This window comes from Hippocampus guttulatus, chromosome 20, assembly GCF_054856545.1.
Source record: "Hippocampus guttulatus isolate MCC_2025c chromosome 20, RoL_Hgut_1.0, whole genome shotgun sequence".
In the NCBI taxonomy this organism is placed as follows: Eukaryota; Metazoa; Chordata; class Actinopteri; order Syngnathiformes; family Syngnathidae; genus Hippocampus; species Hippocampus guttulatus.
This window is the reverse complement of record NC_141280.1, coordinates 2,961,566-3,237,954: the sequence shown is the minus strand read 5'-3', so window position 1 is coordinate 3,237,954 and position 276,389 is coordinate 2,961,566. Positions and strand designations below refer to the sequence as shown.

The 276,389-nt window shown below is 44.8% G+C and overlaps 22 protein-coding genes and 1 long non-coding RNA gene across 45 annotated transcripts; 11 read left to right on the top strand and 12 right to left on the bottom strand.

Moving 5' to 3' along the window:
* Window positions 1–9,210: 9,210 nt before the first annotated feature.
* On the bottom strand, window positions 9,211–19,499 carry thbs1b (thrombospondin 1b). The gene is made up of 23 exons (XM_086100283.1): window positions 19,306–19,499; window positions 19,120–19,198; window positions 18,435–18,994; window positions 18,139–18,214; window positions 17,851–17,928; window positions 17,630–17,739; window positions 17,411–17,536; window positions 16,640–16,736; window positions 15,738–15,911; window positions 15,464–15,640; window positions 15,213–15,386; window positions 14,999–15,126; window positions 14,725–14,877; window positions 14,410–14,628; window positions 14,196–14,303; window positions 13,625–13,784; window positions 13,392–13,510; window positions 12,597–12,831; window positions 12,256–12,483; window positions 11,805–12,076; window positions 11,603–11,700; window positions 11,380–11,519; window positions 9,211–11,109 (listed from the first exon to the last, which is right to left on the bottom strand). Exons 2-23 carry the CDS (start codon window positions 19,181–19,183, stop codon window positions 11,102–11,104), a joined length of 3,504 nt encoding a protein of 1,167 aa, XP_085956409.1. The 5' UTR covers window positions 19,184–19,198; window positions 19,306–19,499; the 3' UTR covers window positions 9,211–11,101.
* Window positions 19,500–46,184: 26,685 nt separating this feature from the next.
* Window positions 46,185–52,588, bottom strand: LOC147187538 (uncharacterized). Its single transcript, XR_015097695.1, has 3 exons — window positions 52,509–52,588; window positions 50,533–50,657; window positions 46,185–46,306 (listed from the first exon to the last, which is right to left on the bottom strand). It is a non-coding gene; the product is annotated as an uncharacterized LOC147187538 (long non-coding RNA).
* Window positions 47,368–51,578, top strand: katnbl1 (katanin p80 subunit B-like 1). Of its 3 annotated transcripts, none has more exons than XR_015097694.1 (10): window positions 47,368–47,526; window positions 48,042–48,156; window positions 48,314–48,351; window positions 48,499–48,763; window positions 48,843–48,958; window positions 49,048–49,098; window positions 49,211–49,300; window positions 49,510–49,580; window positions 49,880–49,973; window positions 51,001–51,578. XR_015097694.1 is itself a non-coding variant. In XM_086100738.1 (10 exons), the coding sequence occupies exons 2-10, from the start codon at window positions 48,148–48,150 to the stop codon at window positions 51,031–51,033; spliced, it is 798 nt and encodes a 265-aa protein (XP_085956864.1). In that variant the 5' UTR covers window positions 47,368–47,526; window positions 48,076–48,147; the 3' UTR covers window positions 51,034–51,578. The 3 variants fall into 3 exon arrangements, 2 of the variants coding, with proteins under 2 accessions (XP_085956864.1, XP_085956863.1); XM_086100738.1 differs by having other exon boundaries at window positions 48,076–48,156; window positions 49,479–49,580; XM_086100737.1 differs by having other exon boundaries at window positions 49,479–49,580.
* On the top strand, window positions 51,771–54,456 carry emc7b (ER membrane protein complex subunit 7b). Its single transcript, XM_086100739.1, has 5 exons — window positions 51,771–52,125; window positions 53,040–53,159; window positions 53,245–53,383; window positions 53,658–53,738; window positions 53,896–54,456. Exons 1-5 carry the CDS (start codon window positions 51,899–51,901, stop codon window positions 54,043–54,045), a joined length of 717 nt encoding a protein of 238 aa, XP_085956865.1. The 5' UTR covers window positions 51,771–51,898; the 3' UTR covers window positions 54,046–54,456.
* A 333-nt stretch (window positions 54,457–54,789) lies between these two features.
* On the bottom strand, window positions 54,790–63,683 carry chrm5b (cholinergic receptor, muscarinic 5b). Its single transcript, XM_086100850.1, has 2 exons — window positions 63,433–63,683; window positions 54,790–57,592 (listed from the first exon to the last, which is right to left on the bottom strand). Exon 2 carries the CDS (start codon window positions 57,508–57,510, stop codon window positions 55,990–55,992), a length of 1,521 nt encoding a protein of 506 aa, XP_085956976.1. The 5' UTR covers window positions 57,511–57,592; window positions 63,433–63,683; the 3' UTR covers window positions 54,790–55,989.
* Window positions 58,006–69,374, top strand: aven (apoptosis, caspase activation inhibitor). Its single transcript, XM_086100851.1, has 6 exons — window positions 58,006–58,237; window positions 59,313–59,478; window positions 67,553–67,623; window positions 67,916–68,011; window positions 68,208–68,493; window positions 68,928–69,374. The coding sequence occupies exons 1-6, from the start codon at window positions 58,052–58,054 to the stop codon at window positions 69,071–69,073; spliced, it is 951 nt and encodes a 316-aa protein (XP_085956977.1). The 5' UTR covers window positions 58,006–58,051; the 3' UTR covers window positions 69,074–69,374.
* A 236-nt stretch (window positions 69,375–69,610) lies between these two features.
* On the bottom strand, window positions 69,611–121,658 carry ryr3 (ryanodine receptor 3). Its single transcript, XM_086100852.1, has 106 exons — window positions 121,500–121,658; window positions 117,163–117,282; window positions 115,363–115,467; window positions 113,120–113,194; window positions 112,630–112,708; window positions 112,270–112,382; window positions 110,057–110,156; window positions 109,589–109,682; window positions 109,124–109,198; window positions 108,481–108,637; window positions 107,697–107,861; window positions 106,140–106,261; window positions 105,842–106,022; window positions 105,311–105,446; window positions 104,685–104,780; window positions 104,489–104,607; window positions 103,895–104,028; window positions 103,462–103,703; window positions 102,920–103,112; window positions 102,477–102,693; window positions 102,123–102,227; window positions 101,874–101,977; window positions 101,436–101,519; window positions 101,068–101,227; window positions 100,841–100,985; window positions 100,367–100,572; window positions 99,725–99,899; window positions 99,285–99,493; window positions 99,054–99,217; window positions 98,869–98,917; window positions 98,610–98,770; window positions 98,240–98,402; window positions 97,728–97,814; window positions 96,850–97,076; window positions 96,388–96,600; window positions 95,718–96,318; window positions 95,316–95,516; window positions 94,956–95,058; window positions 94,669–94,803; window positions 93,856–94,129; window positions 93,653–93,767; window positions 93,382–93,514; window positions 92,847–92,950; window positions 92,413–92,548; window positions 91,976–92,159; window positions 91,186–91,288; window positions 90,985–91,105; window positions 90,663–90,832; window positions 90,267–90,487; window positions 89,844–89,934; window positions 89,474–89,614; window positions 88,809–88,972; window positions 88,518–88,596; window positions 88,341–88,430; window positions 88,093–88,236; window positions 87,923–87,985; window positions 87,585–87,660; window positions 87,374–87,497; window positions 87,184–87,299; window positions 87,022–87,089; window positions 86,616–86,737; window positions 86,468–86,517; window positions 86,147–86,207; window positions 85,808–86,046; window positions 85,609–85,690; window positions 85,198–85,328; window positions 85,005–85,123; window positions 84,460–84,658; window positions 84,242–84,336; window positions 84,022–84,167; window positions 83,827–83,914; window positions 83,650–83,742; window positions 83,384–83,551; window positions 83,185–83,244; window positions 82,904–83,038; window positions 82,643–82,755; window positions 81,508–81,604; window positions 80,295–80,407; window positions 80,173–80,224; window positions 80,023–80,079; window positions 79,825–79,924; window positions 79,684–79,763; window positions 79,533–79,609; window positions 79,389–79,462; window positions 79,022–79,036; window positions 78,239–78,319; window positions 78,070–78,158; window positions 77,847–77,975; window positions 77,660–77,764; window positions 77,374–77,455; window positions 76,019–77,295; window positions 75,878–75,930; window positions 75,640–75,802; window positions 75,422–75,508; window positions 74,962–75,147; window positions 74,727–74,857; window positions 74,252–74,294; window positions 73,891–74,018; window positions 73,543–73,603; window positions 73,266–73,412; window positions 72,843–72,977; window positions 72,345–72,501; window positions 72,166–72,230; window positions 71,452–71,552; window positions 71,309–71,360; window positions 69,611–70,407 (listed from the first exon to the last, which is right to left on the bottom strand). The coding sequence occupies exons 1-106, from the start codon at window positions 121,545–121,547 to the stop codon at window positions 70,312–70,314; spliced, it is 14,514 nt and encodes a 4,837-aa protein (XP_085956978.1). The 5' UTR covers window positions 121,548–121,658; the 3' UTR covers window positions 69,611–70,311.
* A 1,526-nt stretch (window positions 121,659–123,184) lies between these two features.
* Window positions 123,185–136,256, top strand: fmn1 (formin 1). Its single transcript, XM_086100354.1, has 18 exons — window positions 123,185–124,532; window positions 125,308–125,480; window positions 128,424–128,532; window positions 129,333–129,394; window positions 129,827–130,488; window positions 131,076–131,217; window positions 131,386–131,473; window positions 131,554–131,615; window positions 131,693–131,781; window positions 131,924–132,053; window positions 132,179–132,325; window positions 132,523–132,582; window positions 132,667–132,787; window positions 135,102–135,194; window positions 135,353–135,404; window positions 135,495–135,644; window positions 135,901–135,982; window positions 136,108–136,256. The coding sequence occupies exons 1-18, from the start codon at window positions 123,185–123,187 to the stop codon at window positions 136,174–136,176; spliced, it is 3,639 nt and encodes a 1,212-aa protein (XP_085956480.1). The 3' UTR covers window positions 136,177–136,256.
* Window positions 136,257–136,393: 137 nt separating this feature from the next.
* Window positions 136,394–137,330, bottom strand: grem1a (gremlin 1a, DAN family BMP antagonist). The gene is made up of 2 exons (XM_086100359.1): window positions 137,149–137,330; window positions 136,394–137,050 (listed from the first exon to the last, which is right to left on the bottom strand). The coding sequence occupies exons 1-2, from the start codon at window positions 137,237–137,239 to the stop codon at window positions 136,500–136,502; spliced, it is 642 nt and encodes a 213-aa protein (XP_085956485.1). The 5' UTR covers window positions 137,240–137,330; the 3' UTR covers window positions 136,394–136,499.
* A 1-nt stretch (window position 137,331) lies between these two features.
* Window positions 137,332–139,762, bottom strand: scg5 (secretogranin V). The gene is made up of 6 exons (XM_086100358.1): window positions 139,709–139,762; window positions 139,207–139,432; window positions 138,919–139,068; window positions 138,679–138,791; window positions 138,287–138,340; window positions 137,332–138,101 (listed from the first exon to the last, which is right to left on the bottom strand). Exons 2-6 carry the CDS (start codon window positions 139,430–139,432, stop codon window positions 137,973–137,975), a joined length of 672 nt encoding a protein of 223 aa, XP_085956484.1. The 5' UTR covers window positions 139,709–139,762; the 3' UTR covers window positions 137,332–137,972.
* Window positions 139,763–140,456: 694 nt separating this feature from the next.
* On the bottom strand, window positions 140,457–142,540 carry LOC147187530 (inactive Rho GTPase-activating protein 11B-like). 2 transcript variants are annotated; one of them, XM_086100355.1, is made up of 8 exons: window positions 142,365–142,540; window positions 142,184–142,280; window positions 141,761–142,017; window positions 141,226–141,377; window positions 141,054–141,146; window positions 140,801–140,974; window positions 140,659–140,743; window positions 140,457–140,574 (listed from the first exon to the last, which is right to left on the bottom strand). In XM_086100355.1, the coding sequence occupies exons 1-8, from the start codon at window positions 142,538–142,540 to the stop codon at window positions 140,457–140,459; spliced, it is 1,152 nt and encodes a 383-aa protein (XP_085956481.1). The 2 variants fall into 2 exon arrangements, with proteins under 2 accessions (XP_085956481.1, XP_085956482.1); XM_086100356.1 differs by having other exon boundaries at window positions 140,659–140,737.
* A 501-nt stretch (window positions 142,541–143,041) lies between these two features.
* actc1a (actin alpha cardiac muscle 1a) lies at window positions 143,042–145,851 on the bottom strand. Its single transcript, XM_086101095.1, has 8 exons — window positions 145,704–145,851; window positions 144,891–145,043; window positions 144,648–144,776; window positions 144,363–144,558; window positions 144,112–144,273; window positions 143,684–143,875; window positions 143,386–143,567; window positions 143,042–143,305 (listed from the first exon to the last, which is right to left on the bottom strand). The coding sequence occupies exons 2-8, from the start codon at window positions 145,017–145,019 to the stop codon at window positions 143,162–143,164; spliced, it is 1,134 nt and encodes a 377-aa protein (XP_085957221.1). The 5' UTR covers window positions 145,020–145,043; window positions 145,704–145,851; the 3' UTR covers window positions 143,042–143,161.
* A 3,524-nt stretch (window positions 145,852–149,375) lies between these two features.
* On the top strand, window positions 149,376–174,253 carry ak7a (adenylate kinase 7a). 7 transcript variants are annotated; one of them, XR_015097640.1, is made up of 22 exons: window positions 149,384–149,596; window positions 149,680–149,820; window positions 149,943–150,057; window positions 150,275–150,369; window positions 150,430–150,540; window positions 150,633–150,716; window positions 150,788–150,876; window positions 150,963–151,053; window positions 151,174–151,251; window positions 151,535–151,684; window positions 151,772–151,900; window positions 152,020–152,116; window positions 152,208–152,336; window positions 152,416–152,478; window positions 152,575–152,772; window positions 153,135–153,355; window positions 153,581–153,739; window positions 153,846–153,927; window positions 168,992–169,060; window positions 172,932–172,999; window positions 173,333–173,410; window positions 174,120–174,253. XR_015097640.1 is itself a non-coding variant. In XM_086100137.1 (19 exons), the coding sequence occupies exons 4-18, from the start codon at window positions 150,289–150,291 to the stop codon at window positions 153,876–153,878; spliced, it is 1,713 nt and encodes a 570-aa protein (XP_085956263.1). In that variant the 5' UTR covers window positions 149,376–149,412; window positions 149,755–149,820; window positions 149,943–150,057; window positions 150,275–150,288; the 3' UTR covers window positions 153,879–153,927; window positions 168,992–169,677. The 7 variants fall into 7 exon arrangements, 3 of the variants coding, with proteins under 3 accessions (XP_085956263.1, XP_085956260.1, XP_085956262.1); XR_015097641.1 differs by lacking the exons at window positions 172,932–172,999; window positions 173,333–173,410; window positions 174,120–174,253 and adding exons at window positions 162,120–162,195; window positions 162,788–162,944 and having other exon boundaries at window positions 168,992–169,677; XR_015097639.1 differs by lacking the exons at window positions 173,333–173,410; window positions 174,120–174,253 and having other exon boundaries at window positions 172,917–172,999.
* On the bottom strand, window positions 158,991–169,672 carry scara3 (scavenger receptor class A, member 3). Its single transcript, XM_086100138.1, has 12 exons — window positions 169,539–169,672; window positions 163,835–163,870; window positions 163,666–163,710; window positions 163,427–163,546; window positions 163,230–163,310; window positions 163,040–163,149; window positions 162,693–162,937; window positions 161,919–162,138; window positions 161,334–161,422; window positions 160,829–161,021; window positions 160,562–160,739; window positions 158,991–160,490 (listed from the first exon to the last, which is right to left on the bottom strand). The coding sequence occupies exons 1-12, from the start codon at window positions 169,543–169,545 to the stop codon at window positions 160,003–160,005; spliced, it is 1,812 nt and encodes a 603-aa protein (XP_085956264.1). The 5' UTR covers window positions 169,546–169,672; the 3' UTR covers window positions 158,991–160,002.
* On the top strand, window positions 172,932–178,437 carry clu (clusterin). 3 transcript variants are annotated; one of them, XM_086100140.1, is made up of 10 exons: window positions 172,932–172,999; window positions 175,201–175,358; window positions 175,480–175,628; window positions 175,848–176,018; window positions 176,216–176,386; window positions 176,536–176,746; window positions 176,859–176,999; window positions 177,119–177,345; window positions 177,468–177,655; window positions 177,934–178,437. In XM_086100140.1, exons 2-10 carry the CDS (start codon window positions 175,244–175,246, stop codon window positions 177,944–177,946), a joined length of 1,386 nt encoding a protein of 461 aa, XP_085956266.1. In that variant the 5' UTR covers window positions 172,932–172,999; window positions 175,201–175,243; the 3' UTR covers window positions 177,947–178,437. The 3 variants fall into 3 exon arrangements, with proteins under 3 accessions (XP_085956266.1, XP_085956268.1, XP_085956267.1); XM_086100141.1 differs by lacking the exon at window positions 172,932–172,999 and adding an exon at window positions 174,183–174,332; XM_086100142.1 differs by lacking the exon at window positions 177,934–178,437 and having other exon boundaries at window positions 177,468–177,659.
* Window positions 178,438–178,591: 154 nt separating this feature from the next.
* On the bottom strand, window positions 178,592–187,082 carry reps1 (RALBP1 associated Eps domain containing 1). 4 transcript variants are annotated; one of them, XM_086100890.1, is made up of 19 exons: window positions 186,367–187,082; window positions 185,743–185,866; window positions 185,248–185,477; window positions 184,955–185,120; window positions 184,703–184,833; window positions 184,228–184,405; window positions 184,080–184,143; window positions 183,849–184,003; window positions 183,598–183,719; window positions 183,157–183,237; window positions 182,670–182,757; window positions 182,306–182,413; window positions 182,066–182,126; window positions 181,656–181,854; window positions 181,381–181,575; window positions 181,161–181,250; window positions 180,860–181,014; window positions 180,655–180,760; window positions 178,592–180,498 (listed from the first exon to the last, which is right to left on the bottom strand). In XM_086100890.1, exons 1-19 carry the CDS (start codon window positions 186,517–186,519, stop codon window positions 180,430–180,432), a joined length of 2,475 nt encoding a protein of 824 aa, XP_085957016.1. In that variant the 5' UTR covers window positions 186,520–187,082; the 3' UTR covers window positions 178,592–180,429. The 4 variants fall into 4 exon arrangements, with proteins under 4 accessions (XP_085957016.1, XP_085957017.1, XP_085957015.1 ...); XM_086100891.1 differs by having other exon boundaries at window positions 184,955–185,117; XM_086100889.1 differs by having other exon boundaries at window positions 183,598–184,003.
* Window positions 187,083–187,750: 668 nt separating this feature from the next.
* abracl (ABRA C-terminal like) lies at window positions 187,751–191,564 on the top strand. 5 transcript variants are annotated; one of them, XM_086100114.1, is made up of 4 exons: window positions 187,758–188,034; window positions 188,835–188,914; window positions 189,128–189,339; window positions 189,438–191,564. In XM_086100114.1, the coding sequence occupies exons 2-3, from the start codon at window positions 188,854–188,856 to the stop codon at window positions 189,310–189,312; spliced, it is 246 nt and encodes an 81-aa protein (XP_085956240.1). In that variant the 5' UTR covers window positions 187,758–188,034; window positions 188,835–188,853; the 3' UTR covers window positions 189,313–189,339; window positions 189,438–191,564. The 5 variants fall into 5 exon arrangements, with proteins under 5 accessions (XP_085956242.1, XP_085956239.1, XP_085956240.1 ...); XM_086100116.1 differs by having other exon boundaries at window positions 187,751–188,034; window positions 188,847–188,914; window positions 189,128–191,564; XM_086100113.1 differs by having other exon boundaries at window positions 187,757–188,034; window positions 189,128–191,564.
* Window positions 191,565–191,814: 250 nt separating this feature from the next.
* heca (HECA ribonucleoprotein granule regulator) lies at window positions 191,815–196,520 on the top strand. 2 transcript variants are annotated; one of them, XM_086100106.1, is made up of 5 exons: window positions 191,815–192,246; window positions 193,586–194,591; window positions 195,172–195,338; window positions 195,468–195,622; window positions 196,017–196,520. In XM_086100106.1, the coding sequence occupies exons 1-5, from the start codon at window positions 192,093–192,095 to the stop codon at window positions 196,179–196,181; spliced, it is 1,647 nt and encodes a 548-aa protein (XP_085956232.1). In that variant the 5' UTR covers window positions 191,815–192,092; the 3' UTR covers window positions 196,182–196,520. The 2 variants fall into 2 exon arrangements, with proteins under 2 accessions (XP_085956232.1, XP_085956233.1); XM_086100107.1 differs by lacking the exon at window positions 191,815–192,246 and adding an exon at window positions 192,286–192,669.
* Window positions 196,521–196,701: 181 nt separating this feature from the next.
* On the bottom strand, window positions 196,702–198,453 carry mtif3 (mitochondrial translational initiation factor 3). 2 transcript variants are annotated; one of them, XM_086100110.1, is made up of 4 exons: window positions 198,231–198,453; window positions 197,379–197,838; window positions 197,062–197,213; window positions 196,702–196,963 (listed from the first exon to the last, which is right to left on the bottom strand). In XM_086100110.1, the coding sequence occupies exons 2-4, from the start codon at window positions 197,833–197,835 to the stop codon at window positions 196,721–196,723; spliced, it is 852 nt and encodes a 283-aa protein (XP_085956236.1). In that variant the 5' UTR covers window positions 197,836–197,838; window positions 198,231–198,453; the 3' UTR covers window positions 196,702–196,720. The 2 variants fall into 2 exon arrangements, with proteins under 2 accessions (XP_085956236.1, XP_085956234.1); XM_086100108.1 differs by having other exon boundaries at window positions 197,379–198,453.
* Window positions 198,454–198,637: 184 nt separating this feature from the next.
* On the bottom strand, window positions 198,638–200,941 carry knstrn (kinetochore localized astrin (SPAG5) binding protein). 2 transcript variants are annotated; one of them, XM_086100112.1, is made up of 9 exons: window positions 200,870–200,941; window positions 200,471–200,512; window positions 200,257–200,383; window positions 200,135–200,164; window positions 199,951–200,050; window positions 199,742–199,856; window positions 199,597–199,658; window positions 199,015–199,089; window positions 198,638–198,912 (listed from the first exon to the last, which is right to left on the bottom strand). In XM_086100112.1, the coding sequence occupies exons 2-9, from the start codon at window positions 200,487–200,489 to the stop codon at window positions 198,784–198,786; spliced, it is 657 nt and encodes a 218-aa protein (XP_085956238.1). In that variant the 5' UTR covers window positions 200,490–200,512; window positions 200,870–200,941; the 3' UTR covers window positions 198,638–198,783. The 2 variants fall into 2 exon arrangements, with proteins under 2 accessions (XP_085956238.1, XP_085956237.1); XM_086100111.1 differs by having other exon boundaries at window positions 200,257–200,386; window positions 200,870–200,933.
* A 225-nt stretch (window positions 200,942–201,166) lies between these two features.
* Window positions 201,167–211,214, top strand: knl1 (kinetochore scaffold 1). Its single transcript, XM_086101062.1, has 31 exons — window positions 201,167–201,303; window positions 201,702–201,730; window positions 201,822–201,861; window positions 201,992–202,051; window positions 202,125–202,207; window positions 202,279–202,334; window positions 202,431–202,449; window positions 202,527–202,573; window positions 202,654–202,706; window positions 202,830–203,511; window positions 203,639–203,654; window positions 203,807–203,850; window positions 203,926–203,975; window positions 204,159–204,696; window positions 204,795–207,154; window positions 207,237–207,366; window positions 207,438–207,487; window positions 207,579–207,677; window positions 207,754–207,869; window positions 207,952–208,042; window positions 208,198–208,314; window positions 208,410–208,494; window positions 208,805–208,867; window positions 208,961–209,000; window positions 209,112–209,216; window positions 209,356–209,447; window positions 209,613–209,678; window positions 209,889–209,998; window positions 210,111–210,232; window positions 210,334–210,459; window positions 210,873–211,214. The coding sequence occupies exons 2-31, from the start codon at window positions 201,702–201,704 to the stop codon at window positions 210,967–210,969; spliced, it is 5,586 nt and encodes a 1,861-aa protein (XP_085957188.1). The 5' UTR covers window positions 201,167–201,303; the 3' UTR covers window positions 210,970–211,214.
* Window positions 211,215–215,230: 4,016 nt separating this feature from the next.
* Window positions 215,231–227,094, top strand: nudt14 (nudix (nucleoside diphosphate linked moiety X)-type motif 14). Its single transcript, XM_086100858.1, has 5 exons — window positions 215,231–215,384; window positions 220,413–220,456; window positions 222,500–222,564; window positions 223,036–223,336; window positions 224,671–227,094. Exons 1-5 carry the CDS (start codon window positions 215,304–215,306, stop codon window positions 224,918–224,920), a joined length of 741 nt encoding a protein of 246 aa, XP_085956984.1. The 5' UTR covers window positions 215,231–215,303; the 3' UTR covers window positions 224,921–227,094.
* Window positions 227,095–236,442: 9,348 nt separating this feature from the next.
* Window positions 236,443–271,548, top strand: jag2b (jagged canonical Notch ligand 2b). 2 transcript variants are annotated; one of them, XM_086100280.1, is made up of 27 exons: window positions 236,445–236,551; window positions 236,679–236,839; window positions 238,123–238,437; window positions 250,258–250,312; window positions 252,664–252,921; window positions 254,105–254,165; window positions 257,245–257,375; window positions 258,369–258,488; window positions 258,637–258,750; window positions 259,299–259,412; window positions 260,178–260,291; window positions 260,676–260,722; window positions 260,808–260,981; window positions 262,541–262,703; window positions 262,828–262,989; window positions 263,298–263,411; window positions 263,915–264,028; window positions 264,143–264,256; window positions 265,078–265,194; window positions 265,394–265,421; window positions 266,028–266,113; window positions 266,638–266,751; window positions 266,879–266,994; window positions 267,182–267,430; window positions 267,524–267,655; window positions 268,725–268,878; window positions 269,027–271,548. In XM_086100280.1, exons 2-27 carry the CDS (start codon window positions 236,771–236,773, stop codon window positions 269,563–269,565), a joined length of 3,774 nt encoding a protein of 1,257 aa, XP_085956406.1. In that variant the 5' UTR covers window positions 236,445–236,551; window positions 236,679–236,770; the 3' UTR covers window positions 269,566–271,548. The 2 variants fall into 2 exon arrangements, with proteins under 2 accessions (XP_085956407.1, XP_085956406.1); XM_086100281.1 differs by lacking the exon at window positions 260,178–260,291 and having other exon boundaries at window positions 236,443–236,839.
* Window positions 271,549–276,389: the final 4,841 nt, after the last annotated feature.

The following is a 276,389-nucleotide window of genomic DNA, read 5'->3' as shown; positions in this document are numbered from 1 at the left end:
TCTAAAAATTGGCACAAATAACATTTTAGAGGTTTTTTTCTTGACACTTGTTTTGAAACTGGAATCTGCCAATTTTTGAAAGAGTCCATTGTTCAAGTTGAGATTTTCGGTGCTTTAGATTGATGGACTCAATCCGTCTTTGAGCTGTCAACGGCAAGTCCAAGTGGATGAATAAGAGCGGCTCGTTAATCAAATGTGCTTCCTTGTTTTGATGTCTTCAGAATGGGCATTATAGACGCTGGCTGGGCGACATTGTTTCGTGTGATATGAGATCACGTCTGCCTTTGGGCCCCCCTCTCACCCGTACGCAGCCCAAGGGGGTCCCCAATGGGAGGTGGTCGGCCCCTCCCCAAGGGCCACTAAGCTGGGCTACATGGCTGTCAAACAAAATCTCAGTGCTTCCCTAAGTCCCGGTTGCCAGGGCGGATCTTGAGGAATGTCGCCAGGCGACAAAAGATGATTAGTGACCTGATTTCTCCATACACTGACATTTGCGGGTTTGCATTTTTATATGGGAAATCTTGTCACTGGAGCCGCTTTGGTTCAGACAAAGACAGACCAACGTTTTCTTCCACGCATCGCAGACAACATTTTTATTTATTATTATTATTTTTTTGTACGCATGCTAGCTCTGGTCTACACTGCTAAAAGCTAAACATGAACATATCCCATGCTGGTCAATTTCCTCCTTTGGTCAATTTGTCTCCAGTCCTCTTTGATACACCTTGCAGATGTTTGTTTAGAAACAAGTATCCCAAAAATGTGATCAAGAGCAACAAAACGAGAGCGACTTGGAATAGTATCGAGAGGTCCAGAAAACTTGAAGCACGACAGCTTCACAAGGCTTGGCAGCTTCACAATCCTTCAATACATGGCTGATTGAAATGTGCAGCAGGTGCGCACGCTGAAGGGAAAGCCCTCTTCTGCCACCTGCTGGAGACATAAAAACAGAATCATGACAGTAGCCATTGAATGTCATGCGCCGCTTTTTCCCCCTCAATATCTGATCCTTGCTTATGATGCAGGAGGTCCCAAATGCCAAGTTACGTCAATCTGCGGCATTAGGAGACACAAAGTCCTTGTTTACAGACGGATCATTTCTGCTTTTAAATGAGCCTTTGTTCGATGAATGACTGCGTTTATGGCCTTCGGTGACCAAATCTGCTTAGGTATTTTGCTACGGGAGCTAATTGTGCAGATCTCTCACTTAATCTGCATCCGAGTCCCACAGTGTAACTTGGTGTTGTGTCGTTCTGACACCCTGCTAAGGCCAGTCAGCCTTTATTTTTTTTACCTTCTCGTATCGCTGAGCTGGCGAAGTGGAACTCTTTTAGTCGACTCCTCCTTGTTTTGATCCTTTCGTACGACGTGCAAGAGGAGGAGCATTTGGCTGTTTTTGTGTACCGTGAAACAGAAAGTCCTTAATCTTTTTTTAAGAGGGTTATTTTTTTTCCTCAGACAAAACACTTCCTTTCCTGTTGCAGATCAGGGGGTTCAATCCAGGCTCAGTAAGCATTTCAAAAACTCAAGTATGCAGAAGCTCAACTGGCCTTTTATTATGGAAAAAAACTAAATAACGACATTCAACTGCAGCGACAGATGCATCAAAATGTTTTTGAAACGGTGTAAGGTCACCTGAGGTTTTACTTTTTTTTTTTTTTAATTTGCTGTTTTCACAATATATTCTTAGCTCAGAGTTTAGCTTGAGCTGACTTATATAAGCTTTTTTTTATGCTTATACATAAAAAAGTAACAATTTGGGCTAAATGTAGTGTCTGTGTTTTCTATTTGCACGCATTCACCACCTGAAACAGCCTCGACTTGCGGCATCACACACGTTAATAGGGTGGTTTGTGCCAGCTCACTCCAAACGGATCACACCTGGACAATACACCCACAGTTTGGCTACCCTGCGCCAACCATATTGGATTTTAACTGCATGCAGCCCATCCAGAAACCCAATGGCAGGAGCTCCCCCCCAGGCAGTCCCAGACAGTTGGCAGAGAGGAGAAAACAGATTCTCTCTCTCTCTCTCTCTCTTCAACACAAATTTTGAGTGTTAAAAACACAAATGTGCTCTCTGCAATACCGTTTGTTTGTTTTTGTTTTTTTAAACAAGAGCCATACAACAAGCACATAACACTTGAACTGAGGTAATTCAAAAAAAGAAAAGTTCACCCAACTACTGTACTTGTACCGTTGCCTTCCGAAAGAAGCAATCCACTTTTAGACGAAATAGAAACGAAATAGCTAGTTTGACTTTCGGCAGTCTGTGCTGGATGCCAACAGGCGTGGACCACACAGTTCCGACCCACAGCCGTTTCGTTTTTAGCTCTCATGACCCATCGAAAGCTTATATGTGGTCCGGGGAAACCACCCACTGCCTTCACCATGGCCCACACTCACTAAAGACGCGATACCGGCTACAGATTTAAAAAGACCAATTCCACACTGACGATCAGAGGCAACATCAAGATCGCTGGGCGAGATTTCTCTTGACACCGGAGACACATTTGAGACAAATTCATTTTTAGAGAACGATTGCTTCGAACAGGCACAACCATCATCACGCAGCTTTAAATGTATGAAATGACTCTGATTCCTGTTCCTTTTTTTTTTTCTTTAAATATTTGGTTAGCCTCCTGGACTCAATGCAACCGGCATGCATTTGACAGCGACGGAAAACATTTCTGCCTCTTTGTGGTTGTCATGCTTCCGAAAGAGTCGTGTAGATAACAGCATAAATACACAGCGGCTAAGTAAGCGGAACACTTAAAAACTTGAACGGTGTAATTAAAGGAGCCGGAGTACAGTTAAAAATATAAACTATATATTTTAAATAGTAAAAGAAATTTTCTGCCATTGAAGATGGAAAACAAAAAAATATATATCCAAAAGCCAATGACTGTATTCGGTCATACAATATTTCACAAAATTTGCGAGGACGACATTCACATTTTGAGAGCTAAAAATGCCACTGCTCGTGTTTGGTGCAGTTTACGATGCTTGGGCAGCATTTCAGCCACCGCTCGTGCAATTATTGGACAGTCTCACATCAATCATCAGCACCGGCACTGATCTCTAAAGATGACTTTCCATCACCTGCTCAACAATGAAAGGAAACAAATATGCTGATCGATTATATGTAATATATAAATATTAGCTTTTTTCCCCACCTATGGTCTAATGTTGAATCGGAAAAATAAAAATCTTTCACGTTCTTTCACCCGCCCTCGAGGACTGGATTTAGACCTGCCTTTTCTATACAGACGATCTTGTCAGACCGACCTGTGTATTCTTGGTGTACATACGCCCTCGCTGCAGCTGCAGCGCCGTATAAGGAGCCCAGTGTTCTTTTTCGACAAACGCGTTCAGAGTCGCAGTCTGTAAATAATCCGTGGAATGTCCGTAATTAGTTCGGTAATCATAAACTCAGGGAAATCTGCAGGGAGAGCAGACATGATCGCTTTGCGAAAGACTTCCGTGTGCACGTCATCGGCCGTCGTTGACGCTGAAGCGCGAGGGTGTGATGTGGTAGACGGTGACGTTTCAAAATGCGTATCTCTTGAATGTGGGGCAAGTCATGGACAAACAGATTAAAACAACGGTAAAACCGGATCAGAAAGATCCAAGGACAAGGACACGTGTGAATAGAGAGGACAGAAATAAGGTGAGTTTCAGGAGCTTTGTGGACAGAGTGGGTTGATCCCATGCAAGCTCCCCAAATGCTTGTCTTAACCACAAAAGCGTCAGATGAAAGGTCAACAGTGCTTTTTTTTTTTTTTTAAATCACCCTCCAAATTTGTGTCACAATGCCATGCAGGTGTTTGTTGTGACTCGACGATGGGGAAAAATTCACACATCAACACAAAAATGCCTCCATTGCCTCCTCTGGGAGGTTGAAGGGGACCCACAGGAGGAGTATGTGTGTGTGTGTGTGCGCATGTCCATTACCAAGATATCCCATCTGCCCTGGGTGTTGAGAGCTTCTCCAAGGTGCTCAACAGCCGGTCGGCTTGGATGAAGAAAGGACTCTATTCTTCTCTTCCAGCTCTGGTTTCTGTGCTCCTTTTGTCTGCGGCACCTGATCGAGGATTGCAAAATGGGTCTGAGGGAACACGACACCCCCGTCAAGGATCGTTGTAGGAATGAGCGTTCTCATGAAGGGCACAAGTACAACAGTTGTCGAGATGCCTTATTTTTTTTTTTTTTTTTTTTTTTGCATCGACTAACCATGAAACTGACATTGAATGCAGGATTCTTAGCCTCAAAATGGTTTTTACCAAGGTGGGATGTGAGTTGACCCTGCTTTGTAAAATGAGCTGAGTACCAGTTTGGATTTTCCAGAGGCCAGTCACAGCACAACCTCGTGACTTCAACTGTTTGGTTTGATACGCGCGGCACCTTCTCCCAACTCTACTTTAAATGTTTGGCGCATCTCTGCAACAGCGGTTTGAAGGATTTGACTTGTTGGCAGGATTTACAACCTGAAATCCTCATGCGCAATTTTTTTTTCAAGTGCCTCTCTTATTTTTTTCAGTGACCGTTAATGTTTACATCACGGGTCAGTTGTGACCGGGCTGTCATTTCACGACTTGCTAAAAGAACACATTCTCAACTTCGACTTAGCCTTTACTGGCGCTTATCTGCTCTTCATCACCCGAAATATGCGACCGTTGATTGACGAGAGCTGACCGTGGTCCATCCTATCAGGCCAAAGCTTCCACAAAGCATCTCTCGGGTCTGTTTTCACCATTGTGATGACGCCTATCAGATGGGCTTCCAAGTGGTAGCTAAGCACATTCACAGGGAGCTGCCCTCCCCCACCCCCCATCCTAAATCTTTGTCCCGCACCGCATGGCACGCGGCTGCGGAAGACTTTGGCATTTGGGAGTGGAAACCTGGCCTGTCACAGCCTTGATGTCCACATTAGTCACTCCCGTTGGGCTCGGGCAGGATCTTCAGAAATTGGAACTTTGCTTGTTTTTCAGCCCTTTCTTGCTCTTTACTTTCCTGGCTTCGAGAAGTCAAGTAAATTGACTTCAACGATGCAAAGAGATTTAATTTTAAGAGTTCAAAGTCACATTCCCCGTGTCAGGTCAAGGATTGCACCACGGTAACACATTTCAAATCAACACACAACACGGGTGTCTCTAGCTTGGATCTTGGCCTCGTATGCAGCATGCAGCCTGTAGAGATGCGAATATGCGCCTGCACTAACTATTCCGAATATTTCACACCTTTGTGCAGAGAGTGTGGGGGGGGGGGGGGGGGTCGCCGAGTTAGTGGTCAACAAAATGCGGAGTACTTCCTTTCACTTGGCTGCTGATGTCATTGATCTCTTCTTTACAAACAGGACATAGAGTATAAGTGCATTCAAGGCATGCTAACTGTCTTTTGGGGTTCGGTCATTTATTCATGAGCTTACTTTATGGACTTGGAGCTTCACCTTTGAATCTAATCTGTTTTGCGTTGCAACATGGTGGACAATTGCTTTGCACGTCTGTATTGAGCTTGCGGCGCTATGCATGCGACAAGTTATGATTTTAGCTAGCCGCATGCACACAAGCAACCAAGAAAAAAAAAACAATAGAGACGGCTTGTCTCATTTCACTGTTGGCAACTTTCTATGTCCTTGCTCCTCTCACCTCCCAACCAGAAAAAAACATCGAGCAGGCGAGGACATTGACGTATACGGCATCAACTGTTACGGGGCGCCTGCTTTGCTAAAACCGGCTTACCGGTACTCCTCACGCGCCCTTTTTGACCCGAGTAAGTGCTACCATGATGATGTGAATGTGCAGCCGAGCAGTACCAGTACAAAAAAAAAGTGCAGCAAGAACGACTTCACTGTAGCAGTGCTGATGTAACATATTACAAGGTCAAGGCCAGATGGAATCGTGGGGTCGCTGGATCAGCAGAGGATGCCCAACAGTAGCAGGGCGTCCTCACTGCAGGAAATGAAAAGCCCTTTCTTCTTTCCCCAGTCTCTCCGTCCTCTCTCATGTGCTTCCAGCTGAGTTAAATACACTGTGATAGGGTCTGGGGTTGCTGATTTTTGTCTTCAACAAAAATAGAACTGTATTAAGAGTCCTCATTGCTTGAATGGCAGAATACTTGGATGTCATTCAACTGGCATCGTACGAGACCTTCTTCCTCATATGTATAAGGTTGACAAAGCGGTCAAACGTACGTAGCAATTTCTTATGCAATACTACCTAGACATAGCCTGTTTGGGTTAGAAATAAGATGCAGGTTCTGGCAGGTTCCAGATGCTCAGAATATCTTCGCATCTCAAAGTTGTGTTCTCAGCACTAACTGGAGCTTGGTGACCAAAAGGCCTGACCATTGTTTTAAAAAAAAAAAAGTCCTCCCTTACATTATCATCCAAATTTCAGAAAATGCAAAGAGACGCCACGCTACCACAACGGCCATGGAAACATGATTAAGCCCGACAACCTGCTGCAACAACCAAGAGACGATAGCCCAGTTCCGGAAATTTTCTTTAAGTCAGAATATAATAATACACAGCATGCATGATGTCATATTAACAGTTTGGACCTAAGGGCACCAAAATAAGCTCTATAGCTCTATAAACAACAACAAAAACATTTTTGGCTTGGAAGCACATGACTCGGGTCCAAAGTTTCCAACACGTCAATAAATCACTGCTTTTTGCAACGTGTAAACAGGCACCATGTCTTCAGTTGTGTTTAACTCACTCCCAAAGACGTTTTTAAACGTCTTTTCAGACTTGGTCTAGAATTGGCTGGTACTGAATGAGTTAACAGGACCGATTTAAGGATTGCCTTTGCGTCATATCGGAAGAATTGTACAATGATCAAAAGTTGCATTTGTACTGATTACTAATCTGCCGATAGTCTGGGTCCAGACAGAATTTGGCCTGGAGGCAGATCGAGACTCTGCTCTGCCTTTCGAGAAACCGTTGCTGCAGTGGAAAAAGGGAGAAAGGGCAGTTTCAAGCTAAACTAGCAGTCTCAGTGGCTTAGTCGCTCGTTCTCATTGACATATGGATTCAGCGGATTTTAAATCTCTTCAAACACGTGCGTCAGCTGTGCGTAAACCAGGAAGCTCAGAGGGCTCAAGATGTTTCATAACGTCTTGGCTTTCCTACAAGGCCTTCAGCCATTTTGCCTCTGAAATTTCAGTGCACGTTCATCATTTGGGTGTTATCGCGACCCTTACTAGACACCCAAATAAAATCAGATAACGGGAAAAAAAACCAACCCACAATCCAGGTTTATTTTCGGCAAGTCTACAATGTGTGAGTGTCGACTTCTGTGTGTTCAGGTGGTATCCTGCAGCCCCCGCCCTTCATGTGCAAAGGTGGTGGTATTTGGTGGGGGGTCCTCCTCTTAACACAACACTGCACACACACGCACACACACACACACACACACATACTGACAAGCAGTGCAGAAGTGTCATGTGACAGATGAGGGGAGCAGGCAGGGAGGCCGATTCATGTAGCTAAAGTTTGTGGTTTGAGGTCAGTTCAATGGCTCCACAAATCTGTCCGCTTCCTTGGGAGAATTACAGGAGTTAAATAAGACTGTTGTACATCTCCCGTTTCATTCATCAGCACTTTGGTTCAACACTTCAAGGCTGATAGTTCATACCCGATTACTGGGCAGCGGGGTGGGGGTGGAAAGGTGTTCTTTTTCAAGGAATATCAAAGTATCTTGGCGGTAATTGGGTGGGTCTTTTTCAGCTTTACTCTGTCATTATTTAAGGAGTGTTTGGGTGTGTGGACCGGAAGGCTGCCGCGATTTACAAAATCAATAAGGGAACAGTTGTGGTACACTCTGGTCTTTTTAAAACTTTCACTGTATAGTTTTTTTATGAATATGAAGGAATAACAGATGCGGGTTAGTGCGGCCATTTTGGGTCATGAGCTGTGTTTTTGCGGCCTATGTTCAAAAATTTGTATTGACTCACCGGCTTTGTTTCAGTCTGCCTTGGTTTGTTGCGGTTGTTGTTCCAAGTCACGTTCCCTGAGGTTTGTCATGGTTCCTGTTGCGGTGAGTTTTGTCACTGTCGAGGAAAAAAAAATGTGAGGCGTTATTGGCAAGTGACAGGTCAAGCACTTTGAGAGAAATGAGCTATATCATTTAATAAGAAACGTACATGCAAGGAGACCGTTGAAATACAACCAGGCTGGCGGCTACACGGAAGCGCCTCCTTGACTCTGCAAACGGATATACCAACATGAATATACAGTTGTCTTTTCTCTTTGAAACAACTGGCATCAGCAGATATCGTGTGGTGAATGTTGTGTAATACTTTGGTATCAGAGGAGAGGACGGACACAGGAGCAAAGTGACCTCGCTTGCCTTCACACTCGTGGGTGGCCCTAATTTCCGGACCTGGAGAAAAATAAAATCGATGATGCACGGTCCATTATTATGATAACTGTATTGTTTGTGATGGGCGCTTTGAATCCAAGTCCCATGGTAAGTATAATTTAGTTCTGAAGTTGGAACGGATTAATTTCATTACCATTCATTTCAATGGGGAATGATTATCTTGATTTATGAAAGGATGTATGAAACTGGATGTGGCTCGTTGTGGCTCCCCTCCGCTTCCAAATTAGGAAACGCGGCTGCCCAAAAAGGCCTGTATGGCTAACTAAATATCGGACGGGTGGGAAAATACCCAAGGAGCACAACTGATGTACTGCAGGTGTTTGACTTTCCTTGGACGTCACTTGGGACAATGAACTTGCAATCATTTGACCTTGGCCATCGTGAAGCCGATATAAATCACAAGACCAGTCTTGTCAAAACTCGTCACCCGGTAGTAAAAGTTAAAGAGCAGAAGTGTGTGTCACATTCCTCATGTGGCCTTCATCACCTCGTTTGGGAGAGAAAGACCTTACAGTGGAACGCTCTGTGGCCCTTACCACGAGCCTTAATATAGTGACTTACCGGGAAGGCATAACTCCCAAAAAAGATCATGTGAATGCAACGCAGCTCTCAATATAGGAAATATTGCAAATACAATATAAATATATATATATATATATATATATATATATATATACTGTATATATATAAACAATAATTGGATTTGGATTCGGACCTTTGTGACTTGTGAATCAATCAAGCGGGATTTGATGACAACCCCCATGACGGCAAGTCCGTATTTTTGGTGATAACCACTGACACAAAAAAAGCACCACAATGTGGAGACTTTTTAACTATTTATTATCTCGAAGTATGTGACAAAATAATCACTATGGATAAAAACAGCATTTGAGCATTTTTACAACTAAGAACATGTTTACAGACCAGCAAAACTAATCGTACAAAAATAATGATAATATCCATAAACAAAATCCCTCCCACCCCACCTCCCAAAAGTAAAAACGATAAAGAATACAACATCCTCGCATCAGTGTGCAAACCGTTTATACAGACGGACAGGTGCCCTTTTGTACGGCAACAAATCCCGATAAATTATTTAAATAGCATTTATCTAAACACGCACACACTCAATGACCTGTCATAAACTGCCAACAAAACCGAACAATAACTTATCTGCTCAAAACAGCATCGGACATATACGATGAAGCAAAATTATTCTTTAATAAGGAACAACAACAAAAAAAAGAAAAAAAAAGAGAAGAAGAAATCTCCCATTTTACTGTCTTTCTTGTTGGGGTACTTTTGGGTGCCGGATGTCGTCAAACAGAAATGTCATTTCATTTATGACCCGTGCAACACTAACACAACAATCACTTCGGTGGAAAACGAAATGCACGTGTTTGTGTCGATGGACTGCAATGAGGTAATATTTGTACATCACTTCATTCATTTTGCTTTTGGTTCCTAAAGGACACAAGTCACAAAAACTTCATGCTAAGTAGCCCCGTGCTAAACCAAAACAAAAACTGTTTGCGAGTTGCGAGTCGAGGGAGCAAGACATCCAGTTTCTGAAACCCGATTCCTCCCAATTTTGTTACATTTTTCGCTGTTTTAGCCAAGAGATTTGGAACTTTTTCAAAGTATTTTTTTTATGCCTACACTGTAGGCAAGAGTCAATAAATTACATGTATTTACATAATACCTAATTCAAACCTCAAAAGATGAGGGCAATAAATCTCTTGTCATTGACCAAGGCTTGGCTGTGACATGATGGAGGGAATGCAGACTGTCATGTTTTTTTTTTTACAAGGCGCTCATTTTACCTGAGAGTTGTTAACCAATTCACGACTAAGATTACTTCAAGACTAGCGCAATTCCATTTGGACTTTTGGATCGCGTTTCCCCTTTTCATGGGTTTTCTCTTCACGGAGTCTTAGGTAGATGAATACGAGTGCATTCATTTTCCATCCACGGTCAGTCTTCCGCACACGAGCATGAACACAAACATCCGCAAGAATACATTTGCCGTATTTCTAACACTGCAGTTGTCTTCCCCGACGTACGTCCTCCGCATCAAATATTCCTTCCATTTAACCGCTGCCGTAGTCTTTCGAGTCCTCCAGAATTGCGTCGTTCAGAATGTGCAACCCGGTAAAGGAAACGGAATATTGACTCAGTCTTTTCTTTGGGATGCCCCTAAAGTGAGGAAGAGGAGCGAGAAAGGCACGCGGGCCAAAGAGGAAAAGCTGAGAGAGAGGATGTAAAAAAAAATAAAATAAAAATTTGCAAGTGCATAGTTGTCTACGGGGTGCCCTGCCCGCACAGAGATGAATGAGGTCTTTCACTAAGTAAGAAAGCAAGGAGAGCTGGGACAGAAAGGTGCCGGTGTCCTCGACGCAAGGGTGGGAGGGAGGGAGGGAATATTTTCCTTTTTCTCTCCAGCTTTCCCCACTCTTGCAGAAGAGGGTGTGGGGGCTGGGAGTGGGGGGGGGGCACTCTGATCCTCAAACGGTACTCAGCCATTTAGTTTTTTTGGCCCAAAACCGGCGTCACGTTACACGAAGGCTGCCCGCATGCCGCTCGCCCTCGACGAGTTTACGCATTGCACAAGAAAGCGTTGTGGAGATAAATCGGTCCTCGGACTTTACGAGAGAGTAAAAGAAATGTTCGTACGACTAAAAGGTGCATTCCTCAGAACATCCAGCGCCGTGCGTTTATGTATCTGAGAAAGGAAACATCAACATTAGTAATGGCTCCTTTTAAGTTGAGAACATCAGAAAATCAATTTTTGCACTGAGAGTAGAACCCCTGAAGTTGAACAGGAATACAGTGCCAATGCGCATTTCCTTACCGCTCAGTATGAGACGGCATAAATCGGGAATGTACATCCGAAAATGATCAATAAGTGGTTCACCTCCCAACCGCCAATTCTTAATCCCCTTGCTTTCAACCTCTGAGGTTCCACTAAATAGTACGAGACATAAGTTCTTACCTCGGCACTCATACTTGAGGTCTGAGAAGTAAACCATCTCCTGGGAGAAGACAAAAAGACCTAACCTTCCCCCGGCATACGTCTTGTCGTAGATGCTGCCGGAATCTGCCATGATCTTCTTTCCTTCGTACATCACAACCCTGAGCGGGTGAATGAAGAGTTGGTGAGCAAGGATCAAATCCATCGGACAATAGACCTGACCGTTCACTTTTCATCCACCCACCTGATAAGCCCCGTTCTCGGTCTGTGGATCAGATGCCATCTGTAGGCCGTGTAATCTTTCCATCCGACGTTCTTGGGGTCATGCCAGAGAGTGCGGACCTAAAGCGGGCGCAAATAACCGTCATGATCTTTTCATATCATGGTAATCCTTCACAAAGAAGTCAGCGGTTATGAGGATGAGCACAAAGCAGGTCATGCGGTACCTGTCCTGCGGTATTGCCGGTATGCCACAGGGCATTCCTGAGGTGTTCTCCCGGGCCGGTGGTGGAATTGACCACTTTGATTGACAAGCCAGAGTAGCCCTGGGCTTTGGTGGGTTTATTGGACCAATAGGTCTGAGTGATCTGCTTCCACATCACCACGTAGAACCTGGAGCTGGACTGGTAACCAAACACAAAGCCGGCGTAGTCGTCATCCCTCTCGGTGTTGATGAAGAAGGTCCCACTGAAGTCCACCGCATTGAACTCATGATATCCTACGGATGATAGATGCAATTATAGAACATAGGACTTTCTCTTCAACTATCTATTTCCCCCAACAGGGGGCTAACGTGACTCTCTTTGAAAAATTACAGGACTCTACCATCGTACAGCTTTGGTGGTGGTCTACGTTCTACTGACAACCGTATCAGTTTCAGTCACATGTTTCACTTACCAACGGCAATTCCAGGGTCACAGTTGACGGTTTGGACAAGCTCTTTACCCTGGTGACGCACCACCCAATTTGGATCAATCTGGGAAGTTCCCTTCGGGTCGAGAGGAACCATCTGAAATTTGCGGAAGTCCGTCTCGCTAATGTCAAAGTTCTCCGGACACACGTCGTAGATGTCGGGCACGTTGTCTTGGTCAAAGTCATCTTTGCATGCATCTCCACGGCCATCGCCTGCAAAATAAAACGGGTCGGTGAGTTGATGATTACGTGGACATTACTTGAGAAATAAATATTTGCTGGTAGTGTGCGGATTCGATTTCATCCCTTTCCCAATCTTCCCTCACCATCGGAGTCAACCTGGTCAGGATTATGTGCCAGTCTGCAATTGTCCTTGTCGTCTGGGATGCCGTCATTATCGTCATCGTGGTCACACGCGTCTCCCTTGCCGTCCTTGTCGTGATCGGCCTGATTGGCGTTGGGGATGTACGGGCAGTTGTCCAGGTTGTTCTGGTGTCCGTCCTCATCAATGTCCTGGTTGCTGTCACACTTGTCTCCCACACGGTCGTCATCTGAATCCACCTGCGATGGCAAACGCTACAGTTAGCGATCGGACGGTGACAAGCAATTGTGTCGAATCGTTTTGGAAATGGTTCGGGGTTTTTTTTTTGGGGGGGGGGCCAGTATCGTATCTGTCTAGACCTGACTTGAAAATTCATAAAACTGTCAATTTCAAGCACCCTCGTCCATTGCATTCCTCCTTCCCAGTGTAGCATGGCGCAGGTACATTGAGCTGTCCCGCCGTGCAGCCCATTCCTCAGTAATTTCCCGCTGAGGGCCTCTTTTTTTTGTCACGTTCTACATCAATGGCCCATTGAAAAGACCCCTCACGCCCCCGCCACGCCCTTTTTAAACTGATGCGCCCTTGAGTGCTACATCGGATTTAGTCCAGCGTGTAAAGCTCAGGCTGACAGAGGATCATGACCGAATCCGGCGCTCTTTCTCCGACTTTCACTCTTTTTCGGTCTCTGTCTGCGTGGCCGTCTCTCACACGTTGGGCGACGTCGCCGGAGAGACGCTTGTCGATCGTTTGCCGATCGGATGAGCTGGAAGGAAATGAGGAGGGAGGAGCGTGCGCACACCTGATCAGGATTATGTTCCAGAGGGCAGTTATCGCACATGTCGCCCACCCCATCCAAATCCGTGTCTCTCTGGTCCACATTGTACACATACGGACAGTTGTCCTTTTCATTAAGTACGCCTGGAAAAATGAACAGAAAACATCCTTGAAGTTAAAAAAAAAAATAAAATGTCGCTTCATTGCCGACGAGCAAAGTGCTCTCCCTAGAGTCGTGCTCGGAGTCGCCGTCCTTACCATCGCCATCTATGTCCACGGCGCAGGCGTCTCCCTCCCCGTTGTTGTCCGTGTCTGTTTGGTCAGGGTTGCTATTATAAGGGCAGTTGTCACAGCGATCGCCCACGTCATCACGGTCGTAGTCATACTGCCTGGAGTTGAAGGTGAACGGACAGTTGTCCTGTATCAAGAGATGGGAGGGTTGAGGGGGATGGGGTGGTGGTGAGGGGGGGGGGGGTGGGGGGGGGTTAGAGTTCAGAAGGTATATGTTCAGGTGCAGGTCCTCACCATCTGCCATTCAGACTGACTGAGTGGATCTATTTAGAACGAAGGAGGTCCGTGGAATGAAAAGGTGCTTTCTATTTAGGTCGGATCCCACTTCAAGCGTTGGAATTTGTGCACAGTTGAGTCCCTTCAGACTTGTACCTCAGTGATAGAATTTGTGGTTTTGGCCAGGGAAAACATTTGCTCCCCCCACCCCCCGCCCCACCCCGAGCCCCGCCTCCTAACCGCCTCGCTTCACATTGCACATGCATGAGGTATCATAAAAATCTCAGTCAGTTGCTCATGCACCCTCGCCTGCGCTACTCACTCTGTCATCAGGAATGCCGTCGTTGTCATCGTCAATGTCACAAGCGTCTCCAATGCCGTCCTTGTCATAATCTTCTTGTCCGGAGTTGGGGAGGTTGGGGCAGTTGTCCTGGATTAAGAGAAAACCGGATCATCTACATGTTATGCAAAAAAAAAAAAAAAAAAACGAAACGAAACAATGTTGACCTCATGCTTTGGTAACTTGTGCCACCTACCTTTTTGCAGTGGTAGGTGGCATTCTCCACACAAACCAAGTCAGCATTGGGCCAACCATCCAGATCGGTGTCCTCTCCGCAGATGTGTCCGTTGCCAGCGTAGCCCGGCTTGCACTCGCATCGGAACATGGGTTCCGCGAAATGCCCGAGGTAGTTACAGCGCGCGTGTTTATTGCAGTTGTGGCTTCCATCCAGGCACGGATTTCGGGGCGAGCACACCTTAGAAAGGGAAGGATCAAGTTGCGCAATCTCAAATCCATATGTTTGGTGCCTGCTGGACTCTGTTCCTGTTTTCAAAGGTTGTGACGTGCAGACCTGTTTCGTAGCAGCAGCCTGCTCCACACCTTTCCCAAACGGTTGAGGTCCGGAGTAACGAGGCGGGCAGGGGAGACAGTTGTACCCGGGTTCCGTGTTCTCACAACGGTGGACGCCGTTAAACTCGAAGCAAGCATCGGGGACCTCCTTGCACTGTTTCCAAGTGAACACGGAGAAGAATTCCAATCATTCGACGGTCGCTTTCTCGAGGCGGTTTCAGACGTTCCCGCCAGCCGACGCGGTTAGCTCAGAAATATTTGGTGGAAATGTTTACCTCGTCGAGGTCTTTGCATTTGACGCCGTTGCCGGTATAACCGAGAGGGCATTTTCCACACTTCCAGGAACCATCCGGAAAACTCGTGCACTTGACCCCAGCGAAACAAGGGTTTGATAGGCACCCGTCTGAAAACAGTGATGTTGTTCAAGGTCTCAAGTATCATTTCAGGTCTAACCAGGTATGTTTCCGCCCGGAGAATCGGTTTTCTCACCAACAGGACACGTTTTCTTGTTGCACGTTTGCGTTTCTTTGCCGTCTCCAACGCAATCTTTCCCATTGAAATTTGGCGCAGGGTCATTGCACAGGCGTTTACGAGTTTGCACGCCGCCTCCACACGTAACGGTGCACGTATCCCACGGCGACCAGGGACCCCAGTTGCCATTGACTGAGGACAGGTTGCAGGATGATAATAAGCTTTTGTTGTTCTCGAAGTGGGCTGAAGTGAGTGGACCCGAAACTTACTGGGGCATGGAGACTTTTGACACTTTTCTGTTTGGCGACCTTCTCCCACACAGTCCTTGCCTCCGAGCTGGGGGGTTGGGGAATTGCACAGGCGGATTCGAGTGATGACGCCAGCCCCGCAGGTAACGGAGCATGAGGACCACGGCGACCAATGGCTCCAGCTGCCATCCTGCTTGACTGAGCATTCAAAAATAGTCAGCGACACCTGCGACGCGTTTCATTTTCGGAGATTACAACGAAGGGGGCGGGGGGTTGTTCATGGTGGGTGACTTACAGCGCTTGTCACACTCTTGGAGGTAGCAGTCCCGCGTCTGCACGGAGGTGCCCTCGCAGTTGTTATTGATACGGTCGCAAGAGCGTCCGCGCTGCTGGATGCCCCGCCCACATGACACGGAACAATGGGTCCATTCAGACCACGGAGACCAGCCGTCCTCTGCGTAGTCGCTCGCTGAGGAGGAGGGCGGCGGCAAGAATATGGCGAGAGAGACACAATGAATCGGCTATTGGAGAATGTAGCGCCCCCCACCCCTAACCGCCACATACACACAACACGGCTGATGGTGTGTCATGACTTTAACGAGTGGCAGAGATCCATCTGAACGCGGCCCCTGCTATTTATTTTGTTTTGCGGAAAGGCTTACGGCCAAGCCCGCGCAGGTATGACTAACATGTCACTCGTCTTCATGCAGATGAGGCCTTTACCGCACAATTTTCTTGCCCGCTTTGACCAATTTGGCAAATTGCAGCCATCTCAGCTTTAAGAATTCAAAGATGTTTTTTTTTTTTGAACACAAAGCGCCAATGTTCCAAGCACATAAGTACCCGTTTCATTTCTTCCAATACGAGCGCAGTTAAGTCATCTCGAAAATGAACATGATTTCTCTTGAACAGAAACCTTTACATGTCAGGAAATATTTGTGGCTTTTATCCGGGAAATTACACAGAATCTCTTGAGAGGATGACTGCGGCAGTGTCTCGGCGAATTGCTCCTTCCACACTTGATCTGACGCAGCGTTTACAGTCCTGCATGGCGCATTTGTACGGCTGTGATTGCAGCGTGCATCGGAGCCTCTAAAGTCGGACACACAGTCTGTTTGGATTTACCAAAGAAATAAACGCAGAAATAAAAATCCTCTGTGCAGATTTCAATGAAATGAAGTGAAGTCAAATGCTTACGTGTTCCACAGCGTGGGCAGCACTCTCCGTCCGGCACAGTTGCGTTCGCACATGGAATCAGGGGACAGGAGATCTTGCGACACACTGTTGCAGAGTTCTGCAATAATCACGCTTGTCGGTTATGTCTCGTCTCTTCCGGACTTTCTCAAATGCAGATAAAAAGGGGCCGCGATCGAAATTCCGGTTGACCGAACCGCGTCTCGTTGCGTAACTCGATGTGATTTTGATCCATTTCCGTGCAACAAAATCTTCCGTGCGTGGAATCATTTGCCAAGCATGACATGGAAGAATAAAATCCAGGTGCCCGTCTGCAAATGTAGACCGCCGCTGGCACCCGTCTGCCGACTCGGTCGGTAAAAAGGTGGGAACGTGGCCAAATCCCTCGTAAAAGGAAGCCGGTCTCAGACGGATGACCTCGACTTTGAGACTGTGCCCGAGATATGCAAAGGCAGACAGTTTGTCGATGACCCAGTGAAAGACTGAAGAGAAACCTCAGCCTTTTTTTCTTTTAAATCAATGCTAATCACTCCTGATGGATTTGATAACTTTCAGGGGCGTCGTTTTGAGTTGACCTCCTGACGACAGGCCTCTTACGGCCACCAAACAAGCCGACGACTACTGACCACATCAGCTCGTGATTGTTTGTTTGTGCGTACACGTGGGTACTCATTACTTCCTGTACCGGCGCGCCCATTTGGGTTTTGTGCGCGCACAAAAAGCATTCCGACAACGGTGTGAAAAGTGCGAGTTCAAGTTACGCGATATACACACCTGACAAGTGCACTCGGTGCAGTCATCGACGGTCCACTCGTCTCCGTTCTTGTGCACGATGCCGTTGTGGATGCAGACGCCGCTGTGGATGCCGATGCGCGTCTTGATCAGCTTGTTTTCGTTTGTCTGCGAGGGAAACATGACTGCAACTTGAATAAATTGTTAGTGTCTGTGCGCTCACGCACACGCACACACCCAGAGGCGGTGCAGACAGCTTACCAGTTTACGTAACTCAATAGACAGCTCCTTGACCACCACACCGAGCCCCTTGAGCTCCTTGAACATGCTGATGAGGTCCTCACAGGAGAAACCGCAGACCATCTGCAGATCTTCACCGCAGAAGCAAAAAAAAAAAAAAAAAAAAAAATACGTTTTATTTCCTTTGGCTTATAGTGTAGACGGCAGCAGCCGTAATATCACATTCACTAAAGATTCTTTACCTTTAGTTTTATGGCCAGTGTACTCTGTCCGGATGGCCGAGGAGCCATTAAGATTCTCCATCATCATCGAATCTGGCGCTGCAGGTAGAATAAAACCACAGATCACGTGAAATAACTGCTCACACAACTCAAGTGTCTTTTTTTTTCTTTTTTTTTTTTTGCACAGCTAAGACACCCCGTGGAATGCATTTTATGCGGCCAAATATTGTATTTGGGCAAGTGTTAGCGATGAGCATTGACATGAAGCAGACGGGACGAGTGGAAGGGTAAACGTGAGAAAAGACTCACAGCTCTGACATCCTTTGTTGCGGAGGATGGCGTCCAAGCTTGTTCCAAAAACAAAGCGCACGTTTTGAAGGACCCCCTGCAAAACACGAGCGCGCAATTGAAGCCACAAAACGATGTTTCTGTGAACTGTGCGCTTTACAGTTTATTGCATGATCACACAAAGTTAAATTCCGGGTTCTTGCGGTTGTCCGTGTGCGTATATTGCGCATTTGCAGAGCTTTTGCGCACGGATACGACAACTCGAAAGCAGCGCACGCGCGTCATTTGGGCTCCCATTCAGTGGCTCGCATACTCACCATGAACTTGTCCTTCACGGCTCCTTTCCCGATCCTGAGCCGCGCGCCGGCAGGCGTCTCCTGGGTCAGGATGCTCTGGATCGGCGCGTCCAGCTCGGCGTTGTTGACCTCGTCGCATCCGGCGTACAGCTGCGCCCGGTCCTCCTGCACGAACAGCGTGATGTTTTTCCAGTGGCCCGTCGCGAGATCCGCATCTTCGATGGAGACCAAATGCTGCTTCTTCTCGGTGGAGAAAACAATGTCCAACGTGTTGGCTTTGCCATTGGACACGATCTCAAAGATCGGACCGGAGCCGTCCTTCTTTTCGACGGTCAGGAGGCTGCCCCGCGTGCGCTTGGCTTGCTTGAAGTTGAGCAGCAAGAGGAAGCCCCTCTCGGCGTGGATGGAGTCGATCAGGTCCCGGAGAGCCCGCTCGGGGACCGGGGGGATCAGGTCCGGGTTGAGGATCTTGTAGGCGGGGCTGTACGGGTCGTCTCCTTTCACCTGATTCACTCCGTGGTTCTTCTTGGGGACTTGCACCAGCTCGAACAAGTCGTACACGCTGTTGTCCTCTCCGCTCTCTGTGGGGGTGTGTGGTCAAAATTTGCAATCAATACTTTTGACTTCTTCCTTTTTCATTTTAGTTTCAAACTCTTCATAAATCGTCCACTTGGACATTGAGAATCTGCGAGTTCAATTGGATCACCTGCTATTCTGGCACCCTCGCAGGTCCAAAGCATCAGTAACAAAAATAGCCCCGTCAGCTTCATGATGAGATAACTCAACTGCATGTGTGTGTGTGTGGGGGGGGGGGGGCAAATGAAACACGTATGTAAATGCTTTAATGTAAAAAAATAATTCGAGCTCATCTGGTGTTTATTCGGTCACTCACCTGTTTACAAAAAACAAAAGAGTCGATGCACAAAAATCATAGAAATCCAGCAATAATCCTCAGGAATTGATATGGATCAAATTGAGGAAAAATAAGACAAAAGCTCTGCCGGACCTCAGAAACATGTAGATATATTTTTGGGGAGAAATGTGCCCTATAGATGAGATCAGCCACAATAAAAAAAAAGTCCCTTATAAGCTGAGGGGGGACAAAATGCTATTTAAATAGTTTAATGCCATTCCCAACAAGTGGCCTCGTCCAATCAGGGGTGAGGAGAGAAGGGTCGAGTTTATCATGTAGAGAGGAGGGAGAGAGAGAGAGAAAATTGGTGTGTGAAGTGTTGCCTCTGAGGCTCAATGGGTCCTCTCTTCATGACACATTCCCACAACCAAAAATGCTAATTAAGTGTAATCTCCATGTATGGCAGGATTGTGTTTGTCTGCGCTTCATTGCCACAACATCAAAGCAGTCACTTCATTCTGCTTTCAATGAATAAACAAACAATTCAGTTCGACTCTGAAATTCTGATAAAAATGAGCACCTGATCCAGAATTAACGTTAGTTCTGTCTCATTAAGTTCCATAAAGCGAGTGTGTTTTGTTTTGCAAAGTCGTAAAAAGACTGATCCACAAAAGCAGGTGGGGAAGTGAGCGAGTCAGCTGGACGGGCACGCAATGCATGCGCTTCCCTTTCTGACCGCTAGACGGCGACATAACACAGTAGCCTGAGGCAATCGAACGTGGATGAGGTCCGGGGGACTGACTGACTCAGCACTGGCATCTCAAGTAGTGATTTTCACTGCCTGTTGGCAGCTTGAAGGACTGTAAAAGGCATGTAGAGTAATCCATTCATACGACAAATATAACATCAAAGACGATTATGGCAGCACAAGGTATGCGTGAAGACCGCTCTCCGAATGGGTCTCAAAATGGTGACCTTTTAGCCTGAAAGCCAAGTCTTTGAGGCGTGAGCTACATCTTCATGAAGCAGTTACAACAAATCCTACCCAATAACCTTTTTTTTTTCGAAGCAAAATGTTTTGCTGATACAATCCAGACGGCGCAGACACAATAACACGTCCGGTGACAACCCCCATGTCTCTCGCGGTGTTTGCGATATTTCTCTAAAACAACTCATCGGAATGGGCTTTTCACATGAGGCGTTCAATGCAACTGGGTCAGTGACTCGGCGACTTCGAAATATCTCAAAGTGTCTCGGAATGTTCTCTTCAGCCATCGTTAGCATTATTTATCAGGTCATGGAGCACCAGCTTCTTTTTATGGGCTTCCACGGACAATGTCATTGACATTCCGGCGCACAGCAGGAAGAGCGGGAAATAGACATGATGGCGTTCCGAACCATCTGATGTAATTGCCGCCCGCAGCCAGGCTGCTAGTTCGATTTAATTTGACCTCTTGTCAGTTTGCATTCAACAACAGTTGTTTTTGTCTGCAACATAGATTGTCTTTGATTCCAGTTCAAATGGGAGGAAACCAGAGCACCAGCATTTTTTTTTGTTGTTGTTGTCCGGCATGAAAATAATTTATTTCAAAGAGCGGCAATCCTTTTACAGCTCTGCACACATTCCTCGGATAAACCAACACAAACTGTGGCGACCTGGGCTCAGGCGGCAATAAACAGTTGTCAGCTGACCTTATTTGGAGATATCGAAAGGTCATCTGCCACGTACACATTCCCCGCATACCTCCGCAGCATATATAAATATCCCGAGAGCCTTCTTGCTTATAACTCGGCTTGTTTATATGCCCAAAAGCTGGCTCGTAATCACTCATACGGCCTGTTAGGTCACGCGATGCAAAGACTCCTTCGTACTCTGTTCGGAAAATATTAGGTTTCTCCGGGCCTCAATGTAAAACAGCTCATCAACAATACGCCGAGATACCTTGTGAATGTTTCTTTTAATATAGTCCCTCACTCATTTTGAACCGAGTGCTCCTCCTCTCGAAGAAAACCATTTGTGATGACCTCACCATTGTCCCGTCACATTAACAACGCAGCTAAGAAGCTCTCTGGTGACCCCGTCAAGGGCCACGTTCGGACGTTTGGGCGGGAGAGGACCTTTCAGGAACTGTTTAGCGCATGAGTGAGCAACTGACGCCTCAATAGACCTTCCAACCATCTGCTCAATGGAAGGGGCTCATTGTCAGACATTTGCGATGGCGCAATCACGGAACGTCATGGCCACTGACGCCGCTCCCTTCGCCGATCTTCAGATACGGGAGTATGAATATGACAGCGAGAAAAAAAATATTCGATCATTTTCATCCATCCATACTGCTTGGGGTGATTTGGGTTGAAAAGTTTTTGCTGCCACGCTCAGAAGAACTTTATGAAGCCACCAAAAAAAAAAAGACACACCAAAAAATAAGATTTTGAAATGTTTCTATGTTCTCGTCTGTGATTTTTAATTGGCACCGAAAGTCAACATCACATTGGTGGATTAGAGTGATTACAGAGGGGGTCTGAGGTCCTCATAACAAACCTCTTTGAAAATCTGTAAAAGCGTATTTACCGGTTTTGAGGCGTTTTGGGATTTAACAATGAGAATTGGCATCATGATCAAATGCTAAACAAACCACACGCGCAAAAAAATAATCTACTTAGCTCTGAGGCTTTGTTTCACTAAGAATAGCTCAGACTGGAAACAAAAAAAATTCCTTCCATCCATTTTCTGCCACGTTTGTCCTCATTCGAGCCGCGAGTATCAAGTATCATCGTCAACAAATGCTGCCTGTTACTCTTCTGTCGTTCTCATTCCTTGAGTATCAGCCAAGGGAAAACTCTGCCTTACATGTACCGCGAGACGCTTGTTTATTTTGGCAGAAAAAAAAATGCTTGTTTTAAAACACCCCATCAACAGAGTGATAAATACCCGCCGGCCTATCTAGTTCAGTACCTCCCCTCGAGTCCGCGTTGATAGAAAGCAGGTTCGCACTAACGGCGGTGTTGATGGAGTTGCCCGGCAACGCTGCGACAAGCAGGACACTTGAGGGGAACGCAGGGGGGCTGTTTCGGGGGTTATGACCACAAACTAAAGACTCGGGGCCCAACGTGAAGGCCTTCCGTGTTGATATGCACACAGTCGGCCATTGTATTGTGTCGTGGAGGATGAAAACGCGGTACAAACTTTGCCATCAGCGCCATCAAACAAACGTACTGGAAGGTGACGCGCTGAAAAGTGAGCCATACATTCTGCTGCAATTATACCTTCAAATAGGCGCCTCAAAATCGATTTCGCGCAACACTGGTTTGGAATAAGAAGAAGTTATCGCCATGGCGACGCCCGATAATCTATCCATCCGCTTTCTAGACCTCAGTTGGGCTTGCGAGTTAACCAAAGCCTATCTCCAGCTCATTTTGGGTTAAAAAAAAAAAAAAGTAATGGTAATAAGTATATCCATAATCATTGATAGCACCAGTTGATTGCGAGCTGAGATTCAAAGCCGCAACCTCTGATTGCTTGGCAGATGCGCTCACCGCATGTGCCGCCGCCGCTTGCTGCCCAAAAGAGACAAACGCGAATTGTAACAAGTGTTTTCACGTGAAGGAATATCATGAATTAGTGATCCCGAAATATATCATGAACGATAATGCTGTTGTTTAATCGATCATGTGAAATAAAAAAAAGATGTGTATAAAAATAAAATAAAATACAAAAAAAATAATTTTTGGAATGTTCATGCATGCTTTTGAAATGTGGGAGGAAGCCGATACGAAACAAGCATTCAAAAAAACAACAAAGTGTTTTGTCACTCTCCAGGACAAAACAAAAAGCCTACTTCCATTCGGTCTTTATTTTCCCTCAGCGAAGTGACCGAACAGTTGCTTTTATCTACGACGGTTCTTTCCGTGCTTTTAACGTGGTTAAAGGCGACGAGGAAATGAGTTTTGATGAAAAACTTGGACCGAAAGGAGCTTGAGTAAATATCTGAAGAGCATCGAGTGTCCCTGACATTAGAACAGGATGACGTGTTTGGAAAGAGCCCAGCCTGAAATGTTGCCTACCAACGCTCTGCGCGCGCCTTTAATCTGTATCGTTGTTATGTTTTTCCGTGGAGATGTCAAAATAAACAAACCGCAATCTTCTTCCTCAAGGAGAAACTGTGGCGCTGGAAAAGGCCCCGTCCGTCCTTGCGGCGACGGTGTGAAGTCTCCCCGGCGGATACAAAACACGTGTTTGCATCGCTCGACGGACAATGTTACCCCCGTTGCAAATATCCGCCGGATCCTTAAATTGTGCTCCGTGCAGGTGATCGGGTCGTTGCGATCCACAAATGATCGGGCCGCCATCGCAGGGCGACCTTCCTAAACGAGGGATTTCCGACTTTAGGGAACGCAATCGTTTGTTTGGGTCTGCGGCGGCGTTTGGCCCCCGCGTGGGAGCCTTCCTGACTGTCACGGTCATGGCCCAAGAATGCTTGTTGATCCTCAGGGTAGGAAAAGCGATAACGTGATGACAGTAACGCAGACCTTGGTTTTACGTAAGGCAATCAAACGCTTCCAAAACGTTTTCCAATTTCAACTTTTTGTCGGCTCAGCAGTTTTCGAAGTATTTTAGTTGTGTGGATTCGTTCTTCATTCTGTCTTTGTATTGGTTCATTGTGGTTATTTGTTTTCTTTGTTTTTGTTGTTGGTTTCTGTGTTCCTGTCGTCGTCGTGTCCTCAAGTCATGTCAAGCACTGCCTTAGTGTTTGTTTCTACGGTGGACTGCGGTTTTTTTTTCCTACCCCCTCGAGCGATATTTTCAAAAGAAGAGACAGCCAGCCAAGACGGGAAGTTTTGGTGATGTCATGTCATGTCATGCCGCCACTCTCTCCGTTGGTGCGGTTTACACTCCTCACCAAGTTGTCAAAATGGCTTTTCCTCTGTGTCACGGTCACCTTTGAGGTTATGCAGTTGGAGATGACAAAAAGAAACACACGTGCAGTTTGCCACGATGACTGTCGAAGTGAAGAACCGTTAACCGTCCACCGCCGTTTTAGGAGCCAGACTCGTGCGCGGCACGGAACCCGACTCGGTGTTAGGACTGACCCGCGATGTCCAGATCCGAAAGGAACGAGAATAATTCGCAAAGCCGTGTCACGTGCAGCGCCAGCAGGACTCTTTGGTTCTTTCTCAAGCTGCTTTAGCTCTCTGCGGCAGCGATACGAAGACAGAAACAGAAGCGGAGGGCCAGGAAAGCCTCTCGTTATCAGACTATGTGGTCCGCTCTGAGGTTGGCTTAGCAACGGGAGAATAGCCTCATTTCAGCCTCCAGTGGCGACGGCAGATAACGCTGCAGGCTCCCCGATTTGGATGCGCTGCTGTTATAATTGATCTCCATCCATTCATCAATTACCTAGATATGAAAACAGTTTTAAAACAGGCCGGCCATTGACGGTGCGCCTTATACTCCGAAGCGCCATATAGTGCGGAAAATACGGTAATTCTTTTGCATCACACAAAAATAAAGCAGTTGATAATTGCTTTTGTCTGCTATTTTGTGGCTCGAACAGCAGAGTAGCAACAATGTGAGGCGACCCGTGTCGTTTAACACACCTCCAAATTGTGGTGTTCCGTATTTTCCAGGTGTTGTCCGCAATCCGGTTCTCAACGGGTTAAAGATTTGAATTGCCTTTGGTCATGATTTGATTGGGATGGCCTGATTTGAAGGTTCGCTTTAATTTTCGGAGCAGCGGCGTAAGCGAAATATGAAAGGAAACTATGGGAACCCGACGGCAAAACAGTTTTGAAAGTGGATGTTAAATTGCACCTCGTGACCATGTTTTCATAAGCTCAGCTTGGACACGATGCGGTTGGACTGTTTTGGAAATATTTTAAGGTTGAAAATGTGTTTGGCATTTTCCTGTATTTTTCTTACTCATTGCCTCTTGGATTTCCACAGTGTTGGGCATGATTAGCGCGCCCGAGCCCGACTTAGTCCCAATCTGTCTCGACGTCTCTGATCAAGCTCTACAACTACAAGTCTTTGTACAGAGCTGCGGCTGCTGCGGACTTTCAAATGTTCACCGCTAATAATAGTGGATGAGCCCACTTTTCGAGCGCCGTTTGCGTTAAAAAAAAAAACAACTACCGCTTGCGTGCCGCTACAGCATTGGCTCAGCGCTCCAGAGAACGGCGAGGAACCACAGCGCCGGGGGAAATATTACGTGCAAACATATCCATTTCTGGGTTAAATATCATATTTGGAGATGTGTCTTTTCCTTTTGACTTTCACGTTGCGCGCGATGTATAATTTTCTATTTTGGTGGTCAGTCATAGATTTCCAGCTGCAGAAAAGGACATTTTTTTGGGTGCATAGTTTGGAAGGTTCGTCCCAACCTGCTCTTTCCGTGAACCAGACTTGAGCCGGGCTCTTATTTCTTTCGGCCATAACGCAAAAGCATCTGGGGCAAAGAGGAACACACCCGTACACTGAAACGTTGCGGTCGCTTTATGAAGACACGAGCTAAAGAAGAAGACGTCGATCGGTTTCAGGCCGGACGATCATCGTCCCGATTTCGATTCACTCTGAAATCCTCCGCTTACTCGCTACTGATTCCTCCATCGTTGATCCTTTGTGAAACTGGCATTGTTTGCGTGCGTGTGCGAGTGTGTGTGTGTTTGTGTTTGTGTGTGTGCGTGGCTGTTTCTCAGCACATCAAAGTGGCAGGCACCCAGTCAGAGGAAACACTCTTAATGTTCCTGATACCGTGCCATCAGACTATTTGCAGTGCGTTCGGAATAACAGGAAGTCAGGAGAAATGAGTTCTCCCATAATTACCGCGTGCTTGTTTTGCCTTCCTCTCCATATCATGTTCTTGGGGGTAAAGTCGCGCTCACAACAAAGGGCGGAATGCTCGATCTTGATCTTATTTCGGAAGGGGGGCTTCCACAGGAAAACGACTCGAATCAACTCTCCGCATTTGAAGTGGAGGGACGCAGAGATGCTGCGGCTTGAAAGGGAGAGGACCAATGGCTGCAGCGGAGGCAAAAGAAATATCTTTGAGGACTCAGGTCAACCACTTGAGCTCTTAACCATCGTTTTGGACCGCAGCAATATAAAATATTTAAACCCCCCCCCCCCAAAAAAAAGTATTTGAGAGGAAACTGAGGGCAGGACAGGTACAGCAAAGTGAAGACCGTAGAGTATAATTCTGCCGTGTCTGCAAGGCGTACCCATCAAGCAGATCATGAGCTGCGACTTGCTCTCGTGGCATTAACTCAATCATGCATCTCTTAAAAAAAAAGTATTTACTGTCACAGTCTCATGGATTTGACTCCACAGGTGGCGGGAGTTTGATAATTCATTCATTTCGACTCCCGCGGTGATCCCACTTTGAGTTTCACGCGGAAACACAGTTTACCTTTGATTCAACTTGAATATCTCCATCAAGTCTTTGTAAAACGTGAACGCTTTGGCTTTCACACGTCTCAAAGGTGGCACCGCTTCCCTTTGAATTCATTCACGCCCGCGTGCATCATTAAAGCGCTTAGTGGGGCGACCTGAGAGGACCCCGGGAGGAGAAAAGGGCCCCGTTGGTGGAGCTGGCCGCCATGAAAGGGCGAACGGGACGGATAGAAAAGAACGCAGAAAGAATTTGAAAGGTTTGACGGGTGGTGAGTAAAACCCATTGCGCGCTCAAAGTATGAGAACCGGGATCAGAAAGTGAATAGCGATTGCCGCCATGTTGGCCTGTCACACGCTGTAATTTACACACAATGGTGACTCCAGGCCACGAGGAAGGAGACACCGACGCTAATAGATGAGGAAAAAAAACGTGGACCGCAATGATAGATGATTCGATTCAAAAGAAATCGAGCAAGCGGTCAACTTTCACAAAACGCGGCGGTCCGAGCGCTGTTGCGTAAGAGCCCCAAATCAGTCGATGTGGGGGGTCATGTTATCAATGAACAAAGCCACACCGATACCCCCACACACACACACTCGGTCCAAATCCCTCCACAACGCTCCTTGTTGGAAGCGGTGCAGGTCTGCCGGCTCCCGTGTTCTTTAGAGACTTTGATAGGAAGATTACAGTCGAAGAGAGCGGCTTTTATGGTTGATGTCCTCCGAGGTAGCCAAAGAACATGCCTGCGTCCGTTTCAATGTACCCAAAGAGGGTCATTGTTCCCCTGTAATCCAGCGACCAGATTAAATCATGAGCCGGCAGAGAAAACCCATTTTTGCATTCCCCCGTGGCACTCTTACTCGACTGAATGCCCGCTTTGGTTTTATTTTCGTTCCGTTTTGTAGCTCGCAAGAAGTTTCGGGTGTTCGGATATTTTGCCCACTAATCTGAAATCGCGATAAGTGTCCAGACTCCTGTAATGAACGGAAAGGACAAGAGTGACACGGAAAATGAACCAAATGATATCGGCGACGGCGTTCCGTGCGGTCGCTGAGCCGATGCAGACATTGGAGGAGCCACCCACATCGCGTTTCTAATCGCCCCTGCTAAAAATGCGGAGGTCATATTATGGCATTGTAATACCGGCAAACTTCCCTACGAATTGTCGCTGAATTCGTCTCCCTAAAATTCCCTTGCCGGGTTCAACAATTCTGACTCATTTTCGAGGTTTGGATCCATTCATTGATTGTTCCTAATATTGTGCTCTAAAACATGCACAGTGTGCAAACAGGAAATCGAATTCGATCTAAACACATGGACTCGTGTAAACGTCCTCCCAGTCCGGAGCTCAAACTCAATCACAAGCAAAAAACGTGTAATCGAGTGAGCCGATTCAAGCGTCTAACATGCAGAGCGTTTGTGGGGGACTTTTTGTGGCGTGCTATGACTTTTGGCCACCGGCAACATCAGCATTTTCCACAAACTTGACTTGCATGTGCACAATCCAAAAGATAGCATCTTGCCGTTTTCGCAAATGAAAGCTGAGAAAACACATTAAACTAATGATGCACAATATCAACTCTGAACATCCTGTTATTTCAAGACAACTCAATTATGGAAGAGATAAACAAAGCCCCAAACGTTGACGTTCTTTTGAGTGTTTCTGCTTGTCCAATTGCTGTTTTCTCAGACCGCGATCGTCTCATTATGTCTGAATTTGATCTTAAATGAATCGCATTTCAGCAAATATGCAAATATTCAAAATTCTCTCTTTTTACACTTTTTTTTTTTTGTGTTTTTGTTTTTATTTCTGTTCCAGCTGGAGAGATGGGCGTTTCCCTCCAGCCGGTGTACCTGTTCCCTATCAACATTATGCCGTGTATTCAACGACATTTGCCATGCTTGCGACGTCATGACAGGGGTTTTGCGTTTTGTAGGCGTTGAGCAAAAAGACAACTTCATACTTTTGGGAATCTCATTAATTTCCTGTCTTTGTTATTCGATTTCTGTTCTGGGGTGTATACGTTGGCCACAGCCAGTCTGAGACGACTTCTCTTATTCCCCAAAAGAGGGCAAGAAAGGGGAAAAGGGGGTGGGGGGAGGAAACCATGACAGATTGTCTTGCGCAGCTAATAAAAGCGCCGGAAAGCTCAATCAAATGCGCTCCTTACATAAGTCCACGCGCACTTGCCTCGGCCGCGCCGTCGATGTTGCGGCGCCGAGTTAGCTCCCATCACATCTGCCAATGAGACACTCGGACACACACAGAGCGAGCGGCATGCTTCAGTGTCAGCAACAGGCCAGATAAGGCTCATCAAAGTCGACAGAGAAGAAATCGCAGCAGCCTTCCGTCGGGGCTGCACACGAGCAAAAATGTGATGGAATGTGTGCTTTTCAGCACTGCCCCGCGTGATTCCATCGAAAGCAAAACAGATTCCGCCACTCTGGCTGTTAGTGAGCCAGAGTGACGATTCTTTGCGTATTCCATATGCCCATAAATATTGTCGTGCTGAACAGTTTTACAATCCACCTCCAGTCTCAAATTCTGCTGGCAGGAAGCACGAGTTGCAGGGATTATCCCAGATCAACTTTGAGTGCGGAAGAGGACGTATAGAAGTTAAGCTGCAGCCACACAGCGCTGTAAGAAATACAACTGGCATGACACAAGCAAAGGGGTGGGGCGGGGGGGGGGGGCGCTCGCGTAAATGCTCGTATTTACCACTTCATAACACTCAAAGCAAACAATGTAATTGTTTCCACCGCCGATTGTGTTCAATAGGTGGGAGATGTACTGTACATCATTGTGGGAAAAGACCCTTTTCGCCAGAGTCACGTCAACAACAACAACAACAAAAATAATGTTAACATACCATAACAATATTCCAATCTAATTCACGTGGTTAGCATGCCTGCCTCCGAGCTGAAAGGTTCTGGATTCAGATTTGGGCTCAGGCCCTCAGGTAAGAAGGTTTGAAGGTCATTGTTACGTAATCCATACTGTTTGGATATTACATAACAAGAAGTGGGCCAAGATTGGGAGGACACACCTCTGAGATGAACCAGATGGCGGCGCATTTAGTCAGGCAACACACTGGATTCATTGAGCTCGAAGGAGGTCCCGCATATCCTGTCCACAGGGACTTTGTTTGTGCGCCGGTGTGGTTTGGATCTCTGCGGAGCACCAAAGAGATTCCTCGGATTCGCCGGCGGAGTGCACTTTTTCTTTTTTTTAATCCGAGTCAAAAGGAAAAAAATGTTTAGGTAAAGAAATATCGGGCTGAAACCAAGCCGACTGGATATGAATCACCGTCGCGTTTGCTACTTTGCAATGTGCGGCTTTACTTTTCATTTGTCTTTGAAGTCATCTATACCTCAACGGTTTGGGTCGTACTTACTGGAACAGTGCGTTCAATTTAAAACGGGGTAGAGACAACACTGGAGCAAATGAAAAATTCTACAAGGTAGATTACACGGCTTACTCCATCCGCCCGGCTTCCTTTTTCAAAATAGACTTTCATTCTGGAATACTTCTTCTCTTCACCCTTTGGGCAGCATGTCCTCGCTTTCAATCCGCCCCGGGACCAACATCAATGATACGCCGAGCTTCCTGAAATTCTGCCGTCCTCTTTTATTTTACGCGCCATATCCCCGTAAAGCCCACGGCTTGGAGACGGACTCGCACAAAAGGTGGCTTTCCCTCCCACTGAGAAACCGAAGCTTTGGGCTTGAGGGAATGGGGAGCAGATGCCGGAGGGAATAGCAGATATTCATCAACCCGAAGGGGGGAAAAAAAATGACACAATATCTCCTCACGGTTACCATTTCTCAGCAGTCTACTTGCAGGAGTACACTTGAAAAACTAAATGAAGTCGACAAACAAAGTCTTAAAAACTACAGGAAAGCAAAGTTGCAAAAAAAAAAAAAAACTATGACAGAAATAAAACGTGATCCGACCGAGACTGACAGAACCCAGCGAACTCAATGTCCAGCAAGCAAAGTGACGAGACAACGACAAACACCCTGGACAAGACGCAAAGGATTGAGGCAGCTGATTGGTTCAATACAAGCGACCCGCATGGCGAGAACAGCGGAGGACAAAAAGGGAACAAGACCAAAAACACAACGGCTTGTTGGTTCAGTTTGCTGCCGTAATGAGATGCCGGGTGGTCAACACTGGCCGCCGCTGCCACTTGGTCGCTCATTAGGAGCCTTTTATAAATTTTTTTTTTTTTTTTTTTTAACAGTAAAACCAAAAATGACAAGACAAAGCACAGCCAGCTTGACGTCATGGGGTCGCTGTTCAAGCGATAAATGGCAATTTGCTCTCTGCGTCAACAGCCGCTAGCTACCGTCTCGGGATGAGAATGAGTGTTTGAATGAGAATAAAAACATTTTAAAAATGTGTGTTTTAGGTTATTTATGTGGCAGGCGCAGCCATTCAAGAGAGGGCCTCCCAATATTGACTGTTACGTCAGGTTTCCCATGCAGGGTCAGACTCCACCAAAAAAAAACAACAACCAAAAAAAAAACTGGCACCGCTCTAAATACCCCAAATAACTTAGACGTGCATTCTTGTCTCCCTCCAGAGAAACACAAGGGAGCCAAAACAGTTTTTGGACTGAGCCTTGAACGAAAAGCTTATCGGTACTGCGTGCGTGCGTGCGTGTGTCGCTATGTTTGTAGAACACGGTTTGTCACTGGAGTTGACAGTTTTTTGTCACTCGCTTTGTTGGCTTGTGCTCTGGATCTCAACGCTTTGAGCAAAATTTTAATTGCCTCGCATAACGACAATTACGGTCTAACAATTGAGATGTCAAATTGGCAGCGAAACATTCTTAATGGGCACACAAATGTCAAAAGAAGCCACGGCGGACGGAGCAGAACAACAAAACATTTGGTCGGCTTGGACCTTTCCACTACTTTGAATGTGAGTCTGCTTAATTTGGGCAACTGTCGATTCGACCTCATCCTCCTCTCACGTTTATTTTTATTTTTTTGGTCTTGTTTGGGGTCTTCTTTTGGATTGTTTTTAAAAAGCCAAAGAAAAAGTGTTAACATCTTGACGTCGAAGAACTCAAGTCGCTTGAATTATGAATGTTATTTTTCTGACTTCAGAAGTGTATTTTTCCACCCCAATTTGAATCCGGTATCTAATCTTACAACGTTGGCAGTGTTTGACATTGAGAGCGCGTGAGACGTTTTGGCTCAATTGTGTAACACTGATTAATTGGCAAACAGCGGTGGTCTGTTATGAGCCAGGCTACACGGACGAAAAACCGCCTGTCTTTCATTTATCGTGACCAAAACTCAAACGTCTCACTGACGTCCATATTTGGCCGTGGATCGGGCGGTGGATCGGTTCCACAGACAATAAAACTCGAGACGAGTTTTCCCCTTAAGTGTGTCTAATAGTTCTATCATCATGTCATCTCGAGACTGATTGATGCCACGTCGCTCGGGATTCGGGGAAGTCGAAGTCTCGGTTGTCTTTCATCAGCGAGAATATTGCTTGACAACTTGAAGGGATTTCCAATGTCTTGATTTGGGAACTTTGAAAGCACGCCGAGCAAATGTGGAACGTTGATTTACAGTTTGGATCATTGGAAGGGGATGCGAAAGCCGAGTTATGGGCATTTTGTTGTTGTTGTTGTTGCTGTTAAGCTACTAATTGATATCGATGTCATCAATTAAACTGATCAGCCCCAAATCCTCAATCGACTCCTCTAATTAAAAGCGGCCGTCAAGCGACCCCTCGATTTGAAACGCCACCGAGAAGAGCGCTGTGAACGACAAGTTTGAATGCTGTGGGTCCGTCCTCGTCCCTTTTTGACTCGCCACCATCACACCGTCCAGCAACTTCTGCCGCATTCCAAAATTCTGTCGGGAGCTCGACACAACTAAGCGCCACTTAACTCCACGTGGAATGTCAACACACTCGCCGAAGCGAAATACACTGGAACTCCACCCACGCGCCAAGCTTCCAGTGAGCGGCCCTCGGCGTTTTTCCCACTGTTTCGGCCAACAAGCAAACGGCACAATGGAGAGTTTTCATGGCGTCGCCAAAACTTGGGTCTGTAAAATGGGAGTCACAAAAGGCCAAAGAAAATGCTTGCACAGGCTGGACAAGTTGATCCCGGGAGGCAGTCGCTTTACTAAAATAATCTCCGCGATAAACTCGTCCGTGCGCAATCCGGATGCTGTGTTTTATTTTAACGCTATTATGCCGGGACGGTAATTCTGCATTTGCATGAAAGGATTTCAGGCAAAAACAAACGATCCAAAAAAAATGTTAGCACTAGATTTGAACTAAAACGTTTGTTTGCTACATTGGGAAACGTGCGTGATAATCCGGTTGACGGTTTGCGTTATGCTTATACTGGATTACACGTTAATGTTTTTACATCTATAAATGTTCATACCGTTTTATACATCGTCGTTGGCGGCCATTTTATTGGGAATGGTTACAACGAACTGCCGTTACACCGTGCACATTTGTTATGTCCCTCGAGGTACGTTGTAACGATGGAGTGCAGCCGAACTGTCCGAAGTTGAAAAAGTTGAAATGCTTTTTTTTTTTCCATCAATTTGCGCTTGTGTTTTTCCGCTTATGCCGGTGGCGTGTTTGATTGCAGAAGCACATTTCCTTCAACACATGTTCAGCCTGTTTTGCGTTGTCGCTACGTACACGAAACATTCCGCTCAGCGTGTCCTTTGGTTTCCCCAGTTTGCGCTGCAACTCTGCGGCCTCATCTCCTCGCATCTCCGCCGCGTCACCACGTTTACTTGTCGCAACAGCGTCTGCTCGGGCTGACGTTGGGCTTCAATTTTTATTTTAATTTTTTTTGTGGTTTCCACTCGTCTGCATTTGGCTGCCCCTCCCTGACAAAAATGGAAAAGATCCACACAAACGAGCTCTTGAAATTGTCACCGACTGTCAAAGGCAGACGAAACAAAGACACTCTCCCCGCGCATTTGCTCCAAAAATGTCTCCGCCTACTGTCCGAGGAATTGAACTTGGGAGACAGAACGGTTTGGCGGCACGCGGGATGTTCGAGGCCGCCCGACACGTTTTCCGCACAACATCAAAGTGGTGAGGAAAGGGAGGGACTCTATCTTTTTTTGAAGAATTATAAGACTGTGTGGGGACCCCCCCCCCCCCCCTTCATCTGAGTGCACACAAGTCTGCGACGTGACCTTTGTGGAATCCTGAACGCATGCTTATACAGTACGTGACTTCAGATTCGAGAAAAACAGCGGCCATGATCTTTTATCTTATAGTGGAAGACGCACTGTCATCATTATTGTCGTTTTTTTATTTTTTTTTATCATGCTGCCTGAAAATCATCATACAAAGTGTCTTTGTAACCACCGATAATGACTAAAACAGAAGATGGAGTACACCTTATACTCGTCGCCAGCCAATCACAGGTTTGTTATTCCCAGTATGATTTTATTCCGTTTCAAGGAATGATGTATAGCCGGCAATGTCTCGTTATGATTAATGAGAGGACAAGCCACTGGTGGGAAATTCGCAACCTTTGGGTTCGTATCCAAACGCTGCTGTCCCACGTGAATGCCGGCAGTCTTTACAATAAAAGCAAAACAATCCGATCGAGAAACAATGAAGTAAAACAGAAGCAAACTTTGGCTACCTTCGAGCAGAAATGAAGTCATTGTACTAACAAAGAGCACATACAGGTACGTCGTGTTTACTTTCATCGAGTCGTTTTAGCATCTGGACCGCTGCTTATTTTTCTGTTCGTCGGCCGTTGATGAATTGAGTTTTAATCATTCGTTTGAAAAGGTTTTCACACCGTTTTATTTTCTTCGGGACGTGCTACCAGAAAGTTACAATTTCAGAAATGATTGTGTGCTTTCTAAACATTCACAAACGGATGCAAAAAGGGACGGACGGAAATATTTTTCTTTGTATGTACATTTTTTTTTTTAACTATCTGATTAGGAGGTCTACCAGTAGCTGTGATAAATACGTAGTGAAGACAATCAGTAGCTGACTGTCTCCAGGAATGTATGGCTGCTTGATCTCATGGTGGCCTTGGGCTGTCAAAACAGAATGATGTCACTGACTAGACAGTTAATATGCGGTATGAATCTTCTTGTGAGGTAGTCAACCAGGCATCCGAAAAAAAAAAAAAATCAAATCCGGGTTGTGCCGCGGCCTCCAACAATTTGCACGAGTGAATCTTGAGTGAATCGGGCTTCTACTGCCTCATCCGATGAGGACGGTCGACCATCGTATTCATTATGCATAGCCAGTCTTCTCTAATGTCTTATTTCCATGACAAAATGAGTAAACAAGGCTATTTTTGAATCTTGGATACACGCATGATATACACACACAGCCAGCACGGAAGACCAGACATTCTTTCGAGTGGGAAGTGCAGCGAGTTCAGGGGCTTTGTTTTTCCAGATAAATAATTCCAATTTCCCACTATTTGAGCGGCAAGCACTGCCTTCTTAGACATCAAAACAAAAATAAAGTACACCAATCTTCCAGACGTCAGACCGAAATCGTGTTTACGAAGATAAATTCCAGAAGAACAGAGGTGCATTATCATGACGCTTATACATTTGTGTACATGAAGTTGTACTGTGCAGAAATAAACAAGAGGTTGGCTCCGGTTTTGTTCTGGCATTCCTGACAGGTCCTATTCCAGGGCTCTGTGACCTGTGACTGAAGGGGCTGCCAGCCGCTAATCTGCCACGACCAACCCAAGTCACGGCAGCTTCTTTTGCCAGAACATTAGCGGTGGTGGGATGAGACGTTTCCACCGTATTTTCCTCAAGATTGTTTCTCGTGAGACAACCTCTGGCCATTGCGGCATTCATGAAGGAAGAGATGCTTCCGTGGCTTTATACGGGAGTCTGGAGTCCCTGGAAACCCCCTCCATGTTATTGGGCAGTTCAGTACAATCAGATTTTGTGTTCTTCCATACGTACGTGGCTTTTCTCCCTAGATTCCATCGACATTTATTATCAAACCCACTCAAGGCGTCTTGTCTGCCAACTTTAAACGCCGTTTTGGAGCTATGGCTGGTGATGTAATCATTAGTAAAATGGGAGAATGGAATTGTGCTGTGGACAGAGCCTTGAGGGACACCATTCATGATTGGTGACAGCGAATAAAACATTTTATATTAAGGAATTTTGATGATGGCAGCATGGTTCTGTTGTGGTTAGAATGCCTGCCTTAGAATCATGTCTCCAGGGTTCATATCACCGTTGGAACAGCACCCTGACATTCTCGACATGTGGGATGACCGACCGAGTTCAACGGCGTCCTCAGGGGGAATGTGTTTGACATTCGGTTGAATGTGGGCGGCGGGGCGAGGCAGTTCTTACTGCATTCCAATACCAAATCTCTTATTCAGGCTGGTGAGTGAAGAGAATGTGTAATAACTCAAATGACGTAACTGCCTAAAATCGAATGGTGATAAATGGCATGAAAAACAGCCTATAGGTACATACGAAACAACATTATGAGGAAGGAACTTGTCATTTTTCAACCCAGAGATACATTAGTGTTAATTCTGTAGGTAGATTTGTTTATGTAGTGCTTTAGATTTGTGTGTGTCCTAAATTCACATTCCTCTTTCCGTTCCAAAACGAGATGAGGAGTGTGGAAGGCAGCAGCTCGGACTGCTGCCAGACAGAACAAAAGTCCTGTTGTGTCTCTGATTCACTTTGTCTTCCGCCTCTTCCTTCCCAATAGTCCGCCGCTGACGTGAGAGAATATTCTGATTAATCGAGAGTTTGGATGTTTTTTTAATTTTATTTTTACTAATTACTAATTCATTCGAATGGCATGCAGCCTTCTGAAAGGATTGCCGTCTGCTCATGAAAACGCCGCAAAACCACGAGTTGTGTTTTGCTCCCTTTTGAGCCTCCCCCAAAAAATTTTGCTCGAGTAAATTCATAAGGACTCACATGTGCAAGAAGCACAAACTGCTATTTCAATTCTGACAACCCGTTATACTCGTAGTTCTTACTCAGGGTGAAGCGTCGTAAGACGTACGTGTCGGTTCCATATGAAGCTCAGGCGCAGGTTCAGTCACACTGCACTGCTTACCCGGCAAATGTTGACAGTATCCCTTTTTGGCTGCGTCGTTGGCCTACTTTTATATCATGCCCAAAATCGGATGTCTTAAAATATGATTTCCCAAGAACATGCGAAACAACCACCGTGTTTTATTTGAACGGCAGTGAAGTGCAACATTTCATTGGGAAGAACTGCCACTCTGATGATATTTCCGTGCCTTCGTGGGCTCATCACTGCAACGCGCTTGCCGTCAAAATCATTTGGGGCCATAAATGGGCACTCTATGCATTTTGCGCGCCCCACCTGACCCGTCTTTGACACTTTTTCCTCCGCCTAAGCCTCGTCTCCGACAGAACCGCCGCTGTTCGCTGCCCTTTGAAACAATATTTTCACAAGGAGAGGCGTTTTCTGGATGTGAAGGTGAAAGGTTGGCAAAATAAATCAAAGGGAGCCGGTGCGCGCACGACTCTCCCTTCATCGTCAGCATGGCGAACGCGTGCGCAACGATGTTCGCGGGAGGCACAGAAGACCTTTCATCCGTCAAGCCGCTCAGTGGTTAAATCCCGATAAGATCGTAGCTATTTTGTCATAATCTATATTTATTTCATTTTACTTTCAGAGTCTTTTACAGCCTCTCGTGGCCCCAAAACTTAGCACGCCACTGCTCACAGATACTACAAGGCTCTTACTCATTTCACCAAAGCTCCGTTACGATATGTTGTGTTCCTACTGCTAGCCTTTAGCCACCTAGCATTGTGGCATGAACTTTTTTGGAGATGCCTCCGTAGACTTCGCGTCCTCCAACTCAAACCAGATCAGGGTTTACTGTTCCCAGCCATACATTTGCAAGATGAACTGAACCGTATTGCACGGTGGAAACTTGGCTAATGGCGTTCTACGCACCCAACTGCTGTCTTTTGATAGTAAAGTCTGGGCTTTCCTTAGGAATCTGCCCCGGCTGGACTCTCGATCCTTGTCTTTGAACAAACACCGGTTTCTGATTAGCGATTCTTTGCATGGAAAGGGAAAAAAAAAAGGGATGGTGAGTCCTAAACTATATGGAAGCAGAGTGCTGCAGGGCGTCAAGGGTTGAGCCGTTGTTACTGTTTGGGGAACAACTCATTAGAGCACATTTAATGATATTTCTGTAAACAATTTGACTTAAAAAGGTTATGCCTAAACAACGAGAAAAATCACTCAACTGCACGAATATATTTGGATTTTGAAACTTTGACCAAGAGAACGAGGGGGTGGGGGTGTGTGGGGGGGGGGGGGGGTAGTCCTCCTCTTTTAATGGGATGACAAATGATCTTTATTTACAAACTGCGACAAGAACTATCATCATACACTTAGGAGAGAATGAAGTTCGGAAAGGACGTTTGGGTCAGACCGACTCGCTGTCGCGAGGTTATTCACAATTCTACCCACGGAAATAATTCTCAGCAATAAGCAATTGATGCATGGACTCCAGATGTTGGAATCGACATTCCCAACATTCAATTCACATATCAAACTTTGGTTACGCCCCCCCGCCCCTCCTCTGACACATTGTCAGATGAGTCAGCGCTGTTGGACTCACACGAGCTCTCGACTTTACCGAATATTGAGACAATCAGCACCGCATCTATTTGCGGTGGAGAAATATCGTATGGAAAATTGTGATGCGTTGTAATTTTGCACCTCTCGTCTTTAGTTTGTGCAACCACATTTCAACTACAGTGGAACATGAAATGTTTGAACACCACAGAGATTGTGTCAATTGAAAAATGACAAAAGTTTGGGGCTGGGGGGGGGGTAGGTCTGGGGTCAGACACACACACACACACACACAAAACAAATTGGAGGATTCCTGGTGGTACAGTTTCTATTCGTTCCTTGTTCTTTTTCTACTTAAGAAGACATTTTGGGCAAAGTTTCTCTCGCGATATTGGTCGAGGCAGCGAAACTGGCAGGGCTGGAGGCCAGCATAAGATGCCAACCCGTAATGAGGCCGGAGAGGGCCTGCATTTTTGTACCGAACAAGAGAAGCGTTGATTCCCAATTCAATGGCATCTTCTACATCCAGAAAAGCCCGTTTGACTTCACGGTGGCTATTTCCACAGTTAATAAATCACTCCTAACGGCCTTCCCCTCTCTTGCAGTGATACTTCCCGGCTATTTCCTCCCCCCGTGTGTGTTGAGTGAGCAACTTGTCTGACTCCATTCTCCAAAATAAAGGCAGGCTGTCCATACGAAGGCATCTTTGGCAAAGACGGCATCACTTGGGCAGCGATGTCCAGCAAGGGTTCCAGCCGCCTCTGCCACTGTCCAGCAGTTAGAGATGTGTGGCCTCTCAGACCTTCGCGTCTTTGAATTCCTCCCTTCTCCCCTTCAGCATCCGTCCCAGAACCTCTTTGTGCAACTGAGAAGGCTGAGCGTTTGATGGACCCCCGGGAGGTCTCCCTTGTTCCATTCCAATTTCCATATGAGGTTTGACCTGCTTCCCTTCCCGACAGAAGGTTCGATTCACCGCATCCGCGGCAGGTTTGCGGATCATTTTAACTGCGATAAAAGCCTTTCCCTGTTTGCGAACGAAGCACCGGAATCGGCATCTCGCATCACATCGCCTTGACAAATCTCTTGCGGCACATTCGCGCTTGTCTCCCGTGCATCTCCGTAAATCCCCGTCCCCGTCCTCAATCTCCCATCTGCCTTCATTCACGCCTGGAATGTTTTCTCAAAAATGGAAAATAAACCCCCCCGTACTCCGGCGCTCGGCCTTTAAATCCGTACACACAACGGACGCATTGGGGAAGAGATTCTCGGCATTAGACATGAAGAAGAGCGGGGAAGAGGAATGCGCCGGCGCTTATGTGCAATTGAAAAGTTGCGCAATTGTAAAGTTGCCTGCGTTGGAAACGTTTCGTCACTTTCCGCGGGTTTCATTCGCTTCGTTCGCAGTTCAATCTCCCGCGGACGCTCCGTCAGAACCGAGCGGCGAGAGGTTCAGACTCGCGAACATCAGCATCCCTCGTACATACTGTATTAGTCTAAACACACCTGGTTTTAATCACACTAATCCATACTTGGAAGATGCGTTTTCCTGTGTAAAATTAAGGAGGCCGTTTCAGCATTCCGGCAGATTTTACCTGCCCGGGCCACTCGCATTTGCTTTGGCAGCCACACACTTGGGTGTTTCTCTCCGTGTTACATAATCAAATCGGAACGAAAGGCGGAAAGCTGAAGACCGAAATGAGGAAAATTATCTTTGCAAACATAAGTAACATCACACACGCACACACACGTGACAAATCTATGGAGAGATAGCTAGATAGCTAAACTCTATCTTGTCAAAAATCCGAAAATTGCAATCCCGGAGTTCCGATTTACTTGGTTGTGGCCTACGGTTTGTCTGGGAAATGTAGACATTAACATATTCCCGCCCCCTCCCCTCCAAGTAGGTGAACAAAAGAACCCCTAATTAATGTCACAGTTGTGGGAAATGTAAACATTAGTGGAACAAAAAGCTCCTACTCCCACATCCATCCTCCTTGTATGTATCAAAAAAAATATATAGATGGAAGGTCTGCACTTCGTATGCCTTGTCGAACATTTCCGTCCAAAGTATCCAAAAGCACACACCGGAAAAGTACTCATGCATAGCAAGACGTGACTTTGATGGGGCATTAGCATAAACGGCGCAGCTTCGAAAGTGTATTCTAGCGGAAAAACAAAATATGCTATTGAAGGGCAGGAAGTCCCTCTGGATGGCTGCAAGTGGAGAGCACAAACGCGGAGCAAACACCTGGAAAGTATAAGCGCGGACATCAAATGGCGTAAAAGAGAAGACGGATCTCGGCTTTCACCATTTGCCAAACATCCGTCCTTGGCGGTGACGCGCGCTCCAACTCTCCAATTCCGCATCAGCGGCAGCTTTGTCAGAACGCCATGCGCAAGAATCGAGCCTTTGATTTTGGGATACGAAGTGTGAGGAGGTGCTATGTTGAAGGTGGCTCGGAGTGCATTGAAGTGCTCCAAGATGTTTGCGAACTGCCAGCGAGGGCTCAAAAGACGAATTGTCCAACATCCCGTCGCTTCTTAAAGCGCGGCCTGCCCGCGCTGGCCTTTTTTTCCTTTTTTTTTTTTAACTTTCGGCACATTCGTCATAGACAACTACAGACAGTGAGAGGAAAGTATGATGGGGACGGATTTCTTCATCTCCCTGAGCTACTCTGGCTGAAGCCAACCCCCCCCCCCCCCCCATGCTGGTGCCATCACATCCATTCAATAAAAATTGCACTCACTGAACAGCTAAAGATTATGATCTGAGAAGAAAATAAAATTCGTACGAGTGAGGGAGAGACCCATTGATAGTCAATTCCCAATAAGTCCAACAGAGCTCATTTCGAAACGACAGGAATTTTCTTTGCTTGCACTCCCTAAATAGACGGAGGATGCAAAAGAAAAATGGACTCAACATTCTGCCATAAGCGTTAGCCAATGACAATGCATCATATGTGGATGACTATGACAGTGTACTGTAGCATTGGTCATCAAAAATCTATAGAATCACATTTACACAATATGGCATGACTCCTTTTTGTCACTGGCTCCAAAAAAAAATCCTGCATCCTCAATGTTAGTTCATCGGTCTAATTCTAGTCGTCATGGCAACAAAATCACCAGTTCAGAGAGGCAGGCTGAGCAGTGGCTCATTCGAATGAGACACAAATGTCATTTGCTGACCCGAGCAACCGCAGCACAATTCACAGAATCGCTCCATTCAGGGGGCGCATACTGTTAACATCTGCCTGAGTATTCACTTCAACATTTAACCTTCCATTTCCTACTCTTCATCCTGTTCAGGATCACGTGTGAGCTGGAGCCGAGCCACCTTGGACGTATAGATGAAACGACCATTCACAAAAAAAAAAAACCATGCAAGTATGGGGAGAATGTCCAAACTCCACTCCATCATGCATACGGAAGGTAAACATTGGTTTAGTTCGGGAAGGGGGCTGCAGGAAAATTACTCTACCTCATAACAAATAGCTTCCTGGTGTTGTTTGCTTCACCTTACGAGTAAAATGTGGCTTCATTCCTTTGGGTTTCCCGTCAGGTATTTTTAGATCCGTCTGTAGACTGATCTCCAATGTGAGCCACGTCGCAACACAGCTGAGAGATTGTTGGTGAAGTCTTCGATCGTTTCAATCAAATACACTGCAAAAAATGCCGCGATTAGATCGGGGTAATTTTCTCTGATCACCTGCACCATTATTGATGACAGAAAATATTTCGAGTGCTGCCATCGAGAGGCCTGATTGTAAAAGCTGCAAACCAAACGTTGACTGAGCAAATGACTTGAGCAAAAACTACACACACACACACCCGCCAAGTGTTTTCAGATATTTCCCGCTTTCGTTCCCGCTGCAAATGATACATCTTTGCCGCCTGCCAAGTTTGCTTCTGTCCGCCTTTGTTTTTCATCATCGCGCAACAGCAGTAACGTGCTGGAAAGTCAAACTATCGATGACCTTGTTAAATCCCCCATCCCCTCTAATCAAATCGCTGATTCTTTCTCAAATGTGAAAATAAACAACCACACACGTTGCTCTTTCTCGACTCTGCTGCGCTAGCTAGTTTGCCAAAAAGAGTAAAATGATCAAAACCACATTTGATCTTTCGAAGAATCGGCCGGGGTTTCCTAAGGTCTCAGTCGAATGCGTTTTTAGTTTGCATGCGGAGCACTGACGGTTCCACACAAATTTTATCTCGGATGGCGATGTTTTCCCTTCCTCCAGTATTAATTTAACTCAGCTTGCCCTGTGCCAACTTTGCGGTTGACTTTCGACCGAGGTAGCACGTTCCCTCTCGGCCAAACACGGGCTGATCCCCATATGGAGTACATGAAGGAGGCCGGGGCCCCCCCCTTTGCCACTGAAGAGGCCTTTTCAACTCGACATCGCCTCTCATCTGTGCCTGTCTGTAGGTCTAATCCTCGCTGTCTCTGCATCAATCCACTCCAAATTTTGCTTATTTGCGCTCGCTGTTTACCTTCCGTCTGAGGTTGATCCTGCATCGGCAAAGGTTGCCCAAACAGCTCATCAAAGGGTGACTGAAAGCACCTGATTGCACAGAGACTCTCGCTACGTAAACAGGGTTGTGGAGGCGAAACCGGAGCTCACCGGTGATGGCGTTTTCAACGTAAAATTGAAATTGCACGTATTTAAAGTTATTTCGTCGCCGCTAAAAACGGCAGGGCCACCTCATACACCCCCTACTGCCTCTGCACTGGTCACTCTGAGGAGCATAATTACTGAACAAATACGAAATATGTGTGGTCCTGTGGAATTCTGGCACCGATCTGTGCCATGGAGCTTCAGTTGCCAAGTCTGCCCCCCCCACCCCCCAGCCCTCACCAAACTCCCAAAAGCCACCACCTCGAGGCGCCCAGCGTCAAGCAGCATGCAGACTGTCACCGATGGCAGTTACATCAGTTTTAATCATCCAAAAGGTCGACCTTTCTTCTGCTCCCGCTCATTTGCTGATAACAGCCCAGTGGATGCCGCATTCCTTTGGGCCCTACCTGGGTAATGCGATCCCCGAAAATATTCCAGCTACCTGATTAAATTGTGTGTTTTATCTCGACATACGCTCTTGAGCACAAGAGAAACTTGAGGTGTGCCTCGCTGATGACCGCAATGATAACGCCTTTGTTTTGGCGGTCTAGAACTAGCATTGTTACGATTACCAACGTTATTTTCAGGCTGACTCTTCTGAGTTTCGAATCACTGTTTTTGTTTGGATTCAATTTGGTTTTGTTTCATAGTCGACTGACATGGTTCTGTTCCATCTGTGACCAACAGGGGGCATCGGAAGGCTTCTCCTCCAGCGTCGCACCTGTTGGTCATCACGCCATTTGCTCTTTTCTGTTAAAAGCACTGCCACGCCGACCACTCTTGGTTGGATCGTTGGGGTTTTTCAGGACTGATTCAGTTCGTTCAGCCCCTGTAAGTATTTGTTTATTATTTCGGGGTAATTCACATTATGAATGGGCAGAGCTTAACAGGAGGACTGGTTTTTTAAGTCTCATGACCCAGGATACCTTTGCAATCGCAATGTTCTGCATTGCGATTGCTTAGCGACTAATCAGGCCAGCAGGAATGCGGGACAGCAAGTGTGAGGAGTAAGAGTGCCGGTAAACATGCCAAGCAGCGTTCAATGTGGAGTTCTACACGTCTCAGCTCACCTGACAATGAATGGATGGCGGTTCTGTCTGCTTTCCACATTGCCTTTTTGTTCGATTTCGCTTTGAGGCTCAAGTTACATTTTTTTGACCAGTGGTTGGATGCTGCTTCGCTGGCCGTCACCTGGTCAGCTTGATGTCAGGCCTCCAACTTGGACAAATCCGTCTCTTGTTATTCACACGCTCCGAGCGGGAGGAAGATAAGCTGTTCCAGACATTTCCGTGTGGTTCACTGACAAATCTGTTTAGTTCTGCATGGGAAGTGTTAGCGTGCTTGGATGCAAATAAAAACAGTTTGCAAGCGTGCCCGCTCCCTTCCTCACAGCTGTTTGCTGCCTCAATTCCGGCCTTTTGGTTCAAATTGTTAGTGTGATATTTTTAGTGAAGTGGTTCCTGAGTCATGTATTTTTTTTACAGGTTTGGCCAATTATTCCTGGTTGAGGATTGCAGGTTGAGTGAGCGAGCAGGAGACCAGTTGTGATTTGGGGTTTGGCTTTGACACAGCAGCGAGCGGTAGCGGTCGGACGCAGGTGGGGAGAAGATTGGATAATACATATTGGGAGAGTTGGGACGCACTTGAGGTCCAAACATTGGCCAGAAAGTGCTCCATTAAGTTGTTGGAATGACAGATTGGTTCACCTTGATATCGTGGCTGCAAGCAGTCACGCCATCGTTTGATGAATGCCCGGTGGAGCCTTCAAAGTTAGACCAAATGCATTCCAAGAAACTGTTCAACATCAAGTTTGAGGTCCAGACATTTGTTCTCCGAATGTGGACCATAATTCCATCCGGTTTCTAAACGCACCCTCATTCGTTTCCTGATATCGCACCCAGTGCGACGCCCTTTACGCTCTTATGGAATTTGAGTCTTCCTCACGCACTGAAATGTTTAAAAATATATATTTCTGAGTGCTACCGGCTGCTCCTGAACCACTACAAATGCTTCATCCATGCCCATTTTTAGACAGCAGAAAGTAGAACGAACACAAACAATAAAGAAACTGTTTTGTCTGATACTCATAATCTGTTCTTTTACCCACTTCACTTTTTCTTTTACCTGTTGCCCCCCCGAGTAGATTCAACCTTTTGCATATGATGAATCTATTTCCTGTGGGCTTCATGTATCGTCCCTTGACAATAGCAAAGTAATGAACATTTTTCCAAGATCCCAAGCCAAGACAGACACTCAACACATACATTCAAGCAATCAATCTTTGTTGCAAAAATATTTGACTCTCACGGGATCCTCAGTAAAGCCCATGTCCTATCGTACTTCTTGGAAATGTTTTACAGCTTTGGCTGCGGGAGCACTTTGTAGCGATTTGGTGCACACTCACACCGCGAACGTATACAAGAGTGCTTATTCTGGCCGGGGGTGTGTTTGATGTCCTCAATTCAGATGCTCATGGTGATGAATGAAGGAGGTCATGACAATGTTACTCTCTGCGGGGGCACGCAAGGGGTGTTTGATCATCACCAAATACGGGATTTACCAAATGATAAGTACAGAGTAGTTCTGAGACTCAAAGACCATGTCAAGGAGAAGAGGTTTTAATGGCAGATAAATCCACTAAATATGATACTAAATATCTGGACTCAATTGTTGTTTGTGTGTTGGGCCTTCTTTTTTTAAAGATAATTGACCATTTCAAGAATGCATTGGCGGGTCACATATTAAAACATTTCAAACACACAATCTAGAATTTTTATTCCACTAGACTTTGTTAATGAGAACTTCTATTCAAATGATTTGAGTGAGGATGGACCAACAGATGCACTGCCTGGATACTCAAATATCCAGCAGGCATAAGCAAACACTGACATCTAGCGTTGGTATGGAGACCTGCGAGTTCATAATAATAATAATAATAATAATAATAATTTAAAAAATAATAAGTAACTTTAATTTGATACATAAAGTAGATCTAGAATTTGACAATTGTAGTCACAAACGATTAATGTTTTTTTTCATTTTCCTTTATAAAATATGGAGTGCTTAGAGTTATATGGTGCAGTAAGAGGGGATATTGCTTGCCCAGCTTCTAAATTTCCAAAGAAGAAATGGGGGAGAAGAGCAAACTGAAAATAAAATGAGTTCATTTTGATAAACCTGAACAAATATCCATGTGAATATAGTGAAATGTTTTCAGAGTACTCATGATGACGAAAAGAATATGATGACACATTTTGAATTGTTAATTGGTATCTTCAGAAGAGCAAATATCCCGTTGGTTTAAGCATAATTTGACAGTAATGTTGAACTTACCGCCACCTTTCCCGTTCAGACAGGTTTGCTTCTCCTATGATTTGGTGTGCAGCCTGCGAACAAGGATCCGAATTCATCCAGGGTGGCAGAGAGCAGCTCTGTGAACAGAGACACAGTGTACGATCAAGGCTCCCCCAGTCTTAAATAATGTCAACACCATTAGCGACATTAACTTCCGAAGGATTCGAGTAAATTCAAATGCAGCAGGAAAAAGTGCCAGCCTGAAAAAATTGCTTCATGAGTGCATGAGGAGTCCAAGAGCCAGGAAAAGACAGATAATTAAGCAAATGGACTTGTTTGATCAAAACAGTCTGTGTAAGATAAAACAGAAAATAACATGAACAAAAATCTTTTATGGCTTTTTTGGGGGATGGAGCCCAGACCTGAATCCTCTTGAAAACATTGCACGTGTCCAGATAATTCCAAAGATAGGCTCATTTGCAAAAATATAAACATTCCAAGCTCCACAAAGATGTTACTGTAAATTAAATGTAGGAAATATCACAAGATATGTAGATTATTAAACATATAAACTGTGTGCATTTCTCCATAGACTTATTTTGCAAGTCAAACAATTTTGCTCAGACGACCTAAAAATATGAATGCCATTGTGGGCCTGCTGGTTGGCTCTGTGCGGTAAATTTGAAATCACCCAATGATTCTGAAAGTTATAAACAGATTAGATTTGACCTGGTAACACGTAGAGGATGAAATATTGATTGAGCAAAACAATCGAACATAGTCGTACTGGAAGCAGTGCAATCAAGAGAAATGTTTTTTTGAAAAATGAGAAAAATAAATAATTTAATTGCACAATATTGGGATTTAGGTTGTAAATGTACTGTGGTGCTTCTGACAGTGTTTAGGTCATCGGAGGCTTTGCTGGCCTTGAGGCCTCACAAAGCAGTCACACTATAATTCCTATTTTATATATTTTTCTGGGGTTTTTTTTATGTTTCTTGCTCGTTTCATTTTTGATATCAATACCTTGCATACATGTTTGTACTGGAGAAGAAGTTCAGTTCATTCAGTGTCATTGTTCACAGTGACAATAAAATGCATTTTTATCTCGTCTAACCCGAACGGCAACAGACGTTTCCATATCTGTCCAGCAGGGGGCGCTAAATGTTCACATTTGCGTGCCCAAATCAATCCCACAATCCTCACACAACGGCGGTGGATGCATTTGAATGGTTCAAAAACTTCCGAAACGCCAGCGAACGCTTAACAAGAGTTGGCCTTGTACAGTGCAACCAGTTTTTCACCACTTGGACTGACAGATCTGAAGAGAATACGTGTCACCCGACAAACTAACTTGGTTGGTATTTCAATGCGGCTTTTGAATATCGATCGTGGCTCGGTGGTACCGGTTGGGATGGCTAAATGGCAAGGTTGAGCGGCGAGTTTGCTCACACTTAGCAGCCTTGCTAAGTTGCTTATGTTTCATGGCTAAGTTCAATGCTTAACAGCTGCAGGTGGCTAGCTGGAGACTTTTAAGTTGGCTAACGCCTCATCGGATGTTCCGAACTCCGGTGTTGTAAATGTCACGCGATGATCTGCTGCCGTGTTGTTGTCACCACGGTTGAGAGGAGTATTTAATGGTAAGGAGGACATCTGTTAAGCTAGTTGAGCTAATGCTAATACGAGCAGCGTAATAGGAACCCCGTTGTGTTTGCGTTTGGCGTGTTGTTTTTGGGTGTTTTTTTGGGTGCGGATCTAATTTGCATAGCTACGAACTACATTCAAGTAATATTAAACGAAAACCCACTTCTGTCCGTCCACGATTTGATATCTGACACATTCCCCTGTACAATCTTTCTTCTCCTTTTATAGTGTGTCTAAATTGTGACAAGTCCTTTTCTATCAGCGGCAGTTCCCAAAGGTGAAGAAGAAGCCCTCCGATGGCCTCTTGTGATCTCGCCTGCATCTTTCAAAGAACATGAAGCAGGTATGGAGCGTGTCCTCCAGTAGCATGCCTTATTGTGTAAACAGCGTGTTTTGTTTAGAAATGCCTCGTGACAGTGAACTCGTACATTGTAGTGCAGTGGTATTGTTGCAGTAGAGACGTGGCCGTAGTGGCCTCATCCCCTATCCTTCTGTTTTAGGTGGATATTAGAAATAAGGACGAATTAGATAAGGAAAGGTAAGTCTTTGATCCATGTCTATAGGGATGTGTCACACAGTTAACCCCCTTTAGTCACTGGACCTTCAAAACACCTTTATAGTCTGGCATTGACTTACGGTTTCTTGCAATGATGTCAAATGCAACATATTCCCCACTTATCGACAGATACAAAGTGCACAGTCCGGGCAAGGAAAAGAAGTCCTCGCTTTACAAGAGGAAGAGGTCTCTCTGCCTGGAGGTGGGCTTGAAGCTGCACCGTAAAACATCCAATGTTGGTCAAGCCCGTAACCCCGGCATGGCCAATAAAGAAAATGAGGTGACATGCTCGGATGTGCGGGGCAATCACTTCAAAGTTAACTACAGCCCTCCTGCGAGCGCCGCGGTCTCCAAGATGGCAGGGCCCAGCTCCAAGTACAATGACTTTACCGAGGTCAGAATCCTAGTTGAAGCGTCAACATGAGACCTTATTTTGCTTTACTAACAAACACGCTTTCTTTGTTTTCCCATAGCTGTCAAAGGACCACGAAGCAGTGTCTCATATCCTCTTTGGAAGGAATCTTCGACTTAAAGTGGCCCTAACGCTATGGCGAAGAAACGCCATTGAATTTGTGGCTTATCTAATTATGTACAACGCTCGCTGTTCACACTGCACGTTTTGTTGTAGACACTTTGAATGTTCATTGAAATTTTACCTCGGCGCTCTCTGATCCGCAGAATTCAAGACACAGGAGTGCTGCTTGATCTGTTACCCTTCATAACAAATGAGTGAGTCTCTGATTTTCTCAGGAGTTCTGATTGTTTTGCTTTGGAGACTCAAACTTTGACCATCACAAGGCCCTTACCGAAAAATTTTTCCTTTTTGTGCGTGTTTCGTCAGCCTTCAAACCGAAGCATCGTGTTTTTCTATTGGATGCTGTGTTGACCTCATACCCCAAGTCAAAGTGATTCTTACCAGCAAATATGAAGAGTAAGTGCCGTTCCATATTTAAGTGGCTCAATGATGGTCACCCACTGGTGTAAAGTGATTGTTTTCACTCACCCAGTTTGTATTAGCAGAAAAAAAGAGCTGCTCTCATACATCATTCTACTGAAATCATAGCTGATCTTTTATTGTTGACATTTATGTATGTTTTGTCCTTTATTAGACACATAATTGTGGGTTTACACTGGGTTCAGGCTGTCATCAGGAAATGGTGGCCAGACCTTTCAAAGACAGAGAAAAGACTGCTGGACAGTTTGGACAACAGGTGAGAGCTTCACATTGTCGTGGACACGCGGATCACTTTTGAGCAGCTTCGTATCCAGCAGTTACAAATGAATGACAAACAGTCAAATTATTAGCAACATGCCGATATTGCGTGGCTGCCGAATAGCACGAGCTATTCTTTCCTTTGGCTTCATCGTGTAACTGGTCATGCAAGATAAGACCAGCATGTGATTACTCTGCTACTGAAGTAGATTAAGGTTGCTTCGAGGGGGAAAAAAGACCAAAGTCAACACATGCCGCGTTGGTTGATTTAGTGTTTTTTTTTCCTTCCCACCCCAGAAATATTGTGGTCTTGAAGCAACGTCTAAGAGACTTGTGGAAGGACGGAGCCAGTCTATGTCTGGTTTCGGGTTCTACTGGCGACCTGGCAAAGGTGAGGAAAATAAAAATCATTGTCGACGATGTCTTGGGGTGTCGACCAAAATGTTAGTTGGGATTTTGTCAGAACACTAAAGCTGTTAATCTTGTTTAGATGCTCAATTTCCAGATTCGTGAATGTGTGCTGTACTGTTTGTAGCGGCCCTCGCATTAAGAAAAGACAACGTAGTTGAAGCCTGTTAAATTGTTTATCTTGGACAAAATAAATGATTGTTAAAACAACCCGCATCCTGCTGCTTTAGGATGTGCGTAGTCCAGCCAGTTGTTATCGAGCCTACACCTGCTCGGTATGTGAAGAAGCTTCACAGGTTGCCAGATTGATTGTTTCATTGAGTATATGCCGGAATGGGTCCAAAAGTGGCTACTGTATGCACTTAAACATTTTAAGTTGATTACATTTGCACTTCAACATTAGACCATTTCTCATACTTGTTCATGACACTGTGGCCCAGCACAACAGGAATTCCGACATGTATTCATTTCAATTAAAAATTCGAGTTGAACTCTTGAGTTTTCTTGCATTTCTTTCTTCTGTAAATTTAAAAAGTATGTACCTTATGGTGGCACGGCGGTCGACGTGGTTAGCACGTCGGCCTCGCGGTGCAGAGCTGCAGGGTTCGAGTCCGGCTTCGGCCTTCCTGTGTGGAGTCTGCATGCTTTGTTTGGGTACTCCGGTTTCCTTCCACATTACAAAAACATGCGTGGCAGGTTAATGGAGCACTCTAAATTGTCCCGATGTGTGACTCTAAGTGTGAATGATTGCTCGTAGATGTGTGCGCTGCGATTGGCTGGCAACCAGTTCAAGGTGTACCACGCCTACTGCCGAAGACAGCTGGGATAGGCTCCAGCACGCCCGCAAACATTGCGACGATAAGCGATTTAGAAAATGGATAGACGTGCCTTATTTTGGTCCACCCTCCCCAGTTAGTCTTCCAGTTGTATATATTAATAGTATAAGCACTTAGCAGTGTTTTACATGCAGACAAGTGGTATTAATGTTGTTCCTGATCTCAATGTTGCAGGCCATCGAGGCGTACGTCCTTCAGCTGCCCTGACTGTTAATCCATAAAGCACTCCGAGGATGTGACCACTACTGCCGGATCACGGCTGTGTTGTCCGTATGGATGATAACATCCTGCATCAAGACTGGATCAATGTTTTGTTACTCAAAACCTCCAAACTGAAAATGAACTTGACACATCAAAACAACTCGTTAGCGCTGGAGACACTTAAAGCAGGGCTGGGAACACGTCTGCAGCCGAAAGCACAGCGAGTGACTGCTTCACATTGAAGTGGACCGTCTCAGGAAAAGGGGGACATATCGTGGAACTCCATGAGACTGGATATATGTCACTGTGTAGTGCCAAGCTTGTTGTCTCTCACTACATCACTTGTCGCCAAGGAATGCAAATACACTTGGATTCATGAATGGCCCGCTGTTTGGATGTTTCTAACCTGCGTTCTTTGGAATCAGGAACTTGAAGAGTTGCATCAGTCTTAAGTTATGAGTGTGCATCATGTGTGTCCTCCATGTGTGTCATTTGAACTTGATGTCAAGCCAATTTATTTTAATCTTTTAAATAAACGTGAGTAAAATATTTTTTCCCTCCCCTTTTTGTCATTATGGTTGCCGTCCACATCGGTTTTAGCCCTAAATGAAACCATTCCATAAAGGGGCAAAATATAAAACGCCAACACAAAACATCGCATTCCGAGAGAGCGCCTTTCAAAAATAAGCGCTTTTATTACATCATCATCAGACAGGAAGTTGAAAAAATATATAAAGCTTTGGCTCTGAGGTGACGTCATTGTCCGTGCCGGCAGCTGATGTGCAGTTCCTAACGCGAAGAACAAGTTCATGCTGACGCGCTCGCCTTTTAAGCCGATTTTTATCGAGTATTGACAGTTACGGTTTCCAGCATGGGAAGAATACAGCTCTCGTGGCTTTTCGTTCAGGCTGCGCTCGTCGTGGCTTCGTGTTTCACCGATATGGAAACTGGGCCTGGTGCAGGTGTATCGATGCAGACCACCGCCGCAGATCAGTTCAAAATCGAGGGACGGGCGATCGTTCCAGGGGTAAAAACACAAGACTGGGTCTCCACGGCGCGAGTTCTTGTAGACGGTGAAGACTACGTGGGTTTTTTGAGGTACAAATCCTGAACTGATATATGTGCTGACGAAATAACTGCAACGTAGCATTAGCGAGCTAGTTAGTTTCCACCGAGCAAATTTGACATTACTTGGCCCTTGCACGACTCGTCCTTCCAGGCTTTGCTAGTTTACTGCAAAAACTACATTTTAATTCAACTGCCATTTTCGACTCGTCTTTGTCCTATGGAACACTGTTTACGTTTTGGAGAGGTCAGGCCTGCCAGCGTCCGTATGGCTAATGCTATCATAACAAACAAGCAGCTAGCAGAGAGTCGTTTGACTTTGGGAAATAAAAGTAAATCACGTACGTGACGTTAAAAAAAAGCACGCTTTTATACACTTACAGATATGCACAGAATAATCCCAACAAAGCAAATACCTAGTCACTTGGTAGTCAAGGTCTGGTCCTCGAGGTTCAATGTCCTGCATGTGTTCCATCGCTCCCTGCAGCAACACACCTGATCCAAATGATCAGCTCCTGATCATTGGAGGACCGGACTTTGACACCTCTGACCGAGTGCATCATTTTCTATTTACCTCTGATTCAATAGAAATTGGTGGCGTGGAGTTTTGTCTGTAACACTGGAAATAAATAGTATATTCCCCTTCTGAACACATGATTACATGTTAAAACAAAATATATGCATTTTCAGGACATAGACGAACAGCTACCTGTGGTTAGCACGTCTATGTTCCAATTAAGCATTTCTCTGTGACTGTGCATGTTTTCCCTTGCTGCTCAAGCTTCCTGCAATTGACTGGTGACCAGTCCAAGCCCTCACCCAGAGTTAGCTTGGATATGCTCCATCATATCTGTGATCCTGATGAGGACTGTAGAAAATGGATGCACAGATCGACCAGATTGTGGTCTATACACGGAACTTACATTTGCTTTATGCTTCTTTTGCAGAACGGATGGGAGTTTCGCAGTCAACGATGTACCCTCCGGGTCTTACGTTGTAGAAATTGTCACTCCAGGATACCGATTTGAGCCTGTGCGTGTTGATATTACATCCAAGGGGAAAATGAGGTAAGTGCCGCCCATTTAAGTCTTAGTTTGTTTTCACTTGCTCTGCTTGAGTCATCATTTATATTTCTGTCTGTCTGTTCTACAGAGCACGCCTTGTGAACTACATTAAGACTTCAGAAGTGATCCGCCAGCCATATCCTCTCCAAGTAAGAGCAAGCGGCCTACACAGCTACTTCATAAAGAGGGAAACCTGGGGCTGGACTGATTTCCTCATGAACCCAATGGTAAAATATTAACTTATTGGTCACAATTCCAATAATTCTGTTTCACGCTTCTGCACAGATGGAATATATTGTGGTTGACTGTGACCAGTTGTCTTGTGACCTGTGCGACACACTTATGTGCTGTATTTACTTAAAAAAAATTTAACAGTAAGAAAAATGATTTTCATATTCAATCTGTAATAGCTTATATATCCTGATGGGGGCAGTGTGGTGGTAGACTAGCATTTGTTTCTTGCTCCAATATTTTAATTCTCCAACTTTGTTGCACGTGCAGGTTATGATGATGGTGTTGCCATTGCTGATTATTGTTCTACTGCCCAAAGTGGTCAACACTAATGACCCCGAAATGAGGAAGGTAAGATCCTTTACAAAAAAAAAAAAAGTGGGAGGACATGTAATGTATTCTTAAAGGAGCAAATCAATTAACCTGATTTCATCGGGATTTGACTCCTTCGATTGTCTCACGAACATAAGCGATGTGGTAAGCAATGTTTTCTTACTTTCCGTCACAGGAAATGGAGCAATCCATGAATATGCTCAACCCCAACCCCGAGCTCCCAGATGTGTCTGAGCTCATGACAAAGCTCTTCTCGGGCTCCAAGGGCTCCAGCAAAGCGGGCAGTAGCAGCAAGGGCACCAGACCAGCTGTCAAGAGGAGGTAGTACACATAACTCGTATGCCTGGAAAAAAGCACGTCAAGTCACGTATGCAGGATTTTTAAGTGTCTTGCCCCCCCCCCCCCCCCCCCACACAGTTTTGGGTCTACTGTACAGTTCTCTCTATGAACAGATATTAACTATTTAAAATCTACAAATACATGTTGTTTTTTTATTCAGTTCTAACAGAAATCCCTTCACAAGCAGTTTTTCTTCACTTGCTGCCAACGTGTGATTGTAATTCTTACCAATCTTTTCTGTGCTGATCCTTTGGTGTGCTTTGCTGCTAATTCCACAACATCTGTACACGTTGAGTTTTTTTTTTCAGTCATATGACTGTGAATGAGGATAAATTGAATTAATTTTAAGACTGAAAAGCTTGGATCAATAAATTGAAACTGTCTGTAAAAACAATGATTCCATGTGTCTTGTGTGAAAGTTATCCTATTTTATTTTGTGTGTAAATGAGTACAGATAAAGGCCAATATTTTCACTTTAAACATAGACTCTACAGTTGCTTCATAAATGAAATTACTTTTAATATCTTTTTTCTAAATTGGGCAATATAAGGTATACACAGGTCAACTGAAAAAAGACGAGATTGATGCCCCCTTTTAGAGATGAGAAAATGCGGCATTTTGTGCAACCTACCTTTTTTGCTACTTGCTGATAGAGGAAAAAAAGAGGGCAGTTGTATAAGATATCACAATGACATTTATTAAATGAGAGAAAGTGTCAATCAAACGGGCTTTTAAGTTGCCCTTTCTGCAAGTTCAGAATGGTCGGAGGCCATGTTGCAGTTTACCACCATGCATTTCCAGTTTGCCCTGGACAGGCGTTTCAGTGTGAAACTTCATTTTCTGAGCTCAGCTATGTGCTTACCTTCACGATTTAGCCATCATAAAATCTCTACCGAGTTAATCATTTCAACTGAATAGGTCAGGACACACGGGCTGTGTTCAAGACAAAATTGTAAGCCTGTGACAGAATTTCTCATTTCATTCTTCTAATTTTTACACACAGATTCACTTTCACTGAACTGCACAGACAATGACCACAGATTTGATCACAAAATGGCATTCGACCTCTGAGCGGAAGGCACAGAGTTGGACATGACATCATCAAAAGTCTGCAATGATTCTTAATATTACAGCATCAGACATTAATCGCCAAGAAATACGGCAAGCCAGGCGTTATGGATACTGCACTTTACTTGATATAGGAGTTGTCGACACCTGACATTGAATAGTTTTTTGTACTTTAATATGAATGTCGATAAATAAAGCAGATGACCAATTCATTCTGAATGTCATATTACCACCGTTGGAAGTAATGCAGATCAAGAGATTAGCCCTTGGAACAAAATGCACTGCAACCAGTTCGATGGAAAAAGGAAAGGAAAAGTTCATGTTGATTCAAGTCATTAAGCCTTAATGTAAATGACTCATTAACAGGAAAAATCATTTTTTAATTTCAAGCCGACATTGTGTCATACCTGTGAATGTTTGAAAGGAATTTCACATTTAAAAACATGCTGACTTTATGATTCCACACACAACATTGTCACTTTGGGTGGCAAGGACACAAATAACTTAACAGCTAATAAAAATAATAATACACTTGTTCAAGTTTCTTTCTTACTGTTATTTTGTAATTAATAACTGCGAAGGAACATCTGATTCATTTAAAATGTTCTGACCGACGTGTATTTCACAAAAATAAGTCAAGTAAATAAATAAATCACATGCAGCACTTCATGCCGACGACACAATAGACCATATCGGGAAGAGCAACGTGATGACAAAAGCAACTCGTGTGCCGTGATACTGGCGGACATTGGTGGTCTACCGGTTCCCATTACTGACCGACTCACCCCTTTACAAACGCCCCGAACGGCGGCCGGACCACAACTCTGCTAGGTAAACGGGCAACAAAACCACGAGTTAACCATCAAGTCATTTTGTGGTTGACATTCGCGTTCTGTCCGCACCAGTACAGCTTGTCCTCACCTCTCTTCCTCCTCCACTGGCACAGCAGAAGCATACGGAAGGTCTTCTGGAAGGTCTTGTTGCACAGGGCGTAGCACATGGGGTTGACGGTGCTGTTGACGTAGCACAGCCAGTAGCCAAGGTGCCAAAGGGACGTGGGGATGCACGTGGCACAAAATGTGGAGATCAGCACCATGATATTGTACGGAGTCCACGTGAGGATGAACGCCAGCAGAATGGCGCTGAGTGTCTGGGCCGCCTTCTTCTCCTTCACCAGCACCATTCGCTTCCTCTTGGTGATCTGGTTCTTGAGGCCCGCGTCCATCGGCTTGGAGGCAGTGGAGGAGGAAGGCGAAGCGTTTTTCCGCTCGGCATCGGGAGGTCGAGGAGCTGCCGGCGTAGGGCTGCCTCTTAGACCCTTTGAGCCAGGTGTGAACTTATACGAAATGCACTTCTTACTACTCTCCTTGGAGGGGGTTGAAAAATACTGATCATCCGCGTAATCCGTCGCTTGGCCATTCTTGTCATTGGGACCGTTATCTCTCAAAGAGCCTTGCGGGGTCTCGATGGAAACGTGACGCTCCTCCTCGTCAGATGAGGAGTAGCTATTAAAGGAGGTGATCTGGTCAGCTTTCACCCACACTTCATCTGACCTAATGGTGGTTTTTGTCACGTTACTTTGGTTGGAGGACGACCAGGAAGCCTGGCTCCTTTCTCTCCTCTCTCTGGTGAAATGGAAACAAGAGCGAATGGTGGGTTTTTGCGGTTGAGTTCCCTCGGAGACATGATCGCTTGTGAGCCCTTGCAGCTCTGCCAGATCCTTGGTCCGCTTCTGCGTCTCCTTGTAGATCCTACAGTAGAGAATAGTCATGACAGAGACTGGGATGTAGAAAGCGGCAATGGCTGTCCCAAATGTGATCACTGGCTCTGTTAAAAACTGAATCTGGCATTGGTCCTCGGATTCCTTTTCTTCCCCTACAATGTACTTCCAGCACAGAATTGGTGGTGCCCAAAGGACAAACGACACCAGCCACGCAAGGCCTATCATGAGGGCGGCCCTTTTTGGAGTCCTCTTAGCCCTGTAAGTCAGCGGCCTCGTGATGGAGAAATATCTGTCAAAGCTGATGACCAGTAAATTCATCACAGAAGCGTTGCTGGCTACGTAGTCCACAGCTAGCCAGAGATCACACGCGAGGCTTCCTAAGGACCAGTAACCCATCAGTATATATGTCGTGTATAAGTTCATGGAGAGCACTCCGATAATGAGGTCTGCAAAAGCCAAACTCAGTAGGTAGTAGGTGTTAACCGTCTTCAGCTGGCTGTTAACTTTGAAGGACACCATGACCAAAACGTTACCAACAATCGTGATCAAGCTTACGATGGCAGAGACTGTTGCTATGGTGATAACCTCCCAAAGGCTATGAGGGGCGGCCTGGGTATGCGTTGTGTTGTCAAAAGTGCTGTTTGGAGGATCGACATCCATGATGGTGTTCTAGTTGCCCCGTTGGTGGTTGAAAAATTAGCTGGAAGGTCTTCTCTGCGGCTTCATGGAGAATAAAATAATCCTGTGAAATAGAAGGGAAAGATCAAGATACAAAGATAAAGCCATTTCTATGCAATCTGGGGTCATAAGGGACTGCCTGGTGACCAGGGACAACTTTAATGTATTTATTTTACAATTACTAAATTCTCATTGTGTTGACATTGTCTGAAAATGTGTCGCTTATTACCAGTCAGGCAGGCCGATAATTAGATTACGGGCTCTGATAAAGTAATGTTTCTGTTTGTGTTGAAACTAAGTAGCTAATTGAATGTTTACTTTCTTGTCCATTTTATAACGTATTGCCTATTATTAAAATTATGTGCAGATTCAATATTTGTGATTGTTTTCGAAATGTAAAAACACCAATGTACCCCGGAACCTATTTCACGTTGCGTGTTTGTCGGGACACTATTCGATATAACACCAACACAAAATTTTAGGTACGACACGTAAAGCGGTCCGATGGTCAAAGTGGGCTGTCATGGAAGGTAAACCTAACAGAGGCAGAGGAGGCGGTTGGAAAAGAGGTGGCCGCGGTGGAAACGACGGCGATAAATTTTGCGGAGATCGCAGAGGCAGAGGAGGCCACCACCGCGGCCGGGCCAAAAAAGATCACCACCGTGGTCGCGGACGTGGGGGTGCACATGCAACGGAATTCCAACACTGGGTAAGAGTCCGCTTTCCCAAAGTTGCCTGCAAACCTGAAACATACGGAAAGATGGACTTTCGATTCCACCGTCGTTGTTAAAGTTCGATAGCCATATCCTGCCTGTTTTAGATGTATCCCATACTCCAACACGATTGATTCAAACGATCCGCTCATCAGCAAGCTCTGCAGAAGCTTGAAACGATCGTGATCGTTTGAATCTGATGTGTTGCCGTTCGGATGGATCTAAAACCGGCACGATATGACTCTCGCGGAACCTTACCCTTGATCTACACCGTCACTGAGAAACACACTTACAACTTCAGCCTTTTGCTGACATACTATTAATTGGAACAAAACAAGTCTCTTTTTATGCCGTGCACCTCAGCATGTGGTAAAAATCACACCAGTCCTCATAATGCGGTGTGGAAGTAATACAGGAAATCTTGCCAGCTTGTGTAGTTTGATTAAGGCTAAATAATCAAACACTTGAATTATGTACACATTTGATCACTCAGCGCCTGCACCGCATCCGTGTGCCTTGTTTGCTGTAAAAATGACACTAGACTCCGAGAGGGTTCTTCACGTCTTCCGGCTGGTTCTGTCAGCTAATTCCCGTGTTGTTATAATGGCAGAGTCAGAAAAGAAACAATAGGGGCCCAATGATTGCAATCAAAGAGACCTCCTTTGGGATTTAAAGCCCTGCTTGATTGCAATCATATAAAAATCCCCCGAGGGCATCTCTAACAAGCCTGTGGTCCTCTATTATTGTTTCAGGTAAACATGAACACTGCTCTGTTTCTTGTTGATTTTGGTAAGAGGAAAACTGAACTAAGAGACTTCCACTAGTTTTGACATAAATACAATTAGTCCAGTGCTTGTTTGTCATGTGCACAAATGATTCAAATGCAAACAAGCGCATGATGATCATGTGACAGAATGTTTCCAAATTCAGTTAAGCAGTCTGAGCTATTGTGATTCTCTATCCACATTTTGCTGAATAAGCAAATTCCATCCATCTTCCACCGGCTGGTGTGCAAAATTTATGTTAGAATTTTTTTTGAATCGCATCTTCCTCATTTGTATCTTTTGTCAGGACCAAGTTGAGGGTGACTCTCAAGAAGAAGGTCAAAGTGCCGTTTTCTCCCGGAGAAAACTGGAGTCCAACTGGGACCGGTACGAGGACTCGGAGAAGCAGGAAACCACTGACAATCTACCCACCCAAAGAGGAACTGACTACCATGTCCTTCTGGGGTCTGCAGGTAAGATTTGGTCTGCGCAAGAGTAATTTGTGTCGCCTGTTCTTTTATTGTACAATTTCGGGCAGTGTTGAACGGGTGATGAGATATTTTGGATGTCCCCCAAAAAGTTGTCATTTTAGAAGCCATCATCTTGAAAAGTACTAATGAAATGGCGAAATGATTGGCCTGCGAAATGATGTCAAATTGTTTCGGCGACACCTTGTATAATGACTTGAACAGAAAATAAAACACTGGACTAAAAGATTACTGCGTCACTCATATTTACTTATATTCCTTTGCTTCCCTTGAGGTAAATAGATGGAAATTTGCCCCTGTGTCAAATATTCCACCGAGTCTGACTGCACTCGTCTGAGGTTGACTCGGTAATCCCAATTAGTGAACAGGAAATGTGTGTTGTCTTCGGGGACCTTTTTAATTGCCTTGCATGGACACTGCTTTCAGATGGTCACAAAAACACATTTATTTCTTGTTTGTTTCATTCAGCCGTAACGCTTTTCGTATTTCTTTCTTTAGTAACTTCGTTTTATGAGTACTGTAAATGCATGACTATGGATGCACGCACCTCTGCAACTTGTTATAGCAACTTTTGGTTTTATTCTTTATGAGGAAGAAGGTAGTAAAGTTGGGCTGAAGCCTTCTGCAGAATTAGCATTTAAATACTTTTTATTTTAGTCATCGCTTGTCTCTCATTTTTTTGGAAAAGGGGGTGACCTAAAACCTCACTCTGAATTTCAGGGCAAGTTGCCTCTGATTTGCATAACTATTTGTGACCAAAGTTGTTTTCTGTGTCATCTCGGCACAGCTGTGACCTACACTTTGGTAGCTGAGCTAAAGTTTGATTCCGTCTAATTTTAACTTGGTGTGGTCCCCTTTTAGGATGGAACAAATGTATTGCGGATGAAACGAATCACGATCGACCAAATTGTGCATATGGATCTTTTTTTTTCTTGGTTGTTCTTTTCAGTCGTAACGCTTTTCCTATTGTGTTTGGCTCAGTTTTTGTGTTTATACATATATATAGACGTATTTATTTTACTGTCAATGACTTCCAAAATCATTATGGGCAGTCAGTTCTGAGGTATTTCATCGTAATAAGTCTGAGCTATCTTTGTGCATTTTTCATCTTCCTGCTATTTTTATAGTTTGGAGTGTTCCAATGATGCATCAACCTTGGACTTTCTTTTATAGCGCACATGGCAAAGGTGCTCTCGCGACTTGTGCGGCTCAGTATCCCTTGTCTGTTTTTTTTTTTTTTTTTTGCCCACATTGTCAGATTAGTCATGCTGTACAACAAGAGGCCGATGCGCTCGAGAGAATACTTAATTGTATGTGGGAGGCAATGTTTTTGTAGCCAATTAAGCTAGCCCTAAAATCAGGGATCCAGCATCAAAATGTCGTTTTGCAGCTTTGAAATGACACAGAACACAAATGACCCGTCAGGTTTTGCAACAGTTGTAGAAATGTAGGCGGTGAATCTGAAAAGTACAATATTGGCCTGCTACCAAGAGTCACAGAGAATTCACGCTAATTAGCAGCCTGTATGACACATTTACAAGTTATGAAGCCCCAAATCCCCTGAGGAGTTGGCACCGACTAATTCTTGCTAATTGTAATCTATGTTGAAGGGAATCAAGAGCCAGAAAAGGATTTTTAAAAAAAACATTTTTGGTAGAGCTTGGGGAAGGTTCAATGACGTGTGGTTAGTGTTCCCAAACGCTGAGTGGACTTTTTTTTCTCCCCTTGATTCCTACCTTAAACGGTTTTGAATTTGCTGAGTCTTGGTGCGTCCTGTAGTAAGCGCACACCTCTCACTGTGACATTACCGGTGGTCAAATGTTGAAAACTATTTCTGAGTCAAATTTAACCTTTGGAATCACTTTATATGCTGTAGTATGTACACGTGGTAGATGTAGCCTAAAATGTTCAGGGGAGTTATATAATCTACATTTATATAATCCTATACTGCGGCTTTTTATTTAAAAAAAAAAAAAAAAAAAAAAGGAAGCGGATGCCACATGTCCTTCTTTTTGAGAGTTCTGTGTTTCAAGGGTTCGAAAATATTTTGTTGGTGCCCCATGGTTTGACTTTTTACAGTAGGTAGCACCTGCTGCTGAGCCAAAACACTGAAGGTACTTTTATCGTTGCACTGTGATCTCTTCTGCTTTCCATCCACTTCAAGATTCACAAAGGGATCCTCTAGTCATTTTCATTGCTTTTCCAAACTAAGGCTGAGGCTATTACAGGCAAGCAACCTTGCCTGTAATAGCCTCAGGCTATTACAGGCAAGGTTGCAATATTGCTCCAGGCCTTTCAAGGAGCAATATTCCTTGAAATATTTCAAGACCCCATCCGTGTCTTTTCAAATCGATTTTGTGTAGAAAGGTTGCTGTCACCCGAACAAGCCGTTCTGAACCAGATGAGCGCTCTGCACTGTTGCGTTTCCGAAAATTAAAACGCATTATTCTGTGTGGCTTTCCGGAGGAGTTAATTGCCGTCAACTGTTTTGTAACCCTGAGGCGTTTGTTGTGTGTTTTTTTTAACCTCCTCAGGTTTCTATTCGATCATTGCTGGGGGTGGATTTTGCTGTTGCCATGGCGAATGCACACATGTTGCCATCCTCTTGTTTGAGGTGTGTCATGTCTATGTGAGTAGGGGATGGGGTGAGGGGGGGGGGGGTCGTATTGACTGTGCTAGTTATTTACATCTTTGCGTTCATCCATCCACACACATTAGCACGTGGATCAATCCTACTCCCCCGCAGCCTTGGTTTACCGAGGCCTCTAATGGACACATATCAAGGCTCAATCATAATGAGACAAAAAGGAAATTGCATTAGCAAGTTGGCGGTTCACCGAAGGAGATACCGTCCCTAACTGATATAAATAGCAGCAATCATGCCTTAATTTAAATGTTCCGATGTTGTTCATTAGAGGCTGATGCCATGCCCTCACGGAAGCAAAGCATTCCAGGCACTCGCTCGCTTTTCCTGCTTTTGCTGATGACAGTGAAGTCGGTGGAAGGAGGCGTGAGGCTAAAAACAGCACTTTTGATCATAGACACTTGAGCTACCATCCTACGGAACAGTCTACACGTGGTCATCTTGAAATAACGCGCTAGCAATGGTTCACTTTGGGCCAGCTTGGTGTACGCCACAGAACATTTGTTTCATGTTTTGTTTTTTTTGTTTTTTGCATTCGGCAAAAGTCATCCTGTACGGTGGATGTCAACACAAACCTGTTAAGGTTTTCGTTCTATGAAAAAAAAAAGAGGCCAAGGTTAACAATTTGTAAAAGTTTTCCACGATAGAAGCTGTACTACTCAATTCGGGGCGGGCGGGCGGGGGGGGGGGGGGGGGGGGGAGAGGAAAGAAAAACCAAGGCATATAATTTGGTTTGACAAAACCAGGCTTCAAGTTTCTGCTAGAAAAAAAAATTTGCAGACAGGAAAGCCTACTTATAATAAAAGAATTTCATTTGAGGTTAATCGGAGTAACTAAGTGGTGGCATAAACCCGTTGATGCCGGAACGTCTTTTATTTCAAAAACGGATCAGCACCCGCAAGCATGACTACGCGGCAGCGTTTTAATGATACTTAAAATCTAACCAACTCAGTCTTCATTCCCATCACTCCAAAATAGACACGCGCAACACGGTCGCACATAGTCTTTATATACGTCCAAGGTTAATGATCATATTTGTAACTTGTAGAGAAAGTGTGAAGCTACTATTTCTATTTGGATGGCATAAATGTACAATAGGAATTTGAGCTATTACCACTTTGGCAGCCCATCAGGTGCAGTTTTTCTTTCTCTTTTTTTTTTAACACCGTAACGCCAACTGCTCATTCAACCATCAATATTTTTTGTGTAATTACATTAAAAATCCAATTTAACTGGACAGCGAAATGTGTTGAATTCTTGTCATAATATCCACTTCAAACAGAAAACAGACTCACCCCTCGTGGCTTTGTCGGCAAAACGCAATCCTCCGGCATTAAATGGGCGCTTGGCCAATTCTTTGATACTGTCAATTGTTTTTTTTCTTTCTTTCCTCCTTCCGCTTGGCAGTTTTTGACTCCCTCCGGCTTTTTGCCTGTCAGCGTGGCGCTTTGATTCTTTTCTCTGAACGTTGGCTTCACACCTTTCCTCGCCGGCTCTTTGGTCCCCTCCCCTTCTCCCTCTCGCTGACTTTGTTCTTCCCCGCTCGACTCTCCAACGAGGTGAAAAACACGGTTGTCAAATACCGGTTGGTCATCCCGACGTCGCACATCCTCATCAGTTGCTAAGGAGCTTCAATATCGCGCCATAACGTGCTGAATCGTCCGAGTCTATTTCTGGGACAAGATGCAACAGCTGTTTTCTGCAGCGAGGGGCCACGCCGGTACTGTCAGAACCTTTTCATCGTAAAATTGTGATTTAGCTGTCCTAGAGAGACACAAAACAAATCACAAGAATCTGTATTGATATAGATGTATATCTCAAGGTCTTCGTTCTTCCCAGAAGACCCAAGAAAGCTTTAAAAAAAAACAACATTTTTCACTCACCCTGCAAAGTTTTACTCACTCCGTTGGCCCTCCTTGCCGCAACTCTGGTCGTTGATGCGCAAGGGTTTGATGCTCTTGTCCTCAAGCAAATTGCTGATCCAAAGCGCTGATTCCAGAGCGTACGCGTCTGATAGCTTCATCCTGTACCAGGGTACTGAGCAACATGGAAGAGGATGGAGGAAAAGGTGAGGAGGTGGTGGAGTAGAAGGAGTACAGTCAAGCATAAGGGGGAGGAGTCTGAGGAGGAGTCAATGTGGATGTCTTTGCAAAAGGGACGATGTTTTGCTGAAGCACCTGTTGTTCGCAGTATTGATTGATTTGATTCTTTGACAAGTCAGGCTTCTCTCCAGATGAACAAATGCACCGTTTGAGGGGATGCTTAACCCTTTCGTGCACTGTAGTGAGCGCTGTAGTGACCGCGGTGTCCCTGAAAGGGTTAAAGAGGTTCACAATTGACTGAATTTATTGCCGACAGATAGTGGAGAACGATGTCACAGCTGTCTCTGTCATTTCCAAAAGCCAATGATTTCAAATCAATGCGGTGTCGAACGAAGCACTGAGTCATTCAATGTCAGGATTCTCTTACCTCAAAGATAATTGCTTTGTGCGATCCACGTCTCCCACATTGATGCTCCCTATTATGTGATGAATAACAGTTGTCATGCCAATAGAAGCCTTGATTCCCCCCCCCCCCCCTGATGCGTTTCCATCGAATGTTACATTTGGCGGTGACTTTTGACACTTGCCCAAGATGGACCAATGATTCAAGTCTGACGTCGACCCAAAGCGCCGACAAGAGCCATGGCAATTTGTCACACCGAGATCAATGAGGGCCATTTAAAAGCCAGAAAACAGGTCGGCTTTGATTGCTCACAGCATTCAACAATTGCAGCGATGACACACGTAGGAGACAGTTGTCACAAAGAGCCACCTCATCGACATGTATTTGTTTAAACACACTGTAGCATCTATTCATTAGCCGAGTCGAGGAGGTTATTTGTCCCTAACCGCTTTTGTTTGTTTGTACGATTATTGTGAATTAACACATGAATCTTGATGACTAAAAGTGGTCGAAACCAAACGTGTACAATTTGCTCTACAAGTCGGAGGTTTGGCCTTGGCTCAGATTCACCATAAACAAAGTGCGCTGTCCGCATCCACTTTTGAGGATCACTTTATGATCACCGATAACTTTGGTCTCTTGTTGAAATGCCTTTGCAGAGTTTTCAATTCTATTTTATGTGTGTTTTGTCACTCATGTAAAGTACTGCGGCCCTTGTGGGGAAGAAGAAAAAAGGAATGTCTAAGCCTTCTGTTACTTTGGTGCTTGTTCAAAGGCAAAGTACCAAGTCTTTATTTAGCCGTCAGTGGGTGCATTGTTCTTATTCTGTCTCCTTTAAGCGTGAGAAGAAACACTGATAATCTGTTGTCTCTTTGGTTTTCAAGTTGAAAAATATACTGTTGCGGCACACAACTTTATTTTTTATTTTTTAATTATGTGTCTTTTTTTCCGAATTTGGTTCCCATCCATTCTTTTTTTTTTTTTTTTTGGAGCGTGCTAGCAACGAAACCAGAAAGTAAAAGATTTAAAATATCCATCCATCCATTTTCAATACTGCGTTTGCTGCTCAGGGCCTTGGCAAGCTGGCGCCTTCGCCATCTGATTAAAAGGCAGATTACACCCTCGACTGAGCCATCGTCTTTTTGGAAGTTTGTCATAAAATTCTTGTTGCCATGGCTATGTCGATGCCGACTGATTACCTGGATCGAGGTTCAGGGTGTCAGAGGGCTCCTAGATCGTGTAGGAGGCAGGTTGTTCGCCAGTTACCCACCAAAGGAGACGGACGGTGCAGGAGGAGAATTCGGGGCTGAAGGGATATTAAGCAGAGTAACAGAAGAGTAAACACGGGACATCCATGGTGCTGAGTTTTTTCTTCTTCTTCTGATTTTCCATTCTGCCAAAGATTTCCCAATTGCCCTGTTACCCAAACCAATTTCAATTTGTTTCGTAAGATTCTATTAAAAAAAGAGAAATGAGTCTCAGTAGCTGGAGACATTGGATGGGGGGGGGGGGGGGGGGGGGGTGGTCCTCAAGTGTCTCTATTACCAGAGAAAGCGATGATGGGATTTCAATGACACCGTTCTGCACGTTTCATTTGCTTCGTGGGCTGTCTGAGAAATAAGAAGTTCCGTTTTGATGCCTCGTTTACTGACTGCATTTGAAGATGACAGTACTGTACTGAGGTTTCAGAGTAAACATTGAGTGGCTCTGCCATCTTTTTTTTTTTAACCCACTTTTTTCCTATTGCTCGTTTGTCATGCCGCTTTGGGTTATAATTAGGATTGGTTGACAAATTGATTGTCATGCCGTACACCAGCAGCTGTTGCATGATTTCATCCCGCTGTCACGTGAAGCTGACCATCTTCGGCCTTTGTCACCTTGAAAGCGGTTCTTTCCACACCTCATTTTTCTCTCGCCGCCAGAGAGCAAAAACCCTCCCACAGATTCTCCTTTTTGACCCCCATCACTTTCTGTATTGCAAAGCAGTCAAGGACAACCACAGATGGTCCCGAGTGCCACGCATGAAAGCAGCACGTCCGCAATATTCGACACACCGGGCAGGCTAGCGAGCGACGACTGCTCTTCTGTCAGGTCTCCAGCTGAGCCTCCATCTGTGTTTGTCAGACTGACCCGTGGTCCGCTGTTTGTGACTCCGCCCTAACAGTACACCTGCTGAATGTTTAGCATTGATGTGGCTTCGGTTTGGAGCCAAGCGGCCACCATCATCAGAAACTAGTTCTGGCTTAGTCTTATTTTCGTGCCCTCCTTGCTCAAAATCAGCCTCCTGTCCTTTATTCTGTGTAAAAGTTGTAGTTCTAGATGATATTACATGTATAATTTTTCTTTTTTGATTGAGCGCATAGCCACTAGGGCGGTGCTAAAGAGCCGCGGGTCGCTGCCCCCCCCCCCCCCCCCCTGATTTAACTTGTCGCTTGTCAGACTTTTGGGCAATGGCAATTATAGAGTTCCCCTTTTTTATCTTCAAACACATTTGGTTCGGAAATTATTTTGTCTGCAATATTCCCGCCCACCTGTTTATTGCACTTCAAATGACATTCCTGCTCGGATGTGGAGATGAGCGCAATTATAATGAGAGCTTAGAAGAGCCCTTCATCCCTGACGGCCAGTGCCTGTTTCTCGTTTTACAGTTCTTGTGGGTGATGTGTTCCAGCATGTCCATTCGCACACCATTTGCCACAAGAGCTAAAAAAGATGTTCACAAGTTGGGGTTGACGGATGGACGTGCTTCTGCAGCTTTCCGACTTGTTGACAACGCAACCTCTGTGCTTACATGCTTCCGAGAGCCCTCGGTGCGTTTTTTGCTACTGTTCTTGACTCTTTACACAACACCTATGATTGCTTTGCTTTGTTTGGAAATGAACAAATGTGTCATGACATCGTCCGGTAAATCAGATTGCTCTCATAATGGCTGAGGTGTTAAATCAAATACTCTTTCCCTGTCATCCTCAGGGGATTGCTTCACTCAATTCCGTTTTGCTGAAGAAAAAGACTGGGAGAAGGACACGTTTTCTTCCAGTCAGGTAAATCTATACTCTTGATTTGAGAGCCGTCGATTCGTCAAGGTGACCTAATATGTGGTGCACATATTGGACCAGCATTATTGAATCAATATTTGCTTTTATTTTTTTTTAAAGTCAATTTTTTTCCCCAGCACCAAAGCCTAATTTCCAATTACTTTTTTCCAAACGAGGGTTGCTTATTGGCTTGAAGAATTCCACTTAGAAGCACGCTGCTATTATTCACTCATTAACTTTCTCTTCACTGAATGTATGAGCCGCGTGTTTTCAGATGTACTTTACTGTTTGGTTTAAGATATCTACCATGTTTGTGGACCTCCCGGCGTTGGCTAAGAGACTCGAACAAGTACCTCTTCATCAGAGGCTCTACCTGGAAGCTGAGCTCATTCAGGTAGCAAGTGAAATGGCACGCTAGAGTTATTCAACATCATGATTTGTTTCCTCTTGAGAATCGTACACGTTGCACAGGATTAATGACACTGGAGAATGGAGACTCGCACCGAGATGAAACGTTTTACGAGAAGACAACGAAATAATCTATACAAATAAGCCCTTTCGAAGTCACGTCTTCTTGTTTTATATTGCAGGTTTCAACACCAGTCAATTTGCCCACAATGACTTTGGCCCCCAAACAGGAGGCACCCTCCTTTACACCATCATCCATACCGCCAAAAGACCCCGGCATTGATCTTAATCTCACCAAGACTTTAAGCCGCACCGCCAGCTCTGACTTTCAGGCTCCCTCGAGGACTGTTCCGCTCTTGGTGGAGGACGTGGATGAAGAGTTGGACCAGCTGCTCACTTTAGCGAAACCAGTGCGCCCTGTCTCAGGAGGCCACTCTGTCAACGTTGGGAGCCTCGATGTGATGAAAGGTTAGCACCGAGCATGATAATGAGTTCAGTTCATAATGCAGATGTGCATTTCAATGCATTTGCTTGTACGATAGAAAAATGTTCACGAATTAAAAAACTAGCCAAATGGCATTAATTGATGGCAGAATCTCACCTAATGTTCTGAACTCCTGCTGTAATTTCAGTGTGAATTGAGCAGATTAATGATATCCAAAGGTCAGTTCTACACGGATGTAGCTCAACTTCCCATAGTAGGATAACAGATGATTTTTTTCCTGAGACCAGGGTTTACCTGCATGGCAGATTAACAGAACACTTTTAATTGTCGCTAGGTGTGACTGTGCGCGAAAGGTTGTTCGATTTTGTATGCCCTGCAATTGGCTGGCAACCAGTTCGGTAGCTTCTTGTGCCGGGGGGGAACAAGGATTTCACTGATGTCTTCTTTCAAACCTCAGATTGTGATGCAGTGACTGAGGTACCAAAAGAAGAGAAGATGGAGGAGGCCAAAGAAACCCAAATTGCACCCCCTGAGTCCAATTCTGTCAAGCAGGAAATGTCTGAGGAGGACCTGGAAGACTGGTTGGACAGCATGATCTCCTGACGATCACAGAGACGTCGATTATGGCCCAAAAACAGGAGATGCAAGCAAAAACCTGGACAAGTAGAAACCAAAACACACACACGGTATCGCCCCTCAAGATGTTGAATCAAATAGGCACATTGGTTGTGTTTAGCTCGATTACCACCACCACCACCAAAGCAAAATGACAGAGGCTGGGTCAGGAATTTTGTTTCGCTGAGAAGTGCTGCACAAAATGCGCAGCTCTGTGCATTGATTGACTCGTGTCATTTGGCGGCTGGGTGAAGTGCTCCCTCCATGAATGAAAATATAAATTACCGTTTCATTTCTTCATCGCTTTTGTCGACATACTGTGGGGCTGCTTGTGAACAAGTAGCCACTTGCATCGCCTTGTCGCAGTGCCCGAGCTCTGCCCCTGGTTGTCATGGTAACAAACAGTTATAGTATCTCCTTTAAGTAGATGTGTAAAATGAGTGTGTTTGCAGTGAGTCTCATCAGAGGTCAGATTTTTACCTTGGACCGATCAAATATGTCAGTATTAGAACAGAAAAACAAGCATGTGGGTCTTGTTGCCTCAATTAGCTTTATTCGTTCCTGTCATCTCATTCAAATAAATGCAAAACTACTACCTGTGAGTGTGTGGGCGTGTAATGTAAGTTTCCATAAAACAGCAGCTGATTTAGCATCATTGTGTTTTTCTTCTGTTTTCTGTTTGGCTCTTCTGGAGTGGAAACAAGTGCAAACAGGCATGAGAATACAAACTGAGCAACATTTACACATCTAGATTTTATACAACAAATGTTTTTTGTTTTTCTCCTTGAACATAAAAGCCACAAAATTAGCACAACCGTGACCACTTTTTGAGTCAAGAGGGACAAAAGTGTCCTTTTGCATAGTTTCTCAAAAGGCACTTTGGCATTTAAAGTGTATCATAAAGTGACAAGTCATGTTTACAACCGTTTTTTTTTTTTTTGAAAGGCAGATGTGAGGTCTCATTTCTGTGTCAGTGTGATCAAAAATAAACATTTGATGTCAAGTTTCACATGTGTCAGAGAATTCAGGTTGAGCAGGTGAAAAGGTGATTTGCATAAAAGCGGGTGTCATGGCATTCTGGTACCAACCTGGATGCCGCCTATTGATCCAAATTCAGTGTTATTTATTTCTGAAACGTGGCTACATTTATCAGCAAGTTTTCTGGTTAACTCGAGTGAAGTCATGTTCAGTCTGATTCAGATCAAAGTCACCAGATAACGCTGTCGTTAGCCCAACTGGTCCTCATATTGCTTCCGGAAACAGTCTCCGGTTGGGAAGAAGTCCCAGCATCTTTCCTGGTACATCTTCCACACATACGACTCCTGGAGGGAATTTGGAGTGAGGCTTGAACATTTTCGCATGTAACACTGCAGGTTAATTGTCAAAACAATTTCCTTCGCGCCACCTGTTGTTGTGGCATGCGTGACTTTTATGCGGACTGACACTTGAGAACACGCTGCAAGTAAGTATTTTTTTTTTTTCCCCTGGAGTGTTGGAACAGTTGTTTTTAATACCCGCGTTGACTGTGGAAATGGTCCAATTAGTATTATGGCTTCAAGCCATCTCACGCTCCACTGCTTACATTTTTATGATCTACAGTTAGACCTTCATTGTCGTTAAACGATTGCCTTTATGGCGCATCATCTGCACAACTTTTATTGTTGTGACTAATAAGAACATTATGAAGCGTCACATTTTAATATTCCAAAATGGATTCTATGTCAGTCAAATGATACGTTCACATCTGTACGGCGGCATTACAATATGATTCCGGCGGATTAGTTGAGTGTTTCAAAATGAGAAAATATGATATCGTCCTTCAAATTACAAGAGCGTGACTTCAGATTTGGTGACATGCAGCTGGGATGCGAAAGACTTCAAAAGTGTAGTCATTATTGACTTTGTCTTGCCTCGTCTGGTCGCAGCTTTGAGAATCTCTGCTAAATGACAATCAACCATAGAGCATCTTTCAAGGAGGCCAGTAACAAGGTAATGGCAAAAAAGTCAAAGCAAGCCCACGCATTGTTTCCTCCTCCTGCAAAGCTGCACTTATGCAACCCATCAAGTGGGCTGAAACAAGTGCAACCAACTAAGTGAAGGGTCAGAAACACCAGTGTCTTTCTTCATCTGCATGTTTTTTTTTTCTTGCTTCATGTCCCATTTAGACATCACAGGGATGTGTGAGTTTAAATGTAAATCTTCTGTCTTGTTATTGTCACGTACCTGGCCTGTGTGTTCCGTCTCATCCTTGTTAATCAGGTACATCAGGAAGAACCTACAGCCAGAAAGTGCAGTTAGCGTGTTGGTACAATAGACACATTTCATACCTATGTGTACATTTTCAGGGTTATCTTTGTAGCGCTCACAGGTAGTTTGCAAGGTTATGCTCTTGTAAAGTGTGAGTTTCAAAACCGTGAGGCGTGCGATCAAAGTAGTCGTTCCCGATGCCACAGATGAAGCATTTGGTCTGAGAGAGGAGCCAAAAGGAGAGAACAGAATTAGCCTCATCGTCAATCAAATTGTCTGCTAGCTTAACCTTTGAAACGTCCTAATGACACGAACCAAGATTTGGTGAGGTCTCACCAGAGTGTAGTTGAGACTTCAGTCGACTCCTGCATATTCGCAGTTCAGCACCCGAGGTAAAAAAAATAATTAAAAATAAAAAATGGGAGGGGGGTGGGGATAATTAATTCATGGGCCCCTCAGTGTGTGGCTGCCAGTTGCCCATCCCTTGTATAGTCAAAGCTGTGTTGCTCAAAATAAATAACATGTTTACAATTTGAAGAGACTCACCTCCCAGGAATAAAATAATCCCCATCCACACCTTCTTTAAGTCCTTCTGTAGCAGTGACAATGACATTCTATTCAATTTAATTCTATTGTGTGCAACCTTGTTTGCTTTGGTGTAGAGCTCCACTGTGTCAATTAATATTTCAGTTAGTTTTTAATAGCTACATGGGAGTGGAGTGGTGTGGTGAAAGCACCATATGGGCAAAATGTATTTTAGGACAATCCTCTTTTACTCAATTTTAGCTTGTCAGGTTTTGGTCCAGAACCCCAAGACACAAACGACCTCTCACCTCCATGTCCTCCTTCACTTGCTCCTGCTGGTCTCTCAGCTCACCAAAGGCATCAATGATCAAACCTGCAGGAGAGTGGAACAGTCAGGGGGGGATGATTGACCATGACACTTAACCAAGGACAGAATGGTTTTCATTTTTTAAGACAAAGACATCAGGGAACAAGGAGGCTAAGCTACCCTGAATGATGGCCAGCAAGATGACAATGACAAAGAAGAAGAAGGTGATGTCAAAAAGGATGCGGTAGAGCTCGTAGGGGTCCCCAGCTGGGTCCTCCAACTCATCTCCGATACCACCCCCAGCTCTTACACCCACGTACATGTGGAACAGATAGCACTGTTGCAAGGAAGCAAATGAAAACAGGAAATGCAGTCTGTTAAATAACATTCTCAGGTAGAGCATGTTTAGTTTTTTTCTTTTACACTGGTTCACAGCGCTCAGTGTGCCATTTGAAAAGTTAAAAAGAGGCAACAATTTCTCCAACTAATTACATTCAACCAAGTCTACATACTTTGCTTCCATTCAAAACAAAAGCCTAATCAATCTTCTTTCAAATGGGGCCTTGCTCAAGGCTGCGGCTGCTTTATCGCACAAAAGCTTAGTCACTGCTTCTTTATTTTCAAACAGGATTTTAATTGACTCGGGTTAATAAATGTAGTGGGGGTGGCTTGCCATACCGTCATCATGTCGTCACACTTCATGTCAGGCTCATCTTCGTCCTCACTCTTATTGTAGAACCTTCGGAAAAAGTTGAAGGCCACCACAGTGTAGAGATATACAACCACTGCCAGCAGACCCACTGTCAGCACCAGCTGAGAGAAGGAAGAGGAGTCGATAAAACTCAATCAAGCCAATTTTACCAAAAACGCGCACAGTTGCAAGTCACTCCTAACGCAGTATAGCAATGTTTATTTGACATTAGAATGAATTCTCTAGCCTCCATTATGCCATTAGTACATTTCAATGTCATTCACGGTACGTTCGGAAATAAAAATAAATAATAATAATACATTTTTAAAAATCTGATGAAACAGTCACTCAGCTGACCAGGAGCTTGAAAATTCTCTCCTGCGGCTCCCCCTGCTGGTGACAACACTTACTTGCTTGCCGTTATGTGTGACTGAAGACAGGATGGTACGGAGAGTCTTGAAGCCCATGGCAATGTCCAGCAGGTGGGCAGCAAAGAAGAAGTTATTGAAGTGTCCAAAAATGGACATGGTGGTGTACCAGATTAGATACAGGAAAGACTGTAAAAGAAAGACGCTTGTATCGTTAGATGATGTTTGTGGACTGGAAATTAGAAAATCTTTTAACAGACTGCACAAAAAATGAATTCTCACTGACTAAGGAACATGGTTGTTCTACCATATAACTTACATTATCAGTCAGAACCACTCCCAATTTCCAAATGTGGTATTTGGTGTCAATGGAGCTGAGCCTGTCAACACAAGCAAGGTGGTGAAGGCATTAAAACCCAAGCCAATGATGACGTGATTTTTGAAATTTAGATACAAATGTAGAATGTGTGGGGGGGGGGGGGGGGAGCATTGGACTGGGGTGATTTACAAAAGCACTCGTCATGTAATTTGCCTTTCTGAATACATAACACACAGTTAACATTTTCAGCCAATCTAATGTCTACCCGAGTGTGAAGTCTCCCCAGGTGTGTGTTGTAACATATCCAATATTACATGTCAAGGCGCAAGACAGCAGTTGTGTTCTCACCAGGAGAGCAGGGAAGCTTCCTTCTCCACAGTCTCCGCTGTGGGGTCAAAGTCCAGAGCACTCTTGTCCAGGCCTAAGAGTTCGGCGATGCGCTCTGCTCCATATAAGTCCTCATATTTGTTGATCACCTACACATATATGGAGAGAAGTGCCCTGGAGTCTCTCATGTGCTTTGCGGTTCACACTCACTTTATGGTGACAACATAAATCACTAAAAGTGCCATTAATGTAGTCAGGCAATAGAAAGAGAAAAAAAAATCTTGATATAAGAAGATTTTTTGTGTGAACAAAAGTAGCGTAAGGACTCTTAGGCGAGAGTTTGAAACTAATATATGATGGCAGTATTACAGTTTACACTCACCTTGCGCTTGATGAACTTGTCCCAGTAGTTACTGGGAAAAGACCTATAATAGAAAATGGGGGCAAAAAAAGAACATCTTGCACTCTTGCACTGCAACTTGCATCAATGCAAACTGGACATTTGTTATCATATCAAACGGCAACAACAGAATTATGATCACCTTTTATGCTCAAACTGTACAGACAATTTTGCTGATAAAGGTATGAGCGAAATACAACAATAAAATAAGATTTTCATCTTTAAATATCATTCCAATTTTAAATTGCTAACGGACCATCCTGCAAGTTAATAAATCGAAGCATGTAAAAGCAATCCCCAGGATACCATTGGAAATAAGCCTCTTGGTAGCTGAAAAACAAATTTGCACCAGCTTCTTGCACCTTTATTTCAACATGTATTTTCCCTTTGCTCATTTCGCCGCAGTTCCAGCAATTACCTCTTCACAAATTGACAGTCGAGATGTGGCTTGACTTACGGAGTGTTGATAACTAGTCGATCCCACTGGCCCTTAATGTCTTCATCAGATGGTTGCTCGGTGATGTAAAGGCCATCAAACTCCAGCTTCCTGGCTATCTCCTTCTCTCGTTTGAACACCACCAAAGGAACCTAGGGTTTCGACAATCGGGGTCACAAAAGGGCCTGAGATTTTTCTGTCAGTGAACCAACACTTGGGACGAGCACAGAAATGATGCTTGGTGGAAGATGCCCACCTTCAGACAATAGTATCCCACCAAGCACACGAGGGAGATGACTGTGTGGAATATGGCCAGGAAGCGCAGGGTTGGCAACATGTAGCCGGTGCTTTCTTGGAGAACAAACTCATCCATGTCAAAGAGCGTGTCCTCGTCATGCTCCTCCCAGTGGTTGTCATCATCTCCCTCTTCCTCGGCAGTGACCTCAATTGAAAAAATAAATAAATGTGGTCAATTTGTCAGTGATATCTGTGTTCAAACAGTGCGGTATTTCTATTTTGCCTCTTCCAATGTAGATAAATTAGGTAACCATGATACAAAGGAACGGCTGTTGGTATAAATCCAAACTGAGCTGTAATTATCTTTGTAACAACAGATTTAGTCCATTTTTATACAGCTTCTGTGTGAGATCTTGATAAGGTTACCCTTGGTGTAAAATGTCAAGTGATGGGAAGTCTTTTGTCGCTGTTGTGTTTACCTTGTAGAAGAGCAGAATGAAGTTGATGGCGAAACACACAAACAGAGCTAGGAAGCGCAGATTGTAGAAGTTGCGAGCCAGATAATTCTGTGCAGATAGAGTTGAAAAACAAACAGGAGAACCACTGAGACATTCTAAAAATATTTTTTTCTTTTTTGAATGCTTGCAGGTCACGATGCCCTCACAAAAGAGTTGTTGTATTGCATCCGGAGTCTTACCAGTAGTTTGGTCAAATAGACATCAAGCACAGAGAAGACATTTGACATGAAGGCAGGAGAAGCTTCTTTGGCTCGACTTGATTTTGCTTTGGGCTTCTCCTCCATCGGTGGCTCCTTGGCTTCCTCTTTCTTGGGTTGGTCCTCCTTCTCTTGGTTCTCTGTGCTATGTATGTCATTGCTGTTATAACCCGACAGCATTTTGGACGTGACACTTTTAGCCTCCCATTTAGATACTCACTCTGCTTTTTCTGGTTCGCTCTCGGGGGATTCATCCGCCTTGGCGGCGGGTTTCTACAGCACAAAGAAAAATTATTACTCTGAGAGATCGCTTTAATATGGTTGAAATCAAAAGTGATGTGTTCAGATGGTGTCGAAAAACCTTGTGGTCCGTGGTGGACCTCTCGCCATTGAGGTCAGAGACGTCCCCCAGTCCGTGCTCCACGAGCTTCCCGCCTTCCCTCTTGGGCACGCTCAGCATGTCCAGCATAGTGTCCACCTCAGCGATGTCTGCCGCTGGAACCATAGTTGGATCAGAACTGCCCGAAGACTCCATTGCCTCAAATTTTTCTCCTTCAATGGTATCTCCATGGATGCCGAACTGAGTGGGATCAGGCATATTTCCCAGGATGTCTGTCACTTTCATGTTCTTGGCACCTTCAACCAAGCCGCCGCCAAACATGGAAGACCAGATCACGTGGAAGAAGCCAAATATCAGGTTACTGATTACTTTAAAGAAGCCAATGAAGACCACCCAGAAGAAGGAGTAGAAGCACGTAATCATCTCCTTAATGCTTAGCTTTCTGAATTTCCTGAGCTTCTTGCGGAGGCTTTTCACTGTGACAATTTCGCGTAGGTGGCGCAACCGCTTCTTGACTGATCGGCAGGCCGAAGTGAAAGCAGAGGCAGACTCTGAGGACCCTTCTTCCCCAGCCGGTTTATCCAGGATGGTCAAGACCTCCGCTTCCTCCCCCTCCAGCTGTTCCACCGCATCTGGTTCGGAGATCTGTGAGGCCAGTTGCATCTCAAAAATTGTGTCCTCGCAGAAATTGACAAACATCTCCATCTTCTCGCTCTCGCCTCCCTCGTTGACCACGTCAAAGATGAATTGGCGTTTGGACTCTTTGACCTGCGGCTTCTCCCACTGCTCCCGGCTGGATTCGCTGATCTCGAAATACACCCTCTCGATGCGTTTTGCGCTGCCGTTGATTTCGATACGCCCCAGGTAAGGCTCGAAGTAGCTCAACACGCTCTCAGCCAGATCCAAGAAGGCGGCGAGACGGCTGTCATGCGGCATGTGCTCGGACAGGTTGGTCAGTAGCACGGCCACGTTGAAGCCGATGTCTTTGGCCGGCTCGTGGAATCGCTCCACAAACTCCTTGTAGTTGAACATGTCGTTCTCGTCGGCCTCCGCGCAGGAGAGGAGGAAGTCGATCTCCGATTGGCTGTATTGCTTTTGGCTCTCCATTGACTTATGGAACTCTTTCTTGGAGATGACGCCCTTGTACTCGGGGTCGTACTCCTTGAAATTTTCTGACATTGTCAGGTCCTTCAGCTTGAGGAACATGTCAAAGAATTTCAGGATCATCTCAACGTTGTTTGAAGACTCCACGAGGGTGTCAACCATCTGCTTCCCGATTGTTCCATTCACAACGTTGCCTGAGAAGGGCACACGCACTTGTATGAACTGCACCAAACTAGCGATGAAATCCATCCCAAAAAGTGTCAATCCATTACCTTCTAGCAGAGACAGCAGCATGACAACCATGTCCTTCTGCAAATCCATAAGCTCCTTCAGCAGCTCAATCTGACTGGCATCCTACAGGGACATGCAAGAGCATCTCTTCAAAATGTCCTCTGTCACTCATGATGTTATGCGAGACAGCAGTTTAGCGAAGGATGAACCGGTCTTTTAGCTTTTCTTTGGCTTCCCGCCTCAACGAGGGAAGAATGTGAGAAGAAAATAAGAATAACCGAGATGCCAACAGTTGTTTGGGTTAATAACATGACTGTCGTTAAGTACCTGAGACAGTTTCATTTGCATGTTGGCAAAAACATGCAAGAAGCCCACGACTGCATCCCACAGTCTGCTGTGAGCGAGGCTCTGCTGGTTTCCGATACAAGGACCCTAGAAGACGCACAAAATACGCCATTCATCATGGTAATAACGGGCATGTGTATCGCCCATTCCTTTGCTGAGTATTTGTTACCTGAATATATTCAGTCAGGGAGTTGAATATCTGCTTGGCCACAGATAACGCTTTGGAGAAGTTAACTTTGCCTGTCTCGTCAATGATGTCTTTGCCAGAGTAGTACCAGTAGAAGTCACTGATCGATTCCTAAAAAGGAAGAGGATATCATTCTGTTTTTCCCTAATGAGAATGAAGATACTGAGACCTCTGTTTACTTTTATATTTGGGCTATTAAACCCACCTGAAGGCGGAGCAAATAGTCAACAGTGCTGATAATAATGTTGACTGTGGTTGTGTTTCCAGTTTGAGTTCTCAGGAAGTTCTGGAACTCTAGTGGGAACCAATATTTATTCTGTTTTCAATTGCGCGGGGGGAAAAAAAGCTCCCAAAATGTCATAAATTCAACTTACCCCCATTGTGCCCCTCACACAGAAGTTGCAAAAAGCGGAACAGATCTTTCGTAAACTCGTCATTCAGTAACACCTTAGAACCTTTTGAAAGAACAGATAATGTTGATGATTTATGTCACATATTTCAATAGGACTTCTCTTCTTTTTTAAATTTTTTATTTAATACATCATTTCTTAATGTAACAATTTCCTGAAAAGCGATGCGTACAAAGCAAGCAGCAGAGGTTACATGTTCAAAAAATTGAAAGCTTAGTGGCCTTTAGATTGCAGGTTGAAAAGTGAATCCAAAGGAATAAAATCAGTTTTCCATGAATTCCAGTGAAGTACTATGACATTTCCATAAGCGAGAGGAAGCCCGATAACGTTCGCATACAGGCTTGGATGACGGATTCATCTTTTCAGATAAGAGCTGAGAACACACATTCACTCCAAATTCAGATCAGATAACCCAGCCAACAAAAGCTTATGTATAGTCATTCTTAAACAAACAAAAAAAGAAGTTACATTTGGTAAAGCGGATTTAGCCATCTTGCTGAACTAGGCCCAAGGTGGAAGAGCGCACACTTGGTTTAGCCCATCCTTGTAATTAAGGACAATTTACAGCGGTTGCTGTGTTAAAATGTTAAAATCAGAGGAATGAGCACAGAAATACAAAGTATCAGCAGTGGTATCCAAGCATCAATCATTCGGCATGCATCCGTGAGTATTGGGAGTGCTAAAGCGCTATGAAGACATTCATGATGAAGCACAAGCATATGAAGATGTTCTTAATTAGTTATTTACCCTGCTCAGTGTGGACTGCCATCGATGTTTATTTTATTTTTTAATGAGAGGGAAGAGACAAACAATATATGAAGACATATGTAAAAGAGAGGACAGTGAATTACAGCACAAAGAAGTATGAAGGATACATTGGAGGATCACCGCCATGCAGTTAAAAATTACTTTGGGAAAACCTGCCTATGAAATCACCGAGACACAAGGAAGTAACAGTGTGAATTGTTCAAGTAGAAGACCAAATAGTGAATTGTTATTTTAGGGGAACCATACTGACTGTTATGTATCCTGTTATTTCAAACCGCATACCACCAATGCTAGAAACTTTATGAATTTGAAAATTGAATTTCAAATGACATCTATTAGGACTTACTTGAACCTTCTTCTGTCACCATGCCGAGTCCTTCTGCCTTATTCTGCCTCTCAAATGCATTCAGGTCTAGGAGACTAACACAAAGAAACACACTCAAGAGGCTCCCCCCCCCCTTTTCATATGAATAATAAAACGCAGCTATACCTGCACGACTGCATCAGTCCTGAGAGGCTTTTGAAAAAGCTCACATCTCTTTTCTCTTTCAAGTAATCCAGCATTTTCTGGAGGAAGGGTCAAAATGACTCCAGTTACAGCAAGAATGCCACTCATACAATATGTATGTCAAAACACCCACTTGCTGAACTTGCACATTGCCTCCGTTTAAGATGGAAATGCCGAGTTTGAGGGTGCAAGTCACCATGGGGCCCAGGCGTCCTGACGAAAAACAAGTTCTTCTGTCAGATGAGAAACTGTCAAAGAAAAGTGCATTGTTTACCTTTGCTAGCGCTAATCATCTGCAACACCATCTCGGCTGCCCCGCGAGCATGAAGCCTCGCCTGCTGATACAGAGTTTTCTGCTTTTCCATCTCCTTTTCCTGATGGCCGTTACAGACACATATTGGCAGATTTATCAACTGCCAAAAGGTCATTTGTGTAATTCTAGGGTTGGGAATCGGCGGGCTAAAGGATGCACCTCAAACGTTTTCTCTTTCTCTTCTTCATCCTCTTCTTCCTGATCCTCTGCACAGCTCTGAGAGCGCAAAGATGCACATCCAAATTCGGGTTCATTTCGTTTTCTTTCTCATCGCTTTATAGATGAATAGAACATAAGAACATGGCTAACCTTTGCCATCATGTCAGCATATGCGATATACAAAGGATCTTCTTCTAATTGACTGGAAAAAAAAAGTCAAGGTAAGAAAATGACCATTGCAACACAGACTTCCTGCAACTTTACGATGGCACCTTCTTTCTGTCAGAGCGTTGTGGCTAAAATGGAGGATGAGTTGGTGCAGAGGGTCTGGCTGCACTTCAGCCACCTCTTCTTCACCCTCCTCCACTATTTTCATGGGAGTTTTCTGCATAGAGGGTGAACAATGAGCTCCGGCATCATTTAATCGATCTTTAGCTCCTCAGTTAATCAGGGTGTTCAATGTTGGACAGTCGAACACTGAGATGACTCATGCGGATGCAATTTGTCATGTCTTGATGAATTGTGGGAAGGACAAGATGAGTAAAGAGGAGTTTACAAACGCATGCATGTTATAGCGAACAGCCATCTGATGATTTTGAACATCAACAATGAACTTGACCGCAACCCAAAATGCTCAGTGTTTAAACTCTCTGGAAAAGCCACGAGGGGCGCACTGAGCAAACCAAAATCAGATCAGCGCCTGACTGCGTGATTGATCCGCCACCAGCCTATACCCGAATAATATCACTTCGATATGATTCGCCCCGAGTGCTCCAAGCTATTCAAAGCAGCAGTATGTCCAAGGCCGAGAGGAATAAGAGAGAGAGAAAAAAAAAAGTCTGCATCCATGTCTAGATTTGCACCAAAATGAAATGCATTCTCCCTTTCAATGCCCCCGCTCTTCCAAAGGTCAAGTCACCTTTCCATCATCCCGTTAGCAAATGAAAACACCACTTTGCGGAGGTGCCCCGTCCCGTAGCCGTGCTGACAAATCTCTGGAGTCTATTGCTATATCGAGCTTGAGTGTGAAATGTGATCTTGCGAGCATGCCACTGACATCACGTCCACAGAGCCTACTTTCTTACCACCTTCACGCTACAGACTTACAGAGAACAGCCAACGGACAATAATTGATGGGTTGGATCCAGGGCGGGCAGCCAACAACATGGAGCGAGACGGTATCTTGCGAGCGGCCCTCCTTACCACTGCTGTCAGAATGGTATAGCCTGGCTTTCTAGAGCAGTGAGCACCGGAGCTGTGCCTCCTGAGTCGATCAAGCAGTCTTTGACCTCGAACGGATCTCCGTTTGAAAGGTTTCGCACACCTCGAACGGGTCGCCCTGGATGCTTTGGCCGAGGTCCCCGCCCAGGCGCGTTCCCAAGACTCAACGGGCACAGAGCTAAAGAGGCAATCGGCGGGCAGGACTGGCAGCAGGGCGCCAACGCAGGGCACACGGGACACGTGCAAGGGCCGCCCAGTACTTACTGCCAGATCCTGAACTAGCTTTTCCTCAAAGGAGTACTCCTCTGCCTCTATCCATATTCTTTGATAGGCCGGGATGAAGAGGTTGATAGCACGATGCCTGGGAAAGGGGGAGGCATTGGGGAGGAATGGAGGAGGGAGTGGGGGAGGGAGGTAAAGTGGCATTAGGGTGGGTTCTGGTCAGGCGTTGGAGGCGAGAGGAAGGAGAGATGTCATGGAACGAGGGTGAGGTTCCACAATAGGGCACCACAGGTGGGGTGATGTGGGACCCACTGGCTTTTCTGACTGGTCACGCGTTTAATAAATTGAAATGAAAATCCATCAGATTGAAGACGAAAAAAAAAAAATCAAATTGCCCGTCGCAAGATTAGGCATCATTTCAATCATGGGATCCAATACAAGATGAAACAAAACATCTGCCCGTATAAGGATAACTCCAAATCTGAGGTTGCTGAATTCATGACGCTTGAATCTTACTACTGTGAATGTGAATCCTATTAATTCCTGTGTAGACGTTTCACAAAAATCAAATAAGAAGGTGCAGATTTTAATCCTTTCAACCAAGTTGAACTAAGATATCTATGGTGTTTCAGACTTCGAAATGATGTACATTTATAGCATTACTCATTGTTCAATCTCTGACTCGTTCAAGTTGACCAATCAGAACCAGCAGTGCTGAAAGGATCGGCCGCTTGGCGCATATCTGTCGACAGCCCAGTGGATGGAGGGGGGGACGGTGTTGAACAGATGAAACATTCGCCCCGTCGTTTCACTTTACCGTCAGCAGCGAGAACAAGCGGTCAAAGCTGTAGGCTTTGAACGCCCTTTGCAGCCAAACCTCCCGATAGCCGTTCAGGAAGTAATTATTATTTTTGTATCTGAGGGAGGGATGAGGTAGTATTATGCAAGAAAACAACACAGAGGAGATCATGTTATTAGGGAGGCGATGAGGTTTTACGTGGCCACACAATGTCCAATCTCCCACCACCACTACTTGGGGGATTGCTTGTTATTTCAAGTTAGCCTGAGAAGAAAGACATCTTCACTTCAGTAAGTTCAAGAATTCATGTCAATAGTGAAATTATTGACATTGTCTTTCATTTTTGTTTTGTTTTTTTTCAAGCAGGGAGACACTTACCTTGGTAGATTATAAAGGGGGGCCATTCGGAAGCAGGCCACTACAGCCCGTTTACGCTGTTTGGACAGCAGCTTCTGCCACACGCACTTTTTATTCCTTAAAGGCTGCTCCACCTGCACAGCAAATACGGCTAAATGAATTCTACCACTCACATTAAAAAAAAAACATACTTGACCAAGTAAATGTAGTATACACTAGGGAGCTTTATCGAGATAGCAGAGGCATACATAATGCATTGCCGACTTATATATATTTTTTTACCTGTTCCAGATGGTAAACAGCGGCCGAGATGCTCTGAACCCGATCCACCGTGTGTTCCGGGTTGACTGGCTCATCACTCTTCATCGCGATGTCTTTGTAGAGGTTCAACTGCCACTGGACCGCTGGGTCGTCGGACTACCACGACGTAGATAACGTGTGATGATGACGGAAGTACATTTGACACGCCACTTCTTTCGGATCTCAGTGGATTACGGAGGTCATGAGCACCATTAAAGTACTGGCGCAATTGCCACCGATGACTGGTTAAACATCCAATTTACCTTGTCCTGCAGATGAAGGTTCTGTCGCAAGTGGTCCTTCACCTCATCATCAGTGTCTTTCTAAGACCAAAAGAGAATAGAACTTGAATGAACAGAATCTATATTCGGTGTGTGTGCATGCAGGAGCAATGTCTTTTCGATTCAAAAACAACAGGGACAACTGAGAACGTGGAAAAGTACAAAGTGGGTAGAGTCCTACCTGACTGTAACGCATTTTAGCCAAGGAGATGAGCTCCTGGTCCCCTGGGGTGCACATGTTGAGGCCGATGGGCAGCATCTTCTTCAGTGCGGCCACAATCAAAGAGGTGTGGATGGAGTAATACTCCCCCCGACGACGCTTGTGCTTCCTCTCCTGGTCGCCACCGGACTAAAGTCACCAAAAGCGTATTATTAAATCCCTCTCTTTCAACTGTACTCAATACAAATGATCCGTCATTTATTGATCGAGCCATCACGTGTATTTACCTTGGACATTTTCGTCTTGCCTTCTCCAGTGAGGAAGCCTAAATTATTGATCTCGTTCTGAACGACAAAGTTTTGCTCCTCGCGCTTAAAATTCTGAGGCCAGCAACGAAAGAAAATGACGCAGGGTCGGTCAGGTTATAGGGAGATACATGCAAACTTGGCGAATATGTGGCTTACATGCGACTTGCACCACAGGATGAAGATATCCGCCACCATCCGAAAGAGCTCAGTGGAGTCTGTATCCGGCTCCTTAAGCCACCTTGACCTGGCGCAAACAAAAAGATGCCGTGTTACGTGAGTCCAAGATAAAACAAAGCAAGCGATGTACATTTGTAGACGCTGAAGAGTCAATAAATGAACCATTTCTTGTACCTGTTGATGTCGACGTAGCGAATGAGCATGGGGTAGAAGGCATAGAGGTCTCGGCAGAGCACAGCAAATTCGTCCAAGATGAGAAGCTCTGCCTCTTGATTGTCACTTTTGCCATCAGACTTCAATAACTCTTCCTCGGACACAACCTGCAACACACCATTTTATCTCCACAACTCCATGCTTACTGAAAGGATACAACGATGAATCAAGTTGCTTCTACCTTCACTGTCTTCTTCTTCAGTTTCTCAAGCGTTGGTAAAAAGTGGGTTCTCAGCAAACCGGCTCCTGCTTTACTGATGATTGGCTGAGAGTAGACTTGACACAGATAACAATCTGGATTTAGTCTCTTTACGTACATACTGCCTTGGCTTTTTGAGATTGAGAATTTTGCCCGTCTCTTCCAAAAATTTCCTCGTCTTCCATTATGGAAGGTTTTACCTGCAATCCTCTTCATCCAGGGGGCGTCATCAATGCCCAGGTTGTTGTTGAGGATCTTGAGAATGTTCCCGAGAATGATGCTGAGGTGCTCAGATGTCACCGTGGTGCAGCACTCACCACTCAAAGGTGGGTTTTCCGGACCTTTACCCCACCAGTAGGACAGGTAGTTGCACAGCATAGGCAGGATCACTTCAATCACCTGCAGGAGAAAAATCAAGAACGTAGCAACACACAACAAAGATGATCTACAAATTCAATGAGGTATCTTATGTTCCTGTGAGAACGCTTTACATACAACCAAAACCTAATCATGTCGACCTTTCTTTGGCAGTTGGCAAATACTTGCATTACCGCTGGTGGCCAGACGATGGTTGTAATGCATCAAAAAGGTTTATATATTCCGGTAGTTCTTTAGCTTGTTCAAAATGTGGTGGAAATGTAGCAAAAGTATTTCCAAAACACCATAAGAAGTGATTTTTGTTTTTGACTCATGCAAAATATTTTCCCACGGTCTGCACGTCTTTCAATTATTTAAACAGGCAAACCTGTGGCATCTCGTTGTAGCGTGCACCAGTCTCTGAGACATCGTTGACATCCTTGAGCAGCTTGTCAAGACGAGGCATCTCTGGACACATTTCCTCCACCGTATCAGGCATACTTAGGACTAGAGAGGTAACATTCTCCTTTTGAGAACATGTACGTCAATGATTCACTGTTTCTCAAAAAGTGGACACTGACTGGCCCTCTCGCGTGGTGTCTTGGTGTTGAAGATGGAGAGTGGGTTGTGGGGGTTCAGATGAGGTTCCAGGAAAGCTACAGGCATGGCGCCCACGAGAGTGGCCAGGCTCTCACCAAGTGCTGGCAGATACCTGCAAGCCAATATGGACAGTGTGTATAGTCTATCTAAGATTAAAAACAACGACAGGTGCTTTCCAAGATTTGCGTTCATGTCATCAAGACAGTCATTTTGGCAGAAGATGCTACTGCGTGCCCTGCTGCAAATGGTTAGACCGCATGACTACTTCACCCCCCTGAAAGTTTACAGTCACTGCTCTTGGAATACATTTATCGGCAATAGTAACACAAAATATGAAGGAAAAAAAACAATGTAAGTAATAAATGTTTACTGCAAAATTGTCTGTGTTCTACCTTTCCACAAAGATGTTCTTTCCTATTCCCAGAGAGTAGTAACAAGTAAGGATTCGGTAGCAGGAGAGCTGAACGTCATCCACTGAAAAGCGAATATGCAAATGCATAGTCTTGACATCCTCCATAATGTTTAAAAAAAAAAGGGGGGCAAAACAGAATGCACATTGCTTGAATGTTGGACGTGGAAAGAGAAACTCACACAGTAGATCCACTCCAAAATCATGCGTTTTGACATGATCGAATAAGGCGGTGAGGATCGGCAGAAGCGCCACAGTCACGTAGTGAATGCTCTGACTGATGCTCTTCATCTGGGCACGCGACTGCATGAACTTCCCCAGTTTGAGCATCTCCAGAAGCTTCTCCAGGTCTTCCGCTGCATTCTCAAAGAAGGTTCGAAACCTGGCTTTGACCACCTCTGAACCCGACTTCATCACAGTTCTGAAAAGAGAATGGTGCCGAATTACATGTGGTGCAAACGCGTGCACGTTGTTGAGTCTAGAAAGAGAAATAGATGTGGAGTAATTTGAAATATACATGCCTGGTGTCAAGTGAGTGAGTGAGAATGTGAAGGCAGCTCACCATCATTGTAGAGTCACTTCCTGCAAGATAAAATGCCATTAGCAATGGGGTGGGATCCTTTCTCCAATGATCTTTTGTCTTGTGTTATGTGTTAAGACTACTGAATATTGTTAGGCAGCTCACCTGGCGATCTCTCATGACACACTCCCACAGTGTTTAGGAATCATCAATGTTGACATATGACATATCCTATACCCATTTATCCCAATGCTGTCATATTATAAATGACAATGACTATTAAGTTTCAAGGCAAAGAGGGTGAAAGAGGACAGAGCCTTACCAAAGAGAGAAATCCTGTGTCTGACAAGAGCTGCCAGTTTACAGAAAAGGCTGGAAAAGACAGATTAAGTAGGACATTTACTCGAAAAAAGGACAGGAGGAAGAAAATTTCATGCAATCAAAGAAATGAATCATTTACAGCGTAGTACCTCGTGACCATCTCTTTTTCTTTGTTGGAGGCATACCCACAGCTGCTGAGGTTCTTGCTGGCCGTGGACAGGAAGTAGAGGCAGTGGTTCTTAAAAGTCTGATCCGTTAGCGGAATCGACACCTAAAACCAGCACAGGCTACTCAGAGGCATTTTGTACCAACATCAGTGTTTAGCATTTGAAACAAGAGGCAAACCCAAGGAAACAAATGTTTTGATATTGAACTGAAAATCATGTTCCTTGTTAATGTCAATACTTGTACAACAGAGTAAACTAAGCGAAAGCCCTCGGAATGATGAATTTAGCATGTCAATATATCAGAATCACTTAGAATGTGGTCACGACACTACTTTTACTTATTGTGAAATTTCTTTCACCCATCTCCAGCGTGAATGTCTTTTCGGACCTTAGCGAAGAACTTGATTTCCTGGTCATGGGGTGATTTGTCAGTCTTCCTGCTCGTGGCCATCGCCTCTGGAAGGGCAGCGGACAATCTGTCTTGAGATTCGTTTCAAGCTTGAAACTGCTCCATTCCAGTTCACCTGTATTTCAAATGTTATCCACTCACCAAGGTGTGCGATAAACTCCTGGGCAGAGTCGACACATTTGATGAGCCTCTTGAGAAACTTGTAGGCAAAACGCTTCTCCATGGATGAAGAGTCTTGCTCCATGTCTTTCAGACCTCTGTGATGAAATCTCAGAAATTCAATTGTACAGAAAAAAAAGCACAATGTGTGAAATGATTGACGGAGTATGACCTTGTGATGGCGTAGCCGCTTATCTGCAGGAACTTGAAGAGCTCCTGGGCCTTCTCTCTGTCCCTGTACTTTTCTTTAGCCGTCAGGGTATCATAGGGTACCAGCAGCGGGTGGCTCCCTCCTCCTGGTGGGACACATCCACTTCATAATCAATATGATCAATCTATTTTCTGAAAATAGTGTCAGTGCCCATGATATCATGTATGCATACCTTTACTCATGAGTTCACTCTTCTTTTTCTTGGCCCAAATGTTGTGATAATTTTCTGCAATCACCTCAACCATGCTCTGCAGGTCATAAAATGTGGCAAATGTAACAAATTCCTCCAGGTTTGTGTGCATGTGTTAGCACAGGAATTATCTTGGCAAAATGTGGACAGATTTTGGATAGTCATGAAACTTCTGACCTCCTGACTCGTGGACAATTAGCATCACCGTACGAAAGTTTAAAGCTGTCCAGTGTACTGAAGGCGATTTTGTGATTACATTCCTAACAGAAGCAATGTCCTGCTAATAGGGAGCATGTCAGTACGACGGCTCCAAAACGAACCTGAAGCTCTCTCGACAACGTGAAATTGTGCAGGTCCAATGGAGTAGGAGTGAATCCATTGACCTAAAAAAAAGAGGCTGTTTTTATTATATATCTATTTCCTGCTCTGTTGTGGAATATCAATTAGATTACATTTAATATATTCAGCATTTGACCTTTTTCAACTTTACCTGTGTCTCTGAGATCTTTCGCTGTTTCTCATTTTCCCGTTGTTGGAACATGGCTTCTCCTTCCTTGGTCCTCTCAATGTTCCAATCCATGGCCAGCATGCTCTTCAACGACTCTCTCGCCGGCCATCGGTACGTTTCTTTCTCCTATAACACACACACATTTGTTTACATTTATTTCCGACTGTGGGATTAAAAATAATAATAATAATAAATCTGTTTCAATGCTCTTTGTTTTAGTGTGGACTTACCTTCTCACTCAGAGATGTGTAAGGCTTTAGCAGTGGATGCTTTTTGGTGTGCTCATCCAAGCCGTCTCCGTGTTTCCACCCTGCGGACACCTGGAGGAGCATGACCATGTTTCAACACCAGAGGGACTCTCTCACCCGTCAACATGACGTTTCTCCTTTCCAACTGCTGGGACAAACCTTCTCCGAAGACCACTTGTCATGGGAATGCTCTGCATATTTGTTGGCAAAAAACTCAAGTTTTTCAGGTAGGGAGATACTGCAACGAGATTTATGTTTTAGTAACACAAATTAATGGGCCAGTCTATGACAAATTTACACCACTAGGTAACTGTGTTAATTATAAACATTCTGGATGGTCACTGGAGAACTGTTATTTAATTGTTTAGCATATTGGTTTTAGTAGTTTGTTTGATTATATACACTTTGTTTCTCCTCCACGGGGGTTCTTAAGTGTTGACAGTTACGCACTTGGCAGTGTTTATGGGTTTGGGGTCAAAGTTTCCCTGTGCGTCGATGGATGCTTGGTTCTCCAGCATTGCTCCTAAACTAGCATCCACGAAGTCAGGCGGCAGGGCTCCAGCAATGGCACAAAGGCAGCAGTTGGCCATTTTGAACAGTTCAGCATCATATTTCTACAAGAAAAGAAAAGCCAGGTAGCTGGTATATGGGGGCATACACAGGTCGACTTAGCAGCTGCATGGATGAATTGAGCAGAGCGAGCTAGTGAGAAAGAGGAAGAAGTGGAAAGGGTTGGCCTGTCACGAACATATAAAAGATTCAAGTGTTTTATCACCATTGCTCACTGCTACGTCAATGAGCTTTCACTTCTCTTGCTCTGATTTCAAAGAATTGCGTTCTAAATTTGAGGGGGGATTCATCCCCTAAATAGAAGCAGCAAACAGGGCAATTGTTCGAAAATGAGTCAACGGGTTCTAATGTGACAATCTTAAAAAAAAAAAAAAAAAAAAGATACTTGTTTGTACCTTTTGAGTGAGTCAAAAATTCCTTCTAATGTGACAATCTTAAAAAAAAAAAAAAAAAAGATACTTGTTTGTACCTTTTGAGTGAGTCAAAAATTCCTTCTAATGTGACAATCTTAAAAAAAAAAAAAAAAAAAAGATACTTGTTTGTACCTTTTGAGTGAGTGAGTCAAAAATTCCCCAGAAGAGTTTCTTGGTGAGAAGGAGCTCCTCCTCTGAGGCTGTGCCAAAGGTGTTCATCCCACATGGCAAACAATAGTACTTCCAGTTCTGTTCATAGTGGTTGGTCAGTAGCTACAGATCAAAACACAGGAAAACGGTGTCATGCACAGACATGTGAAGGAGCTATTTTGAATCTGATGACATGTTGCGTCCTGGTTTACGGGTACTGGCCAAACAAAAGACTGCATTGATGTGGCCCCATTGCAAAGCTTGTAGTTTTTCATCAGTCAAGCAACATTGGCGTGATTAATTAGGAATGTCAATATGGAATCGATCGGCCTGAGCATGTGCAGCATCTTACCCTTAGAGGTATGTTGCAGTGTTCCGTGAGCAGGGGAACATCAAACACCAAGCGCCTGAGCAGCTGCTGCATCATGGAGGGACGCAGATGCCTGTCAATTTGAGTTCAAAGTTAACTTCACAACCTTATCGAGAAAGCAATTCATCCTAACTAGACTCGAGAAGATACGCAGTTATCATCTTTGACAGTGCACTTTTGATTACATTTGGTTCTTTTTATTATGTAGGTCAGACATGACCAAACGTTTTTTTTTCTTTTTAAGTCCACGCGCCACTATGACATTCTTCACATTAATGTATTTATCAAGCGAAAACCAATCCATCATGGCCCCCGCACCGTAGTCTGCACACCGTTGGTGTTGGTGTGCCTCGTGAAAAACGAAGCTGAGCTCGAGGCACACATGTGTAGCCCCTGCAAACTTACTTGCAGATAGTCAGCAGGCACTCCTGAATAACATCTCTCTGTGCTTTGGTGAGCGAGCGTCCTTTGGAGAGGCGGTAGATGGTTTGCAGCGTGGCGTCGATCAAATGCGTGTAGTGCTCCGTGCTGGCAAACAAGGCGGCGCAGCGGGTTAGCAGAGGCAGCACAGCTGAGTTGATGTACCTGTTCATTGCCAGCGCCATCTCCGTAGTACTCAGCACCTCCTGTGTGGAACACAACAATAGCTTCCATGTAACGTCTGCTGCACTGCGATGTAACCGATGAAGACGTTAGCGAACCATGACTAGTGGAGTGTTAGCGATCCTGGGACGTGCATCATGTTAAGATTTTGGATTGCGGGTTAAGGCACAACTGCAAACATTTTTGATCCTTATTTACCGTGTCAAGAGAGGCAGCAGCTTGGAGGTCAGGTAGGAAGCCGACCTCCAACAGCTGGAGGAGGAAACTTTGGTCCTCGATGCCGTACACCCTGTCCAGAAAGAGCACCATGGGGGCCTTGTGATCCGGACAGAAACAGGCTGACATATCGGGTTCTGTCACTTCGCCATCTGCTGGTTAAACACATAGTTAATTGAGGATTGCATTACACACTTTGTCAACATGCATTTAGTGTACTAGCTTCCCCGTGTGGCTTTTGCAAACTATTAGTTGGAAAACATATTAGGCTGCACTTATAACTTGAAGCAAGAAAGCAACACACCTTTATTAACTGTGGGCTTTGTGAGTGGTATGCTGATGACGCCAACCAAATCAGTGGTGGGGACCAGAGAGCGGAGAATAGCTCGAATACGCAGCGCTTCACCTTTACCTGCGTTGATGAGCTGTCAGAGACAAGCATCCAGGTGAGAAACTCTCATTTCTATGTATCGAATAGGACTTTTTTTTTTTTTTAGAGCCTCACATGCATCTCTGGAGCGCAGCGACCAAGCAGGTCAATGAGGGCAGAGTAGAAGGACATGATAGCGTTGCCCATGTGGATTATTTCTTCTTCTTCCTCACCACATCTGAATTACACATCCATACAATAACTGAAATGATAACCTTAACATGGCAACCCTCCGATAGCGTTTAAATCAATATTCCTTGCATGCCACATAATCTCCGAACAGGCCAAATATGCTGTCAGTCTGATTCAGCAGAGTCTGTCAATGTAAAGTCATGTAAAGGTGTACCTAATAAAATGTACTGAGAGTGTATTAACGTCTGCCTTCTTCAATAAATGTCCCATTACCTTTTATAGAGCTTGATTCCATAACTCACGTCAGTTTGAAGGAGTGTATAAGTTACGTGCCATCTTGAATTAATATATCAAAGTTTCGGGAAGGGGAAAAAAAAACTAAAACACTACACGACCCGCGTATTCCGAAACATGGTGGTGATTGGACTATAATAAATGTCGGATGAATTACGAGAGAAGGAAAAGCTTCACCAAAGAGAATAAAATACCGTAGAGTTGAATTAACCTTATTCAATAGTCAACAGTAACTAAACTGTTCTTATGATGGCTTAACGGTTGTCTATGTTTGCATTTCTCATGGTAATGAACAAAATGTTCTACTATGGCATCCTACTAGAGGTCAAACAACAGTAAAATGTTGTATTGGATGCTTTTCAAGTCAGCCTGTGCCGATGCAACTGAACGTCAACCTTTGCAGGATCACAGTTTTGGAAAGAGAAAATGGGATTCCCACCCAGTCGTGATGGCAGCTGAGGGTTTGGGTAGGTCTAGAGCAGGATCCTTAGATATCTTGATGGCCTCTTTCATGGCCGCCAGCAGACCCTGGCCACCTTCTCCTCTCAGAGCTGGGCCAAAACACTCGGGACGTCGGATCAGCAGCTTCACCACCACGTTGGCGTTTTCCTCGACACTCTCACCTTGGATGCAAAGGCACGCAGAAACAAAAATTTACTTCATCACATCAATTTTTTTTTTTTTGGTCGTTTAAGATCTGATCACATTTTAGAGTTGGCTAAACGACTTTCCTGACATTATAGAGATTAATCGATAGTGAAATTCTTCTATCTGAATGAGAAGATAAAAGTAGAATATAATCGCTGACGAATGGTTACCTTTAGATCTGGGTTGAGCTTTTTTGTTTGAACAATAACTCTGACACCATCAATTTACCATTGCAGAAGACTGCAAACCGGAGGAAGGACAGGTAACGCTCCCCTTCTATGGGGTTCCATCCCATGTCTGGGTAACCCTTGGCAACCAGCATGGCACAGCTCTGAAGACCACATCCTGCAAGGTAAGTCACCACCTGCACACACACACATGCAATTTCCCTCCAGAACACTTTAATAGTGCGCTATGTCAGTGACACTTAGTTTGATGGATTTGCTGAGCAAGCGTAGTCTCACGGTACAAAGTCAGACTTAATTTTTCTCTGAGAAGGCGTGAGTGGGACGGGCTTCTATGTGCTTACTAAGAGTTTCTATTCTGTGGTGATGCGTCCCGCTCTGATTCTTTATTTTTTTTATCTAGTTTAAATATTTTTAAGAGGAACATTTTTGTATTTGGTCTAATTAAGAGGTGTACCTAATGAGTCAGAAGCGAACCTTTTCTAGATCCGGTTCCTCCAGGGCCAGAGCGAGGCCGTTGTTGTCCATCACTGATGATGCAGCAACATCCAGCGGCGTGGAGCCCCGCATCGCTTCAGAAGCTACAAACGCACACGTTTAGAAACACTAAATATACTCCTCGTTTAATTCATAGAGAGGAAAACCCTGAAGAAAACACAATACAATAAAACATGAGAAGCAGAAGCAACAAGCAGTAGTGTGACTCATCATTCCAACCTGGAATTGCCCCCGAGTTTACATGCTTCCTCCGTCCTCGCTGCTGTTATCGTTCTTGTATCAGTGGCAGCCCTTCAGGATAATAGTTTGTATTATGGATTGTTATTATCTAAAGGCTGTTCACTGAGGAATTTCTAACGTCTCTGTTGGCTGTGATGTTCTTCAAGGAAGCCAGAGCGAGCTGTTTTCTTATATCTCTAAATAATGATGATCATCATCTAAAATGGGTCCTTGGTTTACGACTGCCCCGATAAACAAACCATTCCAACATATCTGTCCATTCATCACGACATACCCAGACCAACACTGCTGTTCTCCAGCAGGTAGCTGAGGTGGTCAAACATGGCTTTCTGGTTCTGGCGGCTAATACGACAGAAATAGCACAAAAAGCGACAGCAGCTCGCAACCATCTTGGGGAAGGCAATTTCCTGTGGATGAGGAAGAAAGATATCCAATATTAAGGCTATGTATGGGAACAATCTGAAAGGTTAAAAAAAAAAAAAAAAGTCCCAGGTTGATGAATGAACTGCCACTAGCATGTTTACTTTATTTGAGTGAAAACCAACCTGAGACTTGTCTCCTCCCAGCACATTGACCATGACCTGCATGACAGTCTCGTGCATGCCCAGCACTCTCATGAGGTTTGGATGCTGGTAGAAAACCTTATTGTTCATAATGTTCCTAAAGACACGGAACAGATCATTTGTTGGGGTCAGTTCATTCTGTCCACACAAAACACAGCATATTGAGTCTGGAAACATCATCCTACCCCAGTCCATCAATCATGAGCTTTTCCTCCTCAATGCCCATGCGGACAGACAGCAGAGACCTGATTTGACCCAGTGAGGCCAGCAGGTTGATAGCATCCTGCACGGAAGCGGCACTGATGGTGTAAGACTTCTTCATGGCCCGAAGCAGCTCCCCGATGCCGTCGTACTGCCTCCTGAGCAGGCTGAACATCACTCGGACCAGCTCGGGATCCTGCATGTGCGTCTCCTGGGCCCAAGTGGTTATAGTTTGGGAGATCAGCTCCTTTAGATTGGCTGAGGAGAGGAAAGGAGCGAGAATGCAATTTCACACGAGTCAAAGCCAGGAAGAACTCTTGACTGTGAGCAGCCCAGTGTTCTGAATCGAAAGTATTCAGTCCCCAAAAGACAATGATGAGTGAATCATATAAATGTCTGTCACCGAGGGCCAAATCGGCACTATCACATTGTGCTTTGATTGATGTGGAGTTAATAGACTGCAAGGAGAGCACGGCAATTTAACAATTCAGCAGGGTCGGTTCCAAATTTCAAAACGGTAAACGAGGTCATTGAGTCATTCTCAATCACAGCTTGCCACTTTTGAAACTTTCAATCATTCACAGCAGAAGTGAGCGTCTGGCATTAAAAGGTGTAGGCGTCTGTCTCACGCCAAATGTCTATTACTCTTTAATGCAGAACAGAACATCAAAATTGTTTTGAGCAGAGGAATGAAGACTGGAACTGTCTGGCAACACCCTTCCTTTTAAAACTCGCTTAACCATTGTCCGTCTAAATGTAGTCACCTGTAGTCAAGTTTAAACTAAAGAATGACTCACTAGGGGAAGCCTGCTCTTTCTCTTCAGGTTCCTCCTCCTTCTTTTGCGGCGGACCTTTGATCTTGTACAGCAAGGCCAGGAGTCGGCCTTTAATCGATGTGTCCTGCTCGTCCTCGTCTTCCTCTACAGGGATTCCTGCAAGGGGAGACCCATTTCAGTGAGATGGTCCAAATTTAAAGGTACAGAATGTGTAGTGTTTATTTGATTCTAAAAGGCATGCACAATTTATATCATTCGAAGTGTGGACACACCGCATAAGCTGTCAGCATTCTATGAGGTGGACTCACCGCAGTGCAGCTGCAGTTCTTCGTGGAAGGCCTTGAGTTCCTCCTGCAGGTCTTCAGGACAGGGGCAGTCCTTGCCTGTGGTGAAGTTCAACAGGATATTGATCTATAGGAAACACAAAAGGGACCCTTGAGCAATTCATTCAGTTTACTATTCCAGCAGTGCATATTTTCATCTCAGTCAGCTCACCAAATGCAAATTAGTCTTACATGCCCAAGATGGTGTTTGGGAATACAAATGAAGTCTTGCGATAAACAAACAAAAAAAAAAAACCTGTGTTTTTGGATTCTTGTGAAGTTGACTGAAATTCTCCCAGGAACAAAACGGGCAATGACATTGATGGAAATTAGCTGAGTCGTTACCTGTTCTTGGGGAGGTGAGCGGAACTCTTTGGTCTTCTTGGCCGTGATGGCGGCAGACAGGTTGAGCGCAAGCATCAGCTCGTGGTAGCGGAATTTCTGGTTGTGCTGCAGCTTGGACACAAAGTTGTCCGAGAAGGAGACAATGGCTTCGATACGTTGCTTCAGCTCGCAGTCACAGAAGTAATGCAGCAGCTCACACATCTAAAAAGAAAGAAAGTTGTTTTCAAACTCGACATCGCCAGAGTTGAACAAACCCTGAAGGTCCATCCGACCAATTTTGATTGGAAAATGTAATTCTGGGTGGCAGTCAAGGGTGTATCTTGCCTCTCGCCTCAAGTCAGCTCGGGTAGGTTGCAGCTAATTTCAAACTAAAGTGCACATTGAGTTGATCGCGCATCTCACCTGCCGTTTGACAGACTCGGGCAAAGACTTCTCCAGAAGACCACGGACTGAGGCTTTATTCTCCTTCGTCTCCTCTTCTCCCGCCTCGGTGGACTTTTCCGCACTCGTGCTCACCTCTTCTGTCTTCCGGGTAACAGCCCCTTCCTCCACCTTGGCCTCCTCGACCTCCCCAAACACATTGGGATCGATCAGGAGTAGAATCAGCCTCACTTCCTCGCGGTTCAAGACTCCCATGATTAACAGTGTTCCGATCAGCTTGAGGATGGGCACAAATTGATACTCCACACTCCCGCCCACAGGGTCTCTGATATGGATGCCGCCGCCCTGCACGGCCTCGCTAAGCATGCTGATGGCCTTCTCTTTTAGGATGTCCAGGGGGATCTGGGGACTGTGGAGATACTGCTGGCGCTTGATGCTGATGATATAGGCGGGGGAGAAGTTGACCCGAGGCTTCAGGGATGTGCTCAGGCTTACGCCAGGGAGCGAGTGCTTTTTGCTTTCATCGGGGAACAGCTTGATGGAGCGTGTCTCGTCCGTCACGGGGATGATGAACTCATTGTTCATCATGAGGCGTGCCTCTTTCGCCGTTTCAAGATGGATACTGGAAACAAGAGTAACACTCAGCGGTACCATTCAAGGGATCGCACATTAGGCTCATCGGCTAACCAACCTGATGAGGACATTGTAGAAGCCTTCCCTTAGCATGCCAGAGAGATACTGATTGTCGATTGTGTAGAGGAGCTGCGACTGGTCCAAGTGGCTGCAGAGGGCGTGCGCTACACGAGTGTTACCGAGGGCACAGAGGGCACAGTACAGCTTGAGAGTGTGATAATGGAACTTCCTTAAGTCTTCGTGTTCCGATAACTCCAAGATGTCCAAACATCTGAAAGAAGCAAGACAAAATATTTTGGCTGTGAGGCAGCACCTCCTGAGCTATAACAAATGATCTGCCAGTGCACACAGCGAAGTGGGATATTGAACGAGATTTGATGAAACAACACTCCACTGTCAGAAAACACTGTGTGAAGATTGATGACAAAGAAGAAGTCGGATACGTGCTCTGTTTACGGGCAGCGTAACAGGTTGCACGGTGGTCGCCGTATTTGAATACCGGTATTTGATTTCACCCCACCTATTTTCCTCAGGTATATGTACAGCCATCATCTGCAGCGGTTCCAAGCACTGGACAACCCATCCGTGTCTCTCGCTGACTCGAGCAGTCTCCACGCTGAGGAAAGTGTTTGGCATGCGGCTCCAGAGCACTGCCACGATGGTCTGCACGTTCAGTCGCGGAGGGCATTGAGGCACCGGGTTCCTGTGCTCACTTTTAAATATAGCCGAGGAGATTGGCATGGCGTCCTGGGAATACGGGACACAAGGAGAGGAATGAATACCACAGTCAGGGATTTCCATCCAAGCAACGATAAGTCATCAAGAATATTTGAAGGAGGACTGTATTTATGCAGGCGGCCCGGTAGTCCAGTGGTTAGCACGTCGGCTTCACAGTGCAGAGGTACCGGGTTCGATTCCAGCTCCGGCCTCCCTGTGTGGAGTTTGCATGTTCTCCCCGGGCCTGCGTGGGTTTTCTCCGGGTGCTCCGGTTTCCTCCCACATTCCAAAAACATGCATGGCAGGTTGATTGTACGCTCTAAATTGTCCCTAGGTGTGAGTGTGGGCGTGGATGGTTGTTCGTCTCTGTGTGCCCTGCGATTGGCTGGCAACTGATTCAGGGTGTCCCCCGCCTACTGCCCGAAGACGGCTGGGATAGGCTCCAGCACCCCCCGCGACCCTAGTGAGGATCAAGCGGTTTGGAAAATGGATGGATGGATGGATGGATGTATTTATGCAACGTAGTCATTTTGTCAGCTGTGAAGTTCACGTGAAGAGAGCGACCTCACAAACACATTCAGTAACGTGTCGACTGCGTGAAGTTCAACTCGACAGTAGTTATAACATACAGAACAAGGACTTATTTCATAGGTGTAAACTTATTCACAATGAGATACAAACCTTAATCTTGACAAATTCAAATTGAAAGAGGTTTGCACAGGTGGGCCGTACAAACACAGCAGGAAACAGCTTGCTACTTGGCTCCACCTGGAAATAAGCAGAGTGCCTTCAGAGAACTCAAATGGAAAATTCTCTACATATGCACATATATCTATTAAGGCAGGCTTCAGCATATTAACCAGCTGAAACATGAGAGTGAGGTGCGACGAGTGTTGGGGTGCGATGGAAAACACAGAATTCATCTGCAGAAGTAATTTACTCCAGCGCAAACTTGTTTCCCTTTAGGAAAGACAAATGGCTTGAATGTTTGTTGAATACTAATGTGGCCCGGCACCGGCAAGTTGATTGTTATGGAGCTGAGCGCAATAACCAAGAGAAACCTTGTTTTTTCAAATGAATACAGTGATTGAATCGCTAAAACAATCAAACAGTTGCGTAGGAATAAAGCGTATGATATACTGCCAAAAATAGGGTAAGAGATCTTGCTATGGTCCTACTCGCCTCATATTTACCTGATAAGTGGTAGACAGCTCCTTGCCGTTTGCAGTGAAGGAAACAAGGCCAGTAGCCAGGTCCATCAGGCAGCCAATCTCCACGTCAGAGTTGGAGCGGCTGGATGAAGAAGGGCCGATTGCCTCTGCTCCGCACACCACATAGCAGTTACTTCTCTGGACACTAATGTCGATCGGAAGAAAAAGAGTGCTGAGAGGGCGGACATCTCCCATTTGTCTCCATCTATACAGTATGTGGAAAGGCTATAAACTCGCCGTTTTAATAGATGAAAGGTTTTGTTGATCAAGAATTCTGGAGCCAAAGTAAAATCTAAAAAGACCCTTTATAAAAAAAAAAAAAAAAAAAAAAAAAAAAAAACAGGGTACTTGCCTCTCATGGACCCGACCCCTCTCGTCTCCCAAGGTGACAGTGACTGTTCTCGTCTTGGTGAGGCTGAAGTTCTTTGAATAGTAATGATAGTCCGGCGTCACCCAGCCCACCCACACGGACGCGGGGTCCTGCCCGGCAAACACTCGCACGGAGTGGTAGTACTGTCAAGAGCACACCCCGCAGAAAAGATTAAACGACTTTACATCGGTCAACCGTTGATACAGTAATTTGGATAAAAATACGGTGTGGCCTCATTTACGGTTGTGATCCTCCCGTAGTCTGTCGCCCCATCTGCCTTTGGAGGATGACTGCAAAGATGAAATGATTTAAGCTGGCGGAGTAAATCAGCACCAACGAAAAACAACGGGATCATATCTATCATTGCCAGAGAGAAAAAACGAATCAAATCCAATTTGCACTTCGAATCCAGCAAAAATGTCTGACCTTTGTGGAAACGATTCGTCAAGTAACATGTCTGCAGGGAAGAACTCCACGGGCATGCTCAGTCGGCAGTAGATCATTTCATTGTTGCTGTTCTGGGTGCCAAAAGTCTTGTGGGTGACCTTTAGGCAGGGTGGGCTGTCCACTGTCCCGTCAATCCTCGTCACCTGAGGGCAGGCCAAATTGAGGAAGAGAGAACGCATACTCAAAAGCCAACGTTGCTTGACAAATGACCTCGATATCCCTGTGATCCTGCGGTACGTTGACAAAAGTTGCAAGGCGTTTGCTAAACCACATGGTGATTTCTCTGTTCATGTTGACCGCGAAGGGCTCAAAGCCTTCCTGAAGGCCGCACATGGTGTAGTATTTGAAGGTGCTGGCATCCTTCCCAAGGTTCATGCGTCCGACCTGAGACTTTCCCACACTACACACTGGGATAAAACCTGGGGAGGGAGGGCGATTGTTTACCAGTTAGTCTGCAGTACGCATCCATTCGAACAATTTGAAAACCTCCCTGAAAACCACAATGTAAATCAAGTGATGACATCATTCGCTTGTTCTATGATTAAATTCTGTTATGCTGTGTGGACCGTGTTTAAAAGTTACTATTTGTGGAGTAACATAAAATGTAAGTACGTCATTCACAGATGTTGGATGACGTATGGAGCTCTCACCATCTTCCGCCTCAAAGTCAGTGAAGCAAAGCTCTGAACCTTTGTTGGTGATGAGAAGTTCGCCGTTCAGGGTGAAAATAATCGATTTGTCCTGCATGTTGATCATACAGCCGACTATGTCTCCTTTTTTCCACGGGTGCCCAAAGTAGCGGCTCCCGGCATGTAAGCGCCGAGCCTTGAGAAAAAAAAAACGAAAGTGCAGCATTTTGTTGCAATCTAAAACGTGGTACGTCATGAAATTGGTATCGAAGTGAGCCGTTGTACTGTAGAGATAAGATGTGAAGTGGTGATTCCCTAACCTTTATTTTATATGAGAAAACTTTATGCACACATTAAAAAAAAAAAAGTACTGAGGCTATTGAAATAGCCTCATCTCAACCCCCTCACAAAATGTACTCTGTGTGAAATATAGGCCCGTTTTGACGTAATATCTTTTTTATGATGTTTTGAGCTGAATAGCTATTATGCTGTTGTACGAATAGCAACGGGTGAATAAGCAAGTCAATTTTAGCTCCTGAGATTTTGTGGACAAGCATTTAATTGTTCCGTCTATCACTATATGTAGCTGGCATGGACGGATGGTTTGGAGTAACTCAAATCATTTCCAAATTGATGGTTGAGAACGTGTTTCATGTGGTTTACCCTGTATCCATCAAAGACGAAGGCCTGGTCATCTGTTCCCAGTTCCACATCAGGTCTGCAGCCTGGCCTTGCCCAGCCAACCTTCATATCGCCTCCACTCAGTGCCTCAAACTCAAAGTACCACTTTCCCGTTTTCACCGCGTACGTTTGCTCCACCCGGAAGAATCGCAGAGTCTCAATCCTCTGATTGTCCGTCACGTGGACAGCTGGGAGAAATCAATCAATGAACCCACGTAAGCACGATGGGTACTGGTATATTAATTTAAAAAAAAAAAACCCTCAAGATTTAAATTGTTTTCACAATCTGTACGGAAAAGACACAGAAATATTGGCAAAAACAACTCAATATTAGGTCACTATCTCAATGACTGCATATGCTGTGTGCTGATGCTTTTTGTTTCTTTGTTTGTTTAAAAAAATGCATGTTATGTGCATTGGCTTATTAATTTTTGCTAGTCCGTCATCGTTTCTTACTCTCCTGGTCTGGAGGGTCGATGTCATATCCATAGCCAACCATCGTCCTGACGGCCTCCCTTAGACTGTCTCTATTTGACTTCTTCGTGCGCTCGTCGAGTAAAGCATATGGCACCAGGCGAGGATTACGTCTGTTCTTTAAATCCTGCCACAAACAAACAATTAGTAGTAAGTTGGCCAGTCATTCACTGTCAAGCCAGCAGAATGAGGAGGAAACAGATTGCTACCTGCTGGATTCCATAGGTCCACCCCTGTTTAATTCTGTCTTTGGCCCATACATTGTGTGCATTTTCTGCTAGCTTATCAACAAAAACCTCCTGACGTGCAGTCAGCTTCACGTCGGAAAGGTCCAGAGGGGCGGGCTTATATCCGTTGGACATCATATAACTGGAAACAAAACATCATTCAATTTTTTTTTTTCTGTTAACATTGTTGAGGTAGTGGACAGTTCTGAGGTTCGGGGTTCGAATCTCAACTGAGGGCTTCTTCTGTGGAGTGTGCATGGGTTGTCTCTGTCTGCTCCATTTTACATACAGTGTGCTTTGTTCTTAATTCCAGACTACCAAGCATTTACATGTGAAAAACACAAACTTACTCTTTCGGAAGTTTGATTTTCTTCAGATCGTCCTCAGCATGAATATTGACCTGGGCAACATGACATCCAAGAGCCACAAGGGTTCTGAGAATAAGGTAATATCAAATAGAGTAGATGAAAGTGAGTGTATAAAAATGACAACCACTGGACCAACAGCCATTATTCCTACTGTGCATTTGCCAATTTCATCTAATCTATCATCTAAACTTTTGCTACAGCTCATTAGAAAACAATTCTCCTTGAATGGTTATGGATGTGATGATCGACCGGTAGGAGGAACCAGACAACTCTTACAAATGTTTTAGTGAGAGAGGAGCCAGCACTTGGCACGGATCATCTTGAGGAGCAACAGTTTGAGGATCAATACTGAAGCCTTGCTTTTATTCTCTGCACAACATTTGATGACAGTGGCCTTCATGAATTGAGGAAGGGGCTTACTTAAGTGTTTCACTGGACATTTGCAAATTGTAGTTCCGTTCTGTTTCAGGCAGCTTGGCAAAATCAACAAGGCATGGGTGCTGCCTCTTGTTGTCATCCCGAATCTCAAAGAAAGAAAAAAAAAGTTGATCTGTAGTATTGGCCATAAAATGTTGCATTTTAGGTAAAGGCCAATGTATTTACTGTAAAGTACATACATCGGTTCTGCTGTACTGGTGCATTCAATATGACACCATGCGGAGGGCGTACCTTGCCATACGTCCATCCTAGCTCGATCTTATTCATCCCCCACAGTTCATGAATGTTTTCTGCCAGCTTGTCCCGGATGTTGTCCATGTGAGGCGGAAGAACAATCTGCACAATTAGAAAAGGAACAGATGGTTGGGCGAGATGATAAAAATAGTAACTCGGTATTGTTTTATCTTTTTCCCGACATTCCTATTGGGACATTATTTTTAGCCGTTGCAAATGTTGATGGTTAAGGCAGTATTTTCCACAAACCAGGCAATTTTGAAATCTTCTCAAAACAACCGAGTACATCTTGAACATCCTGAACCAGCACTATTGGGATTGAATGCATAGAGACCATAGAAGTCCCCTCACCTGGCTGGTGTCAACCGGAGTGGGGATGAAGGAGGCCTGGGAGAGAAACTGGGTCGTTCCCAACAGGTCTTGGACCCCATCGTGATCCCTCTTGTGCTCTTTCACAGGCTCCACGTACATCTTCTCCTTTGGCAGCAGCGCCTCATAGCACGGAGAGTAACCAGCGGGGGGCAGGAACTTAAAATCTCCATGTCGTCCACCCAACAAGAAACGCACCCTGATGAAGCAATAGGTGACAAAACACGATGTGATATTCAGCGAGAAAATACAAGGGGGCCCTTCATTTCTGTTTTTTGTCCCCACTAAATATTTGGGAGTTGCAATTTTCTCATTTAAATCAACTTCAGTAAACAGCACTTAACACACATCTGCTATGATGTAATGATGGATAGGAAAAGGTCACCCGCATGGCCTATGGTTGGTTAATTTCGAGTGAAACATACTTGACACCGGCGGAGAAGCTGATGACGGGGAAGAAGAATCCATCCGTGTTGAAGTCTTCAAACATTCCCTGAACGGGCTGACCGTTGATCCGGAAGGACATGCTGAGGGAGCCCAAATCCAGACAGCAGCTAACCACGTCGTCTGAAGTTAGCAGGTGCTGGTTAATAGAGGCCACTGCCCGCGGGATGCGACCTGAAAATGAGAAGGTATATAGATACACAAAGAGGAGGAGTAATGGGTGTTTAGAGAGTAGTCACTGTGAATATTTCAAATAAATGTTCCCCATTTGAATGAATTTAAATGCCATTAATAGGTTCCAGCTCTCAAAAAAGCAAAATTAAATACCAACTGCATTGTAAAATAGCCATCAGAATATAAACGTAAAGAGTGGTCTTGTGTTCTTTAACCCAGTGGGTCTGCAGACCCTTTCTGGATACGAGACACACGAGTAAACCCTTGAAAGTAATTTTTTTTTAAAGTTTAGCACGACAATAAACGCATGCATTTGTCTCATGGAGGATCAGCCAGTGAAGAGTCCCACCTGACCACAGGTGAAGACCATCAAAGCTGTAAGAGTAGAGATCGTCGCCGACGCCGTTGCCTCCCCAACCCTCGCCTCCACCAGGATACGGGGCGTAGCCTTTTGTGTTAGCCCAGCCCACCCTCAGGTGAGTCGATTCAGCCGTTACAAAGTGGTCCACCTGATCGACCACCAGCTCGAAATACCACTTTTTGTATTGGGCAGAGCCTTCAGCCACACCCAAAAAGATGTTTGGCCTCATGCTAGAAATGAAAAAAAAAACCCAGATGTAATTATTTTGTGATCAATATTGGCACTGGGACACATGGTTATTCTATGACTGGTTGTTACTCTAAAAAGTGGTGTCTTTTGAAACAAACATTGACAAACATTCAAGCATCTCAAACAGGTCCAAGCACTAGATTTAAAAATAGAACCGATTTCCATGACATACCTATGAACATCGTTGACTAGTCGGGTCTGAAGAAGCAGGTCCCTTTTGGGAAGCAGGTGGTCACAGATCAGATTTTGATTGGCTCTCACAGCCACGCCATTACATACACAAAGGGAGCACAAGACGTCCAGAATCTGACAGAGGAAGACAATCAATGCAATAATGCAGTCTAAATAATTACCACAAATGAACTTCATTTTTGGTCGTAGCCAAAAGATTTAAATGGGCTTGTTAATACGTTTTTTTTTGTCATTGTGTGAAGATTCATGTCCTCAAAAAGGTTCCGCTCCTACACTTTAGACAAGATGAAAAGACAATAAAATAAAAACACCAGGGGTGCAGTCAATCCTGATTCGACCGTCCTTGAACTATTGGATTTGACTTGTTCAATAAAGTTACACATAAACTGTTTCTCTGGCTAAATTGTCTTTGTACTGGGTTTAGTGTTCTTACTGTCACAAGGCGGTGAGCAAAAGCCAAGGGAATTAAAGGCTCAGTTGTAGGATTTACTGTCAAATTTAATGAGGTGAGCTTGCATTCCTAAAAAAAAATAAAAATAAAAATTGGGAGGAGTAAGATGCAGTGGCTTGACACCTTGTGGTTGCGTCCATTTTTGCACAGCAAAGAGATGATAGATTTGATGTGCCCTCTCTGGATGATGTTCAAAGCCTCCGGACTTTCAATCAAGATGCAGTGTAGAATTTCCAGGATGCCTGAAAAGAAATGACACAGTTCTGTGTGACACTATTTCTTTGATAACCTACGGAGCGGAAAAAAAAAGCTTTTTTACCTGATGATGACTCGAGCCTTTCCAGTTTGCTGACCAGCCAGTCCAAGTTGCGAGAAAACTGGGTGCAGTTGTTTTTGTTCCCACGAATAAGTGCAGCTGAGTAAAAAATAAATAAATAAATATTTGTATATTTGTGTGCGGGTGCAAAACGACGAGGCCTTGGTGTTGAATGCAAGGGCAGTAAAGGAGAGCTGCGGGTGGGAAGCTGTTGATGACAGCAAAACAAATAAGCCAAGACAAAGTTGTCCAAAGAGGAACGTCTCAGGGTTACACAGTTAGCATTCACGATTCGGAGAGGAGGCTAACATCAGCACCTGTGATGGCTGCCACTTTGGCAGAGGCTCGTAATTTGCCTCAAAATGCAACAGCCTGTCTCATAAGGATGACGAGGGATATTCATTGTGGTGACCTAAATGCCACACATTCTGTCCAGGAAGGGAGGATATAGAGGTGAAGCTAGGGGAGAGTGAAACAGGGAACATAAAAAAAAAAAGAAAAAGGCAAGCGTGTGAAAAGTTAAAAGGAAAGGATGGAGGAGCAACGCGCCAGAGGATGATGAATTATGCATGTCTAGCCAGGGTTGACAGCTGATGATGCTGAGAGATCCATCACTCGGGTCCGTTTACCAAGGAGGTCGTAGAGGAGGTTGAGGATGTCCTTCCACGCTGCCCCGGCCTCCTCCCCAGCCATCTCCCCAAAGTGGGCGGCGCTATTGTACAGGTTCATCCGGTCAATGCATTTTGACAGGAGGGCCAGCATGCCCTGGGAACAAAAGCATAACCATAACCGTGATGCATCCATAATCAAATTTGCTTTGCTTTAATTACTGTCCTTTTTGGCATCAAATCAAACTTTGGACTGGAGCCCAAATATATTGTGGACATAGCAACAAGGGGCATCATTGTGTGCTGATGGAAATTATAACGGTACTCCTGATTTTTGGACAGCCCATAATCCTGAATGGTTAGCAGATTTGCCTCGCAGTCTGAGGTTTAGGCGTTTGAATCCAGGCCTCATGTTTGGTACTCTTAAGGTCACTTGAAAGGTTTAGCTCAAGTTATGCCCCCCAAGTGCCCCTACAATCAGTCAACCGAGCGACATCAATGTTGCATGACACGCTGCATAATCGAGTCAAGCTCGACCGGGTTCTCGTTCACCTCCTCTTTGAAGAGGTCTTGACGTTTGATGAGCGATCGCAGCAGACATTGCTTCTCTTCGTGTTCCAGCTCCGAGTCAGGCTGCTTGAAGTACTCTATCAGGTCATTCAGCGTCTGTAGCACCTCCTGGACGTAGCGGGCCACCTCCATGGACACGCCTGCGGCGGTGCTGTCCAAGGCCCTGAAGAAAAGTCCCAAGAGTACAGAAGAAACTGTGCACCTTTGTGTCATGAGTTTGAGCACCGAGGGGTCGACTGCAGGTCGTCAATCTCTCAGAAAGCCTTTTTATTCATCTTACTTGATAAAGTTGGTGAAGAGGAACGTTGTATTACGGATGTTGCGAGCCGCTTGAGACTCTTCATGCTGACAGCGCTGGAGAGTCAAGCCGTCATCCATGTGGCCCTCAGAATGCAGACAGGCCTGTGGTAGGAAAGAATCAAAGGTTTAGAATCTCAACAGGTGCCGAAACTCTGGGCCTAATTATTTTATGTGACTAACTAAAGCAAATAATGTCTCTCAACTTCATGGTCCTTGCTAAAATCTGGACCAATATTCCATATTGGCTTTACTTTTAACAGCGCTGAGATATGGCAAATCCCTTTAGAACAAAATGCACAACAATTAAGATAAATCTGGACTGCTGGCAGGCTAGTTAAGCCATCAGCACTCTTTTGCGAAGCCACGCTGTTGTAACAAATGCAGAATGTGTACTGAATGTGTCATATCAGCGGCACTTGTTACACGTGTATTTTCACAAATCACCAAGTCTATCCAGGCGCTTTTGCATTGCATAGTAAGTATACACGCATATCATTAGCACGCGGTAATATTTGCAGTTGTCAGGCCTTCGTGGAGGTGTGCATTCTCTGGATGTTCATGCCGATGGGTGGGGCTCGAGCTTGACTCGCAGAAATCAAACACCAGAATCAAAAGGAGGGATAGGTTGGTGTAAATTGACAGTAGTTTCCCTCAACCCCCACGTGCCACCATGTCAGCTGCCTCGGCATGGTGCCGAGGCTACAGGGACCACCAGGCAACAGCTACAGAGGTTCCTGGGTCGGTGCCCAGCGATCACCAGCATTCCTCATGTTGCGCTAACTGCCAAAACACAGTGGAGCCTGTTCTAACTTTTTAACCAAGTTGCTGTCTTGTCAGGTGAGAGTCTAGTGAGCATCAGTCTTGTTGGTGGCGCTTCGTTGTGAAAAGACTATAGAAATAACATTAGCATGGGAGTATAATTTGGGATATCCAGTCACTCGTTAGCTTGACAGCGTGTGATGTTTCAATGTGCATATCTGCATCGAGAGCAGGGAGCAATCAGGGAGTGAAGACAGATGCAAGATGTAATGTCAGCGCACTCTCGGAGTAGTTATGTGACACTGTGCACAAGGGTCACTCAAGTTCAGAAAGCGCCAGTTTAATCGCAGTAGGGGAAAAAAATCCCCACAGAAATGCAACTATTAATAAAATAATAATGAAGTTACCGGCCAAAACTTACATTTGCCCAAGTTAGAGTTAAAACAAGACAACTACTCTTTATAACAATACGCAACTCTGTCTCTATGACCAACTGTACTGGAATGGTAATTGACATCGGAGATCCCAAGTGTAAAAGGAAGTTCACTACAGTAATAAGAACAATAAAATTGATTTCTCAAACCTTTGATAATGAGTAACAATAATTAATCTTTTTTTTTTTTTTTTTTTTTAAAGAGAGTGGGGTCAAATCCCAATTGGACAACCTAAAGGGTGTTGGAGTTGGAACGGCTCCACCATATGCAACTTGAACCAATTCTAGACTGCACATGCAAAAGCATTGAGAATTCGGTGCAGTGTAAATTAAAGCCAGTTTTACCCTTCTTTTCACGGGTCCAAGACGAGATGATTTGGCATCAGGCGCTTGATAAGACAGCCACAGTCCAGTTGCCACGTGCATGATGAAGCAGACAGAATCGCCATATTTGATCTCTGGCACACCCATGCCGTCAATGTCTCTCTTTGGGCCCGACTCGCTTTTTTCCTGTTTTAATGTGACAGACACATACACATCAGCTCGTGTGAAAATCTTACGTCAAGTATACCGACGCAGTAGTTGTATGTATAGGATGACCATTTGAGGATTGAGCCTATAAACTGTGGTGCCATTACAGGCCTCTGTGAGCTTGGCGACCTTTCTCCCCAAGGGAAAGGGGAAAGTGCCACATTCAATAAAACAAGGCTGAACACAGAAAGAGACTGACCTTTGGATGTGATGAAAGTAGAACACATAAGTTTGAATTTCACTGAAACAAACGGGTTTTTTTAGTTTTTTTATTGGATTTGTTCTCATGGTATGATCTAGAAGGGCAACTTTATTTTAGAAGACTTGCCTAGCCCCCCGAGGGAGTGTGGGAAAAGCGGAGTAAAGACATGAAAAGCCCAATATCCACGAAGTCTTGTTAACATCCGCGCATATCAACCAATTTCTTTCTCATATGGATTTTTATTTAGATAAGGAGGCGGATTTGTCCTGACCCACTAATGGTAAAAGGCTGTTAAGTCAGCCAATTACCATGAGGCAAGTTGAAGTGTTGTCTGCTCAGCAGTTGTGAAAGCGGTGTCTAAACTGTGCAAATGTCATTTGGTAACTTTGCACTGACCTTGGAGGGCCTGAAGCAAAAGGAGGTGGCCGTGGTGTCGGACCTCTCCCTGTCCTGCAGGACCAGTCCCCGGTCCTCAGTCAGTGCCAGGTAATGGCCGGTGGAGAGATGGCGTAGTCGGAAGCCCTGTCCCCAGCGAATGTGGCTTCCGCTCCAACTGAATGCAGCATCCAGCACAAGCTTTAATGTTTATAGACATCAATATTACACCGGTCGCTTCCTCTTATTCAGCATGCTGATTGAGCACTAGAATTGGCATTAGAAAAGGCAGTGCCGTGTTCACTTGCGAAAATCCCTTCGGAGCCAAAAAGGACGAGCTGAAAGGATGCACAAGCAAACAGAACACAAGCGTGACAGGTGACCTCGTGAGAATTGCCAGACGACATGGATTCGAGGCAAATTGCGTGGCGGGCAGATTGAGGAAAGGATGAAAATATTGAAAGAGATATAAACAGAGTCCTCTGGAGGAGTAAGAACCGGTAGTGACAGCTCAGACAAAATACAGGCAAATCTGTATCTATATTTAGGACAAGACCCACTGACAAATCAACTCTAAAGATTTCAAAGATGTTCTTGATGTCGGGGTGCTCTCTCTGTCAGGCTGCTTGAATGCATGCGTGTGTGATTCAGAACTCGAACCCACCTGATCCTCAAAGGCTCCAGTCTCCATAGGGAGCGTGCTTTTGACGCTCCCTTACCTGCTTCGTAGTTGACTATCCTGGGGGCACAGAGAAGTGCAGGGCTTCCGTTATTGAGCCATAACGGAAATTGAAAACTGCAGCACATTCCTCAAGAATCTGACAAGAAAAGAAACTAGTTGAAGGCACTTTGCAAACACTTGAGGGGATTAATGATGGTCCTGTTTCCCAATGGGTTTCGTACCCAAACAGTGAGTGTGTGTGTGTGTGTGTGTGTGTGTACAAATGGCAAACTAATTAACTACGGTAATCTATGACAGCGAGTGTTAAAATGAATCTTTGTTCGACTGCACACTTAGCAGGTTTGCTGGGTCACAGTTTTCACATTGGTCTTACACAGAACCATTAAAAAATATATATTTAAATCTCGTAAGGACAACTTGGGACTGAACTAAAAGGAAAAACATTACCTCTGCTCCTCCTCACTCCTTTCTGCTCCAGGGATGGTCAAGCTCTCATCATGGCCACGACAGAGACGCATCACATGACCACCAACCAAATACCCTACCGAAGCAAATGTAACATGAGACTCATGATGTTGAGATTATGGATATGCTGAACAGGGAGAAGAAAAAAAAATAATTTTTGGAGAGGGAAAAAAAAAAAGGAACATTCAGTCATCAATACTGGTGGAGCGCATATTTTACATTTGAGAAGCTTTCCAAAATTGCTGATGAAATCTCAGTTTGGATTAAAAAAGTAAAAGTTCTATCAAATTCAATAAAATATGTTGACAGGATTAATTTTTTCAACAGCGACTCTTATATTTACCTTGGACATGGAATGCACTCAAATATTCCAGTTTTCAATTGTTTCCAATTTTTAATCATAGGACAATATGATCCAAAACTATGTTGGCCCTGATGCCATCAACTTGCCGACAGCCATGTTGCTTGAGGAACAGGTTGGTTGGACGTTCCACAGGGTTTGCATGAAGGACGCGTCCACTTGAATGTTGCTATTCGAGATGGAGAGGTGCTGCAAGAAACAAAGCCACAGCGTTTTAGACAAAATGGCCCCACATCCCAGTAAAATAGGAACACTGGCACAAGAGAATCTCAGACAAGCGCACAAAATCAGCAAACACCCGTCAGAGGAAGGGTAAACACCCAACGCTGGGATTTGTGAAGATATTAAAGCAGACTGCGCATCCATCAACAAGTGCTGCCAAACAGCGTTAGGGCGGCTGCTGGCTAAAAAGCACCACTGCATCATCAGCGCTTCCCGAGAGTAGCAGTGCCCAGATCCTTCTCAGCAATAACTCGTTCCCGCAGACGCGCTTGGAGTTACTCCAGCCTCCCTCCAGGCGGGATTAACAAATTTGTGGATGCTCAACAAAATGTGAACATGCTGAACAATGACTCCTCATCTCACGACATGCGCCAAATTACATCCAAGCAACAAAGGTTTGGCTGTGTCTAGCACTGTAAACCCGAATAAGTTAGCAGAACTTAAAGAAAGTGAAGCAATCAATCGCCTCACTTGTTTAGTTGAATAATTCTACGTTCCTGAACTTAAAAGTTTTGAGTGTATTCAATTTATATTTTTTGATATCGTTCCTCGAAAGCTTTCAGTTTCAGCAACTCAAATATTCTGTTACTTATGTAAATGTTCAAAGCCTAATTCATTAAGTTAACAGAAATATCTCTAAGTCTTAAAAATAAGTACACAAACACCATTTTATGCGAGGCTAACTCCATTTTTATTTGTGTTGGAAACAGCTTTAACTGAACAGTATTTAAATGTTCATTCAAAACAAAACAAATAGGCCTTTCCCCCAAATAGAACTTTTATCAGAAATTACCATTTAGGGTACACACCCAGTTCATGTCTTGAGGACCTTCGAAAACGTGATGAACGTTTGACTTGCGCGGTCGAAGACAGTTTAAGCGCCACATTTGCTCGACATGATTTCGTCCAGTATAACATTAAATCGGCTTCGAAAATAGAGTTTAATCACATGTGATGTCATACAATCATTAGTCAGAGTAATAAACGAAAAAATATGAAAAGCCCTCGCCAACCTCTTGATAAAAGAGATATCATACTCGTTCATTCTGTGCTGGCATGATATTTGTAGCGGTCGCGCAAAGCAAACCCTTGAGCAGCTAAAGCTAAGGCCTACACTCCCCTGAGAAAAACGCGTAAATAAATAAAAGTGAACAAATATCGCATTACAACTTACATAAAGTCCAAGGACGTTGACACCTGCCGCGTCGGGAGGAAAAGTGGAAAAGTCTGTACGGTACTAGCTTCAATTTCCACCTGCGCAGGTGCGCGGTCGATTTTCTCCTATTTTGTGTTTTCTTTAAATTGCAGTATTCACGAACTGATAGACACATTAGCGCCACCTTTTTCTTCGGAGAGTAACTCAAAGATTAATTTTTAATTGGAAAAAACCTGGCGGCATATATTTCATAATCGAAAGTAATTCGTAATGATTTATTCAATCTATCTTTATTTAACTACCTAAGAAAATTGAGAACAGTTTACAATTTACAATCTCCACTAGCTGGAGACAGTAAACAAGGCAAAAATAAACGCAAGTACAAATGCGGTCAAATAAAACCTAAAAAATATCAAATAATACAATCACAAAAGACTACTTTTTGGAATTCATTTGAACATTCGGGTTTACAGTGAGCTTCCAACAAGCCATATCAACATGTGCCACTCTCCAAATTAAGTTTTTCCATTTATCCAACATCAATTGAATGAACTTCAAGCAATAGACACCACCTTACATAGATCATATTTTTAAGATACAAAAGCTTTACAAGACTGTACATTGAACGGTAATGATGCTCTAATTACTTTTGCTTTCAATTTCTCAAGTGCCCCATTCCTCGAAAGAAACATTCGAGCCAAATCCGCGGGAGATTTCCCAGCGGAGGAAATGCAAGTCTGGAAATTTGCCAGTTTTACATTAAAAGCCCATTTGCCTGCCTAAATGGCCACAACAAAAACGCCACCGCTCAATTTTGTACACTTGCCACGTCTCCACTCCACCTTTTTACTATTTGCCTTCCCCTGTTCAGTCCTGAATGGGTGGACTGAAATCAGTGTGATGGTGCAGGGGGAGTCAACTGACCAAGTAGCGTTCTGTTGACACGCTGACGAGGATCAGGTCATCTCCGATGCGGACTTTCTCTCCTTCAGACCTCTGCTTGGAGGCAGGGTGGATGGTCCACCAACAGGCCTCTCCTGTTCACACAAACAAGCTTCCGCATTAGCAATTAAGAGGTGCCGGAATGTATGACAGCTGATAAATGAGATGCCCCATTGGGCAACGCCGCGTAATGGGGCAACTTTCTATACGAGGGAATATTAAAAATAACCATCTTGTGGGGAAGCTGTTCTGTTGTGTCACGGTTGCAGTTAAGGTCAAGCATAATCGCCTGAGTGGGAGCGTTAAGAGCGAAGCGAAAATACAGCGGGAGTTGTACTGTACCTATTGCATCTTGTTGTAGTCCCACATCGAATGACAACTTGTCTGTCAGTGACCTTGATGTCTTCAAGCAGGTCAGGTACTAGGGCAAAAATCAATGGAAAATCGAAATTGCTTTACATAAAAGAGTCAGCCCCCAAAAAAAGTTTTAATTACAATCTGCTTATAATTCTGGTTTAATTTGCAGCGCAGAACTGCACTGCCTCATACTGAGAGCTTGCATTGTTTTATACTTGCGGGGGTAAATATTAGAAACTCGTCACAGCATGATGCAGTGCAACACATGAAATGACTGAAACAACTGCAAAATGCAACCACAATAAAAACAATATATATTGTTTAATTGATTAGTTGATATTCAGTAATATTTTCCATGCATCTAACATTTATTTTGTGTCTTGCTGAGTCATGCAGCTTTGTAGTGAAATCTGAAGAGTACCAAAGTGTTTGTTCCCATTTTGCATTGTACCTTTTAGTTTCCGTTTGTACTCACCATGCCACTGAAGGAGTGGCGCAGGAGGATGGCGTGGCCATAGAGCAGGGTCCGATGTCCGCCCCCCTGACCCGCCTGACAGGAAATGAAAAACTGCTGTATCATCTCAATCCTCTTTTTTTTTTTTTCCACAACCTCTAAATCCACTTATGGTTGTTGAAGGCTTTCCATTTCGGGCTTTCACTGAATTGAACCAAATAATGAGCAAAAAATGTTTTTCTTTGAAGTGCAGGCATGTTTGGCAAAAAAAAAAAAAAAAGGAGAAATAAGCACACATCAAAACAATAAATAAAGACACAACCACCAACCGACACATATAAAACAGCAAATACCATCCGAGAACAAATGCGATGAAGCGCAGTGGGAATTGACACTGGCCCACAAAGAATTAAAAGATAAGTGTTTCTTCCATCACCGCCCGAGGTTAATTAATTTAATTTCTGCTTACCTTTTTAATCAACCTCTAGTGGCAGATGAAGGTGGAAAAAAAGAGAGGATACTGTCAAACAGTCTACATCCTAACTGTGTTCACTAACTGATTTTTGTTTGTTTGTTTGTTTGTTTGTTTGTTTTTCTTTGCCCTACTGGGTGTCAAGATCAGGGAATGTCATTAATATTTGTCAACTGTGGGCGTGTGAAGTCCTTTGAGACTTTTGGTTGATGAAGGGCTTTATAAATAAATTTGACTTGACGTGCACAGCAAGCCGCTCTGTATTTCAGGCTTCTTGTGCTGACACATCATTCCAAGAATAGTGACCTTTGCTTCGGTGACCCTCTCGGTGTACTGTATCCTAAACAGCTTGGTCCCAAGCTGGGCTGCGCGCGTGCTATAGGAGGGAGGTGTAAATTGCATCGCCTTTGTTTTTTTTTTTTTTTTTTTTTAATGGTCACAGGGAGAGGCTGCACACAAAGCAAATTTGCTGCACGTTTTGGGAAAATAAGCCAAAAGAATTCCATAATGTTACTGTTTGGTATCTCACCAAATAAAATAGGTGGCCTGTCATATGGTTGGACGCTAAATGTCACTCAATGTTTAGAAATGGGCTTCACTTCCTTTTGCTCGTTCTTCTGTCATGCACACGGATAGGAAAACCAACTGAAGGACCTAGTCGTTTTTCATTGTCGCCCCACTCGAGTAACAGACAAACAAAAACTCCGCGAGTCAGTCCGGCAATCAAATATGAACAACAAAGGCAAATGGATACATAATTGCGGAAAGGAGCAAGAGATGGAATTTATTAGCCTCGCTACCCGAGTTTGTACTGCAGCCAACATCGTGTTCTGTCGGCCAAAAGGAAGAGCTGCCAGCATCGGGGCAGTTATCCAGCTACCCAGGTTGATAACAATGCAACAAGGCTAGACTAAAAATAAGACAAGAAGGGATGTTGTGCGTGGCAGTTCACTTAAGGCCAGACTCAACAAAGACAGCAGATTTATCCCGCGACAACGATACTGAGCGATGATGCTGAGATGGGATCAATCTTAACGTAAAGTATTATTATTATAGTTTTACAATTCTTGACATAGCTCGAGGATTACTTGAGAAAGTATCCAGTGAGTTGATACAAACAAAGTTGATGACATCCATTGACCTCTAATCTGCATTTGGATTAAATGGCGTGCAAAATGCTGCTGTCCAGTGTTTCGAAGCACAACTGGATATCAGAATGTGACGGGTTTACGACCCAAAGCAGCCCACCGGAGGGACGACTTTACCGTTAAGAGGAAGTCCGTCTCCCTTCCGCGTATCTTGCCTTCTCGATAGATGACTTCATAAACATGCCAAGCGAGCTGGACAGAAGCCGACCAAAAAAAAAAAAAAAAAGCCAACTCTGCTTTGTATAAATTCAGAGCTGCGATGAGGGATGCTGCAGAGCGCTCACGAATGATTCCCAATCCTCCTCTGAAGCAAAATGGCCTTTCATTATCAGTGACTTCTGATATCTCTTTGAGGTATATGAGAACGTAGGCTGGAAGATGAAAAGTGACAGTCTTCCTTGGAATTCAGTTACAGTCCAATGCCCTCAAAAGCTTTCTGCATTTTCAATGTAATAAATTCCCCTAATACTCTCGTAGCAAAAATAACTTTGATCAAAACTGTTTTGTGTGCACATTTGTCATCCAAGTTATGATAACTCATAGCGGCTGGAAAGTTAGTCCTTTTATCCTAAAGATTACTGATGCCAAGTGGCCACCCGTTTCGGCTTTTCTGGATGTTTGTGTGATCGAGGCGTATTACTCACCCCCTCGCTGCTCTGTCCCGTGTTAGCCAGCATCTCCTGCAGGGCTCGCACCGACAGCGACTGCTCCAGTACAAAGTTACAAATGCACAAGTCCGGAGGAACATACTGCAGCATGGAGGCGAGGAAGGGGAGTGGGAGGGAGATGATGGTATAGAAGACACGAGGGAAAAGGACATTAGCTGAAGAAGCAGTCTGGAGATACGATTCTGTGAGCAGAAACCTGAAAGAAAAAATCATTTCGGGAACTTTGAGGCACAAGGCGCTTCAGGAAACTGAAAGTTTGCTTTGAAGAATCTGCTGAAAGAGAAGTGTACTTTTTTTTTTTTTTTTACCAATCCCCCGTCCTCATCTATCACACTGAACTGAATTGAATGAGCGCAAACGTGCACCGGCGGCCAAATCATTTACTAAATTAAGTGATATGAGACCGAGGGCCCAAGTCTAATTAATAGAAACTGCAGAGCTCGGAATGGCCCTCATAAAGAAAGTGATTGGCATCCTGGTGTGTTGCCAGCAAGGTGCCGAGGATTATGAAGAGCTCTGTTAAATACGCCCACCAACCACCTTTGCTGAACTTTATTAATTTTCTTGCAGTTGTCATCAATTCTGCCAGAGCTGTTGGTAAAAATAAATAAACAAAAATAAACTGAGTGATCAGAGCTTGTCAATGCCTTAAAAAAAAGTCTCGAGTGCAGTCTCTCTGTCGTCTGGGAGCAGCAAAGTGCTTGCAGTGACCTTTTAAACAGCTCATTTGTTGGTGTTCAGCAAGGATGAAACTCAATGGGAAAAAAAGCTTGAGAAAGGGTAAAGTGATTCGTTTGAATAAACGGCGGCGTGTGTCATCGTGTTTTAAGTTGATCAGATGATGGCAAATAATAGACGCCCCTCCCAAATCACGTAATAGTCTGACATCTGAGTAAGTGGATCCGAGAGGGAAATTGAAATAGGCTTTGGCGGTGGAAAATAAGTCGGGCTGAATTTCGTCTGAAATGCAGGCTGATGATTTCTTTCGCATTCACTTGGCAAGAATCGCAGGGACAAAGTGGAGCCGCAATTGGACATCTTTTTGGCCATTTTATGTCAGCAGCTGCAGGCAGCCCGGTTTTCATCTCGCAGCCACATGTGACACCCGAGGGGGCCCGGAGCCCGTACCAAGGACGGCTTGTTTGTGACAGATGGCCCGGAGCTCTGCAAAGCGGTTGCCCTCTCATTCGACAACGGCTCCGGGTACGTGAACTCAAGCATGGCCTCGTGTTCTCAAACTGAATTTAGGAACTCATAGACTGCCAGCAAATCTGCCTTACACTCCACTGCTCCTGAAAATGGGATTTGCTTTGAGTCACACAGCCAAAGCAATGCGTGGACGTCCGAATGGATCGTTTCGGGTTTTTCATCTTTCGTTGAGGGCGAAAACATTTTCAGTTAAAAACACACACGTCTCCGTATGATGACGAACTGGCTCAGTGGTTTTGTGGATTAGGGTGGTTGTGGGGTGGGGGGGGGCTGCCCCGGCAAGTGGAGCAAACAAGCACATGATCCACGGTCGCCCCCGATGAAACACTATCGCTTGTGTTCAAGCCAAGCCGGGGGGGCACCATATCCGTGTGCTGAACCTGACCCGCCGCAGTCATGGCCATTTGTTTTCATTTGAAACCGCCCAGCAGGCGATCTGCCTTAAGTCATTAGCTGTAAGTACGCCATAAAGCTCTTCCGTGACAGTGACAGAAACATTTCAATGTCATTTGGTAGCAATGCATCTTCTTCACAAAACTTGCGGAAGCAACCTGCTGCATTCCTCACCTTCGCTTCAGAGGTGGGTTCGAGGTAACATAAGCGGTTCCCAAGTCCCTCGGCGGCCAGGCAAAACTTGCAATGCTCCTTTTGAATGGTGGCCACACTCTGAAGAACCACCTCGTCATCCTGCCGGAAGAAGAAAGATTTTTTTTTTTCAAATCAGGAATAAGTTACAATAGGTGCACTTCTTAGGCAACAACATATTTCAGCAAAGAGCAAACATTATATTTATGATTAAAGCCGAGTGAGGTTTTTAACCTGTTACTCAACCCCATCTAACTACCGGTAAACATCTGTCAGCGTGGAGGGAGCTCGACAGTACAACAAAGGAACACACATATTGATTTGTGTGTACGTGTGCATGTGTTTGCCAGTGTGTGCATGTGTGTTGGAAGCTGATGGTTGCCATGGTACTGCCTCCCACTTCTTCACAAAAGTAATAAAAATTCAGTAGATTTAAATACAGGCTCGCACAGCCCCTATCTGAAGGTTGGAAATGGGTGATGTTGACAGTATTGTTTGGGGGGGGGGGGTTGCATTAGAAATTATTGCCACCCATGTAGCACGCAAAGCACACAATTGACTTGTTTAATTAGATAACGTTGCAATGATTCATCAGTTATGTTCTTTTGAACTTCTGTCAGTTCAGACATCTTGTAGGCGTGCATGTGACTTGATGTTAATGAAAATGTTGGCATTGGCAGTTTGCCACCAATTTTGGTGGGGGTGCATCAAAATGTATTGACTTCTTTTCTTCCATTCTCATTCGCTGCCATTGACCGCCAGTGTATCATCCATCGTTCCTCATGAACGTTATTGTCCCTCTCTTTAGGCTTAAGTCGAGCTTGTCCAGATAATTTGGGGAATCCGAGACAAAGCAACAATGTGACCATCTGCTAGACCACTAAAGAACAGCATCAGGACTATGTTTAGGGCTCTGGAGGTAATTGAGGGTCAGGTGACAGCTCTATCAAGCCGCCAAGTGCAAAGCGGGAACTTGACCCCTCGTCGTCCACCAGCTTGACCCCTACAGCAAGACTCAAATCAAACAACACTTTGATTTGTGCTTTACAACCCGGGCACTGGTGTTGCATATTTTTAATTTGCTTTCTTCATTTTCAGTCTTACCCACACAAGCACCCGCCATGCGCCCTAACAGACAGTGACAGGTGTGCGTTTGCGTGCGGGCATGAGCGGCACCGATGGATCCACCAAAACCGAAACTCGAGAACCTTTGACGCCCTGCGAAAGTGCCATGAACTCCCGCGAGTGAGCCGCCGCTGCTGCCCACCCAAAGGTGGTTCTGTTCGAGCCGTCCGCTCTACTGTTTCGACTTGCGTGCTTTGCGCATGCTCACTCGGGACCCACAGGAGAGAAGGAAGTGTGAAAACGTCCATGTCCACCGTGACCACAGCCAAGTCGTGTAGATGATGCCTCTGTTTCTGTTTGTTCATCTGATTTCATCAATTCGCTCTCAGGAAATGGTGTGATAGTTATCACTGCCTCCCGGGTCAAAATCAATAATGCACCACGCGCATCTCATCTTGAGATTAACCCCCCCCCCCCCAAAAAAAAAGAAATAAGCTTCACCAGTCAGGCAAGTTTTGCCCCCAAGTATTCTCAGGTGCAGCTATGCATAACAGCTACTGCAGAGATTTCTATGCTGTTCCTGCAACAAATTGGAAATTTCCAGCCTTCGTCTCCACGCATATGGGTCCGGAGCATCTATTTCACAAACGCACCGAGCATGAGATTGCAGAGCAGAGCTTGGATGGAAGTGAAACCTTTCTGTTGTCTGTAAACGTGTCTGATGTGTGAGAGAGGAAACTGGCACACGCGCAGTAGAATGTAGAGGCAAGACAAGTGCATAAATCAGACGGATCCATAAAGGATGTGAAACAGGATTATTTGAATGGACATTTAAAGCAAACACATGGAGTAATTTAATAGGCAGTGACGTCACCTTGTCCACTAAGAAATGCATGCTTTGATTTCTATTCATCGCAGTAGCTTAAAAGTAAATACATCTTCACAAATCTTGGTGGGAGCCCTTAGAAACTAGCCATCAGAAGTACATTTGTAAAAAGTACCAAAAAAAAAAAACAACAACAGTGACATGATCATTGCCCAGTGAAAAGAGGGATGGATGTCTTGCAGCTCAGAAATTCCACCACGTTTAGCATCAATCGACTTTTCTAGAACTCCTCAGAACCCACTACAATGGGCAATCCCTTCTTGACATGTAGTGCCCTGCAGATTAATCAGCGCAGTGGCAATTGCGGGTCCTTTCGAGCAACATATCTGTTTCATAATGCAACTCTGCCACTGACCATTCATTGAAAAGCAACACAACAGAGCCCCATGTGCAGCAAAGGTCAAAAGCGTTGGAATCAATAAGTCCATATCCACATTTTCCCACTGGCAACATTGCACCAATGTCTCTGTCCCAGACACCAAAGCGTCGATGTAGGGAGATTGTTACGACAAGTGTGACTTGGCACTGCTGTCATACAATTATTACAGATACTGAGAACTTGCTCATTAATAAACAGCCTGATGGCGGAACCACCGTTGCACCAAAGAGCTTGTGATTTAGCTAATTGGCCTTCCCAAAGCACACACAACTACACACACACACACACACACACACACACACGCACACGATGAAATTCACACCACCCACTCGCATGTGTAAACGATAGGCATGGCAGTAGGATCGCAATGCTTCAGTCCAGATGACTAATGACTGAGAAGAACATTCTGTGGCTATCAAAGTCCAGACAGTTGCATTCATAGGAAATACTACCTCTTCAATTCAGACCACACAGGTTGTGTGTGTGTGTGTGTGCGTGCTTTTTGTTTCTATTTTTTTTTCATCACTTTGAAATGCAATGTCACTTAGCGGTCACATATCACACATTTTTGGCAGTCGACTTGGCCCAGCAGGTAAGTGAACTTTCCTGTTCACGGATGGACATTTTGTCCCTCTAAAAGCGAGGAAAAATGCTACTGGACTGTTAAATGCAAGGTTGAGTTTTCTAAATTGGACATAAAGAGGAGGCATTACCTCTCAGCAATGCTATCATCTTATTTCTGCTTCAGTCAGCGGCACTGAATAAAGCAAGAGGTAACCCGTTATTCACTGGACACTAATGCTTTAGTATGAAAATGGTTGCCTGAGCACAAAAAAAATATTGGGTGAACCAGCAACGGATGCCATGATGACAGCAGAGGCCGAGCGACACGGATCAGCACATTACTGGCAAAATGCGTGCACATTCTTACATAAACATCATCTGTAAATGGGGATGTATTTAATTTAAATATATATTACACAATATGGATTTTCTATACTGTTTTCCCTCACTGTATAGGACACGTGAATCAAACCATTAAAGGCAAGTTCATGATGCTTCGTTTACTGTTAGAACAATGAAAACAGGTTGAGTTCGTCACATTTTTCCTTCCTATTTACAAGCACCCAGCAATGACTGTGCATCCCTAGAGCAAATTGTAAATCTGTGTGATGCACTCTCAACAACCTCTGCCAAGGCTGAAGACAAAAGAGACTGATTTAGATTAATTGAAAGAAGACAAAAAAGGCAGTCGGTAGTTGTCTGAGTGAAAAACATGCAAAAAGTCATGCTTTTGAGAATCATTTACAGAAAACGCCCCCCCCCCACCCCACCCCTTGGAATTCATTGGTTAATTGCATAAGTGCATTTATGTTCAACACATGATAAAGTCTCACGGGGGGGATCAGACTCCCAGCATCCATTTGGTGTCTGAGTGCAGCATGCGTTGTGACTCTTCATGCAACAACAACACAACCCGAAGGCCGCGTGTGGCAAGAGCGGAGAATCCCGACATGCATATCGTTTTCAAAGATGCCTCCTGCACACTATCCGCAGTTGGGACCCCGGTAAGCAATCTGCGTCAAACATCCAAAATAGTCTCGACTTGCGTGCGCAATGTGTGCGCAACTTGTTTCAACTATCTTCATGGCGCAAAGAAGGAATAGAGTCCGGGGATCGAAAATAGCGTTCTGACAAAGGAAGCGTGCGCGTGAGGGTGGCGGGGTGGCTTGCTATTGTATTGAAAGCATCCAAAGGTGGGATGAAGTCACCCTTGTTGCACCTGCACCTCAGAACCTCATTGGCATTCCCCACGTAGAGCGCGAGGGAACGGCCACAGCGGCGTGGGAATGCACACTTCAAAACTTCCACAAACGACCACGATGCATGTTGAAGCCAACGGAAACGTAACGTCCAACTGCTCCAAAAATTCATTAATTGGCTTCTTGCAGCATTGACGTCAAATAGTAACGAAGTCCAAACACTTACAGTTCTCAAGAACTGGATCTCGTCCTCCCCATCCCCGCCCTCGGCCATGGCTGCGAAGGAGCCTGTTTGCTCACGCGATGGAAGCCACCACTGACTGTGGGCAAGAAACGCGACGCTGCGCTCTTCAAGCCGTTCTTAGCATGGAGCTCGTCCGAAGCCATATAGGGAAGACCCGCCGATAACCCCCCCCCCCTCCACCAACCCCCGCGAGGATCCCCGCCTTCCTGACGCCCTCTCTCCTCCGCCTCCTCCTTCCTCACTCCCATCTCCTCCTCCTCCTCTCATCTTCTTCCGAGACGCAGCATCAGCAGTGCGGACCAACATCGGACTCTAAGATTTATCCACGGTCCGAAATGTTGTCTGGCGTTAACATTGACGCTAAAACAAAGGATAAACAATTTGCCTGTTGAATGGGAAGGACTCTTCTCTTATTTTTTTAAATAATGGCGCAGTGTCATAGTGGTGGGTGGGGGGAAAGGTTGAAAAGACGCTATACAGTATGTAGGGCCAAATAAAAATAGAGACATTTTTAAATTAGAACCTTTATTGTCATGGCACGGTGTGCAACCAAATTGGGATTGACTTGTTGCGGTGGTGAAGACCTTCCTCTCTCTTTTGACTTTCACTGATCATTCCATCTGCACCCTCCTGTCCCTTTCATGTCATATCAAAGACAAGGTATGCACGTTTTTTTTTAGTTACAAAAATTTGTGTTGTCTTTATGATCAATGCTATGTGAGATCATAAATGTTACAACTGATATTGTCAGTCACATTTTACTCCATCAGCTTGTTTTTGGACACCCTTTCCTGTTGCAGTTTCGTTTTGACCAGGATGATTTAATTTTGTTCTACATGTTCGGCAATGGTAGTCAATGTTTTCTTCTATTGGGAAGCCGCTATGGGAATTCCCCTGTCAGAAATGTAGCGGTAGCTACAGGTATATATTTTGGAATTGTTGTAAAAGGCTTTTAGATGAGTCAGATTACCCGTGCATGTTATTTTTGGTGGCGATTTCAGTGACAGTATAGCAGCTGTTGATTTTCTTTTAACTTGTGTAATCCATCAGACAGCTTGGGCAGAGGGTCCAATTAGGCTGCTGCACGCACCGAGCCTGGTGGAGATCACACTAGTGCCCTGTTGACCTAAATAGTGTCAATAATGCACTTGTGGCTTGCCAGGAAGGCCGAAAACCAAACTCAAACATTTGCATAGACTTATTATTGCCGTGCATTACAGAAGAGTGACAAAGTCTGGAAGTGCACACTTGCTGGTTTGTATCTTTTATGTTATAGTTTAAATCAAGCAGATTAGATAAGATTTACGCAAATCCTCACTGAACTCGCCGTCTGTTTGTTGATGTTCCCCTCCGCGCTTGTCAGTGTTCGGGGGATTAGGCGTAGTGATTTCCATATGTTGAGCCAGTAGGAACCATTCAAATGCCACCAAGCAGAAGCAACTGCAAGAGGCTCTTAATCCTGGCAGCGGGCAGTTCGTTTCAACTCCGATGTTGCTGCAAGTGAACAACCGCAGTCAGTTGCTACTGCCGCCGCAGGGAAGGAAATATACAGGTATGTGTATTATTATAAAGATTATGAAATGTTTTTTTTTAAGTTGCATTGGAGCTGAGTAATTACTGTTACATTTGTGAGCAATGGATTTAATCTGTGACTTTTAAGTATCATTATGAAGGGGACTGATGCCCCTTTGAGCTTCTACATCCCCGTCGATGAGATGAGCATTGTGAACGCGTCCCCGAATGAACCTCAAGACCACCATCCTGAACTCAACTCCTTTTTCGCAGAGGAGGGTCAGCTGGAGACAGCCAAACTTGATCATGCGGAAAAATTCAGGCTGACCGACTCGTTCGAGTTAGCATGGCTGAAAAAATTGTTACTGCTGTGTTCGGACTACCAGACCGTCAGGAACATGGGCAACCAACAAGGCATGAGGATGAAGACAAATGTTGGGAGACCGAAGATCATCATGGACGGCTTTGTTCATACTGACACACCTTTGCTTAACCTCAAGCGGACACCCACATCTCCGCAGCAGTCCCCAAAGTTGAGAAGGCGATCTCAACTCTGGATGACAAGCAGGCCTGCAAACGACGAGTTACTTGAAGAAGATGGTCAAATGGATTTTAAGCAGTCACGAGTCTCTTCACGTCCTTTGTCATGCAGAGAAGAAGAGACTGTCTCAGAGACAGACCTCTCTGAATATGACGACACCTGCTCCCTTTCCGATTTGGAAACAAAGACCGAAGACACAAAAGGGAAAGCGCTCCAATCAAAGGTCGGCGCTCAAAGCGACGCAGTGGAAGAGTCTTTTCAGACGAGCGCTGCAGCGCGTGTAATGAAAAAGATTGAGGAGGTGGAAGGCATCATCGGTCGGGTGAGTCGAACCAGTTCAAACTGGATCCAGAAAAATGAACGCGCAAACGATGGGTCTCATTCGTTGGAAGGCCGATGTCGGGATGACAAGACTTTGCATCACCTCCAAACCCAGGCCCGAGACCAGGAGTACACACGCGGCAGCGCTCAGCTCGTCGATGAGCTTCGTTCTTTGGGTCAGGCGTTGAGTGAGAGTCTTCAACGAGCCCTGAGGATGGAAGGGGAGAACAAAGAGTGGTTGTCGCCATGCGCCCTAAGAGAACATGAAATAGCGTCGAAAATCCGTCTTTCGGAATCAATCAAGAGACCTGCGAGAATGCTGTCATATCATCGGCACGTTTCTCCGATGCCTCACAACTCCGTGTCGAGCTGCTCGCCAACAAGTGCGGGAATTCCCGACGGGTCCTCCATATCTCCCGGCATCTCCGCTGCTCCCTTTCTCTCGCCTTCTTTCCCATCAAGCCGCGATCGCCGCGAAGAGGACATCCGTGACCAACACGCACCATGGAAAAGATCAGTCAAGGACAGCTGGAGTGAAAAGGAGAGCTTAGATTGGACCAATCGCCGATGGAGGGAGGAGACGCAGATGCACAGAGGCTTCAGTCAATCGGACGGCGCTCGAGATGACCCGCTTTCCTCAGGTAAAAGCAGGCGTGGCTCTGCAACGGTCGCCACAAGAAATAACACTGTATGTATGCATTACGATCACATCAAACCATCTTTATCGTCATTGTTTAATTCCGGCCTGTATCTTGCTGGAGTGAGCAAGGATGTAGCCGGACGCGCATTTTCCAACTTGGTGTCATTTCATACACCGCCGCACGATTATTACTCTTCCTGCTCACCTCCCGACTACAAACACACGAATAGGAGCACATGCGATCAGTTTGACCTCCTCCGCACACATGCTCAAAGGATACAGGATGTGGAATGGCTCCTTGGCGCCGAGACACATCATGTGCGGGCGGGCGCACGCGTCCCTTTAGTCAGGCATGAAGTACTCGATAGGCACCTGATTTAGAGGGGTGCTGACCTTGACATAGTTTGAAAGGAGCGTGTCTGCCTCTGCTCTCACATGAACAGGCATGCTTTTGTGAAGCTTTTTTTTTTTTTAATCTGAGCACAAGGTGAATGTGAAGTTTTACTGTCATGGCCTCATGGTGGCAATATGGTGTTATCTGAGGTCCAAGATTTTCACTCTTTGACCGACGCTTACCTTAAGCCTTAGCTTTGCTTAGGTTGTATTTGTTTAACAGCAGGTTTCCAGTCTTTTTGTCATTTAGTGTGCAAATGTTTTGGAAAAAAAAAAAAGTAGCTCCTATCAGGTGCAAAAACTACATTGGAGGTGACCCTTGTATTACGATAAAACCATGAGATAGCGAGGCAACCGTTGGTGATTCCACTTGTCTTCGCCAGATGAAACCCTGCAGGAACAGGAGGAGTTCTGGCAGGGGGAGATCGAGGAGTCCCTGTCGTTCCGCAGGTGGTTCTCTCATCCCTCTCGACCAAAGCTCATTGACTTCCTGCGCATCACCGCCCCCGAGGATGATATCAGTAGGACGCCCACCCCCGTGTTCGCAGATCTTAGGGTGAGTGGCGTAATGAGCTTGATCGTGGCTTGACCTGTCACTGTTAATTACAGGGCATCATTCATGCATTGGGGGGTAGGGGGGAATCATGCGGTCCTGTTCAAGATCAAAGATTTGAAGGTCAAAAGAATTTAATGGACCTTTGGAGCTCCACTTCAATTCTAGGCTAGGCGGAATGAACAACGTCGATCGTAATGTTGAGAGAATTTGATTTTTCGTCACATGGTTTAATGGGTTGTATAAATGCCATGGCCCTGAACCTTTCTCGTTTTAAGAAGGCCTTCAGATAACACTTAATAGCTCTGTTCAGGCAACAGCTGAAAGTCCTTGTTAAAACGGAATCACCATCACGGCGGTCAACAAGTTTTACTCGTAATGGCTGCTCTCGCACGGGGGCCCGCCAGCGCCCCAAAGCCGTTGACACGGAGACAAGAAACGGCCTCGAATGACAACAAAGAAAGTGTTTTGTGTTCCTTGGGGGTTACATAACTGCGGCAATATAGTCCTCAACCGTTTTCTTCAACAGTGTCGCAAAATTCTAATGCTATTCCATGGGATTATCTGCATTCATGCCTCTTACATAAACTTGCTTGGCGGCCACAATGTCCCAACTGTGGGGCTTTATTCATGCGCCAGCGATTAAAGAAAGCAAATTAAGACGATAACAACATCTCAGACTCCGAGATCCCAATCACAGATAACTACCCGGCGTGCGTATGCTCTAACAATGTTGATAAAAAGTGTTCCATCTCTCACCTGCTGGCTGTAACATCAAAATATGAGCAAACAAGGGTGGGACCTGAGAAGTGACATTAAAGCAAACAGTTTGTGAGATAGTTAATGTGATGACCCTTTTTTTTTTCAGAAATTTGTAGGGGAAGTTTTTATTTATTTATTTATTCGTTATTTCATGCAGGCTCATTACAACGCGTTCTAAACTTTCAAACGCGTGTTTGGTTCCCTGTGAGCAGATTAACCCTCTAGTGGGCATGTTATGGCACTGAAAGGTCCAGATTAGCCCGCCCTTGCCGCACAGGAGCTCTGAGACCTCCTGGCCATTCTGACTTGGCAAAGCAAATGTTCAAACAAGGGATCCGCGGCACTCCTGTTTAGTTTCCTGCAGCTGCGGGTGTGGCTTCCCTCCATCTGTTCCGTGTGGCTTTCTTCGATTTAGGGCTCGCAAGTGCATCAGGTTGCCGTTTTAAACGCTGACGGCCACTGGGGTTTGACCACACAGGCCTCCCATCTGACTCCACTGGATGGAAGTTTACAATAGGCCAGAAGGAACCACGAGGAAGAACGTCAACATGCCACGCGAAGATTCACGACATGGAAACGTTCCCACCACTGAGTGGATTTGTTTGTCTGGCTGTCAAACCGACATTGACTGAAGATGGATTTTTCAGAACCGTCCCAGAAGAACACAATATGGAGGGGAATAACCTGATGGGAAAGCTGAAGAAAAAGCCGAATATGACGTTTAAAGCAACTCCAATGGAGGACCGCAATAACTCTTTACACCTTGTTGTGTATCTTGCTGGACGAGAAGAAGCGATGACCTACGACCTAGACGGCAAAACGGGAAATAACTCAGCAGAGGAGAACAAAGCCGAGAAAGGTGATGACATTGAAAAAAGTGAACAAATTGCTGCCGTGGATGCTGAAAATATCTCCTCTGTGGTCGGACACCAGTTTGAAATAAATCAGCCGGATGATGTTCACTGTGGCCTGAGCGGCTGGTCGGAAGGTCATAGCCTGGCAGGAAGCTCACCGGTTGAAAGCCGGGCTAAGCCGACAAAAAGTGAACTCTGTGTGAGAATTGGAAAATGTCCGAAGATATATTGTGAGTGTCACGCACGGATGTCCTACAAGCAGCACTTTGCAGAACATCCCAACCAGGACTTGAGGAGGGGCCGTGACGATGTGCAAATTGTCGGTTCTCCCCTGAAATTAACCGATTTGAATGGTTTTGAAAGTGAGGAAGTTGCTTTGAATACCGTTCCCACATCCAAACGGCTTTTGATAACCGTGACTCGGACAGAGCATGCTATTGAAGAGGAGGTACGGTTGAAAGGAGAGCCAACATTTGAGGAACGTGAGGCGCGAACCAATCAGTGCCCCTCAGACAGCACAAACAGTCATTCGCCACGTGTGGTCGTATCATCTGCAAACGATATCGCTTCAAGTGGATTCACCTTCTCCGGAGCAAACTTCTCCCAAGCTCCTCCCATGGACAAGCAGGTCCAGATCCCCACCTTCTTTAGCGGTCTTAGGGTGCTGAGAAAGAACGTGGTCGGCCCTGGGAATGATGACACGGTGCTTCAAATCCAACCTTTGACTGAAGGAGGAAAGACGACAACCGTCCCTGAGAAGCCGGGAGAACCGAAGATCCAGGCAAGCTTCCTGGATCAGATCTCCCTCTTGCTGCACCCCAACAGAATGGCTGATGAGAGCGAGGAGAAGGTGGAGCTTCTTGCACTCGAACAAGCAGAAACCAAGAACGATAGGACTGAAAATGCTAGAGAACCGCAGATGGGAGACCTTAAAACCAAGGAGGACTCCTCAGGATCATTCGTGTCCACAAAGCCTCCTGTGTCAGGCGCAGAAGCAGCCTTTCATGCGTTCAAAGCTTTTTTTACACCGAAGCCGTTGAAGAAAGAGCCAGAGGGTGCAGCCAGAAAGCGGACCTGGACTGAAAAGGATTCACTGAAAGTATTTTTTGAAAGAACTTCCGTCAAGACCCCAGAGAAGAAATCTGCAACTACCGTATGAAGAACATTGACCTAAACACTTGACAAATATTAAACATTTAGTCCAAATGGGCCCTCGTCAATATCTGTATCGCAATCACAAACAGATTCTAAATCATCATTACTATCTATCATTCAGGTTTCAAGTACTGTGGAACAGACCAACCCATATCCTTTTTGTTGTTCCATCTAGGCACAAGCAGCCAGTCCAGTAGAAGGAGACGAACGAACTCCTGGACGTCTGCAAGCGGTCTGGCCTCCACCCAGAGAGGAGAAAGTCGGTCTCAAGTATACCGAAGCAGGTAAACAGCACACTGTTATGTCGTGCAAACATTTCATACATATACAAGAGAGAACTTCTCAAGTTAAAATAGAGCAAGAATTGCGCATGGGGGTAATAGCGCAGTGAACTTCAAAGGAGCGAGTCTGCCTGGGTTTTTCTTTTGCTTTCTGTGTTGAGGGGTTTGCTCGACTTAATCAGACACCGGCCTCAATGTGGAACTTGAGAAGAGCGAAAGAAGTGGAAGGAAGCGTCTTGTCCCTCTTGTGTGTCATAGGCGATGCAAATCGCATTCCACTTTTGCCACAGCATTTGTCTTTGAGGTTTCAGATGTTGTGTCTTTTTTTTTTTTTTTTTTGATCGTATAGAGCTCTTCCCTTTAGGTCAACACAAATCCGCCCTGCAAGACTCCAAAGCACACAAACCTTGTAGACCGTCAAGTCAGAGCGTGCTAATTAATGTGCTTTCCAACAAGACTTTTCATCATTATTATTTATTGATTTATTTTATTTTTTTTGTCAGCCTCCCCATAATGGCGCTTTACCCTACATAGTGATTCAAACACATCTACAGCATGCAATTTAGGGCAGAGCAGCAGCATTGTTCTTAATCGTTTCTGCTGCTCAACCACATGAATGTTTATGCATGGCTCTGCTGCTGCCAAGTGGTTGAAATCTGTCAGGACAGCTTTAAGATAAATTCCTATAGAAAAATGATGACCGGTATATGAAAAAGTCTGCTCGCTTTGATACTGTAATGTTCTTTAAAAAAAGAAAGAAGAAAGAAGAAGGCAATGACCTCCACCGCTGTCTCTTTTTTTAGAGCACCAGGCAGCTCTGCTGCAGCTGAAGCGTGAATGCAAAGAAGAAGTGGAGAAGTTGCAGGTCAGTGTGAAGGGTAATATCGTGCTGTTGTGTGAAGGAAGTAAATATGGTTCCGGATGAACCTGCTAGACAGCCCCCGGAGACAAATGAACTCCCACAACAGGTTTCATTCACCATCATGCTTGCTTGTCAGTTAAATACACTAAACTCGTTGCATGTACACTTAACAAATTATCAAGAGACGTCAGCTCAATGAATTAGTAGATTGTAAGGTTCTCATACACTAAACCGTTTTTTTTGCATTTTTTCCCCCTCATGTTTGTATTTAGGGACTTGGCTTAAGACTTGAAATGTTTGATCGCCGCGCAATGGTTATATATGGACCATATTGCTCCTTTTGCTTGCTTGGGTTTTCTCTCGGTGTTCAGGGAAGACTTTAACTGTCCATTCTCGCGAGTGTGAATCAATGGTTGTCCTTGTTGATTGTTTCAGGAGGACTTCAGCCAGGAGCTCTCGAAACTAAGGGCTGAAAACGAAGTCAACGTATCCCATCTGAAGCTCAGTCTCGCTAAGCTGCAGGCCAAGATCTCCCAACTCGGCACCCTCAGACAAAGCGAGCTCAAAGACGTGGCCGTGTCCACACAAGATAACCAATCTCCGCGCAAAGCCTTCCGAACTGTCTGCATCCAAACTGACAGGGAGACCTTCGTCAAGAGTGATGAGGTCGGGAACAGGAGAGACAGCACCCAAACTCAGCAGCGGGTGACCCCCAAAAAACTAGACTTGGCTTCTATCAGCTTGAGCCTGGCAGGCCAGCGAGACGGGGGCCCGCCGTGTCAATCAGTGGGAGATCACGCACCAAGCAATGCTATCGCTCCACCACCTCTGCCTCCACCTCTGCCACGTTCGTCACCAATGCCGACACACAAACAAACATCGAGAGCCCCCCCGCCACCTCCTCCACCGCCACCTCCACCCACCCCATTTCATGCAGTGAATGCAGCTCACCCACCACCTCCGCTCCCTCCGTCCATGTCGCCTGTGACTTCATCAATGCCTCCGTCTTTATTTACGACTCCCAGAAAACCTGCCGTCCAGCCTTCGCGTCCCATGAAGCCTCTGTACTGGACCAGAATTCAGATTGAGGACAACAAGTATGTTTACAGCTATGCACTCAACTATACTATAAAACAGTTTACAATTGTGTTAAATACTGATAATGAAACACTGGCTAACCACATGGCGTCCATACGTCATGTGATGTGGATTTAAGAAATGATAAAGCAGGTCCGTCAGCTCAAAAGAGTTTCCAGATCTTCTTTTCGGCGGCTTTGTCGCCCCTCACCCAAACTGGACAGGGGCAGGCTCGAGCTCACCTGTGACCCATCAAGTGTTCTTGTGGTTAGAGTTGCTTGCATCACATTGATTGATTTTTCAAATCTTGTGCCAACGATGTAGCTAAATAGGACAACCAAAATATTAGAAACAGACCTCAATATAATGCGGCGCATACTGTGATCACGATCATGAACAGAGAAAAAAAAAGATGTATTGTATTCGGTCTGATGTTAGTCTCATTTGTGACCACTTCTGTCAGCTTCAATGACATGAAAAAGGAATCATTGAAAATGAGGAAAAACAAAGACATCTTAGAAAGACAAGCAAATGGATCTTTGCGGTTTTGACAAAACCGGTCATTAAAAATAGTATCAATATTGTTTTTCTTTTGTCTCTTTCTCAGGAACAACACACTGTGGAATGTTTTGGAGGAACCGCAGATCACGAACGCAGTTGAGTTTGAGGATCTGTTTGCCAAAACCACCACGCGACTCAAGAGAAAACCGCTGGTGGAGAATTATGAGAAAAAGGCAAAAGCCAGAAAGGTAACGCACAGGACGAAATGCATTGAGTAAAAATATGATGTCATTATTAAGGCGCAACAATGTCGTTGGCCACATCTCTGTCTCGCAGCTTTTTTTTTTTTTTTTAGTTCGGGTTTTCCGCATTACCAAATCCAAGAGTTTAACTAGAACCGTGCATGTGTGTGTTAGATCATTAAGCTGCTGGACGCTAAGCGCTCTCAGGCTGTGGGCATCTTCATATCAAGCCTCCACCTTGAGATGAAAGATATCCAACGAGGTCAGTTGGGTTGTTTGCCATTCACGGACCAAAATGTGTGTTTCCATGAAAAAAAATGCGCATCGTTCTATTTCTTGTAGCTGTGCTGACTGTGGATAACTCCGTGGTGGACCTCGAGACTATCGAGGCGCTGTATGAAAATGTGCGTATTAAACAAGCAGTATGAACGAGCAGCCGTGAATTTGAATGTCATTAAATTTGCACATGTCAATATGCCAGAGAGCTCAGCCAGAGGAGCTGGATAAGATCAAGACGCATTACAACACATCCAAGGAAGAGGAGATTAAACACTTGGACAAACCCGAGCAGTCAGTACAAACACAACATAAGTGTGATTGATTGCGTGTGAACAGTGAACGGGCGACAACCACCATTTATTCATAACCACCGTTCGCGGTTTACAAGATTGCTGGACGATCGTTTTCCATGCTGAATATTTGTGTGATCCAGGTTCCTGTACGAGCTCTCGCAGATTCCGGACTTTGCAGGCCGAGCCCGCTGCCTCATTCTCAAGGCGGCCTTCAACGACGGGGTGGCGTCCATTCAACACAAACTTCACACGATCGCCTCTGTGTGCGAGGTAGGAAGGAACGTGAGGCAGAAAAATGCACCATATTTGTACAATGAAGTGCTCATTGTTGTTGCGACCTGAGCTGTGAACATGCCTGGACTAAAAAGATGCCGCCCATGTGTTTTGACGTGTAGGCTCTGCTGGAAAAAGATGGCGTAAAGGAAATTCTGGGACTGGTCTTGGCTTTGGGCAACCACATGAACGGCGGCAACAGGATCAGAGGGCAGGCTGATGGCTTCGGTCTCGAAATACTTCCAAAACTCAAAGACGTCAAGAGCAGGGTACCAAAACGAATCAAAGCCCAAGAATATTTGAAATAAATCATTAAAAAAATGTGTTCATGACCATATGATGTAAGTAAACATCTGGACATGGGAAATATAATGGACTGTGATGAGTTACATCCATGAATGGAAAATTCATGCAGAAACTTTTTTCACCAAAACAATAATGCTTCCTCCATTTTTTTCTTCTCTAGGACAATCGGATCAGCCTGGTGGACTACCTGGTCTCATATTACCTTCACAATGTTGACAAGGTGAAAAGACATAAACACGCGTTTTCTGACAACTCAAGTCCAAACCTGACTCTGTGTGCTTGAATGTTCATGTTGATTTGCCAGAATGCCGGAACAGACAAAAGTGCGTTTCCACTTCCTGAACCACAGGACGTCTTCTTGGCATCGCAGCTCAATTTTGAGGACCTCATTGCAGAGCTAAAAAGGCTCGGCCGAGACCTAGCAGGTATTCTGTGGCGCTTCCCAAACAGCAAATCCCCGCCTGGGAGCATTTTCCCATCCAACATCCCCAAATCAATCGAGCTCTTCATTCTGTCTTCCCATCCCCGGCCTGTGTAAATGTTTACACTTGGCACGAAACGCCTTCAACAGAACCCGAGGTTGTCAAAGACCAAAAAAAGACGGGTTATCTTGTATTATTTTCCCAATTTGGAACAATCCTTAGATCTGGTATATGTATGTTTGCACGCGGTGTGTGTCTGCATCCAGAGTCTTGCTGCAGATACTGGCCTGGCGCCTTTCAGATCCAGCTCGTAATCCTTCGGCCCATCAGATCTCCCGTCCTTTGTGCGCCTGTCCTGTCGCCAGTAAACGTAGACCGTAGCTTCCCACTTAAGTAATCTCCAGACCTCTTGTATCCGACCCATCTCTGCACGGGCCTCCGCACGGGCCAGTAACCATCTCGGCTGTATCAGTCCGGGCTCCAGTGTGGCCCCGAGATGTGCGCCGCAGATTGTTTTGTTCAGCTCTCAACGCAGCTTTGTAGTATCGCTTCATCAACCCAAACCGCTGCGCGATCGCGGCTTCTCATTGTACTGCCTGTTTGAACCGCCGCCATTGTTGCTCTTCACTCTCCCTCGGTTTGCTTTGAGGATTGATCTAAAAAGCTCGCAGAAGAAGTTGACTCAGATCATCTTCTGGAATCCTTGTTTGAGTGCCACATATCAACACTTGACACTTGACCGCAGGAAATCCAAAAGCAGGGCTTATAAGATTTACTCATTAATCGAGACGCGTCATTTATTTATCCCTCCATTTTCAACACAATTTGTTCTCATGAGTGTTGCAAATGCATTTGGGTGAGAGCTGGGATTCATTGGGCACATGTGCACAAACAACCATTCATACTCAGTGGAACGGCGTCCTCAGTTAACCCGATATGCATGTTTGTGGAATGTGGCGTAAAACCCATGCAAACTCGACAATGGGGGGGGGGGGGGGGGTTGAATTAGGCAGAACCTCAATAACTGTGAGGCAGACGTGCTAACCACTAAGCCTGGCTGCCCTGGCTTGGCAGGAATCAATTTTGCTCTTGCTATTCTTCTGATGTAAAATGGCCTCTTCCTCATAGTTGATCTGAAGTCCAAGCAAATGGTTTACAATTGTTACAAAGTGGAGCAAGTTTTGCCTTGGATCATCCAGCGATCTGTAAACATTGTGTCCAACGATGTTTTGGGTAGGCTCAGCTCATATTAGCCAGCATGTCTGCTTCAGGGACATAAACATCATAAACACTGTCTTAACTGCAGACAGCGTCCAGGCTAGAATGTTTTGTCAGTTATTTGAAATTCCGAGAGCATTTACGGATTTATTTGGAAAGGCCCGATGAAATTCCAAAAACGGTCTACCATTAATTCAAAACATTTTTTTTTCCCGACCATTCCGAGCATCTCAACTCCTTCGCTGATTTACTGTGACATGAAATTACTTTTAAGACTAAATCCGTTTCAGTCAGTACGATGCAGTGCCAAGGTTGGGAGGCCGCAACTCTGGAAGCATGCCGTCTCGGTGAGGTCAAATGTTACTTGATGAGGCGAATGAAACCTAACGCAGTTGCAAGCAAAAGGATTGTGACAAGTGACAGCTCCCTTCACGCGAGGCTCCGTAACCCTCTTCGGCGAGATATAAGCAAAGTTTTAAAACACAAAAGAAAAGAAAGCGTCACGGCGCAAAGGAGACAAATGATCCCGGGCTCCACAGTTTACACAAATCCCCATTGAAAACAGTATTCTTTTGTAATCTTATCTGGGTGATGTTGATCAAGCGTCCGGGTCTCTATTATGACTGGCCCGTGCAGACTGGCTCCTCTGATGCACTGATTGGACGCAAGCGGAGAGAAGGAGCAGTTTGCAGTCGCCATCACAATGTGAATCAAAGTGAGATCTGAGGAGGAAGTCAGAGCCGATAAGCTCCTCGTACCCAGTTGCAGTGAGTTTCCTCTACGCTCTTCGGCACCTTTCTGAGGCGACACAATTGCTGAGCGTCCTTGTGGAGAAAGTGTCTGCACTTTGGCCATGAAATCGTCTGCCAACTGTACATTTTAAGACCTTTGCCTCCCCTGCCCTCTGAGAGTTGGCGGTGCTGTCGCTCAACTGTTGTTTTAGGGTCTACACAGCTCTCAGGGGGAAGTCTCCATGGGTCAATAAACAATGATGACATGTCATTAGTTTGCCTTGCAGTATATATATCCATTCTGTATTTCCAATATTATGCTTTGTTTTGTTTTTGGGGTTTTTTTTTTTGTTTTTTGCCTGGAAAAGAATGTGCCAAGGGTGTGCGGAAAGTCTGCTCGGACTCCCCTGAGGAACATCTGCAGCCGTTTAAAGACCGAATGGAGACGTTTCTCCTTAGTGGTGAGTGGTCAAGTTTTACATGACCAAACAACTATGAATCACGTGTAAGCGGAGATGTTTATAATATTTATCATCCCGGCGCCTGGTTCCTAAAAGGAAAAGCTGGAGCTTCATCATTGTAAGCCAATAAACTGTTGATCGTGTCAATTTATTCCCAGCGGGCAAAGAACATGTTGGAGCTTCCTATCAGTTAATGTCGGCCCAAAAAAGGTGAGTGAAAGTACATCTTTGGACGCTGAAATTAAAAGTATCAGTGTGGAGGATTGTTTCAGACATATTAATTCTTGTATGGCTGCCCAGCTTCCAGGACTTGTGTGTTTACTTTGGCCTGAAGCCCAAAGCGGGAGAAAAGGAGGTGATGTCCAGTCATTTCTTCATGCTGTGGTTTGAGTTTTGCACCGACTTCAAGGCCAGGTGGAAGCAGGAGAATCGGAACTTCACTAAAGAAAGGTATCATTCCCATTTGGTTCTCTTTATCATATTTTTTTCCATTTTAACAAAAAAGAAGGCCATTTTATACATGCACAAAGCGAGGTCAATAATGCGGACAACGGCGTACTGTTTAATGGTTCAGGTAAAATATCATCCAACCACTGACTAGTATGCGTATGAAGCTAATATTGTACCTTTTCGAGACTTCACTTGTTATTGGAAATGTGTTGGGTCCAAAATGGAAATGTAATCTGAGAAAATAAAATGACTCCAGGTTAAAAGAGGCCCAGCAGTCAGTGAGGAGGATCACAGCGGAAAAGAAAGTGGAGACCAGAAAGATGATCCCGAACAGTCTGGTAAGTGTGCCACTGAGCACCCATATGCCTTAGAAAATGCCACATAATCCATTCATATCGTATATAAAAGGAGGGATTTCTACAAACGCGTTGCTTCCACTGATACGGTGTTTTATTCCCAACAGAAAGAACGACTGTGGCATAAAGAAGCTAACATGAACTCAACTGAAGATCCTCATTCAATAATAGACTGAATTTTTTATTATTATTATTTGTACGTTAGCATATACGAGACTAAATTTACAATTTATTTGAATTCATGAACACTTCCCACTTTCATAACAGGAATGCAAGAGTAAAGGTAAAAATATGGTCATGTTTGAAAACCGAATGACTGGATTGTTTCGAGTCCATAGTTGGAACTGATCAGGAAATAAAGATGAAAATGCCACTATATGAAATTCCTCTTGTTTCAATAACGTTTCATTCCGGTTGACCCCCCCGCTTGCAAACAGACGCCCAGAGTTTTAGTTATTTTTTTTCTCTCCCAGTGACAAAAGACGATCCACGTCAGGTCTTAATCCGTGTTGATTGTAGTGCACCTGCACTGTTTTACGCGCTGGACGCGTTTCTTCCTGGTATTGGGCGTTTGTCCGGGGCAGAAAAGAGTGTAGGTGACCGTGCTGAAGGCTTTGGGTACGCACGCCGAACAGGACTCGAACGCGCTCCCGTCCTGGTAAACGTGCCGCGGGATGTAGAAGGAGTTACACTGGCCATAGCAGAAGCGGTTGATGATGGTTCGGCTCAGGCATCCGTCTTCGCGGATAGTCTGCTTGAGCGGCTGGGTCTTGCACCAGTCCAAGCGCAGGTACCGACGCTCCGTGACGTGCAGCGCCTCTTGACTGGACTCCAAAACCTCCTCGGCGATGGCTGCGGGCGCCATCCCGCGAGTGATGAAGCCACTGATTGGGGGCGGCAGGCACCGCTCCGGTTCGTTGGGGTTGGATTTGTTCGGGTGCGGGAAAGCGCCTTGGAAGGCGGTGGCGTGCGTACTCCTCGGCGTGCTGAGCAGCAGGACAAGAACCGCGGAGAAGGTCAGCAAGCACCGCGGGCTTCTCATCGTGGAAGCTGAAAGGAAGGCATTTACGCACAGGTATTACGCACGCGCTGCGTACTTTTCAAATCCATCCATTACAATAAAGCTATATTTGTGTATTATAGTTTACCTGTCGCTTTAGTTTTTCGATTGAAATCGAGTCCGCGCGTGTTCGCTCTGAATGTTGTCCTGATCTTGTCCTTTGGTAAGGGGGGATTCATGAATGTTTAACTTTCTGGTTCTGGTTAAGAGCACGCCCACAAGCCTGAGCACATCTGACCAAAAAAGAAAAAGAAAATAAATACTCCCACTGTTTTCACTGCTGATAATTTTTTATTAAGTCTACAAGATAACTGAAGAAACACAATGATTCCTCTGCTTAAAGTTTCATATTGTAAGGGAGAAGCAGACATGTTGGAGACCCCCCCCCCCACACACACACATCATGCTACAGTAAAAAGGATGCATCTCCACTAAAAGATGAGAGTGATGCGGGTGTACATAAAACAACCGAGTTTCATCAGTTTGTGTAGCTATGACCTAATTATGATGATTGATAGAGGTCATTTTAAGATACAGTATACAGGACGGTACAAAGTTTTAAAGTTACACATCAACATTTCAGTTTAAAAGTAATGTCAATTAAATATCTGTATTTGCACTTGAACAGCAAAAGCATTGGTTTGGAGAGTAAGTCATTTTTCATGTTCATTTCATAAGTTACACAATGTGTTTTCATGAAAGGTAAGTCAGACCTTAATCACCATCAAATTAGAAGTCACTAACAAATTCTAATAGTCAAGTGGGATTATAAATTCTCTCTTTGAACGTTTGTCAAGTTAACCCACAAACATCAACAAACAGCACTTCTGTGACGGTTTAGAATGAACCAAGCCCCCCCCCCCCAACATTTTTTTTAAAATACAGGAGGTGTTCCTTCTTTTGGGATAGTTTTTAATTTGTGGCTTTGGTGGTTGCAGAAATGGTTGATGCCTCGCTGTCCTCTTCCTCATAGAAAGTTGGGACTGATTTCTTCGCGACGACGTTGTCAAGCCTCTGGCCCATCAGGTATGGGTTGGCACTCTGCAGGCAAAACATTTCAAGCGAACAAAAAGGCTTGAACACTTCCCACACATACATGACACGCAATCAGAATGTAATATTACAAAGAGTCTGGTTGTGATGAGGTACTCAAAGGCCCGGATGTAAATCTGTTGATGTGATGTGGTTACAAATAATGCAAAGACAAAAAAAAGAAGTGTATATACCCTTTTTTGTCTCTTTGGTCCACCCTTCAGCTTCTGGTACAGACGCTCCTTGTTCTGAAAAGACATTGCGCAAATCACTGACTTGTTCAAATACCCAGATGGAAGCTTACCACAAATTACAAACAAGTTTGTTTTGAGCTTCAACCGCTCCAAGTTTCTCACCGCCATTATCCTCAGATGTCAATTAATAATCTGTTGCTTATCTTTTGCTGTTGAGCCCGAGTCAAAGTTGAATTTGTTGACTAACAAAAGGCATGGCTGGAAGCATAAGTCTGGAAATAATAGTTTACCATCACGTAGTGAGGAGTGAACTTGGTTAAAGAGTCATGTGAGCTTTAGTCCACATCCTTGAGAGGCGATATGCAGTTGGAGCAGTTCACGTGTGTACTGACCCACTTCATCAGAGCGGGGTACTCATTCCCTGAACCGTAAAGGTGTCCATGCTTTTGGAACTCCCGGCTGAAGTCTGCTGTGTCCGGAGCATTTTCCAAACACCCGTCTGCCGCTGAGAAAAATGCGATTAAGCAGACAGAACACACCCTGGTCACGGAGTGCATTTTGACTCTTCCCTCAAAACGGAGCATTTTGTGTTTGTACAGGTCAAAGACTGCACATAGAATGCAGGATCCTACCAGTCTTTCCCTGAGGACAAGGATTTGGAGGATCTGGGTAGCTGTGATCATCGCTGAAGTCTTTGGGAACGTTGTCACCTGCCAGCTCAGCCACAATGTTGGGAATGTTGCCATAGGGACCCAAGTGCTGCAGCCCCTCATGAGCACCCCCTAGTGGAGAAAAAATATGATGCAGTTCATGGTCAAAAATCAAGCAATCCAGTACTGTACAACAAAAACGATCTCTCATTGCACACCAATGCAGAGTTGGGAATCAGAATCGATATTTTTTTTCTTATTCGACATTACCCTGGATGCTCTGCGGCCCGACGATGTTTGTGGCCTGGTGGGCGGGATATTCCACCCTGGGCCGAGCGATGCCGAGCTGCTCCATGACTCCGTGCAGGAGCCGCTGGATGTCGGCCTCGGATACCTGGTCTGGCCCGAGGGCAGTGCGGGCCGGAGCGGCGCCCATTTGCAAACACACCAGGAGACCCAGCAGCGTTGACCGCACCGCCGACCTCTTCGCCGCCATCTGCAGGTGTGCATAACAAACGCACGCCGAGGAGACGAAATATTCATTACATTTTAGTGAGCGAAGATTGTATTTGACTTACTAGGAACGCGAAACAATCTTAGTGCGCGTACTAAACATTTGTGAAAACAAGCCTTTCGACCTGCAAACAACATGCATCACTAGGGCATAAAGGAATGCTATAACCAGATTTTATTTACATCAATGTATCATGGTGTATTAAAACCTCGCAAATTCCTGGATAGAAAAATCCAAATAAAGGCCCTATTTTCTTACCTTGTCGTGTCAAATGGACCTGTCGACTGAGCAAGATGTCCGTCAAGTTACAACTGTAATGGATTTTTGGACTTCTGGCCTTCAGAGTAAAACCGACTCAATAAACGATGTATCAAAATGAGTTTGTTTATTAATACTGCCTTTTGAACATTTCCGCACTCCCTTATTTGTCCATATGTCAAATTCAGGTAGGATTAATAATAGGCATCGTTTTTCGCGAGCTCGCTCGTGGTAACATTTAGTATATATTTTGAAGAAGCTTCTACATGGGTTCCGGTTGACGCTGCACAACTACATAACTTTGTCTACCCTCGGATGCTGAGAAACCCTCTCTTCTAATTGGCTATTCTACCAATTTCTTTTTCCATCAAGCAGCGATGCGAACTGGGTATCGAATTTCGGCCTGACGCACTCTGAATCATTACGTTATTTGCCTCACAGAAGCAAATGGAAATGTTTGCCTAACAAATACTAGTTCATCTTTACTTAAAATTCAGTCAGTGGTCAAAGTAGTGAAATAACGTTGGTTCCAAATTGCATCGTTTTATTGATGACTGTCATGTCACACTGGCAAATACAATTCATACAGTCCGGGTACCCTTAATTGTAGATATAGTGATCAGGTAAACCCTGAAGAAAACTTGACTTACAGTCAAATACAATATACATTTCTAAAGCAATAATTTTAATTAAAAAAATTAATGTATCAGTGAGCTCTTAAAAATGCCACGTGAGCATCAGGTATGTGTCATAAAGAAATCCGTCTACTCCAAGATGCCACTTGTAGCTTGCCCACACCACTGAACACAGAGAAAGATGCCGTTTGTCCTTGGCCCAGCCCAGGGAAAAGTCCAAGACGCATGTCCCTGCAATATCAGTGCACCAAAACATTATATACTACAAATGCAACTTTAATTAGTTGAATACTCAATATATTTATAACAACATACCTTTTTATCCTATTATTAGGTGAAGGCTGTTTGCCAGAAGGACTTAAGGCATCCAAGAAGGCAGCTGCGGGTGATGAATCTTTATGCAAAGAAGCAGTTAAAGGACCAGACAAGACACAGAACCTTTCCTTTCCCCATTTACCTTCACAAGACGTGCAGGCCCTAAAAAAGGCAATATTGGGGAAAACCTCCAGGCCGACGCTCCTCCTGAGAGTCGGCCTTCCTCGCAGGTTGGACTCCCACTTCCCCTGATGGACTGCTGGCCTGACCTTTGCCTTCCCTTGAATCCATGATACAGTCTTCACAGACCACAAGACTATATGAATTTAAAGCAAACAGAGCGAGTAAAGCGTACAAGGGTTGTTTTGGGGTACTGTCAGTCTTAACGTGTCAACCTTTCAAACTGTGTTTCTTGGAATGTGCATCCTTCAGAAGAGGGCAGTTAACAAGGAATCCCATACTATCCATGACAGCTTTTGGAATCACACCTGATGAACATGACACATTTCATTCATTTAAAAATTCTCTTTCGTTAGAATGGGACAACTATTTTGATGGGGTCATTACCGAACATTTGTGGCTTTTCAATGAAGGTGCGCAGGACAAAAATTCGGAGTTCAAACCTTCCTTCGGACATCTCCTGCTTATTGGGAGGTGGGAGGAGACACGGAGCAAAGACTGTTGCCAGATTGGAGCTGGTCATCAAGTTTTCCTCACATCTGGCGAATGTTAAATAGCCACAAAAGTAGGCATCAGAACACCATTTAAATAAATAAATAAACGACTGTAATGTAGAAATTGGTTCTTTAACCCATGTGCCATCTACTCCACAAGATAACGATGAAATTAAAGGAGTGTGACCAGAAAGCCTTGTTGAACAGCGGCGTGAAAAGTCAATCGTCACACTCCATTAACTGTACAAGCTGCCATTGTAACAGAAGCCCATTTCTGTTCAAAACGTGAAGCAGCACGACACCCCTAGCATGAATTTTCAAAGTCACAAACAGCCCAGAATGAAGTGTTCAAAGTATAACATTAAAACTTCACCAATTGTCATTGCCTCACAGCCCTTTCCTTATGATGATTATGTGTTGTCTCAAACCTCTGGGTGACTTTGGACAAGAAGTCCAACAGATAATGCAGACAGGAGGAGTTTCTGGCAGGCAGTAAGCAGGACAGCAGCTGGAGGGCTGAAGTTCTGTCCTGCAGGGAGTCCAGCGTCTGCGCCTTCAGCAAAGCCGCATGGATCTCTGCGGGTATTAGAGGCTCCGGTAGCTCCCTGCAGAACTGCTTGATGAGAGTGGCTACGTCGTAGGCGAAGGCTGTGGACAGACAGGCCTCTCCTCGATTCAGCTTGGCCTGAAATAATGAGCGTGAATATACGTTGGCTAATCAAACTAGATCAGTGATGCCCAGTGTCTGTGCAGAGATATTTTTTTTCTAACATAAAATATGTGCCTCGGATCAAGGGTTGGAGAACATTGCGCTCGATTATGTTCTGGCTTCAACTGCGAGGACAACTTACTCTGAGGGACTTAATGCGAGGTAGAGAGCCCGGTTTTCGGAAGAGGCCCACCGTTCCAGCACGTTCCAGAAGAAACGAACAAGCGTCCACCAGAAAGCTGAGAGACAAAAAACATTCAAAGAAAAAAACCCAATTTGTGCAGTATAATAACACCCCCCCCCCCGCTTTTTTTTGCACTCACCCAGGAACCAGGCCAAATTCAGGAATAAACCTCCTCGACAAATTCTCCAGAGGAACACCGAAAACCTTCGCACCACTCGCAAGGAGTCTCTCGGTTTTGCTCTCAACACTTTTGACGTTTATACCGTGAAGGACTCGAAGGTGAAAGCGAATCACATCACTGTCGGTAATCTTCATGTTGAAATAACGTGGAGGGGTATTTCAAAGCAGCAAAGGTGCACAGCTCTTTGAAGCCACGATGTTTACTTGGTTAAAAACACAAGCGAGTCAAAGAGGTGGCCTCATTAGCATCATTTGTATCCCCTGTGTCGCACAGGTGTCAAGGGAGCGATGTTGCGTTCGAGCGCACTCAACTGCTGGGACATCAGGGCGCTCTGTGAATTCTCACTTCTGCAGTGGAACCTTTCTATCCTATCCCATCCGAGCAAGATGATCCGTATGTACTTTCTGGAGTGTCTAATAATTCTAATATATTGTTTAACTTCAATTTCAAGAGTGCTAATGACTGGTTTTCGATCAGTGAATCAAAATTTGTGTAGCTGCCATTCAGCCAATGCACATCAATATGATAAAAATAATAACACATAATTGTTTGGGGGGGGGTTTTATGTTCAAAGAAAATGGAAAGATAGTCATCGTCGCAGGCACTGTATATTACGACATTAAAACAGGACAGGGTACTGTTAAAGCAGCTCTTTTTATTACAATGTTACATGTATATACAGCATTAGGCACAGTACAAATAGAGACGTGGGGAGGAAAATTGCAGCTCGGGTTGTTTTGGCATCGGTTGGAGATTTAGAAGCACTTCCTGTGAACGATGGAGGGGCCCGCCTCGTCGTACTCCTGCTTGCTGATCCACATCTGCTGGAAGGTGGACAGAGAGGCCAGGATGGAGCCACCGATCCAGACTGAGTATTTCCTCTCAGGAGGTGCGATGATCTAGAGGTGGAGCAGAGTGTGGTCAGAACCAACAGCCAAGTCATTAATTTAGTTGATGTTAGCTGGTCAGAGTCGCTCACCTTGATCTTCATGGTGCTGGGGGCCAGAGCTGTGATCTCCTTCTGCATACGGTCAGCAATACCAGGGTACATGGTAGTGCCACCAGACAGGACGTTGTTGGCGTACAGATCCTTACGGATGTCGATGTCACACTTCATGATGCTGTTGTAGGCCGTTTCATGGATACCAGCAGACTCCATGCCTATGTAGGAACTTATTATTAGTTTCTGAGAAAACTCGCTCTGGAAAATGCATTTACGATTGACATTTTGGTTCTTTAGGTAGTAACTGGCTAGTGCTAAAAGTGTCAGGTCTCACCAATGAAGGAAGGCTGGAAGAGGGTCTCGGGGCAGCGGAAACGCTCGTTACCAATGGTGATGACCTGACCGTCGGGAAGCTCGTAGCTCTTCTCCAGAGAGGAGGAGGAGGCAGCGGTGGCCATCTCGTTCTCAAAGTCCAGAGCGACGTAGCACAGCTTCTCCTTGATGTCACGCACGATCTCACGCTCAGCTGAGGGAGGAAAAGTTTACTGTCAAGGCGCCGATACGTGAGGCTCGACAACTATTTACAACTAAATTCTCTCAGTTCAACAGGAAATATTAACACTATCTATGTGTTTTGCACTTATTGTATATACTTCTGGCGCACGTGTTGGAGACACACGCAAAACAAATTTGTGTTTAACTTCAGAGGTGCCACACAACAGTATTAACAATTTCATGAGCTATTTTCCTGAATTTGCCTACCAGTTGTGACGAAGGAGTAGCCACGCTCAGTGAGGATCTTCATCAGGTAGTCAGTCAGGTCACGACCGGCCAGATCCAAACGCATGATGGCGTGGGGAAGAGCGTAACCCTCATAGATGGGCACGTTGTGGGTCACACCGTCACCAGAGTCCAGTACAATACCTGTTCACACGAAGCCACCTCATATCAGATCACATCTCGCAACCAAATGAATAAATGATGAGAAAAAAAAGATTTCAAGGGAAACTCACCGGTGGTACGACCGGAGGCGTACAGGGACAAGACAGCCTGGATGGCCACATACATGGCAGGGACGTTGAAGGTCTCAAACATGATCTGGGTCATCTTCTCCCTGTTGGCCTTGGGGTTGAGGGGGGCCTCAGTCAGCAGGGTGGGGTGCTCCTCTGGGGCCACACGGAGCTCGTTGTAGAAGGTGTGGTGCCAGATCTGATTCAAGTCGGGAGAGAGTTTGTCAGCGACGCACAATGTGGATTGAAGGTGCTGTATATCTCGGCAATCAGACCAGCGACTCTCACCTTCTCCATGTCGTCCCAGTTAGTGATGATGCCATGCTCGATGGGGTACTTCAGAGTCAGGATACCCCTCTTGCTCTGGGCCTCATCTCCCACATAGCTGTCCTTCTGACCCATACCCACCATCACGCCCTGAGAGGAAAACGCATCTCAGAATCTTAGGACAGAAAGGATGCATACATGCACACGGCTAATAAGGAAGCGATGATTATTGATGATGTCATTCAGAAGGGTGAGGTTGCTAACCTGGTGACGGGGGCGTCCAACGATGGATGGGAAGACAGCACGGGGGGCATCATCACCGGCAAACCCAGCCTTGACCAGGCCAGAACCGTTGTCGCACACAAGGGCGGTGGTTTCGTCGTCGTCACACATTTTGATCTGTTCTTCTTTGGCCTTCTGCAATAGAGAAGGGTTGTCGTTTCCAAGTCACCTTTAAGTGCACTCATCTTCTCTCTGTATCTTGCCAAACTGGGACATGGATTCATCCCCCGCTCACCACTCTATTTTTAGTCACGGAACCCTTGTCGCCCCCCCACACACACACACACTCTTCCCTCTGTATCTCATTTTTAAACCACGGCCCCGTAACAGCTGACGTGATGCGTTCTTTGGCAAGTGGCAGCAAAGGCCTGGGTTTTTCCTCAGCTGTTGTCATTCCACAGTTTAGAGCAGCCCCTGTGCAGTTGGCCATTTGGTTTTGAGGGAGTTGCAGTATTTAAGTTGTCCATACTTGTATTTTTTTGTTTCGGAAATTAGAAAATAGCCCGTCAAGGAAATGCTAAAAGGAGGCATGTTTTTTAAAGCAGTCACATTTAAGATGATCACTTATGCTGTTCTATCACATCTCAGCATTCTACTCCTGTATGCTAAAGTTCACTCTATAGCATCTCCCCCCCAAAAAAAGCAAAATCATTTTCAAGCACCGAATCATAAACTTGAACATCTCCTGTGAGGTGAACCCTCTTTAAAGCACATGCTATTGCAATACTACGTCTGTCCTGAAACGGCCCTTAAAAAGACAAAAAGGTCAAGTTACGGCAACAAAACCAGACTCACCGAGAGTTCGATGCAAGACTGGAGTTTCCACTGGGACAAAGGATCAGGGTGCGAGGGGTTCCTTAAATACGCTCGAGCTGAGGGGGGCAGGTGGGCGGACTCGGGAGTTCACAGAAGTCCAAATATGTGCTGCTCTGAAAGATGAGGGAGTTTAGTGGATCTTATGTCAAGGGCGCCACCAAAATGGGGAGATGTTGCCTTAGAACGGCATGACATGAATACGAACGAGGCATACAATCGGTAAAGAATCAAAATGATGAGATATTCATTTTAGCATATCTTGTGGAGCGTGATCAACAAGCGTTAAAAAAAAGTGCTGATTATCAAATCACAGAACATGATTAATAGGCTATTTTTGTGAATCATGCAGGGACCATGTCATGTTCCAACTTTTCATGTGAAGTTCGACTTTTATTAAGCAGCATCAGCATAGCATATTTTTTGACCCTCCAGTACTTTCAACGGGGGCCTCCCCAGGGCAGACTGCTAAATATGTGTTAATATGACTAAGCTCTCGCAGAACACGAGGAAAGTAGGTGATTGAAGGGAGTGACGGTAACACGAGCCCCGATCGGAGCAACAGTCAAGGAGTCGTCTAAGGAGGATCGCCAATGTCATGGCATGCGTAAGAGTTGAGAGGAGGGGAGAGGCAAACACCACCCAGACAGCTGAGATGGAATATTGCATGAGGAGGAGAAGGAGGGGGTAAGTGGGAAAGCGCTATCGCCAGACCTCCACCAGACGACAGATTCCCTGGGATGTCCGGCGCAGCAGGCCTCCCTTCTCCCTTCTGATTGGCTCCCGTGTCTCCTTTTAGGGAAATGGAGCGTAACAGGTGCCGGTGATTGCATGCCCCCCCAACGGGGTGCCTGGAGGTCGTCAAACCCCCAGGCTCCATATTTGTCAAGTTCCGTCGCCACGCCGGGGGTGGGGAGAGGGGGGGGGGGTAGCCGGCCGGCGCGGGTTATAAGAATGTAAATACCTCCCGCACCATCAATCGTTCCATTTGTAGACACGCGTAATGTACTTCCAAGAGTGACGCTGCTAACCTACTTGTTTACTTCTATTCTGAGCTTTTATGTGTATCTTGATAGCGGTCACGATCGTTAGATTTTTATATAGTGTGCCATCAGTCAAGTAATAGTTCATAACACAAGTGAAGGAATCTAATTATTGAACTACAGTATATGTGAAAGATAACTTCAAAGCAAGCAGGATATGACATACTCTGCAGTTTGCAGCAATGACATCACGGCAAGAACTGTAGGATCGGCCTAATCAAAGCGAGGGAATTGCATTTGGCTCTCCGGCTCGTGGATTATGTGTGATCCCTTCTAAACTTTGTGTCGCTATATTGTCATTCTATATTTACCATCTTTACAGCAGCCTTCGCCAAAATATTCTGTCAGACAAGGCTTGCTTTGCCCATTGATGGTTCAGCGTATACATATTGCAAGATCATTTAATTAATCTGCCTACTGTGTGTCACTGGCATATATAAACAAAAACCCGTTCCTGCAGATCGGGCACTTTTTGGCAGACACCAACTTGTATGTGTATCGCGGTGTCTTTATCCGGATCAAGTAGAAGGGTCTGAAACGGGTCGTGATTTTGAGGCACGTTTCGTCCTTAAAAGGACACATAGGAAGCAAAGCGTTTGTCTGTCTTGACAGCTGACCCCCTCCCCGAGCCCCCACCTCCCTTACGCATTGCACGCCCACTTCAGCAGCTGTTAGAAACAACTGTTTTATTGTAACAGCCAGGTCTATCCCCGACTTTGACAGCAGTTTACGCTACATGACTTGTAGACAACACAGTGATGCCATTTCAAGCCATCCATCATATTTCAGTGCATTAAAAGCCCCAGTAAAAGAACCATTGGTCCACATGGTTGCAGCTTCCAGCCAAAACTACTCGTAGTCACCAGTAGTTTTATTAGCATCATCTCAAAGGGTGGTGGAGTGTGTTTTTAACAATGCATGATGAATTACACACAAACATTGTCATGACAGAGGGGTCTTTTTCATTGGCAGCCAACTGACAATGAGCGATAGTGTTCCGCATTATTTGTCCTTGGTGTTAACACGCATCACTGTAATGTGAAGCAGGCCTTCTGTAAGCATTTGTCATGTTCATCAGAGTAGCGGGGTACACGCATTACACAAACTGGAAATGAAAAGTGCTGAACATAACAATATCATGCAAGTCTCACTATACATGGCAAAGGGCAAACCAGGCATCCCCCTAAGCAGCTTCCCTCGCTCAGTATCTCTTCACACCGAGAGTGTGTGAGGGTGTGCTTTACTGAGTGCCGCGGTCTGTCTTGTGCAGACGGCGTGCAGCGCTTGCGAGCAGTTTGTCAGATAATGTCAGCGCTATAAATATGTGAGGTGCTTTGGAAGTTTCCATGTCGGTGCTCCATTGTCCCGCACAATGAAGACACCCACAGGTATGTGGGAATATCACGGCATGGGCGGTGTGGAACTTGGATAAATGAAGCTGTAACGAGAAAGATAAACACCATAAGCCATAGGTGTCAAACTCAGGTCCTGGAGGGCCGCTGTCCTGCATGTTTTCCAAGTCTGCCTGTTGCAACACACCTGATTCAAATGATCAGATCATTAGCAAACTCTGCGGAAGCTTGACATCGAACCTGTTCATTTGAGCTGAACAGCTGTAACACAGACTGTTGCACATTCGTCCGGCTGCCTGCCTGTTACATTTGAAATAATCGCCCAATTTGGCAGCATCCAAATGCATATGCAGTTATTAACTAACATCAGTGTCCTCAATTCAATAATTTACTTCAGCATAGTGGCAGCATGCATCATCCTCAGGCCTTTATTTATGGGGATCTAAAATGGATCCCAGGTTAGTTTTTACCGTGTTGCTCTTTAAGTTTTCCATTTTGCGTTACAAAATAGATTTTGGATCATAGTTGATGTTGTTAGGGAGGTGCCAGCCAGGCAGCCTGCTCAGCCAGGTTGCTGTACACCTCACACCTGAGGCTTGCCAGCTCATCACCCACCTGTAGCTCATCAGCTCATTTGGGCTGGTATAATGTTGGCTCCCAAACCGGTCCTCAGTGCGAGTTTGTGTTGTAACCACCCTGCAGAAATCCCTGTTAGACACCTCGTGCAGTTCTCGCTGCCTCTGTGGACATTTCCTCTCCCCGAGGACTCTTACTTGAATGTTGAGTAAGTTTTCAGTTTGAATTCTCTTGAGTTGACTTTGCAAGACCAATAAACCACGCCAAGTTTTTGGCTAATGCCATCCTTGTCTGTTGTCTTGCATTTGGGGTTGCATAAGAAGTCGCACTGAGGACCGGTTTGGGAGCCAACTTAAACCAGCCCAAATGAGCTACAGGTGGGTGACGAGCTGGCAAGCCTCAGGTGTGAGGTGCAGAGCACCCTGGCTGAGGAGGCTGCCCCCCACCTAACAAATGGACGTTCATGACCTCTGTTCTTTACCTTTAGTTTATTTGAACATGTCAAATTTATGTCACAACCCAGGTTTTTCTTCTCTTTTCTTAATGTTCATACGCTTGTGTCCAAGGGAGGAATCTGCGAATCAATAGAAGAAACTATGGAAATTGTAGCGACATTAGGTAGAAGTTGGCAGGAACCGGTTTCCATGGAAACCCATACACCCAGTATCTCGTCGCTAAGTGATGACGTAAGAGTCCTTGAGACGTGGATGCGTCCCCTAGGTGATTATTTCAAATTAACCCGAAACAAGGGACGACCACAATTGCTTTACTGAGTCATTTTAGCAACCTAAAGCTTAAGTAACATTAGCAGACTAATATTTTATCCAAAATGGGTGACAAAAAACGTTGCAGACGTATTTTTGTGAACGACGTCGGCAAATATTCTTCTAAACATATCGCGGAGGTGAAGTACATACATGAGATCTATTCAGGATAAGTTGGCTTTACCCAATTAATGTACTTTTTCTCCCTAACTCACGTGGACAGTATTTATCGAGTTGCGGGGAGAAGTCTGAGGACGATGATGACGGCGAACCTCAGACAAATGAACCTGTTTTCCAGGTGGTCGGCACTGTGTCCTCTTCATCCAGCAGTGAGAAAACCAGCCTTTTGCATGAGCAGTACTCGGTGAGTTAAAAATGTGACAAATGAGCCAGTTCATTCCTTGGTGAGGTTTCCAGAAAGTATCTAAAAGAATCGGTGTAAATTGCTGCAACACCGGGAAAAAAAGTCACAATCTTGTTTTCTAGTCGCTAAGCAGAGAGGAACTCCTCCCCCGCTTGCTGGAATGCGACGTGGTGGTGTACAACATCTCCGAAAATGCGACCCAAGAGGACATTGAAGAGGCCACTTGGGCAATCACAGGTCAGCAACAAGAAAATACCCCTATATTTGATTATCACATTGTAGTTGGAATTGTACTAGCAAAGTGACTCCCACGTCCCCCCACCAAAAAAAAGGAACGAGCACTTCATATGCTTCTAAAATCTTCCATAGTAAATTCACAAAAAACAAACTGCCATTTTTGGGAAACCCTGTCACATGTCTAATTGTAAGATGTTTCCTTCACTGTCGTTTGTAGCCCTTCATGGTGAAATGCAGAACTTCAGATCAAAGAAAATCTTCATTTTAGTCTCGACGGTGTTGACGTGGGCCATGACCAAGAGACCGGAAACGGTGAGCATTGCGACTGTTCAACAGAGTGCCGATGCTATTACCAACGCATCCTTCCTGCAGGAGGAACCAGAAAAATTTATAACGGAGGAGGAGTTCCGAAAAAGACGTCCGCATCCTAGCTTTAAACACCACAACAACATGGAGAAACAAGTCCTCAAACTGGGAACAGGGGTAAGGAGTTTGCTGTGGAAAAATACACGCCACCATGTGAAGTAACGCCAGCATGCAATTGAATGTCATCTGTCATATTTGACATCTTTCAGAAAAAAAATAAACTGAAAGGTTACGTTTTGGCTGCGGGAATACAGTACGGAAAGGGAGAAAATCTTTTCCACTACTTTTACAAGGTAGATTATCCCTCAATCACAGTCTGTTTAGTTTCCCGCTTGATTATTTTCATTTTGTATTTGTGACGTAGGTGTCTTGGCTGTCTGAGTGTACCAAAGTTCCCATATTTGGCGAGGGCACAAATTACATCCCCACCATCCACGTGCTTGACCTCGCTAAGTGCTTTGCCACTTTTAAATATTTGGATTGGGGGGTGGGCATTCGATTGTTTGTGTTCACTTAATTGGCTGTGATTTATTTTACAGAGTGATACAAAGTTTAATTGAGGTCAAACCCAAGGCCAAATATATTCTTGTGATTGATGACTCCAAGAACAAGCTGGGGGACATGGTGAAGGTAAATGACTGGAAAAAAACTGCAGTTTTGAGCATTCTCCGTAGTCACCTGCCATTTTTCTTTTGAAATGATTTTCTCGTTCAACAAGAACAACTCTGATCAACTCTCTTTATCTTTTAGGCTGTAAGCCATGTGCTTGGACCAGGAAGAGTGTGTCAAGTACCAGAGAAGGAAGCCATCACTATGAAGGCCTATAAGGTACACTACAGGTGTCTTATTTGAAAAATGTATCAGCATTGGGGGCATTTTTTATTTTGAGGATTTTAATATGCCAAAGCACTTGGGGTTGGAGCTCATGTTAAAACTCATTCACCTTTTGACTTCTATCGCCGTCAACGGCAGTGAATGAGTTTTAATGTAATAAGTCCATTCGATCGCTGTTGATAGCCTCCATAATGGAGTTGAAACCTGAGTAGAAATGCACAGGAAGCATGTTCACCATCTATTGTGTGGTGATCGTTGCTTCTTGTTTTGAATTCAGCAAGAGGAGCTGGAGTATCTCAGCGTTGACCTACGTCTGGATGCTTTTGTTGTGAAAGACTCCTTTAACTTCCAATGGTCAGCAGAAGGCGGCATAATTGAGAATATAGAAGCCCTCGTGGAAGAATACAGACATATGAGAAAGCTACTCGTAAGTCCTCCCAAGTGCAATTGATTGTGGAAATAAGCGATGCGTTAAAAAAGCTGCGTTGGCTTGACGTTGATTTTTGTGGTTTAGCCAATCAGAATCTGCCTCACTGGACCGCCCGCCGTGGGTAAAAGTGAAGTCGCAGCGAAGCTGTGCGAGCGCTATCGAATACATCACATCAACATCCGAGATGTCATCAACGAAAAGATGACGCAGCTGGTCAGTGACAGCGTTTGCAATGTTTTAATTTTCCCGCGTTAACCATAACATGACTAGCCAAGCTCTGAAAAAAGAAATGCGAAAGGTACGATAAGAAGAAACAAACTCTTACTCCACAGAAAGATACTATTGCCAGAATTGATGCTGAGGTCAGCGAACAGGAAACGGCACAGGACCAACTGGAAACTATCAAAGGAAGCATGGAAAATAATGCAGGTCTTATGCACAACTCTCCATATTCCCAACAGTGATGATTGTTGTGCTCAATATTTCTTGACGGCCCAACTTTTTTTTTCCATACAAATAGGTCGATTGGAAGATGATCTACTTTTAGAAATTTTGACAGAAAAGCTCAATTCAAAGCCTTGTAGGAACCAAGGATTTGTTTTGTACGGCTTCCCGAGGACATTTGAGCAAGCTAGTCAGATGTTCAGCGGTAAGTTTCTTCCAGGTATTCAGATGCTTTGTACTGAATAACAACACGGTGTGTTGTGAGATGAATATTTGTTGCTCAGCTGAGGACGGAGAGAACCAAGACTCGCCCAACGAGACACCCGCTTACAACAAGATCACTCCAGGTTGTCCATTTACTGATTCGGCCTCTCTTGTTTACATTAAAATGATATAAATAGACGTGTTTTTTTTTTGTTTTGTTTGTTTTTTGGGGGGTCTAGAATATGTGTTTGCCTTGGATGCATCTGATGAGTTCCTGACGAAGAAAGTACAAGATCTTCCTGAGAGTGAGGCCCAGAAAAGAGGCTTAACCCAGGATGAGTTCGTCCCTCGACTGGCCAGATTCCGCCAACTCAGCAGGGCCGCTGAAACTGCTCTCGACTACTTTGATGAACTGGAAATATATCCGACATATCTTGGTAACATTCCTAGAGTGTGCCGCAAAAGGGTCAAATGTGAAATACCGTCATGTTTTTCACTGTGGTGTGCGCTAAATCATGATGACAAAAGTATTGAGACACCCTACTATTTAGCTAAGACAGCTTCCGCTTTTCCAGTAAAGCTTCTTACAAAATTACAAGATCATTTGTGTTGCGGCAGTAGTAGTAGGCAGCATTTGTTCAGTTCCCACTTGGTGTCAAATCATAAATGCAAACGAAAAAAAAAAAATTGCTGAATGAAAGTGATGAATTTAGAGCATAAAAGCACAACAGCAGATTTTCTAGCTGTGACGCCGAATACATTCAAGAGATATCCCATCCCTGTCTCTCGTTGCTTGCAGAGGTGAAAGCTGACGATCCTGAATTCACACAGATCGTGAGCAACGTCATCGAGGTGGTGGGGCCTCCCAAGAACTACGGCCTGAGTCCTGAGGAGCAGGAGGAGGAGGAGGACAGGAGGCGAGAAATGGAGAGGAAGCAGAAAGAGGCAGAGGAAGCGGCAGAGAGGAAACGCAGGAAAGAGGCCTTGCTCGCTGAGATGGCAGCACAGTATGAAGCTTGGGTACACCAGTGTCCTCATTTGATTAGCACCTCTCTATAATAATGTTCGGATATACATCGGACTCACAAAAATATTGATGTATTGGGCTTTCGGGCTGTACCGCAAATGCACTGTAACCTTTAACTTAAATTCACCTTGACTAAACTGGTCAATTGATTTTATATACATATATTTACATATATATATATATATTTTATTTTATTTTTTTGGGGGGGGGGGGGATAGCAAAACAATTTGGCTGAGGTCAAGAGGCAGGAGCACGAGCTGCTGGAAGCTAAAGCTCTCCCGCTGAGAAACTACTTGATGAAGTATGTGATGCCTGCGCTCACCGAAGCCTTGGAAGAATGCTCCAAGATCAAACCGAACGACCCAGTCAGCTTTTTGGTACGACGGTCTCCTTTCGTGATATGGACTACGGCTTGCCCCTGTGGGGCAAGGTGCACACTTTTCCGTGACTGTGAACAACTTTGTTTTATTTTTTTTTGGACAGGCCGAGTATCTTCTTCGGATGGACAAAGATTGATTGAGCATCCCGTTTCAACACGCGTTGCAGTGCACCGATCGCAGTCAAGGTATCGGTGATGGAAAAGGTCCAAATATTTAGATTACATTTTTTGTTTCCTTGTTGAACGACCTGGCTCACTTATTTGAGTCTTCCGTTAAACTGAGAATAAGTGGGAATAAGACAGAGAGCATAAAAACCCACACGAGCAGATTGAGAACATGCCATTACATGAACGCTTGAGCTGAGATTCCAAACCCAAAACCTTCTCCATTATACAAATGCCAATACATCGAAATTGATATTAATGGAAACAAGGTTGTGTAAAAAGTAAAACACGTCTAGAAGAACAATCTACATGACACCACATCCCTATTGCGCAATACAATGTATTTGTAATATGGTGACCCTAAAAAAAGCTGTGTTTTACAATGATAATCATCTGTTTTGATTATTATTATCTTCACTGTATTCATACACACTGAATAATGTGTCAAGCACAAAATGTGTGACTGCCAGAAGTCAAGAGTTGATTAGTTTTACACTGGTTGAAGATTTATCATGCTTCATGACTCAGCAGACTTCCTGGAAGGGGTGCACGTTTGACGAGAACGTCCCTTAAGTTCATACAACACATTTTTTCAGAGAAACCAACGTCAACCAGTTTGAAATTCCTTTGCTTTGTTTGTTGACGCGACCACGAGCTTTTGAGTTGTCATGCGTACATTATGTTCCATCACCTCTAGGTGGCGTAGTGGTCACGTTCGAAAATTTCACAATGGTGACGACAGCGGAAGTTCCATTCTGGGGTGCTCTATTTTTTGCCAATAATATTGATTATTCATGTACCTATTCTGGCTTCAAGTCATTGATTATTTACATGGCATTCAAAATAAGTGATTGTTCAATATTAACCAGGTCTACTAAGAGTAACAAATGGCACAGAACTACTGGTTTAAAGAAAAATATACCTTTGAATGATGAGGTCTTGAAATTGTTGCTAATTCCTCCGAGTGGTGACGGAACCCAAAGCAGATGCTGAGTACATAGACGTACTTAGTCTGAGTAAAGCAGTGCATAGTAAAGACTTATTCATGTCAAGTGTGAGAAAAGGAGTCTTAATTTCATTTTTGCTAGATGACACGATGTCCTTCCGAACGCCCACGTTTCGCAAAAGTCCAAAAGTCATGTGCCGCGCAGAGGACCCTCGCTAATACTTTGCCTGGCCTCTGTAACTTTCGAATAATTTATGGCTTTGAGGATACAGTATTATTCTTCTGTGGCTTTTCTTTGTTCTGTCAACCACAGAAACGAGTTTGGTATGTTGATCCAAAAGTGACAAATATTTACTTAGGTCCCTGAAGTTGGGCGTCGCTAAAGCTATGCTGGCCCTCAGGCCTGTTTGGAAAACCTGAGTCACCATCGCAGATGGTTGAGCGTCGGCAAAGTGTTGAAAACTGCTAGGAAATAAGAACACATTCACCAGCTCCCATCATGTCGCTCCTGTAAGTTTTGTACCGTCAGTGGCCACTCCGCTTTAAATGGTACCATCACATGCGCCCACAATTAATGGGACATGGACTTTGACCTCAAAGCGTTTAGAGGTCATATCCACCTTCCAAAATAAAATGTCATTTCAGCTATTCATTTATTCATTCCTTGTTAAAAACTTGGGAAGCAATATAATTGGCAGCGGTGCCAAATGATGTGCAAACGGTTAGTGGTTGTCTTTATCTTGCTAGATTTCCAGTAAGAATAACTACAAAACACGTCCCCCTTGAAGTGGTATGGTCACTCACTCACTCATGTATGCGCGCGCACACACACACACGAATGGGCACGTGATAAATATAACAACCATCATGGTGGTCATCCGAACATCTGCTGGCGGTTGAAAATGCTGAATGTGGACCACACACACCTACACACCCCACATAATGGCTGGAGCAGGACTTGTAGCACACACACACACACAGCTGACTTTCGGGAAGAGGTGGCGCACACTCATATTCAAATCTATGGACAATTTAGAGCTTTCGGTTTCCTAACTTGCATGTTTTGGGAATGAATGGAGCAAGTTGGAGTTCACAAACACGGGGAGACCTAATCAATATCAAATCAATTTAAAATGACATTTGTAATCTATTATGCAAAGTAATTTTAAAAAATCATCATCATCATCATCATCGTCATGCCCTTAAAAATGTTCAAGGCGTTTTTTCCGGGTTTAGTAGCGTGCATAGGGGTTGGAAAACACATTTTTATCCACTTGGAGCAAGCTGAAGAGGAAGAGTCAGCTGCTGTGTCCAGATCAAAACATGCACTTTCAAATGGTCACAGATACAAATACCTGAATCGTTTCCAACTGTTCAATGGGAGCTGTTTTTATTTCAGTGGATTAAAGAGAGAAATCTGGCCAATCCTTAAAAGGAATGCTTGGCCCATTTGAAAGAGAAAAGGAGACGATGGACGCACAAAGTTGGTCGGCTACTACCTTGACAATCGCACCATGTTTTTGTGGTTCAGTAAAATTAATTAGCTCAATAAATAAAACAGTATATTATAATTTAGCCCCAAAACCCAACACGGTTTTGTAGGATTTGTTGTAATGCATCAGTCGATGTGCGGTGCTCAGTCGCTTTCTGTTGTAATGCATCAGTCGATGTGCGGTGCTCAGTCGCTAGATTCTTTCATATCCAATTCAGGTGCTCTCGGCCACGTCACCCATTGTGCAGCGGTTCGAGATGTTCATCTGCACAACTGGCAGCGATTCTCTATCGATCCTTTCCTAAATGAAATTGCTAATGGATAATATGAATGGAATAGATGGCATTTCATAAGGGTTGTCAGTTTTGAGTATTTATTTTCTCTTTTTGCTATTCATGGGAAAATAAGAGCGCTCTACTAGTTTCTTACAAGCAACTCAACCTCAAACCAAATAAATGAATGCACCCCACTGTTTGTTTAGTCAGTGGTTACAGAATGTCTGAGGCTTTTTTATTTTTTTTTACAGGTACCATACGTCTGGTTGCATAACAGAGATATTTTATTTGGATTTGTAATCGTTAACATCCCGTCTGCGGCGAGGCTGCTGCTGCACTTCATCAGCAAGCTCATTTTCTCTCTCTCTCTCTCTCTCTCGCTCGCCAAATCAGAGAGGGAGAGAACAGCGAGTGCGAACAGAACAAGTCCAAAGGCGTCAGTTTAAGCCAGCTGCAGCTGGACTCTGTTATTTCTAAAACGCACTGAGGGAAATGAAGGAGTGGTTTTTATACTGCTGCTCCTCCGTGCGACTGAAGACTTGTCAACGCTTATGATTTTGGAAATGCCATTGAGTCATCAATGATCCATTTTTAGGGGGGGGGGGATTTATTTGCATCTCTGGTATACTGTGTGCGTGTGTATGTGTGTGGATCTTTATTTAGATGGAGTTCATTGACACCATTTCTGAAAGCAGAACTTTATAAAAATTGATATGTAATAATTTAGAGTACTTTTTTCAAAGCAACATCCGTCCATCCAGCCATCCATTTTCTAATCCGTTTATCCTCATGAGGATCGCGGGTGTACTGGAGCCTATCCCAGCTGTCTTTGGGCAGTAGGCGGGGGGCACCCTGAACTGGTCGCCTGCCAATCAGAGGGCACACATAGACGAACAACTCATACCAATTCAAAACAACTGCATGAAGTTTTTTTGGGGGGTTTTCAGTAGCATTTTGTAGTGCCAAGGAAGCTTAGTTAAGACAGTAAATCAAAATAGTCTCCACTTTTAAGAACTGTGGCCAGCAGGAATAAATGAGCCTGTGGGTCAGACTCTTAGACTGGCTGAAGCGGTCGGAAAGTGTGAAGCGACAAATCCGCCCACTGTTGGCCTTGGTAGAGTCCCATTAGAAACTTCCCGAGGCTGTACCGGACAGGTTTCTGTTGGTGAAACTTGATGGTGTCCATTCCCCACGCACAGTTCTTGGGCTTTGTTCACCTTTTGCTGAGAGTCAGCGGCGTTGTGCAGCAGCAGGTGTGATTCCTGTCATCACTCACACATAAACAGAATAATAGCAACCTTGGAAGGCTTGTGTTTTTACAGCTGCCAATGTAAAAAGCTCTTTGGGGGCCTGTCAACTCTGCAGTTAGCGCACGTCTCGGACTGCGGGAATGTGTTAGTTAGCGTGCGTGCTAATGAACTGGCTCTTTGGGAGCGGATGGCAGGTCTTTTGGGAAATTGTAGGTGCTGCACAAAGTGCGCATGGGGAGAGGAAATGTCCACAGAGGAAGCGAAAACTTTACAAAGTGTCTACCTGGGCTTGTTGCAGGTGGTTACGACACAAACTTGCACCGATGAATGGTTTGGGAGCCAATTTACGCCCCCTTTCTCCCCTCTGTTGGACTATAGTCCAATTTTCTGCGAGAGAAATGATATGAAGGATTTCAGGGAATGGGATTATTGGACTTCAGCCTCTTGCAATATGATAACGCTCAAAAGTAGCTGCCAATACAAGAACGGTGGAGGAAAAATGAAAATAAGAGCAGATTTCTGCCAAGATAAACACTCAGGAGGTTTCCCCCTTCGAAGTTTCCCATATTTCTTAAGTGAACCTCAATTTGATTGTGGCTGCCTGACAGTCTGAAATGTGAAGTGTTGCACATTACTCTGAGTGATATGAAATCTCGAAAATCCCTGTCGTGATTCAAGGCAATGTGGTGAAAGTCTCAAGTGTAATGAAAAATGAAAGAAAATTGCGACCCTTTGTAAATGGAGGAGGGGGGGTATCGGCATGACATTCGAGAATGAGAAATATCTGCCATATAGGCCTGTTTACATTTATGATGCCGTGCTTTCTATTACATCGCATTATGCGGTATACTTTTTTTTTTTTTGGTAGAGTCACTGGCACAGTGTGATTTTTGACAATCTCTTTAAATCGGAGGCGGAAAACCAAAAAAATGCGAGGGGAGCCACCGACATGTGTTTTAACTTAATAATAAAGCCGCTCCCTTTCCTTCGGAGGGCAACGATAATAATGTTCTGCGAGTTGTATACAAGCGAAACCACCGCTTCAACGTCTACTTTTATTGTTCAGTGCAAGCCAGTTGCATTTCACGATGGCACACACATTTATGACAAAAAAGAAATAGTAGGGTTCTCTATTTGTGTTTTTATTTCTTTGAGAGAAAGGATGTTTCCAGGTGTAACATGAAAAGTGATGAGTCTCCTGTCAGAGCAGAAGTACAAACTGTGTTACTGTACGATGCTATTTTTAGTCTGTGGACAAAATACTTCAGACTTTATTCCCATTTGAGGAAAAAAACGACCCATATGATGCGTTTCGTGGTGAGCGCTTCGCTGATTAGCCTTAGTTGTCGTCAACGCCAGAATCAAGAGTTTTTGTTCACACCTTCAACTGGATTAAAAAACAAACAACCTGGCAAATAATTGCCGCGTTTTCCTTGCTTTTAACCAGCATAGTGTTCTAAATGTTCAATAATAAACTATGCAAAAAAAAATATATATATATATATATATATATATATTGGCATTTGTATTTGCACAAACACTGAAGCAAAATGATGTTTTAAAGCCCACCATTGTACATACAGTATTGTAAACTGCCCATGGCCATTGGAGCGTTGAAAATGAATTGTTCAACTTGACACAGCAGATGCAAATTTCATCTTCAGAGTACCTGCTCCGAAAAAGCCACAAAATGACCAATTTGTCAGCTTTCTATGATGCGACCACTTCATAGGAAATGTGCGTTGACATCGAGAAAATAGGCGTGAACCAAGACTACTCTGTTTGAATTTAGCCGTAATCCTCCGTGGCATCAACAATCTTCATCATCACCTGATGGGAGTTCAATGACAGCCATGTTTTAAGCTTGCTTACTTGTGTGTTTTACACTGGAAGAAAACCCCACACTTGTTATTATCTATCTTTGCAAGGTGGCTGAAGACAACAGATATAAGACAATAATGCAATGTGTCAGATGATGTTCAGTCTGTAGGTAGTGCTCTCTACCCTTGTTGGCAATATTCATCCACGTCATTTTCAAAGGTCCTGTTTTAATTGGGTCGTTCGATTGGGTGGAGAACCTCCTCTTGAATTGTTCCAATGAACTTTCCCGAGTCCATGTCCAAATCTAGTTGGTTACTGTCTTTTGGCTCCAGCAGCAGCTTGGCTTCTCTGCTGCGTCCTGGATTGATCAAGGGAGTGCGGTACTCCTGGAGGCCCAGGAGTTCCTGGTGGTCCGGGCGCCCCAGTTGGTCCTGGTTTCCCTTTGGGTCCCGGTGGTCCAATTATACCCGGTAGTCCTGTTTGGCCCTGGATCCCTGATGGACCTCTTGGTCCCGGGACCCCGGTTTTACCAAGTGGACCCATATCACCTTTCTGGCCCTTTTCACCACGTGGTCCTGGTTGGCCGGGGGCCCCTTTGGGTCCTGTGTTACCTATGGCCCCTCGACTGCCACTAGGGCCAGGTTGACCAGGTGCACCTCTCGGCCCAGAAGAGCCCTTTTCTCCTTGAGATCCACGGCCTCCTATTGGGCCTCGATCACCTTTACTCCCGGTCAGTCCTAGAGGTCCTTTTGACCCAATCTCTCCGCGGTTACCTTTCGGGCCGGGCGGTCCTGGAGCACCTGTGGGTGGATGAATGCATGAAAGTGAGTTGTTGTTTTTTTTTTTTTTTTATACACCACACTGACTCTACCTCTTAATATCGTGAAATTCTTGATCAGTTGCGTATGGTGAGTGTCCACCAGCTTCATCTCCTCCATCACCATGGACAAGTTCCTGACATCCACATCCAGACGTACATTTAACAACATGTGCTCCTGCCTCAGCGCGTCCGCAGAGTTCTGAAGTAACAAGACGCTGCTGTTTAAGTTCTGCAAGAGAGCGAAAGAGCGAAAAACCCGTGAGGATGTGGTCTGTCTAAACCATCAGAACCAATTTGGTGTTTCTGTGTTGTCACGACCTGCATATCTTCTATTTGTCTGCTCAGGCGGCTCTGGCAGGTGGAGCTCTCAATGTTGATGTACTTGTACATGCTCTGGACATGACTGACGGTGGCATTGATGCTGGATGAGATTGTTTCTATCTCCATCTCGATGGAGTCCAGACGCCCATCCAAAGCCAAGAAACGTTCTCCAGTCCGGTTTTCGTAGTACCTAACGTTGATGATAACCGTTTTGTGTGTGTGAGGGGGGGGGGGTTCAGTCTGAATTTTGAGTTGTGTGCCTGCAGAGTGGTAACACAAAATTGTGGGCACCACTAAGGTCCACTGGAATGAGATTTGGTGTCATTCAATGCATGAATAAGAGCCAGAGAAGGGTCAGTAATGGCCATTGTACCCAGTGAGGAGAGAAAATTCGCCTGTAAGTATTTTTTTGTATTCTCTGTTTAAGTGTGTGTTCAAGTGGCAAATCTACGGGCAAATCTAGAATTGATAAACGGGGGATTAACTGCAGTGCCGAACATACTTGGAATGGTAGTGCAGGTCGTGCATGTTCTCTTCATGTTCGTCCATGGAAGTTGTGACGTTGTCGAGTTGCACTTGCAGGTTCATTACCTGCAGAGGACATGACATCATCTTTGACATTCCTATTCACGGGGATAGGTACTGAGCCCTCCTACGACTAGTGAAAATCCGTAGAATTATCCAACTCAAACAAACCACTTTTACACAAGGCTCATGGATAGCGTTAGCTAGCATACTAGCCTAAATAACATGCTAGCACAAAGTGAACACGATGCTCAAAGTCATTAAACTCACCTAAGTGGGGACAAAAAAAAATACTTTTACTTTCAGGTTCACGTTGACTGTGAATTCAAAGACTGCAACAAACAAAAAACGAGGCCAATGAATTTAACCTACCAACAACACTAAGCTTCCACAATATGGCGCCAAAGTTATTATTGGATTGGCTTCAGCACAAAAACAGCAAATAGATGAGTTTTTCAATAAATAACAAAGGATAGGTTCTTCAAAAAAACAAAAAACAAAAATTTGCAAATGCCCGAGAAGCTGTTAATCACTTCTGGTCATTAGATTCAGAAACACACACCTGCTGACTGAGTTCGTAGTACATCTCCGAGGAAATGGAGATTCTCTGGTGGTCCGCGACGATATTGTTTTGCAGGGACCGTAAGATTTGGGTGTTGCTGCTCGCATTGGATTTAATCATGCCCAGAACTTGAGTGTAGTTCTGCCATTCGCTGGTCAACTTCTGGAGGACCAAAGTCTCCTCGTCTGATTTCCTCTGCAGGGCATCAATCCACATCGTACTACAGAGGATAGATCACATCAACAAATGATTTCCTGCGATGACAAAGGGCTAAGATGTAAGCAGGAAATGCATGTTCCCGGTTGATATTGTGCGCATGGAAAGAATGAAAGGAACATATGGATGACAAAGTCCATCAACTGGAGTTTCAGTCTGGAATTGCTGTTATTCTTTATTGGATTCTGGCCGCAAAGCAAATGATTTCCATATGTGGTCCTTCAAAAGTGAACCAGTGCTGACTCAGAGGCTTCTAAAATGTCAACAACATGCGCAAGGGGTCCTCGGTTTATCGTAAAGATTTGGACGTCAGATGTCGCCAGACGACAAAGAAAAGTAATTGCGGTGACTATTTGTGCCCAAAACTATCTATGCCATCCATTTAAAACAGTCAACCGAGGGGGGCCTTCTTGGATTGCATATTCTTCATCGGCATGCCCGTCCAGAACCGCGGAATGTTACACGTTAGGTCCACCGTCAACCAATGACCGCTTCCGCCAATTATAGATGAGCAAGAATTTTGACCCGCGCCTGCACGTCTCACAGCGTTCCACTCGCCTCAGTGCCACTGTTGTGTTGATTTGCTGCGCAGTAGCTTTGACATCATATTGATCTTCTGTCAGAGTCCTCATTCTCTCTTCCGTTTCCTCCAGCACGTCCCTCCAGCCCTCCACCTGGTCTTGGTATCCCACCAGCAACTGGTTGAGAAACTTGATGGACATGACGTGGGTCTGCATATCTGTGCTAAGCTGTTTGCTAGTGGCTGTCAGCTTGGTCTGAGTCTGAGAGGCTTGGTCCAGGACCTGAGAGGTACAGCAAGCGTTATATCGCCGGCATGAAAATTTTGTAAATCCTTGTTATGTCATTGGGCAAGAGGATTTCAATTCCGCGGTGGTCCAAGGTACCTGCTCTTGTCCCAGGAGCATTTTTTGGATGTCCTCAAACTCCTGCTTGAGCCGAGCTATCTCCTCGCTGTACAGGGTCACATCCAGACAACCTGAGCAGTTAGTGATCTCTGAAAGATCAAGATGGGCATTTATGTAGACAGACCGCATGGGAAATAAGTGGGTACGATGCACAGCGGAGAAGCATTACTGTCGAGGGCTTTCTGAATGCTGGCGATCTTCTTTTCATAGACAAGCTCTTCCTCGGAAAGATAGTCCACCTTCCTAAACACTAGAGAAAGAGCAAGAAAAACTGTATCACGATATCACCACCATATCAAATTGTCCCATGAAAGCTTTTGCCTGTCGCCTTATTGTAGCTCATTTAACAAATCAATCATAACTCACCGAGTGATGCCAGCACGACCACAATGACGATCAGGAATGCCACTAACGCGTAAAGGACTTTGACAGCCACTTGGAGGGAATGACTCTGCCGGCACCTCACACAACCTCCTCGAGTGCGACCTGCGCATGGCATCACATGGACGTATTCCAAGATTAGTGTTGCATAGCTCACATATCATGCAAAACAATCGATTTGGGCTCACAAGTTGTGAATCCACTTGTATGCATGCGGCCTTCACCTCTGAATGGCGGTATATCCTCTTCCTCGCCATTGATCTCCTCCTCTGCAACATACGATTGAAAACAAGATGTGATGTTTGGTTGTGATCCATCTGCTCGTGATCACAGCTGACTCCATCGCCCAGTCTCACATCTATGCTGCAACAAAATACCGAACCTTCAGATTACCTTTAAAGAGCTGGTTCTCATATCCTCCGTAGCTGTCTGTCAAGGAAAGAAAGACGTAAGAAAGATGTAAGAATCCCGCTGCATGGAACAGCACACACAAATCTAACTAACGCATTGAAGCATGTGCACATTACGTCAGACCCCAACCTGAAAACTTTCCAAATGATGAGAAACCTGTTATGCAGTTAAATTATGCTTATGTAATGGCTGTAGACACGTCACTGGCTGCATGTCAACATTGGCACTTTTTCATGGAAACGTAATTAATATTACACCAAAATGCATGCGAGGCTTGACTATGTTATTCAATTTTTAGAGTGAAAACACAAGAGTAGTTTAGTCTTACATGCATGGCCTATTTGAAAAATCTTTCAGCCCGGACAGAAAGAGTAAAACGTTCCTTCAGCAGTTCTAGGTGCAATGTTCAAAGATTTTTGTGCCAGATTTTCTTTTTCCTCCCACCTCTTTTCCCAGAGTGCGAATCATGCACAAAATCTGCTAAGTCAATCGAACGCCTGACATTCTACACTGTGACCTTCATTCAATGTGAGAATGTTTACTGTACTCGCGGTCACTGTAGTACATCTGCTGGCGGCTGCAGATGTGGGCAAGGAGGACACCATATAAAAAGAGAGACCATGACAACCAAAGAGTGATGACGATTAAAATAATAATAATACCCAAGAAGATAAGAGTATGCGGTAGTATGTAAATATTTGACCGTAAAAGAACCCTATGCCGTGACCTGATTCCCCCTACTTTGTTGGTTCATAATATTGGTGAACCCGCCAGGAAACCTCTTTTGTGGTGGTACCTTGAGCCTCAAACTTGGTCACTGATCAAATTTGGTCAATTGTAAACCGTAAAGGAAACCCTTGAAAAATAAACCCAAATTGTTACCAGTTGCTGTAAACATGAAGCAGCATACAGAATGATTGTTGACTGCGTCATCAATTTGGCTGTTGCTTCAAATCAGGTACAGCAGCAGGAACTCTTCAAGTCGCATCCGCAATGCATACTTGAGGGTTTTCGTTTTTCGCATTCTGGTTTAATCCAAGCACTTAACTATTGTGGTTCTTTGGACTTGGCCTACAAATTTAAAGTATCATCAGCACATTGTTTATGACCTAAATGGGTATCCACCCTCAAATATTTGTCGGCTCTGGGTGTCTTCCCACCCTCTACCACACCGGCCCTTTCTCCTTTGCTCATGTTTTCATTTCTCCCTGTGCGAAAAAAAAAAAATAGTCCTCCCATCTGACTTGTTAGTGAGGAAGCGGACGGGTCCAACACACACAAAGCGGTGCTGAGCTGACAGCGGCACCACAACAGGGCCTGTGCAAAGTCACACCTAAGCAGCTAAGTCACAGCCAAACCATGTGGAACCACTAAAAATATATTGAGCTCTTTTTGAATAAGTGTCCATTTGCATGTAATTGGAGCATACGTATGACATAGCTAGCTTGAATAGCAATCGTGAGACCCCTCTTATTTATTTTTTAATGGAACCTGTACAGCCATTTATGATTTAACATGATTGCATTAAGATTGCAAGTGTCCCATGACTTTGGTCTTTGCAGAGTACAAGCCGTGCCTAGTTGTCAAACGATAGAACTGTAGCTTGACACGTAACATTATGTAATAAACGCACCGTTGTGCACAGCATAGCAAACATCCACGTTGTGTCCAGACCATGGATGGAAAACGGGATGGGGAGCAAAACAAGTGCACAATTTAGCCTTGAAAAGACTTCGACGGTGTGTAAAGGGTTTTACCACCAAGGCTGGAAAATGTCTGCTCTTAAGTCTAATAAATTGAAACATTTCCTTTTCTGACTCAGCGCCGGTGCAGGATCCAGCACAAACCAGATGAACTCCATGAGAGTAAAGAGTAGCTCGCATCTCTGCTCTGGAGAGACATTGTGTCTCATCGAGTGTTTTCAATCGAAGATATTTGTGGAATGGATCCTATAAAACCGTAGCTAGCTGGTGCTAATGGCTTTTATTTGCTGAACGACAGGAGGAACGAGGCGTTTATTTGAAGGAGGTTTCTTTTGTGAGAGGAGGCTTTTATTTGTCAGTTTATTGGTGGATGGGAAAATTGCCCTTTCTGTGTTACATTTGGCAGAAAATGTGTCAAACCGCGAGCATTGTTTTTATTCCTGGTCCCTCTCAATAATACAATACTCGTCTGCGGCTTTGGTCTGCCTTGGGGTAGCGCGTAGGGCAAAGAGGGGGAAGACGAACTCGCCGATTTGTTCAAGTGACGACCCGCAGTCTCTATTAGAGCACAGGCTACGATTTGAGGATATACGGTCGCACTTGTTGAACAGTGATTTTGTATGCCTTACTTTACAGCGAATTTAATAATCCGGATAACTATTGTGTCATGAATGTGGCAGGCGTCTCCGGTGTATTACATATTTTGTCGCTAGATCAAAATCACTTAGTTGGAGGGAATTTCTGCGAAGGGGCTTTGTTTTTTTGCCAACCCAGGTTCGACTGTGGCGGTGCAACGCACCTATGAAAATATCACGGTTGGAATCTTGTGAAACGCAGACAAATTCCACGCAACTGTAAACCACAACGTCGGATACAGTTTCCAAAAATGACGAGCCCGCTCTTCTCTGTCACTCGGCTTTGCTCGTTTGAGCCTGTGCGGGGTTTTGCAAATGCGCGGCTAACCCATGATTGAGAATGCTGTGCAACAGTTGTACTGTTTATGTTTACGGACATGCACGGTAACAATTATCCTTTCCTATTTTGAACTTTTACTAGCCGAGATGTAAATGAAAGCAGGACTCCAAAGATGCTCCAAATCAGATTAGAGGCTCGGACGCACAGTTGATTATTTAGAAGACCTCGGACTTGAACGTATGTGTGGTCTCCTCAAAACAAATGTAAATATTTGGAATTTGTTGCCCTGAACTGTGAAAAGAGAAGTGAAGGTTCTCTTCCAGTGGTTGGGATATTTGAAGAGCTCGAACCTGTGAATGAGTCGTGTTGTCACTTTAAAAGGGAAAGAGTGAGAACGAGCCTCGATGGTTGAAGCCTTTTTTTTTTTTTTTTTTTTACCCCAACCCTGTGAGGAATGTATCAGGCAGCATATTCTGGCAGCAAGACTGAGCCTCTGAGAGAAGAGAGAAATATGGCTCACGCCATTTTTTGAGACAAAAAAAAAAGATTACATGGCTTCATGTACTCATCATGTTGCTCAAAATCCTTTACATCCTCACTTGAACAGATCACGCAAATCCACCGTTGAGCTTAAATTCAGTACGAAAAATTATATAGTCGGTATTTGGTTCAGAAGGAAAAAAAAGTATTACATAGGCCATTATTTGAGGAAGGAGTGTTAAATCATAGAGATATCGGGTAATAAGTTATGTACAGCACCCAGGGGTTCTCTTTCTCTTTCCCTAAAAAGGCACACCTGTCCATCATCCTGAGACTCTCCCACTGCGAGCCCCCTTTGTGTGAAGAATGTATGAGGCAGCGTATTTTGCTCCGGGTCAACTGAGCTGGACTCGCCCCTCAGAAAAAAAAAATTCTGGGAAGCCACATCAACATACAAAGTAGCTGCTGTAGCCTTTGGCTGAGGAACACGCTTTGCGTGTTCTTTTTGAGTTCATTTGCCATGCCGCTGTGTAGCTCCAGAGCACTTTACCAACCCCGCCAGAACGCCAAGGGAGCAAGATGGACGTGATTACTATTTACTGGCAATGTCCAAATCCAAACACAATCTCACTTCATGTGAAACGGCTTAGAATCATTCTGTGACGAACAACTGCATGGGACCACTGAAATAGCAACAAGATAGCAAGAAAAGGTTAATTACACTCAGGTATTCGGATGATGTTTACTCCTGCCTACGTATTTAAACAGGAAAAGCACAAATGAAACGTCCGGGATAGAAATAAGGGAAACAGTGCGGTTGGGTTGTCAAGGTTATCATAATAACAGGAACTGGAAATAAACAGACGCGTCCCATTCCACGGGCTCGGAGTTGAAGGTCAAAGGCAGTTTGGAAAAAGGTGAGGCTTTATTTGAGGATGTTAAAAGGCCATCCCTTGACACAAACCATCTGTTGCAATGGAAAAAAAAACACCGTGCTGGTTTATGACCTGACTAAATAACTTTACTGTGGATAGATGACAGTACAGTGGTTGGGACTTTCTTTTGTTTTTTGTTCGCCAAACTTTTCCTTTCAGATTCCATTTTCCTTCCAACTGCAATCACACAGATAACAGAAATTCTTTGTGGTTTACTAAAAAAAATTGGGGAGGAAAAAAATGTTAATTATCAACCAAAACAGCCAGTAAAATTTCCCTGGCCATGTGAATGTCAGGCATCTTAGCTCCCTTGAAATGCACTGTCGAAATCGAATTAAATGATGATGATGATGATGATTATTCTTGGCCACTAGTTGCTATGTAGCGCTCATAGGATACATTCTTACCTACACCATAGACCGATATCCCATTTATTCTCACTGTTGCGTTTGAGCCAGTTAGTCTGTATTATATAAAATTCATCTCGCATTAGGGATGAAAGAACCAACAGCGCCATTTGCTGGATTTTACTCTGCAATGCCCCCGATTTAGCTATACAGTACTGCAGTTGTCTCTGCTCTTTTTTTGTGCGCAATGATAAACAGGCTTACATCATTTCAAGCTGTAAGCCCACATGTGGTATTCCCTCCCACTTCCTCATGTCAACTGTATCCTTCAAGTCTCTGTTGGGCTTTTAGTCAAATCATTGTGGCTCAGCACAAAGCTCGTGTGGGAATCATGTAATGCTCCTGCCCTCCGTTAAGCCCCCCCCCCCTCCCTTGGCAAACTTTCCCCTTCATACCACGTTGCTGCAAACCTTATGTTCTCTTGCTCTCTTGAAGAGGAGTCAAGATGTGGGGAAATTTGGCCGCGGCACACAGCACTTTTGTCGAAGTCACCGAGATGTAATAAGCACGCACACGCAGACATTGAGAAAGCTGACAAATTGTAGCTTCCAACCCAAGATCAACAAAGTAGTACTTTTCTCAGGATGGTTGATGTGACGCATACGTGCTATTTTTACAGGTGCCGGATTATTGTTACAATGGCAGGTAGCATGCTAGGATATTCAGCCATCCGTTTTCTATACTGTTTGTCCTCCTTAGGGTCGCGGGTGAGCTGGAGCCAATTCAAGCTGACTTTAAGGAAGAAGCTGGACTGATCACCGGCTAATCGTAGGAGCACATACATCACAGACAAACAACCAAGCCGTCAATGGCCCTTGGTCCACCGGTTACGTAGCCGTTTCATTTTTCTGCCTGTCACTATATGCCACGAACATAGAGAGAGGAAAAAAATAATCAGTTATCACTTTGGTCGAGAAATAAAAGCGGTCCAATTAAGTAAAATTGTATTAAATCTGGTGATCGAGTGGTTAGCGAGTCTTTCTCACAGTTCTGAGGTCACGGGTTCAATTCCAGGCTCTATGTGTAGCATGCATGTTCTCATGTGAGAGGAAATCGGGAGTACCCAGAGAAAGCTCGCGCAGGTCCTCGAAGAACATGCACTTTTCATGCAGTGGAGCTGAGATTCAAAACCTGAACGTCATAACAGTGCGAAGCACATTGATATGTGCTACCATATAATAATTTTCCATATAATGTCCATCACCAAAAATATATACTGTACATACATGTTCTAAGTACACTTTACCTTTCATGGCTCCTCACTTTGGCTCACTGATGCTCAGCTTGACGCTTGCGGTCAGAACGAATGAGCGCAGGTAAAGCTAAAGTAGTCAGCAGGTTGAGGCATCTGCATTCATTTTCCCAGCTCCCCCCGCCACCCCCCCCCCCCAAAAAAAAAAAATAGCGGTGAAAGTCCCAAACCTCCTCAATGTGCTGCTTGGGTTAAAAAATGCTGCAAAACAAATTCATTCATTTGCATCTTAAAATGGGTAAAACATATCTAGTTGAATAGTGATCTGACCGTAAGATGAGTTACAATTTTAGTGTTTGAAGTGCTAAAAGAGCATCGGATTGGAGCTCTGTGATCTCATCCCTCTCCCATCCAGAGCCTGAGGAGACTAAAACCTCTGCAGAATGAGTCCATGGGCGACTTTCAGAGGGAGGGAGGAAGCAAGGAAGAAGAAAAAGGAGAGAGTGAGAGAGGGAAACAAAGAAACTGGAAACATGAGGGAGGGCCTGGAACTGGGACAAAAAAAAAAAAGCAAGGGGTAAAAAAGGGGAGGGTCCGTGTCTTTTGCGGCAGTTAATGACTAACAAATGTTTGGACATGACAGGAATGAGCACCTTGAATACATGAGTACTTGCAAAGTAACACTAGAAAATATCTCTTAGGGAACACCTGCACATACCAGAGTCATAATTCCAATCTGGCACTCTTCTCATTTTGCTGACCTCCAAAGTGCAGTCCCAAAAATTGACAGCAGGTGCGATTAGAAAATCACCCCCCCCCCCCCCAAAAATGACAATATTGACTCAGCATGGTGTAACGTCTAGTCATGATCCAAGCATCTTTGCTGACATTGAAGACCCATAGAGAAGGGGACGACACACATACCATTGCTGACTAGAGTCAAATAAAAAGAAATAGTCATAGATTTATCGGAACCCCTGCAAGTGTTTAAAGTGTCGTGCGAGTACCTCTCACACGTCAAAACGTTTGCGAGCCGCTGCTGTGCACCGTAACCGACACCCGTTGAGGTGTTAGCTTAACACGTGAGGTGTGCGGACTGAACCACCAAAAAAAAAATGATGCAGACCAGCCAATTGTTCCTTTAAATGTTCCTAAAAATGTGCTAAAGTAGATCGCCACAAATCTGCAGTTGCAGTCGTCTAACTCGGGCAAAAACTATTCAAGAAAACATTTTAACGAAGCAAAGCATGAATGCCATTGAGGACATTCTCTGCAGTGACTGTAGCCAATTGTTTTTTAGTTCGACGTCCTTTTCGGGTGACGTCGACATCGCTGAATTGCGCTGAGGCCTCGGGCTGCATTCTGCACAGCAGAAACGTATCCAGTGACAAACATCTCTCAGCTGTCCTTTGATCATGAAGAATTATATCGTGCCGCGTTTCTAAATCAGTGCACATTCCGACGCAAACACGCTCATGCATGTCACCCGACACAAAGCTGAAGCTAAATTGATACCAGAATCAGTCCAGATGCTTTTTTTTTTTTTTTTTGAAGTCCATCTGGAGCCAATCAGTGGCGGCTCAGTCAATATCACCCAGGGGGCCTATTAAGCCTGTGATAAGTGCACCTTGTGCCAGAGGTGACTCATTAAGACATTTGTGTTGAAATTCGTGCCATCAGTTAAGCTAGTTCTCTGCAGACCCTCATCAACAACCATGGAGACTATTTCAGTTCAGTGGTCGGCCAGTTGACAAACACCCCCTCTAGAGCAGTGATTCTCAACCAGGGAGCCAGGACCCCAAAATGGGTTGTGGACTGGTTGTAAAAAATATTATCGGACAGAACTTCCTGCAGCATTTAAACAATCTCTCATATGTTTAACAAATGTGTGCATTAGAAATATTGAATTGTGCCATATTCCCGTTCACAGTTGTCATGTTCATTTTCAGTTTCTTTCAAAGGTGCTGAGCAGCAAAAGGAAAAAGCAGGTCCCAGGCCAGGGTGCTAATAGTGGAGAATCTTAACCTTAAAAGCTGTGTAAATAGCCCCAATTTTCTGATTGCATAAATGCACTGCCTCTGTGAACCATCTGGACTCTTTCATACACGCACACAACACCTACCCACAAAAATGGAGCAAAACAACACTTAGCAACGGGTCACGCAACAGATTTTCTGTTTAGTCACACCGGATCTGTGGCTGGCAAGCCAGCGACACCAACAAATGCAAAGTCCAGATGTGTTTCAGCTTCTATGCCGCTTCCAACTCTCGCCGTTCGAGACACACATGCATGTCATTGTAAGACTGGCGGCAGGGATTAAAGTTACCTTTTGTCTCAGGTGCACAAATGGAGACCTGACAGTATTGTTGCAAATCAGGAGTTGACAAATTATAGCCGCGGGGGCCACTTTCGACCCAATGAGCAAGTAAAGCACAACCAAGCGTTTTTGTGCCCAAACATGTGCCTCACCTGGCCCATTTGTTCTTAAAAAATATCAAATATCGGCCTTGAGCACAAATGTTTGCCCACTCCTGAGATAAACTGTAAAGACCAATGCTTTAAACCTAACTTTAAAGCATTGGTCTTTACAGTTCGATGATCTCTCAGAGTTGAGCGTTGCTGACATCTAGTGTCACGTTTGCCAATAACACCCAGTTGAAAAGTGCAGGTTCTGCACACGAAAACCAAGTTTGAAAGTTGTTCATCCAAGTGTGGTACGCAGAGGCGGAATTTACTGGAACATGCGCATCATTCCCTTCCCTTAGCAAATGCCTAAATAATCAAAAGTCTAGTTTGTATTTTAGAAATCGATTTTATTGTTGATTGTGTTTCGGTGCACCACCTTCACTTCTTTCATTGGAGTTGTTTTCGTCCACAAACGATTGTGGTTTTCATTCTTTTGGGAAAGGAGTTGGTTGTACCATTGCGCGTTGAGTCACCGTCGTCATGCACGGCACGAATCCAATGTTTGTGCACATTTCTGTCTTGCACTGCCAGTAAATTACGACATTTCTCGAAAAGTCGTCAGACGCTTGGATGTAAAGTAGACAAACGAACAATAGGGAATTGCATTCAGACTTTCAAAATAACAATTTCAGTTATATGGAAATGAAAAAAAGTGTCGTGAAGGGGGTGGGAAATGAAACAGGAGAATTTTTTCGGGCTGCAAAACGACCGAGGGCAACAGCACACTGGTTTATAAAATGTTGGTCTGTATGATATTTTATTAGATATTCTACGCATTATACATGCACATTTCATCAACGAATGACCTAGCTCATCTGTTCATTATTTCTCTTTTTTTTTTTTTGATACAATGACACCATACAAGACACCATGACGACACTTTTATTTTGAAGGGAATCGTCGGAAACCTTTTCCAGTATGGAGTTCGATAACGGTCTGATGAGTCACGTGTTTACATGTCCCAGTTTTATCTGCTGCAGTATAAATAGGAGCAGCAAGGATGCAAAGCAGCTTCAGACCTCTTGGGCGCTGAAGAAGATACTCATAGGTGAGTAAAAGCTGCTTTTATTTTGGCCAACCTGCAACAACACAGCTCACAAAGTAAACACTTTGGCTATTTGCACATTAACATGAGAGCAACATCAATATGAATTATTGGGAAGATCGCGCAAGTAGCTGCGGGGTTCCAGACTTGCTGCAATGTTAAAACGCGTTCGTTATATTATGTCTTGAATGGTTTATGTCAGGGTTCGGGTGTGGTTAGTTGTATAAGGTGACAAGCAGTGGGACCCGTTCTGATGCGGCACTCTGGACCAGATGGTTGAACTGATGACTTGTTTGTTTTGCTTACTCATGGGCGTGACCTCCATCTCTGGATCAGAACAAGTGGATTCAAATAAATCAAGTCTGTACTGTATGTCGATACAGTACTGATACATTACAGACTCCAAATAAGTTGGTGAGCAAATAGTTTGTACATTTTCATATGTTCTCGTGTTTTGAAATAACTACAATAAGAATGATAATATAAAAATATGCGCCAAAATAATACATCCATCTGACATTGTCAGTGAAATCTTATCTTGTGCAGATGTTTTGAATGACGTCGCCAATAACATTACAGTATCTTAGTGTTTGTGTTTTATGCAATTCAAGTCTTCAAACAAGCCATCGAGCATGCATGGCCTTGATCTGGATTTGCAATCTGTGAGTTGTGTCAGCACCGTCACGGCGCGCAGCCTTTATTTTTAAACCCATGGGTCGGCCTCGGAATTGTGAATCATCCCCCTTTTCTCTTTGTCACCCGTCTCTGTTTAACTCTCCCACACTTTGGCTGCCTTTGTTGGCATCCCCCCCCCCCCCCCCCCGCGCCGCCCATTTCACCCCCTCCCCTGCACCTCCAGGCTCACCCAGCCTGGAGGATTTCACCTCATTAAAAGTGTAACGTAATGAAGCGATTAACCTCATTGTCCAGCTCATGCGCCGCCACAGAGATGGAAATAAATGACAGTCCTACTGGTGTTCCGAACCTGCTCGCAGCAGAGACAAGAGATGTGCAAACATTCTCAAATGCTGAAAACGTTGACTCACAAATTCATTCAGAAGGACAGTTCATCGAATCAATCGTCAGTCAAACCAAACACACTCGTTCCCCTGAATGAATGCAGCGGTCGACCGGAGGGACTGTGTCCACTTGAGGATTTCCCTCTTGCGAAAGATCACCTGAGTGTGTGCTTGAAGAGGGAGAATAAAGGGTCAGCAGAGCAGACCGATCGGACGTCAGCAGAAACGGATAAACGAGAAGGAGCTCGCCGCTCATGTTATGCAACGTCCAGCGGAAAGTCACACTTGGTGAAAGTCACACAAAACGCTGAACCAAGGTCAGTGTGCGGGCACATGATGCTTTTTTTTTTAAAATATGAAAGTTTATAGCCCAACATAATAATAATAATAATAATAATAGATTTTATTTATAAGCGCCTTTCAAGACACCCAAGGACACTTTACAATAACAAAAAACACAAAACAATGCGGGTTGAGCAGCGGCAGCCAAAACGCGCCAGCGTTCACTCAACCCGAAAGTCAGAAAGAAACAAGGGAGGGAGAGGGGGAGAAAAAAAACCCACGCTCGAACTACCCTCATTTGAGGATAATTTGAGTGAGGCAAAAAACTCCTGCACAAGCATATGACAGTTACAACAGGTCACAAGACATAAACAATGAAGACGGTGAAACAAGGGAATGTATGAGGGAGGGGGTGATGATGTAAACTTGTTTGCATTCTACATTGCAGCTCAATTAACATTCATATTCTACTTCCTTCCATTGCCATTACAGAGCTCAGTTGCTGTGCTTTGCCAAAGTTTTGTGTGACCCCTCAAGGCTATTTGAAGCGGGTTCAATTCACGGGAGTCAAAACAGTCCTTATCGAAGCGATGCGTTGGCGGAACGGGCCTTGTTCTGTGGCCTTGTTGGGCTCAAGGGTGCAATACGGGGGCAGTGTGCGTCCCTCATTCTTGGAATAACACTGATATTATAACACCACAAAAGGAAATAAATACAAGGAAAACAGAATGCCTGAAAACAGTTTAGTTTTGGGACACATCAATGTGGCTTATCTGTCATTTTTGCAACATGTAGAGCCATCTAGCGTCTATAACGTGTCATTACAACAACATGAAAACCCAGTAAGGTGACCTCTGACACGAGATCTCATCTCAACTGTGGTTTTGTTTTTATCATCGCCAGCATTTCTCCTCATCGCCTGCTGGCCCTGTAAGAGTCGGAAAGGATGTTGATGATGATGATGATGAAGATGAGGAAGGGGTCCACGTCGCTGGCTGTGGTGGCTCTTTTCCTGGCCTGCGCCACCTGCATAGTCCCCCCCACCAGTGAAAATTTGAAACGTAAGATCCTTTAGCCATGTCAGATTTTCTACGCTTTATTCAAAGTGTGATACCAAAATATACGGTACCTATAAATTCATGCTCAAGTGTCTCCCCCCCCCCCCCCCCCCTCTCTCTGCAGAGATCTCCCAGGAGGGAGAGAAATACCTGAATGTACAGATTGAGAATGCCATCAATGGAGTCAAAGAGATGAAGAATATGATGCAGAAATCTTCACAGGATCACAAAAAGGTTTTGGACGAGCTGGAGAAAACCAAACAGAAGAAAGAGGTACAGATCCTCCTCAATCGTAATTCTTCATCTTTTCAGAATATTTTCTACAATCCCCTCACGTCAACATAGTTCCCTGGTACGATTGCGTCCAAGCAATTCTATGAAACGGAATCACAACGAGTCTAGGGAGCGCCGTAGTTCTGTCCATCAAGGACCAAGGAGTGTGGAAAAACCTGGAGAGCCCTGACCTCAATCCACATTGTTGTGTTGTCGCAGGAGGCCATGTTGGCCGCTCAGGAGATGGAGACCAAGCTCCAGGAGCAGGAGGAGGTCTGTAATGAGACCATGAAGGCCCTGTGGGAGGAATGTAAGCCATGTCTGAAGAAAACCTGCGTCAAGTACTACTCCCGCACGTGTAGCAGTGGGTCTGGGATGGTGGGCCGCCAGGTGAGATGTCATTGTCCAATAAGAAGAAGAAGAATACGAGATTATGGCACCTACAGTCATTCGCTTTTTTTTTTTAAATAAATACAGCTCACATTCTGGTGTACATTGTAATCTGTATTCTCAGATCTGCTGGTTCTCCCCCCACACACACACACACACGTGTTATGACTCACATTGTGTTCTTGCTTTCGCCATAGTTGGAAGACTTGCTGAACCGAACGTCTCCCTTCTCAATTTGGATCAACGGGGAGAGGATGGACACGCTGGAGCAGGAAGGCCAACGTCAGAACAAAGAGTTCAGGGAGTTGGAAGACAAATACTCGGAGATGGCCGACGGAGTGGACGGCATTTTTTCGGACAGTATGAAGGTGAGGGAAGGCTTAGCGCTAGGGTGGGGCACAAATCTTTGTGCTTGGATTGCTTTTTTTTTTTTAGTGGACAGAAGGGCCACGTCAGTCATAGAGGAGGTTTGATTTAAAAAAATATATATATATATATTTTGGGGAATATTTTTCAGGTGGCTGATCACGTGCACTACAACCCGCCGGTCTTCGCCCTGCCCAATTTCTTCCCATCTCGCTGGCGTCGAAGCATCCACTCGCTCTTCCACGAGCCCTTCCCCAGCTTCCAGGGTTTGTTCTCCAACATGATGGGCATCGGCAGGAGGAACCCCTTCGGCTCCTTTGGTTCCATGATGGACTTTGACACGGACGCCCCGACTAACGAGGGTACGCTCTCCAACGACGACACCGCCGGCGGGGCTGTAAAGCGGCGATGAGCTGCCGAATCCAAAACATGAAAGTGATGTTGCTTTTTTTTTTTTTTTTTGCGTGCTCACAGACGGCAGCGTGAACGAGGACGTGGTCATCACCAAACCTTACGGAGACGGCAGCATGACCTGCAGGGAGATTCGCCGCAACTCGGCCGGCTGCCTCAAATTCCGCGACGAGTGTCAGAAGTGCAAAGAGATTGAACACGTTGGTGAGTCCGTCCTAGCATGCAATGACGACTATTTAACCCTGATTAAAAATGTACAAAATAACAAAAACTGACCATGGCGGGGTGTCAAAATGACTGTGGACTGCCCGTTACCTTCGCAGATTGTTCCGGGAAGAAACCCCTGGAAGGTCCCCTGAAGGAAGAACTGGAGAGAGCTCTGGCCATCGCCGAGCGCTTCACTCAGCACTACAACGCTCTCCTGAAGCGCTTCGAGGAGCACATGTTCAACACGTCCGCCGTCATGGACCTGCTCAACAGGCAGTTTGGATGGGTGTCGTCTCTGGCCAACAACACCGACTCCAAGGATGACTTCTTCAAAGTCGAGACGGTGCATACACAAAATTATTCTCCCGATGAGAACTTGTCGCAATTTCTCGGGGTGTCAACGCAGCACGGCGGTTCATTTGGGGCATGATGGTGGGTAGTCTGTAAGTTTGTCTGTGATCGCAGGTGGTCACCAGAGATCCAGTGGAGAGGTCCGGTGAGGACGCCGAGCAGCCCGACACCAAGGTGTCTGTCAAACTCTTCAAATCGCCGCCCATGGACTTGAACGTCCCGGGCGACATCCCCTGGAACGACCCCAAGTTCCCGGAGGTGGTGGCCCAGGAGGCGTTGGACCGCTACAAGGATATCACTGTGTGAGTGGCCTGCTTTGGCTGTAACCCCCCCCCCCCCCCCGCCCCCAAAAAAATGCTTAGTTAAAGCCAAGCAATTTTTGTCAGCTTTGTTTTCTGTAACTGAAAGAGTGCTTGAAAAAGGAATGATGTCAGAGTATCGCCTCAAGGAACATCTCATGAGATTTTTTTACCAGGCCACACAGATTAAAAGAAGGGGGGGGGGGGTGTTTTGCAGCATTAGTGTAGTTATTATCCTAGTGAGAGCTGTATTTGCATCTCTTTGTTTTGTTTTTTTCCAGCGTTGCCAAATAGAGGATTTGTGCACATCCCGCTTGATCCAAACACGCCTGAAGCACCCCTGCAGCGACTCACTGATTCCGCCGCAACACCTCTCAAGTCCTGCTTCTGCAAAGCGACCGTTTAACCCTCGTCAGGTGTATTGACATCTCCTTGTCCTGCTGGAAGAGAATATAGTTAGTAGATGACAGTCTCCGGAAAGGCCCGTTCTGTGTTCGCGCTGACAGCAACCATAAACCTGCCCTGACTTGATTTCAAGATCTTGATCTTGCGGTTTGTTCTCAACGCCTGCAGATGAAACGGACTCTTTAGCGCGTACGAAAATAAAGACTGGTGTCACAGATTTCAAAGCAATTATTAAGGTCAGGTTGTCCGCATCGTTCTTCACTCATAGTTATGGTCTGACTTTGCATCGGTCCCGTCGCGGATCGCTCAGAGTCACTTTAAGCTAGATCGTAGCAATAATAAAGCAACGCCAAGAGAAAAATAAAACCTTCTCAAAGCCATTGTGTTTGTTCTCTTTCTTGATTCTCTTTGGTAAGAAAAAAAAACTGAAGCGCACTTGGCATTTGCCTATATTGCCAAATACGCAAGCCAGCTCTGACTAAAACGGTGCATTGTTTTTGATTTGCAGACAGTCAAGAGAGACGAGCAGGCGTTTTAAAATATTGTGCCGTTTTTATTTTTTGTGTAAAAACCACACAGCTGCTAGTCGACTCTGCAGAGATACAGTACATCCATGCAGTTTGAACATCTAGGATCCCACAGCCAAAGAGAGAAGGAATTAAATAGAATATTATTTCGCTGTTAGTCAGCAATGAATGCAAATGTACACAAGTTCCAAAAAAGGGTGTGTGTGTGTGTCAGATACAATGTACAACACAGATCTGGAAGCAAACAGCATTCAAAATCCCACCAGAGATTTTGTTTTTTGTTTCCGACAGGTTGCTTCTGCCTGGATTGCCATTCGGGACGGCAAGCGCTAATCCATCCCATGGTTTTTTTTTTTTTTTAGAAAGAGGGGGTTCAAAGCTATCAGCTCCAGGTGTGGCAACGCTAACACACACACACACACACACACACATATTCATACAAACCAAAGAAAAAAAAGGCGAGCCTTGTTGCAACAAGGTGGTCAGTCAGTCACCATGGAAACCTGAACTTCAGGCAGGGAGAGTTAAGAATAAGGCCATAGACACAGTGATCATAAAAATTAACAATCAGCTAAACAAGAAGCTATTTTGGGATGGCACGAACCGTACTTTTTCTCGGCGACAATTTAGAGTAGATTGATGACTTTTGTTTTTTCTCCTTTTAATACTTCTGACAGTTTAAAACAAAGATGAAAAAAAAGTAACTCGTAAAAGCCAGACGGAGGGTTTGCAGTTCAAAGTGCAGTGGGATCATTCACGTTGTGGTAACTGGTCTCTAGTCTTGTTAAGATACTTTTTTTTCTCTCTCTAATACGGATTTAGTCTGAAAGTGCAGAAACACTGATGTGGATTCGCTTCCCTCTTGTAGCATTTACAGTAGATTGTGTTCTGGAAGATCCGAGATACAAAGACACACTCGCTACTATTTCTGCGCTCAAACAGCTGTGGCCGCGTATCGCCCCTGAACTTGCATAGTGCCGGCGTCATCGGGCAAGATGACTGGAGATATCAACTCTTGGACCGGTGCCGAAAGGGAAATGACAGGAAAACTTCTCATCGCGAGTCCTTCATAAATGCCACCTCTCATGGAGCTGGAATTCACTTCAATGCTCCTTTGGCGTTAAAGGAGACTGGAACAGAATGCTGCAATCAAAGGGGGGCTTAAAAAGAAAAAAAAAGAGAGGTGACGGGGAGGGAAAAGGATGAAAATAAGACCGAATAAAAGGGAGACAGCAGTGGTAATTCAGTCATTTGGCATAAATTGGAATCCATTCCAACAAGCGCGCACCAACACGAGTTTCCCAGAGGCCACGACAAGTCCAAAAATGTTTCAACAGCTGTGATCATAGATGGTTTGAAAATATTGAATACCAGTTTCCGATGTTACGGTTATATACTGGAGTTGAATGCGGAACTCCCTTCCGAGATTTGGCTAAAGAACTCTTTCAAATGTTGACGAGCATCCAGACGCTGAACGAAAACAGATGTCCCCATTCACACGCGCATTCATTCGGCAGCAGTTATCTCTTCAGACAGAACTCGTAGCTGCAGCCAAATTTCCAACACTGCCCCCCCCCCCCCCCCCCCCCACTCAGCTGTCGGCCACGGATTCATCTCTCTTCGGAGAAAATTGAAAAAGTGCCACATTGTCGTCGTCTTCTCGCGCTCTCACGGCGCTCCCGGCTGGCTCCGCTGTACACCTGATAAGCAAGAGTGGGCTTTAAGGAGGTGCGCGCTGCGGATGAGAAGGAGGGGAAAGGAAGGATGGTTTGGTGGGCTGGGGCTGAATCCCACCAAGGGTGCAGCCTTGCTTTGGAGAAACTACAACCACCTCATCGGTGATGGTTAAAGGTGGGAAAAAGGCCTGAGCTGCTCCAGCTGCACTTCCAAAGAGATCCTCTCTTCAAGCAGGTCCTGGGGGGGGGGGGGGGGGGGGGGACAAAAAACGTGAATTTGACTTTAAAAGGGGGACGCAGGAAAAACGTCCGTCTCAATGGGAAGTTTCAAACTGCCTGAGTCGCAATTTTTTTTAAATGCAAGTGGGCTCGTGTGTGTGTGTGTTAGATGTACCTTCAACTGTTGTTGCAGTTCACTATTTAGTCTTGCCAACACCGTGTTTGTTTCCTTGTTTCTTCTGATCGACGCTTGTATTGCCTTTTTGTCCTTCCCTACTGACCTGTTAGCGTAACACGCCCAAATACACCTTCTTGTTAGGACCAGTGGTTGACAGAGATGCGCCTCACCACGAACACACCCCAAGGGAAACGCTGCCAACCTGGGGATTGATGGCTGAGTAGCCATGGCGGCGGCTATGATGTTGGACTTCTGTGGGCCGTGCTGCTCGTCCTCGGGCCGCAACTCATCCTCAGACTTCAACCTGCGACGAATAGGCTTGGGAGGAGGAGCTAAAGGGCCAGATGAACCCTTGGTCTGGAAGGACAACCACAACAAAAACGAGGAAAACATGAAGCTTTGTCTGGAGCTATAAACAATGAGGGTAAGTTTTGTTTCGTTTCACATTGCTTCTCTGTGTAATTGTAGACTAGCAAAAGAGACAAAAGATGGTGGGGCATTACAGAGTGACCAGCGGTGGTCGTTCTTTCATCGGCCTGGCCGTCACTCTTGACTGTTCTCAGGGGCCCGGCTCCGTCTGATGACTTGTCCCCCTGCAATAACCCGCAAATAAATAAGTACTGCGTGTCTTGGTAACTCAAAGTAGACATGTTATGGACAAGGTGACTTTTTCAATTGGTTGCATACAAACAGTCCCTGGAGCGCCTACCCACACCCACACACCTGTCCAGGATCGCTGTGCTTGTCGACCTCCGGCAAGCTCGAAGGTTGCTCAGATGCAGCAAAGGCCTGAAAGTGACTGAAGTCTGCGAAATTGGGTTGCTGCGGGATCTGCTGGGGGGACGTGGTGGTGAGTGGGGCCCCCGCTCCCGACGCACCCTCAGCCTCGGCGCGTTGTCCCGCGTGCGGTACCGATGACTTTGGCGAGCATAGAAGCCAAGCGTGGGTTTGTAGTTCTGGGCGAATCGGTGAAGCCAAGACGTTGCTTTCCGTCTCACCTGTGTAGGAAGCGGTCGAGGAGGCACTGCGGGCGGGAAAGCGATGGCGGCGGGCTGCGGCTGTCCGCCGGCTGACGCTGCGGCGAAGTTGCGGTTCATGTCCAACGACGAGGAGCGGGAGTGGGACGGGTGAGGCCGGGGGGGAGGGGGAGGCGGCGCCACCACTTTCAGAGCTTCTGGAGATGCGCCCGACTGAGACCTGGACGCAAAAACAACAACACGCAGGAAACAAAAACATCAACTCCCAAATCAATCAATGAATAATATCCATGGGGGTCCTCCGTTTGCAGTGACGTTCCACTGACTGTTGATCTTTGCTCATTTGAAAAGTTTGACACTTTGATGAATTCAATACATCATGAGTGTGTCTGTCGATGAACCGACGCCTTGTTGGGAGGGTAATAAGTCACCTTTGTCTTGCAACTGGCTCCTGGTCAGAGGTAAACGAATCAGAACTGCTGTAACCATCACCTGGATGGAGACAAAAATATATATATATATATATATTTTATTTTTTAAAGAATAGAATCTCAATCCCCCAACCCTAAAACAAAAACAAAAACATTTCTAATGATATATTATTTGAACACGGGGAATGACTTGGATTCTGTCGCACAATGTCAAGCTAACCCGCCAGCTTTACGACTGACCTACGGCATTTGCTGGTACAAACTTCATGGTGGCAGGTACCGGTAGTTTGACTTCTTCAGACACTTCTGGTGGTTTGGCCAGTATTGGACTGGTCGGATGATTGTGATCTAAAGATGTGGAGGCCAACACATTCAGTTTGAAGCGATCATTGTACAAGAGACACTATTTTCAGTCAAATGTACTGTATATCTTCTGAATTCATTAGCGACACCCTTTTTGCATTACAAACTCATTTAAATGCACAAGTGGTTAAATGGAGACCGCTCCCGGTGGCAAATCTTGTAAAAATGAAAACAAACAGGCACACTGAAGACATTATGTCAGATGTATTATAACGAGGCCATCCGGCCACGAGGCTCTCACCGCTGCCAGTCCTCTTGAGCTCCATCTCCTGCATGTGGATCTTACTGGGGGTCATCCGGATGGGAACAGGGTGGACGATGGCTGTGTCCTATGAAGGAGAGGAGACAGAGAAAGAGACGCATTTATTGTCAAATCCCAATTTATTTTTTTTATTCCCCACTTTTTTTCCGTCAAAACCGTACACTGTACGTAGAATAGTGCATTCTTCACTAGATTAACCGGCCTTTGCTATTTCTTGCTAATGCAAAAGCACTCCTATAACTCCCGAAATATGCAAAGATCAAACTCGTCACAGGAGCAAAAGAGGAGACCCAATGCATGCAACGATCAAAACAAAGATACATTTGAAAGAACCTCATGCCCAAACACAGTGACACAGCCAGAGGGAGGGGGGTGGGGGAGACCGAGAGACAATTCAGCTCATTTCAGGATGGGTTAATGTCTGCCCATTAATGGTGAAACCATGCATGCTAAGTGATCGACTTACAGGGTCAGCTGGTGCAATGTTAGAGTCAAATTGGGTCAGAGTTTGTGAGCTGGAGGAGCGCTCGCTAAACGTCTCCCATTGCTGCAAGGAGACAGACGGACAGTGAGAAGACGAGAAAAAAAAAATAGTCAGCAAGACAGCCAGTGCAGTGACATCACGCATTCATATCATCGGTCGGAGGCAATGGTGTGCCATCGGCAGTCATCCCAAGATGAAGGGAGATCGTCAGCAGCCATGGAAAAAAAATAAATAAATCTTCTCGTGACTCCAACTGAATGCGGCGGCAAAATAAACAGGCCTCGCCGAAAACTAAACAGGCAACTGACAACTGACACTCAGCGCCAAAGCGGTTAATACGAACCTCATCAATGCGGACAAATTAGAAAATATAATGTCTAGAATCCACGCGTTAGCGTAATCGTTGTGCGAGTGTGCTGGAACCTCGTTGCTCTGGTTCATCTCCGGCCAAGCCTGGTTGAGCGAGGGCATGGAGGGGGACTTGTTGGGCGTCACCTCCGCGGGGGAGGCCGAGAACCCGACGTCAGCGGTTGGCTCCGGCACTTCTGCGTGTGATAAACGTGTACGTGTACCAGTGAAGGAGAGCACAAAGTAAACTTTTGACGTCGAGTGCAGTCCAAGGTCAAGGGGAGACGAAACGGGGGAGCAAAACGAAACGGTGTGAAGCCGCCAACCTGCTGAGTCATCAAGGTCAATCAGCTTTGGCATCAAGCTCTCGGGCAGCTTCTCGGGGAGATCGTAGCCATTCTTCCGGGCTACTACCAAGTGAAATGCGGCGCAGAATTCATCCAGGGTTAGCGCGCCGTCTTTGTCGAAGTCGGAGAGCTCCCTGAACACACAAATACACCTGGTTCATGCAGAACTCACCATTAAGGCTACTTGCTGCGATAAAAGCGCCGACTCACCAAATATGCGACAGCTCTAAAATGGGCAATTTGGACTTGGTGAAGAACTCTTTTGCTGCTGAACCTGGGACAAACAGAGAGACAAGAAATCACTCAGTCAGCAGATTCTTTCAGAAAGTTTTATTTTTTGTGTTTACTGTTTTGCTACCTGGTATGAAACCAGTCAGGTCAGGCTGAATGGTTTTGAACTGGTTGATATAATATTGTCTCTGTTCGTCGGTGATCTTCCAGGGATCATCATAGCCACTGGACTGTCGCTGGACCTCAGTAGTAGTTGCTGCTGCTGCTGCTGGCGGGGCCATCGTTGTTCGTATCGTTGTGCTTTCCTGGGGAAGGCATCATGTGACAGACAGTTTTTACTCAGACTTGACTCTTTGTTTTTCTCTCTTTTTAAGTCTTGGGAGTGAAATCACAAAAGAAAAAAAAAGCTGCTTCTATTTGTGACTTAGAAAGTGAAGATGACTGGAATAAAGATTTCATTCTGAACACTAAATTTGGAAGGAGGGAAATGTCTGCATATGCTAATACTGAGTTTATTTTTCAGGTGAAACGTGGCTTGCAACAGCACTAAATTTGCTTTCCTGGAAATGACAAGTTCTGCCACCAACATAAAGTTTTCCAACCTGTACGGACGAGGGGTGCGCTCCGGGGACTGTGCTTGATGGCGGCGTATCAGCTGTGAAACTGACCCAACTTTCCTGACCCGGAAGAGGGGGCGAGTGCGATGACCACAATCCGTCACCTGACACAGGAGCTAACGCAGACACAAAGGAATCGTCAACATCGTTCCATGCAATTGTTTTCCAAGTCATGAGGTATGTTCCCCGGGTGGTGACGTATATTTCTCACAAACAATGTCATTATGGTTGAATTACCAGTTTGTTGCTCCCGGAATTGCGTCCACACGACTCCGGTCGGTGCCGCCACCGGTTGTCTGTCTGCGTTTCCGCCACTGTGCTGCCGTTTATGTTTCCTCCAGGAAGGCGGGGAGGAGGGTGGGGACTGATGAGGGGAGACCACGGGGGATGTCGGTTCTGCCTGCTAAAAGAGAAAACCCATTTGAAAACAGACCTCTTTCAATGGACATCCCAAAATTGCTAACTTGCTCAAATTTGAAGATGTGTTTTATTGTTCATTGAAGACACGCATGGCCGCCCCACGTACACACCTGTGTTTCTATGCTCGGTGCTGTGGGCTGAACTGCCTCGTGGAGAGGATGGGTGCTAGCTGAGGGGGGGACCTTCTTGTTTGGGTGACCCCTGCCTGGCGGCCTTGGTATTAACGCAGCTGCGGAGGCGGGGTACAACCCCTGACTGTCCGGGTCCTGGTAAAGCGCCACGTGTCTCGCCTCCGCCTCATTCTTCCCCACCACAAACCTGGGCAGCGGCAGGTCCTTGACTGCAAGCACAGTAATTCATTCTGAATAACCTCCAACATTCATCGCAGCGGAGCGTTACGATTGCTTTGACATGGGGAAGTAGTGTAGATGCTTCCTTATTACCGGCAGATTATGAAATCATTCCAGGATGTTCATGTTGAAACGTTTGCAGTCAACTGCTTGCTTACATTTTTTTTGAAATAATATAAAAATGAGGCCAGATGCCTCCCTCAAGCTGTTTACTGCCATTTCCGGTTGAAGTACAAACATAAAAGAAAGACTCACCTGAGTTGAGGCTTTCTACTCTGAGCGGCAGGCCTGACTGGGCGATGGCAATCAGCTTTAGGGCGATGTAGAACTGGCTTCGTCCAAAGTGACCCAGCCGAGTGGCTCCACACAACTCTGTGATCTGAACACACAATCGCACAAGAGAACAGCGCCGAGCGTGACCGCTGTGATGTCAGATATTAATGACCAATCTCACCCGAGGATTTTTCACTTATTGCAAGTGGGGTTTTCACCCGGTTTTGGATTATGTTTGTGGACGAGGAAGAATGGGTGCAGGAAGGAAGCGAGGGGAAAATCAATGTTGATCAAATTAGAGAAGTAAAAGTGAGAACTAGTTGAGAGTCAGTTTAATGCATTATGCGCATATCCGAGACGTTTCGAGTGTGCACCACACATGTTTGGAGCTCTGCTGAGCAGAGACGCTAACGTTAGCCAGAAGAAGGTGTGTCTCGCACTGCGCAGTGCTGCTACATATGAATGCTAACTTTAGCTTTTACTGACAGCTCAGCTCTTGACAGCTGCTCAAATGTAATCAACATCCAAATCATCGCTTTGCGTCTCGATTTACTGGTGGACAATAAAAGCATTAAAAAGTGAGGACTTTAACACCCGCTAGCTTACCTGTATGACAACTTCGCTGGGGAGCTGGGCCGCCCGGAAAAGGTCAAGAACTCTCCCGTAAGAAGCCACTTTTTTAGTGTTGTCCGTGTCGCAGTAAACGAACAAATCGGAGTAATATTTCTGCTCGACATCACTCAACGTTAGACTTTCCATCGTACTACAGATGCCACCTTAAAAGCAGACTGACGAGCTGTCGATTAGCCCCCAAGCCAGTAGCTGGGGCAGGATCCGAAAATGGGCGATACTTCAGGATCACAATTTAGCTAGCTTTGGAGCTAGCGTTAAGATTAGCACTAATTATATTCTCAAATCGCAATGACAATCTGGTCCCCCGCGACGCTTCTCTCTCTACTGTCGCCAAATACTAGTTATTGCTACGATCGGCGATCACCATTTAACGGTGATCGGCGAATTCTTTAATGCAGTTATTCACTTAGTTAACTTGTTGGGCCAGCCAAGCAAGGGAGCCAACAGCTGGCTAGCGGCTACATTCAGTCTAACTCGGCGACACTTGTAACGGCGATCCAAGCATGCGAGCCGATCCTAAGTATACCACGTCAAAAGACTTTCGTCCACTGCAAGAAAATGGTTCGTGCGTTTCGTCAGAGTTCAACTCCTCAGCGGGCCCGTTGGAAGTAAAGTTTCGGGCTCTTCGGGTTCCTTCCTCTAGTGACCATAGCGGCCATTCCTACTAACGCTGTCAATTTCCTCCGTTCAATCCGGATTTCCGGGAGAATCCAGCAAAAGAAAACGCGTAGCGACATTGACTGCGTTTTTTAATGCATGTTTTTAATGCATGCGCTTTCATCACGAGCAGCTCAGCGCAAAGCTAGAAAACCAAGTCTGGAAATGCCATTTTTAAAATTATGGCCCTCATTTGTTTACTTATATTTTAGATCTATTTTAGTTTACATTAGCATCAGATCCAGCATTTCCAAATCTGAGACGATAGTCCTCAACTGGAAAAGTGTGTAGTGCCCTTTGGGGGTCGTGGTCCTAGATAGAGGAGGTGATGGACTATATATATTTTGGGGTCTTCTAGAGTGAGAGAAGAATCGACACATTGACACATTTAATGAGATACAGGAATCCATAACATAGGGACAATGTTTAAGTAATGCAACAAATACTGCAGGATTTTTCATCTTTAAAATGCTCTTTTTGAATATGATTGTTGTATGCAAGATATCTGAAGATCAATGTGTATTATTTGGAATATCAAGGGTTGTTACACTACATTATATCACACTATTCCAATTTATTGGTATCAAAGTCTGCTGCACCTCCCCGTCTCACGTTGCCCTTCTTGAAGATTCACCCGTAAGTCCCACACTTAAGCGGTTTATTGAATGCATCACGCGCTGTGACGCCTTCGTCAGATGAGTTTGGTGACTTCGCGAAATTTTTCAATCCATGGCAGATTCGTGCCTGTTTAATAGGGAAAACAAACAATAAGAAATGCTATTGAAACAAAATTAGGAATATGTTTACTTTTTCATATACTAAATTTGTATTCACTTCTCTTTCAGTCCAAATTTAAAGTCAGCCCATGTCCCATGTGCTGGTCAAGGTTGAAAGAATATACGATGACCTTAAACGCAACGTAGCGTATTATTAATACCGGGCAGCCGTTATCGCATCGTGGAGAAGTGATTGACATAATTACCGGTAAGAAAATTAAAAGTTGTTCTTAAACCAATACATACACTGTCGTATATATGAGTTGACATGTTTAAAATATTTTAGTCAGCGCACTTCACATCCGTTTTAACAGTAAGGACTCCACCCTTCGAATGTAAGCAGATCACCGGTAACAGTAGATAGATAGTACTACTGCCAAACCTTCCGTCTTCTCATCAAAAGGTTGTCTAGCTTTGGCTGTCTAACGTTTACAATGTAACGAGAACGCGTTCGTGGAAATAGATTAATAGAATCAAGAATCTTTGTTTGGTGATGGCTTGCCGGCAACGCCGATCACCCACTTCCGCATTGAATTCAATCCGCCCTGTTCGTGTTGGAGCTTGTTGGCATGTGGTCATCGCACTGCTTCTTCTTTCATGATTGTATTTGGATGCATCTTGTGCAAATTACACGAGCATTGTTATGCCACAGAATGATTTATCCAATGAAGCATTTGTATTGAATTTAATCGAATTCAACAAAAACTAAATCTCCCAAACACATCTTCAAAGTGTGTGCAGACTCCCATTTCACATGAGTTAGAATGTGAGGAAGTCTGAATCCATCTTGCTCTTACTTGCCCCCTTGATGAGACACCCCCCAACCCCCCACACACATCACCGCATTGTTAGTCCTGTAGGTTGTTAGTACTGGTTAAGATATGCTACTTACCAAGAGGCCCCACTGCGTTGAAATAAATCTGTCTTGGGTTGACACTACAAACCAGCATCCCCCCTACTAAGAAATTAAGAATTCCACTGACATGTTTATGTCTCTTGTTAATTCAGTTCCCTTTCCAGAGCAACAATGAATGTCACTCATGAAGTAAACTTACTGGTGGAGGAGATTCAACGACTTGGCAGCAAAAGTGAGTCCAGGCTCTTATTATGCATTGTAGCATTATGGGATTCATTTTCTTTTGTCAAAGCAGTCCATTTTTTAAAAATGTATTCAACGGGACTATTAATTGTTTCGGCAGGAGCTAATACACTGTCTGATGAAATACTAGATTATGGCCACAATTTCCTCATACTGCTCCTTAGAAGCCCGAAACAAAATAAGTTCTCTGTATTTATCACAGATGCTGAGGGTCAAACAAGCGTAAAATTTGGAGTGCTGTTCAACGACGACCGCTGTGCCAACATCTTTGAGGCTTTGGTGGGCACCCTGAGGGCCGCCAAGAAGAAGAGAATTGTCGCCTTCGACAGCGAGTTGCTTCTGCAGGGCGTCCACGATAATGTCGACATTATCCTTCTCCAAAAATGAGGTCGCTCTTGCCCACAGCAACTGCAGGTGAAAGTATTTTGGTGTCTTTTCCAAGTATTGAGCTGCTGTATAAACGAGCATTGTTTATTTATTTTTTGTTTATTTTGTTTTTGGTTCTCTTCTAGCATGCACAAAGCTCACTGTTTGAATTCCCATTCCGAGACCACACAAATTGGAAACGACAGCAAACTGCGATGGCATCATTTTTATTCACTTTAAGTTAGTTTCATTTCAGTGTGCCAAACAAAACCAAAACCCGTGTTTGACAACAGTTTTGTTTCAAGGGCTAATTAACAGCCGCAAATAGCAAAGATATTTTTCATGACCTGCGGTTCCTCAAACAAAGCACAGTTTTACATTACAGTCTCGCGAGTAATTAGTTGTATGTGGCTCTTTGAAAATTTTGGCTGAATTGTAATGACAAAAGTAACACAGATTCACAAAGGACCCATCTTTCTACCCGGGTGATATATTCTGCAACAAAATGTAAGAAATCAGGAAGCATAAGTGGAAGATTTAAAAAGTTGGAATACAACAGTATTGACGTAATTGGGCCGAGGATTATGTTTGCTCACAGATTTGATTGTAAGAAAGGCTTTTTGCTTAACTGCTGTCAAGACTGCTAACTCTTTTCCCGCTGAAGCTTGTGCATATTTTTTTTTTTAACAAAATGCTCAGGGTGAATTCCAGCAATATACTGTATTGGGAAAAAGAAATTTAAAGCGCTACGCTGATTTTTTGATTACAGGTTACCAAGCCTCTGCTATGACATTTTCTGTAAAGTTGCAGGCTAACCCTAAATAGTCTCACTTCATATGCATTTTGATTATCAGTCTTTCAGCAACTTTTATTGCATGTCATGCTAACTTTAGTAATTAGAGCACACTGTACTTGACAAATTGATCCTAGTGAGCACGTTTTAAAGGTGCAGAAGGTTAGATTCAGCACCCCATGTGCATATCAACAATTGAATATCTGGATTATTCACACAAAACATACTTATATGTTGGCTAGTGATGGTTTCATGCATTCCACGAGTCCATTATGCTACCTCTCAACTTTTGCATGGACAGATGATAAATTCAAGACCAGAAAGTTCTGAAGACAAGTGTATTTCTATAAGACATTTGTACTTTTTTTTTGTACAGAGTCTTTGTTTTCCTTGCCAAGCAAACTCCCCCTAAAATCTGTCCATATAATGGACAAAGTGTTTACATTGGACATGTGTCTGTAGTGCAATTCTGTAAGCATATACTTACTACAGGGTACCAACCAAAAATATCAGTTTGTACTTTTTCCTCAGGACCAAATCAACAACCAAATGTGCTCGATAAAAAAACGAATGAACAAGTCATAGTTTTTGCCAATTTACCAGTGTTTGTTTTGTATTGTGGGGCCAATGACACTTGCAGATCAGGCACGATCATATCAATCCATCCATTAATTTTCTGAAACGCTTTTATCCTCACGAGGGCCGCGGGGGGTGCTGGAGCCTTTCCCAGCTGTCTCGGCAGTAGGTGGGGGAAACCCTGAACCGGTTGCCAGCCACTCGCAGGGCCGATCATATCAGGATTTAATTTTATATCATTTAGAATATAACAAAACAAAAGCACAGCCACTGTTTTTGAACTATTTCCAAATGAGCCTGACATAATTGGGAATGACTATTGGTGTCAAAGTAAACAATCAACTGCTTGTTTTTGACTAAATCACAAGACGTCGACCTGTGTGCATTAAAAAAAAAATTATGGGCGATGCAAATAGTCAGATGCCTGGGCTGCAAGTTCAATCTGTTCCATTCACAACTACTGCTGTCACGTCAACCAGGTGGATCTATTGTTTCAGGTATTGTTATTTTTTTTTTTCAAACAACATGCCTTTTGAATGGTATTCAAACAGCATCAGCCTCAGATCAGATGTTGTCACGTGAAATTAATTAGAACTTCAGTGAAAATGGACTGTACTGTAGAACCTTGATAATAGCACTGCGTAAAGACAAAAAAAGGTCATTCGAGTTAGGTCTAGACACACTGGTCAATTAAAGCGTAAATGACGTGAACATATACCTGTATAGTAGCAAGAAAAGGTGAGAGTACTTGCAGAACCGCATCAATACCTCAAGCTGTTTATACTATGGTGATCCATGCCTGTGAGTTAATATATAACTCCTGTATAGTGTGTTGGTCTTATCGTCTTTTGTATTGGCAATAACCTGTCGTCTACATTCCAGTAAATAAAACCTTTTCACGTCATTCTGCTTAATCACCTTTTGTTTCACGGCAGCTAAGATGTTACATGCAGGAGCATGCGCTTGTATTATGGTAAAAATATGTGCGAAATAATTGTGTTCAGGGGGGATATTAGAATCGGTTCGGAGAACGAATGAATGAGGCAAATAATCGAAATAGCAATAAGTCGTCGGGATTCCCAGGTTACGTGAACACGGCAAATGTCGCGGTTGGCCAATGCCGGGGGTTCAGTGACGTCACGAGGTGGAAGACGACAACAGAGCAGGAATGAAAACAAGAGAGAGGCACGCCTTCTTTCTGAAAGGTTATAGCAGCTTAATAAGTGCTGCTGTCAGAACTGCACGAAGAGGCTAAATAACAATACCAGCAACGACAACTACTCCGACAAAAGCACGCCTATGACTCAATAAACATCGAGCGTACCCCTGCAGAAATGGAGCCCACAGAAATGACAGACTTCGTTCACACGAGCCGTTGATGAAAGCGATCGAACAGAACACTTGACTCAGGAATCGCGTGGTGAAAAAAAAAATGCCCAACCAGAAGAACAACAAGGGGAAGAAGAGCAAACGCACCAACAGTAGCGGAGATGAACAGGAAAATGGAGCCTGCGCGGCCGCAACAGGAGGCGCGGCCGCGGTTGCTGCTGCTGCTGCTGCTGCACCCGGGAGCGAGCGTTCGAGTGGTAAGAGAGGGAACGGGACACAGACGTACGTGAACAAGTTTGGGGATGCTATCTTGCTGCGCTACTTGTGCGGCTGGGCTCGTGCGACACGCCTGCACAATGGCTGGGTTCGTTGCAAAGAAACCCAGTCGTGCACAACTCCCGTGCTCAACGATGGCATTTCGAGGGTTTGCACGCAGATCTGCAAACGTACGCTCGATGACGAATGGGGGGCCTCGTGTGAAACGGGTTGATTTGTATATCGTGCGTCTTTAGCTGACCCAGAAAGTCTAATAATTTGCCAGCGATTTACTTACGTTTGGAATCTTTTTTTTTTCAATCCACATATTGTGGCAGAGAAGGAGCATTTCTTCAAGCGGTTATTGCTTGATGTTGGCCGAAAAGAGGATCCGCTGCCGTCTCTTTAAATACGTTGGTCGTGAAGTAAGTGATTCGCCTTGGAACGAATAATATACAAAATGGTCCAATTTAGCAGGGGAAATACACAACAACAACAAAACATATACACTACCCCAAATGTGTTCAGTAGTCGAATGAAGATTTCCATACATTTTGTTGCATGTACTGTACATTTAGATGATGTGTGCATGTGTCAAAACTGCCCACGCACTGTAGCAGGAAATTCATTGACCTACACAGCCATTATGTTCAATGAATCTAGAGATGTCCTTGAAAACAACAAAATGAAATGTCAATACTGCATTATATTGATATGCTACACGGGGGAGTGTCTCCCTCACAGTCGTGGGTATGAATGTTCTTTCAGGAGTTTTTGCATTCTCGGCATCCCCCCCCCCCCCCCACGTTACAAAAACATGCATCAAGGTTTATTGAAGACTAAATCGACTATCGGTGGATGTCGAGGTGTGCCCTGCGATTGGCTGACAACCAGTTCAGAATGTACAACACCTACTGCCCGAAGACAACTGGGATGGGCTCCAGCACGCCCGCGACCGACCGTTGTGAGGATAAGCGGCTCGGTTCATGGATGGATGGATGCTGTTAGAATGAGTGGTTTTCTATTTTTAAGTATCCCTTGCAAGTGCGAGCCGTGTTTGTAGTTGATGTGCCAGGTTGATGAGGGTGGATTACGTGAATTAGAGTTGCCTTGAAAGTGATGCTCTTTAGGGATTGAAGGGGCAAAATGTGCATGTTAGGCTTGGTAATAACGTTTAGGACAAGCGCTTGATGTATTATTGGGTAGTTTGGAGCACTTCTAATCATCCGATGGTAAGAGGCCGCTCTGTGAACAATTTCAATTTGGGCACAATTGCGCAGGGAATAAATTTCACTGTACATCCGAAATACATTTGATATCGTTCTGTGTTTCGTTTTTTAGAGGCCCAGTGCGCAACCCCTCTGGGCTGCAGCTTGGGCCGTCCCATTGACCTGGAGAAGGATGACTACCAGAGGATCCAGTGCAACAACGAGCTCTGCCCCTACGGAAACTGGATGCATCTGCAGTGTTTCTACGAGTGGGAGAGCTCCATTCTGGTCCAGTTCAACTGCATCGGCCGCGCGCGCTCGTGGAATGAGAAGCAGTGTCGCCAGAACATGTGGACCAAGAAAGGATACGACCTCGCTTTTAGGTTCTGCTCCTGCCGCTGCGGCCAAGGTCATCTGAAAAAAGACACGGACTGGTATCAGGTGAAGCGCATGCAGGACGAGCGAAAAAAGAAACCGTCTGAGAGGAGCACTGGAAGGCCGGGGTCCTGTGGAGGGGCGTCCGGCTCCGGGGACAGCGTATTTGAGGACCCCAGGAAAAGCAAGCCAGTGGGAGGCGTAGGCAAAACAGTGCACAGAGCATCGAGTCAGGAGCTGCCGCCGAGACAGTCGGTGGACCGCCAGAACTCCGTCGAGAGAGGAGCAGGAGCAGCAGGAGGTGTCTTTCCTTTCGGGCCCCCTTTGAAGTCTCCATGTGACTCCCCGGGACAGTCGCCTCCGACTGGTTTCTCCTTTTCGCCAACTTCTGTCCACGGACCTGGCGGAGTCGGTCCAGGTTTTCGGGGTTCCCGTCAATTAGGAGAATTCCTCAAATCCGCAGTGCACATGGATGCGCAGCGGAAGCATCTTTTGGTCGGGGGAGCCCTCAGCCGAGCCTCCGGTTGCATCGCTCACCTCGACCCGGCGGCCGTTCTACCCTTGCCGATGGCCTTCACGCTCCCGCTTCATCACCGACTCGCCTCGGGCGGCTTAGGCGACGGCCCCCTTCCTCAGCCCGTGCAGTTCCTGAGGAGGTTGGATCTCTCGGAGCTTCTCACTCACATTCCTCGCCATAAACTCAACACCTACCATGTTCGAATGGAGGACGACGCCCAGGCCGGCCAGGGAGAAGAACTGCGCAGGTAGGAAGATTCTTGAACGCGGAGGGACGTATTTCTAGCGTAAAGTGCAGCCTAACGGTGCGCGCGGCTGGAGTTTTCTTTCTTTTGACATTTCCGTAGACGAGCGCAGGTAGAAATAGGCGTCCGTCTCCTTCAAATTCAGCACAGCTGAGGCATGCAGTCTACATGGCGAAGAACATCGAGCGCAAACTGTTTAGAAGCAACTGCAAGATCTCCACCCCAGTCAGGAGTGTACTACTGTCAGGTCGCACCGACGGTTTCAACGACAATAATAAGTGCCAAAGTGACTAGACTTTTTCATTTTTATTGTATTTATTTATTAAGAACCAGTTTATTCTACAATGAATATTTTCTCAGGGGATGAGTAGCCAAAAAAAAACGTGACCAGAAAACGCCCCAATCAGCTATGCCGCATCATTCAGCCGAGCCAAATGACAGCGTGAAGAAGCGAGCGGCGCAACCGGCAAACAGGAAGTTGTCATTCTTTCAACGACAAATCAGCTGGTTTCGAGTGACCACAAAAAGGAAATCTCATCCGAGTGTCGAACCTCTTGTGAAATGGCCTCCCCGTCTTTCATAGGTTCATCCTTTCCACACTCAGTGCAAGCCAGAGGAACGTGGTCAACTGCGCGCTCTGTCACCGAGCGTTGCCGGTGTTTGAGCAGTTCCCGCTGGTGGACGGCACCATGTTCCTCAGCCCGTCGCGCCACGATGAGATCGAGTACGACGTTCCTTGCCACATGCAAGGTAAAAATTCTTTCTACCTTTGAGGATGATTTTATTTCATTTGGTCATTGACAAACATTTGTTTCTTCGGGAGCTGTTTTTTTTTTTTTTTTTTTTGGGCTACTAATGATCTTTCTTCATCTCTAACAGGCAGGTTAATGCACCTCTATGCCATATGTGTGGATTGTCTAGAAGGTGTCCACAAGATCGTATGTATCAAATGCAAGTCTCGCTGGGATGGGAGCTGGCACCAGTTGGGCACCATGTACACTTACGACATCCTGGCTGCTTCACCTTGTTGTCAGGTAGACTGCGGAGAGAGCGCGCTACAGTATCTGCATGCTATGATTGCAGCGATCTCATTGGTGGTTGTGGTCTTTTTTTTTTTATTTTTTTTTTAAATCTGGAATCAGAGGCTAGGTAGACAATTAGCGGAAGAAATAAATATATTTGAACCTTGCCTTAAAGTAAGCTAAGTAAGGAGTATTTTTGGCGACACTTAGAAAAAATGTATTACAAATTTAATCCACAGGTCAAGTTTTTTTCTCAGAACCTTGAGGATAAATATCATAAATCACAATTGGGTCTCATAAAATGATAGTTGCGATCGATTAGCATTTTTGGGTGTAGATTGTGCGTGTCTGTTTGTTTGTTTTTAAGCAAGATATGACTTATGTGTGTCCCTCTGTGTGCCACCAGGCTCGTCTCAACTGTAAACACTGCGGGAAGCCGGTGGTGGATGTTCGTGTGGGTATGCAGTATTTCTCTGAATACAGCAACGTGCAGCAGTGCCCTCACTGCGGCAACCTGGACTATCACTTTGTCAAACCCTTCTCATCCTACAAAGTTCTCGAGGCTTATTGACAAATGTTGTTCCTGCATGCTAGTTAATCCTGCGTTGAAATTTTTATTTTTACAGTTTAGTCAAGTTTATATTTTCAAGTGTCAGGAAGAGCTCAAGATTAGTTGGACGTCTTAGGTTTCCACTTGTACCCTTTTCAACCTTTTAAAAAGTACGCGCAGAGCAACACTCTTGAGAAAGTCCCAAAGAAGGGGTCTCATGCTGAATGTGCAAGAAAGGTGTCGGATTAAGTGTGAAACGCAACTAATTTGTGACAAGTGAATGTATCTGTAAGCCAAATTAGATTTTTATTTTTATCATGAAATGATATAATTCTTGAATAAAGGTAAGATACATAGCGATGTGGATGTTATCTTCTCGTGCGCTGAGATGAGTTCACTAAAAACAATGTCATTCGCCACGGTCATTCCACTTGAAGTTTATTCTTGCTTGAAGTGACAGTGCCTAGTTTTTTTGTGAAATGAATATTATCATCTTTTTTCTGCCATTTAAGTGAAGACTGAGATATTACCGCATATCAGATTGTATGACCAAATATAGTTTATTTCTCGTTTATCACTGTTGAAGTGTCTTGTGGGTCCGAAGGTAACATTTGATCCTGGGCGGCCTGCGAGCTGGCAGTCTGTGACAATGACGTCCGATCTTTGTCTCTTTTGGACAGTTCCTTAGCTGAAGGTGGCCGAAGTACGCACATGGCCGCTTGCCCTTCACGTGTGACCTTGGGCTTGGAGACAAATCCCACCATCACCTCCATTTGTTGCACCATCTGCTCTAGATTTTGATCCTGTGTGAAAAAAAAAAAAGATTTGTTAGGTGGGAGATGAAAACGTAATATGTGATCAATTTGGGACCAGTGGTAAATTGGGCATGCGACTTCCTCACCAGGTCGTTGACAGATTCTTTCCGTGGTGCGCGCAATGTAATCCTAACGTGGTGCTTCTTATCCAACCAGTTTTCCACCTGCTTCAGTTTGTTGGTCAGGTCGTGAGGAGCAATGCTGGATGAAAACGTAAGCTCTTTGACCTGCACGGGAACTATACAGAGGATAGCACCAAAAACAGGTGTTTTACACTATTTCGTCTGCTTGTGACATGTCCAAGGGATGCAGCTTAGCATCTTTTTATGGCTCGGTGCGCAAGTACAATACATTTACCAACTGTAAAGATGGGTGAGTGTCAACTTATTCTGGCTCCACACACCTGCTTTTGTTTTCTGTTTCTCCCACATTTTCATCTGTTCTTCATGAATTTGTTTCCCACTCATCAGACGATAGACCGGAGGCTCCTGTCGTTCATTGAGCAGCACCAGTTTGAGGTCCCTCTCATCCATGATTCTGAGCGCATCTGCGCGGTGTAGGACACCCAGGTTGTCCCCAGTCTCGCTGATTACTTGGATCTGTCGCTCTGGGATTTTCCGGCCAACGCTGGTGATCGTGGTGCGAGCCCGAGGATCCCGCTTCTTTTTCTTTACTGCAGGAGTCTGGTTCAAGGTATCCACCTCTGTGCAGAAGGGAGACCATCGCCAAGGGTAAGTAAAGGCGCTGGTCTTTTGGTTACTTCTGAGAATCCTCAATGCAGGCGCAATGGAGCCAGGATTGCGCCCATACATTATTTGGACACCATGAGAAAGCACTTGCCTCACACAGCCCGCAGCCATAACCTGAACACAGATACCATACATGCACGATGATAAAAAGAAGTCTCAGAACATGAACAATACTTTACATCTTTATTTCCAATTGAGACAGGCCTTGAGAACATCACTGAAATAGCGCGCTGAACTTCGTAAAATTAATTGAACCGTGCCGTTTGAGCACCTCTTCGCTAAAATTAAATAAACAAGGACAAGCCTTCTACCAAGATTCTCAAATTTACGTACGTAATTGTTTTTCTTACACCAATCAATGAATAGTAACTTATTTGTGGCGCTTTTTATAGCCCAAATAATTCTTCGGGACAAACAACATACGCTTTTCTTCCTACACTTATAGTATGTTTAACATGTATGTTAACGATCACTACATCATTATTTATATTTCCATTTGATGTCACCTGAGTGGAGCGCTGCGAGTCGCTGTTGGAGGGAGGAAAACAAAACAGAATTCAAGAGCCTTTTAGTAGCTTAGGGCTTCGCTGAGCATATAAAAATACAAAAATAATGGGGTTTTTTTTGCAGCATTTGACCACTACCGTTCAATGTCGCGATTTCATGCTTGCCGAATCTGAATGGTGACTGCTGCTGGCTTCTTCCGCAATGCTCTTCTTCGTTCACACACTACGGGAAAACACATTCAGTAATGTACAGTACTGCCCTCCACAGATCACAATCAAATGTACAGTATTACCACACTGTTTTGCTTTGAAATAATTTTCGGGGAAAATATAAAGCTAAGGATGAATCAAAGCTTGCTGCAAGCTCATACCTGCAGTATTCATTAAAAAAAACATTGTTTTGAAACAGGAAACGAGAAACTTTATTTATTGACACTGAATAACAATGACAATTAAAGGCATTATGTACTCACACACATACATGAACAACACGAACATTAGACTCCATATTAACGGACACGCTTGCACATTTACACGAGGCTGCACAACACATTTACAATAATAGAGCTTCTGCCTCCATGAGACCTTTTTCCAAGTCAGCAGCCTCCAGAGCGAAGGTCTGTCTCTCTTGCATCATTTGTTCCCGTGCTTCAGTTAGGTCTTTCATTGTTTTCTGGAGTTCCTAAAAGTGTATTGAAAAATGAATGGATGTCAAAACATGCAAATATTTGAACCCATTTATGGTCTAGTATAGAAATTATAAACCGAATAATAATAATATCACCTGCAGACGAGAATGCTGCTGAGTTGCCATGTTCCCAAAAACCTTTAATTCTTTCAACAGGTCTGCGTAGACACCCTGCAATCGGATACAAGTTTTGTAATAATAATCATTTGGATCCATCCATTTTCCGAACCGCTTGATCCTCACTAGGGTCGCGGGGGGTGCTGGAGCCTATCCCAGCCGTCTTCGGGCAGTATGCGGGGGACACCCTGAATCAGTTGCCAGCCAATCGCAGGGCACACAGAGACGAACAACCATCCACGCCCACACTCACACCTAGGACAATTTAGAACGTCCAATCAACCTGCCATGCATGTTTTTGGAATGTGGGAGGAAACCCACGCAGGCCCGGGGAGAACATGCAAACTCCACACAGGGAGGCCGGAGCTGGAATCGAACCCGGTACCTCTGCACTGTGAAGCCGACGTGCTAACCACTGGACTACCAGGCCGCCTAATCATTTGGATTTGGTTTGAAATCATTTGGATTTGGTTTGAAATCTTGTGCATGTATTCATACTATTATTAATTTTACAGAACATTAAATGAAGTTGAGAAAAGAACCGTAAATACATGTGCATACCATGACTTCTTTTCTTTGTTCTTCATTCTGGCGTGCAGCTTCACCAATTAGTTCTCCTGAAACTAAGTAGCAATCGAAATACATTTTAATTTCAATAATGTTATAAACATAATAATTACAACAGCGTGCTTTGAAACATACTTACTTGGGTCTATTTTTGAAGCCACTAGGATTATCTGACAGTCCTTGAGGTTTTTCTGGACCTCAGAATTCTCTTTTTCAAGGTCACTGCACTGCTGCTCCAGATGGGAAACTCTTTGCTGGGTTTTAAAAACAAAAATTGGGCATAAACCAGTGAAACTATAGTCGCACCAAGCATGATGCCAATCGAAAGAGTCGGTGAACTTTCTATACCTGTGCTTCTGTAAGTTTTTTCTCCAGTTGCCCTTTGGCAGCTGACAATTGTTGGTTTTGCTCCTTCAGTTCTGCCTGCAGTTCATATCTTGTTGAAACCCTAAGACAAGCATAATTCACTTGTTTATATGAATAAGGATAAATCGCTACTATTCTTCAACACAAAATCATTTTATGTACTTACCCTTTGTAAACTTTTGGCACAACATTTTCTCTGGAGAAAAAGAGTGGGAATCGGGGAAAACACGTTACATGTAGCCAATAAATGATTATCCATTTTCAGGAGCATTCTTCATGTTTTCTCACCGTGATATGTGTTCTTTTTGTCTTAGGACACCATCTTTTTGGCGAGTCTTTGCTGAAGCACATCCGGTTGCTGTGTCCTTCATTTCATTTTTATGCGCTGATTTCTTTGGCTCTGTATGGAGCTGTCCTGCTGGGAAAAAATGATACCAAATTAAAGATATGTTCTTCAAATCAATTACATAAAAAAGTTAAGAAAGCGACCAATTGTGCTGACCTCTGGGAATTTTTGACATTGTCCTACCCAAGATGCCAGCGACTGCAAAAGTGATGACAAATTATTTATTGGTTTGGTGATGGAGGTTATTGAAGAGATCATTTAGGCAAAGAATATTGCGAAAAATGCACATACACAACAAGGTATCTCATTACTTAACTAATTCAATTGTGTCTTTTTTCAGGGGAATGTATTGTATATATACACTTGTAAGTAGAATGAACTAGTTATTTTTACCGTCAATCGCGCGAGAACTCCAAGCACAAATTTTGCGAAATACCGCAGTTCGAGTTTTCAACGCCGCAAGTACATTTTGGTGCAACACAATATTAAGGGTAAAATAGTGCAACATAACTTTGTATATTCCAAACACACAATAACTTTCCAAATGTATCCTACCGTAGAGAATGCTGCATGAAAATGCGCCGTCAAACAGTCAGCCTCAGTATTTTTTAAAAAAGAGACAAGTACCGGATTGTATTTCCGGTTTTTGCGTCATTACCGGAATGCCTCTCTCAGACTCTAAAAATGACATATTTCTAAATATTTTGTCATTTAATGTTTTAGTATTTGTAAAGAATTCTGTAAACTCACATAATCAAACCAAATGAACAATGAATCGAAATAAATCATGGTAAAACCAACGGCAGAATTTAACTGCGCATGCGCGGCGGCGGCTAAATTCAAAACTCCAGCCGACGTTAACTTCTCGTTGACGTTTGATCGAACACGGTTTATTTTTTACGTTTTAAATCTTTAGCCTTTGAAGTTATGGTTACACTTATTTGTTAACGCTTAACAATATTTACCAATTCACAAGTCACCACTAAGAGGTATGTCTGACTTTATTATTTATTTGCATGTTTATGCTCTATTAATGCTTGCTATAATGCTAGCAGCCAAATACAAATGCACACGAATTTAATTTTGTGAAAGTTACTAACGTTTGGTGTCTTTTTGAGGAGCACCAAACCCGATGAACATAGTTATTTGCCGTTTATTAGCGTATTTATTATTTGTTAAACAATAATTTATCCCAAATACAAACCCACCTAATTTATGGGAAAATTTGTAACTATTCACCCCGACAAGAAAAGTATTAACATTAACTTTTGCTTTTAAGATTTCTGAAGAGATTTTTTTAAAAAGCATAATTTAAAACGTTACTGCCAATGAAATGTTGCCTGTACATCATTTAATTGTGAGTCCTCTTTCTATAATTTCGTTGAAGATGGATCTCTTGGACTCTGGCAAGAATGAGTGAGTCAAAACACTTTTGGTACACTCAACATGATGTTCTGACACCTTCTGATCGAGTTTTGTGATTTGACTTGTTTGTTTTGTGTTACAGTGAAAACAGTGGATATTTCTCCAGGAGACGCATTTCTTCTGTGAGTAATGCCAATAACCTAATGATGACGACAAACTCCAGTTTGTTTTCTTACGTACTTTATGGAAAAAAATGTGCAATTACAACAATTTTGATATGTTTTCTAATTGATTTATATTTTAATTTTCCAGATCCTTAAAGACCCACGGAAATCAACAAGATTCACAGATCCAGAGCAACAGGAAAATGAGGCAAATGGATTTGTTGCCTTAAAAATTCTACTCGAATATTACTACATTTTTCTAATGTATTATCTTCATTCAGGTTGAGTGTGCCAAACCGGTAGGAAAAAGAAATTCCAGAAGGGTTAGCTTTGCACCAGCCAATGATGTCCTTCTTTATTCCAAGTAAAACACTGAAAACACACATCTTTGTGTTAAAACAACAACCTACTTTCATACTTTCTTTCTTTCCAAAGGGATGCGAAACATGTCTCCCCTGTTCGCGGTCCATTCCAAGAGTTAATGTCTACAGGTATGTCAAGTCTCATAAATATATTGGCAGTAAGTTATTTCATACTGAACATTCAGCAGTGTTGTAATTGTTTTCTTGCAATTTTTTTCTTCACAGCGATACCAGCACAAAATGGGTAAAGTGACTATTTCGGAAGATCTTATTTCACAAAAATAAAACATGTATTTAGCATTTTCATTTGCCACGTTGTAGTGCCGAGGGGTCAGTTGGTGAAGAGAGGATCGTTCAACAAATAATGGGTTCGTCTTTTTAAAAATTCTGTTCAGCTGCTTTTTGCTGTTGCGTCCATTGTAAATATGTTTGTCCAAAATCAATCTAGGAATGGAACCGCTGATAACCGCACCTCTTCGTGCCTATGATGTAAAAGGAAATGTGAGATTATCTTTATTACTATACCGCATTGCTTGGTTTTGAATGTGAACCCTTGTAATGTTCGTCAAAGATGCTTTCCAAATCTTTTGGGTCTCCATTCATTCACACTTTACTCATCTTCAGGCCAACTTTGAACTTGGGGATGGCTTTGGAGAGAAAACCATGATGTATAATGAGGATGATGGCTTCATGGAAATGACCCAGAGTCACACTATCAACATTGCTGATACTGACGACTATCGTGTAGACGGCGCACAGAAAAATGGACCCACCTTGCTTTCTTGTGGAAAGAAGAGTACGATGTCCTCAGCAAATGGCGAATCCATGGATATGAGCCTCAGCCACAACACGAACATCGCAAGAGAGTTAGAAATGCCATGCGGTGGCCAAATCACTGATTTTAGTGTTATGTCATCAGTGCTCGGCTTAGATCCTTCTTTCAACAACTTGCTCCGTTCAAAGTCACATGGATCAAATGTGAGACAACACAAAACCACATTCGAAACTAGTATGTCCCTGATTAAAACCCAGAAGGTAGATGTGGACAAGGAAAATCAAGCTCCAATTTTGGTTCATTCTGAAACGGGGAAATCACCTCATAACGGCAAGAATATTGGACTCTCTCACGATGACGATGGCAAGATGGATGTGACAGTTACTCACACGGACCACGTTGCAGGATTGAATGATGACCCAGATGATCCTTTTCAATGTCTTTTTCCCCAACAAGAAATGTATTCCCAATGTGATACTGCATCACAAGCAAGACACACCAGAATAACTGTGGGATCATCCAATCCAAAAGGTACCCCCCCCCCCCCCCCCCAACAAAACATGTTTCGTTTCCAACTGACTCGCTCATAGTAATTTCATTTCACTTTTCTCAGTAGCTTTTTAACATCTTTAATAACTTTATTTTTTCTTTACGGCAGCAACGTTTGGAAACAGGTGTGTTTGATTACACTCTCGCTTCGCTCAGTCATTTTTACTTCATTATATTTCAGGAACTGCCAGTCAGAATTTTTGTCATCGTTGTGCCTCACATCTTGTTGTCTATAAAATTATGTTGAGTAGCTAACATTGTGTTTGGTTCCCAAAAGGTTGGAGAAGGAAAATGCTGGAGAAGCGACCCTTCAGATTGCTGGTAGGTTGTTTGTTTAGCCAGATCAGCTGAAGTCATCTAATTCTTATTATATTAACCTGTGTTTTACCTTTTTAGATAAAAACTCTTTAAAGAACCATTCTTTCCATGCACTTCAAGAGCAAAGGGTAAGTTTTAAAATGCTGCATAAAACGCTACTCTAACATCGTACTCCGATTCAACCCATTTTTAATGTGCACACAATTTTTTTTCGACATTACGTACCATACTTTAATCTTCAAACTGCTTCCAGATTACTTGAAAATATGTGCATTTCTGATGATGTGCTGACATGTAATTTTATTTTTTAGGACAATTCTAAAGAAAAATCCACAGAGAAAGCAACAGGTTTCATTGCAGATGACACCTGTCTGGACATGGCGCAGAGTTGTACTGCTAAAATCACAGGAGCGCTGTCCCCTCCTCCAGCTCCAAATTTCAACCATTTTCTTTGTGAAGGAAAAACTGCCCTTTTAGCGCCATCAATGGAAAAGAAACACAGAGCGACTACTGGCCACCCTCTTTCATCTAGAATAAGTTTGGACCCCAAATTTGAAAAATTCCTTGCAAACATCTTTAAAACAGATGGCCCCAGAGTCAATCCTGGACATGCCAGAATGACTCGGGTTAACCCTCTGGTTGGGGCAAATGAGCAACCTTTCAACGGAGATCCAATGCATCCCAAAGAGGACCTGAGCATGAATATGACAGAATTTCAAAGAGACATTGTTACACGGATTGATAAGCCTCTCCAATGTCTCCTACCTACACAATTAATACACCCTAAAGGTCAACGAGCCACATTTCATCAGCTGTTCTCTGATGAACAGAGGTCATCTTATAATACAGGTACTGTACAACAAAAAAAAATTCAAATAATTTCGAGTGATATTTACAACTGAAATGCAAAAAAAAAAAATAATAATAATTTTCTTCTGTGTATTTAGGAAAGGGAATTGGGACATCCGACAATTCCAACTTGGATGTGACTCAAAGTGGCTCTGTCAATACGCCTCGTATTTTCACAATGCAGTCACGCGAAATTCTGGACAGTTTGCCTAGCAGTGATGAGAGAACCATCAGGTTCACAGCAAATGACGCCGCAATGGATATGACCCAAAGTCTTACCGTAAACATTGACCTGCCTTTTGAACCAAGCGCACACAAAAGTGTCCCCTTTATAAATGCTGGAGGAGAGAATACCATCAGGTTTTCAGCAAATGACGCAGCCATGGATATAACGCAAAACCTCACCACAATAATTGATACTCATTCCGAAACAGGAGTGCACAAAGAAGTCCGCTCTGCGCCTACTGGAGGAGAAAAAACCATCAGGTTTTCCGCAAATGACGCAGCCATGGATATGACCCAAAGTCTGGGTGCGATGATCGACACTCCCTTTGAAGCAGCAGCAAACAAAAGTGTCCCCTTTGTGCATGCTGGAGGAGAGAATACCATCAGGTTTTCAGCAAATGACGCAGCCATGGATATGACGCAAAACCTCACCACAATGATCGATACTCGATCTGAAACAGGAGCGCACAAGGAAGTCAACTCTGTACCTCAAGGAGGAGAGAATACCATCAGGTTTTCAGCAAATGACGCAGCCATGGATATGACGCAAAGTCTGACTGCAATGATCGATACTCCCTTTGAAGGAGGAGCACCTAAACGTGTCCCCTTTGTGCATGCTGGAGGAGAGAATACCATCAGGTTTTCGGCAAATGACGCAGCCATGGATATGACGCAAAACCTCACAACAATAATTGACACTCAGTCTGAAACAGGAGCGCACAAAGAAGTCCACTCTGTACCTAATGTGGGAGAAAAAACCATCAGGTTTTCAGCAAATGATGCAGCCATGGATATGACGCAAAGTCTGACTGCAATGATCGACACTCCCTTTGAAGCAGGAGCAAACAAAAGTGTCCCCTTTGTGCATGCTGGAGGAGAGAATACCATCAGGTTTTCAGCAAATGACGCAGCCATGGACATGACGCAAAGCCTCACTGCAATGATTGATACTCCCTTGGACCCAGAAGCACACAAAAATCACTCTGTAGCTACTGGAGGAGAAAAAAACATCGGTTTTTCAGCAAGTGACGCGGCGATGGATGTGACGCAAAGAAAAAGATCTTTATCAGTACTCGGTTTCAATCCAGGACAAAATATCTTTTGTAATACAGGTTTCCCTTGGCCTCACCGCGTGGTCACCAAAGTAGATCCTCCGGCAGAACCATCCTTTGGAGAAGCTGTTGACACAAACTGCTTCATGCCAGCCCAACTTAAAACATTGTATGTGGATGATAAATACAAAGTCCCAGGAGTTACTACTCTCCATGACAGCCTTTTAAGTACACAAAAGAACGCGGACGGCACTTTACATGGAGTAGATGTAAGTATCAACCAGACAGATGTTCAAACAGACTCATCAACACAACGCCCATATGCTGATGTTGGAGGCACCCAAGAGATGACTTCACAGCAGACCTTTCAAGAGCTTGGTCGAGATGTAGAGGAAAGTCCAGATGCTGTCAAGTCCGAAGAAACCCAAAGTCACAAAGAAGCCGAATCAAGGAATAAAACCAGTTCTTTGTCGCAGAAGTTAAATTCAGGTGACGATGGCAGAGATTCAAGTCAGTCTGCACGATTCCGCATTGCTGATCTCCAGTTAAAAGTGAGGCGCTTGAGTCAGATGGTAAGTGCGACCTCTGAGACTAATTTGGAGCCTGACACTGACAAAAACACAAAAGAAGAGTACAAAGAGTCTGAATTTGTGCCGGACGTTCAACCGGGCTTAAGAGACACAGAGGATGAGGATACGCGATATGGTCTGCAAGGCTACACCGCTGTGGGAACGCCTTTCAAGTTGAAGACTCCAGAGCTGATGTCCAGACTGTCCACGAGAGGCTTTAAGCCAAAACTGCCACAAAGAAGCAGAGCTGACGAACCAAAGAAGACCGACTCCGCCTCTGGCACTTCTCAGGAAAAATCAGCAGGGGGGACAGCGACCGACGTGACCAGTACACTCAACAAATGGAATGATGACGACGTGAGTGACATTTATGATGAAGAGCTTGGTAGCTGCGAAGATTTCTCCGACACATTGGACAACAAAATCTCGGAAAACGCAATCCCTTTTGAAGACTTCAACGTCGATGAAACCTCACCGGACAATGTTTTTCAAGAAAACAGCCCAAACGGCGCCCAAGGGATAAAGAGGCGCTTGCCATCCGATGAAAACCAGACAGGGGACGAAAAGAAAATGAAGGCATCCAGTGTGATGTTACCGGAGGCTGTTGCAACGGTACGTCAATTTGCATGCAGTGAATCCTTCTCCAAAACCTTGCATGCGACCGCTACATTTTTCAGTTTGATTTTCCCACCAGGAAATACCCGCTCATGTTCCGGAATACGATCGTGTGAACACCACCACAGTTCCATCATCAAACCAGACGATGGATTCCTCCAACAGTACCCTCTCAAACAGCAGCCGAAGTGATGCTACATTCAATTCTAGTAAGTTCTCTCCTTGCATAAGTTTTTTTGTCTTTTCTTTTTTTGACATCACTTTCTTTTGTTGCCTTCAGCTTTTAAACACAGCATGTTGGAATCCCACCTTGAAGACAGGGATATGCAGGTTTGTTTGGTTGTTTTTTCTAGCTCTCAATTTATGCTTTTCTTACTTGTTTGCCCAACAAACCCCTGTGAGTGAGTCGTTTTCCTTACAGAAATTAAATGATGGCAGCATCACGGCGCTAGAGTTCTTTAAACTCTTCAACATAGACTTTGTGATCCATAAACCCCGGCAAAGCGTCCTTCCCAGCAGAGTAGGTTTATACTACCCAAAAAGATGAAAACAAAACTGTCATGCAGTAATATGAATTGTTTTTTTATTGTTCTCAGGTTCCACGTGGCACCGGTTGCTCAGCAATAGATGTATTAAAAAACAGACATATAAATCATCCTAAACGAATTGTCTATGAAGCTGATTTCGAGATTGTCTCTCAGAAGATGGAAGGGTAAGAGTATTTATTATTATTATTATTATTTTTGTGATAGTCATAAATCCATGCGGGTCATACTGCACCTATGTCTTCTCAGATTGAATTGCAGAATATTGGACTTAAACAAACCACTCAAGGTGATCAATCAAGATTTGTGGGCAGATGTGAAAAAATCTTCAGAAAAGGAGGTATTGGCTTTTTTTTTTTTTTTTTTTTTTTGGCTTTTGTTGTCATTTGGCTTGCAAAAGACCTTCCCATATTGAAAGCCAATCGCTTGAGCCCCCACAATGAGGGCATTCAGTGAATTTAGTCGTGCATTGACTGCTTTTGTTTGAGTCAACAGATCCGATCTTTGGGTGTGAAGCTAAAAGAAAGAAACAATTTCTTCAGAAAGATGAGCAAAGTCCGCGCACATGAAATGAAGGCCGTCCTGTACTCGTCTCTTGTACAGACTCTTGCGGTAATTCGACAATCCCACATTAAAAAAACAAAAACAAAACATATGTGTACTCTCAAGACTGAGATCGCCTGACATTGAGGTTTTATTCTTTTCAGGACGAGCAACAGAAATTCAAAAGTGCAGTTGAATCTAATGAGATGATCCAAATTCTGGACGATTGTATTGGTGATTTGGAAGCAGGTAATGCAGTCCCTGAAAAAATATTCACGACTATATTCAATATGTTCATTTTATCTAATTTGATATTTTATTTTCTTTGTGTTATTTAAGGTGTTAGTTTTTTTATGGCATTATGTATTGCAAAAGGGTCCCCAAACTTTTTGAGCCTTTTTCGGTACTCATTCACATGACAGACTAGCAGCTTGATGCACACTTCGGAAAGTCGTTGTAGTTTCTTCAAATTATTTTATGCAAAATCATGTTGGTGACCCCTGGCAGTAGCAGAGGGTGAAAGGTCACTACTGTAATAATTTGATCCCCCGACATGCAGAGCTAGCAGCAGTTGAGGAAAAAGGAACTGAAAACATGTCAAGTCTGAAGTCACTCCCGGAAGGTAAGCGACCACACTGTATGTGTTCAGTTCAATTTACTGTTATACATTTGAAGTCCAGTTGTGAAGTGAAATGAATGAGGATTTCTTCCACAGAAATGAAGAAAGTCAACGAGGCTTTGGACGACAAAAACCGGTAAACCGATCGAGACTCTTCGATGTCTTTTGGAACATGCGCTGTTGTTTTTGTCAGTTAAGAATCAAAATTGTTTCATGTACAGTATTTGCTTTCTCCCCCTTACAACAGACAATTACATGAACTGGAGGTGCAAAAGAAGCAAGCTTCAGGGAAATTGAGCAGTCTGAAAGCTGAGACAAGAAACCTTGAGAGCTTCATCGGCACGCTTCATACGTCAGTTTCTTTTTTCATGGCTTCTTACGCTACATGATGCTGCGACTTAAAATGTCAATTGTTCTTCGGATGTTTGCCTATACACCAGGATAACCATGTTTGGGTTTTTTTTGTTTTTTCTGCAAATGTCTTTTCTCAGGCTGACTGAATGGAGGTTTCGAGAGAAGACGGAAAACTACACCCTGTACACTTTCCTCAACGACACATTGCATTTGCAGGTGGTGCACGCAGGTAGATATTTGTTTTATTTTGCCTTGTCAGGAGAAGTCATGTACAGTATTTTACTAGTCTCCAACGCCTTTCCATTTCCTATATCATCATGAGGGTGCCGGGTGAGCTTTTGAAATGTGAGTGGAATGCTGGAGAAACTATAAATGCGCCGTCTTTGTTTTGTAGGAAACGGCGCTGAAAAGGAACCTGAGCGTAAAACTGCACAAGTGAATTTCCAATTTCTTCTTCATGGTAAGGGAAGCAAAAGTTGGTATGAACTGTGGGGACGCATGAAAACAGTTTGCTTGAGGCACAGTATGATCATTTGCAGTCTCATCCACCCTGTAACTATCATTTTACACGTCATGCCAGATTACTTTTAAATTTTTTTTATTTAGAACAGATTTTCTTGCTTCTCAAATTTGTTTGACCTTTTTATTCATGCTTGATTTCTATAACTAGATGAGAATTCTGAGAACCACGCATGCTTGGTTCACAAACTGCTCTCTCAGCACATCAAGGGTGAAACGGCCTGGGTTGAGAGATACCCAACGAGTAGCTGCATTCCAAAGGTCTGTGTGGTGGGATCACATTCCAATATTGGTTTTCAAATTGAATTGCATGTTGATGCTGTGGCAAGATACTGTTGTTTCCCATCAATTTCTTTTTACCTATTATGTCCAGTTGCTCCATGACGTGTCCTCGGTGGTGAGTACCTGCCGCCTCTTGGGGGAGGAGTTACGAATGCTGAAAATGTGGGGAGGTTTACGGCTGAATATCGTGGATATTTGCTGTGAGGACACTCGGTAAGTTAGTGTTGACTTGTATAGTTTGCAATTGTTGTCGGTTTTTATTACTGCATTTTTCATTCAAATACCAATGTTGTCCTTTTTTTTTCTTTTTCTAGAGTAAATCTTGTCTTCAGCAGTCTGAGGAAGCGTTGCAAGTTTGAGGTCACCTTGTCAGTCACCATAGCCAACCACCTGTATGTTCTTCAAGTGCATGGCTTCAACAACGTCATTGGAGACACAACGTACGTATGACGAAGGTTCTTAAGACCGTTTAAGATGACATGTTCAAGCAGGGGTGTCCAAACTGTGTCCTGGGGTTATTTACGGCGTGCTATCCGTTTTTTAAGAGGCCTGTTGCGTTTCATAAAATAATTGACACGGCCGATGTTGCTTGGCTGCATTGTACTGTTTACTTTTTCCACTGGGTGACAAGACGGAAGAGCAGAAAAAAAATTAGTTTTCATCTCTCATTTCCTTCCGTTCCACGATTTAGACGCACCTCGGTGTTCGGCACCCGTGACTATTCGGTGTTTTGTAACTGTGTGGTTAATTTTGTCCCGCTGATTCCTCCTAATCAGTGGCAAATTTTGGACACCCCTGAGAAAAAGCCCTCTAAATTTCATGAAACTGCTCCTGCTCTTGTTTGTGTGCACAGGGCCAAGCAGATTGAGCGGATTGTGGAATCATTCACTCCAGCCAAGAAGCTCTTGACAAAAATTGTCCAAAAGATTAATTGTGATTTACTTGGTTGAAATATGTACAGCATGCACTTGTAAAAGTCCCTGTGTTGTTTTTTTTTGTCTGCAATGAGTCACTTTACAGTTTCCACTTTCACCCGTAGATGGCGATCTTTTTTCATCTAGTTTTGTACCTGTTTTGAGGTTGGTGATTTCATAAGAATGTGTGGAATTCTGTAATTACTGCACTCAGTATGTTTTTATAATGTAACTTTTTTTAGTTAAAGACCCTTTTTGCATGTAATAAATATCCTTGGTAAAATAAATTTCATGAAACAATTTTCTTAATATTTCTCCAGACCGGGGAGGTGTTCCATCTCAGCTGCTCGAGAAAAGTAAGGTCAAGTGTGCAAAACATGTGCATTTGGGTGACATTGCTTTGTTCCACTGTGGGTGACACAAGATTGATACGGACACGATGCTGAGGTTATTTGAAAGGTCAAATGAACAGAGACAAGCCACTGAGAGGGTGGGATGGTGTGCATTTCTGTCTGATACCCTGACATCCAAGGTCAAAGGTGGCTGGCTTTCCAAACCATCACTTTTGAGTAAGCCATCAAAGGAGACAATTTATTCCCTCCTCCTGGCCTGAAAGGGAACCACGGCTTCTGTTAAACCATGTTGAGCAGACCCGGGGGATATGTTAAGTTTGTCTCAAATCGTCATTTGGTGATGATGTCGGTTTCACTCGACAGCAGGGGGCGGTGCTACATAAAATGCCAGCCTCCTTGGATGGCTGAAAATGATACTTCATTCTTATTCTATTCACCCTATTACTCAGGATACTGTCTTTAGGCTTATGGAGGCACCAAGTACCCAAATATGTTTTTCTTTTTTGGCTTGTATACACGCGGAAGCCAAATCGTGGTACTATTCGGCACATGTTCTGTATGGAGCACCAAATAAGAACACGATATTTGACACGATTCTAATATCTTGAGAATTCTATTCTACAGAATATTGAGTCACGGGTGAAGAAGACCACTATCACATCTCTAAAAATAATAATAAATTATAAAAAAGTGGTGACCCCCTGTAGAATCCCAGTGGTGTACAATTAATGTTGCTATGGTCTATGAAACTAAGGGTCCTCTCTGGATCAGGCAACCTTCACAAAACTGTTTGCCCACACAAAAACACTGCAATGTCTCTTTTAATAAACTACGTCATAAATATGAATGATACCGTGTTCCTTCCCAGGTAACAGTTTTATCCTGATAGGTATTTATACGGTCCTCCAATGTCAATCGTGGGTACTAATTCTATTAGATGGATCATTTAGCTGTGGGCAACCGCTTTAAATCTTTTTATCCTCACACCTAGAAGCACCATTTCACTGTCCTAACCTCATCAGTGTCCCATCAACAATTGTAAGTATGGTACAAAAATTGGTTCTGGAAGATCGAAAGCCACTAAGGGACTTGATGTGTTGTTGGGACCCTCTCCCAGCCCAGGTCCAAGAACTTGTATTATTTTCTTACATGTGATGGGCAATTCGGGTGCATCCATTTTTTCGTTCTCGATGAGAATTAATGCATGTCACTCTTGTAGTGGATTGTGTTGGTGTACCTGGCTGGTAAAGTGACTAGTCGGTGTGTTAAATGGTGGACGTACTGGAATATGTGCCTACATCAAAAAAAGTACACATCTACTTCAGTGAGTATTACTCATTATAAAACCTGTTTATTGCTTTACATTCTCTTTTACCATGGTTGATTGTCCTTTTTTTTTATATACAGGACAGCACAGTTCTTCAAAGTTGACTCCAAATATCAACGCCGTGTTCTCGTGTCCTGCAGTCATCGATATCAGAGACCCCTACCCCCTACGGACGCACTCCTGTACGCCTCCCGGACAGCTGAAGTTATCTCGTTATGTGGCATTAGGGGGCCGACTTAATTGCTCCTTGCAGGCAGGTAATTAGTTCTGGTGGCATGTGTTCCCAGAGGGATGTGAATGGAAGGAATACAGCCTGGTCCCCCTCACCCTTCTCTTCCTCTCGCAGTGAATTCACACGCACACACACATACGCGCGGAAGTGACCACATTCTCTGGTCATTCTTAGGAAAAGACAATAGGTCTGCCTTGTTAAAATAGGCTCCTTCTCAGCAGGGGAATTGTGGAGCCACAGCAGCTGCCCACTTGCATCAACCCTTCGTGGTCCCTGACGGCTCAATGACCGTCGCTTAACAGTTTTGTGACTTTCGTTATGACATATGGCCAAATCAACTAAGGAGTTTTTCAAACGGGGAATGTTGTAAATTTGTCTTGATTTGTGAAAGCCGACGCGGTTTGGTGTAGAGGGCAGTGGTGTGTGGTTTGGGCCAAGAAGGCCTTTTCTGTTGGTCCAAACACTATCAGAAGCCCTGACCAACATTTACAATCTAAATTCAAATCTTCTCTTGGCTGTGCTGCTTCCAGTGCGTGTATGTGGATGTGCTCGATCACTCTTTGATAAACTTCTTTCCTGTCAATCTTCACTCATATCATCCAGCATGTCATGTTCATCACATGCGCTTTTAACACTCTCTTTTTGAAACGCTTGCCCGGTGAGTGTCTTGAAGGATCTGCTAGAGAAGGTGAGTGGCGGCAAAACGTCCAGACTTGTGGTTATTGTGTGACCCGCACCCCGAGCTTGCTAACAGGGGAACAAGAGCCACCTTGACTAAGTGCATTCCCCGAGGCTCCGACCCAAATCCCTGCTTGACCCTTCCTGATAAACTATGCTATGGATAGCCCCAGTGGAGAGATTTCCTTTAAAATAAGAACCAGTCCAAAGTTCCCACAGTCACAAATGTCTGTCTGTTTACGTCTCATGTTATATATGACAAAGCTTTTCCGATAGTCTTTGCATGCACGCGACCGAGCTGCGCTGAAATGCGTATCCTGATTAGCTATTATTTGTATTGTGGGAATGCTGGATGCGATACCTTTCGTACCCCAGCGTGTTAACACCTTATCTAGGTGTCTGTTGTTGTGAAGATGAGCTGCTGTCATGTGCACGTACAGTATTTAGACAGGGCACATGTAGACATGCACTATTTACACTCACATTGTTTTTCACCCTGCTTATTGTGCAGTTTTAATTATTGACACTCACCCGATAAAATGTTTCCCTCATAAGAATCATTATTATGTCTATTGAATTAGACTGAATTAACCAAAATATTTTATTATGGTTTCCATGTATACTGACATAAGTATCATGACCTATGACAAAACAAAGCAATTCAATGACTGCACAACATTTTAAAAATAAACATTGGAAGAGGAGACACAGACAGACAGAAAGAGAGGGTTTGGGGGCTTGAGAAGGCTCCAGGTTTTTCTTTGTCTTAAGCCCGATGCAGCCTGGCCTCTGTCAGGTGCCTGCAAGTTGTAATTGCTCACGACTTCCAAGGCCTGGCACCCACATGTTCATGGAAGTTTGGGATTAACACATTGCGGGTGCCCCAAGAGTAGCTGATAGGATTTTTGGAATCCTTTCTTTTTGTGGGCAACGTTCCATTCAGGCCCAGAAGAGGATAGACGACGATGCTTCTTCTTCTTCTACTTCTTGTTCTTCTTCTTCCTCTTCCTCTTCGTCTTTTTCTTCTTCTTCAGGAATTCAGTGATGGAGAGCCTATACATTTGGAGTCCTGTCCATTTGTCAAAGTAACCAGTTTGGTATTCATTCACATCACTAGTATATGTTTTATTTATGCCACTTTTATGAGTGTGCCACTGCAACATGAGTTTAGTACAATACCTTCACTCAACAGGCCTCCCCTTCTTATCGTGCCCAGCAGCTTGGCCGGATCAGGCAGTATAAATTGGACTTGCCCAGAGGAGAGATGCCGTGTTCCTCTTACGGGTGCACTCATTGTTTCGTCTTGGCCTATATTTATTTTGATGTAAATCAGCTCACAAATGTGTTACGTCCTGCCCTTGTGTGTTGGGAGGCTCATTTGACGAAGGAAGTTCATTCAATTGAGATTGGGTGTCTACAGATAGCTTTCCATTATACAACTTTTATTAATACGTGGGGATGACATCATCCTAACCCACACACAGATGTAGGGTCGGGGTCAGAAAAGGGCTTCTACGGCCTCTTAATTAAAATGTTGATTTCGATTGATTGTACAATTGAACATGTAAACACAAATGCATTTTAAATCACGGATTATTATTATATATATTTTTTTTTTTTGCAGATTCATTTCTAATATTGTAGTCTTCGCCCTGGATGGATTCCTGTTGTCCCCGGATGACAGTTGTGTGTGGGTGTGTTGCCCTCTCCAGGCTTCCGTAGGATTCTTTTACTGTCCGTGTGTTTGCGGTGACAAACCAGCATCGCCCCGCGCCCAACTATGGACGAGATCAACAACATTGAAGTCGTTCCTTGCACAGAGTCCGATTACCTGAAGCCGTTCAGGGTGCACTACAACCAGGTAAGCTGTCTCTACGCGGTTGTCAAGGCTGGATGCTGCGGGTTAGCCCAACCCCCCCTTCGATTCACTTTGGGAAGCTAGCACAACATGAAGACTACGCTGGCCTCAAACAGTCGCTGACAGCAATCGTTAATAGTCACGTCCTACTCTATGGACTAAGACACGAGTCTGTTGTGTCCTTAATCTTACAGTCGAGTCGGATTTTACATTCCTTTCTTTTGTTGTTGTCAAACCTGGCAGCGAATGTACAGCTCTAGCCTTGCATGCTAACGTTAGCCTGCTGCAGATGTTACAAGTGCTGTTCGAGCATGTGGTTTAAATGATCGTATGCATGCATGCCTATTAACACAATTTGCATTGTTTGATGTCATGATTCTGCGAATAAAAACCCAGCTGAGACTTGTTGAGAGCAAGAGCATCACCGATAACTCAAGTGTTCTGTTTCGTTGTAAAAAAAAAAAAAATCCTCTGCAACACCACATGATATCGTCTTGAAAGATGAGTAAAGGTAGTTATTGACAAATGTTTGTTTGTCTTTAACATGTCAATCAATTTAGCTTAGACTTAAGGAAGCAACGTTTAAAGATCCCTCAATTTTATTTTGTTTGGGTCTTCCTACACATAAATCCTGTTTTTTTATAGTATACAAAATACCCCAAAATAATCTATTTATTATTGCCATCATCGAATAATACATCACATCCAGAACCTCCTTTTTCACATTTTGTTTTTCATAGTTCCATTTGATCATTCACAATTTGTGTATTTTCTATCAATGTTGAGCAGCATCTTCGAATGGATCGTGTTGGACATTCAGTTGAAATACATACAAGGGGTGTACACTTTTTTAAAATTAATAATAGAGACTAAAATGAATGTAAAGCCTATTAACCCTCTGACACTTAAAAAAAATTCTCAGGTTAGCGGTCCCATGTTTTATTTGGCATTATTTTTTTAAATAAATAATTTCCTGTCTGTGAATGTTTTTAAAAATACAAATTCTGATATTTTAACAGCGGTCTGTTCACTTTCTATATTTCTTTGTCGCAGTTTATGTTCTGAAGTCACCAAAACTATGACCTGTTCCCATATCACTTGAAGCAGCTCTTGGGGAACGTGCCCTCAAGCTCGGTTACCATGGCGCTTATGGTTAGGCACGTTTCTTTTCACCATTTGGGGTTCACACCTGTGACAGGCGGGTGGGGTGGAGTGGCTTTAAGCTTATCAAGAGAATGGTGGAACAGGTAATACGGCAGATGGGCAACAAAAGAGATGATGATGGTGACTGTTCTTGCCTCTCTTTTATCCTGCGCAGCTCTTGGCCGGATCAGGATGGGCTGTTCAGGGAGTCCCCACAAAAGCTTTTCAGTTACACATCTTCCCCAAAAACCGCAACCTCCCAATCGTATGTATCCACACGCTCAAAGACACTAATCGTCGGAGCCCTAATAAGTGGTTCTCTTGATAGTTATTTGTTGTTGTTGATGTTTGGTTACCTATCAAAGTCGGTAACCGTCCCTGTTGACTCTGGGGTGGGGGGAAAGGACACACTCGCCATTGTTGCCTCATGTGAGTGTTGAATCACAAGTTGCTACTTCATGCAGGCTAATTACCTTCATTTATTCATGATAATGATTTGAATTATTCATCGTCGGTAGCTTACAGCCTGTGCGCCCCCCCCCCCCCCCACTCCTCTTTGTCCTTCACTGAATGCACCCATTCTAATCGAAAAACGCATTGTTTCACTTGAATTTTTATTGATCATATTCAACCTAAACAGCACAAGTAATTTCCATCTACTGGGATATCTTAAAAAAAATCAAGGGCATTCAAGAAAAAAAACAGTAAAGGTTGCAAAATATGAAGTAATCATGCTTTGCGTGAGTATGAATCTATCTTGACCTTTTGGCCCATTACAGGCTTCGCTTGTGCAAGCGGATGAAAAATGTACTTGCATTGTTTCATCTTTTAGGGGCAAAACGTGACCAATAGGAGCAGCCTGTAGCACCGCATACTGTACATCTGTTAACTGAATATAAAAGCCAAGTGAAACACATCTCGCGCTGAGCTGTGTGACCGAGAGAGAGTGTTTTAAGGAAGTCTATAAAAAAAAGTCAACTGCTGTATCATAAATCTTGAATAGATCAATAAAAAAAGTGGATATGTTGTTTACTTACGCTTAACTGTGATGTACTGTGACGCTTTGTTCCCTTTCCAGTTCTGTGGACACATTTTTTTTTTCCACAAGAGACCACAATAGACACGCAACAGAATGAACTGGCTTTATTAGTGTGTTTGAAAAAAGAAATTACACACATTGTATATTTTTTTGCAGAGCCTACAAACATAGCACGTAAAGACTCAATGAGCTTATCTTTCATTTTGCAGAATGAATTTGAAAGTCTGATTCCTCTCCTCCGAAGTTATGTGAAGTATCGATGGCCAACCGCGAACCACATCGAACGCACACTTTTAATTGCTTTCTATTGTTTCTATTGATCAATCTTTCATGGGTCTCGCTGCTTGTTTTTTCTCTGAATTTAATATGCAGGCGTGATTGCGGCTGATTTGGAAAAAAGTGCATGCCGCTTTTTTATTTAATTTTTTTAATCCTCATGGATCATCTACTGATTGTTTCGTCGATCCTGTGAATACTCATCACACGCTGTTTATCACAACGTGCGCTTCTTTTGTTCCTTTTTCTACCGCCGATCATTAGCGGAGCAGCTGTACAATGTGCATGAGAGGCTTGCCGTAAAGATCTCAACTGAGGTGAAATCCCCCCCACCCCCCACTCCCAAAAAAAAAACAAAAAACGGGAGAGCATATGTTAGGAATCAAAGAGTGCTATTGAATTGGAGGACGAGTTGATTTTTAATTTTTTTTTTTTGCCCCCTCACTTTTCTGCAGCAGCTGCCAGCTTTGTAGTGTTGAGTGGCGTGAGCGCAGGAGGTGCCTGTGCTGGTCATCGCGCGTTAAGCACCTCAAAGATCAAGACGCTACACGCCACGCTCTTCAATGGACATTCAAACAGGAGCCTATCTTGTTTGATGCCCAAAGCCAGAGGGACCACATTCGTTTCAAGGTCCTGTGGGGCCACCTCTGGCTTCTCTTATCCCCCCCATCCATGTCCCACTCACTCTCCGTCGGCTAATCACCGTGTAGTAATCCACCATTGCACGTTGAACATGATTCTGCACCTGCCCCCACCAGTCCTTCCTCTCAGCAAGAGGGCCCAGTAATGAGGTGAAGCCCACCATCTGCGAGTGCCGACAGGATCCTTGAAAGAGAATGGCCGCAATTGAGGATCATCCTTTTCGGATCCCAATTGTGGTCAAATCGATCTTCTGGTATGATTGAGCTGGCCTTTCTCTGCCCCCCCCCCCCCCCCCCCCCCCATCCTGTGATGAAAGAAGAGGACCCACGTGGACTTTGCTAGACTATTGAGATAATCAAATTCATTGCATGACTTGTCCACATTCTCACTTTTCGTGCACGTTGAGTTTCGTCGAATAAGCTCTCCGTGTTTGCCGACACTTTAGAGCCTTCCTTTCATTTGACTGTGGACACCGAGAAAAACTTTCTGGCTGGCAGGTTAAAAAAATGTCGGTGTTTCTGTGTGGGTGGCAAACTGGCAGGACTCAACAGGCTTCACAAATCTCTGCTTGTTTTGCAACTGCGTGGGGTGTGGCTAGCTTGGCCTCAACCGGGGAGTTATAGTATGTAAGACAATTGTTAGCACATGAGTAGATTTGGACTGATAAGGTCAAACAAAACGCTCTCAGCGTCTTCAAACGATGAGAAAATCTACCTGTCTCCACTGCCAATTCTGTTCAGCCATTTTCTTTGGTTAAAGTCAGTACCAAACAAGACCCCGCGTGTGTCATAAATGTATCGGCGGCGTCGTGTGTTTAGAGCCACAGCATACTTATGATGAGCACCTTAATGAAACCGTGTCTCTGCGTGATGTCGTATGCAAACGCAACTTCTGTCCCTCAGCGCGACTGCCGCTTGGGCTGCAAAACCGCCCCGCCGACCGCGGTACTAATCCCACGTGCTAAAATAAGACACGGGTATGTCTCATGTCAGCCTCCTCGCCAGTCTGAGACAAAACGCGCTCACTTCATCAGAACGCAAAGCACATTCCTTGACTCTCTTCGGCGACGCGAAACACGCGAGACGCCGTCAGCCGCTTCCCACACTGTGAACGCTTGCTCTCTTTTCTGCCGCTCTTTAATTGCACATCTAATGGCGTGTCATGCCGCACATCCTGTTGATGTGACAACATGACCGCCGGGCACATAAACGGCTATTTCCACCCTCCGCCATGCAAGCCCGACGACAATGGGACATGTTTGAACATTGACTCATCAGGATTCCCTCCCTGAAACCTAATCCGCCGCGCCAACGCCCATCTTTTCTTTTGGGAGACAATGCTTGAAAGTCATGTCCCCCCCCTATCAGTTGATCGTGACCTTCTGACATCGGCGGTTGGTTGTCGGTGCCGCCGAAGACTTTGCCCAACGTCTCTTTCAAGTGCCTCATTCAATCTGAATAATCTCCGACCACGAGATGTATTTGATAACGCCTCCGATCATCTGTCAAATCCAGTTCACCATCGTACAATGCAACATATCGCCGCAACCTTTCACTCGTCTTTCAAGTTCCATCTATTGTCTGTCCATTTATCGTCCCGTTTCAAAGCGAGAGTCCGATTCGTTTCCCGGGATATTTGATCGGAGGGGCTGCAAATAGCCGGGGTTTCAAGATGTATGATTTCAAGATTCATGTCGGGCTCGCGTCGTTTTACAAGTCGGCATCGGGTTCAAAGAAGGTGATTGCTTTGGCGGCAAGCCAGACTCAATAAATCAAAGATGATTTGACATCCTTGACTTCAAGGGCCCGTGCATCAAAGGGATCATTACGGATGCGCGTCACCTTACGCTTACCCCGGCGTTGAAACATGTCAATCGGCTTACTGTGATTGCATTTGCTCACGCTGTCTGCTTCCATCTGATTTCTTCACAGAATGGCACAAAAAAGTCCTGGGACTTCATGCGAACCCACGACAGGTAAATCAAGCAAACCCATGCTCACCAATTCCGCACGTTCACTCGAGTGGTACTGTTGGTACAAGTGTTGATGTGTGCGCTTGTGCTCGGCTCAGGGGGTCTCGTCACCGGCTATAAATGTCGAAAGCGTCACAGGGTGCCCGGTCAGCGAAAACCCTGGTTCCTGCCGCGTTATGCCTGCGTTACACGACTGCCGAGCGCTGCGTCTCGGGTCATTTAAGCCTCTTTTCCTCTTCTCCTGACCCCGAACCGAGAGCCACGTGAGAAATAGTCCCGCCGAGACAGACACAACCTCAAACCTATATTTCCAAGAAGAAATAGGCAACTTGTCTCGAGGTGCAAACGCTGCCAAAACACGATTTGCCGTTTTGACGTGTCATGAATGGGCCAAAATTTGTTTTGAATTTCTGTTCAAGTGGGCTTAGCAGTTCCCCTCAACAGTTATGTCTACACGAGTCTTAACGCTCCAGCTTCTGTTTTGAGACCATTTTGGGGAAAAGGAAAAAGCACCCACCTTAATTACCATGACTGCAATGACCACAGAATGTTCTGAGGGACGCTATGATCATCATCCACCAGCGCCACGAAAACATGTGCGCGCTTGGTGGGTAGAAGTCCCATTGTGTTGTTATTTTGACACCTTTGTGTTTCGCGGTGGCAGACTGGCGCTTTCCAAGAAACCAGATTTGAAAACAGAAAAAAAATAAATCAAATTTAAAAAAAATGCGAGGTTATAACGCATCCGTCGTGCGTAACCGCAACTCGTTGAATAACATTGCGCCAGTCGCGCTGTCAACTTTAAACGCTGCTCTTATTTTGCATCAGAGTAAACGACATGCGGCGGCTGTTTTGGTACTTGCCACCATCAGCGGTTTTCACCTTCGACCTGCTCTTCACGTCCCCTCTCATATCCCTACTGTCTGCTTTCGAGCCCCTTTTGAGACGCTCGCTCGTTTAACGATGCATGCAAAGCCCCGAGCGGCTCGGTATAAGCGTTTTGTCTGTGGGTAGCTGCAGAAGATGTAAATGGTGTGGAACACTTCTAAAAGACCGCCTGCCCTCAAGGGACAGCTTCCCTGCCTCAGGCCTGCATATGCATACCCCATTTTCTCGCCTCCAATCTGTTGCTGCATAATTGTACCTATTCCCTTTGCTCCGCTGGCATTATATTTTGAAGCAACCCTTTTTTTTTCCCTCCCCTTTCTCAACTCTTGCAGAAGTTCCCAGCACTTGTCGGTCTCTTTGTTTTTTTTACTCTTCTCTTGAGTTCATGCGAAACTAGCTCAGTAGTGTTTAAGGTTTTTTTTTTTTTTTTTTTTTAGCAGGTGTGCCCAGACTTTTTTTAGCAGGCAAGCTACTTATAAATTGACCAAGTCAAAATGTATTTCTCAATATGCTGAGAATTCTTTAACCCTCCTGTTGTCCTCATTTCCTGTACACACCCCGTGTCCTCCGGGTCAAAATGACCCATCTTCACTAAAGCCCCCAAATAAGCAGCTAAAGGAGAGTTGTTGAATGCCGCCTTACGACTACGCGCCCGTTGCAAATAAAGCAAAGTAAAAGGGACGACAAGCATGCTTCTCGGAACACAACAAATGTACTGCATGTTGGTTTCATTTGCATATTGTGCAACATGAATTAATGATTAAACGTGCACGCTGAGCCATTCAGTGAAAAGCGGCGATCATCCACATGCATGGCTCGGCAAATCAGTGTCGCATTATTTTCCCTCATAAAATTCCCTCATCATTCTTCACTGCTTGGTATTCGAGAGAAAAGTGTCTGCCGTTGCCACGGCGATCCTCGATAAGCGTCTCTGGTGATAATCTGTGCTGAGCGAGTTTGGCAATTTTAATTGCAGAACGTGAATGCTCAACGCATCTGCTAACCTACGTTCATCATTGTTGATTTGCATTAACCACAGGGGACTTAAAAAATCTGTTACTCTTGACAACTGTCGTCGTATCGACTATTTGCCACGTACTTATTGCTTTCTTATATACATTTGCCTAAGAGCTTTGTATTTCCCCCTTTTATCCTCAGCGTGTCCGTGCTGATATTCAACACCACCTCCCACTGTTTTGTTCTTGTCAAGCAGTTCCGTCCAGGTATGTTTCATCCGCCCACCGGCTTCAAAGCACACAAAACATTGTCTGCTGGTACCCTGGGGTGTGGCTTATTTATGTTCCACCTTTCACCGTGTGAGATTTTGATTGTTAAGCACTTTCACTAAAAGTGTAGTACACTTACAAATCCTGTTTATTGATGTGGATTGGAGCCACAATGCTCAAATGCAGCGCAAGAGGCCCACCTCCTTTGTGACACAATGCCAGAGGCCTTTTCGCACTGCACTTTTAAATGCAAGGAAGTCTGGGTATTGATATGTTTTTCCGCTCCGAGAATAATGACGACGTAGTACCCTTAATCTGAATCTTGACCTCACATTTGTTTCAACCCGAGGCTTCATTATTTATGTACAACCTTGTCAATTGCCTCCACAAGAATCATGTTTACATTGCTCGATTTGATCAATATGGCCGAATGAGACTTTCAGACTAACATGAGTGTCGGCCCTCCAGCTGTATACATGTGCGAGTGGGAACGGACCAAAACGCAGCCATGTCAGCCCGCCGAAAAAACGGAGGAGGGGTCCAGCGAAGCGGTCGCCTCGGGTTCGGAGAGACGGGAAGACCGGGCTGACGCAGAGGGGGGGAGCTCATCCGCGTGGCCTCCGGCGGCCACGGGCATCACGTACGAGCTGTGCGCCGGGCTGGTGGACAAACCCGACCTCTCCTTGGAAGAGATCGCCAGACAGGAAGTGCTGGAGGAATGCGGCTATGACGTACCGGCTTCCAAACTCAAGCGGATTACTTCTTACAGGTGAGCGTACAGTACTGTGTTGTGTCGACCGACAAGCACCGGCGCCGCGTGCATTCTATTTCTACACACCCATTCTATATGCGTATTTATGCGTGCCTTTTATCTTTGGCAGTCAGTCATTGATTTCAATCAAAGCTTTGAGCGTGTACCACCTTTCATACTTAAGATAATTATTCAGGCTGTAATTGACGCCTATGCTCTTGAACTATCCGAACATCAATGTGGGAGGTAACCCGAGGACCTACAAATTACGGCGAGAGTGCAGCAAGTGCATTGACGTGCCCTTCAGAATAAAGCGCCTCTGTCAAACGAAACGTCGCTTTTCGTTCACCGCCGACGACCGATTTTCTTCGGGTCATGCAAGCGAGGTGGAAGGACGCATCAGGGGAACCGTCCGTCTTTTTAAACATGATTAGAGGGCTGCAGCCAGACCACAGCGGCAGAAAAGCAGAAGAAAAACAATCCCACATTAGCCAGCCGCACCTGCGCAGCCCGTGACTGGCGGCTCTCATAACTCTTCTTTTGATATGACTCGGGCGCCTCCTCCAGCTTTGTTGGTGTCGTCTATGGTCGATATTACGTGTGGGCCTCTCGCATTTAATAGATGGCTATCGCCTTAACCCTCATGACCCAGATGAGGGTGCTTTTGACAGAAGTGCGCTGCGCGGCGAAGCTGAATGCTCAGGTCGCAGCCCGCTGCGATGATTCCGCCTGACGGCTAAACGGGCTTTGTCGAGCTTTCTAAATAAGGAAAGAGTGAAATGACAGGTCTCACGCTGCACAGGATGTTATTTGGGGTAAGCAAATGTTACACAATATCTGATTCATCAGATAACGACATTGATCTCTAATCTGTCCTTTTCACAATGCCCTGGCTTTTTTTTTTTGGGTCGTTTTTTTTTTTCTTGCAGGTTTGTACCTGCATCAAGGTCAATTGTTTCCCTCGGTGCTTGCGATTCTAAACGTGTGTACATATTGCCATTTGAAAGGCGAGACAATCCATAAAAATCACAATTTCTCGCGGCATACACACGAGCAATTTCAGCAAATGTGTTCCATCTAGTATTTGATTTCTTCATATGACTCCTGCGCTTATCGGGCTCCAAAACGAAATTGCACTCACGTAATATGTAAACAGCGCAGCAGGGGTGCATCGCATCATCGGTTTCGATCGGTCCACTCATGACCATCGAAAACAAACAAACAGCGTGGTCGTCATTGTTTTTTTTTTTTTTTTCATATTAACTTGTGAATGAAATTCTTTTTAGAATTGTGTTACCCTGCTTATTTGTAAAGTAGCAGCACACGTTTATCGCACCCTCTTTTGTCTCCAGGTCCGGCGTGGGAGTCACAGGGTCCAAGCAGACCATGTTTTATGCCGAGGTATCCGACGACAATTGCGTGAGCGCGGGCGGAGGTGAGCCTCGGGAGGGCGAGCTCATTGAGGTGGTCAAAGTTCCGTTGCACGAAGCCATGACCTTTGCCTACAACGAGCGCATACCCAAAACCATGGGCGTCATCTTTAGCTTCATATGGTTCCATAACAATATGTCTCCCAAGTACAAGATCTCCACCAACGTGTAACTAGCGTTAACTTTTATGTCAATCGCCGGCCCAGCGCAGTCACTCACTTCCTCACGTCATCGCCCCCCCCCCTTTTTTTTTTTTTTTTTGCCATCTGCCATCGTGTACAGTATTTTAACATTTTGCCCTCTCGGACCCGTATGTGATGTCCAAACATTTCCTCAAAGCAAACTGCCTCGGCGGTGCTCTCTTGCACTTTTCTCATGTTACTGATCAGTGTTTTTCGTTTTCCAATGTACGGCACCACTTATCCAAAATGGCTGCATATCACTGATTTTATATGCCTGCCCGAGTGCCCGGAAGACACTCGCAGATCTAACGGCTCAAACAACAAGCTCTCAACCACTTTTGGTTTTATCGTCGAGAAAAAAAAAACCCCCCAAAACATTTTTATTGGTCGTCAAATCTCTTTTGTCTAACGTTGCAATCCTAAAAGTTGATGTTTGGGGCGGATGTCAACTGTCAAACTATCTTTTAGTGTAAAGTAATGAATTCGATTTGGCACGTATACGCATGAGCAATATTATTCTTCGAGAATCGAAGCAGCGGTTTGCGAAAAGCTCAGGTCCAAATGTTCAAATGCTCGGTCCGATTCTCTGTGATGATGGGCCAGCATTTAGCATCACATTTCAGACTTACTGGCAGCAAAGTTTCAATCTTCTTAATATCTGTGAAACAGGTGGAAAAGCTCAAAGCGGCACAGTCGATACCACGTGGGTGTAAAAGTGAGAATGAGTTTTTCGGAAAAAGAACACAACTGTGATAGATCTTTTTTTTTTTTGAGCAAAAGAACTGATGACAATCGACATTTAAGCTAGGAGGTCATTTACCGTATTAAAATGCTTTGAAAAACATTCCTCGAACCGTAAGCAATAGTATTGTTTCAGGTGTCCTCGTGCAATGATTTGATAGCATTTGCGGTCCGACCGCATCCTTCTGACCTGCGCGAACAATATTTTCGATACTCTCCTCTGAGCCATACCTTGACGGGGTTGAACATTCAGCTTTAGTTTTAGGACCCCCGAGGGACGAATGCGATCCCGCCGTGTGCAAAAAAAAAAATCCGCCGCTCGCTAAACACTGCAGCAACAGTTCGTATCGCACACATTTTTCATATTTCATCCATTAAAACCCGTGAGCATTCGCACCACGTGCTTTTGTCTTCAACCAGCCATCGTTGACGCGCGATCGTGACATTTTCCCTCTGAAAGCCATAAGCTCCGCCTCTTAAAGGCACATGCTAATTGAGGTCGATGGTTATGTAATTAGTTGTTGCGTATGGCGACTAGGGCCATGAGCTCCACGTTTTAAGGCACTTCTACCTCCGTCACTCAGGCATGGAACGCGACTATCTTGTGCCTGTTTGCTGTCGACAAGGCGCCGGGCATATCCGACCTTTCAGCCTCACGGCAGACGTTTCCAAATTTATCACATTCGATCAAACCAGATTGCCATGTTTAATGTCCCCCGTGGCCACGCTGTTGTCGCTTCTTTAACTTTTACGGATTTATTTTTGTCTTTGCATTTTTATTTTCCTTTTTTTTTTGAAGTAGGTGCTACGTGTAGTGTTCGTGAAGTGAGACAGGTGGCGTACTGCTAATTTGGGAGTTGATACGTGGGTGCTGCAGTTCATTCGCAAAGTCTGAGCAGCAACTGTAAAGTAAATTTTTCTCACTTTTTCATTCGACGGAGCAGCTATTTTTCTTTTTTGAGGGGGAGCAGACTCGTAGCTGGATTTACGCATACGACGGGATGATAATCCGCTAGAAAACGTTTCATCCTGCAGACTCATTACAAGAAATGCAAAGTTGTTTTTTTCTTTTAAACCACAAGTTCAACATTGAACAAAAAGATGTTTTTGTGTGTTTCTTTCCTGGTGTTGCAGATTGAGCTCTTTTTTAAAAAATTTAAATTAAATAAGTATTTTCTCAAAACATGCAGACATATTTTACACTTTATCAAGAGTGTTTGTTCTTTGTGGATGTCGTTTTTCTGTCATGTTCCAAATCTGTTCGGATAATTCCCTAAATGTTAATATATGATACTTTTAAAACATGATTCTTGGTACCAACAAACTTGTGTTGATTTGAATATGATATTTTGCATGTGCACTTACTGTGATGGATTCAACTGCATTAAGTTGAAATAAAAATGGGTTGGATGCCCCAAAATAATGCTGAGAAATTGTCATTTCTTTACATTTCTCAACAACAACAACAGCAACAACAATAGCTGTGACGTCAAGCATCATTTCATCAATAGTCACCGTCGTTTTGCCTTTTACAAACCCGTGACATGGTGGCGTCGTGACGTTCGGACTGAGAGTGAAGTTAGCGTTCCGTTGAGTGACCTCTTGTCCGTTTCCCACGTGTGTGCCATTCATCTGCGAGTTAGTCTTGGCCTTTGGCTTACTCAAAGATTCTCTTCCTCAAGCGAGCTGAAGTACCCTCTCGCCATTTCCTTGCGCAATTCAACCTCTCCGATTGGTGTCAGAAGTCAGATTGCAGGGTTGGCGCTCACGCTCGAGTGACTTCGTCGCACACGAGCAGACGGTGGAAGGAGCTCACGCGGGATGGATGTGACTGACGGTTGCGTTTGATGCAAGCAAGCGAGTGTTTGATTTGATTGACGAGAAATGTCAAAGGTTTTGATGGGAATGAACTATCCGCAGCGCTTTGCGTTCAGCTACTTGACCATTTACAGCATCTTGCATGCGCCAGCGCAAAGTCGATGCGGATCACATCATCATCGATGCAAATGTAACATCTCCTTTACTCTGGCTGTAGTTTTCAGCGGGTCATACGGTGCAGAAACTCGTATGACAGGTGTACCTATTGAAGTCGCTTGAGTGACTGTGTGTTTTCGTTATACCGGCATCGGAACCAAAAGAGAAAGAAATCTCTCTTGAGAGAGAGAAGCTGGCAAATTCATTTGACGCTCATCGGTGAGACTGTTGAGATAGCGACATTCCACAGTCAGTCGTTCTACTCAAGGGCGATGCAATTGCTATTCATATGCGTCACTTTATGAAAAATGACTTTCTACAGCACTTGATATCTGTCTTAGCAACCCGCTCTGTCACTTCCAAAACAGAATGGCGGCACGGAATGTCGTTCATCTTCTGGTTTTAACAACGCCACCAATTTTCCAGTCCAAGATTAAAAAAAAAAAAAGTCAAGAATTAACAATAATAAATGCATGAACTCAATCGCTGTCATGATCGTGCCACCTGACAATTGCCCCGCCAAACCGACAATTCAGCAATGACCTGAATGGGCTGGCTGCATAGATGCTTTGATGTTGTAACAGGACACAAGGGATGGGTCTGCCCTCCAGAGACCATCTGCATGTGCGTCGGCCCGGCAGATGGATTACCCTTGTCAACGTGACCCATTCACGGGTGGGAATTAAGAGCAAGATGAGATCCACCTCCACAGTTAAAAGCGAACACAATTCCATCGCGGTCCTCATCTGTATACTAATGAGGCCTTGTGGGGGGGGGGGGGGGGTGTTTCACTCTTTTGTTGGCCGTCACAAACATGCGCTTCTGAGCAAAAACTTTTTTCCCCCTGGAAATATCATCTTCATGAAGGACATGCAGTAAAGAAGTATTCGAGCCACGCAGGCATGTTGTAATCGTACATCATCATGATTGCAATATTTGAACTTCATGCCATGCATGGAAACCACCTGGCCCATTCGTAGCTGCCGAAAGCTGGAGGCAATCCCAGCTCAATTTGGGTGAAAGGCCGAGACACCCTGGCGTGGGAACTGAACTTTGTCATAAAATTATGACATATACATATATATGTGTGTGTGCGTGTTCAAATCTTTCCTTTCTGTGCGGAGTTAGCATAATGTCCACGTGCTTGCATATTCTGGCTTCCTCACATTCCAAAACCCTGCGTGTGTGGTTAATTATAGACTATACGGATGGTTGTTTGTTTATATGTGGCCTGCAACTATTGGCGACCAGTCCAGGGTGGACCCCGCCTACAGTCCAAAGCCAGCTAGGATAGGCCCCAAGTCACCCGTGACCAATATGCGGACAAGAACAGCAGAAAATTGATGGGTGGGCGGAATATTGATGCTTTGCCTTTCTGTACATTTATACTTAAAATTATACTGTGCATGGAATTTTATACTCATTAAGAATATTTGGCCTCAATGGAAGTCTGTGTGTTCCTCTCTGTTTCACTAGTACGGTCATGTGAATTATGTTGTGCATTAAAAAGCCCTGTAACCTTGGTCAACTCAGGCGTAGCCCGCGAGGACGAGAGTTTGGCCACACCTGGGCTAAAACAAACCCTGTGGAAGAGGTTATAGTTGCGCAGGAGATTGTTAATATCTCCTGTGCACTCACCCTCTTGACAAGAATTTTATTATCCAACTGTTGGAAGAGGAACATCTGTGACTTCCAAACAAGCTCACTGTAACATTTTCAGCTTTCAATTTCCGGGTACGCTTTGGCAGCACATATACATTTTTTCCCCTCATTAAATACAATCCATTTATGCATTGTAATCGACATTTTCATCTCTCCACACCTAATCGCAAAAATGCTGTTTTTCTCTCTTGCAGAGGGGTCGCGACCTCATGGATTAGCATCTTGCTTTGAGGAAGAGCTGCGGGTGAGGGGACTGGTCCAGTCATAGATAAGGACGGAGGTGAACGCCGACAACTTGTTTCTGCTTTGAAACCGACCAAAGCTGACCCGCCGTTTGAGGTTTTGCTTCAGTTTCTGTAAGCAAGTTGCGCTCAGCGTCTGCTGTGGCTTATCGGGTTATTTACGAGTGCCCAGAGCCCTTACCTGAAGGGGCTGATGGCACGGGCTGCAGGGCCGTCTCTTTACATGCCTCCACATGTGGAAGCCGATGGTCTTATCAGTGATGTTCAGACTGTCGGGGAAAGTTCGGCAAAGTCCTGTACTTCCTCATTATCCACATCATCCGCGCTCAAAATGGCTGATATCTCATCGTTGAGGCTCAAAAATCAGGACAAATTCAAGACATCGCTGTGTGCCGTCTCCAATATTTGGACATTTAACCCCATCGCACACACACATCGCCATTCGGTGAATGTAATTTATTGCACATGTTCCAAATGTCCGATCAGTTTATAAGGCTCGCAAGAAGGGTGCCTGCTGTCATCCTCCATCTCGTGTGAGAAATCCGTTCCAGTGTATCATGCGAGATATTTTGAATGGCATTATTGTCATCTACTTGCTTAACTGGCTAACATGTTTGTCTATGGGTAGGGCTGCAAAGTTAATAGCATGCAAATATGCATTTCCCGTTTGTTTGAGAAAGTCTTCCTCTTTGAACAGCGACATTTCACACAGGCTTGCTGGCTGACTGTCTGGCTGGTAGACGCTGAATGAAATCTGAGCTTTCTGCATGACGGCAAACAAATGCATACAGTACCACCAGCGGAGCAGAACATGAGGGTATGAATAAGATACCGTTGTGTGTCAATGACTGCATGTCTCCTCTTATCTCAGCGGAAGTGCCATTTCCACACACTTGATAGCTCAGTCAACCATGGGAACCAAAAGAAAAGGGCAGTCAACTCAAGTCAGTGACACACCGGGTTCTTCATTTGCGAAAACATTGCAACGAATACATTCGCATTAAAGGCTAGGTCAGATCAATGTGGGCAGATGAGCAAATATGATTTTAAAAAAAAGTAACATTTGAATCAATGAAAAGTGTAGGGTACCTGGAGCTGACACTTGCGGGATACCAAAAATAAATGATAACGGTATACATCAGGTTCACTTTATTTAGTTGCCTTTATTACCGTTCTGTACATAGTAGAGGACAGTTCTGTCAAAATGTATAGTCAGGCTGAGATCCCTCTGCATTGACATTTTATTATTTTTTAGATAATTTAAAAATCAAAAGAAATGAATCAGCTTACTTTTCTGTTAGTGTAGCAACTCGGTGTAAGAAGAGAGACAACGGAAGGTTGGCATGTCGAGTTGTTGTGAAACTGTCAAAATAAGGTACTATCATGTCTTCCCCATTCACTCAAGGCGCTACCATTCGAAGGAATGTTCTGTCAAAGCCTGTATACAGATGAGGCAGCTAGCCATATACACGAAACATTTTTTTTAGTTAATTTGATGCAAAGAACAAGAGAAAAAGTCGAGAGCCAGATTGAAAGACTATATCTGTTTATTGTACGGTTACACTGACTTTCAAGCGCTTTGAATGCCACCGTTGACCTATCTACAGATCATATGTTTTAAACCCCTTCGTAAGAGTCCCCTTATTGTCAAGCGTTAATCTCCTCACAAAATAAAAAGTACAGAAGAAACAATATAACAATACAGCAAAGCGGAAGGAAAGGAGGGGGGAAAAAAAACATCAAATTACAAAACAAAGCCACTCTATTATTTCATTCTTTCACACCACCGTTTTGCCGTCCACGCTATTGTACTAAAGAGGGGAAGGGTGGTGTTGGCCAGGAAACATATATCAATGATGCTGAAACCTACAACCCTGAGGTCACCACTCAAGGCCATTTATTATTCAAAGTTGAATTCACCCACAGGGAGAATAAGCTCTTTTTCAGATTCAAGTCCATCCATTCCATTATCCGAACCGCTTGATCCTCACCAGGGTCGCGGGGGGTGCTGGAGCCTATCCCAGCCATCTCCGGGCAGTAGGCGGGGGACACCCTGAATCAGTCGCCAGCCAATCGCAGGGCACACAGAGACGAACAACCATCCACGCCCACACTCACACCTAGGGACAATTTAGAGCGTCCAATCAGCCTGCCATGCATGTTTTTGGAATGTGGGAGGAAACCGGAGTACCCGGAGAAAACCCACGCAGGCCCGGGGAGAACATGCAAACTCCACACAGGGAGGCCGGAGCTGGAATCGAACCCGGTACCTCTGCACTGTGAAGCCGACGTGCTAACCACTGGACTACCGGGCCGCCCACATTCAAGTCATCACACTTTTTTTTTTTTTGCCTTTCAGATGACTGGTATTCTCCACTAAAACTAATCCAACACCAAATCATCAACAAAGAAGCCATGTTGCGAGCAAATCACTCCACCAGACGCGCACACACACACGCACACACACAGCCAAGCGAGTCCCCAAAAGATAGATAAAAGAGAATGGGCTCCATCTCTCGTATACATACACACACTGAGATCTGAAAAGAGGAAAGCCATGAAAAATGGATGAGAGAAGAAATCCAATTCACCTCCCCAGTGGTGGCTGGCAACCCCCCCCCCTCACCACACACACACACACACACACACACACACGCACACGCACGCACACACAGGAAAAACTGTAGGTGCACAGCACACTTTGATAGATCTTACTGCTATAGAATTACAGTTCAGATTTTTCTTTTGTATGTTTGAATTGAACATGTTTATGGTGAGTGCTGTGAAACAGGCATTCACACTTGGGCTGTAATGTGTTAAAAAAAACACAAAAAAAACAACAACATTATTTTACTGCGTTGTGAGATAGCAGCTCCATCGCTCAACAAATAGAAATTCAATCGAAGGCACATGCACTTTTAGGAATCACCTGTTTCACCTTGCACATGCACCGTTTTGTGCTTCATGAAAAAAACAGTTATACAAGCTTACAGATTTTTTTTGTTTTTTTGCTCAAATTGTTTTTGTGATGACATAGATTGCTTCATAGTTAAACCCTTTAAATGCTGTTGATTATGTGACTGTTGGGATTGTTTGTGGTCGCGTTTGAACTGTTAGCTCTAAGCACAGCGAGCTCGCTGCTAATCGACGGTTGTGACAAACCTGCCTGGGATAGCAGTTTACCACAAGCTGCATTTGTCTCGAATGCATCACTGCAAATTTGATTTTTTTTGTTTTTATTGGGAAAAACAATTGCCGTGCAAGCCACATTTGAGGAGCGAGAGTTTGCACCTGCACAAGTAACTGCTCCAAAAAAGCCACAGTCTCGTTGTACTTCAACGAAAGAGCTAAGTATGTACTGTACTTCAATTTTTACCAGTCTTTTTTTTGTTTGTTTGTTTGTTTACAGTATTGCCACTTCTGTAATGGCCGGACTGTCCACTTCTAACAGCAAACGTGGCAAAAGTGAATGTCATTTTTGTGCTGTGTTTCTGTGTTTCCTTGGCTCCCCGTTTGTTTGCAGGCTACTTCCTGGTTCACAGACAATGTTGGAAAGATGGGACGTGCTATTGAGCTTCTGCAGGGGTGGCTTGAATGCGAAAGTGACTCATCCGGTAAAAAAACAAAACAAAACACACACACACACAAAAATCCTGTTTGTGGACATTGATTTAAATCCACCCCAACATTCGTGGCTTCATTGGCCCGTGTGCCATCACTCTACAAAGCTAAACGGAAATCAGCGTTTTTGTCTTTCGATGTTTGCTGCTCACTGCGAATTGCTCTGGTGTCAAAATGACTGCTGTGAAAATGGATTTCTCCATATTGCTGCGTTGGAATGCTGGCTCAAAGATATTTCAGGCGGTCCTGGCACACGCCGTTTTGAGGTTACGAACAGTATGCAGCGAACTAGTTTACGCATTGGCATGAGAATATGTCATCATGTGGCAAAAGAAGGCACGCTCATTTACCACAGAATTGCTTTTTTCTTTTCATGGTGTAAAAGTGTTTTTATACAAATATTTACTACTATAACGATGCATTTTGGCATGCTGCGACTTATGGTCACTTTTAGAATCAGTATTGTAATAAGAATAGCGTGGCTGTCATTGCCGTGAAGCCACCCTATCACCTACTTTACCGCTCTATGTGTGAGATATCGATGGACCAGCCAGGATACCTTTCAGGTTGCGTTAGCATTAGTGTACGTGTTGCCACCACGGCATTGAAGGGGACTCCCTTGAGTGCACTACAACAATCCCTCAATGCACGTTTCAAAAACGGGCCTTTCAAAAACCGGATGAATGGCCGTATGGCAAATGAATGAAAAGCGATCTGTCCATGACATATTTCAGTGGGAGCCATGAAAGGCACACCCACATTGTTCCTTCAACACTCAAAGCCAGGTGTGACACAACTTAAGGCACTCCGGTGCACTTGTGGCTGTGTGTGAAACGTTCCAGTCAAAGCGGCTGCAGCAGGTCAGTCTATCGGCTGCCTCCTTCAAAGGCCTATCGGACCGTCTGGCAGCCAGCCAGTGGGGATGAGACACCGCTTTGGGGCAGGGAGGGTGCGGGGAGAGGGGGGTCTCACATCACCTATGTACCGTGTCAGTTTTTCAGTAAACTTGAACTGGGAGTGACAAATAGAACAGTTCCCTGAGCCCTGACCAGCTGTGATGTCATTTTCAGTTTGACAGCAAGTGGCAAAGTGGCCGATTCCCGAGATAGCTCAAAACAGGTGCATTTTTCTGCGTAATGGGTATTCCACAACACACAATATTAATATTGTTACCGTACTACTTTGGAGGCTCCTGCATTTACGCTCGGAAACGGAAAATTCAAAGGTATCCGCATAGATCTTTTTTTTTTTAGGAATCTATATGCGAGCTCAATCCCATGCAAAATCCCTTGAGTTACGCCCCTTCTCAAATCACCGTTCGCCATCTGTCATCACTTCATGGGTCGCCTCACCTGTCCATGCTTTCAAGGCAATGCAAATGTCCTAAAATAAAAATCTGGATAAAAGTATGGATACTATAAAACAAGAGGTTGATTTTAATGTGCTGCAAATTGCATCGTGACAGATAGAAACTTTGTCATATGGGGGATGTGAGCTAAATGTGTGTTGCTCCTTCAGGTCACATTCTCAGGCTTGAAAGCGGTTGAGTGCAAACAGTAGAGGGCGCTCTAAAACTGATGCAATCGAGGCTTGGTTTGAGGGGAGGACCTCTGTAAACTGGGGCTGCTTCACTTTTGATAACAAGTCTTAAATAACAAAAAATTTTTGAACGAGCCAAACAACACGTTTGTAATTATTTCCCATCTTAATAATAATAATAATAATAATAACCATAATAACCGGGCATTCATAAAGATAGTTGGAATATTTTTTTCATATATATTTTAGGCATTATGCCAAAGCTGTATTTTGGTTGGGGGTGGAGTGGTCATTCTAGAAATTTATAATGAAAAAAAAAAGACAACAAACGAACATAGCCATAGCAACGTGTCTCCTGTAATGTCATCTCAAAGAAAATCATTTATTGTCAAACAACAATCATCAATGAAAGGCAGTTTAGCGGCTCTCAAATGGATTTCAGCCGCTCTCCAAGCTAACTCTTCAAGACTTAATAATTCAAACAGAAAACCAATCTTAAAAAATAGAGGGATTTTTTTTTCAATTGAAAATTGCGCGATATCATTCAACACGAAACATTTCTTTTTAATAAAACTGGGATATCTTGTAACATTCCAATTTTCTTACTTTTTTTTTTTACCAACATTCAACATTTTTACTTTTTCATGTCATGCTTTTAATTGCGATGCTTTAGTGCAGTCCAATGTGCAGCAAACTGCAATTGGCCCCTGGTCAATTTTTGGGACACAGTTTGTATATCGACCCATGCCCACTGCCTTTTTCTAAAATACACAAATATGAACAAATGTTCAAAATTGTCATTCTATGCCACACTTCCTAATAGACGTATGTCAAAATGCCACTTTAGATATGGTCAAAATACCTGCAAAATGTGTGCTCTTCAGAGGTTTTATTTCTCATGATACTTTCTCAATGCATGTACAGTATAAAAGATCCAATATCTTAATCCAAGAATATAAAGTTTGAAGCAAACAACAAAAGAACCGCACTTTAATTGTTTTTTTTAATAGCAATTCAAACGTTCTGCCCCCATTTGTTTTGGGGGAAAATTTTTATCAAAGGGCCTGCCCCTGAGAGTGTGGTAGCAGGCTGCCTGTTGCACATCCCTGATAGAGACAAAAAAAAAAAACCCATTCCACATTCACACATGCACTTAAGGACAAATGTTGGTCTCACATTGAACCTAATATGCATGTTTTTGGAATTTAGGAGGAAAGCAGAGGGCTCGGAGAAAGATCCACACAAGCACGGGGAGAACATGCAAACTCCTCAGAGGCAGGCCAGAGCATGCAGATGCTACCATCTAAAAAAAAAAAGAGAAAAAGACATCTCTTTATTACTATGTGTGCATTGACAGTATGAAAGGGTTAAATTATTCCTCTTTTTTTTAGTTTATATATGACACCATGCACCTCTCAAACACTACTTAGATCCAACAATAAATACTCGAGATGAAACACTTGTTTTTGTGCTCAGGAGGCTTAATGGGAAGCTCTTAAAAATTCAAGTTTTTAGGGGGAGGAAGAGTAGGATTGGTGGGCGGTTGGTATGGTGGGGGTCTGGGGGGGGGGGGGGGTTATTCCCCACTAATGTCCGCCCACTAATCCGGTTGGCTGTCAGGCTGCCCCGTGGCCAAGCGCTGAGAGGTTGACGCAGCTGTCACTCAAAGCCGACGTCCTCTCCTCGGGCTCGTGGCTCTGACAGGCGTCTCAGTCAGTTCGCCTTGTGGAGACAGCTCAGACGGAGGGGAACGGAGCCCACTCGTGTGAATGTTGTGCGTGGACCATCACCAGCACGCTGCAGCCTGCCCGCCCCGTGCGCACGCGTGATCCGCCCGGCGCGGTGAGACCGAGTCACGCCTGTTTTGTTTTTTTTGTTTGTTAGGTTTTTTTTGAGCAGGGGGGGGATTTTTTTTTTTGAATTCGTATTTTTTTTTAAGGAGCTTGTTTTTGTTATTGTTGCATGTCAGGAGGGTCGGAGCTGCTGGTCGCCGGCTCTGCGGCTGTTTGTCTGCGCTCTCCGAGCCCCCTCCCTCCTATGGGACTCTAATTAATCGGAGGCATGTGGACTCGCACCAGGATTAGACATCGCTTCCTAATAGTGTGCCTGCTGTTGACGTTATGGGCCAAGGTAAGACGCTTCTCCGCTTCGTTTGTAACAATAAAATATCCATTTTAGCATCGACGCACGCACACCGACGCACGCCACGCTTTTAATCACCCTTGTTCAAAAGTTGGTGGACGAGGGCTGATTTGGAGATTCTTTGCGTCACATTTAATCGATCATTCAATTACGTAGACGTCATTAGCGGCGCCTCAAAAATCACGCCGCCTCTACGGGACTCGCGTAGCAGGGATTAATTACTTGTTCGCCTTAACCCCTCCCCGACCTTTTATCGCCATCAATTAACGCCCGCGGTTGGTTTCGTTGATGTTCGGGGCCCAAGCGACTTGTCAATTGCACCAATTGGCCGCTGCAGCAAAACAATTTGCACCAGGAACCTCCAAAACGCTCACGCCCCACTTTAGATTTTTTTTTTTTTTGCCATGCCTCATCATGGAGGATGCACAAGCCCCCCCACACGCGTGATGACCACTTGCACAATATCAGGATAATGATCGGTGGTCATGATGTTGCAGCTGGGCGCATTTACAGTTAAATATTTACAATTTGGTTGGAAAAAAAAAATCATTCGGTTATGCATTGTAATTGCACGTTTCATTTTGACATCGATGTCTATGTATAGATGCAGGGCAAATCGGGAATTTCGGGGAAAATGATGTGTTGATTTTTACGGGCCGGTCGAACCGCCTGATGTTCGCCCGCCCCCATCGCCGATTAACTTTCGTAGTGTGACGTCTGCCGTACAACACAACCCCCCCCCCCCCCCCACCCCCGCGTCAACGATTACAAGTAGGCGCGTGACGGCCGTTCTTGTCTATTTTGTGGTTGGAATTTGCGGTGTTTCGGAAGTGCACTCAACCAAATTGAGGAGCGCTATGTTTTTTTTTAAACACATTTTAACTGTAATGTAACTCATCAACGCTGCATTCACGTTGCAGGCCCAAATGCCCCATTCCGATTTAATTCTGATTTCAGATTTTTCTAAAATATATTCTGTAAATCAAACGAACCACGCCCTTATGCTTGAATACAATTTAAAGATAGATGGGGTTTTTTTTCCATTTATGTGCAGAATTGTGTCATATGATCTCTGCAGTGTAAAGCTAGCTTCAAGCAGTCAAAATACTCGAAGCGGGATTTTTAGTGTGCAGTTCTGCATCACTGCAAACTACAAACACAATAAAGCAATTGCTCACTCGACTGTGTCAATTCAAAGGCAGCATTATCGTCTGCCTTTTTGAGTGTTAGCTCTCATGTAATTGTGGGCATTTCTGAAACGTTGTTTCTAGGCGTCCCAGTCAACAGGCTATTTCGAGCTGCAGCTGATCTCGGTTGAGAATGTGAACGGCGAGTTGGCGAGCGGGGAGTGTTGCGACGGCTCCAGGAGCTCCCATGAGGATCTGCGCTGTGTGGAGGATGAGTGTGACACTTACTTCAAGGTGTGCCTCAAGGAGTATCAGGTGGACATCACCACTGGGGGGGCCTGCACCTTTGGAGCTGGATCTACGCAAGTTCTCGGTGGAAATATGTTGAACTTTCAGAGCGCAAAGAACAAAATCGACGACGCTGGCAAGATTGTCATCCCGTTCCGATTCGCATGGCCGGTAAGTCATTGATTTAGCTCCAGTTCAGCCTGCAGGTTAACATGTCTACTTCCTGTCTGGAAAGATGATTCATGATATGGAATGCTTCAAGTTCGTGTCCTTGAATTCGTACTGTCAGTGCGCCAGCATTCTTGCACACCGCTACAGCGGCAATTATGAAAGATGAAAGTTAATAGTTAACGTGTCATTGAAGAAAACTGGCTTTGCAGTGGCAAGCTTCGTGCTCAGAGCAAATGAATGTAGTTTTTCTCATCAACGGGATTCAAATTCTTTCGGCAGTCTTGCATACCGCCGCCACATTTGCCCATAAAGCCGGCTACGAGTTTTTTAAAAAATATCAGCGACCCCCCACATGATGAGGGGGAAGAAAAAAAAAAAGAAATCACGTGTGCTTTTATCGTGTGGTGAACTTGAGAAGACCAGCACACTGCATATAGCCATGTCTCCACTGACATTTGAGTCTCCTCTCCAAAACTTGAGCTCTGTTGTAGTACCGAGACTAACCTGTGAGGGGCAGCTTTGTGCCACAAATTATCCAAATTGCGGAAAAATAAAACCCGGACAAAGTAGTAATAGTAGTATTTGTTATAGCAGTAGTTGTCGTATTAATTGCGGAAGAAGAAATAGTAGTAGCTAGGTTAGCCGTTATCTGCTAGCAATATTGCGGTTGCCAATTCTCGCGACATGAAGTAAGCGAGCGTTTGATGACTTTGATTGGAAGGGGCAAAAAATGTTCAGGTGCAGCTGGATTGATATGTGTGTCAACCACATTAGATGACTGTTGTGTTTTGGTTTTGTTTTTTTTGGGGCGAGCATCAAAAGCGCTCTTCTAGCATGCACGATTATTTTTGCGAAATGGCTTCCAAAAATCCTGTTGCAGGCACGGTGCTCGGTAGCACCATCACCTGGGCTGTCACTTGGAGAGTGGCCCTGATAGACTGTCTGAGGTTTGGCTTGATTCCAGTGCGCCACTAAGCACCTGCCAAGGCCAACCCGGGCTAATTGGACGGGGTGGTGCATGCTTTAATGTGCAGACCCTGAAGAAGACGCTGGTGCGGCGAATGGCTGCGCTGATATTTTTACCCTTTCCTTTTGAGCTGGCTTGACTTGGTTTGAGTTGAACCGCTTTTATGATTCCTCTGTGCACAGCATACCATTTCGCAAACAATTGGAGAATAGCCGGTGTCCTATATTGTGGTTGTCTCACACGGTGCCTTTCTAGTCTGTGTCTTGAGCAACTTCCTGCTGGAGTCTGGTGCGGTCTTCTGTCCTCAAAGCTTTCATGGGCCACGAGATGATAATATGCTGTGAGTGGGGCTTTGGTTTGGAGTTTCCCCCTCGTGCATCCCACCGCTTCCCCCCCTGCTGTGGGTGCCAGGTGGCCCCTCCAAGGCAATTAAGCGTGTCCCACTATTGAAGGTTGGTCGATGATGATTTGGGCAGGCGAATGAGATGTGCGTGCTTTAATTATCCCAGTCTGACTTCCCCACTTTTTGTGGCTATCAGGGGACGATGCGCACATCTATGAAGCTACACGGGTAGATGTTAGGACTTTTCTTGATGTTTTGATGTCTTTTGTGTTAATAAATCTGCTTTGGTTGGAAAGTACAACCTATTGGCACATTTGGTTCCTTGGAAATTCATTTATTATTCATATTTTGGACTTGGGACGTGTCAGTCTGTCAAGATTTTTTCGTGAAGATTAATCAATCAATTAGCTTACACAATTACTGGCAGAATATTGACAGGTTGATTGATTTTGATTGCGGTTTCCAAACCGAAAATGGCAACAAAACCTGTTTAAACATACTTTGGTGCCAAGTGGATATATTTTACAGTGAACAAACGATAAAACTCCAAAGGTTGTTTTGATTTGGGGCAGCGCCTGACACCTCAAGTCAGAGGGGACGAGGTTTATTCTTGGTTTGATCTGTGAAGTGGTCCTGACTGATAGCGCTGCACTGTTCCACTGGCAGATGTCACAACAAGCCCGGGAAGGTCATTCTTGCGATGCGGCGTTGTCACTTTGCACACCGTGGAAACAAAGATGCAGTGTACCATCGGCCGTGTCATCTGGCTAACAGCCCATTTCACACATTGGACGCCTGGCTTCTCCTTGTGACATCATCAGGCTTTTAAAAAAAAAAAAAAAAAATTCAAATGATGCCATCTTACAGATGCACTTATTTATTTAGAAATGCGTTTTATTCTCGTGATTCTGCCAACCAATGGCATGCCGCTTGTCTTTTGGTACCATGACAACCAGGAATAGATATACTTTACTCTGATTTTGAATGATGCACGTAGCTTCAGCTGTGGAAGTAAATCCCCAAATGTTAAGCAAACGCCCCTATAGATAATACAAGCATTTTCACTTGTGGAGGCAGCACTTCTTAAACTTCTATGAGTGTGAGGATTCTGCTATCTGGCACTCATCCAGTCAACACCTCGCCACACTCAAACACCCCCTCTGCGTCGACCACCTCACTAAGCAATCGACTATGTGCCGTTTATCAGGAGCTAATGTTAACTCGTGCCAATCTGCTCAGCCAACAAAACTCAATGCAGCTTTGCTTACCCTTTGGCTATTACATGACAGCATTTCAGACATTGTCGTCTGGCTGATGCTTTAAAGCGGCACCACTAGCTGCCAAGTTGTGGCCATAAAAAAAAACGTTTCCATTACAGGTTCCAAAACTGCCTGGCCTTGCACCGCCTCGGCCTTGCTTGGCCTGGCCTGGCCTGGCCGCTGTTTGCTTCTCCATTACAAACAGGCACCAATCAAATTGGGTGGGATTGGGCTTGGGTCAACTGTTCTGTGCAGTTTCCACTGCGCTCACAATATGCGGGGTTCTGCCGTAAGATTTCACGAGTGGCGAGTCTGGTCTCTGGTTTTGCGGCGCGCTGTATGATGTGAAGTGGCAAATTACAGACTGTCAAATGCACAGAAGCTTTCACACAGACAAGAATTCGTTTCCGGGTTTAAGACAGCAGGAGACGGCTCGCCGCCGCCAAGACATAAAAATACAGTATATATGGTACACATATATTGTGTTTTACAGCAATGCTTTACCATATTTACAATTTAATATGCGCCGATGGCGCTGCGAACCACTTGCAAAATTTTGCGGAGTAGAACTGGTACATTGGAAAAGGGCCTAAGGTGTGCAGGTGATTATTATGCAAGTTAGATGAATTACGACTTTGCAATTCAGCAAAATTCAGAACTGCTTTCTCATAGTCACATTTTCACAAGTAGTTACGCAACCATTTGTATACGCAACTGTAATTTTATATTTACTAGAGAGCAGAGGTTAATTTGTGACATTTGTTTTAATTGTTTTATAATCATAAAGCTAATTTTATTATTTGTTTTTAACTTAGTGTCTTCTGCCCCTTCGTCGCTGTTCAATCAGCCCAATGGGTGTGGCTTATATTAATGATCCTTTGGGGCATGCATGATTGAACCCTCTGAATTCTGCCTAGCAACAAGTGGTCCGCCAAATGTTTGGTATGCCAGCCTGCTAAAATGGATTCCATCCATTTTCCATAACACTTGCACATGTTCTGGTCGCAAGTGAGCTATGGAGCCTTTGCTTGTGTGTTCCTTCTTGCTTGTTTGAAGTCAATTTCACCCTAGGATGCCTTTGTGGTTTCGCCATCTCTCCCCCAGAAGTTGAGATTTTCCTTTGAACGTCAAATTCGTTGTACTAAGGGGAGGAATTCATGTTAGTAAAACTTTCAAAAAAAAATTTTCTTTCTCGGCGGCTGTCTGTGTTGATTTTGTTATGGGGCTGACAATGACAGGGTGGATTTTTTTGGCGGATGTTAGCATTTCATGAACAACATATTGGACTTTCGCTTAGCAACTTTATTCAGTGCAGATATATCTTCTTTTTTTTCCCCCTCCACAACAAAAAAAGACAATGCTGGCATGAAATATTGTCACTGACAACTTCAGAGGGTTTTTTAAAAGGGCAGTTACCCCATGATGACAGGGTGGACAGCAATTTTAGGGACATGTGCAAACCTGTTTTATGTGATTATTAAAATAAAATACACATGGTAAAATTCACTCATTTTATTAAGTAACATGCCATTGGAAAGTGGGAACAAAAGGAACTACATGAAAGCTTTTAGACATGGTATGGATTTTGCGCCTCTGTGTAGATTGTCAATCAAGCAGCCGGTCGGTCGGCCAACGGGATGTTCATGCCGCATTTGGGCTGTCTTCATCCTCACTTTAAAGAACCTTCTGGATGTGGAGCTTACTTTTCATCTTGCTTTTTTTTAACCTGGATGAAAACTTTGATTCACGAACGTGACCGTGTCAGAAGAGGAATCGGCCGACGTGTATTAAAACCATGTGCTAATCTGCACAGACCTGTGTGAGACTGCCTTTACTGGAGACAACCCAAACTATTTGAATGGGTTTGGCTCCCTCCTTGAGCCACGTGTCCGTCAAATGCATGCGGCGTGCACTTTCAAGCAGATGCAGTCAAGTGCAGCCAGCCGTGCGTGTGGTTTTTAAAGTGGGATCTGCGGAAAACACAGAGTAAACTTTTGACTACTTGCTGAAATTCGGCTGATGTTAGACGCCTCTTAACTGTTTTCTGTGATTCACGCACACACAAAGTATCTTCTGGCCTTTCACCTGAACAAATCTGCAGCCACCATGAAATGGTGGGTCCAATTGTTGGGCGTTTTAGATTTTTTTTACAACACGCTGTGTTGTTGTATTCCTCACTTTTGTGAGATGGAAAGCTTCCTCTCACAAGCATAGCATTATGCACCACACCACGTTGAACATTGCGCAGAAGTTGGACAAAAACCGCAGTAGTGCTTTCAGTTGAACACTTGGAGTACTGAAAGTCACCTCCGCTTTCTTCCGCGCTGGCCTGTTAAGCGCATAGATGACACGCCGACGGAGGCGGCCGTGGTTCAACCACACCTGACGCAGCGCTTGTCAAAAGCTGTTGCTAGGAGACGGCTACATAGGCCTGCCGGTAAACAATTATCTTTGCTCGCTGTGGTGTCTGCCCCCCACCCACTCCCCCCCCATCCTCCTTTTTGGTCCAAGGGCTATTGTGTGCAAAGTAACTCACCTTTTATTTAAGTTTCTTTGATTGGATACGAGCGCTGTCGAATGGAAGTGAATTCAACTCCCTTCACAATAAGCAGTAGTTATTGAACAATTAATCAAAAAACACGCTCCAAGAGTGTATAATGCCACTCCCAGTTGAAGTTAAAAGTCAAACCAAACATCAAACAAAGAGAATGACATGCTTGTATGCATTTTAAAACAACCACATAACTTCACTAAAGGAAACTCCGCTTAGCTTAATGCTAACAAAAACGGATCTTGGTGTTGACGGTGGCGGTTTTAGAACCTTTTAAGCAATGGAAAATTGATCACAAATGGTGGAACGACATATGTAGACAGATATTAGACAATGCTTATTGGACTATTCTTTATCCTCTGCAATGCTTCGATCAGTTTCATCACGTCCTTGCTACGCTCCATTGCTCTGGACTGGCCAAGTATTTCAAGTCCTCCACACTTTGCGTCTCTCTTTTCCCTGTCGCATTCTTCCTCCCCCACGTGTCTCACTCACGCACATTGTCGTACCTTTAACGTTTGATTCTTCTACTCTTCCGAGGCATAAAACCTTACCTTTGCTCACAAATTCTCACTCCTGTCCCGAGTCTGGCATATCTCTATTCTTTCCCTCAACTCCACTTTACTCCTCGATAGTCATGACAACTCTGCACAGTTTGCACCATTCCTCGGGCATCTTCTTACCCTCAAAATTCTCATAAACACCCTGGTCAAAAACTCCATAGCCACCCTTTCCGAGATGCCTCCACGGCTATGCCATCATGACCAACTGCGTGGCCATTCTTCGTCACTTTTAGTGTCTCATTTCGCACTTCTCGGAAACTAATCACTGTTACTTCCTTGGGCCACCAAAATTGCCTCTGCTACTCTTCCTTCTCTCTCATTGTGCACTAAATGCAGGTCACATTTTTATTTGGAGCGCATTCAAATTGTCTTCCCATGTTCAAAGAAAAGTGTGATAGTGTAGGCTTGGAACATAAATTTGGCCTTTGAGTTCAGCGACTGTTCATATCAATTGTGACCAATGCATCCATCACCAGTCGAGGCTTTTCATTAAATGTCAGCATCTAATTATACATCAATTCACGGAAGTGCCCCCCACCCTGTGTCTGCATGCTCTCGAGCAGCTATTCCAAAATAAAATGGTTGTTAACTATCCAGAAGCATCGTCGTATGGAAATCCAACCTGCCCAGGTCGGTGCCCGACCGCCACTCGGGTTGCCTTTGTTTTGAATGTGTAAACCACCATTCAAAGTGGTTATGAGCTGTCATGGAAACTTGTACAACAGAAATAAACTTCCTAAGCTGGGTGGGTGGGGCTTACCCGCCAGGGCAAGTCTACAGTATGCTTTTTGTGAGGCCGCTGGCTGCCTTTGTGGAGCTATTAAAGCAGCATTGTGGCGGCACTGCAAGGGTTGTGACATGCGACGTTCTACACGCTGCTGTGTGAGCTCCGGCTTCTTCTTTTTCTTCCTCTTCTCTGCATGTCAACGTTGCACCAACCCCGCCGTCTGTAAATCGTTTTCCCTACATTTCGTTGTCACCGTGAACCAATTTGTTTACACATTCTCAATGCGTTAGCGCGACCCCGGCGGCCACTTGGTAACTGGTGTACAGGTGCCACGGGCTCCTTGTGGAGGTAATGAATGCGTGTCATTACATGGGCAGTTAACTCGTCACTGTACTGCTGAACCCGTTTGAAATGCTAATGGCTCTTGAATGGAAGTGGTGCGGCATTGTGCTCAAGCCAACCCCCCCCCCCCCCCCCCCCCCCCCCCCCACCGTTACTATGCCTCATGAATTAGCTTGGTAATGTTTGCGAAGCATGCCCATCGCTGTGGCAACTCTTCAATGCCTTCAGGCAAATGAGCCACCTACGAGGGAGTCATGGTCCAATAGCCAAGAACGCACGCACAAAGCTAATGTGACCATATTTTATTTACGACTCCATGTGCTACTCCAGAATCATGCAGTCTTAATTAAAACGGTCAGCGTCGAGTAAACCCATTGAAAGGTACGGCGGTTATTAGTTCGGTTTTACTTTGGGGAAAATTTCTTGTTAAAAAATATGAAATAAAATACAGAATGTCAGCTAGGTCTGTCTGACAGTAAGTCACGTATAAGCGTTCGTCGTGTGCCGTTTATTCTTCATGTTGCATCGTCCTTGATCCCGCTGGCTAATTAGCGCCAGAGTGTGTTGAATTGGAAGTGCATGGCTAATGACCGTGTTGGCATCATAGCAGCCTGCTCAATGGGCCGTGCGTCCTCGCGTATTAGCGTGCGTGCATGCGCGCATGTGTGCGTGTGCACGCGCACAGCCGGTGTACGCTCGCCAGCCAAATGCCTTGCCTTCACTCTAACCTCTCTTGGCAGTCTTGCAAGCAACCTGTGACCGCAAATGCCATTCATTTTCTACCATTATGTAAAGGAAGGGAATTCTTCAGTCATGCCGCTCCCATTTTGGGTTTTCTTTCGTGGCTTTTCACCACCTTATTGTCTGATATAAAGCATGCTCGTTTATGCTTGAAGTTACATGGAAATGGGTAATTAAGGCCACATTTGCAACGTCGATCCCCAAAATGAGACCGGTTGAGTGAAGGCCGTTTCCGTATCAATGTTGTCATTCGCGAGTGGTAAAAAGAGCCCAAATATTAAATATCCATTTGTATTATTAATCTAGTTGCCATCAGTTCATCTTAATGGCTAATTCTAAAATAAAGATGCACCGCAGCCCATGACCACAACGTCACAAGACTGATCCCCCCCCCCCCCCATTTTTTTTTTAGACACCACTGTTTCAATTATGCCAAAGAACTGCGGTGTTTTCTCTTCATTCGGAGCGAGTCACAGAGTAGTGGCCAAGGGGTACCGCAAAAAAAAGGAAAAAAACGCTGGTCTTTGCATCCAGCAGAGATGGGTTGGTGCCTTGCCCTCGCCGGGATAGTGTAGACTCAGCCCTAGTAAAACTAAAAGCTGGGATTGACATCACAGATTAATGAAGATTACACGCAGCGATTACTGGCCACGGGATGAATCGTGATGACCTCATGTCCCATCAGAAGGCAATAAATCAAGAGATGTCAGTGATGCCGCATGGACGAGCTGGAACGTTGCCCGTTGGAGTTACCTTGAAACGAAGTATGACGGGTTCAGATTCTTTTCTTTTTTTTTTTTTTTTTTTTTTTGATCACCGAAAGAGGACATCTAAGGCAGGTACTGACATCCTGCGATCCTAAAAGCAAAATCCCAAATGCAAAATTTACCCGGCAGCCACAAACGAGTCAATCAACTCGGCTGATCCTCATCGCAGACGCGCTCCCACTGACAACGGACTGTTGGCCGACTGGGATTTTGCATGGGATTAAACACCAGGCCTGGATCTCACATTCTTAGTATTCTTCGAATGCAAACACGCACATCGCCCCACATGCAGAGCGCTGACCCCTCTTTAGAAAAAGGAGTGTGCAGACCCCCATGCTTAGTGACCCCAACCTGCCCCGGCTTCCACTTCCCACTGCTGCCTGCCTCCGTTTCCCGGCACCTTTTTATCCAAAGCGTAAAATGACTCTGCAGCGGCAGCAGTGAAGGCTCCCACCCACCGACCCATCCACGAGTCATCTGGCCAAGGAAATTTACACCTGCGACCCCCCTGTCGACATCGAAGACCATTTAGAAAAAACAAGTGAATCGGGAAACAAGGCCGATTGTTCGCTTTTAGTGCTTAGAATGTAAGCGCAAGACCTTGCAAGCAGTTTCATTGCATACAGGACACCGAAACACCTATCCCCCCTCCCCCCAAATGCTCCCCTTCTTCACTTGAAAATTAGGATTTCTCCTTGTAAATCCTCTAATCCATTAGGAGTCGGGCGGGCGAGGGTTTTTGGGAGATTGAACTGACAGAAGCTTCTTGGTTCTCCCAGATTTTAAGTATTTTACGTAGCCGCTTGAAGATTCGAACAGCGAAAAACAGTCCTTGGAGGTGAATAACGTTAGTTTGCAATCTGTTGGGCAGAGGATTAGTTGTACGTGCAAGCAATTGCTCGTCTTTTTGACTCCATCCAACTAATCTTGCCCGGCCCGCTGGTGCAAATGCTGATTGCTAATTGTCCTCGAGTTGACCGTGTCTCCGCATGGACAATGGTTGAGATTGGGATGGGGGTGAGTTACGGTATTGGAACAAGGGTCTTTGTTCAGCAACGCCTCTCCTCCCCCACTCCGCCCCCCTTTATCTGCCCATCATCTATCTTGTTCCGAGCATTTGGGCAGCTGTCACTTAATCCAGCTAATCACAGAGTGGGATGGTCTGTGGGAAACCAGACAAGTCGCTGGCTTTGCGCAAGCCCCACGCACACGGACCGTGTTGATTGTTTATCCAGGCATTTACAACATGAGGCGGGCTTGTAAAGAAGTGTCGCAGAAGGTGCGTAGGTGGAGATGGGACACCTGCTCGTCAGTCATTGATTGAAGGGATTTCCCACCCAACGTGTCATGAATCGCACAATTGGCCGCTCACGGTGCCTCTTCTACGCATTGGCATACGCGCGCACCCACCCGCATGCTCAGACTAGCCCACTCTATTGAGGTTGGGGGAGGGGGCCGGCGGGGGAGTAGGTGGAAAGGTCAGAAGGCGAGCTACATGTCGTGGGATGATCCACGTTCATGTCAAATAATCCATCGTCGAGGCCGCATCTGTTGTGCGTCTGCGCTCGCGTCGATTCTGCACTCGTGTTCGTAGACATACGGTACACCGAAACCCCCGACGCCTCTTCAATGCTCAAATCTGGCAAAGCTTCAATCCCCCCTGAAGCAGGATCAAAAATCAAGGAGCCTCCAAACAGGCCCTCTCCACCTTCAACTGCCATATTCTCTTCCATCCTCTTTTCTCCCGTCCACTCTAGCGTCTCCACAATAACACTCCCTCCCCTTCCTCCCGCCAGCGCCCATTGCCAGACAAGCCAACTTAATCCTGCAGCCCAGCAGCAACCAGCCAACCAGCTTGTTGGTGTCCCCCCCCCCCCCCCCCCCGATCAACAACAGACACTCACACTCTTGACAGGTTACCCACCACAATTTCTTTCCCGCTTCTTTCCCCCCACCCCCTCAACCGCCCCCTCCAAACTCTTCTTGGGTCGAATGTCCCATCAGTGACATTACAGTAGAGGTCACATTGTGGCTACTACAACTGTCTCCAATGGTGACGTAACGAATGCTATTTAGGTCAGCTGGTTGCCTAGCAGTGTGCCCTGCAGCACACCGGCTAGATTACGCTTATGGAGTGTGCATGTGCCCACGCGAGCACGCACCATTGACAGCGGGCAGAATTTTCTGCATTTTGCTCCGTCACTGCAAACTTCATAGTTGCCTAGTAACTTTACCTAATGCCAACGTAGTCCCAAGAGTAGGAAAATAAGCAACAAACTTGCTAGCCGAGGTGAATGCCCGCCTGCTAAATGTTTAATTAGACAACTGACACTTTATGCTGAGGTACATGACAACCCCCCCCATCCCCCTCATGTTTTCTATTTGACTACATTAGCATGTCTATGTTATATTTCTTTCTTAATCGCAGCACAAAAATCTGTTTTGATCCAGTTGATTTGTTTACTCGACTATGCAGATGATCTGCTTGAAGGATTTCAAAATTGGTCATTCATGTCTGTTAAATAGGATTAAAAAATTTACTACAAAAAAAAACGGGAATTAGACAATCGTTCCCCCCCCCTCCATTATATTAAGACAAACAAATTTCTCCAACTTGTGCAGAAGAAACCATTTTTGACACTCGCGTGACCTCATTGGGTGCACTCGCCTTCCTCTCATTCAGTGCATCTTACGTGACATTACAAACACGCCGGGTGTGTTGATATTAAATCCATTGCATGATGTGTTAAGAGCAAAGCATAACTGAAAGCAGATAATCCCATTAGCTGCTTATTTACTGTACCTCCGTGTCTGATGAGCAAGGACAAAGCCGGTATGAATTTGGCGCTCATACTGTAGCTAATTTTGGCAAAGTGACCTTCTTATTGGACCTCGTATATTTGGTGAGAGTAAGTTTTCCCTTGAAGCATGGGTGCTATGGGTCTTTTCAACCCCTGCTTTTTGATAGCCTCGATGGGGAATGAAAGTCAACGGAACGGATAAATCTACATGGGGGAGCATTGGACGTGGTGAGTGGAAATTCTGTTTGGCTGCTCACTTTAAAGAGTCACCATTCAAATTCCGGTCACTGTAGGCATCAAACAGATACTCGGGTTTTTGACTCTTGTTTTCACTTTGCAAGGGAGTTGATTTTATTTATTGATGTATTATTGTTATAATTTTATTTTTTGTCAGTCATGGAAATATACTCCAACGTCTGTCTCTCCCTACTGGCAATACGTTGTACGGTTATTGGTAAGTTGAGCTTTTCTGGGGGCAAAAAAAAAAAAAGAAAGCTTCCTCTGTACACAATAGAAGACACGGGATATACTGTCTTGTGTGTCGTCATGACCGCCATATGTATTGTTACCAAATCTTTTCAAGATTGCGAGCGGATGTGAGTCATGAAAGTCAATTAATGCTTACAATAACGTGACCCGTTTTGGAAAATGACTTCTATTTCTGGAACTCCAAAATATCTTTTTTGCACATTGCTCTGTTATTAACATGATGGCAGGATCAACGAACTCTAATGCTATCTTTTTGTTTTCTTTCTTCAGCGAACATATACCTTAATCGTTGAGGCCTGGGATTGGGACAACACCACCCGCAACAGTAAGTGAACCGATATCACCGTGCCAATGCCTCCATGATGAGTTGACAAGGTTTGGACAAGAGGTCAGAAGGTGTTTTGGCAGGATAACGTGGATTTTTATTTTATTTTATTATTCCTTATTGCCTTTGCCACATTTTTGTGTAGAAAATGGGATATATTATATTGGTCTCCGAAGACACCCTCTATACAATACAAGCAACTATGTCGGCCGTCAGTGCTTGAGCAGCTGTATCCTGTTTTCTTTCGGAAATGTCCGTTGTGGCCCGACTCCTGTACATCCCCTTTTTCCCGTCCTAGCGGTAGCCCGGTCAGGGAGGAATCTTTTGAGGACTATAAATGTTGCGCGCACCCTTGACTCCTTTGGCATTTTTCACGAGTCTCAAATATCTTTGTGTGTGCATGGAAATGTGTGTGCGTGTATGGATACATTTCCAATACCGCACTGTCCTCTTTCGTCTCTGCCTGATTGGTAAAAAGGCCATCGCATCCTGTTTAGTCCGTGACATCAAACGCACTTGCGAATGCAGACAATGGAGAAGAAATAGAGGTTGACATCATCGCTTTGATTAGCCGCTTTCCTTACGTCGTCTCCGGTTTCTTAAGAGGAGGTCACCAGGAAATGCGTTCATCGCCAGCGATTCTGGTGCCCGTTTAAGCGACGATGTTAGGAAATAAAATATTCAATACGGTATTATTTTGAACATTCGCGTATTGCACAATAAATGGGAGCTTGAAAACATTTACTTAAATGAGATTTCCGGGGTATTCGAAGTCCCGTCACGTCAGTGCTTTGAATATACATTTTTACATGTCGGGGAGCTTTTCAGTCATTTTTGCGGACGCTTACAAACCATTCCAAGCATTCCCTCCCAAAACCATTCCTTTACATTTCCTCAATGATGTGATAATCAGTCTTGTCATGCTAAATGATATAATCGAGCTTTGTTGCTGAGCTTGCGCCGTGGTGTGTGTGGCCCTTGCGTCACGCGTGTCAGCTGACTGGAATGCTTGTGTCATGGGTTAAGAAGTCGAGATCTACGACCGCATATTCCTTCTTGATGTATTTTTAAAGGGGTTCTGCTTGTGGTATCAACAAATCACCATAAACATGTTCTTGCAGTTTTTGAAATGGAGATCAAATTGTCAAATTCGCATTCATAATAATGATGATGAGGAGGTTATGTCACAACTTCTGTGAAATCTACCGTTTGGATAAATCCATATCAAAACCTCTCGGCCGCACGCTCGGTTTTGAATGACTCTCCAGTTGAACATTTTTTTGACATAGTTCGCTCTAACTCCGTTCTCAGTCCTCGTAATGAATCCCCCCCCCCCCCCCCCCCCCACATTACTTGCGTTTGGGTTCTAGTGCCACCTGTTGTTTTGCGGCATACTTGACTTTTTCCAAGAAATGTCACCGGTGTAGCCATTTTAGTTGAATTATCTGCAAGTCGTTCTCGATCATGCAAGCATGGACATATTCTCCGTTCGTGAGACATCGGGGGAGAATCCTGGCCTGAGTCAGCATCCGCCTCCTGTCTTGTCCTACGTAAGAACCCGCCACTATGTCAGTGAGATTCCACTCATCCAGCATCACATCCTCCCTCCCTCCCGCTTGCCTCTCTTCCCAAAGGCGCCCCCCCCCCCCCCCCCCACACACACACACCTCCTGCGTCCTCAGGAAAGGCAGTCGGCTGTTTTCCTTGTGTTTATCGAGCAGGAAGTGGAGCGGACTGGGCGGCCGGGCTGGGTGTTTAGACACCGAGGTAGCTGAGCCCGCTTGGGCCCGGGGGCCCATTGTTCTCTATCTGGCAACTGCGGGGTGTTCTATTTGTTATTGTTGCTTAATTCTGTCTGACATTGTGTCAGACCCCGGCAGAGGAAAGTGTGTGTGTGTGTGAGTGCTTGCTCACTTCAAAAATGACTCAAGTGCAGTCCAAGCCAGAGCTATGCAGGAAAGGAAATCACAGGCCCTCCACTTCCACAGAGATTGTTGACCAACCGCAATCACCCTCTGATGAATTATTTTCTTGTGGCGACTGTGCGCTATCACGAGACCCACCGTGAGACTAACTTGAACACGGTGAACTGATAGCATCTTCTGGGTGGGGGGGGGGGGGGGAACGAGTGTGTAAAGGTGAAGCAATCATGCCCGATAGAATATTATAATTGCGCAAAGTTTTGAAAATCGGTTGAGTTTGTTGCACTGGTGGTCTCAAATGTATCTGTACATACTTCGCAAAAGCATAACTTACTCTTTTTTTTTTTTTTTTTGCACTTGGCGAAGGTAAACTAGTTAACCATTATTTTTATGGGCTGCATTTTATTTTTTTTCCGACCTTCATTTCAGATGATGACGAGCACCTGATCGAGCGCAGCGCTCACACGGGCATGGCCAACCCCGGCGACCCCTGGAAGACCGTCCCCTACGACGGGCCCGTGGCTCGCATCATCTACCGCATCCGGGTGCGCTGCGACGACAACTACTACGGCAACAAGTGCAATAAACTGTGCGTCCCTCGCGACGACTACTTTGGCCACTATCGCTGTGAGCAGGCAGGCACTCAGGTTTGCCTGGATGGCTGGATGGGTCCCAACTGTAAGACAGGTGAGCTACCGGCCGGCGAGCGTGACAAAAGAAAGGCCTCTTCTCGCGCACCGATCATCGCGAATGCCTCGCGATCATTTTGTTAGACTCGTTTGCCGATTGTCTGGCCCGCAGCGACGGGGAAAACCTGTACCTTGTAGCGATGTTCCCCAGACCTGTTGTGACAGATTTCGTTCGTGTTGATTAGATGTTTAATCCCGGTTTGGCAAAGCTGTCGTGAGACAAAACTGAAAATGGCGTTAAAGTATGCTTCTGCCGCATGCTTGACAGCTCCTAATCTAACCCAGCGGCTGTTGGACTTGTGATTGGCAGAGCGAATGTATTTTGGCCAAATTCACATCCACGCCCGCAACTTGGTTCCTCAAGACCAAAAGAAGCGCATTTTGGCTGCTTTGAGAAGACTGTTTATTTCGGCTTAAAGTGGGACGCACGAGCTACTTTGAAAAAAAGTATGATTTTTATCCGAATACTCGATTGTTACAATCGACTTTTCAGTAGGCGGTAGCCCGACGCACAGCAGCCATTTTGCCGCGGACGTTTTGCTGAGCAGGAGTTTGGTTTGCTGTCTGAATTGGAGATGCCACAACAAAATTAATGTAGAATTTTTAATTTATTTATTTTTAGCCACGTTAAAGAAAATAATGAAAAGGTGAGTTTTTCTGTAAACATTTGTAGGATAGTTTCCAAAAGAGCGAGTGCTGAACCTCAATAGACCAAAATAGTCAACCAAACCATAAAGCGCTGTGTTATTCACAGCCGTATATTCGATCTGCTTAGTAGGGGGCCTTCTTTGCTCGTTCTTCTTCAATTAAATAGTATGGAATTCATAAAGGATTTTACATACTTTGGAAATAATTTCCAGTGCCACCTTGAAATTCCCAATGCCTCGACTGGTGTTAATGTCGATGGCTTGGTTTGTTTTTTCAGCCGAGTTGTTGTTGTACAGGCAGGCTATAAAATGTTGCCCCCCTTAACCTCTAACCCTGCCCAAGGAAACATTAATCATGTCCTGTTGCACTCGCTTCAGACGAACGAGCCTCTTTCCAGCCACTCGCCCTTCGATATGATTCCCTTTCTGGACTCTGTGCTGTAAATTCACTTTTTTTTGAATAAAACATTCATCCTTTTTTTTTTTTTTTTTTTTAACTTTGCTCGGTTTTCTCTTTTTGCTCCCTCTCTTTAGCAATCTGCAAGCAAGGTTGTAATCTGCTTCATGGTGGTTGCTCCGTTCCAGGGGAGTGCAGGTAAGACGAGAGGATTCACTTCACCTCATGCTAGTCTTTGGATTTATTTTCATTTTGTGGTCGCTGAAACGTTACGCATCGTCTTGAAGACGACATCACTCTCAGGAGGTCGACCATCCAACTTGTACCAAACAGGCCCGCTCTCGAGCAGCATCGGTATTCTTGATTCCTCCTTTCGCTCTCCCGAAAGTTGCGTTGTCATCACCCAAACAGCAACCTGCACTGGCTGAGGTGACGCCAAACTAATCCCGAAGGGATCATTCTGAACAGTCACCCTCAGCCATGCCTTCCTTTCTTGTTCCTTTTCTTCCTTTCAGGCGCCTCCATCTCAGTTTAGCTCAGGCAATGCCTTGCCTGACGCGTTATATTTTTAGGCTGCCCAAATCCCACACAGAATACCAAGCATCTCGTGTTTTTTTTTTTTTTTTCTTTTCACCACTCGAGCCCAAGACGGGGGTTGTCAGTGTGAGCACTGTAAACGTGCCGGGAATCGCCACATCCTCTCTTCAGCTTGCAATGGGCTTTTCTTTTTAAGGGCAAGGGTCAGACCTAAAAATACAAATTGAAAAGTTGTAGAACGCGACGGGGGGTTTCGTTGGCATAATACAACCGCGTGTATTTGGAACTTGGTGCCCCTCACGTCGTCCTACTAAATCAACACCTGCTTTGGTGTTATTCTTAGATGAAACGATTATTAAGAGGAGGCTTGACCTGACTGTCTCCTCACTCCAGTTAGCAGGCGGAGAAGAGGAGCGAGGCATCTTCTTCTCCCGAAATGTCAGGTCCCAGCAGACAGGAAAAGTGATATGAGTGGAGGAGCCGCAGTAAAGATTCTTCCTGCTCTGGCATGAATTTAATGAAGCCTCGGGTCACAGAAAGCATGCAATCAATCCCTTGTGATCTCCCTTTTATTCTTTTGATTTCATCCATTTTGGAGGCTTTCCCCAGTTGCTTTTTTTTTTGCCAGAGGGCTTTGATTTAAGATATCCTTTATTCTGGTTGGTGCTCCATACATGGCTCCGATATATCGGATCTTTCTAACAAATGAGCTTGTTTTGACGGATTCGGCAAAGGCTCGGCGTGCCCCAAGGATAAATAGTGAAATGGTGTTGCCTGTATTTCACCACTCTGGCTTCTTTTAACACGTGGCGTAGCCGTGAGTGTGGAATCCGACCCGCGCCTACTTGCAGATGAGTAATGGCGCGAACACCGCCTAGATTTGATCCCGAGAAGCCTGTCGAGACGCACAACCAGAAGCCACTTTGATTGACACTGCCTGTAAAAAGATGGCCTATTTCTGCCTTTATTTCACTGTCGCTCCGGCATGGGATGGCGGACAAAGTCAAGTTTGGAACGTTCCACCTCTGCAGGAAATACCAAAGCCGTAAAACCCCGACTAACTTCCCCGCCGTTATGTTGAAAACAATTGTTGCTGTCCGGGAAGTATTTAGATCTCGTATCGCATGACAGTGAGACCTTAATTTAGGAGATTAATTTGTTCCACACTCAATCTGCTCGTATTTTATTTCACTATTCCCAATTGGAATCAGGCCCTTAATCCCTTGTAGCGCCTGAATGCTAAAAAATAGCCTCGTGTGTTATAAAACGCAAGTCGTAATTGAAGAGAATAGAAAGAAATGGACTGTATATATCAAGTGTTGTGTGTGCCTTTGAGAGGCATAACCGAGTTAGTGACATCAGTAGTTTGAAGTCCAATTGACCCAACCTGGCGGGTGAACATGGAGGCATACGTTTTGGCCTACTGCAGCGCCTTTGTCTGTTTGGCCCTTTCGATAAAAGGCTGTGAAAGTGCAACGGCGCTGTGGCACTTTACGGGAGAGGCAGCGTGCGTGTCTGAGGCTCGCTTACAACACAAAACCAACAAATCAACTGCTTGTAACTTCCAAAACTCATAAATTGGGGCAAAAGGAGGTTGGAAGACAGCTCTGACCGCATCTCCTCGGCAAAGTTATTGACACGTTGCTGTCAGACCCCCACCGAGCCGTTAAAATAGAGTGGAGCAAAGCATGTCACGTATTCTTAGACACCCCCCCGCCCCCCTCCCCAAGAGACGTTCAAAGACCTTGTTTCTCACATTGGCAGCGGTGCCGTCTGCAGGAGCACCGGCTCAAAATAGAAGCCAATTGACAAGACAGCTGGCTCGACGACACCACAGCCTCGGAATAGCCCGGGTGTTGTCATGAAGCGGCAGGCGCGTGCGCAGCCTCTGTAAACACACGGCCGTCTCCAGACGCTCTCAGAAGCCGCCGCACACCGTCATCTTAGGCCTACAGACCCCCCCCACCAGCCCAGTCCAAACAGGAGCCTGCTGAATGTACTGTATTCTTAACCCCTTCTGCCCCCAGAATGTCACCTACCTCTAAGATTAGTCAGTAGGGTTAGGATGGGTTGACCCGAGCAAGACATGATACAATAACGTTTACAAGTGTTTCAAATGCTGGTCTTTTGGGATCATTGGTTTGTTTTTTTTAATGGTATGAATTGAGGAAACTATAATCCGTTTTAGTGGGGGGGGGGGGGGGGGTCCATTACTTGTGGTAATTTGCCGGGTCCCAAACCACAAAGGAATGGATGGATGTCTTGGTGGCGACCAGCAGAGGACTGGTTTGATTCGCTCCCAACTACTTTACTCCCTACATTGGCTACACAATAAACGGGAAGTGAATATTCCAAATAATGGCGCAATGTTGCCCAGACAGGTGAAGTGGAAGCATCATGTGCCGGCATCTCCCACAACTTGGGGTAGCTTATAGAATCCACATTTTCATCTGACTGTCACAAGGCTGCTTTCAAGCACTGACATGTTCGTATTTCTCAACACAAATATTTTACGCCAGCGTTTATTTTTGTTCTGGTTGACTCGCACATTTCAACAGGATGCGGGTTGTGATTTTTGTGTGTGTGTTGTACAAGGATTTAAATGTTCAGGAAATGTTGCAATATAATTTCTTCTTTAAATCATTGTGAAAATCATATTTTCAAGTTGTGGTATTAAAATGTCAACTTTTACCGGACGAATGTTGTGACGTTGTCTTATTTTCCGTGTGTGTGCGGCAAGGTGTAACTACGGCTGGCAGGGTCAGTTCTGCGATGAGTGCACCGTGTTCCCCGGCTGCGTCCACGGCACTTGCAACATCCCCTGGCAGTGCAGCTGCGAGAGGAACTGGGGTGGCCTGTTGTGCGATAAAGGTACGCCAAAGGGTTTTTTTGTCGCCGCCTCCCACGCTTCCGAAATTGGCACTCTGTCCTCCTTGCAGGTACCCTCAAGCTATGTGTTCTCTTCAAGAAATAGTTTAGCAACACAACAAATTTGTTCATCCTCTGATCTGCCATTCGCTTTTAGTTTGCCTTGGAGACACGCTGGATCACTATTTAGCAGCGAGGAACTTAAACTTGATGTGTGTCACGTTGCCTTTGTCGGGTCACGGACGTCTTTGACCGGAAAACAGCAGCTGTATAGTTTTACTGCTCGTGTGATTTGAGCATCATCGGGGGATACTTGATCCCCACGCATCCTCCTCGTCACTTGAGTGCACTTTGGTGGATGAGAGTAGGTCCGAAGATCCCCAGCGGGGAGACTCATCCCTGTTCATTTATTTAGCAGCCTTTGGTGTGTGACCTGCCCTTTAGGCTAAGACCGTTTCGCAAGGATCAAATGGGTGAAGTTGTCGGGGTTTGTGTGTGTGTGGGGGGGGGGGGGGGGGGTATAATTTCTCTGAAATAATTGTGTTTCCATGGCTGATGAATAATTAACCGAGACCAGTTTCTAACTCCTCGAGCACATCCTGTGAACACCGCAAGCCCCGACGCCGAGCGGTTGAGGAAAACACTCAGTGCTTCCCGTCAAAATGACAGCTGGTGCTCTATACTGAGCGACAACTCCGACAAGCTTCCAGGGAACTCCTGGCACCGGGCGGATGAATGTTGGCAGCCAATTAGCAAAGTTGAGGATACAGTGGAAACCGATAGCGCTCCGAGAGCTTGTCATTTTTATGGAGAAAGAAGTCTTTTTTTTTTTTTTTCTCTCTCTCTCTCTCTCAGCTCCAAATAAGCATCCGCATGTAGTACTCCGTCCGTATCTCCATGATGACATCCCGCGTTCCTCAATGTTTATGCTTGAGCCACCTTGAAATTGTCTGTTTGCTACGTTGACGTGTCTGATGCCGTCGTTGTGCACTCCAGATCTCAATTACTGCGGTCGGCACCAGCCGTGCGTCAACGGGGGCACGTGCATGAACACTGAGCCCGACGAGTACTACTGCGCGTGTCCACAAGGCTACTCGGGCAAGACGTGTCAGATCGGTGAGTGTTTATGTTCGGCAAGGATGGCCACTCCACTGAACCTTTGTCCAAGTGGAGTTACGGTCTGAGGAAAGTAGATGAAACACCATTTTACTTTGAAAGACTTCAACTCGAGTAACGCTTTTTCATTATTGGGTGCTCCCGTCAGCTGAGCACGCCTGTGTGTCCGGTCCTTGTGCAAACGGTGGTACATGCCATGAGGGTTCCTCGGGCTTCGAGTGCCGGTGTCCACCAGGCTGGGAAGGACCAACCTGTGCAAAAAGTGAGTTTCCACACGTGTGTGTGTGTGTGTGTGTGTGTACCTTTATGGTGCACACTCATTTAATGGGTCCGCAATGCAGAAATAATTCATTGAACATTTTTTTTAATCAACCTTTATTCCCAAAAAACTAAAACATGTCTCTCCCACTTGTGTTTGTACACACACACACAACAAAGAATTAGACATTGCATATGTGGCGGCTGTGCAAATGATTGTTCATTCGCACTCTAAAATCGAACAGTTGCCTTTGAATGCTGAGAAAAGCCATCACCATATTTGGAATTTTTTCTAAAATGCCGGTAATCTGATAGCTATTGAAGAGAAAATAATGGGCCCATCTTAGATGCACATCTCAGTATGGTGTAAAGCGCCGTTGAATTTTTATTGATTTAAAAAACAATTTTTTTGAAATCCATTTATCTCATTTTTGTCACTGAATCGTGATTTAAATTAAACACCGCGTCGACCATTTCAACCGATAACCACAGTAATTAATACCTCTCTGATAGCTTCTATCAAAACGGGAATACTCTGTTGTATGCACTCAGATTCGGACAACTGCGCTTCCAACCCTTGTGCCCGCGGTGGAACCTGCATCGAGCGGGAAGATGGCTTTGAGTGCGTGTGCCCACCTGAGTGGGAGGGAAAGACGTGCCAGATTGGTGAGTATCATGGTTTTCGAGAAGGAGCGTATTTAAAAAAAAAAAAAAATAAAATTAAATCCATATCCTCTTAAAATGCCTGCAGAATTATGACCCCCGGCCCCTCCCCAAAAGATAATAATATTGTCAATATTCTGGTAAGATGGCAGCTGTCCTCTTTTATTTATTTTTTTCTCCAAGCAGACATGACAGGCGTAAGGCCAGGAAATTTACAACTGGTAAATAAAGTCGAGTGTGTGTGCGCTCGAAGGTGGGGGGGGGGGGGGTAGATGAAGGCCTGGAAAAATGATCCCAAGAGACCGTCTCAATTTACCAGCTTAGATCTCAGTTTACAAACGGCAATCGGCTTCCAGTCTTACCTGGCGTTGAGTGTGCGTGCGTGCGAATGTGTTCGGGCTAGGGTTTCACAGAGAAGACAGGTGTGCGTGCATGCGTGCGCGTGTGTGGGTGCTTGAGTGCAGAAAGACCCCCTGTGGACTGCCCACCCCCCACTTCACCATGCCTTTCGATATTTGAGCAGCAGGGCTTTGTTGGAACACTTTAGATGTCCGTGGGGGTGGTGGCCGTTCGTTATTTGCATCTCATTTGAGCGCAAGGAACGTTTTTGGAGATGCATTATCAACAAAGCCAAAGAGGGTTTACTCCATTTCAACACGAAAAGCAACTTTGACGATCAACAGCTATAAAAATGGTTTTGCGGTTGCGACTTCTCTTGCTTTGTCCCCATTTATGGACGCCGAGTCCTTTTACTTCCTGCTTTCACAGATGCTAATGAGTGTGCAAGAAAGCCGTGTGCAAACGCTAAATCTTGCAAAAATTTGATTGGTGGATATCACTGCAACTGTTTTCGGGGATGGTCCGGACAAAACTGTGACATCAGTCAGTATTTTCCCTTCCATCTTAGTCACTTCTTTGAAATGTTTGTCCCTCCAATCTCTCAACCAGTAGTTCCTTCTTTGAGCTGCTGCTCCTAAAAGAAAAAAAAAAGTTTACATTTTTAAAGCCTTCACTCACCTTCTGGACTCACAACATAGGTGTAGTTTAGGCTTACTCATTCAGTCACATGCGGTAACTTGTTCCTTTCTTGTCTTGGCAATCAAGCGCTCGTGTGTGCCCTCACGAAACCAGTTGCATGCCCACTGTGGATTCAGTGCATGAACAGATCCTCGGCTTCACTCGTACCTTTTCGCAACTCGGCCTCGCCTCTAAACATTCCGCACGCGATTTTGCAACGTATGCTAATATCTGGTATTTGCTTTTCAGACATGAGCAGCTGCCACGGTCAATGCCTGAATGGAGCGACGTGCAAGGTTTGTCACTTTCCATTTCAAAACGTCCTCATGTGACGGAAAGCGCTTTGGATGACACAATCTTCTTCTTTTTGGTCTTCATTAGGACAGCCCACGCGGTTACCATTGCCAGTGCCCGCCAGGCTTTGTGGGCTCTCGCTGTGAAATCCAACGGAATAAATGTGACAGCAGACCCTGTCAGAATGGAGGCCAATGCCACGCTGTGTTAGGTGGCTTTGTGTGCCAGTGCCCAATGGACTTTGCGGGACAACTGTGTGAGGTACGCAGCATCGCGCGGTAGATTTAGATTTGAGCCGCTCACCCAACTTTATGAAGAATTCTATCTTTGCGCTAATTTAATAGGAAATTGCACAAGAGGCGCTCTGGGATTTATGTCACCCTCCAATTAGTTTGGATTTCTAAGCTCCTCTTCCCATCGGGAATAACGGGCATTGAATTAATTTGTGTCCGGGTCACACTGTCACCCCCCCGTCATCAACGTTGGCAGTGACATTTCAACGTTTGCAACAGCCATACAAGTAATAAATGGTGATGTGAAGACAAAAAAAAAAAAAAGATGCCACGTATCGCAGACAGTGAGAGTGCGCTCTTCGGTCTTTCCTAATCAACAAGATTCGTTCTCAAAATGACTGCACATCGTCGGTGACCAAAACAAGAGTCGTCTACAGTACGGCCACCTGTCCTGCTCGTACTGGCTATCGCATGATGTCTCTGTCTCCTCGCCGTAATCGTTTTATATTTAGTGTGCGCTTGAAGCCAATGTAGGTTAGCTGTGAGGAAACTGATTCTGTTCTGCTTCTCTTGGGGCCTGAATGGAGGACATTGCTGGTCAGGAGCCAATCCTGATTTAGCTTCTCCACTATATACACCGGCCTTGCTGAACGAGGTGGCGCTGGGTTGCTGCCCGCTTACTACTAAACACCCGTCCGTGTCTGCCGCGGTGCTGCCTACATGGCCGCTAAAAAAAACGGCTTTTTTGAGCAGCACAAATACTTATTTCCATTACCAAGGCTCATAAAAATACGACTACCGTGACTTCATTTTTTTTTTTTTTTTTTTCCTGAAAATGGTTAGCTAGTGGTACTAATTAGAAAACATGACTAATCATATTTACGTGGCTCTCATAATAAGCATGCGACAATACCAATACCGGATCTGATGCAAAGAAATTCCCTCCCCAATGTAAGTCAACGCTCCGAAAACCACTAAAATGTAATGCTTTAGTGCTCCTGGCTTTGACCACACACATCCAAATAGTAAAGAAAATTGGTACGTGCACATGACACTTGGGTTAAAATAAACTACGTGTGACCACAGACTTCACCCGCTCTGCTGACCCGCTCAAACTCTCCTGCTCAGCACCTTAAATGGCAACGGGTGCAGCCCAGCGTTTATGCACAGTAGTGATGTTTACAAAAACTTGGAGGTTTTCCCTGCAACCTCTGTATTGGAGTGTGTTGGAAAAAAAAAAAAAAGGCCAAACATGCCACCTTGGTCACGAGTAAGGTGGGCCTTTTGCTCATTTATCTTGACTTTCTTATCCGGCCCTGTCAATGTATCACCCAAATGTGTCTGCGAGCAACATGTTCATCTTCTCCTCTTCAAGCTTTTTGGCCTAGACTAATTTAGCATGTCAGTGATGTTCAAACAAAAGGGTGAATCTTCGCCATGAGATTAGGCAAGGTTTCGGAGGCTGGCATAAGCAAAGCGAAGCAGCTCACCTGCCAAACAATCAGTTTCGTCAGCTCTTGGGATTGATACATGAAAATCTTGGCTTTATTTTGACTTCTTGAAACTGTCTCGACCGTCTCTTTTCAGATGCGGATCTCATCCCCTTCGGATGCATGCGATCCAAACCCATGTGAGAACCAGGCCAAGTGCCACAGTATGGTCCAAGACTTCTACTGCGCATGTCCCGAGGGCTTTGAGGGTAAAACCTGCGAGCGACCCAAGGTGGACTGCAAAACCACCCCTTGTCAAGGTGACCATAAATCTGAAAATGAAATCGTACGCCGTGTGGCAAAATCCCCTTTTACTATCTCCGATTGTACAAATGACAAATAGAGGAAGTTGCCGTACCGTTTCTGTTCTTTATTTGCTCGCAGTTATCGACAGCTGCACTGTTGCCATAGCGACCAACGACTCCGCAGAAGTGCGGCACATCTCCTCTAACGTCTGCGGACCTCGAGGGCGCTGTGTGAGCGGGCTGGCCGGCAACTTCACTTGCATCTGTGAACCGGGGTTCAGCGGCATCTACTGTCATGAGAGTATGTGCCGAGCTCTTCACTAGAATGGCACTCGGATGCGAGTCTCTTGCCCGTGTCTGAATTTGCTTCCATACAAGTAATACTCGCTTTGAAATACGGTAAAACGTCGGCCAAAGCTGTGCAATGTTAGCGCATGTTTAAAACCAAAATCCTGGGTCAACACCAACATGAAAGGTTCTGTCTTGACCCCTGGCCCACCTCCCACAACATTTCAAGGAGAGTGGTTTTGTAGTTTTTGTTCCATCCTGATCGCCTACCATCTGAGCAGTTATGAAACCCCTAACCTCTGACTCCTCTCCATGTTCCAGACATAAACGACTGCCTCAGAAGCCCATGTAGAAACGGGGGCACCTGCATTGACGGCGTCAATTCGTTTCAGTGCTTCTGTCCTGACGGCTGGGAGGGAGAACTCTGCGACCGCAGTAAGTTCCCAACATGGACTCCTCTGTTCGACTTGAAACAAATCCAACACCGCGTGAACACTTTGGGGAGCCCTCGGGTCACATATCGCAGGTGCTAAATTTCATGTTCACTCGAACGGATTACGTGTGCTGTTGGTGGGCGTGTCGCAGGTGCTATTCTATGATTCTAATCTTTTACCGAGATCGTAGTGAACACTACAGTGCTTGTTGACTCACACTAACCGATTGCACTGTATCAGTTGTCACAGTGCGCTGAAATGACGCTAACGTGATGACAATGCAGTTTTGTCATATGGCATGACTCCTTCTTGTGACTTGCACTCAATCGGCCGCTAGAATCTAAATTCTTTACACAAGCGGGGAGCATCCATTCTCCTCCCAGAATTCGCACTTAGTAGATAGTTTCCACTTTTTTTGCATGAGCAATGTGACAGGTTTTGTAACCCTTGTTGGGTTTGCGTATGTCCAAAATGGTCAAAGTTGTTTTTCGCGGCATTCCTCAGATGTCAACGAGTGCGGCCACAACCCGTGTAAGAATGGCGGTCGCTGCGTCGACCTCGTGAACGACTTCTACTGCGAGTGTGCCGACAACTGGAAGGGCAAGACCTGCCATTCGCGTGAGTAATGAGTTTTTCCACACTTTTCGCTGGCCCCAAGTCCACCATGTTGGTCAGCTTTTCTATCCGTTTGCTGTTGAAGGATGTGTGACGTGAGTGTGTGTTTGTGGACAGGCGAAAGCCAATGTGACGCGACCACATGCAGTAATGGAGGCACATGCTATGACCACGGGGACACCTTCCGCTGTGCCTGCCCACCCGGCTGGGGAGGAAACACATGCAACACAGGTGGGACGCCTTTGGAACGTTCTGGCTTCCCTCGGAATGCTTGAATTTTGCAGTGGCTGTGACATGGACTCTGTGTACTTTTTACACTAAAATCCGATGTCCAAGTTTTTACAAGATTTTCCTCCTCCACACGTAGAAAAAGCAAATAACCAAAAATGGAAACACTGTGGAGTGCGTTTGAAAGGGAAACCGTTTTGGATTCTTGTCGTACTTTGTATGTTGTTGCTAAAAGCCACCGGTGTTTGCTGTGTTTATTTCAAGTTGACATCTCTTGCTAATTAACCCTACCTAACTAGTAGACTGAGCTTCTTTTCATTATAGGCTGTGCACACATAGCCTGTTGGTGCGAGGCTTTTAGCAGTCAACACTGAAAAGGGTCGTCTTGGTCAACATCGGTCGACAACATTTTGAAATAATCCTGTAACCCACATTTAGTGGATGGTCTGCCATGAAAGCACTTGTGGCACCAGATCTGTGGCCGAATAATGAACTGTACCGAGATTGTACTAAATCGTGAAGCTGTTTTAAACGACCGGTTGCAAATTCTCTTTGAGCGAACATCCAGCTGCGTTTTTAATGTTTTCCCTAAAACCAAGTTACAACTTTATATTGTGTAGATGTGTACCGGAGACATGCTTTCAAGTGGTTTCAGAATGAAGGGTTATTAATTTAAAACATATTTAAGCACAGTGAATTATTCAGGCATCATTTAAAAAAAAAAGAAAGAAAAGGGGGTCGGGGTCAAACCTCATTGTGCGTTCACCAAATGCCTCCACATTTTCCTTTTTCATAAACAATTTTTGACCTGAATCTTTTGACAGCCAAGAACAGCACATGCGCCTCAAGTCCTTGCTTGAATGGTGGAACCTGCGTGGGAGGAGTCGACACCTTTACTTGCATCTGCAAAGATGGCTGGGAAGGACCCACCTGCGGCCAAAGTAGGCGTTTTTGTTTATTTTTCCTTCGCGATTTGTACTTTTTGTTAAATCACAATCACAATAAACCCTAAAATCTTTGAAGTCTCCCCATCTTTGCCAATGTCATAAAAAAATCGTAATAAAGACAAATTGGCTGCCATGGATGTAACAATGCAACGACCACACTTCCCGCTAAAAGTCTTTTGTGCTCCTTCAACAGATATAAACGACTGCAACCCTCATCCATGGTATGTATCGTTTCCTGCCTCGCACACTCCTGTGGTGTCGTCAAAGCTACCCCGCCCACCCTCCCCTCCATTTATCCCAGCCTCCCTCCTCTCAGCACTTCACACAGGCTTCGCAAGGCTGTAAGGGGGGTGCAGGGACTCCCTAAAAGGAGCGGAAGGTGTCCTCAAATCAAGCCTCAAAGGGCCATCTCACAAGCGGAGAGCTTTGGGAATTGAATAGGGACAGGGAGAGGTGGAGTAATACCAACTACCCCGTGGTGAATGCAGGTGGGGGGTGGGAAAGCAGTGGAGGAGGTGGTGCACATGTCCCTTTTCTTTCTGTGCGACCTGGAGGGGGGGGGGGATGCTGGGCTGGGCTTTGAGGAGGAATGGAAGAGTGGCATGATGAGAGGAGAGGCGGGGAGGGGACTGGACACGCCTATTAGCATCTGAAAGGTGGAAGCTTGTATTGATGAGTTGAATTGAGCTTTGTAACCCCCCTCAAACACCACGCGGGCACGCGCACTCACACACACACACACACACATTTGCTTTGTTGCAAATGGAAAGGATGTGGATTTTGTACACTCTCATCTAATCATCATTTATTGCCTGCCCTCCTTTCAGTTACAACGGAGGCATCTGTGTGGACGGAGTCAACTGGTTCAGATGCGAGTGCGCCCCCGGGTTTGCCGGGCCTGACTGCAGAATCAGTAAGTACCGACGTGCGGTTTATCTCATTATAAAGCACAGTCATCAGTGCAGTTCAAACAGAACTATTGTGGGGTCGCATCATCACCAAAATCCAAGCCCCGGATGGCGCCCTCTCGGCATGTCCTTTGTTCCGAAATGCCTCCGGGGGTCAAAGGTCACCCCTCCTCTATATTCACACAGTCACACAAATGCCCACATAAGACAAATTAACCAGTGACCCTGAAATTCTTCTTCTATCCCCCTTTGTTATGGCCAGAAAGTGTCCCACCTTTTCTGTCCAGCTTGAATTTGAGATTTCTCACTCCGACTGTTTGTGTGCGTCTCAAATGACAATGGCCGAAGTTCTTGGTGACCGCGGGAAACGGGCAAGATGATGTTGTTTTTACGTTGAGTTTATTGTACCTCTGGCTAAAGTTTTCATTGACTTGTGCTGAAATTCAATTTGCTTTGCGGAGTATGAAAAAAATCTTTATATTTTGTGGCCAGGTCATGCATTTAATCGCTGCCATTCTTTGTCCCACAGATATCAACGAGTGCCAGTCTTCACCGTGTGCCTACGGCGCAACGTGTGTGGATGAGATCAACGGTTTTCGCTGCGTTTGTCCACTCGGTAGAACAGGAGTCCGATGTCAAGAATGTAAATACCCCCCAACCCCCTCCCCTTTTTTAAGACACATTTGCATCTATATTGACTTGGTATCCCTCATCCATGCATACGGGATGTTCATCGTGGCTATTTCATGTTTGTGTGTGTGTGTGTCAAGTCATAGGTATTGGGGCGTCATGCCACTACGCTGGGCTTCAGTTTCCTCACGGCAGCCGATGGGAGGAGGAGTGTAACAGCTGCTACTGTGGCAACGGCAAAGTGGACTGCACAAAGGTGACTTTTTTTGATAGCATATTCCGCATCCGTCGATCCACAAGTCAAGTTGGCACTTGTAAATCATGTCGTCAAGTCTTCCCCGAAGTTAAGAAGCTCTATGCGGCGTGTCGGTTTTACTCTCATCCATATACAGCATGCAGGATATTTGAGCAGAATGTCCTCCGCACCTTTTTGTCCTCCGCAGGTTCAGTGTGGTCGACGGCCCTGCCGCCTGCCGGTCTCGGGCCAGGACGCGAGCAGTCAGTCCTGCCCTGCCGGACGTGAATGTGAAGCACACAGATACCCGACGTGTTTTTCAGCTCCTTGTCATCAGTGGGGGGTTTGCTCCCAAGCGCTCACACAAACAAGCACCAAATGTCAGCCAAACAGCGGGCACCTGGACAACAACTGTGGCCGCATCACGCTGGTTTTCGACAAAGACAAAGTCCCGCCGGTGAGACGCATCTTCGCGGGCTCTGCGATTTCTTGAGATGGAATTCCCTTTTTGTATTATTGCCCGTCACTGTGATTGGATTTTTGCTCTCAGGGAACAACGGTGGAGAACATCTGCTTTGAGCTGAGGTATCTTCCGGCCACCCGAACTTTGGCAAAGGACCACACCCTCCACCTGCTGTGTGACCTGTCTCACTCCAGTCAGGACGCCGTGGAAGTGGCCATAGTAAGTCAATGAATCCTAATCGCTGATAACCATGTAAGGTGTTTTTAGTCTTCTCTGTCTTACTATGCTATATCTCTAAAATCAAATTTTCAGCACGCCTCCTGGACTGTGTCCTTTCCTTGTTTATCTTCCCGAGCCAATGACCTTTAAAGGAGACGCATTGTGTTCCTTATTTCAGAATTTAAAACAGTTTTCAGGTGCCCCGAGGAACTTGTCTGTCGGTCAGCGCTACCCAAAGATAAACGATTTCAATAGATTTAAAACGCACGGAAAGAAATAAAGCCGGGTATGCGTGGCTTTCGTTGGTATGACGATCAAGAGAGGAGCGAAGAGAAAAAAGCACACAGCAGCATTTTCACTTGTGAAGGCAGCACTTCATTCACTACACGAGTCAAAATGTCCATTCGATGCTTGCAAGACAGAAATTCAAATTTCCTGATGTCGCTTTAATCACAGCAATGATATTCTACGCTCAGTATCTGAAGAGCAAGGTCTTTAAAGGCTATCCATTGGGTAAAACCAAAGTGTTTGAGGTTTTTTTTAAAAATGTCCCTGCATTTATACATAAAGGGCACTCTTAAGCCAACGTGAGCTAAAAATGATGCCGCAAACAGGAGTTGGAAACTGGAGGAGTGAAAAAGTATCCCGACTCCCCCGGCCTGTCTGGATTCAACAGCTGCAAACGAGTCACTGCACTCACCAGCTACACCAGCCCCCCATCCCCCCCAATTGTCCAAGCCTGCTCCTTTTTGGCTCAGTCCCGACCGCTACTGGGACCTGTGTTGTCGACCTCAGTCCCGTAGACCGCAATGATCTTGCCCCACGTGGTTTTTAATTTCACCACGCTGTGCGTGTCTGTCCGTGATTGGGCTGCTGCCTGTGGTGTAGCACCCTATTCTTTGTACTATCTGCCTGACACCTCAATATGTTCTTATCATGACTGACAAATGATTCCATTGATAGAACGCTCTTTGAGTATTTCGTTGATGCGATCATCGTAGCAGTCGACCTTGTGAGTGCAGCTTTTGGGACTCACAAGTGGTTGCATCTTGTCTTACTCGGTTGGTAGTCTTTCCAGCCCGAGGATCTCACGGACAACAGCCTAATACAGGAGACGGCCAACACCGTAGTGAGCGCCTTGTCCAAGAGAAACGGCAGCAGCATCATGTTGGCGGTCATTGACGTCAAAGTGGAAACGCAACAGGTCGCATCCCGTTCATTGGGTGAGTACCGACCAAGAATGGCTTTAAAGGGCACCTTTATTTATCAGAGACTTGAAAATACTTTTCCGTAAAAGGCGTTATTAAACTGTCACGGTGACTCTTGTCATTTCCCTTCGCTGAACCATCTGTCACCTGTCCGCGCCGACAGATTACCTGGTACCTCTGCTCTGCGTTCTCTTTGGTTCGCTCTGCCTCTTCTGCATCATCGTTTGCGTTTGGTGGACTCGCAAACGGAGAAAAGCGCGCGAAAGGAACGCGCGCTCGCCGGCCGACGACAGCGTCAACAACCATTGGGACCCACTTCGGCTGGTGGCGGGACGTCAGCAGCAACAGCAGCAGCTGCTGAAAGAGAGCAACAGGGAGGCCGAGCAGGAGCGCAAAAAGCTCATGGGGCCCTCCTATCGGACGTGTGATGAAGGGGAAGAGGAGGAGGGCGAGGAGGAGACGGAAGGCGAGCTCGAGTTGGAGGAAGAGCTGTGCGGAGACGAGGCGGGGAAGCAGCCGGTTTATAAGTACTCAAAGAGCGCAGTGCACTCGAGTGGGGGGCTGATCTGCACCACGCACAGTTCAAGTTCGCCCCTAAAGGCGCCCCACCGGACCCCAGGCTACAGCCCCAAAGACAACCGCTGGAAAAATGTCAGCGCCGTCATGACTGGCCAGAAAGACGTCAGAGACCATTGTGTATAAGACATTTCAACAATAGACTCGCTAAGTGGAAGTGAGGAGCTGCGAGTCAGCCCCCCAGCCCCCCCCCCCTCTTTTTTTTTTCTTTTTTGGGGGGGGACTGACTACCTTTGGGAAGAAGAAGGCTTTTGTATTTCAATAAGCCATTATTTGCTTTGCGATCATCATATTTGTCACCGTCACCTGACATTGTGGACGTTTTTTTTTTTTTTTTGTTCCATTAATGATCCGCCGTACTGAAACGGACGCGTTTTCAGGAGCGAATAGAAGCCTCCTGCAATTTCTGTTTGTAAAAACAAATTTACCATTTAAGAAACAACGAATTTTTGGAAAGTGGGGGGGGGGGGGGCGATCTGTATAATTTGCTTATTTTTACAGACTGTTACGTCTTTGAATAGTCTGCAGGCGTCCATGATGGGGTGGGGACGGATCTAAATTTCAAAGGCCCGGAAGGGTTTGATTGGGTTGTTGCTGTCGTAACAACGGAGGAAAATCCCTCCCTCGGTTTTACCCTCGTACCCGCCTGAGGCCATCACACGCCAGCCTTACCAAATCACTCGGCTTGTGAGAGGGAGGGAGGGAAAGGGAGGGAGGGGGTGGGGGTCAGAAACCCCAGTGCCTACTATGTGGCCTTGACTAACTTTGTCCTGTCTCTCAATTGTCTTGGCTGAAAGCTCCGTTTTGAGGATTTCTTTTGCAGTATTTGAGTTGGTAGCAAGTGCCTTTCTGCGAGCCCGCTTCAGGCTCCCCAAGTCGCGCTGCCCAGTTTGACCTTCTTGTTTCTCAATCGCAAAATGTTGACGTGTGCATTGAACGAGTTCCCTTTCCACAGCAACGCCATTCAAGGTATTTTGATCCAAACAGAAACGATAACTCTGTACATATTGTGTAAATACAAAAAAAAAAAAGGAGTCGCTGTGTATATTTGAAATAAGTAACTTAAGACAAGTCACACATTTTTATTATTATTATTATTGTTATTATGGTTAATATTATTTTTATTAATTTTGTTTTTTTTACAACGCCATTCCTTTTATTTATGCCAGTCAAAATCGGCAGGTTTTGTCATTTCCAGAGTCACACCGTAAAGAACCTTTACAGTGAGGTACCAGTGATGAAGGACTTTTTGAAGGGGTTAAAAATGGCTTGTTGCAGGGAACTTTGCTTTTGACGTGACCTTTTCGTCCTGATTTTTAGTTTGCTAACTTAAACCGGTTGATACATTGCTAATACGTGGCGAATAATGATGAATGTCAGGCCAAATCATTGGCATAGTTTGTCTTCTCGGAATGTCTCAACCTGTGCTGTATTTTGCTTGGTCAAATGACTCATGTTAATTTATTCCAACTCGCGATTTAAGAGTGATTATTTCATTGTAAATTCTTTTTGTTTTGTTCTGTCAGGATTTGGCCCAACATGGCAGCCTTAAAGTGGTTTACCGGCGCAACACGAACCATTTCTAAGCCCATCATAAACCCTTTTTTTTTGTTTCAGGTGCCTTAATGTATTGAGTGATGCATAATTTGTGTAATCTGTTGTCATCATTTTATGTTTTTGTTTTCACAAGTAACTCTTTGAAACATTGTGTGTTGTATTGTGGCGTGTTTTCTTTGCCTTTGTAAAGTGCTTTCCTGGTCTCACTTTTCTTTCATGGAGATTTCTGGCTAATATTGAAAAGGAAGAAGGCGAAACAAAGAGGGGGTTAAAAAAAAAAACAATTCTATCCACGATGGCTCTTTTTAAGTGTCCTGAGTGTGGATAACAGTAGGTCAAATGTGGACAAACCCGCATTATCTTCATGTTTTGGTTTCAAGGCTTTAATGAAGGGAACAATGTTTGCATATGCTATCTTGCAAGTGTGTTTGTTTCAGTTACCAACTCAGTCCAAAAATGGCTCATATAATGTAAGACCATCATGCTTTCTGTTAATGGGACACAGCAAAAATAAAGAATTAAAACGGCATCACTGCCGGTGTAAAAACTGAATATGCTTTTGTTTTTTAACATATATATATATATATACAGTACTTGGATTTTCTTTTTCCTATCATTTTGTACAAAGGTAAAGGTTTTCATTCTTTTCATGAGCAGTTCTTAAAGCAAATTTCTGATTACGCTTTTCTGCAGACTAAACAAATTTAGGCGACATGGTGGACGACTGGTTGGCACATCGGCCTCACAGTACAGAGGCGCACGGTCGGTTCGATTCCGGGCTCCGGCTTTCCTGTGTGGAGTTTGCATGTTTTCCTTGTGCCCGCGTGGGTTTTCTCCAGGTACTCCGCTTTCCTCCCACATTCCAAAAACATGCGTGAAAGGTTGATGGAACACTCGAACTTCTGATTGTGAGCACAAATGGTTGTTTGTTTATGTTTGCTTCGCCATTAGTTGGCATTCAGTTCAGGGTATCCCACCCTGATCGACCAAGTAATATTACAGTCCCCGAAAGCAGGTGATCCACAGTTGCCATGGCAACACCCGAGTCACTCTTCCCATCAGTATCATCCGCATGATTTTGAAGCAATGAGTGCATATTTCTGCTTCAATTTCTGGCCATTGAGTGTAAACTGAGATCATACGCTTGTAAGCATTCGCTTGTTATTTCCATTTCACGGTGGCTCTGATCAGCAGAATTTGATCCACTTTGTAAAAGGCCATCAGGCATGTTGGTTCACATAAAACCAGGCAGTAGGCTGGAACCTCACTTGCACATTCGGAAGAATGGATTTAATTCAATCGGTACGCTACATTATGCAAACTGGAATTAACTGGCAGTCTAGTTTAAATTGAGCACACCCTAAAATACTCCATCAAACACTCGATCAGCCCAACGGCAGAATTGATCCCCAAGTAAGACCAGGCCGATTTCCTGATCATCGCAGATGGGTCGTTTCTGAACCCTCGTCGTAAACAAACTCATGGCTAGCACCTTCTGTCTCACAGTTTTGAAGAGTATATTTGACCCCTGTGCTTTAAACGCACCTTCAATTCTCTCCATTCACAAGAGAAGTTCTGCTTTCCATTTTATTTGATGCGAGATACATGAAACGTTGAACAGCGCCTCTCTGTATTTCACCTCGCCCACGTCCGTGTGGGCTGACTAGGCCGGATCAATCGATTCGAAATCGCTCAGCAGGCTCTCGAGCGCTCCGAGTACACCAATAGAACCTCATCTCCTGTTCTGGGCCCATCCGGCCTGCACCAATGGGGAGGCTGGGGTGATCTTCCCGGTCACATGAAGATGTGAATGTTTCATGAGTAATATTATGATGCCGAGCAGAGTGGGCTGGGACACTTTTCCCTCCCACGCTAATGGGATCTTGCCTGGTCGTTCGGTAAGATCGAATCGATTTAGACAGAGGAGGATGTTGATGGAAATGCAGCCTATGCATGTCGATGTCCAAAACTGTTTAATACATCCTTCTGTTTTTATTAACAGTCCATGGGATATAAAATCATATTTTCATTATTTTGGTTGGGGTTTAGCCATGTCCTGTCACAGTAAAACCCTCAGTTACTCGGCATCAGCACAAAAAAAAAAAAACCCCAAACATAAAATCTTGTCAACTTGCCGTCCTTTCCTGGAACAAAGCAGTTCTAACTCTTGCGCATCCTGCGTGCATCGATACACCGCCACTAATCCCAGAGCGCATCGGTAAACTGAAACCAGACTTGAGAGGTAGCCAAGGACTCTGTGTACAGCGACCAAACACTTGTTTTTTCAAAGCAGAAAACACAAGACGTATGTGAATTTTATTTTCGGCAAACAAGAAAAATTACCAAGCGTATTGTTTTGCTTTTAATTGATATTGTAACGGCTGTAACCTTGTCTGCGTAGTCGTCACCGGATATTGCATTTGTGCACTGCCTCATACCACGACCTGCAGGTTGGACATTTCAGGAAAACGTTGCATCCACTGAATCGGTTTTTGCTGTTGCGCTGCTGTTTGTTGTGACATGCCTACTTTTAAATACATCGGCCACGGGAGTCATTTCATACGCGCTGTTGTACTGACAGCAAAAAGGGCAGAGGGCAGAGGAGGGCAAGCAAACTGTGAATTTGCAACCACTTTGTACCCTCTGCCTGCAAGTCCATGAACACACACACACACACACACACATTTTTGTGTATGTATGGATATATCTTATATATGAACTCCTGCTCTGCATGCTTTTCTCCCCCAGACCAAATTCTCCCGATTTATCATTCAACTGACCAACACACACAGATACGTGCATGACTCCATACGATGTTTGTTGCTATGTACGCTGTGGATGTCTGTTTGTGCTGGCTCAAATGTCAGTGTGCAGTGCAACCCAATCCCCTGTACGGTGATATGTGCAAGGTCAATTTGCGCCTCCTGCGCTTGACAGACATTACAGAGCGTAAAAAGTTGCTTCAGCGATCGGTACGTGCTAATTTTCATTCATGAACGTCACATAAAACACAAATGTGATGTATTAAAATATCTGCTCTGTTAAAATCAGTTTCTGATTTTATGTATCCGTTGGTTTTGTTTGTTTGCTTTGGCGTCCCCACAAACTCGCTGATGATCATGGTCACAGTTTTACAATATGGCCAACATATTATTTCAGTCAAGCAAAATTGTTTTGAAGTTTATTTGACGCTTGCACATTGTTGTCCTCTTCAGACTTTAATTCAATTCTTCATGAATGAAATGTTCATTTCTTCTCAGTAACTGTCCGCAGCTTCATTTCTGCTCATACATACCTTTACGTAAACATCTGTCAGGCCTACAAATTTGTAGAAAAGAGCCTCCCACACTCGCCTCACCCCTGCTTGAAAGGAAGCACTGACTCACTGCGTTCATTGTGAATTATGATATAAAAGAGGAATGATTTTGCAACATCACACATTCCTGTGTTGGTTGGGACATGTCACAGAAATATTTTGTGCTACGTGAGCAATTACAATATGGTTTGACTCCTAATCACCAAATAAACCACACTAATGCTTACTGCAGCTTTACTGACTGACTGAGACCGGATTGCACAAAAGGTTGGGGGTGGGGTGGGGGGGCGGGGGCTGGCTATGTCCTCAGGAAGCACTTTTACCCTCAATTTAAGGTTAATGTGGTTACCGGAGCATACGAATTAATAATTGCTCAGTTTGCTATTTTAATTGCAGCACTTATTTGTGTTTAATAACATAGCAAGCAGTATGCCACATAATACAAAAAGCCAGTAAGCCTCAACATCAAATCCTTTCTCTCTCGGCCCATCAAGTTCAAGCATTCCAGGTATAATATCCGGCCGGAGACATCAGCCCGCGATACTTTAAAGTAATATTTAGTAGGCCGTCTTGACAAGCTTTTTTCAAAAGCTGGTAGCCTACTGAGAAAATGCACTCAAAACAAAAGGTCTATTTTGTGTGGCTCCACTTATTAAACAACAATCAGCTGCTTGTCATACCGTCTCCAACATCCTACCAAATTACATCAATTACTGAATACAACATTGTGTCGACGTGTCTCCTGTCCTTTATTTCAAATAAGGTGGTGAGACAGAGCGGGGAAGGAAAGAAGACACCAATAAATCGGTATCCCATTTGATCCTTTTATCAGTTGGCCCAATTTGACACGTGACAGGATTGACCTTCCAAAAGCGACGGGGTCAACTCCATCTGTGCTCTCTCAATTCAAATTGCAACAAATGAAGGGAGAGGGTAATGGAAAAACACCACGATGGAGCACCATTAAGGTGATTGATAGCATTTGTCCATGTCGGCCATTTTTGGGTCAAATGTACAACCTTGAAAGGCGCATTCGAGACTGTTTTGTCTTTATTTCACACTGTCTATATCATATTAATATTTAGACTCGTTTTGTCTCCTGTCAGAGCTATAAATCAAAGTTGTGTGATGCACATGATGAAGAATTTGAGTTTGGAAGATGGGAAACTTTTTTTTTCAAGATGTTGGCCGGCAAAGTTAAACTTGACTTGTATGCCAAAACCGCTCTTTGGTAAATGTACTTTTTCTATATTCAGGAGTGTGTCCCTTGATTAGAGATTTTGACAATAAGCCTACCTGCGGTTGATGTATATCTGAAGTGGAGGCTGTGTGATCTCATTATAGCGCATAGCATTAGCACTGAAGGCTCATGACATTGATGGCTGTGATTGGATGTGATGTTCTGCCTGGCAAAGAGCCAAATGTGACAGCCGACTTAACACAAAAATGGCTTTTTCATCCTACACTCATGTGACTATCCTGCCTCCCAGGCAAACCGTCGGTCTGCTTCATGGATTGAAGTGGGAGGGGCACTCAGACTCAAGGGTCAGTCCTTGAACCCCTTTTGTTCCTGTCTGTATATGTTACCTTTATTTGAAATGTTTCATCAAGCCTATGCAGATGACACACAGCTACAGTATATTTATCAATGTCCCCAAATGGCAGCAGTTCAATTAACGTGTTGTGTCACTTTCTGAAGTAAATTAGCCACTGGATGAAGCAGAATTTCCCTTGGGCATTTAAAATGAATTTAAATTGCCAGTAATTTTAAAAAGTGACTTCTTATTTATTTACTTTGCTTTTAAATGGCTTTGAATCTTTTGTTTGAAAATGTGGATCAATGTTGTCGAGGTACATTCTTTTAGTAACTCTTAGTAAACCATGTATTATTTCTTTGCTTTGACTTGGAACGTTTTTAGGTGTTTGTTTGTCAATGTATTTAGGTGTTGCGCTTTTTTTTTGTATGTGTGAGGCTTTGTGTGTGAAATGTGCGATATAAATAAAACTGCCTTGCCCTCGTCTAAGCCAAGAGTGTGTCGCTGTTGACGTAGATAACACAGTGGATCTGGATATATAA

Excerpts from the sequence above, each read along its gene's own strand:
- thbs1b (XM_086100283.1), bottom strand. The coding sequence starts at position 19,183 with ATGAAGCTGACGGGGCTATTTTTGTTACTGATGCTTTGGACCTGCGAG. Across the intron at positions 17,537-17,629 it reads CTATTGAGTTACGTAAACTG|ACAAACGAAAACAAGCTGAT; the intron begins GTAAGCTGTCTG and ends TTTCCCTCGCAG. Across the intron at positions 12,484-12,596 it reads TGACCAGGTTGACTCCGATG|GCGATGGCCGTGGAGATGCA; the intron begins GTGAGGGAAGAT and ends TTTATTTTGCAG.
- katnbl1 (XM_086100738.1), top strand. Across the intron at positions 48,764-48,842 it reads AGTACAATGACTTTACCGAG|CTGTCAAAGGACCACGAAGC; the intron begins GTCAGAATCCTA and ends GTTTTCCCATAG. Across the intron at positions 49,099-49,210 it reads TTACCCTTCATAACAAATGA|CCTTCAAACCGAAGCATCGT; the intron begins GTGAGTCTCTGA and ends GTGTTTCGTCAG.
- emc7b (XM_086100739.1), top strand. The coding sequence starts at position 51,899 with ATGGGAAGAATACAGCTCTCGTGGCTTTTCGTTCAGGCTGCGCTCGTC. Across the intron at positions 53,160-53,244 it reads ACATCCAAGGGGAAAATGAG|AGCACGCCTTGTGAACTACA; the intron begins GTAAGTGCCGCC and ends TCTGTTCTACAG. Across the intron at positions 53,384-53,657 it reads ATTTCCTCATGAACCCAATG|GTTATGATGATGGTGTTGCC; the intron begins GTAAAATATTAA and ends TTGCACGTGCAG.
- chrm5b (XM_086100850.1), bottom strand. The coding sequence starts at position 57,510 with ATGGATGTCGATCCTCCAAACAGCACTTTTGACAACACAACGCATACC.
- aven (XM_086100851.1), top strand. The coding sequence starts at position 58,052 with ATGGAAGGTAAACCTAACAGAGGCAGAGGAGGCGGTTGGAAAAGAGGT. Across the intron at positions 59,479-67,552 it reads TGTCCTTCTGGGGTCTGCAG|GGGATTGCTTCACTCAATTC; the intron begins GTAAGATTTGGT and ends TGTCATCCTCAG. Across the intron at positions 68,012-68,207 it reads TGGAAGCTGAGCTCATTCAG|GTTTCAACACCAGTCAATTT; the intron begins GTAGCAAGTGAA and ends TTTATATTGCAG.
- ryr3 (XM_086100852.1), bottom strand. The coding sequence starts at position 121,547 with ATGGCCGAGGGCGGGGATGGGGAGGACGAGATCCAGTTCTTGAGAACT. Across the intron at positions 103,704-103,894 it reads CTAGTCAACGATGTTCATAG|CATGAGGCCAAACATCTTTT; the intron begins GTATGTCATGGA and ends TTTCATTTCTAG. Across the intron at positions 79,610-79,683 it reads GCAATGTGCAAGTTCAGCAA|AAAATGCTGGATTACTTGAA; the intron begins GTGGGTGTTTTG and ends CCCTTCCTCCAG.
- fmn1 (XM_086100354.1), top strand. The coding sequence starts at position 123,185 with ATGAAGGGGACTGATGCCCCTTTGAGCTTCTACATCCCCGTCGATGAG. Across the intron at positions 130,489-131,075 it reads ATTCAGATTGAGGACAACAA|GAACAACACACTGTGGAATG; the intron begins GTATGTTTACAG and ends TCTCTTTCTCAG. Across the intron at positions 132,583-132,666 it reads ACCTTCACAATGTTGACAAG|AATGCCGGAACAGACAAAAG; the intron begins GTGAAAAGACAT and ends TTGATTTGCCAG.
- grem1a (XM_086100359.1), bottom strand. The coding sequence starts at position 137,239 with ATGAATCCCCCCTTACCAAAGGACAAGATCAGGACAACATTCAGAGCG. Across the intron at positions 137,051-137,148 it reads TCGAAAAACTAAAGCGACAG|CTTCCACGATGAGAAGCCCG; the intron begins GTAAACTATAAT and ends CCTTCCTTTCAG.
- scg5 (XM_086100358.1), bottom strand. The coding sequence starts at position 139,432 with ATGGCGGCGAAGAGGTCGGCGGTGCGGTCAACGCTGCTGGGTCTCCTG. Across the intron at positions 139,069-139,206 it reads CGGGCCGCAGAGCATCCAGG|GGGGTGCTCATGAGGGGCTG; the intron begins GTAATGTCGAAT and ends TTTCTCCACTAG. Across the intron at positions 138,102-138,286 it reads GACCAAAGAGACAAAAAAGG|AGTGCCAACCCATACCTGAT; the intron begins GTATATACACTT and ends TTTTGCCTGCAG.
- LOC147187530 (XM_086100355.1), bottom strand. The coding sequence starts at position 142,540 with ATGAAGATTACCGACAGTGATGTGATTCGCTTTCACCTTCGAGTCCTT. Across the intron at positions 141,378-141,760 it reads TTGTCCAAAGTCACCCAGAG|ATGTGAGGAAAACTTGATGA; the intron begins GTTTGAGACAAC and ends AACATTCGCCAG. Across the intron at positions 141,147-141,225 it reads TGAAAAGCCACAAATGTTCG|GTGTGATTCCAAAAGCTGTC; the intron begins GTAATGACCCCA and ends CATGTTCATCAG.
- actc1a (XM_086101095.1), bottom strand. The coding sequence starts at position 145,019 with ATGTGTGACGACGACGAAACCACCGCCCTTGTGTGCGACAACGGTTCT. Across the intron at positions 144,777-144,890 it reads TTGGACGCCCCCGTCACCAG|GGCGTGATGGTGGGTATGGG; the intron begins GTTAGCAACCTC and ends TTTTCCTCTCAG. Across the intron at positions 143,876-144,111 it reads CTACTCCTTCGTCACAACTG|CTGAGCGTGAGATCGTGCGT; the intron begins GTAGGCAAATTC and ends TTCCTCCCTCAG.
- ak7a (XM_086100134.1), top strand. The coding sequence starts at position 149,522 with ATGGGTGACAAAAAACGTTGCAGACGTATTTTTGTGAACGACGTCGGC. Across the intron at positions 150,541-150,632 it reads TCCTCAAACTGGGAACAGGG|AAAAAAAATAAACTGAAAGG; the intron begins GTAAGGAGTTTG and ends GACATCTTTCAG. Across the intron at positions 150,877-150,962 it reads CACGTGCTTGACCTCGCTAA|AGTGATACAAAGTTTAATTG; the intron begins GTGCTTTGCCAC and ends TTTATTTTACAG.
- scara3 (XM_086100138.1), bottom strand. Across the intron at positions 163,711-163,834 it reads TGAGAACCAGCTCTTTAAAG|AGGAGGAGATCAATGGCGAG; the intron begins GTAATCTGAAGG and ends CGTATGTTGCAG. Across the intron at positions 163,150-163,229 it reads CATTCAGAAAGCCCTCGACA|AGATCACTAACTGCTCAGGT; the intron begins GTAATGCTTCTC and ends TTGATCTTTCAG.
- clu (XM_086100140.1), top strand. The coding sequence starts at position 175,244 with ATGTTGATGATGATGATGATGAAGATGAGGAAGGGGTCCACGTCGCTG. Across the intron at positions 175,359-175,479 it reads CACCAGTGAAAATTTGAAAC|AGATCTCCCAGGAGGGAGAG; the intron begins GTAAGATCCTTT and ends CTCTCTCTGCAG. Across the intron at positions 176,747-176,858 it reads GGACGCCCCGACTAACGAGG|ACGGCAGCGTGAACGAGGAC; the intron begins GTACGCTCTCCA and ends GCGTGCTCACAG.
- reps1 (XM_086100889.1), bottom strand. The coding sequence starts at position 186,519 with ATGGAAAGTCTAACGTTGAGTGATGTCGAGCAGAAATATTACTCCGAT. Across the intron at positions 185,867-186,366 it reads CCAGCGAAGTTGTCATACAG|ATCACAGAGTTGTGTGGAGC; the intron begins GTAAGCTAGCGG and ends TTGTGTGTTCAG. Across the intron at positions 182,127-182,305 it reads TGTACCAGCAAATGCCGTAG|GTGATGGTTACAGCAGTTCT; the intron begins GTCAGTCGTAAA and ends GTCTCCATCCAG.
- abracl (XM_086100116.1), top strand. The coding sequence starts at position 188,854 with ATGAATGTCACTCATGAAGTAAACTTACTGGTGGAGGAGATTCAACGA. Across the intron at positions 188,915-189,127 it reads TCAACGACTTGGCAGCAAAA|ATGCTGAGGGTCAAACAAGC; the intron begins GTGAGTCCAGGC and ends TATTTATCACAG.
- heca (XM_086100106.1), top strand. The coding sequence starts at position 192,093 with ATGCCCAACCAGAAGAACAACAAGGGGAAGAAGAGCAAACGCACCAAC. Across the intron at positions 195,339-195,467 it reads CGTTCCTTGCCACATGCAAG|GCAGGTTAATGCACCTCTAT; the intron begins GTAAAAATTCTT and ends CATCTCTAACAG. Across the intron at positions 195,623-196,016 it reads CTGCTTCACCTTGTTGTCAG|GCTCGTCTCAACTGTAAACA; the intron begins GTAGACTGCGGA and ends GTGTGCCACCAG.
- mtif3 (XM_086100108.1), bottom strand. The coding sequence starts at position 197,859 with ATGTATGGTATCTGTGTTCAGGTTATGGCTGCGGGCTGTGTGAGGCAA. Across the intron at positions 197,214-197,378 it reads GAAACAGAAAACAAAAGCAG|TTCCCGTGCAGGTCAAAGAG; the intron begins GTGTGTGGAGCC and ends TCCTCTGTATAG. Across the intron at positions 196,964-197,061 it reads AAGAATCTGTCAACGACCTG|GATCAAAATCTAGAGCAGAT; the intron begins GTGAGGAAGTCG and ends TTTTTCACACAG.
- knstrn (XM_086100111.1), bottom strand. Across the intron at positions 200,165-200,256 it reads CAAAAAGAACACATATCACG|AGAAAATGTTGTGCCAAAAG; the intron begins GTGAGAAAACAT and ends CTTTTTCTCCAG. Across the intron at positions 199,857-199,950 it reads AAAAACTTACAGAAGCACAG|CAAAGAGTTTCCCATCTGGA; the intron begins GTATAGAAAGTT and ends TTTAAAACCCAG.
- knl1 (XM_086101062.1), top strand. The coding sequence starts at position 201,702 with ATGGATCTCTTGGACTCTGGCAAGAATGA. Across the intron at positions 208,868-208,960 it reads TCTGAAGTCACTCCCGGAAG|AAATGAAGAAAGTCAACGAG; the intron begins GTAAGCGACCAC and ends TTTCTTCCACAG. Across the intron at positions 210,233-210,333 it reads ATTTGCTGTGAGGACACTCG|AGTAAATCTTGTCTTCAGCA; the intron begins GTAAGTTAGTGT and ends TTCTTTTTCTAG.
- nudt14 (XM_086100858.1), top strand. The coding sequence starts at position 215,304 with ATGGACGAGATCAACAACATTGAAGTCGTTCCTTGCACAGAGTCCGAT. Across the intron at positions 215,385-220,412 it reads TCAGGGTGCACTACAACCAG|AATGGCACAAAAAAGTCCTG; the intron begins GTAAGCTGTCTC and ends ATTTCTTCACAG. Across the intron at positions 220,457-222,499 it reads TTCATGCGAACCCACGACAG|CGTGTCCGTGCTGATATTCA; the intron begins GTAAATCAAGCA and ends TTTTATCCTCAG.
- jag2b (XM_086100280.1), top strand. The coding sequence starts at position 236,771 with ATGTGGACTCGCACCAGGATTAGACATCGCTTCCTAATAGTGTGCCTG. Across the intron at positions 258,489-258,636 it reads GGGCAAGACGTGTCAGATCG|CTGAGCACGCCTGTGTGTCC; the intron begins GTGAGTGTTTAT and ends TGCTCCCGTCAG. Across the intron at positions 265,422-266,027 it reads GACTGCAACCCTCATCCATG|TTACAACGGAGGCATCTGTG; the intron begins GTATGTATCGTT and ends CCCTCCTTTCAG.